The 243,793-nt window shown below is 35.9% G+C and overlaps 38 protein-coding genes, 3 long non-coding RNA genes, 2 other non-coding genes and 1 pseudogene across 76 annotated transcripts in view; 24 read left to right on the forward strand and 20 right to left on the reverse strand.

Moving 5' to 3' along the window:
- LOC135798610 (cell growth regulator with RING finger domain protein 1-like) overlaps nt 1–6,152 on the reverse strand; it is a 10,384-nt gene extending 4,232 nt beyond the window's left edge. Inside the window, exons 1-3 of one of the 2 annotated variants that reach the window (XM_065311489.1) lie at nt 5,696–6,152; nt 3,722–3,802; nt 2,503–2,654 (exon numbers count right to left, since the gene is read on the reverse strand). In XM_065311489.1, the coding sequence (XP_065167561.1) occupies nt 2,503–2,654; nt 3,722–3,802; nt 5,696–5,805 (343 nt within the window). In that variant the 5' untranslated portion in view covers nt 5,806–6,152. The remainder of the gene's footprint in view (nt 1–2,502; nt 2,655–3,721; nt 3,803–5,695) is intronic. The other variant, XM_065311490.1, reaches the window with a different exon arrangement.
- Nucleotides 6,153–6,492: 340 nt separating this feature from the next.
- On the forward strand, nt 6,493–7,945 carry LOC135798611 (acylphosphatase-1-like). The gene is made up of 4 exons (XM_065311491.1): nt 6,493–6,769; nt 6,961–7,097; nt 7,148–7,274; nt 7,764–7,945. Exons 1-4 carry the CDS (start codon nt 6,750–6,752, stop codon nt 7,876–7,878), a joined length of 399 nt encoding a protein of 132 aa, XP_065167563.1. The 5' UTR covers nt 6,493–6,749; the 3' UTR covers nt 7,879–7,945.
- A 3,232-nt stretch (nt 7,946–11,177) lies between these two features.
- LOC135798130 (cell surface glycoprotein 1-like) lies at nt 11,178–15,762 on the forward strand. Of its 2 annotated transcripts, none has more exons than XM_065310871.1 (3): nt 11,178–11,642; nt 13,137–14,727; nt 15,289–15,762. In XM_065310871.1, exon 2 carries the CDS (start codon nt 13,137–13,139, stop codon nt 13,596–13,598), a length of 462 nt encoding a protein of 153 aa, XP_065166943.1. In that variant the 5' UTR covers nt 11,178–11,642; the 3' UTR covers nt 13,599–14,727; nt 15,289–15,762. The 2 variants fall into 2 exon arrangements, with proteins under 2 accessions (XP_065166943.1, XP_065166942.1); XM_065310870.1 differs by lacking the exon at nt 11,178–11,642 and adding an exon at nt 12,367–12,625.
- Nucleotides 15,763–18,223: 2,461 nt separating this feature from the next.
- Nucleotides 18,224–24,296, forward strand: LOC135798129 (endoribonuclease CG2145-like). Its single transcript, XM_065310869.1, has 11 exons — nt 18,224–18,429; nt 18,773–19,559; nt 19,614–19,810; nt 19,903–20,132; nt 20,198–21,519; nt 22,138–22,456; nt 22,523–22,825; nt 22,876–22,975; nt 23,037–23,139; nt 23,207–23,911; nt 23,977–24,296. The coding sequence occupies exons 1-5, from the start codon at nt 18,360–18,362 to the stop codon at nt 20,429–20,431; spliced, it is 1,518 nt and encodes a 505-aa protein (XP_065166941.1). The 5' UTR covers nt 18,224–18,359; the 3' UTR covers nt 20,432–21,519; nt 22,138–22,456; nt 22,523–22,825; nt 22,876–22,975; nt 23,037–23,139; nt 23,207–23,911; nt 23,977–24,296.
- Nucleotides 24,297–24,725: 429 nt separating this feature from the next.
- Nucleotides 24,726–25,277, forward strand: LOC135798131 (uncharacterized). Its single transcript, XR_010549662.1, has 2 exons — nt 24,726–24,902; nt 24,961–25,277. It is a non-coding gene; the product is annotated as an uncharacterized lncRNA (long non-coding RNA).
- A 4,406-nt stretch (nt 25,278–29,683) lies between these two features.
- On the forward strand, nt 29,684–32,217 carry LOC135798834 (cell surface glycoprotein 1-like). The gene is made up of 2 exons (XM_065311799.1): nt 29,684–29,797; nt 29,860–32,217. The coding sequence occupies exons 1-2, from the start codon at nt 29,785–29,787 to the stop codon at nt 32,118–32,120; spliced, it is 2,274 nt and encodes a 757-aa protein (XP_065167871.1). The 5' UTR covers nt 29,684–29,784; the 3' UTR covers nt 32,121–32,217.
- On the reverse strand, nt 32,152–38,977 carry LOC135798835 (uncharacterized). Its single transcript, XM_065311800.1, has 3 exons — nt 38,764–38,977; nt 33,582–33,775; nt 32,152–33,156 (listed from the first exon to the last, which is right to left on the reverse strand). The coding sequence occupies exons 2-3, from the start codon at nt 33,773–33,775 to the stop codon at nt 32,781–32,783; spliced, it is 570 nt and encodes a 189-aa protein (XP_065167872.1). The 5' UTR covers nt 38,764–38,977; the 3' UTR covers nt 32,152–32,780.
- A 3,373-nt stretch (nt 38,978–42,350) lies between these two features.
- On the reverse strand, nt 42,351–44,088 carry LOC135797925 (high mobility group protein 20A). The gene is made up of 3 exons (XM_065310522.1): nt 43,948–44,088; nt 43,676–43,884; nt 42,351–43,622 (listed from the first exon to the last, which is right to left on the reverse strand). The coding sequence occupies exons 2-3, from the start codon at nt 43,872–43,874 to the stop codon at nt 42,874–42,876; spliced, it is 948 nt and encodes a 315-aa protein (XP_065166594.1). The 5' UTR covers nt 43,875–43,884; nt 43,948–44,088; the 3' UTR covers nt 42,351–42,873.
- A 254-nt stretch (nt 44,089–44,342) lies between these two features.
- Nucleotides 44,343–67,857, forward strand: enc (R3H domain containing protein encore). 4 transcript variants are annotated; one of them, XM_065310510.1, is made up of 11 exons: nt 44,344–45,149; nt 62,036–62,302; nt 62,370–63,024; nt 63,085–63,226; nt 63,324–63,672; nt 63,728–63,998; nt 64,058–64,779; nt 64,833–65,534; nt 65,599–65,782; nt 65,941–66,172; nt 66,247–67,857. In XM_065310510.1, exons 2-11 carry the CDS (start codon nt 62,174–62,176, stop codon nt 66,251–66,253), a joined length of 3,393 nt encoding a protein of 1,130 aa, XP_065166582.1. In that variant the 5' UTR covers nt 44,344–45,149; nt 62,036–62,173; the 3' UTR covers nt 66,254–67,857. The 4 variants fall into 4 exon arrangements, with proteins under 4 accessions (XP_065166583.1, XP_065166582.1, XP_065166580.1 ...); XM_065310508.1 differs by having other exon boundaries at nt 44,345–45,149; nt 66,298–67,857; XM_065310509.1 differs by lacking the exon at nt 44,344–45,149 and adding an exon at nt 57,165–57,728 and having other exon boundaries at nt 66,298–67,857.
- A 349-nt stretch (nt 67,858–68,206) lies between these two features.
- On the forward strand, nt 68,207–104,010 carry Dgk (diacyl glycerol kinase 1). 9 transcript variants are annotated; one of them, XM_065310518.1, is made up of 17 exons: nt 68,212–68,713; nt 82,298–82,504; nt 83,344–83,420; nt 94,031–94,256; nt 96,903–97,082; nt 97,252–97,413; nt 97,478–97,603; nt 97,666–97,790; nt 97,911–98,148; nt 98,312–98,511; nt 100,206–100,355; nt 100,422–100,686; nt 100,746–101,011; nt 101,072–101,227; nt 101,278–101,485; nt 101,720–101,901; nt 101,965–104,010. In XM_065310518.1, exons 2-17 carry the CDS (start codon nt 82,441–82,443, stop codon nt 102,052–102,054), a joined length of 2,715 nt encoding a protein of 904 aa, XP_065166590.1. In that variant the 5' UTR covers nt 68,212–68,713; nt 82,298–82,440; the 3' UTR covers nt 102,055–104,010. The 9 variants fall into 9 exon arrangements, with proteins under 9 accessions (XP_065166592.1, XP_065166584.1, XP_065166586.1 ...); XM_065310519.1 differs by having other exon boundaries at nt 97,481–97,603; XM_065310521.1 differs by having other exon boundaries at nt 68,213–68,713; nt 94,031–94,235.
- LOC135799914 (5S ribosomal RNA) lies at nt 94,565–94,683 on the forward strand. Its single transcript, XR_010550079.1, has one exon. It is a non-coding gene; the product is annotated as a 5S ribosomal RNA (ribosomal RNA).
- Nucleotides 104,011–108,401: 4,391 nt separating the features above from the next.
- On the forward strand, nt 108,402–111,156 carry LOC135798933 (probable peptidoglycan muropeptide transporter SLC46; annotated as a pseudogene).
- Nucleotides 111,157–113,618: 2,462 nt separating this feature from the next.
- LOC135798110 (probable peptidoglycan muropeptide transporter SLC46) lies at nt 113,619–116,211 on the forward strand. Of its 5 annotated transcripts, none has more exons than XM_065310843.1 (6): nt 113,619–114,148; nt 114,204–115,290; nt 115,344–115,445; nt 115,500–115,637; nt 115,694–115,937; nt 115,993–116,211. In XM_065310843.1, the coding sequence occupies exons 2-6, from the start codon at nt 114,300–114,302 to the stop codon at nt 116,111–116,113; spliced, it is 1,596 nt and encodes a 531-aa protein (XP_065166915.1). In that variant the 5' UTR covers nt 113,619–114,148; nt 114,204–114,299; the 3' UTR covers nt 116,114–116,211. The 5 variants fall into 5 exon arrangements, with proteins under 5 accessions (XP_065166915.1, XP_065166913.1, XP_065166912.1 ...); XM_065310841.1 differs by having other exon boundaries at nt 113,619–114,143; nt 114,201–115,290; XM_065310840.1 differs by having other exon boundaries at nt 114,047–114,148; nt 114,201–115,290.
- Nucleotides 116,212–116,353: 142 nt separating this feature from the next.
- On the forward strand, nt 116,354–117,979 carry LOC135798112 (uncharacterized). The gene is made up of 3 exons (XM_065310846.1): nt 116,354–116,940; nt 117,104–117,345; nt 117,396–117,979. The coding sequence occupies exons 1-3, from the start codon at nt 116,728–116,730 to the stop codon at nt 117,805–117,807; spliced, it is 867 nt and encodes a 288-aa protein (XP_065166918.1). The 5' UTR covers nt 116,354–116,727; the 3' UTR covers nt 117,808–117,979.
- LOC135798115 (uncharacterized) lies at nt 117,751–120,067 on the reverse strand. 3 transcript variants are annotated; one of them, XM_065310850.1, is made up of 5 exons: nt 119,963–120,067; nt 118,390–118,551; nt 118,156–118,328; nt 117,983–118,103; nt 117,751–117,925 (listed from the first exon to the last, which is right to left on the reverse strand). In XM_065310850.1, the coding sequence occupies exons 2-5, from the start codon at nt 118,531–118,533 to the stop codon at nt 117,899–117,901; spliced, it is 465 nt and encodes a 154-aa protein (XP_065166922.1). In that variant the 5' UTR covers nt 118,534–118,551; nt 119,963–120,067; the 3' UTR covers nt 117,751–117,898. The 3 variants fall into 3 exon arrangements, with proteins under 3 accessions (XP_065166922.1, XP_065166921.1, XP_065166923.1); XM_065310849.1 differs by lacking the exon at nt 119,963–120,067 and adding an exon at nt 118,613–119,639; XM_065310851.1 differs by lacking the exon at nt 119,963–120,067 and having other exon boundaries at nt 118,156–118,282; nt 118,390–118,502.
- On the forward strand, nt 119,905–122,098 carry LOC135798111 (myrosinase 1-like). The gene is made up of 6 exons (XM_065310845.1): nt 119,905–120,041; nt 120,105–120,879; nt 120,940–121,380; nt 121,436–121,542; nt 121,598–121,744; nt 121,969–122,098. Exons 1-6 carry the CDS (start codon nt 119,998–120,000, stop codon nt 121,997–121,999), a joined length of 1,545 nt encoding a protein of 514 aa, XP_065166917.1. The 5' UTR covers nt 119,905–119,997; the 3' UTR covers nt 122,000–122,098.
- A 243-nt stretch (nt 122,099–122,341) lies between these two features.
- LOC135798114 (ephrin-B1-like) lies at nt 122,342–126,720 on the reverse strand. Its single transcript, XM_065310848.1, is given in 4 exon segments — nt 122,342–125,380; nt 125,383–125,579; nt 125,766–125,917; nt 126,086–126,720. Coding segments are annotated over 2 exon segments (831 nt in total). The 5' UTR covers nt 125,516–125,579; nt 125,766–125,917; nt 126,086–126,720; the 3' UTR covers nt 122,342–124,682.
- Nucleotides 126,721–127,415: 695 nt separating this feature from the next.
- TRNAV-CAC (transfer RNA valine (anticodon CAC)) lies at nt 127,416–127,488 on the forward strand. Its single transcript has one exon. It is a non-coding gene; the product is annotated as a tRNA-Val (tRNA).
- A 485-nt stretch (nt 127,489–127,973) lies between these two features.
- Gnpnat (glucosamine 6-phosphate N-acetyltransferase) lies at nt 127,974–129,326 on the forward strand. Its single transcript, XM_065312542.1, has 3 exons — nt 127,974–128,285; nt 128,346–128,556; nt 128,608–129,326. Exons 1-3 carry the CDS (start codon nt 128,268–128,270, stop codon nt 128,955–128,957), a joined length of 579 nt encoding a protein of 192 aa, XP_065168614.1. The 5' UTR covers nt 127,974–128,267; the 3' UTR covers nt 128,958–129,326.
- Nucleotides 129,327–129,460: 134 nt separating this feature from the next.
- Naa40 (N-alpha-acetyltransferase 40) lies at nt 129,461–131,217 on the forward strand. The gene is made up of 5 exons (XM_065312541.1): nt 129,461–129,755; nt 129,855–130,102; nt 130,162–130,320; nt 130,462–130,617; nt 130,679–131,217. Exons 1-5 carry the CDS (start codon nt 129,750–129,752, stop codon nt 130,896–130,898), a joined length of 789 nt encoding a protein of 262 aa, XP_065168613.1. The 5' UTR covers nt 129,461–129,749; the 3' UTR covers nt 130,899–131,217.
- A 798-nt stretch (nt 131,218–132,015) lies between these two features.
- On the forward strand, nt 132,016–135,124 carry Adss (adenylosuccinate synthetase). Its single transcript, XM_065312538.1, has 7 exons — nt 132,016–132,393; nt 132,744–132,846; nt 133,398–133,677; nt 133,770–133,975; nt 134,033–134,187; nt 134,250–134,622; nt 134,688–135,124. The coding sequence occupies exons 1-7, from the start codon at nt 132,229–132,231 to the stop codon at nt 134,738–134,740; spliced, it is 1,335 nt and encodes a 444-aa protein (XP_065168610.1). The 5' UTR covers nt 132,016–132,228; the 3' UTR covers nt 134,741–135,124.
- A 34-nt stretch (nt 135,125–135,158) lies between these two features.
- Nucleotides 135,159–145,770, reverse strand: fra (neogenin protein frazzled). Of its 5 annotated transcripts, none has more exons than XM_065312534.1 (16): nt 145,445–145,770; nt 143,703–143,871; nt 143,135–143,277; nt 142,622–143,063; nt 142,257–142,562; nt 142,051–142,163; nt 141,210–141,660; nt 140,548–141,040; nt 140,198–140,489; nt 139,259–140,134; nt 139,145–139,183; nt 138,687–139,058; nt 137,376–137,453; nt 137,054–137,243; nt 136,815–136,993; nt 135,159–136,702 (listed from the first exon to the last, which is right to left on the reverse strand). In XM_065312534.1, the coding sequence occupies exons 1-16, from the start codon at nt 145,557–145,559 to the stop codon at nt 136,470–136,472; spliced, it is 4,491 nt and encodes a 1,496-aa protein (XP_065168606.1). In that variant the 5' UTR covers nt 145,560–145,770; the 3' UTR covers nt 135,159–136,469. The 5 variants fall into 5 exon arrangements, with proteins under 5 accessions (XP_065168606.1, XP_065168609.1, XP_065168605.1 ...); XM_065312537.1 differs by having other exon boundaries at nt 135,159–136,726; nt 141,210–141,372; nt 145,445–145,769; XM_065312533.1 differs by having other exon boundaries at nt 135,159–136,726; nt 145,445–145,769.
- LOC135799433 (uncharacterized) lies at nt 137,574–138,255 on the forward strand. Its single transcript, XR_010550003.1, has 2 exons — nt 137,574–137,832; nt 137,948–138,255. It is a non-coding gene; the product is annotated as an uncharacterized lncRNA (long non-coding RNA).
- Nucleotides 145,771–146,162: 392 nt separating the features above from the next.
- Nucleotides 146,163–147,368, forward strand: or (AP-3 complex subunit sigma-2 or). Its single transcript, XM_065312543.1, has 3 exons — nt 146,163–146,525; nt 146,581–146,964; nt 147,021–147,368. The coding sequence occupies exons 1-3, from the start codon at nt 146,457–146,459 to the stop codon at nt 147,141–147,143; spliced, it is 576 nt and encodes a 191-aa protein (XP_065168615.1). The 5' UTR covers nt 146,163–146,456; the 3' UTR covers nt 147,144–147,368.
- A 162-nt stretch (nt 147,369–147,530) lies between these two features.
- On the reverse strand, nt 147,531–149,281 carry mtTFB2 (mitochondrial transcription factor B2). Of its 2 annotated transcripts, none has more exons than XM_065312539.1 (5): nt 148,805–149,281; nt 148,448–148,735; nt 148,087–148,391; nt 147,906–148,034; nt 147,531–147,722 (listed from the first exon to the last, which is right to left on the reverse strand). In XM_065312539.1, exons 1-5 carry the CDS (start codon nt 149,174–149,176, stop codon nt 147,563–147,565), a joined length of 1,254 nt encoding a protein of 417 aa, XP_065168611.1. In that variant the 5' UTR covers nt 149,177–149,281; the 3' UTR covers nt 147,531–147,562. The 2 variants fall into 2 exon arrangements, with proteins under 2 accessions (XP_065168611.1, XP_065168612.1); XM_065312540.1 differs by having other exon boundaries at nt 148,448–148,749; nt 148,805–148,940.
- A 921-nt stretch (nt 149,282–150,202) lies between these two features.
- On the forward strand, nt 150,203–153,938 carry Cse1 (chromosome segregation 1). Its single transcript, XM_065311708.1, has 10 exons — nt 150,203–150,474; nt 150,543–150,688; nt 150,758–151,297; nt 151,356–151,523; nt 151,593–152,076; nt 152,134–152,335; nt 152,389–153,045; nt 153,112–153,279; nt 153,336–153,643; nt 153,700–153,938. The coding sequence occupies exons 1-10, from the start codon at nt 150,390–150,392 to the stop codon at nt 153,852–153,854; spliced, it is 2,913 nt and encodes a 970-aa protein (XP_065167780.1). The 5' UTR covers nt 150,203–150,389; the 3' UTR covers nt 153,855–153,938.
- A 686-nt stretch (nt 153,939–154,624) lies between these two features.
- On the reverse strand, nt 154,625–157,141 carry LOC135799071 (uncharacterized). The gene is given in 5 exon segments (XM_065312082.1): nt 154,625–155,264; nt 155,267–155,799; nt 155,863–156,177; nt 156,245–156,777; nt 156,848–157,141. Coding segments are annotated over 5 exon segments (1,623 nt in total). The 5' UTR covers nt 156,965–157,141; the 3' UTR covers nt 154,625–155,139.
- Nucleotides 157,142–157,521: 380 nt separating this feature from the next.
- nmdyn-D7 (nucleoside diphosphate kinase homolog 7) lies at nt 157,522–160,580 on the reverse strand. Its single transcript, XM_065312085.1, is given in 3 exon segments — nt 157,522–157,930; nt 157,933–158,921; nt 160,562–160,580. Coding segments are annotated over 2 exon segments (1,164 nt in total). The 5' UTR covers nt 158,908–158,921; nt 160,562–160,580; the 3' UTR covers nt 157,522–157,741.
- Nucleotides 160,581–163,109: 2,529 nt separating this feature from the next.
- Nucleotides 163,110–166,272, forward strand: LOC135799077 (RYamide neuropeptides-like). Of its 3 annotated transcripts, XM_065312092.1 has the most exons (6): nt 163,110–163,246; nt 164,941–165,028; nt 165,505–165,607; nt 165,672–165,824; nt 165,887–165,947; nt 166,012–166,272. In XM_065312092.1, the coding sequence occupies exons 2-5, from the start codon at nt 164,941–164,943 to the stop codon at nt 165,933–165,935; spliced, it is 393 nt and encodes a 130-aa protein (XP_065168164.1). In that variant the 5' UTR covers nt 163,110–163,246; the 3' UTR covers nt 165,936–165,947; nt 166,012–166,272. The 3 variants fall into 3 exon arrangements, with proteins under 3 accessions (XP_065168164.1, XP_065168163.1, XP_065168165.1); XM_065312091.1 differs by having other exon boundaries at nt 165,887–166,272; XM_065312093.1 differs by having other exon boundaries at nt 164,941–165,022; nt 165,887–166,272.
- A 1,211-nt stretch (nt 166,273–167,483) lies between these two features.
- On the forward strand, nt 167,484–168,602 carry LOC135799074 (uncharacterized). Its single transcript, XM_065312086.1, has 2 exons — nt 167,484–167,990; nt 168,052–168,602. The coding sequence occupies exons 1-2, from the start codon at nt 167,513–167,515 to the stop codon at nt 168,522–168,524; spliced, it is 951 nt and encodes a 316-aa protein (XP_065168158.1). The 5' UTR covers nt 167,484–167,512; the 3' UTR covers nt 168,525–168,602.
- Nucleotides 168,603–171,260: 2,658 nt separating this feature from the next.
- On the reverse strand, nt 171,261–176,031 carry LOC135799069 (presequence protease, mitochondrial-like). The gene is given in 8 exon segments (XM_065312080.1): nt 171,261–172,040; nt 172,102–172,994; nt 172,997–173,389; nt 173,452–174,520; nt 174,758–175,053; nt 175,141–175,468; nt 175,609–175,865; nt 175,924–176,031. Coding segments are annotated over 4 exon segments (3,063 nt in total). The 5' UTR covers nt 174,499–174,520; nt 174,758–175,053; nt 175,141–175,468; nt 175,609–175,865; nt 175,924–176,031; the 3' UTR covers nt 171,261–171,310.
- Nucleotides 176,021–179,195, reverse strand: LOC135799070 (leucine-rich repeat-containing protein 49). Its single transcript, XM_065312081.1, has 6 exons — nt 178,937–179,195; nt 178,426–178,877; nt 178,090–178,368; nt 176,989–177,995; nt 176,555–176,928; nt 176,021–176,502 (listed from the first exon to the last, which is right to left on the reverse strand). The coding sequence occupies exons 1-6, from the start codon at nt 178,964–178,966 to the stop codon at nt 176,056–176,058; spliced, it is 2,589 nt and encodes an 862-aa protein (XP_065168153.1). The 5' UTR covers nt 178,967–179,195; the 3' UTR covers nt 176,021–176,055.
- A 135-nt stretch (nt 179,196–179,330) lies between these two features.
- On the forward strand, nt 179,331–180,066 carry mRpL54 (mitochondrial ribosomal protein L54). Its single transcript, XM_065312090.1, has 2 exons — nt 179,331–179,563; nt 179,613–180,066. Exons 1-2 carry the CDS (start codon nt 179,470–179,472, stop codon nt 179,927–179,929), a joined length of 411 nt encoding a protein of 136 aa, XP_065168162.1. The 5' UTR covers nt 179,331–179,469; the 3' UTR covers nt 179,930–180,066.
- On the reverse strand, nt 179,911–182,914 carry Aatf (Apoptosis antagonizing transcription factor). 2 transcript variants are annotated; one of them, XM_065312084.1, is made up of 3 exons: nt 182,741–182,914; nt 182,547–182,674; nt 179,911–182,486 (listed from the first exon to the last, which is right to left on the reverse strand). In XM_065312084.1, the coding sequence occupies exon 3, from the start codon at nt 181,377–181,379 to the stop codon at nt 179,991–179,993; it is 1,389 nt and encodes a 462-aa protein (XP_065168156.1). In that variant the 5' UTR covers nt 181,380–182,486; nt 182,547–182,674; nt 182,741–182,914; the 3' UTR covers nt 179,911–179,990. The 2 variants fall into 2 exon arrangements, with proteins under 2 accessions (XP_065168156.1, XP_065168155.1); XM_065312083.1 differs by having other exon boundaries at nt 182,547–182,657; nt 182,741–182,913.
- Nucleotides 182,915–183,143: 229 nt separating this feature from the next.
- Nucleotides 183,144–183,676, reverse strand: dUTPase (Deoxyuridine triphosphatase). The gene is made up of 2 exons (XM_065310658.1): nt 183,427–183,676; nt 183,144–183,346 (listed from the first exon to the last, which is right to left on the reverse strand). Exons 1-2 carry the CDS (start codon nt 183,674–183,676, stop codon nt 183,144–183,146), a joined length of 453 nt encoding a protein of 150 aa, XP_065166730.1.
- An 827-nt stretch (nt 183,677–184,503) lies between these two features.
- On the reverse strand, nt 184,504–186,179 carry Mlc-c (Myosin light chain cytoplasmic). Of its 2 annotated transcripts, XM_065312089.1 has the most exons (4): nt 186,022–186,179; nt 185,910–185,937; nt 185,124–185,305; nt 184,504–185,070 (listed from the first exon to the last, which is right to left on the reverse strand). In XM_065312089.1, the coding sequence occupies exons 1-4, from the start codon at nt 186,022–186,024 to the stop codon at nt 184,840–184,842; spliced, it is 444 nt and encodes a 147-aa protein (XP_065168161.1). In that variant the 5' UTR covers nt 186,025–186,179; the 3' UTR covers nt 184,504–184,839. The 2 variants fall into 2 exon arrangements, with proteins under 2 accessions (XP_065168161.1, XP_065168160.1); XM_065312088.1 differs by lacking the exons at nt 185,910–185,937; nt 186,022–186,179 and adding an exon at nt 185,359–185,499.
- A 3,325-nt stretch (nt 186,180–189,504) lies between these two features.
- On the forward strand, nt 189,505–190,503 carry LOC135798961 (uncharacterized). The gene is made up of 2 exons (XM_065311960.1): nt 189,505–189,660; nt 189,725–190,503. The coding sequence occupies exons 1-2, from the start codon at nt 189,646–189,648 to the stop codon at nt 190,304–190,306; spliced, it is 597 nt and encodes a 198-aa protein (XP_065168032.1). The 5' UTR covers nt 189,505–189,645; the 3' UTR covers nt 190,307–190,503.
- Nucleotides 190,504–191,179: 676 nt separating this feature from the next.
- LOC135798766 (uncharacterized) lies at nt 191,180–194,819 on the forward strand. Its single transcript, XR_010549779.1, has 2 exons — nt 191,180–191,269; nt 194,113–194,819. It is a non-coding gene; the product is annotated as an uncharacterized lncRNA (long non-coding RNA).
- Nucleotides 191,754–197,789, reverse strand: spab (space blanket). Its single transcript, XM_065311710.1, has 5 exons — nt 197,520–197,789; nt 196,060–196,271; nt 195,833–195,959; nt 194,228–194,469; nt 191,754–193,500 (listed from the first exon to the last, which is right to left on the reverse strand). The coding sequence occupies exons 2-5, from the start codon at nt 196,192–196,194 to the stop codon at nt 193,366–193,368; spliced, it is 639 nt and encodes a 212-aa protein (XP_065167782.1). The 5' UTR covers nt 196,195–196,271; nt 197,520–197,789; the 3' UTR covers nt 191,754–193,365.
- Nucleotides 197,790–199,204: 1,415 nt separating this feature from the next.
- Nucleotides 199,205–210,228, reverse strand: flz (transmembrane serine protease filzig). The gene is made up of 5 exons (XM_065311408.1): nt 209,877–210,228; nt 200,809–202,758; nt 200,131–200,502; nt 199,766–200,001; nt 199,205–199,692 (listed from the first exon to the last, which is right to left on the reverse strand). The coding sequence occupies exons 1-5, from the start codon at nt 209,983–209,985 to the stop codon at nt 199,528–199,530; spliced, it is 2,832 nt and encodes a 943-aa protein (XP_065167480.1). The 5' UTR covers nt 209,986–210,228; the 3' UTR covers nt 199,205–199,527.
- Nucleotides 210,229–212,701: 2,473 nt separating this feature from the next.
- Np (serine protease notopleural) lies at nt 212,702–221,883 on the reverse strand. Its single transcript, XM_065311409.1, has 7 exons — nt 221,564–221,883; nt 219,420–219,528; nt 215,929–217,170; nt 215,461–215,868; nt 214,796–214,973; nt 214,352–214,620; nt 212,702–213,461 (listed from the first exon to the last, which is right to left on the reverse strand). The coding sequence occupies exons 2-7, from the start codon at nt 219,526–219,528 to the stop codon at nt 213,145–213,147; spliced, it is 2,523 nt and encodes an 840-aa protein (XP_065167481.1). The 5' UTR covers nt 221,564–221,883; the 3' UTR covers nt 212,702–213,144.
- A 504-nt stretch (nt 221,884–222,387) lies between these two features.
- Nucleotides 222,388–230,968, reverse strand: LOC135798548 (serine proteinase stubble). Of its 5 annotated transcripts, XM_065311412.1 has the most exons (8): nt 230,574–230,968; nt 229,872–229,931; nt 226,687–226,881; nt 224,791–225,033; nt 224,341–224,518; nt 223,560–223,773; nt 223,284–223,475; nt 222,388–223,064 (listed from the first exon to the last, which is right to left on the reverse strand). In XM_065311412.1, the coding sequence occupies exons 1-8, from the start codon at nt 230,674–230,676 to the stop codon at nt 222,885–222,887; spliced, it is 1,365 nt and encodes a 454-aa protein (XP_065167484.1). In that variant the 5' UTR covers nt 230,677–230,968; the 3' UTR covers nt 222,388–222,884. The 5 variants fall into 5 exon arrangements, with proteins under 5 accessions (XP_065167484.1, XP_065167486.1, XP_065167483.1 ...); XM_065311414.1 differs by lacking the exon at nt 224,791–225,033; XM_065311411.1 differs by lacking the exons at nt 229,872–229,931; nt 230,574–230,968 and adding an exon at nt 227,310–227,844 and having other exon boundaries at nt 224,791–225,012.
- A 1,795-nt stretch (nt 230,969–232,763) lies between these two features.
- LOC135799174 (serine protease 33) lies at nt 232,764–235,309 on the reverse strand. The gene is made up of 4 exons (XM_065312196.1): nt 234,883–235,309; nt 234,256–234,448; nt 233,777–233,937; nt 232,764–233,587 (listed from the first exon to the last, which is right to left on the reverse strand). Exons 1-4 carry the CDS (start codon nt 235,049–235,051, stop codon nt 232,929–232,931), a joined length of 1,182 nt encoding a protein of 393 aa, XP_065168268.1. The 5' UTR covers nt 235,052–235,309; the 3' UTR covers nt 232,764–232,928.
- Nucleotides 235,310–236,386: 1,077 nt separating this feature from the next.
- On the reverse strand, nt 236,387–242,638 carry LOC135799173 (CLIP domain-containing serine protease B10). 2 transcript variants are annotated; one of them, XM_065312195.1, is made up of 5 exons: nt 241,133–242,638; nt 240,355–240,582; nt 239,938–240,046; nt 237,090–237,249; nt 236,387–237,024 (listed from the first exon to the last, which is right to left on the reverse strand). In XM_065312195.1, exons 1-5 carry the CDS (start codon nt 242,310–242,312, stop codon nt 236,533–236,535), a joined length of 2,169 nt encoding a protein of 722 aa, XP_065168267.1. In that variant the 5' UTR covers nt 242,313–242,638; the 3' UTR covers nt 236,387–236,532. The 2 variants fall into 2 exon arrangements, with proteins under 2 accessions (XP_065168267.1, XP_065168266.1); XM_065312194.1 differs by lacking the exon at nt 240,355–240,582.
- Nucleotides 242,639–243,793: the final 1,155 nt, after the last annotated feature.

Raw genomic sequence — 243,793 nt, forward strand, 5'->3', positions numbered from 1 at the left:
CAACCAAATTAGTCCGAATAGATTATTTGAGTGCTACGTGACTCTACGAGTATATAAAATTCACGTTCAAAATTCTTTACGTATCTCAAAAAACCTTATAGATAATTATAATCACAATTAGAAAAAACAATATTTGGGATGTTAATGTACAAATAATGTTTTTATGTTGATTACTTTTCATTAACTTTAATTTACCTTTAATGTTTACTGTCACCCTGAGAATAAATGGACAAACTTTAATCTACAAATAAGTGTCCCGGTTATTTCTTGTAATGATTAAATTGTGAATATTTAAAAATATATCTACCATAACAGGATTGCATAGACTAAAATAATAAGTTTTGATCGGAGGGGTTTTGAAGTAAATACAACTTCACATTTGGGACGTTTGTAGACCAAATAGTTTAAATAACAAGATATATCGTAATCATGATATATGATAATATTGCGAGAATTAAAAACATTAACTTTAGTACCACGCCGGCATTGTTGGGCTTGCACGTACAATCAGCACGTGTGAGCCATGAACAGCGCTGTGATAATGTCCGAAAACCTTGTCCCAGCGTACTGGATGATGACGAAAGACAAATTAATATTCGGGACAGTGTAATTCACACGCACTTCATTAAAAGTGTCAAGAGTAATAAAAATTTGCCAAATTTCCATATAAAAAAAATTGGATTTGGTAAGGAACCCAGTGAAAATTTTATAACACCCCAATAAATTAAAGTGTGTTGTTTTTTAATTTAAATCGTCGAAACAAAATAAAATTGCCTGAAAAGAAAACACGTATTGCTTGAGTGGAATATCAGAATGTTTCATTAAAGCAAGACAGCAGCACATTTATTTAAATTTATGGCAGGTGCGCGCCGATTAAACGCACGATTGACACAGGCTTTTAATTTTCGCAACAATTAATGTTAAGGGCAACCAGTTCACCATTCTTTATTCCCGCAAATCACGTAATCTTCCCCTAGTGACCAGATAAAAAAAAAACAGCAACAAGAGTGACAAAACGCGGTCAATGGAAACGTTTATTTTTGAGAAATGTAAAATCGAAAGTGCGATGCCGACCGACATTGTGCGCAATTTGGTGTTAACTTTTTATTGCTTATCGGCGGTCAAAGCACACGCCAGCGATAAATTTTAAATTTTATTGGGAGGTAATTTAATGTTTTTCCTATATTTTTCGAAGTAAGCATCGGGTTGTTATTTGTGGCACTATTGTTGCTATGGAAGAGGACACAAGTAGCACCTCCAAATGATTGGAGGAATTATTAACTACCTACTACAAACATTCAAAAAGAAACTTAATATAATTTTGTTAGGTAGAAAAGGAAGGCAATAAAACCTTATGCAAAAATCAAAATTAACCTATCGCATGAGTCACAGCACCTAAAAATGCACACACTTGCCCTTAACTAGATTTAGCAGCATGCCAAATGTGCGAGAATGAGCGAAACCAGCCGAAGACATGAGCAAGATGCAGTAATTATATTCCTTATTTAGTCGTGCAAGATCGGTGTAGCAAGCCGACCAATAGAGCTAACAGTCTAGATTGATATGTTTGGCACGCCGGCATCAACACGTTAAATATTACTCGGACATTACCGTATAGTGAGCGAATGTTCAATCACTTTGCACGCTTTAAAGTCGAACGTGCAATTGATCTCAATAAGGTGTGAAATAGTTCCAAACTTTAAAGTTGCAAACATTATTAAAACATTTATTCTAAGAGACACCAATTTATCGCCTTTAATTGATTACATTTGCTGACGTAGGTATTTCATTTCCGCCTGCTAAAATATTTTTGCCAACAGTATATCAACCACGAATGATCGTTGGATATAATTTTTTTGGCAGGTATACGTGTGCACACCGTTGACGTATTGCGTAACGCTTACAAGAAATAACATACGATGCTCGAAACGAAGGTCAATGATGTATTTGTCTATGGCCACGTATTCTAATTAGGTGGGTACTACAGTTTTAAAACGCCCAACAGGTTTGATCTTGCGAAATTTAATCAGATCTTATCCAAACATTTCATATTAATTTAATATAATATTTAATAATATTTAATAATTAATATTTAATAATAATAGCGAAAATTTACGAGATTTTTATACGCGAGAATATAAAATTAGAGTGTGGAGTGTTCGGCAACGAATTTGTATACGTTGATTGAATTTAAACATTTATTATCTTCATTTGTTTGGTGTCGCTTGCATTTCCATGAATGTGCCTTGCTAATGCGCACAAGATCTCCTCAGATCTCAGCCAGCAATTACGAAGATTTTTATTACTTACTCGAATTATCAACAATTGTCAAATTATCAGCAGTAGCAGTTATAATTGTAATTGTTCATGATTGATTCATTTGGTAGATGTAAATTCGAGCATTGAATAAGTTCGGCCGGTCATTCTACATTATCTTGGAGAAAATTATAATAGTCTTCACAAACCATGAAAGGAATAAAATTAAGTATTATAAAAACTTACCAGAATATGTAGATTTAGAAGTCTCCAACAGCTTAAATGTAAACGGTATATGAACCTTCATCATGTTCATTTGCGGAATTCGCGGTGAGACCTGATGCAGGGGTCCGTGGAAAACCAAATCGTCGCCGTGTACCCGCAACACCATCATGTTCCTGCAGCAATCGAAACAAATAAAAGACCTGTGATAATTACCAAATGATAATTTACATCTTTTATATGTTTTGTGTTCAATGCTTCAATTGATAAGTGTAAGCGTGTAAATGCCGACGACAGCGGTACACAAAGAAAGACAAAAGTCATCAATATTTAAGCTTGCAAAAGCAGATCGGTGACCGCGATACACTTTCGCTTTCTGCAGTTTTTACTCATTACTTTTTCGTGTTTGTTTTTCGAACCATTGTAATGACCTTGAACCCTAATGTGATTTTAAAATGTATAGACCGTACTAAGCTAGTGCGTAATATGCGTAATATAAACCGGAGTTTATGGCACGGGATTGATTGATCAATCGAGTATTTAACAACGTTTAGCCACGTGATGCTTAGGCTATTTTTTTTACTTCCACTCTATTTCCACGTTTAGGTTTTTGTATTTGAACTTTTGTATTTTATACCTATCTTTGAAATTCACTAGCACATTATTGAGAAATGTAAGGTTATAAATACCGTGCCGCGTGCCGGGCCATGTCACGCCGCATCGCCACGAGTATTTCATATGATCTTGTGCTGCATCGTAGACAAATGCGCAGACGCAAGCTCCACCCTGTGACTAAAACCCGTGACGTGCGTCCGTGTTTAAAGTGTCACTTTTTGTATCTCAAAACCGTTGAAAAACTGGCGCTTTAAAGGTGGAAGTAGAAAAAATATAACTTATTATCAACGTATGTTCGCGCTAGCTAAGAATAAGAAAACAATTGCCAACGAACTATTTGCTCGTTATTTCGGCTTAAAATTTATATTTTCAATACAAGTGGCCCCATAACTACAAAACATTACAACAATTACATAATAAATTTATTATTGCATTTGATAACTCGATTCTTACGTTACAATTTTTAGTAATATTTATACAAACACGTAGTTAATATATAAAAAAATTAAATATAAAAAAAAGAAATTTTGTTGAATTTATAATCGATGAAATTCGGATTGTGTAAAACAAAAACAAGTCATAATAAATTTAGAAATTTAGAAAATTTGAAAGTAACCAAAACATTTACCTATCTGTCGAGTTATTGCAGAATCTCGCCGGAAGACCTCTAAATTCACACAAACTCCACACGTCCTCAACGTTCCAGAAACTAAAATCGGGTTCAGAATTGTTGTTCGTGTTTCGACAGATACAAGCTAATATATAATAGTTTTATAGTTTCAACAAGCCCACATTGATTGAATTGGTGAATATGTACAAAGTTATTTGCATTCACTAGTCCCGCAAAAGTTTTCAAAGCACAGATTATTTAAATATGTCGATGAATGATACATTTTTGTTTAGTGCGATATAGTGATGGAATGAACGAAAGCATACCCGGAAATAAAAATGCGCAAAGATTAATGATTCAATATTTACAACTTTTGAATAATATTTACATTTAATTTTGCAAATGTTAGCGAGAATAAAATTATGATAGGCAATGAAAATCTATGACTGCGGAAAAATCATCGCAGTTAAAGAATCTAATAGAGAGTGATTGCTCCAATTAGCATCAGAATAAATGTACTGCGAAATTTAGTTCATTAAGTGCATAAATATCTAATAAAAAAGAGTTTACCTTAGGTCATATTCTCTGCAACTTAATATTTGTAAGAATATGATATCTTCTCTTATTTAAAATTTTTTAAACGCACTTAAAACCTAAAATTTCGCCTCGAGAGTATCTGTTTTAGTATAAATAAAATAAAATAAAACATTAATACATTCAATGGATTACGTATTCAGTAAATAAAATAAATATAAACCTAAAATTTCTATTTGCCGCTAAATAAATATATTCAGCATTATAATTTGCACTTAACAAATAATTTAATTTTTAAATTAGAGCTCTTGCTATTGGATCCAACATGAACTGTAAGGTGTGCTAAATCTCAAACTCCATGAACACGAGATTAAGCAACTGCAAGTTACTTATTGTAAAGCAAATTTGCATTGCAGTAATGGAGAGAAACACTGAGAGAAAGGCGTTTTACTAATGTTGACTGTTTGGTTGGCAATAAGGCATAATACGAATTATAGCAACACCAAGTTTCACAAACTTGAACCATGTTATATGTGATTATTCAATTGTTCCAATAATAATTTCTTATCTTAATGGATAATAACAACGCCTGGTATTTAATCTATTTTCAAAAACATTTATAACCTTAGGTTAGCTATGGACGAACCTCCAGGTACCTACTGCAAGTTATTTAATAGTTGTTTAAAATATTTTCAACAGTTTTTTATGGAACATAGTATTCAGTAGTGAGCAATAATTCTACATTTTAACATACATAGATTTGCACTTGTGTATGTTACTCTGTCTTCATGTAAAACTTTCCTAGTGCTTTGTTGAAACTCTGTGCATTAGTGCATTCATTGCATCTGGCTTATGTCACCATTCTTCTTTAGGTATGTATATAGTACATATGTATATACATTTGCAATTTCGCTAGAGGTACATAAGTATATTTAATTTGAATCTGTGTACGATTTAAAACATTTTATTTTTCCTGCTCGGGAACATCATTTTCATAGATAATGAATAAAAATATTATAATTATATATATAATAGAATAAAAATGTTATTCTATGCCATAGATTTTTAATAAAAAACAAGCGAATACTTAATTATGCAGCTAGAAAAACAATTTTCATCGAATCCCGTTTGGTTCAATTCAAATCTGCATCTTATTATGTAAATATCTTGTTGATGTAAAATCTCAACATATTCACGTCTAATTGTTCCAGAATTACTAATTATAATCAATAATGAAATAATAACTGCGACAATAATTCTTTGTTTCATGCGTGTGTTAGTTATTCTTACGCGTGATAATGGATATGATTAAGCAGCGAGATGAGTTATGAAATTGTTCACTTATTTCCAACGATTTTTAACCAACACAGCTAGTGATGATGTGTCTGCGACGAAATGTAAGAGCAACGTGGGAGCGAAGTGAGAAGCAATTAACAGGTAATATAAAAGGAAACAAACCTTGTTATAAACAATATCATACCAAAAAAACAAATCAGCACCACGATCGCGGACACAATGTTCGACAGGTCATCGGACATAATGATCATGTTTATTGTCTTTTGGTCCATTATTGTGGCGCGCTCAGCGCGGTGCGTAGTTCCAGTTCTGCACAGACGCTGGCCGTGCGGTTGCTTAGGCAATGTGATCGTACGAGTACCGATCCTAGTGCACACGCTGCTCTATAGGTATTTGACAGCACTCACAGTAGTTTAATTGCGCGAAAGAGTCCCAAGAACGCGACATGTCCGCACCGACCTGCGTACCACATTCAAAACGCGCCGCACCACTGTCTGCACACAAAATTCAACGCGAGCTCTTATAGGTACCTGGCTTGAGAAGCGGTGGCTCGCGAGACTCGGCGTGGAGCTGTTTGTTGGTGTCATTCGACGACGATTGTACGAAAATCAGATGGGTTACGTCACTCTGACAGATCATGAATCGCAATCGGTGCAAACCTCATATTTTATGATTTGCGATATTGCAACCCTTTATTTAAATTAATTAGGAAAATAACACGCTGCGTACATATGATTACTATGTAATTAGTATCATCAAGTTATTAAGAAGATTATTTGCAAACATTTATTGATACAAAAACATGTAGCGTCATCTGTTATACAGCTCTGGTATTGAAGTAACAATATCTTGTATATTTTTTCAAAGAAGTATGCAACACAAATACCTCCAAACACTGATTTACTTCAAAGATTCTTTACATTGTAATTCTTGTTTATTTTTTATATTATTCTGTAATAACGCATTGTGATACTTGTACACTTTTAAATGTCTTCAACAACGAGACTCTATTATGGAATTATTGATAATAAAAAATGACTACATTAGCCACATAAATCAAAAAACAAAGATATTTATCTTCGTAGAATACGTAATCCATAGTATCAAACTAGAATTATTACAGTTATTGATTGAAATGTAATTCAATTCACGTATAATTTAAATAAATTAAAGTGATAGCTCATTGATTTTGGCTTTACCGGTACATTTGGTTACGATGTCAACGGATAATATGAGGTCGGTTCATATTTCTGAAAATTCTGCACTTCCTAATAAATTCAGCTCTTGACTTCCTCAAAATAAGTTAACCTCAAAATAAGAAAACTAAACAATTATTTAAAAATAATAAGTATACATCTCTATTCTACATATGTATATAATTTGTGCATATAATAGTCATATAATGATTACATATATATTTGTTATAGAACTGTCATTGCTGGTCAAACATTTTATGGTTTGATTTATTTGTGGATATTATTAGAGACCTGTTCATTTTGTAACACCATGAGCAATGATTCTAAGTATATTTCCGTTGATTTTGAAGTTTATGGAAGAGTCCAGGGTATGTAAGGTATAGTTTTAAATACATATTTTATATTAAGTTATTCTCAGGGGTATTTTTCCGTAAATTCACTCAAAAACAAGCTGTTAAATTGGGTTTGAGTGGTTGGTGCATGAACACAGAAAGTGGTACTGTCCAAGGGAACATGCAAGGAACAGCTTCAAAAATTGCTGAAATGTAAGGATGATCATTACATGTATAGTAGAAAATTTAAAAAGCTAAGTGACACCAACACCACCTCAAAAACATTTATTATTGAAAGACAAGGTGGCTGCCATACAACTGGCGATATATTAAAGCATCTATGGCCCTAAAACAGACTTGCAATTGTGTACAAAGGGTACATTGATGCTCTAAATTTTTAAATTTAGTTTTGGCAACTTTCCTTGCAGAAATAAGGAACCAGTCAGCACTGAACTAGAGATGTGAAATGTTATCTGGTTATCAAAAAATAAAGCTAACTTCCAGAGGAAAATATGTTACAGTTGTGTAGTAAACTGTTACTTTTATCTTATAAAATATCTCTCTAATAACGACCATGCTTATTAAATGTCTAATCCAAATTGAAGTTAGCAAATCAGTTAAATGGCAAAAGTAGAGTTTGGAGAAGAACTACTTGTAAACATACAAATTTGGAACATTGATGATATTTCATATGTGTTACAGGAAATCATGGCTTCAAAATGTTGGCAGTCCTCAATCAAGAATCGATAAAGCAGTTTTTACAACTGAAGCAATACTAAAAGAAAAACCCACTGGCTCATTTTCAATTCGACGCTAAAAATTTGTGATAACAAAATGTGAAATTATTTGTATTATTTATTGAAAATTAAACCTGTTATATTTTACATATTGCTTAATTCTATTTATTTGTTGTTGGATTTGTCATAGAGATTTTGACATTTTGTAATTTTGGACGTTTAGGACAAATTTGACTGTCCTGCAAGTACGTCCTCCGAAATGCGAATGCGCGCATCAACAATCAACCCTAGACAAGATGTGTGGTAATGCAAGTCTAAATACCTACAAGAACTTCGGAAAACGCACGAGACGAAGATGTTTCCGTTTTTTAAACCTTTGCATATTCATAAAGTTGTGAGTATTAAGTTTCGTTATTGTAGCATTTATAGATTTTTTAAACGCAACATATATTAAGGTGATTATGATAAATTTGGAATTATTCTTTTAAGGACGTTCATGCGTGACACGTTATAAAGTAAATAAAAATTAATATTATTTTAAGTATTGGCAACTTTAAGTATTGATTATTTTAAAGAATTATTAACATTTAAAGACAGTGTTTTTTTGTATTAAAAATTATAATTAATAAACTTCACCGTCGCGGTCGAAGAACTACTACACCGGTCCCAAGTTCGGAAACAAAAGGAGGGTGCTAGGGTGAGGCCAGCGACCTGCCTTGGGTAAAAAGAAACCGCGCTCAGAGAACCAGTGTCGGGTTTCGAACAAGGATAAGAGCAAAACATAACTTCAGATTTGCCACATGGTACATCAAATCGCTGAATAAAAGAGGACAAGAACTATGGGAATACAACATACATATATGTGCGCTACGAAAAAGGGAAAACGGTCAGATATTTAGTGGCGTAGAATAAGTTCAAGAGCTCACATATGTTTCAGAATAAATAGTAGGAATTAAGGATTCTAAATAGAATGGAACTAGATAACAAACACGTCCATTTCAGTAGCATATATGCCCCAGAAAAGTGCAGAAGTTAATATGTCCGAGAGAACTTCTTTGTCACTGCAACTACTATAAAACATAATAAATGAGGAATGCATTATATTAGGTGACTTCAACACCAGGATTGAAAACAGAATAATCCCTGGGATTAAACAATGATTCAACAAAGTCACAGAATAGTTAGATTTTGTACACTCAATGAATTAAGAAAAAACCACACCTCCAAATATAACAACAGAAATACAAGATGTACAATAACTATTAACTGATCCGCATAGATACTCCCAAAAGACGAAAAATGATTACTGGACAATCTTCAACGGATCTGAAGATAATATGAAAAAGGGTTTCATACAAAAACCGAAAACTAAAAGAATTAATATAACAAAATAACAAAAATAATAACATATATATATAATAACAAAAACAGAAGATGGAAACAAAGAACAAAATGAAAAGAGGTGACCTAACTTAAGAAGAGAAAGTTAAGTGGGCCATTGATCATGCTATTTAAAAATGGAGACATGCAAATACCATCAAACTACCGGGGAATCAATCTATTGGACACAATCCTGAAATAAACAACAAAGATTATAGCAAATAAGATAAAAAAATATACTACAATGTCTGACGAACAACAAGGTTTCTGAACGGGAAGATCCTGCAAAGACACTGTTTTCGTAATCAGGCAAATGAAAGTGGAATAAACCAGCAAATTAAAATATCGCAATCGAATGCGATTATAAAACGAAAAAAAAAAACGAAAAGAAAAAAACAAATGCATGGTCAGTGCATAGTGCATACCCATTAAGATGTTAACTAGAAGTGGATGGCATGATCATAAAATAAATACGAGAACTCAAATACCTAGCCATTAATATCTCAAGCTATAAAGGAGTAAAGGAGGAAATACAAACGCAAGTAGAAAAGGGATCGAGAATCGCTGGATGTCTTTGGACCACAATATGGAATAACAACAATTTACGAAAAGATGCAAAAAGACGTTTTAGCTAGTAAAATTTAAATCATCGTAGTCAAATTCTCACCATGTAAACTGGCAACAACGCGCACAACCACTGACACAGAGGGGCCACTGATCTGTATATTTATCTGGATCAGGATTGAGGATATGTCAAATTATTTTTCCATGATTGAAGCTTGAGGTTGATGTGTGTTGATTTTTACTATTATTTTATAATAATTTACTACAAATATTTGGAAGAGATATTTAAACATTATAAATCATTGTATGGCATTTGAATTTTTTAAATTTTTCTCAAATCTCAAATAAATTTTGTAATAAGTAGGTATAAGTATTATTTTGACTAGAGCGTAGCACATGAACGTCCTTAACTTAATTGAACATTTATATAGTAACCGACTTGGGTGTACGTAGTTGCATATTTTGCAAATTCGAAATTGAATTAGAAGAGCGCTTCGAAGCGTATTTGTTTAATTTTGGCTTTAATCCTTAAAATACTAACGGTACATTAATGGTACAACGCGTGTAAGCTAGAGAATTATTAGCGGGCGCCTCTCTTGCTCCTTGCTTTTCTGGCTATATTGGTTTATGTTGTGAAATGAATACGTATTTTTACTTTACTCAAAAATAAAGCAAAACATTTGCAGTGGTAGAATTGAAAACACTGGAAAAACTGGAAAAATAACTTGTATGTTCATTAATATGAATCTAAATATGATACGGATATATAAATTGACACAATTCCTCCAATAAAGTCCAATGTCAAACAGGTAAACACAAATCAAAAAAATAATAAATAACACAAAAACTGGTTAATTTGAGAATTTTCTAAACATGAAAAGAGTAAACAATTGGTGAAATCAGGACCGATTAGTTATAAGAGAAAAAAATATTAAAACTATTATTTTAAACCATTGTATAATCTACAATTTTGGCTAATCTTTTAATAATTTTTAATAATAATGGTTGGCAATGCAAAAAAAATAATTTCTGGTATTTTTGAAAATAGGTAACTTTTTATCAACAAGGAATCGTTGTGAACTTTTGAAAATATATTTGAAATGATGCACCCAACATTTATGCAAATTTTTAGCTTTATAGAAATTAATGGTATCTTGAATGTGAATATTGACAGATTTAACAATATACATATATGGTTCATAAAACATAAAATTGCATATTCGTATATAAAACAAAACAGTTTAGTAAATTCATATTTCTATTTTATTGTATCTAAAATGAAATTACTTATTGTCAATGGTGTTGAATACATATATAGAACAATTGTTTTCATGGCATGTCGAAAATAGTGGATATATCAACCAATGCGTCATCATAGACATCGGGCATTGTATAAGTTTTGTGGTAATAGCTGTTTTTTGCACGGTCGCCATTTTCCATCGTTGCTTGTCTCTGCGGCACACACAGTCAGCGATGGCGTGCAAACAGTGGAAATAACAGTTTATTCATTTGCTTACTGCACTGCTGTAAACGTGTACTCATTTATTCAATTATTAACAATATTTGCACAAGCAATAAATATGTTTTTGCCAGTGAAACCGCAGTTTGCTATTGTTCTGATAGCAGAGATTGTCAAAGGGTGAAGAATGGAATATGTAAGAAGGCAAGAATTGCTTTACTTAGTACGACAGTGAAAGTGCAACGATAATAATCGACAAAAACCAAACAGAATGCTTCGTTAACAAACGCTGCGTTTGTGCGAATACTAATCGGTCGATTTGAAGCAAACAACGCAGACTGTTATGTGGTGCTATAATATTTATACAGATGTATAAACAGTTAATTCAACATAAGATTTATATTTATCACATCAACTTTAAAGTCAATATCAGTCGTTAAGGTAAGATTTGGCCTAGTTTATAGTAAATAAACCAAGCTAACAGTAAAATTTTATTATTAATCTGCATCGGCTTTAATAGTTATTAAGTGATTAACATTAATATGTGGAAAACTATAAGTTTTAATAAATTAAATAATAATATAACTAATAGCTACAGATTTAATAACTCGGAAGAAATTTATTGACATGTTTATTCATACATTTTGAGTCATACATAAACAATGACAAATGTGAAGCACATTTCTCGGTATTTTTTTGCGTTTATAAATGAACTAACAGCATCTATTGATTTATTATTCAATTATGAATTTTAATCTATTGAAACAAATTCATTGTTATTACTTCAACATGGTACAGATCATGTTTGGACAAAATGTTTTGAGTCACGTACAAAAATACATCAACAGATTTTTCTCTGGTGTAATAAATTAAAAATATGTAAACTAAATTTACCACATGTACATTGATAGCGTCTTTCTTATATCGTGGCGATTACATGTTTGATAATATGGGTATTTACTGATTATTGAAAAATGTTTGAGGTATTCTTATCTCTCGACGACGTTGGCACGTATCGAAACCACGCTCGATTGCACGGTTCACAAACAATCTATGTATGTACAATAGTACAATACCATGAATATGGCGCATACATATTCGTTGCTGTGGTAGTGGTGGGATTCTTTCAATTACCGCATGAATCGCATGAACCGCATGAATGATGCATGTCGCGACACGGTTAATCTTCAAGTGGCTTTGGTTATTTTCGGTTACGGGCGGCAGTATAATGTAGCATATTAAACTAATTTCGATTTAATTATTATACTAAAAATGTAGTAGATTTATGGCTTAGTGTTGGCAAGTTATGTGGTGCGTGCATTGTGTTAGTTCTGGAGATAAAATAAAATACACAAATTATTTTATGTGTGTTTATCATGGAGTATCTCTGGGAAATGGGACAAAAAACTGCCAAATTATTTCGTGTAGGTTCTATTGCTGTCTGAAAAGTTAATGTGAATATTGATGTAGTACATGTAGTATTTTAGAAGAGGCATAAGAGTTAAATTGAATAATTAGTAACCTTGTAACTTCAAATAGAGATTACCTACAACATTATTTCAGCTGTCGATTAGAATAGGATTTAAACCATAATTAATAACAAATAACAGTTACATGTTTATTGATATATTAAGTAACTGAGGAAGATTTTTATAATTTACTTTTTTAAATCTCTCATTGAAAGAAAACTAAAACGTTTTAAGTATAGGCAACTGTATTAACATTTTTTTCATTTGTGTTTTCACTATGTACTATACAAAAACGCTTCAAAACAATAAGTGTCTTTTGCTGTTTGTTACTGATATCTGGCAACGCAGTGACAATAAAATATAAAATGTCGTTTCTTGTTAATAAAGAAAAGAATTACCTCATATAAAACATACACCATCTCTTTGATGTTATTGCAACTTAACTAATATTAATTTATATTTTTAGATGGACAATGGTGGCTATAACCGAGATCCAGAAAAAGGCACCGAACTTAGTTTAGTAGAAAATTCACACATTAAGACACCAGGAGACAGCGAGAAGGCAAGCAAGTTGGGAAAACACACTAAAAACAATCATCCAGAAACTGCTGACACAGATCAAGAAACAACGCCTATCCGCACGAAGACTAAAAATCCCGCCAACGCCGATCCTAATACACCTTCTTCATACGGAGGTGGCGCAGGTGCTTCCGGTAGTGGTGGCGGCGGTGGACAGCAACCAGAACCTGGTCCTTCAACATCCTGCCGCCCGGAAGTGTGTCAGCGCGCACGAGAACGGTACACTGCGCCAGATCTCCGCGGCAGTCCGTGGCATCGTAGCAAAACTATCTTTTTATTAATCACCATTAGCTCACTAATTATCTGGGCAATTATCTATTCGACACTAAGCCATCTGAATCTAGTGTAAATCCTGTAATTCTCTTGTGATATCTATGACTTACTTTGTTATTGTTTGCATATTTAGCACTAAGTGTATTTTAATTAACTATTATAGTTGTTATAAGAATTTTACTAGTATATCTCTGTTAGTGTGTAGTATTTGATATCTGGTAAGTAACAATATTCTATATATACCTATAAGTATACATATATGAGACGGAATAATGAGGAATTGATAAAAACCTATTTGTTAAACTTATCTATGATATGAGAACCAGTACATGATATACTGTAGTATTAAATGTTGAAAGTTAAAAAAAATTGTATACAATTTTTGTTTATTTGGCTTATTTTTGGCTACTTGTTAATGAGCCATAATACAAAAATACTGGAATTCACCAATTTGCATAATAAAAAACAAATTTTTTAATACATGGAAGCTCCTACTATATATTTTTTTATATTTATGTTATAATCATTGTGAACAACATACTTTTGTAGTTAACGCGCAAATACTTTCAAGGTAATCCACTGTGATTCTATCTAGTTGAATACTATACTCAAACCATCAATAAAACTTACATTCGCATTAGTCTATCCAAGTAATTGTTCAGCAACGGTTGTAGATTACTGCAACATGTTAGTTAAACAATAATATATTGCTACATTTGATAAAAATTTATTAATAGAATTGACACTGTTTGTAAACTAACGTTCAATATCCAATACAAGGAAAATTATTCAAAATATTGCCTTGGTTTCATTGGAATATATTTGCTGACCGTTATATCACATTTGTATTCAGTAGCGAATGCAGAAGTGAAAGAACTGTTTATATTAAAGTTCGCCGACTCGCCAACTCTCGGACCTGTTGCAGCCGGTACAAGGAATCGAGGAAGAAAGTGAGAGTTGGTATTTCGTATTGAGTATTAAATAATCGTGTAACGATCGATTGTGCGAGTCAGCTAGTCAACAGTTAGGAAACGGTGTTTAAACTGTGACAACGTCTTGGCTGGAATTATTTCTGTGATAAAATCCTACCATTGAAGATATTGAGAAAAGTGCATGTGCAATTATTTTTGTTCACAGAGTTAATTGTCTGTTTCGAAAAAATGCATAAAAGCACTGATGTCCTGACTACTAAAGATGTTGAAATGGTATGTGTTTATTATATTTTTATTTTAAATTTCATTTTGAAACTTAGCCCTGAAGATGGCAAAATAAGAAATAAACTTTGAATAATTTACTGTCAAGTGAATGCATGATAGATAACGCAAAGTAATTCAAAATCACAGTTTCAAACTATAAGCGCATAAAATGTTGCCTACTACAACTTCATGTGAAAGTCACTAGTAGACTTGTCACCGCGCGATTTTTCTTAGCCACAATAACAAGTTGTTATGTTTCACGCAGCTATTTCAGTGAAACTGATTTACATAATTATGGTGTTTATTATTCATGCGGCAATGAAAATTAAATTAAATAACCTCCTACCTAACTTAAGCAGAGAGTCGTGAATCAGTTTGACTAAATATTAATTTTAAAACTTTTACACTCACTGAGTAGTTTGTTGTAAACATATATATTTAAACCAACATGAAAACGGGGCTACTTCGACTATTTCGTACTCTATTAACCCTATATATAATACTTAAACGATCTGTTCTATATCTATATTTAATAAATATAGATAACAATAATTAAATTTTTTGTTTTAGGTTTGTAATGGAGCACATGGAGCAAATGTAACACAAAAACCAAAAAATAAAGTAATTCTTATTGCGTGGAATACTCAAAAGTCGTACATATTTCTGATGTTGTCGGTTTGTTTCATTGCTTGGGCCTGTATTTTTTCCCGTTGCGAGAATACTACAAACTGTAAAAATAAATGTAAAAGAACATAAAATACGTATTTATGTAATAATATGTATTATATCTTAGCTCATTAATTACAAAATCCAATTAAGAATTGCAGGACAACTGCTATGTACTAATAATCAACTCATAGGTATGCAGTGTTTTTGATATTATCTACTATATCATGCGTACATGTTTGATAATATTAAAGTTTTAAACTATTCAGTTAAAAAGAAGTTAAAATTCTTCTTGGTTTACATCTCAAACGTTTGTCCATAGAGATGTTTATAAATTATAAATAAATAAATAATATATTTAATATTTTACAAAAGAAACTCATTGTGTTAGTTCAAAAAAATAATTGTATTAGTTCACTATAAGGTGGTATCCATGAAACATCTTCTTCGTGATAATTGTCTTCGTAATCATCATATTCCCACGATGCTGATAAATAATCCAAAGACTCACTCAAACAGACCACATTTTCTGGCCAGTCACATGATCCTTCATCAAAATTAAACAATAAGCCCTTTGGACATTCCATAATTATTGACGAACCCCAATTACATTTGCAGAATTTATCACAATCAGGATGGCGGAGCAATTTTAATGGATTCTCAGTATCTAACACTGGACACGTGCCTTGACATCCATTAGTTTGCCACCGCACAGTTATAAACTCATTGTCGTCCAAACATTTAATGCGATTAAATGCAAAACAAATAAAAACTGAGCTATATAAACGTATGTCTGAAAATATATTTTGTTATTACCGTTTAAAATGTCTGAGAATTTTGAAAAAAACTCACAGTTAAACATCATCATTTTATAACAATTTTTGATCTGTTACTTACATGTAATCGAAATTTATGATTCAAAAGCATCGTTTCTTGAAAATGATACAAAAACAATCTTATCTTTGTGCTGCTTATTTGTTCAAAATATTTAAATATAATTTAAAAATTTACATATTAAACATATTGTTATAAGGTTATTATGGTCAAAACATTGTTATTTTATACTCTTGCTTCGCTCGCTCTCAATCAATCTCGTTTGTAATGCCCTCGTTTAGTCACTTGTTACTTAATATACTATTATAAAAGTGGCCCTCCACACTGCAAAAAAATAATGAATGTAAGCTTCTATTCACAAAAATCAATGTAGAACACGCTTTGATCTTTGACCAAAAGAAAGTGGGGTCGTTGCTAAACCCATAGAAAAGCCAAAAGATAATATGCTTCTACATTTAACATATATTATTGTGTTATTGTGAATTTCTTTAATTGTTGACAATATTTTTATATTTTGGGTTTATTTATGTTACTTTGAATGCAGTAAGACTTAATATGTTTGCTCATTCGAGGTACTAATTGGGTTTATTAATGTAGTGCAAAAGATTATTCTGTTACTACCCAAAACAAAATATGGTTGCCTATAATAGCAAATAAACATTGCAGCAACTTAAGTTTAAAACATTTTGGAAGAATTAATCAGATGTTCCCCGATCACAATGCGCGTTCCTCGGCCAATCGCATATATTTTTGGCTTCGTTAAAATGTAATCCTTGTGGACAAGAAAATACGACTGCTTCGCCAAAATTACATTTACAAAATTTCCCACAATCTTCATTTGGCAAAAATGTCACCTCTTTAACATGTTGTGACTGCTGCGAATCATCATCAGCTGAACATGGGGGGCACGTTCCAATACATCCATTTGAATCCCCACGAATCAGATAGAAACACAGATAAATAAAAAGTGATCCATAAAGAACTAAAAACAAAATAAATTATCACTCTTTTTAGGCTATACCTATATGTGTCAATCTACGTTTTAACAACATTTTATTAACTTGATATCACAATAAAATGTAACATTTTGTTGTAGCTTTTATATGAGATATAAAATAAATAAAGTTAACAACACAATGCATTGCAAATCATGATCCATTGTAATAAAAAGCTACATTTTGTTGCATAATATTTTTTTCATTCATTCAGTTATAAATCAGGTCCGCCACCATTTATTTAATTATAATTGTTAAGAATTAATCATATTCAAAGTAAATTAAATGGGAAGTGCCCAAAAGGACCACTACAACTACTTGATGGCTCTTCTTCAGTAGAACCGCAAGTTGAGTGACAGTTGGCGTGATGTGGCCAATCGCAAACATTTAATTCCGCATTGAAGTGAAGACCTTTTGGACACGTGAATAACACCGGGTCACCAAAATTACATTGGCAAAACTTATTGCAGTCACAATTTGGTAGAAAATATACCGTGGTAGGGTCGTTATCGGGTGGACAATTTCCTATGCACCCATTCGGATATTGATGATCTGCCAGAATTGTAATCCAAAAGCTAATGAACACAATTCCACAAGCAACTAAAATTTTAAGTCAAAAATGAAGGCATTTCAATAATTTAACGCATACTTACATTTTAAAGACATTTCTATAATGGTTCTAATATTACTGAAATAGGAATATAAATGATAAAAATGTTTTTATGATTGTTACAAGTTAAAGTCATAAGAACAATTTCTTCGTTTCTGCTAATTAACGAGTTTTATGTAATTTTAAATACAAATAAATGCTTGTTATTATTAAAAAAGTACGTTTATTCAATAAATCATTAATAATGCAATTAAGTGCTATACAAATGTTAAATAAAAATATGTGATAATATATGTGTTATGATGATATTATGTATTTGATGTAAAAATATTTTAGACATTTCAATAATTGATTCTAATCGACGAATTTCTAAATATGTTCGAGTCAATCACTAGTAACTGTGACTGTATCCAGATTGACCAACATACTAAGCTGGTTGTTAACTTTATAACGAGAAGGTCAAACATTTTTGCCACTTCATTAGAGACGTTTGTTGTGCTGTGATCGAAAGTATACATAAGTTTACGTTTAAGACCATGGCTATGGAAATGAAGTATTTATTGCCGTTACTGGCTATTATTGGATACAGCCTACTCGAAAGCTATTGTAAGTAAATTAATTTTAGTAAAGTTTTCTATCTTTAGAAATCATTAATCTGAATTATTGAGGGTTTAATGTTGATATGTATTCAGTGCTTGCAACACGGACATAACCAAACATTTTAAACACATATACTAATTAAATTTTAGCTAATGTTTATCATGTTAATTTACTTGAAGCATAAGTATAACAATTAATTTTGCGTTCTAATATTGCTTATATAATTGTCCCCTGATATTAGGTAGGGATTTTGTCACTTTCATGTTCATGTGGTTGCCTATATCAAATAGGTATCCACTGTATTAATTCGGAGGAATTATCGTAGTAATTTTCTGTTTTTGATGTTCAGGCGTAAATGCCGAATCATCTACAACACCATGGCCTGAATTGGGAGCTCGCCGAAGAACACAAAATCAAAAGCAACCAACTACTGTATCACCTGCGCGTGATTTTGTTTCTCAACCGTCCGCGTGGAATAAACCTTTAATCCCACAAATACCTGAGACAAATCCAATACAAATACCCAAAAAACCTTCCATACCGTCACAAACGCGCGACTATGTTAATCCAAATATTCAACTTTCTTACCCTAGTAATAATGGAGCCAACAACAAACCAGCTGTTATTCAAAATCAAAATCCAATTTTACCTGTATCAGACCCGTCACATTCAAGAGATTATGTGAATCCTAATATTCAATTGACTTATTCTAATGCAGCTGGAGGTTCTAATAACAATAAAAACCCTAGCAGCAATAATGCTGCAGTGCAAAGTACTCCAACTCTAAGTTCTGGTCCACCTCTCCGCGATTATGTAAATCCAAAAAATAGTGGGACTGTGTCTTACGCCAATGCAGTTAACAATAATCAAAATACAAAAGCAACAGTAGGTCCTACAAATGGGCCACAACTATCAACAACTCCAGCTACTCGTTTTCCAGGGAAACATGCAGGGATTACGAATACCCAACAATCATCTACTCCAAACCCAAAAATACGTCTAGATGAAAATTCTGAATTACAAGAGTTTTCGGAGGCTTTACTTCGGAAAGATACGAATAATGGTTTTAAGTATGTTAAGGTCAACTATCAAGGGAAGACTAGGTCTAATTCATTAAAGGACGAAGCGCCAGACAAGTACCAATATTGAAGAAGTAATCAATAGTTGTTTAATTTACGCTTAAATTTTAGCTTGATGACGATAGATCCAGCTGCATATAAAATACCAACTATAGAGAAATTGATTGCTTTGCATAATAATTATATTGTTATGAGTAATCAAAATGAAGTTTACACTGCTCAGGAACGAATCGAAGAGAATAACTTTTTAGATGCCATTTTATCAACATCAGTTATGCAACACACAAGGAACTTTCTTATTTCGAAAGGTAATACATGTCTGATTCTCCTCAGGTGGTGCATTTTAGTATTTCATATCGTAATAGCAGTGATATTTAGTTATGTTTGTGTTCTTCTCTAGGAAAAATATCTAAAGATCCGAAAGACTTTAAAGATTTACTTAGAACCATCTGGTTCAACATGTACTCTCGTGGTGGGGGTAAAATAGGATCTAGTGGTTTTGAACATGTGTATCTAGCCGAAATTAAAAATGATGCCATATCAGGCCTACACAATTGGCTGTACTTCAACGATGAAGAGAAGAAAAATACAGCGAATTATTTGGGCTACATGAAAAAATTGGACTTTGATGTAACATTAATTAATTTTCATTATTCTGAAGTCATTATTACTGAATATGTAATATTTGTTTGCAGAAAGGGGCAATTTTGAAGTTTCATTTTAATTTTCAACAAATTGACAAACCAGTCGGTTCGATGTTTATTGGCACTAGTCCAGAGTTTGAGCTCGCATTATATTCGACATGTTTCCTGGTGAGACCCGATGATGTGTGCCCACTTCGATTAGGAGGAAAGAATTTTGTCATTCGGACTTACACATATAGATATAGAGGGAAGAATATGATTGGAAGTGCTTTCCCAGAAATTTAAAGTGTATATAATTTTTAACAACGAATAAAAGTTTGTAATCTTTATAAATATATAAAACTATTGCATTGGATTGTCAATACTTATATGTATACTAGAAAAGTTCTACACTTGTTGTGTTCAATGCTTCAGGGATTGCTTTTATCATATCTCTGGCGCGATGACGAGTAAAAATTAACAACTACTTTAACATTTTACGTTGTATCAAACTCTTGCTTTAGTTATATTTACACGTATGTCAAAGTTGGGACTCAATCAGCTACATATTATATTCAATCAATTGGTTCAACTGTGGAAGTTATATACCATAATTTTAAGGGACTTTGTTCTTGCATTGTGATAATAAGTTAATTCGAATGCGTCAAAAAGTGTTATCTGTATAGACATTTTGTTTATCAAAATCACGATTGATTGATATTTGTCCTTGGCAATCCTCTTAGTTTTGATTACATCTTATCATGAAATGACGTGTTTAAAAATTTCCACTTACAAGTTAATCAAACAAAATAATCACTTCTAATACAATTTTGCACCTACATTGGAGCCAAATCTTCATTGGAATGTAGATAAAACTAAAAAATCTATTTATAATATTTATTTAAAAAAAATTATCAAAGTAAATTCCACAATTCTAGAATATTTACAAAAATACAGAAATCTTTATACGCTGAAATATATAATATCCGCACAATTTCACAATTTTGTTCACGACGGATATGATGAAATAGCGTGTGCAATTAATGTTTGTAGGTACTTCAAATTTGTATCATATTTTAACACATCCAGAAACCCATAAATAATTGATTCATTACGATTAATCTAGTCTGGTATTTTTAATGGGTTCATATTGAATCATTTGTAACTGGTTTTGTACGTCTCGTAAATAATTACGAAATTGTGTCGGTAAATATAAAAGCAATTCAATGTTAGACAACATTCGGTAAATCAACTACATTAATTATGTTATTTGTCTTTAACTAATAATCACAGTAAAACTTATAATACTGATTAGCTATTGAATTGGCTAGATTAAATTTTATAAATCACTTTAATATCACACTCAGTTCAAGATGGCATCACTACAAGTTTTAGTAAACATAATTCTACAACAATATTTTCTGAATAATAATTGTATAATAAATATTGAAGATAATGCTACAACAAACAGAGTTAAATTAAGCATTCCTTCATTTTCGATTGATTTATCTAAATCAACAGTTAAACTACCTCAATGTCAAGTTTTCTTCATAAATGTTGAACATGCAATTGAAACAATTGAAAATATCGAGAATGCTATGCGATTCAATTCAACATTTCAATATAATTCAAGAGCATATTTAATAGTAGCGAACAACAATCTCAATAAAATGTCATTTAAAAATAAAATATTCACTTATATATCAAATATTTTATTGCTAAAAGTTGCCGGTTTTGAAAAGAATCAGTATTACGAATTGTATACTCATAATTATAAAGATCAGCGAGGCAATAACAAAGGCGTGCTACTTAATATTTGGTTTCCACAAAATCGAAGCTTTTTATCAGACAATATCAGTCTATTTCCAAATAGAGAGAAAAATCTAAATGGAAGGACGTTTATAAATGCTTTCGTTAATAATCCACCGTATATTGACTTAACAAAATGTACATAATTTTTGTTCTTAATTAGAATTCTACAATTAATATATTTGGTTTGGATTTATTTTTAGCTTTCCGGTTAGGTTCTGAATATAAGGCAATGCAGGAATATTCAAAACATCGTAACATGATATTTGTAGATATTGAATTTGAGACCTGGGGGGATTTTAACAACAATTGGAATGCAACACCCAATAGTGTAAAATCATCGTTTTTGCACGACGATGTTGATGTTTACTACAGTATAAACTATCACACTTAAAGTAAATAGAATGTTAATTTTTATGTAATTGAAGGTAGTGCTCTATTAACAACGTTATCATTGAAGTACGCAAGTCTTTCTAATCCGTTTATGCGAATGAGCTTTAAATGTTTAGTGCCGGAGCCTATGTATGTATTGAGAACTTCTCTTCTTAATTTTTTAATTTTAATTAACGTGTGTATACAATGTTTCAGTGAGAAAAATGATTGGTTCTTAGCATCAAACATCAAATCGTACCAATTCTGGGCTTTTATATTAATGACCTATATCGCTTTTGCTGCAATAATATTTAGTCAACATAAAAAATCGACAAAAATTAATAAATGGAAGTTCAACAAGTTGGATTTTTTTGCTATAATGCTGTCACAGGGTTTGCGTACGGATCACTTACCAACGAATACTTTAATGCGTATGTTGTTTGTTGATTTGTTGTTGTTAACAATCATTTTTGTCACAATTTACAACTCACATATATCCAGTGTTATAACAATTCCAACGTAAGCAGTTGATATCAAAATTTAAGAAAAAATTAACATTAATGTTTTAGTTACGTTGGCAAAATTAACACAATCCAAGATATGACATTGAATAAACTAAAATGGACTGCTCCGACACAAGGGTATGCAATACCATTAGAAGAATCAAACGTAAGTAACTTTTATTTTGAAATTTCATAGTAGATAATTTGTATCTAAATTCTTTTTTTAGAAAGATCTTTTCAATTCCTTTTTCTTGAGCACCAAACCAGAAATATTGGATTATCTGCGAAATAAGAGACATATCGGGTTTGGATTTATTGAATTAACATCACGTTTGTATCAAAAAGCGTTATTTATTGAAATTGAAACGTGAATATTTGAATATGAATACTTTTCCAGGTTATTATGACTTAAAAAATTTAAATGTACCAGAAATTGAACATTACGACGTCTTGAAGGATGATTTTATTGTAGACTATACCTATTTTCATCTTCGAAAGAACTCGGTTTTGTTGGAATCGCTGAATGAGTTTTTAATGCGAGTTACTGAAAGTGGTCTTCATGTTTATTGGGAAACGGAAAGCTATTTTGCAAGAAATTTACTACTATCACATGCACGACTTAAAGATAATGTCGACAATATTAGGAGGGCATTAACTATTAATAAATTAAAGGGTCACTTTTTGATTTGGGGTGTTGGAATGTGCATTTCTATACTTAGATTTGGATACGAATTAGTATTATACAAATTTCTACATTCTAATAGTGTTTCTACCTAAAATTTGTTATATTTATTTATATTTATAATTAAACTATGGATTACGTATTCTACGATGAAAATAAATTTATATAATTTAAGTAGCACTTCAAAGTCAAAATATACCCACATTGCAGATGATACGATTGCGAAATTATTGAACATCGGATGATTCCACTTCAACTAAATGTGCAAACTATTGAATTCACTTTAAAATCACTATCAAACATCAAAACATATTTTTTTAAAATCAAATTTATCAACTATATAAACCCAGCTGTTTTCAGCAAATGGTCACATTAGTTTGTACAAAACCATTGCAAACATGAAATTCGTCAACGCTTTTGGTAAGTACTACTAGTACTACTAGTATTATATAAACGTGCTATTAATTATTTCTTATTTTCTGTAGTTGTACTCGTTGCCCTGGTGTGCATGGTGGTGGCTGATGACCCAACCACTACCCAAGCACCCGAGTTGTGCAATATTGTGTGCCCCAAGCCACTGCCAACTGAGACCAAACTGATGCCATCCCCTGAACGTTGCGAAGACTATTGCCAGTGCGATCCACGTGGTGCCATTCTTCAGCACTGCCCCGTCTGGGATCTCGAAACCGGAGCTCGTTTGTACTTCAACCCTGTAGCTTTGGTCTGCGACTGGCCTGAGTATTCTGGCTGCTCTAACGAATAACAACTTTGGCAGTTTAACGAAATAAATTCTTTTCACTAACAACATCTCGTATTATTATTTTAAATACCCAGAATACATACAATACGTTGTTATTTTTATTGTTGTAGGAGAACATAGATAAGAAGCAAATTTTAGCTTTAATTTTACTAATTGAAGGCGGGTTTTCTTTATAAAAATCATGTTTAAATTCACTTGTTAATGCAAATTAAGTGATGAAAATGATTTTCCCGGCCGCCTCTGCTGTTATTAACAAAATATTGTTAATCAAAATATAATTAAGCAACATATAATTGCCTTATTATTTTGAATAAGATTTGAGACACCTGCAAATCATATATTTGTTAATATCTTATTGCAACGATATGTGAAACACACGATACTTCATTATCACAGGTAATAATCTTAATTGAAGAATTTAATTGATCGAACCAGATCAATATTGTGATATCAATAATTAAATCATGTCGTACGCCATGTAAGTTTTTCTTATCGATTCGACCGCAATTAGTTAATAACACTTGAATTTTTTCCCAAAGTATAAATACCGAGAATCAATACATTGTAGTTATCAGTTTTTCTTGTCTAAAGTTGTCTCAACAGCAAATTAATCTGCAACTATGTTTGCTTCCAAAGTTTTTACTATTTTGTGTAAGTAATAAATAAATATATAGGCAATACTTTGCTAAACATTAAAAATTTTTTTTAGTCTCGTTGGCGGTGATTGTTTTGGCCGTAAACGGCAAGGACTCAGGTGTGTGCAAGGATATTTGCCCTAAACCACTGCCTTCGCAAACCGTGCTGTTGGCATCTCCCGAACGTTGTGAAGATTATTGCGCTTGCACTCCTCGTGGTGCTGAGCTCCTGACCTGTCCCGTGTGGGATCAAGAAACAGGTGAACGCCTATATTTCAACCCCAAAATGAAGGTGTGTGACTGGCCCGAAAACTCTGGCTGCGTCAACTAAGAACAAAGAACTACAAAAACATTGTAAAGGATAAGAAAAATAAAGAAACATTTATTCTAATTTATCTTTTTATATCTTTATCTACCTTACTGCATTATTAAATAGTATATTGAGTGTGAATGAAGTGGGCTAAACGACGCCTTTTGGTTTAACGTCGTTTAGGGACATGATGATTACGCTATTTTTTCTACTCTTACTTTATTTCCTCGTTGAGAATTTTGTAGCTAAACTTTTGTATTATAAAACTTCGAACCACGTTTGTACACCACTGGAGCATCACGTGTAGCAGCAGCGCATGATAAGAGTAGGTTTGACTGACGGCGCTTGGCATTTCATATGGCCCTGTGCTGCACCGTAGGTGCTAGCGCAAACGCTAACTAAAGTACTTTTGCCACGGTCTTGGCCCTCTGTGTGTAAAGTACTAGTTTATGTTCCTCAAAACAATGGATAACTGATTATGAATTCCATAATCTTTGATAAATTCAGGTAATGACTTCTATTGTCCTAATCAAACAAGTCTATAAATCTGTCCATACCAGAATATAGATTCAACCATCGTAAAAACAATGCTTGAAAGCAATGAATAAATACCAAAACTCCCACATCAATATCTTAAAGATTACTTACTTACATTTTTGTATTTAGTATTATGTTACGGATTATAATATTTTCGGTGTGGGTCGCCAAAGTGACATGGCCACTACTATCATGGTATCAAATGTAAAAATAAAAGTAAGTGAATTGAGAGATGTTAATCTTATTAGAACAAAACATAGGCAATGCACGAGCAGAAAAGTCGTGCATGAACCTCATTTTTACCTCAACCAGATCATGGAGTAAAAGGTTGCCACCCATCGCTCTTGCCCAATTGCTCTTTGTGAACCTGAGAAAAGCTTACGAAACAGTCTCACTACAACTACTATGGGAGGAATCGACCTCCATAAACGCTACTATAACAAACCCAATTAAACAGCTATATCATGAAACGCAAGCAAAAATCAAATTAAATACAGATTTCTCAAAGGACTTCTCAATAACAAAAGGCATGAGCCAAGGCTGTCCTCTGTCTCCGATACTGTTCAAAATATATATCTAATCTGCCCAGGAAAAATGGAGAAATTTGAAAAGTCAAATGAGAATCCATATAACAGATGATACAACTCTATACACCCTAAACTTTGCGGATGACCAGGTGTCAATATATGATATTCTAAGGACGAAATATTGTATTAAATATCTTCATTAATACTGTACCAGCAGGCAACGGCCATACCACGTTGAATATACCGGTTCTCGTCCGATCACAAACAAAGAAACTGTATGTATAGTTATTCTTAGATAATTGTATGTGCCAGATTATATTTTATGTATTTGTTTATCTACATATGTACAGATTATACTTTTGTAAATAAAGAGTTTTTAAATGTCAAAAAAATGTCCGATCACCGAAGTCAAGCAACGTCGGGCGCGGGTAGTACTTGGATGGGAGACCGCTTGGGAACTGCGCGTGCAGTTGCCTTTTTTATTTATAACAATTGTTATTGATATTTTATGGCATTGATAAAAATGTTTCCTTTAGACATTGCGAATTTATGTTTTGACCAAGGTAGAACAGATATAGTAAAACTCCAATTCTAAAATTAATTTGCTAAAAAATTTTACCATGATAACCAACCAGGTGGTCTTCAGGTGGTCCTGGAGGTCCTGCAATCATTACACCTTTCCTACCTCGTTTGCCCATGTGCTATCTTTAACCGAAGAGTTGCACACTGCATTTTCAAAATATGCATGCGCCAACATCAACGCTGCACCCCATGACAAGTCAACTCCCGACGTATGATTCGTCTGTGCCAGATCATTTCGTCGAATTGGACACTTGTCTGAATAGTGGCCAACCTTCATGCACTTAAAACAACTCACTGTGCGTTTCTTTGCTTTTCCGCCTTTTCTGCCCATCTTCCCACTAATCTAATTTTGATTAGAGAGCATCACCTATATCGTGATCATGACGTACTTCACATCCACTGTGAAATGCTTCCAGAAGAAGTTACTGTTCTTGCAGTTTTTCAAAGTTTAGCACCTGGCCTGATGCCCGTAAGATAAAGTATGGTTCCCGGAATGAACCAAATTTTGATGGAAAATCATTTACGAGTTTTGATACTAGCAGCGAGTCTGCTACTATATCCCCGGCTGTCTTTAGATTTTGCACGATTATCGACAAATCAGCACAATAAGTAGAAACTGTCCGATACTCGCTGAACTTCAGCGCATGAAAAGCCAGACCCAACAAATATTTATTTGTCTCCGTTTTAGCCTCGTACAATGATTTTATTGTGTCCCAAATTTCCAGTGATGCGTTTTTCATACTTGCGTGATCGTCGTCACTGAGGCCTCCAGTGAGAATTCGTTTCGCCCTAGCGTCACCCTTCCACCTTGGCATGTGTCGTCGAATTTGGACATGGCTCAGCTCCAGACACAATATCGAACACACCGACACTTTCCAAGCACGATGTGACATCGTATTTCCATCGTTGGTAATTTGATTTTGTCAAAACCGGAACGCGAATGTCTTGTAACGCCATTTTTATGTCAAACTGAAATTAATTCACACCCGAAGCACAAGGATAATTCAAGAAGTCTGAGTAACCGTTATGTCCACAACACATACTTTCTTTTAAAACACACATAGCCAGTCGTATTTAAACTGGGCCCATAACCTGTTATGTAGAGTTAAAATTTTAACAAGAAGAAGGATTTATTATTAAATGCAATAATAATACAGTGTTACATAGTTTTACATAGAAGAACTCGACAAAGTAACGAACTTAACTGACTTACAAACAAAACACAAGGTGGCTAGAAAGCCACTGTGTCACTTGGGTTGAATCCCCCTCCCCACTCCCCGTGGCTCAACGACGACAGGGAAAGAGCGCCAAATTCAACAAAAAGTTTACAGGTTTTTGAATTTTGAGATTTAAAGAGACAAAAACGAAAGCAAGCTGTATCAAACATTTCCTAAGTTGGGGTTGAAAAAGTTGAAATAAGTGATTTTAGATGATATTGAATTAATGGTATTAGGGTAGATAGAATTGTCACATGATACCAAATTAGACATACTTTAGAAAGATTAAAAAAAGTATCAAAAAGATGCTGACAATAGGTGTTCTTCTAAAGGATGTCAAATATTATACAGGAGTAACTTGCATTTGCATTAATTACACCAAAAAAGTAACAATTAGTAGGGTTTTTGAAAAATTATTTTATTTTATGAATTGTACAGTATAATTTATTTGTACCACGATCATGAGACATTTTGTCACATTTTAGATAACTAGAGTTACATTGGAAAAAAAAACAAATATAAGAGTTTCGCTAACCAAGTTGTACTAATTTCTACGTTACACAGAACACATTTTCCTTTAGTGTATTAGAATTAATACAATATTGAATAGACCGATAAATTAAAGAAGATAGGACAAAAGGTGTATCGTCACCAAATGTTTGGTTTTATCTATTGGAATCAATTGGAATAAATACGATACTTAATATCTGGCTAATTCTATAATACTTTAATTCTTGAAAGAATCTGAATTTTCGATGCAATCCAAATTTCAAGTTACCTGTGATATGCACGTGAACATTTCCTGATCAAAAGTCATAGACTTATATTGTATAGATAAGACCATAACAGCAATGAATATGAACAACAGACGATCATCCCCAAAGATAAAAAGATTTTAAATTTTGGTTTCAGAGATTAGTTTGAATGAGTATTAAATTTTTTGTTTTGTTAACATTCTCAACATGAACAACGCCAAAATATTTTGCGCGGGTAAAAAAATTTGTTTTCATTCGGATTAGGTACGAGTATAATGCAACTAAAATCGAACAAAATTTTAAAGAAGTTAACAGTAAATAAAACTTATGACACGAGTTTATGCATATCCAATAACTTGTTTTTATTAGTGGTAATAAGTCTAGACAATTATGTTCTTAAAAATTTTATATCCAGCAAGCAGAAATACTTTAATTTGAATTTACATGTGATTTATTATTTGCACTCGTGGAATGTATGTAAATTCAAATGAAAACCCGTGGCTTACGAAACTCGTATTTTTTGAATTTGTTATCATAAAATTTCATGTTTAAGGAAGCATTAAATTATATTTATCGTACCTTTTTTTAATGCAAATAAAATAGATTTAAAGACTTTATTTATCTATTGAATAGACATTAATGAGTTTGTATTGTTTAGCACAGAGTTGGTTTAATTGTTTTTAAGTATAAAATAAATGATAAAAGTTATCATTAGATATTGAACAAAACCAATGATGCAACCGTTAATTCGTCACTGTATAATAGATGTATGCCGACTAGGATAAAAAAAATTGCAAATCTTTTTTACAATACTTGCCGACAACTAGGAGATAAGACAAGAACATATTTTTAACATAATTTTACCGATCTACTATATAAACGGTAACTTTTCAATTTGCTGATAATTCGTTCGACACGAGTCGAGAAAACTTGAAAGTCTTGGTTTTAAAAATTTGATACTATTGAAACCATGTATATCAAAGGTAAAATAAATATATTTTTCTTTATTGAATATATGTATAATTAATGTAATTATCCTATGTAGGAGTGGTGATTTTGGCCTTTTTAGGCATTGCATGTACCAATGCAGCTATCTTAAACCGTTGTATTGAAGGTGAAAAGGTACCATCGGTGTTGCAATGTGATAGATATTTGGTTTGTGAAAAAAACCATATGATTGAGAAACGTTGCCCTGAAGGACAACTTTACGATGAAGATTTTGAAGATTGTCGTGATGAAAGCGAAGTGGACTGTTTCAATTTTATAGACCGCAAAAGGCACAGCAGCGAGGAGGATAGCAGCAGTGACAGTAGTAGTAGCAGTGACAGCAAGAGCAGTGACAGCAGCGATAGTAGCGATAAGAGCAAGAGTAGCAAAGAAAGCGATGAAAGCAAGAGTGACAGCAGCGATAGTAGCGACAGTAGCAACAGTAGCGATAAGAGTGAGAGTAGCCAAGAAAGCGATGAAAGTAAGAGTGATAGCAAGGATAGTGATGAGAGTGACAATAGTAGTGAATGGAGTAATGGTAATGATGATGATGATGATGACTGGATTGAGAGTGAGGAAAGCAAAGAAGAAGTGTCCTCTGCTGAACCATCTGAAGAGGTCACTGATGACTCAACCGAATCATCTGTAAAACCCACGGAAGAGCCAACTGAAAACCCTACAGAAGAGCCTACTCAAGAGCCCACGGAGGAACCCACAGAAAAGCCCACCACTGATGAGCCTACAGAGGAACCTACTCCAGAACCCACTGAGGAACCTACTGAAAATCCTACAGCAGAGCCCTCTGAAGAACCAACAGAAGAACCCACGGAAAAACCTACTGAAGAGCCAACCGAAGAACCGACAGAAAAACCAACTGACGAACCTACTGAAGAACCTACAGAAGAACCCACTGAGGAACCTACTGAAAATCCTACCGCGGAGCCTTCTGAGGAGCCAACAGAAGAACCCACTGAAGAGCCTACTCAAGACCCTACGGAGGAGCCAACCGAGGACCCTACTGAAGAACCTACCGAAGAACCAACAGAAAAGCCCACTGATGAACCTACAGATGAACCCACTGAAGAGCCCACTGAGGAACCTACTGAAAATCCAACAGCAGAACCCTCTGAGGAACCAACAGAAGAACCCACGGAACAACCTACTGAAGAGCCAACTGAAGAACCGACAGAAAAACCAACTGACGAGCCTACAGAGGAACCTACCGAAGAACCTACAGAAGAACCCACTGAGGAACCTACTGAAAATCCTACCGCGGAGCCTTCTGAGGAGCCAACAGAAGAACCCACTGAAGAGCCTACTCAAGACCCTACGGAGGAGCCAACCGAGGACCCTACTGAAGAACCTACCGAAGAACCAACAGAAAAGCCCACTGATGAACCTACAGATGAACCCACTGAAGAGCCCACTGAGGAACCTACTGAAAATCCAACAGCAGAACCCTCTGAGGAACCAACAGAAGAACCCACGGAACAACCTACTGAAGAGCCAACTGAAGAACCGACAGAAAAACCAACTGACGAGCCTACAGAGGAACCTACCGAAGAACCTACAGAAGAACCCACTGAGGAACCTACTGAAAATCCAACAGCAGAACCCTCTGAGGAACCAACAGAAGAACCCACGGAACAACCTACTGAAAAGCCAACTGAAGAACCGACAGAAAAACCAACTGACGAGCCTACAGAGGAACCTACTGAAGAACCCACCGAAGAGCCCACTGAGGAACCTACGGAGGAACCAACCGAGGATCCAACTGAAGAACCTACCGAAGAACCAACAGAAAATCCTACAGAACAACCTACTGAAGAACCCACTGAGGAGCCCACTGAGGAACCCACGGAAGAGCCTACTCAGAAACCTACTGATGAGCCAACTGAGGAACCTTCCGAAAAACCCACTGAAGAACCTACCGAAAAACCAACAGAGAAACCCACTGAAGAACCAACTCAGGAACCCACAGAATCATCGACGGCAGAACCAAGCGAGAAACCAACTGAAGAACCAACAGAAAAACCCACTACCGAACCCACTGAAACACCCTCCACAAAGCCTACAGAACAGCCTACCGAGAAACCAACTTCGGCCCCAACCGAGAAACCAACGGAACCATCCGGAGACGGTTGCAAAGGAACTTGTCCACCCAACAATGACGTACCCACTTACTTTGCACACGTCGATTGCACCAAATTCTGCCAATGTGACTGGGGTAAGGCTCATATCATGAACTGTCCTGCTGGACTGCACTTCAACCCAGCCATCAACGTGTGCGACTGGCCCTGGGCTGCTAACTGTGAATAAATGTACGAGCGTGTTGCTTAAACGACACTAATATTATCTGTAATTATCTAACTGAATTTTATTTTCTTACATCAATAAATACGCATTTTAAAAATTATTCTATGGCATTTCAATTTAAATGTTAATGGCCAAACACAATTGTGTATGTTGATATCATATGTTTATTAGTTTGTATCGCCTAGATAAACTTGAAATTTCAGATCAAATTATTTCCACATTTTTCTTAAATAAGGATTGTTGATATGGTTTACATCGAGTTCCACTTTGGTAGTGTGTTGGACAATCACAATAAGTTAATAAATTTATTAAAATTGTCCAGCCAAACTTATAAAAATTTTAAATATTAAACAATATTTGTTACATAACTACTAATTTACCTATAGTATCACTTCGTTTAACGTCACATCCCAACATCGTCATCTTGTATAATAACTCACTATTACAATGAATGAATGTGTTACGTAGTTTTTTCGGAACCTCAACATTAAACGATGGATTACCACGGATTTCAATGTAAGTATAAAAAACAATTTAAATAACCGATTTCATTGAAAACCGAATTTGTGATTGTCCAAAACATCGCTTTATTATAAGTAATAGCTCTTAACAAAAAGTTTTGCTATTGTAAAATTGAAATAAACACAAAATGGAAGCATGCGCTTAAAAATCATTATTTTTTTGCTTTGCGGAGATAAATCTTTGGCGCACGAACGGATGCAACATCGTTTGGCGAATACTGGTTCTATACGCACCGACGCCATTTTCGTTCTCATTCTGATTCATAATCTGATTGATGTGCAAGTATTTCGCGAGTAACGGAAGGGGAATTTGTGTTAGTAGACGATACAAGTTGGTCTCTTTTATTGGATGCATCTGGTATAGTGCTAGTTGTTCCAGAGGATTCTCTTCGTTCACTTCAGCGACACTTTCATCGCGTGCAGCTAGTTGTTGCTTATGCAAATCGTTGATCCTTTCATTTGTTTGCAAGTCATCACCAGCTTCGGAGTTTGCCATTGGAGCAAAACGTTTTCCGTACCTAAAAATAGATTAACATTCATTCTTGGAAACATTAATTTAATTTTTGTTCTTTGATATTACAGAAATATAAAACCGAATTATTCTTAATAATGTTGAACATTAACCAACAAAATTATAATAAGCAAAACAAGTTGTAGATAAATTTGATTTTCCACATTTAGCGAATTTATTCATAAATTAATAAATTATTAATGCCATTCGAACGCCATTTTGCGCCCGAGTCCACTAATAATATTTCGAGTGAATAGTAATTAAATCAATTTGGAGGTGCGCACATTATGTCCGCTCTCCAGTTTCAATTTTTGCTGCTTTGGGAATTTGCAAATGGCGCAGACCGCATCGCATAGCTTTTGATTAATATTTACGCTTTGTAACATCAAAACGCAATTTTTTGCTTGCATTAATCATAATTAATATAATTACCTGATGCTTTTTGCACGTAGATATTCATGCATATCATGCACATATTGAGCGACTTGTTCCGGAGTGTGAAAAGTATCCGGTCGCGTAGGACGTTTCAAATCCTCATTCTGCGCCTTCACTATCGAAGTGGAAGACGACCATAACACACAGCAGAGAAGAAACGAGGCGCAAATTACTTGAGATTTGCTCGACATCTAGAAATCAAACCAAAACGCTAATAAATTATTTATCAATTAACTGTTTGAACTCTAAACTTTAGTAAATATTCTTTTACGCTTTTTAAATTCTTAATATCTGTGCACATTTTACCTAAAATTCTTATCTAGTGAGATCTTGTTAAGCTCATCAAGATCAAAGCGTAAATAAATTCTCATTAAAACCAAGCTTTTGACTCGCGCTTAATTCGGAGCTTTGAATGAAATTGGTGAAGCTTATTTGTTTTGATATTGCGTGCAAACCAAGGAAATAGCAGAAGTTTTGAACCTTGCATAGAAAATTTCTCTTTTTTTATAACTTCAGCTGAAAGAAAGATTTCAATCGGGAATGAACGTTCCGTTTTTTTTATGGCAAAGATGCGGTTATAAAGAGAAAAGTGGTACATCAGATTAAAACATAAATTGTATCCACGAGAAAAAATGAATTAAAAATATTTCCAGATTATTAAAGTCAGGTTTAATTAATTATTTAACTGAGAACAGATATTTATGTGTACTCGTTTTTGTTGTTGGCTAACAAGCCATATAAATTCCTAAGTACCTTCTACAAAATACCATAGTTTTAATAAATTTAAATAAAGTTAAAATTTTCAAATTCAAATTTTTTGAAAATTTCGTGGATGAAAATCTGGAGATATATTAATACGTAACCAAAACTATGCTAGGTGTAGAGTAAGCTACTAAGCCAAGACTCATATATATATTATGTAGGGCCAATGTTGATGATGACATATTAATATATGATAATATCAAGATATAAAGTTTGGCAGAAGCCATTATCGTATACATTATTATGGGCATCTATGACTTTATCATTCATTCGCGACCCGGATGCACACAAATACGCCGCCAAAATTCCGATGATAAATATAAATTGGTATATGTGAAGATAGCATACAAGTAATACCTACATTTACTATCTAATACAATTCACACACAAAAAAACATAATATACCTAAGTGTGCGAATTAATATGCGCATGATATAATTACTGTGATTATGTCGCAATGCTGCGATAAGCCGGCTTGTTATAACGTTGGCTTGTAAAACATGCTATAACACATTATCGGGATTATATTGAATTATCAGCCCGGCGCGATAATAATCTTTTTTTTCCATGTTGGTATGGCTATTATTTTGCCATCAGCCCAATTTAATTAATAGTCATTGTAATAAAACGACATTTTTAGTCTGGCATTTTATCATTATTAAACTATGTTGTTATTGCTATTTTTCGGTGATATTATATGTTAATCTTTAACATTGATTAAATATCTGGCGGTTTAAAAACGTTTCCAACGTCGTTATTATCGTCACATGTGTTTTGTAAATAATATCATTTCGCAAACCGGCGTCAAAGAAGCAATTTACATATTAGTTTTTTCCGTCCGCATTCAGCGCACCAACGAGGCGGTGAGAAATGGAAAAGTATTACGATAATATGAGTCAATGAGTCATTCCGGAAATTGTGCATTCTTGGTAATATCACCTAATGACATAACATGTCACACGTTCATAAATTAGGGTTAAAAGTCACGTTTCGCGTCTTTTGTTTCAATTTCGTTTAACTTTTGACATACCTGTGGGCGGAGGTCAAACTATATAAATATTATATTTATGTTTCTAAATTTTATTTATTGTTTTTTTTGATTGCACTGTAACACCGTTTGTCTAATTTTTATATCAAATAACTTTCTTTTTGTTTTGTTTTGCGATGGTCTTATCAGCGTCGGCATGTTTGAAGGCAATCGGTGGAAATTTTGATACAATCATCTGCTTATCAGTCCCGGTATTAATTATCGCCCCTCAGCACAACATTCAATGCAACGTACTTAATTATTATCCAAACCAAAAAGATTGCCGCACACGAAGTCCAACAAACAAGCCTCCATGCCACAACGCCGACAAATTAACCATAGGTGACTGGAGTTTGTTCAGGTAATTACAAACAACAACGTGTCGACGCCACTAATAATTATATTACGTGCTTTGTTATCATTTGTCATTTGGCGTCGCAGCGCTCGTATTTTTGCGTAATTATTTAGCATTAGAGGTTTATTACATTGATGAAGTATAGTGAGAGTTAGATATTCAATTTGTAACATTGTCAGTAAATTATTTAGCACATTTATTTAATTATCCTTAGTTATAGATTGCTAATGTCAGCAATAATTATTTAACTATAAATTTTGTTCTATTATTATATGGGCACGTTAATTCAATTCTATCGTATTCACTTGGTATGTAAATTTATTACTAGTGGCGAGTGTTAAGTGCTTAGTGCGCGTCAGGGTGCATTTTGAAATTTTTAATTTTCAAATTTGCGTCGACGTTTTCTAATGAGACGGAAAATGCGTTAAGAGCATCATTTTGTCGTAGCTACCTCGCAAACTCTCTTTTGCAAAGGGTCGAGTGAAGCGAATGCGAACGCGGCTTTCACTGGGGTTTGTTGTTGGGGTGTAATTCAATTTATGAGCGGGTCAATGTGTTTTTCAACTTTTCCAAGTGACAGCAATTGTATTTTAGAAGAATAAAAGCAATAACCGATTGTAATAAATTTGATTGAGCGTTAATCGGGTATTAAAATGATAAATAAAAAAGTATGCAAGGATTAGTTTGAATAAATTATCTTTATAATAACACAATTTTTTATCTCGCTTAAAAAATATTTGTATTATTTATATACAAAAAATCATTTTCTGTTTAATGCAAAAGTAAAAATAATTAAATGTAATTAATAGTTCAGAAAAGTCTTTATATTTCACTTTACTATTTTGGTACCTCAAATTTAATTGTTAAATTTATTTCTGAAATTAAATCAACCTTTCTTTAGTTCGTTGTAGAATTATGGGAGCAACCAATACATGACCTGATAATAACATATTCTAATTATTACTATGTTGAATGCATGTATATGTTACGGTAAAAATGCAAAGATGGTAAATGTACATTCAATATGACCGAAAACATCGCTACTTGTATGTTGAAAAGTGTGGAAAAGAATTTAGCGGGGAATGTGTAAACAACCCATAGTGTCTTGGTTGGTAGAAGCCAAATCATATACATAGTCACCGGTATATTAGTTTTTGTAAAAGTGAGTTTAAACTCCCTGACAAAAAATAAAAGGTTCAATTGGTAGTTACACGAAGTATCATACACTGATTAAATAAATTCCTGAAATTGTAATATTTAAGTCTCATGATTTGTTTAAATGATTTTGCATTAAACTTGTTGTACTCGTACCTATACCTCTAGTAGCTTTAATTATTTAAATGTTTGTAAAAATTTGTAGAGGTGTCGGAAGCACATATCAAAATATATTAAAATTGTGATCAATAACATGTAGACAAGAACTTTAATAAAAGTCGAAATAGCATAAAATGTCAATGTTTTTCCTGATTAAACAGGAGTGATGTAATGTCTAAAGAAGAACACCACACAACACCAATTTACAAATAAAAGAATATCAACAATTTATTCACAATTGCGTGGAGTTTCCCAATGGGCCTAATACCCTTGTTAGGTTTGCCGTAGTTAACTCTGAGTTTGCCGTAAGAACACTCTGAAATACTCAAATCGTTACGTGACGAAAAACACCAGATTATTCATAACAATAACTAATTTAAAATGCCAAATATCTATGAATAATCTACTACATCTACATCTACAAATAGATGCAAATAATATTACCTGCTCGTTGTTTGATGGTTGAATAAATATAGATGTATAAACTGTAATTGGCAATTATCTGGTCGGTATTTATAGAAAAACCGTATTATTTATAATTGATACTTAGTATGAACATGAAACAGTGTTGATGTAACTAAAAAATGTCCTTTAATTAAATTCATACTTCACTAACTGCCAGTGCTCAGTAATGATTGTTACACTCTGAAATTTTAAATATCTTGTGCAGTTTTTGTATGATTTTACAATTTCATATAATTGTACGCCATCATCACAACCCCCTTAATTAATTAAACGATTCAGACTATCAGAAGTAATTTATCAAGACTTTTACATATACATACATCTAACAACTGTTATAAAGCACGTTTAAATTTTTCGTGTTTTAGTGTGGATGAAATAAAGCTAAATAATCAGCCGTTAGTTTATAAATTTACCTAGAGTGGCACACGCGTTTTCCCAAGCGAAAAGAACACCGCAAAAATAACGCACATGTGTAAAATTAAATAGATTATTCCTTGAAAAAGAACCACATTCAATTTCAATTATTATTTCACCCTTCGTACCATGTGCGAACTTTTCCCACGCATTACAATTATTTCATTTAATTTTCCAAAGCAGGTATTAATTTTGCGCCGTAATCATTTTAGTTTATTGCTATTCGGTTGATATATAATGCGTTCAAATACTTTTATGTTGCTGCACGCAGCAATTTCATTTATTAATTTGCTGGGTGCTACACTTTGTTCAGGGCGAAAGCAAACAAATGAGGGACATTATTAATTACACTTGGACAGAATTAAGCATTATATGTATATATTTACATATATTGCAGTTATCAACTTAAATTATTGGTCTTTAAATACATTAATAATCAAAATAAGTAAACAAATTTTCTAGTACTGAATATTTAGATTTTAGTTTTGTTTATTATCAACTTTGTGGGCAATTTTAGGCAACTTTTTCGTTGTGGTAAAATTTGTTCAAATTGGACTTTATATAGTTTCTTCTTGCAATAATAATGAATTCAAATTAATGCAATATTTTTATTTAAAATGGATACAAAAATTCAAATTTATATTTTTATGTGCAATGTTATAAATTGCATCATAGTTTTGTGAATATTCTGCAAAGCTCGTAAGATTATAATTGGAATATGCGATATGCAAATTGAGCTTATAATTGGCATCGATAACAACATTTTTATAACTTATAAATTAAACTTATGATAAAAATCTTTTTTTAATATTAATAAAAATTATGTAAAGCTACATACTAACCTTTTAAAAGTTGTCGCAGTGTTTTAAGTACTGCACCCCAAAAACTTTCACAATACTCTTCAACAAAATTTTATTTGAATTTGATTCGCACAAATTGAAAATTTATAATCTTTTCTTGTTTTTTTTTTTTAATGGCCAATAGCTAACGCAACAAGATTCTTCTAGTGAACGTTCAACAGGTAAGGCCGTTGCACGAGTGGTTGCGCTACGGGCGGGCGCACGCACTTTATGTACGGTGGCGGCGGCGTCGCCGTTCCCGACATCGTCGCACTGTCAAAAACCACAGCACGTACGGCACGCACGCATACTATGTGTGCATACTATGTGTGCATGTGTGTATGCGCACGCCTACGCTATTTAAGCATATAGACAACCAGTCATGCACGCCCGGCACAACTATTTGTTTCTATTGTGAAAGACTACGTCATAATGCATACACGTGTGCGTTGTACCATTATACCTACTATTGTACAATTATTACACCCTTCGATAATCTACGCATAATTAATTATTAGCCACAGTACGTGGTGTATTAATTTTTTGTTGAAATGGGTCGAAATCGTACTGAAATCACATCACGCATGGAATTCTAAAAATAAATGTAAATTTGAGTTGATAGGTGTTAAAATTAGATCATAATTCTTTTTATAATTGCTTTATAACACATTTTCTAGAAAATAAATGTTGTTTTGAAAATTATCTTCGTCGATCGTAAAAATACTGGGCAAAAAATAGTGTTAAGCAATAATATAATGTACGCATATAATAATATTGGAATGTAATATAAGCAACGAACAAATGCAAAGATTTTGTTTATTTACAGTTCTTATAGCAACGCAAAAGAGGCACAGATGATACTTGATTAAGTGTGATATAAAATGTGTGTTTCGTTTCATCCCTTCATGTTAGGTAAATGCATTACACCCACGTCAGAAAAGCAATATGGACTCTAAGCACCAATCAGAGAGCAGAAAGTCTCAGGATGTGTCTGCTAAGAATCATAGTTTTTTTGCCACTGATCTTCACCCAGGATATTAATATGCCAAAAATTTGGTTATATCTTATCAAATACTTGTCACTTCTTAACACACAAAATATGTGTTAACGGCATGTTATAAACCCAAAGAGTTCATAAAATACGAAGAAACCTGTTTGGATTTTTATTTATTTATCTTGCAACTAACATTATACCACCGGAATGGCGATAAAAACAAAAAGTCACTTATCATAAAATGTGAACATTTAAAATAAGTTAACAGAAAATAAACTTGCTGTATTCGGATACGTTCAGGAAGCGTAGGTGATGACAAATCCCCCGCCACCTGACCTGCAACCAGCGTGCGGACTGGCGGGTACGTAACTAATAACGCACCGCGCGCCACATTTATCACATTCTATTTGCCTAATACATATAGCACATAATGGCGAACTGGCGATATTGTCCTGGCGGTGCTATGAGTTTTCATGCAGCTGGGGCTGTGTTTGGCACACACCCTGCGTCATGCCATCGCCTCGGAAACAACGCGACCTAGGTCAATTTCAACAATTATATTATAAGCCTTATTTGTAAATTGGAGTTTTATGTGTTTAAGGTAATAATTATAAGTGTATTAGTCCCACGTTAGTCAGAGTTTTTCATGTAATTGTATTCAGTTTACAGATTGCTTATCAACGCCTATACTTCATGACTTACTCATACAATTGATTAGTGGTCAAGAATTTACAGCCTACACATTGGCAAAGACCTCTTGGTATACATTGTGTTCCAGAATATTTTCTAAACGATAACAACACATCAAAATTAATATTAATTAAATTGCATAAAATATACATAACGTGTGCATAACCAATTTTATCTTACATCAGCGGTTTGCGTCAACGAAAAAATAAGGATCAGTTATGTAAAGTTATGGAACGGACGCATCGTAAACATTTTTCATTCATTCTTTGCTGTATCACTCATAACTAATCATAACTTACCCGTTAAGAGAGCTTAAATATTATATAGTTATAATAATTAAGTATTTTTTTATTACAAATTATGATATTTATATAACAAAATTTTACAATTAGCGTAGGTAGAAATATGTATTGCATTTAACACAAGCGTTGATTGTTTAATTCGCCGCAGGCGCGTGCGAATATAAATATTTCTTTTTACAGGCGCAAATCGGGATACCGCCCACAATTTTGACAATGCGTAATTTACGTAATAGGTGCAATATAAACAATGCGAGACACGCACGCCAGGCTGGCTGTCTCTGGAGTTATGGTGTGCGGACGGGTTTGCGTAACATTCTACTAGATACGATAGATTAGTATTATTATGACGTTAATTGTATTAAAATTATCACTAATTATGTTTATCAAATTTACAACACAACTGACACATATTGCACGTGTGGCTGACGCAATGGCAAACTAACATTGCAGTATACGTTAAAATAATGATTATTTTGTTTTTCAGAGTTACAAAATTTTGAAAATGTACCAAAACATAGAAGATTTTCTGTAGAACTTTGCCTTTTTGTAGCGACGGCGGATTCTCGTGTTATGTTTCCGTGGTTATTTTTTTTTAAATTTTTTGTTGCATTTCTTTCTTTCTGGTAGCTGCAGGCACCTCCACATTTAGCGAATGTTATTTGCGATGACCATATATGATTTTAACTAATATTTGGTAGTGTTCTAATACATGATAAGTTCTATACAACTGGCAATAATAAATAATTGAATTGACAATATTTTTACAAAAGAGTGCAAAGTTAATATGTGTATAACAGATGTACCGATGAGACCTCTAAAAGTCGAAATAGTTATCCACATCAGGTTTGACGAACACTTGCATTGATTTGCAATGGTTTTATTAATATGATATCGTTTAACAACGATAATTTAGGAAAGTTAAATTGTTTCCATATTAAAAAAATTATATCTCGGATACATGCTTGATAACATTGTTCAAATTTTCAGAACTTCTTAAAGATACAACAGAGCAACTTTCCTAAAATTTTGAGGCAAATTGAAGTTCGGAGAAAAAAATTCTAGTTACCTGAAAACAGCAATATTTTAAAATTTGTCCCATTTTGGGTGATTATAACTTTACTCAATCAAAAACTGCGAAGATTCAATTAAAATATACCCCAATAGGAGACATTAGCATTAGTGGTCGACCCTTAACTCCAAACACTGTACTAGTGTTTTACAAATTGGTGAAATTTAATCATAACAGTGTTGCTGTTAGAGGCTGTCAGCTAGGTTTAGACAAAGTATCTATTTTTTCTCAATCGTAGTGAGTCTACTGAGAAGAATGCCGTTTGGTAGGAGTCTTTGAGTCGTATAGAAGTTGAAATACAGATTGTGAATTAGTGAAAAATCGACTTTTACTATAATTCAAAAAATTCTCCAGCAGCCAGTTTTGATTATGACGAGCCCAAATTTTCAAGATCGTCGTCTTTTAAGGAGTACTTTTGAGGAAAAAATCGACATTAAAATTGCTGACATGAAGTTCGCACACTTTCGTCGAGAATTAATGGATCTGCCCATATACATATGCACACTTCCAATTACAGTAAAGCAAGCAAAAAACACTTGATCATACACGATTTATTTATTAAATTCTGATATTCACTAATACGATGTTACACATCAGTATAATTAATTAGTATGTAATTACTAGCCGCATAAGTAATACAAATTCATTGACATGTACGTGAGACCATAATAATCAAGAACAAAATTTGCGAAGCACAGCGAACCAAATTGTCTTCAATCGAGTCGCGTTATAATTGCAGAGGATGATTGATAACCAAATCAACATGCATGAAATAACATATCTAAACTGGCTTAAGTTAGATTTACTGATGGGTCGGATATTCACACATGAATATCTGTATAATCTCAGTGTTTAATGAACGCACTTAAGTATTACTTCTTTTTGACGTATTTTCGCTTTTTCATAGTAGTAGTAGACGCAGAGCCTGCTTGAGCCGGTTTCACTACAACCTTATTTTCAATGTCAGTACCAGAATCTATATTTGCACCACATTCTGCAGTCGGCTTCGCTAATGGTATTTCCTGAGCTGGCTGTTTCGAGTCAGCTTCGTTACTGTGTCATGCATTAAACTCTAATCTGCCAACAATTTCACGCACCGTAGCAAGCAAAGTCGCATCCTGTGCGCTATTTTCCAATAATTTTCCGTGTAGATTCATCATAAACCCGTCAATACTGACCACGGTAGGAACATCAGTAATTCCAGGCAATTTAACGCCGACAAATCCACTGACAAGGGTATTTCTCAGGTGGTCCAAGTGAATCTTGAGCTCATTACTGTTCTTCTTCTGAGAAGCAATCTCAGTCTCTAACTTCTCTATTCCAGTCTTCATATTTTCAATGTGTTTCTGTAAAATTGCATTTTGTTGCTCATAATCAGTGTTACTCTTCCTCAACTGTCTCAATTCGGCGTCTCTAGTCTTATTATGGTCTAGAAACTCTTCAGTAAAAATTGGAATGTCAAAGTTTGTTGGAAAATCGATATTATTATTGTTATTAGTTTGTTCTTTGATCACAGGAACTGGAGCTTGTTTAGTCTCCTCTTTAGCTGTCTCTTTAACTTTTTTCTCTTGTTGTTGACTCTCTTGCTGCTGGACAAATGCTTTATATGCATCTGTTTCTTTGTAGGCGTTATATTCGCGAGTATAGCGTTCACGGTCCACCTCTGCCGCATCAAGATACTGTTGTTTTTTCTCTACAGGTAAGTTGCTCCATTCTGAAGCCAATATCTTTGTTATTTCAGCAAAGGGCAAAGCTGGATTGGTCGCGCGAACTGCATCACGTCTATCATTCAAAAACCGTACATATCCTGCAATAGTAATGTATATATTTTTTGATCTCTTATTAAATTTCTGTAAATACCTGTTAGTGGATGTCGAGGTGCTGTACTGTCTTTGGGCTTCTTGCGTTTTTTGCCTTTGGGATTTTTTTGTTTCAACTGTGCATTATCAGAGCTATCTGGGGCTTTCTCATCATTTATTGGCTTATTTTGCGGCTTTTCTGGAGACGTTGTGCCATTCTGGACTTCTACAGGGGCCTGAATTGTTGTTCCATTTTCCATGATTATACTCCTTTAAACAAACAATTGTATGTAGATATAACAAAGTATGTTAATAAAAAATGGTTGTACTCACAATTCGTTTGAGAATCCGTGCAACTTCGAGTGATACTTGTTATATTTTTAATTGGCGTTGATTTGTTGTTTATTCTGAGGTTATTTTGTAATTGGCGCACAAGTTTCCCTTTTCAAACACAGGTGGCAATAATGAAACAGTTGTATAACGAGAAATAGTTTAATCAGTGGTTATAATATGCTAAATAATCTTACACAAAAGTTATAAATTTAAAATTAATAACAATTAAATTTTTAAAAATTATTAAACAGGATGTAATAAAGTAATAATTTTATTAGATCTTGTTTATTTATTCTTGTGCAGTGTTGTATTTTAGTTCAACTATTTGTCGCTTTATGCCGCTAATATCTGAAAATCAGCTGGTATCCAACTTCTCCTGGCTAGAAAGGTTCAAAACATGCTGTCGCACTTGGTTACATTGGGACAATCACGTAAGCTTTTTCATTTTACGAATACATTGGTGAGCGTAGTGAACGCAGCAAGTGGAAGGGTGGCAAGGATCGAGATGATAGGCAGCCACAGCACCGTGCGTTCATCCTGCATGCCTGCTCGGTGCTGTCCCCTGTGCCCGTGCTTGAGTGCATCTCAGAGTCAGCGCCTTGGCGCTCCAACCGACCGCGTTCCGGCGGGTGCCACACTTGCCAGTCGCTGATAGTGCGCTGCATGGCTGCATTGTCTCGACGAGTGCTCACCACCAACGGTCGGACAGGACACACGTCCAGCCGCAGCCACTATCTTGATCATCGAGATTCACTTATTTAACTAACGATCGGATTCAGACAACGCGGCGTGCTGAACAACGATGAAATAACCAAGTGAGGTAATCAGAAGTGGAAAACGGTGGGTAGCAGTGAGAAGCAGGCTTGTAATCAACTTAAAAATATACGTTTCCGAGAAAGGATATTATTACGTGTGAGAAGGATAGATCGTAATAATAACATTGCGAATTGATGGTAAATCTACATTTGATGAACACCCCACAGTATTGTTATGAAATAACGCAGAAAAACAAATGTTATTGAAGGCAACGCGCGTTCCCTAGGTGCATATCGTGCTGCAGCAGTGAGTTTTTCATTCTCCTCGCCCCACTTTTTCCTCACCGTCGCGCACATGAACAAGTGTGTGGGGCCGCCTTGTGCGAGTCCAGAGCGCTGAAAGTGTGCAGGAAATTTTGAAGGCATTGGCAACACTCCTAAAAATATGTAAGTTTTTATTCCGTTTATTATTCTTTTTTTTTAAATTTACGTCTTATACTGAATTTAGTTTGATTGCGAACACGGAAGCAGCGATTAACAACATTAATGTTGTGTCTTTTATGGAGTGTATTATGTAGAAAACTAAGTCTAAAGTTAGGTTAGTAAACATGACACAGTGCTGCCACAATGGCACCACCTAATACTCAATGTAATTTTTATTAGGTCATTGTAATGCAACTTCATTTCTGAAAATTGTGTACTAATATCTGTACTTGTTTCTTCCTGAATTCCGGCTTCTCTTAATTCTTTGTACGACATTCGAATCTTTTGCGTTCAGCGTGGTGGAATGAGGATTTTTATTCGTTTTTAAGACAGTGTGTAGTAGGTATACATCTGCTCAAAGCGGGCGACGTGGATTAGCAAAACGCGGCGTCTATTTTTTGGCACGCGAAGGATGTTTATTTTAAAGTTTATTAATGTTTCGCTTTTCGACGCGTGGACTTGCTTACATGTTCTGCAAGCAGTGATTTTCAATCAGTTTCCTAACCTAGAGTACATAAAATAGAGCTGAAATAAGTTTGTTCCACTGCTTAAATGTAAATAGAATCATATGATGGTATTTTCATGTTTCAAATGTGTGTGATTTTTGAATATTCAGAACGGCTGGTACTTTGTGATGTCATTTGGATTACGATTGGATCGGAGCATTGCTCGCATTATTCCTATTTATTTTTCAAGTTGTTACGTTGGCGCTACTACCACTTTTTCTCAATTTCCGCCTGTATGATGATCTTATGATGATGGAAAACTTTATAACTTATTATTTATACAGACAGAATACACATTCGGCACGTTTCCATGACAATAGTAGGCAAACACAAAACTATCATTTTCTTATAGTGCCAGTTATTTCATGGGTTTGAGACACAAAAAGTGATACTCTAAACATGGACAGCCAAGGTCGTGATTAAAGTATTTTAGTCACGGGGTGGAGCTTGCGCCTGCGCATTTGTCTACTATGCATAGTTAATATTTTTGTAAATATACCACTTTTATTCAAAATTGTTTCATGTATTTAACCAAAAAACGGTCCCATTAAATCTTACCAAAAAGTTAATTTTCAAATTTTATCTTTTATATACGTACCTATAATAAGTGCTTTGATAAGATTTGGACCCAGAAGTCAATCTTTGAAAGTATACTGCATTGGAGGGCGATTAATTCTATATCTTATACGGGTTGTGCTTTAAATACAACGCAAAGTAGCAACCAAAATAAAAAGTACGGATGGACCGTCGTTGTCGATTCGAATCACTCTTTTAAATCACATTATCGTAATTTAATGTTGTGTTAATATAGTCATTTACGTCAGCCTATCACCAGAAAATTTATTTAGTATTAATATTTGCATTTTCTATTTGAATTGTGAATCAAAACTAATTTCAAATTCCTATAATCATACACAAACGCAACAAAAATCATTAAAATCGTTCGAACCGTTTAAAATAGGTTCAATTACATACACATACCTGCGACTTTTATTGGATTCGATTAAATGGGAGCTTTGACACGTCATGTCGCATTATGTAAAACTCATTTTGTAACTCGTCCGCACGTGTTTCTCTCAATCTCGCGTGCGCTTATAACAGTGTTGAAATCTACTAAACTTTCCGCCGTTTCAAAGTCAACACAATTTTTACCAAATTTTCTATTTTTTTTCTTGGTGACCATGATGCTAACTATAATTTAATTTTTTGAACTTCCTATTTTTCCTGGATCAAGGTTTATTTCACTTGGTCGTACTTCCATCGTTCGACCACGGCTTTTATTGCTAAATTAACGGATTAAAACTACACGTGTAATTTACGTGAATATTTTGTATATAGTCGGCGGCGGAGAGGAGGATTTTGTTTTCTCGTAAGCAAAAAGCCAACAAAAAGTGTCTTACGGGAATAGAAATAGATGCACACCGAAAATAACACGCAAGAACACATATGTGCGGAGATCACGCTTCGTATGTGCAAAATTGCATGTAATTTGATGATTGATATTTCATTTGATAACATTTTAAAGATTTGTTTTGGAATTCAATAATTACCTACTCGTAGACATTTGTTAATTTTGTAATGAAATGTTTGGCAGCCAAACATTGGCTTACCTTTTGGCGTCCTTCAGTATGATGTAGTTTTGCTGATTATGATATTGTTTAACAGATGATTGATTTATATTGATCCGATTTAACTAGTATCCTTCAGTAAATTGACTTGTAAATTAACTTGTGACACATTGACACATAGATGTAATGAGTTATGTTAATTATACACTCAACCGCTCTCTTCTTCATTTACAAATCTATAGGCATTCTATTTTCTTATATGTAACGGAGTAAATTAAAAATTGGATTCACAATTCTTCTTTGACAAACTGTTCGTTTATTGACCTAGTTTCACGCGTTTGTTTCCATGTGCTGGCTGGCCTGCCGCATACGCATGTGTGGTTGGTCTTCATCCTGCTTTAGGGGTTGCGCTCCTGTTTGTTTTCCTGCCGAAATCGCACGCGCACCGCTCTCGCGCCCGGCCAAGTCGCCATGGCGACGGGCTGGAGACGACGCTCCAGGAATTGGGGCAGGTGCGCTCGCGGAAAAGCCACTGCACTCTATGCAGCGCTCTCCCTGCGCTCTCGTTATATCGTTTCGGTTTGGCATCGGGGTCGCGTTCTACTTCGGGTGCACTTTGTACCCGTTCAACGTCAACTCGCCAATTCTCGTAGCGGGTTCGTCCCAGTTGGAACTCCGGGAGACGAGCGACCTATGTTCGTCAGATGGGCGCGCTGGTTGCTAGAACTTCCATGGTGGCGCATACGTATGCGTGAAATCTCGGCGTAGACCCGCGCGGGATGAACGTGCAAAACCGGGTGAGAACGGTTCGTCGACCTCAATTTTCGTTCACCGAACGTTTTTATTACGGCGACCTAAATACAATCAAATATTTTATCATTGGTTTTAGAAATTACGCTTTTATCAATTTTGATGATTTATAGGCTAGGAAGACTTTTAAATGGAATAGGTTGACAATTATTCACGGAATATTTTTGGTTTTGAATTTCAACTATAGACTGTTAATAATATTTAAATATTGTGATATAAATATTATTTTCTTGTTATTACACTGCAATAAATTTTAAACAATTAAACTCTACGATTTTACAATTTGATAAATCTTTTTTACTTCAACACTGTTGAAACTTTATTTCATCTCTAAATTTTATTGAAATACCTAGAATTGGCTGATGACATTGTCAATTGTCATATTGTTATATATTTTTGTCGTTTCAGCACGTCTATGTTAATGTTGATCTTATATGTCCTTTTGCCACATATGAATCCACTGTGGAAGCAATGTACCTATATCTTCATAAAACTAATAATTAAATGAATTGTGTTATTTTGCATTGAATTTTGAAATCGCCAAACAAGATTATGTTAAAAGTCATTTACATTTAACATTTACATTTAGCGACATCAGTGCCATACGAAAAACGATTATTATTAAACTATTAATAATAAAGAAATATCCCAGGGCTCCTGGGTCTGCAATATTTTTCAGAAAGGAATGTGTAGGATAAGGTAGTACCCTCTAGCATATACCTACATAAATATCAACTATGAGAATATCAGAAAAATAACAAGGTTGTGTATCTACCTATTTTTGCACTTGATATCTAAAAATTGATACTGACTAGTTTTATAATTAAATTTGATCGAAATGAAAGTAGGTTGCAGTTTTGTGGTAAACTGCATTAAACTATTCTTGCTATCTCATAAAACCAATAACGATAAAAAAGCTTCTTAAATGTACCTATAATTAAATTTAATAGAATTTCTAATATATTGCGTATACCAATTACTCTTCCATCATAAACGCGTTGTGCTTTTAAAATATCTTCAGTATTTGAAAAATACAAATGTTAATTTTGGCTGATTTGCCAAATAAAATTAACGACTATCCACAAATAGTGTTTGCCGCAATCAGACGCTCATGCTTACCAGATTTTCCAGTGCTTATAGCTTGGCAATGAAAACATAAATAAATCTGTCGCTTTTAATGTCCGCATGCAATAATATCTGTTCAATCGGCATTAAATATATACACAATCTTTGAAATATTTTTGGAAATATTTTCATTCACCATATCATCGCAGTGCGCGCACTGATGATGCAATTGGTGTTTCCGTTTGATACGTTTTTAAAAATTTTATTACATCTACGTATGTTGTGTATTTATTCCCATTCGCAGCTTTTGGATTTTTTTATGTGTTGTTGACTGCATTTTTGGTTTCAAATTATCATGGGCGACATTACGGGAAAATTTAACTTATTAGGTATCGTGAAACGGTCAAAATTGTACTGTGTCACTTTTCTGTGAAAAATGTTGTTTTTTAAATATTTCAACTATTTCGATACGTATTGATATTGTATTTCTAGAAATGTTTCTCTTTGATTACTTTGACTTTTTGGCAAACATACTCAATTTTAAATGACTGAATTTTGAAAATTGTTACACATTCGTAAAGGGTGAATCACCTTATTCTTAAGAAAGCAATATGTAGGTATATCAAAGGAAATCCATTCTTTCTTCACCATAAAATTGTATGATAGCCAATACTACTGAAAATCATACTTTATCATACTCGCTTCATTAGTCCCATTACAATGTTTACAATGTTAATACTATTTAATTATGACTTTTTCTTTGTGTGCCCTGTTGTAAAAATTCTACTTAATAGAATCCTATTTTGCTTACCTACGATTTTTAAACTTTACATTTATACGGTGGGTTCGTTATTTATATAGATGAGAAATTTAGCTATATATAAAATTAACAGAAAACTGAAATTTTGGTGAGATGTTGACAACATCATTGTGAATGAAAGTTCAAAATTGCTACCTTATGGATAAAAAAGTTATTTAGACTAAAGATGCAAAATATTAGTTTAATGCGTTTTTCAATCAAACGACTTGTCTTATCAGAAAAATTGGATTGAAAAAATCACAGTGCCTAAGGTGGCATTCCATCATCAATAATATTTTCCTCGATTATTTTTTATTTTTTTTCTCTCCTTCAATTTTATATTGCAAACGGTCCTTAAAAATACCTCCAAGTTAAATAATTATTATAGTTTCTAAAAAATCCGTGATGGAAATTGGGCTTTATTTCGTGAAACTTTATAACTGTTTGTTTGACACTTTACGAAACGGATTTGCCGTCCTCTGATATTCTGCACTATCGCCACGAAAGCACCGTCAAAATTAACCAAAGTGTTATTATACGAATTCTAAAAAAAGGACTCCACAATCGTAATCAATAATCACTTTGGCAATAATCGTTTTGGCAACGCAATTAACAGATTTTATTTTTTTATATTAAGACTATTGCTACTTTGGTTTAAGTTCTGATTTCTATCTGATTTAAAACTGATTGTCTTATGAGGTTTTAGTAGGTATATCCTCAAAATGAATTATGGCCGTTTTTAATAATAAGGGAAAACTTAGGCAAGGTTAATGGGTAGCTGTAATGTATTTCGATTTAAGCTCTACGTTGGTATATCCGTATAGCCTTGATAAATCCGAACATTACTGGGACCTTGGCTTGATATTCGCACCAAAACCGCGAATAAAAGGGGAGCAAATCCTTGAAATGCATGGAATGACTGATTGCATTAGGTATTCTTAAGTCCTCATTTAAGAATATATAGAATAATAAGAATAGGGTTGCAACAATTTTGCATGTTTGCTTCTTGTCACACTTCGGACAGAAAAATCGATTTATTTTTATTTTTTTCTCGCAACGTCGCCAATCATCTACACTGCCTTTCGCTATTGTGCTTTCCCCCACTATTTCTGAGGTGCAAAGGGGGTCGGTTGGTGTAGTTGTGATGCAAAAAAATATGAACGGAAAACGAAAATGAGTAAATATTGCCAGTCAACACGCGAAGGTTAAACTGTCACTTTTACCCTCGACGTAGACATGCAATATCTTTGTCCTTATGGTCTTAATAGGTACCTACATGCGTGAACTTACCGAATTCAAATCGATTTGGATACAATCTTACTTTAAAATTTGCCTATGTGAACGCCTACTAAAGTACCTACGAGAATATATAAGATTTGTTCTCTTATGGACGATTTATGGCACACAGGAACAGAGGGTTCAAATAGGACGACAGACCAGAAATGAGGGTTTCGGAAATAGACGATAATTAGTTAAATAATTCTTTTTTAGATATAAATCGCAGATTGCATAATTTATCATAATAATACTTGTAATATCTAGGCCGTTCTACGTGGTGTTGCTATTTTAAACATGTTTCATCATTTTACCGCCTGCCTGCATTTTATTTACTGCATTAATTGCATAGCGTGCAAATCTTGCCCACAAATCGGCACCGAATGGGGTAGGTCGAAGCGACTTGGCGTTGAGGCCGCCAGGGAGCAATATGTCAACATGACGCACGTTTGGCAAATGCTGATTATGACGTCATTAACACGCTATGACTCAACCGAAGTGTTTCTTAAACTTTACGTCATTAATTTTACAAACTTTATAAAAGCGTTTTTAATGCTATTTGTATTGCACATTTTCATATTTTTATATCTTGCAAAGGGTCCTAGAATATTTCAGCTTTCTCGAAAAGCGCAAGTGACGTCATTGTATTCATTTGCTTTTATTTTGACCTTCAGTTGAATTCGTTTCTGGAACTGCATTGATTTATGTTTTTTTACTTCGTGTTTTTCAAGATTGTTAGATTGTATTCGGTTATTAGTTAGGTATAACGTTATATGGCATTCAAGAAAAAACACAGAAAGTAAAAACATTTTTTATTATAGAACCACTAATGGGGTGGTTGTGTGAATGAGGATGGAAGTGGGCGTTCGTATGACGTCAATCAGAAATGTTGACGTCCCTATGTAATTGTATTATATGTTTTTTTACTTCACGGTCATGGCACTTTCATACGATTATTTCATTCGAAGTTTGATTTTTTATTATATAACTTATTGCATATTTAACACAAATTGTATATTTTTCAACTATACTATTCCTAAAAGTCTCACCAGAATGTAGGGGAAAGTCGCTTAAGTCGTACCGTCACGTAAGTCGTACCTCGGTCTTTTCCCTAACTTGAAGGCACTTTATGCAACTTAAAATGCTGTATTCGGACAGCATGAAATCATACTAGAAACATATTCTTTAATCAGTTCCCGCCGAATCAGAATTGAGAAGTTATGCGCAAAAATAGTTTTGCTCCTCGTGCTCATCCAATTTCTCGTGGAGCTTGAAAGCATTGGTGGTCAGAAAAACCCCACTAAATATGTGTTGCATGTTAAATATTGGGTATACATCTATCCATGTATTGTTTTCTACATAGATTTTGTTAAATATTCCTTTTGATATATTGTTTAAGGTTGTTTTAAGCGGGAAGCACATGTTTGCTAACTCGTACCCCTTTGCGTTTTTTAAGTCGTACCTATAGAACATATGGGACTCAAGGTTTCAGCTGCGCCACGAGGCGGCGCTACGGTTGCGCGCCGAAGATACTTTACTAGCGTGATGAGAATAGGGAAGATAGTATGATTCAGTGCCTCAAATGCAAAATTTGGATGCATGACAAATGTGTTGGGGTGCCCAAACGAGTACAAAATACCTTGCAAATAAATACATTATTATTAAACTAATATATATTTTTATTTTGATATTACTTTGGCATAGGTACGACTTAGAGTATCGATGGTACGACTTAGGGTACCGGTTTGTTAAGTCGTACCGATCACATATTTTTGTTAAATTGATGTTATATTAAATATTTTGTGTGAATTATCTTTGAAAACTCTAAATTCTTTCAGTTTTCCAGTTCTGCTTGTATTAAGTTTGTAATAAAATATTCATATTGCATACATGCTCATATTGCAGCAATAAAATGCCACTAAAAAATTTATTATCCATGAAGGAAAAACCTCACTATGGAAAATCACCTGCTATTGCCATTGCAAGCTTGGTCCCAACATGAAAAATCACGATATGTGTGAAAGAAAAACTATTATGTCATAGAAATAGGTTACGAGTGTCAACCATCGGCACAGTCATCACGACGCGTCGATGAAAGTGATTCACCTTTTTCGCCTTAAACAAGCATTGCCGAGCTGTGCGCAGGGATGTAGTCAAAAGTCAAGGTTATAGGGTATAGCGCGCTCTTACCGCCTTTGGAAAAGACAAACACTTTACGCCGTTGCGTTTTATATTATGCTTGCTTTGCGATAGATCGGCATAGGTAGGAAATAAAACTTGAAAATTATGAGCCCTATAGGAGGAACTTAGATTCAACTGTGAAAGGGAGAAGCAAATAAGCAAAATATCATATTTTAGTAAGACTATTTTTTATAGAAGGTGTGTTTCGGTTGTAAACTGAGGATATAATAAATATAATTTGTAATAAGTGAGTCCTAGAAATGTTACATATGCGCACATGAGTTTATTTGTTTATTTGTGAATATTTATCTATTGAACTAATTATGATATATTTCGACATAGAGTTAGTTTTGATCGAAATTAATAGTTTGTTATATAAACGATTTGCAAAAAATCGTTTGTATTCACTAGTAGTAGTTATATCGTTCAAAATGAGGTGGTTTTGAAGTGCATTATTAGTATTTCTTAATTCTTGAAAATAAAATGGTGAATATTATTGGTGATGTTGACCCATTAGTAGTTCAAGGGATACGAAAGTAATGAGATTTTATTCAAATGAATGCAGACACGAGCTTCCGAATAAATAAGTTAGCATGTATTGCATCTTTAGAGTGCTGGAGGGTAAGGAATATCGATCATTACCAAATGTTTCAAAAATTGTAGTTGCTGTTTTTGTGAAAAGAACTTTATTTTGTTGCGCTATTGAAGCGAAACAAGAAATTTTGAGATATGGATATTGTGGTTCCCGGACATTTGCCCCCAAGACGATCGCTCACAGGACAACTGCTCACAGACAACTGCCCACAGTCATAACTGCGCACACGGACAATTGCTCACAGGGCTTTTGCTCACATTGACAATTGCTCACAGGACTTTTACTCACACGGACGATTGCGCACATAGACAATTGCTCACTATTTAATTTTTTTTATATTTATTAAAAAATAATGAATAATAATTATCAAATAATTTATATACAAATATATAACAATTAAGAGGCCTCGCTAGCACGCTAATAATGTTTCATTTTTCAAATACACTATTTGTTCATTCTATCTTAATTAATTAGCAATAAATATAACATTTTGAAGTTTCACTTCTAGTATACTCACACATAATTTTTAATAATTACGTAATTAAATAACTAATATATGAATAATTGTAAATTTGTCAATCTCCTTAAATATTGCATTATTATTCATTGTTATTTAATAAATATAAAAAAAATAAATAGTGAGCATTTGTCCGTGTGAGTAAAAGTCCTGTGAGCAATTGTCAATGTGAGCAAAAGCCCTGTGAGCAATTGTCCGTGTGCGCAGTTATGACTGTGGGCAGTTGTCTGTGAGCAGTTGTCCTGTGAGCGATCGTCTTGGGGGCAAATGTCCGGTCACGGGATATTGTTGCTGTTTGCCTAGAAACTATCAAACATCAAAAGTATTTATTTCAGTAAGAAATAGTAAATATAGATTTTTTTCACATGGCTGCATATTTCTTTAATTTCCCAATATTATTATAAGATTTCCGCGAAAACATGAACACGTGGATGCTGCACATCACCTAGGATTTAATGTGAGCTCGGCACGCTGTCTACCGTATACCGGGAAGCAGTTAACCAGAATGTTTTAACACCCTCGGGGAGCGATATTGCAGCAGGTATCTCTTTTACGAGTACGTATCATACCGGCTTAGGTTTTTACTTTCCTGACCTGGATCCCTGACTGAAGGAAATTCTAATGTTCTCAGTATTGCCAACCGAAATTCATGCTACGTTTGCTAAATTATTATTGGTGTAATCCTTGAATTGATGACCTTTTTCGCCGAATCTGAATGAACCGAATTCTGGTACTGTTCAGCATGCTTTTATTCAGTTACAACAATGCGGAAATTTTCGGAAATTATTATTCCATTCTTATTCGTGCAGAAGAATGCTATAGGTATAGATTTTTTCCATTTAAAACGTGGTGTAATACTGAAAATTTTTAAATTACAGAATGAAGAATTTTCAATTGTATTGATTTTCATGATTTCATATAGTTCCCATTTACTGCCCACTCACATGTGCAATCAATCATCGTTTTGTATCATTGCGACCCATTTAACGTTGATTAGCAAAATCTAATGGACTGTCATTTTCCTGCGAATATAGCTATATTCTAGGCAGATATATATTTTTAAATATTTCATATACCTGCCTACCTATCAATATATGTTTTCATGTTTTCCAGTTTGCTGTAATATTTTACGTCAACCTGAGCGATGTTATCGCTATCAATCAAAACATGTAACTTTCACTTCTCGGAAAGCACGATCAATGGTTCGATGAATCATCTTATTACAGCTGTTTAACGGAATATGTCAATATGTACCTATACATACCTAAATATATTAGTATATGTACTATATGTATAAGTTGGCCTTGATAAGTGACCTTGATCCTTATGTGACAGACAGTAGGGTGGGATAATGTTATTTTTCAGGAAGTGTATCGATTTGTCTTAGAATATTTGCGTTTGATTTTGGGCGGCGGAGCCCGGTGCTGGCCGTATGCTCGCTATAGCATAGCATAGCATAGGCTATTAGCCAGTTTTTTTCATCCAAACTTAGGCTTAAAACTATGAGCATATACACATTCCCTTTGGGTGGTTACTAGCCGATCCCAAAGGTGAAGAGACAACCAAGTAAAAGGGTGTTGCGACAACCAACGGTGTTGGTGAGGTTGCGGGTGCGTGCAGAGTATGTCTCGACCGTGATTTGAACCAGAAGGTCTGGGTGGTAAGAAACGACCGTGGCACTCGGCTGCTACACTCGCATTGCGATTTTGTTTACTTGATTACACATCTGTATATTGTAGGTAGGAAAACAAACGCCTGTGAGTCATTAATCGAAAGTTGGAACGCGGGTTTCGCCGCTTTTCCCTTCTCCTTTGCTCCGTAGGGGAGGGAAATGCTAACATGGCACGTGTTCGCGCCGCTTCGCGGTAATAATGGATTGCTGGAATTTTGCCAGAATGCAAAATCTACCATGTGTTTCAAATTTTTATTAATATAATTTAATACATGTTTTAGATTATCTAATTTGTCAATAATACATATTGTAAATATGGTAAGGACAAATAATACGCTAGATATTTCTACTTGTACACTTGCAACATAGGTTAATTAAAACAAATTGTCGTATAGAGTTTTAGTAATTATCACTAGTAAATTGATAGTTTTGTGATAATAATTGGAATTGTAATGTGTAGGTACACACTGTATAATTACACTTAGCAAAACTTTTAAAGGTGAGTTTCACATTCGGTGAATTCCAGAAATTCATTCTCTCGTATTCTGGCGCTTTCCTTCTTTTCCACTCTTTCCTACTGACCCGCAATTCTGCAAACAATGGAGAAAAGTAATTCATACCATTTTACTTTTACTATCATCCTTCTGTTCTGATATTTTCATATTCTCTTTAAGTTTCTTCCGGCACAGTTAATTTAGTGGCATCAGGTGATTTCGATTCTGTAAAACACGAAAACAAATGAACTCGACTTTCTGTATATGCTGGCCAATTCTTAGAATAATTCGTTAATGTTGAATATATGTATAACATTTTCCGATATTTAGTGTTTTGTGTGGGTATTGTGTGTGTGTGTTGGTAGGTAGGTCGAACGCTAACGCCCACGCGCTCGCCTGATCGCCATTCATACGTTCCGTTGGTGGGGTTGCGGCCAGTCAAGTTCAACACATGACATGCGAACATCAAGTACTTTTTATGGGCTGACGGTGGAGGTGGTAGATGGTGCCGATATGGATACACGGATGAACTTGGTTATATTTTATACGTGTGCGCAAGTTCGATTCGCGTTTGGGCATTAAGCGTTAAACTTTCGTCATCATCGTTGTTTCTGCCGCCACCACCACCAGCACCACCACTGACGGTTCCTACGTTCGCGCGTTTGTTATCTTCAGTCAGTCGGTTGGTCGCGGTTCACACGTTTGGTCCAGGTCCTTCCACCCTCTAACTTTCAATTTCTGTCGTCAGGAGTCGATGTGCGCGAGTTCAATTGTACAACGAAGAAGTATTAATTATACATGACTGTCATTTATTGACTTTTACTGTGAAAATTGTTTGGGAATATTAGCTGTATAGTTTGGCACGCCTTTGTGATAAAGTTGTTGGAAAGTGTTGAGGGGTGTCGAATTTAACAGTGATTAATGGGGTTTTAAGTTGAAGTTTTGATGAAATGAGAAAATTGAACATTTTCACCTAGATAAATATTAGATTTATAATTATAATTACAATGTGATTCAGCTGTGATAGTGTCGGAGTGAAAAGCATGAATTTGCTGAAAATTGTAAGTAGTTGCTTAATATAAAATAGCTACAAATAAATATTATTTGTTAGATTTTGATTACTGCCGTGTTAATTAGTTGCACTTTTATTTTTATTTATGTTAGGAGAGTTGAAGATGCCAAACGATACAACTGTTTCACCAGCTAAAATACCTACATCTTATTACGACATGACGTAGAAATTCTCGACTACCATGACGTATTTTTTTAAATTTATTTACATAAGTGTTGATTTGCATCTTTGGTTTTAATATTTGTATCAAGTTGAAAGATAAAACAATTTTTTTTATCTGCGTAATCAGTACTGCCTCAACTTTAAATATTTTTAGCGTGTTGTGATACAATTTATTTAGGCACTAGGTACCCACATTGTGTACTCGTATATTAACTCAGTCCATGCTGAACATGTGTTTTTTGGCGCCTATTCGATTAATGTCAAAAATAGAAATTATTTTTGACCAAATACTAATAATAATAACAGTTATCTAGTGGCATGGCTGCAGTGTAGGAGCGCGTATTAGTTTTACAACCATTCAAATGATGCGTTTTTGCCAGAACAATATTACCATAAGAATGCCATTGCCATATAGGTAACTAAATAATCAAAATATTAAATGCAGCTCTACACACAATACTAATTAATATGTAGAGGTTACTGAAACTTCCGTCTTATGCATCTATGAGTTCTGCGAAATTGATGCATCCGATTGGCGTGAAGCGCTCCACGCGTTTGAACCCGGTGGTGGCACATTTCGAATATAGGGCAATGTACCAGATCGATATAAGCCGAACGCACAACCCCGACCGCTGCAGCGTTCGTGCCTCGACGGTCGCCGGCACGTGCATGTACTATCGTCTTGCTTATTTGCGCATATACGAAGCTCCCTGATAAACGCCGGCAATTAATTGCGAAACTTTGATTAATTATTTTTGTAAAATCAGCAATTCCAGATATAGGTATTTGTTAAGTGAATTATTAACTATGCACAATAATCGTCAATTTAAAATATACTTGGACTCTTCTTACAATGGTGTCATACTCCTCGTAATTTACTGGGGCCCTTTAATCATTATTTTCAATTCGGTTGACATTGTTGAGTCCATTCGGAGTTTCCTAATTTTATGTGTTCGATGACTGGAAGGATGAGACAGACGTTCCGTTTGCCACTTAATTTTGGCACACTTGCCTTTCCAAACTTAGTGTTTTAACAAATCTTTATGCTTATATGAAATATACCTACATATGCAATCTTTTTAAAAACGGCGGCATACTGCGTTCACGTATGGGATTCCTAAGAGGAATTTCCGAGATATTGACATTTTTAGCCTCAACAAAGAAAAACTAAATTTTAAATTTGGTGTATCGATGCGTCAGTATCATATACCTACCTACCTACCTTGCTGGTGCAATTTAATTAAATTTTTTTAACGATGAATACGCTTGTTTTTGGGTGAAGTCATAAAAAGCAGCGTTGGAAAATATACTGTATTAAAGTGCAATTAATTTTCCATTATAGATACATAGTGACTTTTAATGATTTAAATCTTTTGAAAATTTAAGGCGATTTGTGCACTGAGCTAGTCTTGATATGAATACGTTTGCTTCTAGGCACTATGATAATGACGGGCGCATGGAAGGGGTACAAAACATTCATTAAAATAAAATTTTAGTTAATAGTTGCAAGCTCCTACAATATTTCAAAAATAAAATAAATAATTATATACAACCCGCTAACAGAGACTTTAAAATAAAACAGGCCCTGTGCTGTTCTATTTTATCAAAAACAAAAGAAATTGACCATGCTTATAATGTGGGAGAACCGTATTTGTATTCGGTAGATCAGAGGTGGGCAAAAGTCGGCCCTTTCAGTAGTTTTATCCGGGTCGCAGGAAAATATTTTTTCTTTTCAGTTTAATTCAATAATTAATGTACTGATTGCTCCAATCAAAGTTGATACAATAAGTGTGATATCTACTCAGTTTAAGATTTATATAAGAAATGTCCTGACCATCCAGTATGTGCATTAGGTGCGCCTTTGAATGAATGGATTCCTTGTTTGCGCACCTTACTTAAATATCAGATCGTATCGGAATCAAGAGGGTAGAGGTTTAGAACAGTTAAAAGTTATCGAAAATGAATTTTGAGAGCGATAGCTGGTTAGATGGACTGTGATCATATTTTGCATATCCGTACTTTTCATTGTAACTATTATAACATTGTTTAATATTTCAAAAATAGTGCATACGGCCTGCAGATACTCCCGAAAAAATAATTTGCTCCGCGTTTAAAACTATTTCCCCACCCCTGCCCTACATGATGCATTGATTTTTCATTATGAAGAATGTACCTACTTATTGTGAAGGAGGCAGTTTTGAATATGATTATTGCCAAGAAGATTACCACCAAAAGTAATAAAAATTATTAGGGCTTCACACGAGACGAGAGTAGACGAGAGTATCGAAAATCTCGTCTCGGTCTCATATCAATTTCCAAAAAATTAAGTCTTCGTCTTGTCTTGTTACTAGTTTTCATGTCTCATCTCGCTTAATTCTAAATATTAATATAAACTACATAACAAATATTGATAAATAATTTTTTGAAGTTATATCTATTGTGCTCTTATACAAAAATATTTTTCATTTTACATTGCATACAATGTCAAAAAATCATATTCGGTTTGTCGTGTTTTTTTTGAATTTACAATAAAATATTTCCTAGATTATCACCAGATTTTATATATTGTAAAAGAATTTTTTTTGTAGAACTTTTCCTATTTTTTTAATAAAAACTTATTAAAATAATTAAACGAGACTCTTAGGTGCCAGTGGTCTCGGTATCGTCCATAACATTTTCTCGCTTTTCTGAGACGAGGACGTGACGAGAGAAATCTCGCTGCCCTAAAAATAATATATTCGTATGTCCATTCGAAGTTTTCTGATTTTATATTATTTTATATTTAAAAGACTATCTTTTATTATATAAAGTAGCCAAAAAATGAGCACGTTTGCCAGGATGCACATTTACTTTTTCTTTTTAAAGTTTCACATTTTTATGTCAAATTTTCCATTACTTTGAATGCTTAAATACGCACAGGTGCCCCGAACGAACCTTATATGCCTATAATTTTCATTATTTATTGTGTAAAATGTTAAAATTTCTTGGAAATTGGTGTGTCACTGGTTTTGCTTATTTATTTATAAATACAAGTCTCGTGTTGATGGGCCATTAGAAAATGAATGCAGCACTTGCCACGCGATTCACCTGCACTTTTGTTTATCAACGCGGATCAAAAACTTAAAATACGTATGTTACTTGTTATAAATAGCAACAAATTTGCATGCAAAGTAATTGTGTTTTTTTTTGTTACTTCCGTTTGCGATTCTGTGGCCATATTTATTTTCATATTGATTCAGCGTGTTGGCGCTCTGTTCGTGCTAAATATGTAATGCCGTTAAATCTCTACCAGGATCGCGCGCACGAATCGCAACAGAATTAAAACGCGCCCCGAAATTAGCTAACAGAAAAGCGTGCGTGAATCCCAAGCTAAACAGAGATGACAATACACGCTAAAGGGTAAATCAAATGTCACGATTTACGTCACTTGTTAGTATACAAGTTGGTCTCGTCGGGAAAAAATATTAGTCTCTAAAGATATTTACAATTTTTATTCAGCTTTACACATTTGGTTTATTTATTATACTAATTCTAATATTTTCTTTAATTTTTTTTGTTCATCAATTCATCTAAACTTATTCTTAAGTTTTTCTAGCTACGATTCGATAAACTTTTTATTGAATTTCCATCAAGACACTCCCACTTTCATTCGCCCTTGTTTCTTATTCCACGATTAATGAAATGAAAGACTCGCCTTGAGTTTGGTTGGCGTGAGCTCAATTAATTTTCTCGCACAGCCGAAGTAAAACAATAAACAAATGACGTAGGTGGATAAGGAAAATTAACCAAATCAAAGGAGTTCACTCACAATGGACTCTAACACGAGAAAGGCTTAATAGGAAATACTAGGTGGAATAAAAAATGATAAGATAGTCTGATGGAAATTTGCGGGTTTTGTGGCCTTGTCTCTTGCCTATAGGTAATTGATTGCCGCAACATTGAACGATCATGAACGATAAAATGTACGAAATTAGATTTTCACAATCAGGTTTCGCGTGATTACTTGACCGTGAACGATAAAATTATCATAGTGTTGGCGTAGTGTTGGATAGGGCTGTAAATCAAATGTCTTTGAAATGTCACCTGTTAATAGCTATAAATGATTATTATATGAAACTACTTTCTTTTTTCCAGATTCTAATTCATTATTAAATTTTATAATAACATTAATTACAAAACTTTGGGGTCCTGGAATTTAATGGAACGACGTCATTTTGATAGCGCAGAGGGAGTTGGCAGGGAGTCATTGCAGTGTTAATCATCCAAAGGAAGATGCAAGAACGCGCCGTCAGCACGCAGACGAACACCTGCATCAACACTAGTATGGAATCCGCTGATAGCGTCGACATTGATGATTCTTCCGATTTACAACAAGAACAATCTTCAAGAAGTCGTAATTCTGTAAATATATTTTTGAAATTTTGATTGTTAAATAATATAAACTTATTATGTTTTATTAATTTCATAGAATAACAAATTGAAAGTTCTCGTTCGAAGTCACGCAATGCGTGAAGCATCACCATCGCCACCGCGCGACCCCCAATCTCCCAACGCTACCACTGCCCACTATCACCACCACAACCACTACCAACCAATTCAGACGCAACATCAACAATCATCGTCTCAACAAATGCACCAGCCGAATACGCCGGTCTCGTCGCCTTGCATTAAACTGACGCCGTCGTCAGACAGTCATCCATCTTCTCCAACGCGAACACTTCATGTGCTGAGTCCTAGTTCGTCTCCAACAAGCACTCTGGTCGCATCTCCGTCTCCTACACGTCTCGTTGACCAATCCGAATTTACCCTGCAAGAAGCAACTTATACTACAGCAGATGTAGGTCACCGCTGTACGAAAACCAACAAGCACTCGCGAAAAAAGAACCACTATGAGCGAGACGATGAACATCGAAGTAACGGTGCTATTGGCGGAAATGTTGGGATGAAATGCGAATGCCAGTCAAATCTCACTTTGAATAATAACAATTTACATAATAATAACAATAACAACACCCTGACAGTTAATAATCGATTCGGAAATTCTGGAAATGGACGGGGTAAATTGCGACAGCAGAGTTCTTCATTGGGCAGTTTTGATGGTAGTTCACCTAGTCTCTCCAGAGGTAGCTAAGGTTTATTATAATTATTTTATGTGGTATTTACAATTATTTGTTTTGCCATAGATAACAGCAGTGAGCAGTACACTGACACAACTGGAGCCGATCTGGAAATTTTCATTCCTGAAACTTTGAATCGCAATCAAAAGGATCGAAATCTTATGCTACGTATTGAAGAAGAACTTGTCCAACTAGCCAAAGATGATGGGTATAAATAATTATTTTGCTTCAATTGTTTAAATTATTGTTGTATATAATTGCTAATTTGACTGCTAAAATTTTTGCTTTTTATTGTGTACTTTTAGTCAAACACATTTCAAATTTCCCCCAATGTCGAGTTACCAGCGTATGCTGGTGCACCGTTGCGCGGCGTACTTTGGCATGGAACACAATATAGAGTCGACTGGCAAATGCGTTGTAGTGAACAAGACGAAAAATACACGCATACCCGACGTGGAGTTCAAGTTTCACATCAAGGAGGAGTATAACGAGGAACCACGACGCTCGATCCTTAAACGCGATAGTAACAGCATCGAAGACTACAACTTTAAGAGTCCCGATCGTCAATACAGCCTGGAGAGTCGAAGGAGTAAAAGCTTCGAAGAGCGAGAGGAGGAATACGAGAAAGCTAAACGTAGAATATTTAATAAAGGGGTTAGTTAGTGTTAACATTGCAAGAAATATAAAACAATGTGCGATTAATTTTTAGAATCACGATTGTAGTGCCGACGATATTGTTTGGGCTGAAGAAATTGCATGGTCTAACAACGATCACGAATCCAAATATCGGCTACATAATGATTGTCATCATCCCAGATCATCGAGATTGCTCAAAGTGCAGAGTGAGGATCCAGGCGAAGAAACTATGAGGCCCTGCGTAGCCAAATCGTACAGTTTTGGTGGTTACGGCGGCTCTTTAGCTCGAGGTGATTCGATGATGTCAACACACAGTGCAGGACCGCGATTACTCTCGAAACAAGGTATGTTTAATGCGTGCAATTGATATGTTGCGATTTGCAATGGTTTGGTTTGGTGTTAGATTCTTCGGCCAGCAGTGTCTCGTGGCACTTAAGTCCATCGAGTTCCGGGTACAAAACCCAGTCTCAGCGCTCCGAGTCTATCACGCCGTCGCCTACATCGACGCCGTTTTATTCCTCGAATGACTCATCGTCGATCCGTCAGGACTCTACAGCAACGAACGCCAGCGACATTCCATTACAGAACGACGACGATAATCAGCAAGTCGTCTGGGCAGTGACGAATATTCAAAGTGTTCCGAAAGGCAGCGTCATCATCAATCCGCAAACTGGTCAACCCATTAAAAATCATGATGGTACTTTGTACCACCACGATCCGAATAATCCATTGCCGGAACTGCCACCGCTGCCCGACGCTACAATAACGAATAATGGCAATACCACAGCCCATGTGAGTGCTAAGCCACCAATGTCTCCAGTGAAAAGTAAAAAAGATCGCCCGCCCTCACCAAAGAAGCGAAATTCGCCAATTAAAAAGACGAATAGTGCCACTAGTCCTAGTTTACCGTACACGCCACCTCCACATCCATTATCTTTGCCTACTATACCCCAAATGCCGGTCGCCACGCAGTTAATACAAAGCAAAAATTTTCCGGGCTATGCTGAGCATAATCCTGCACCGCTAATGCAAAATCAGTATTACGGGGGGACTTATGATTACGCCCCGCCTTGCATCGTGTACGCACCGTACGGGCAGGTTCCCGTCGGTTATGACACTCGAATTGTAAGTATATGCATATAAATATAAATGGGATAAAAATTATTCCTGTTTGATAGGATACAACACCGTTGCAAGAACTTACTCATCCGTATTACGTCGATCCAACTACCTATCAATCGGCACCTGCTGCAGCAGCTGGTGTTTGGTCGCAAACACAGTACGTCTATCCCAACGCTGCTCCTCGGTTTGCTGTGCAACCGATGCAGCAACCAGGAACCACAACTTTTATTGCGTCGTATCATGCCGGTCAAACGACGAGCGGGTTTGTTCCACAACAAGCGCAACCAACATCGGGGGCCAGTTCTGAAATGATACCAGTCTATTCTCCGCAGTCACTGATTTATCCCACTGCACAGACTTCAGTCTTTCCCAATCAGAACATGATATACGCTGCCGCTCCACCACCATCTGGTGGTACATTTGCCAATACTGTGTTTACGGCGCCTCCGCCATCCACTGCAGTTGCGCAACATAATATGACATATCCCGTCAACGTACTCACTCCAGAAGTACTTTATCCTATGGAACAGATGGTGCAAGGTGTTGCGCAGTTGCATCTTAGCGCCGCTAAAGATGAGCGTCGAATGACGCCCAAAGGAAAGGGAAGGAGTCAAAGTAGCACGGAAGCAAGTTCCCCAGCCACTGCTGTTATGACTTTTCCGGGAGCACTTTATCACCGACAGAATTCTGAGACGCCGCCCAGCTTGCCACCTACACCTGGCTATGGAGGTTCATTTCCGCCCGTGTTTTTAAGACAAGTTAGCATGTCAAATTATTTAATTCCATTCAATTTTCATTCATTTCGATGAATTGTATGTGCAGATGAGTAACGTGAGAGCAAGTCCTCCGGTGCAAAGCAGGGCGAGTCGATCCCCTACGCCTGTTACGCCAACAATGCCGCTGCCTCCCATGGCACTGCCAGGGCCAGATATGATAATGGGTGATTCGCGGCACAGGTATTCGATGCCACCTGTTGTATATCAAACAATGCCTTATTCAATTCCAAGTAAGTTTTTTTTGTGAACTTGCGTACATGGCTATCTATCACGATATGTGCATGGAAAATGCTAAACATTGCCCCCGATAAGTTTGGTTATATTTGTTCATAGCCTATTTTTTCTCCTATTCCAAATTCCAAAAAATATAGGATATTCTTGATGATAGGTGACAGTAGAATAATAGCGGGTCGGGGTCAGCCAAACTCCTTCAGGCAGCAGTCGCCTCGCCCGCCACCCAATCTCTCCCACCCGCCACACCGTCAGCAAGTTCAGTCGCAAAACCACCAGGCGGCTGTAAATAACAGCAACTCGAATAGCAATAGTCACGTCTGTGGCGTACCGCAATACAATCAGCACGCGCCTCCAGCGAATGACAAATTCAAAAACAGAAAAAATCGGTAAGTTATTACCTTGATTTAATCTTGCCATTCAAATGAAACACATTATTTTCATAAATATGAATTTATTGCAGTTTATAACCATCTAAACTATTATACATTATGTGTATCTTATGGGATTCTAGGAGCAACAAAGCGACGAATCTGCAATACACCAACAAGAAATCTACTTAACTCCTCGAAACCAAAACAACAAAGGGATACATAAATCAACTTATTTAATTAACCAACCAAAAAATAGATGAAACTTTCACGATATTATATACTTAAAAACATCTTAATGTTCTGTGACCAAAAAGATTGATCACAGAATTTGCGACTACACATGTAGGAACTAGCTGAACCATTAAAATTATTGTTGTAATAATATTTACATCGTTCAACTAAGTTTGTTTCGGTTTTCGTTCATTTTAAATTTTAACGTGTTAAAAACGACCATATTACTGAAAATATGCAGATAACACAGGGCAAGCGATTCAGAATCTAACAGCTAATTTTATCTCTGTTTTTATTTAATTTATTTTTATTTTATTTTTGTTTTTCACAACTAATAAGAAAATACTGAAACTAGGAAGATGGATTTACTAAGCACAATATAGCGACAATTGTTGATACAAATATTCAAAGTTTATTGTTACATGGTTCATTTAGACAAAGTTTTTGTGCCATATTTTATTTTAACTGATAAATACTCAAAGAAATATTATTTAACGTATGTACTTAGTAATTTTTAAGCACAATTTGAGTTAACATAAAAAGTCAGCTTTACTTGAGGATATATTCTGTATTTTTGTTTCTCATATTAACATTATCGTTTCGGGCACAAAATGATACTATTTGCAAATTAACTATGTAATTAATATTTCCATTTAACTATATTTTATATCGTCTAAATATTTTTATAAACAGTGAGATTATATTTAAATATTACGATTATATTATACAAACGACAGGGAAAATATGACGGCAATGTGCAACCAAGGAAAACAAAATTAGTACTAGCGGGGCTAGAAACTATTGTAAGATTTTGTTTATAACCTAACCTGATGATATGGAATGATACATCAAGAATCATTAACGAACAAACAATTAATTCTAAGCTATAACCTAACAATTGTAATAACGTTGTTAAAGTTTTTCGATATTTTCTGTTTGTTGTTGACCTTAGCTGTTTGTTACACTTGCAATGTTTTACATGGGTTGGCACAGCGCGACATGTTTTTGTCCTATACGACAATAGATGGCATAGCTTAACAATTTTTCCAAAAGCGCAGGCGGAACTAAAGAGACCCGAAATCTAATTTCCATCCACCGATAAATTAAAGACATCTTTGAAGAACAAAACATACGAGACAATGGCCGTCAATTAAGATTAAAGCTAAAGAGCACCGAATCGATTTCTACAATGCTGGTTGACGATGCAAGTTGGTTTCTTCTTACGTCAAACTACAAACTAAAATGATTATTAAATAACGACTACGATTAGCAATCTAGTTACCTTTGTATTTCATACTTGAATTTATTTTTCATTTATATTTTCAATTAACTTTATAAACGAGACGTGCGGTCATCAATTCCTTAATTTCAATATCCTCAGTGTTACTCATTTGTTCTTTGAATTCACCTTTTATCAGATGCAATTAGTCATTTTTGAGATGAGATAATAAAGAAAATTATCGATGAAATGGTATTCACTTTAACCTGGAAATTCCTGGTATTTAAATGAATTTAGCGAGGAATGTGAGTATTTCTATGTAAATTTTATGTTTGTTGAAATTGTATCATTTTATTTCTGCAGGAAATTTATCAAATGTAAATGAATATAAAATTTTATCTTGATTTAACTACAAATGGTATGTATTATCTGCTTCATTTGTTTGTCGTTGCCATGGGGATATGCTTAAAATATGATTGTGTTTTATGACTTTCTTTTCTTCCATTTCTCTTTGCGTTACTATATATTAACTTGTTATAAATGTAATATTTACTTCAAAAATCTTTATCAGTCAGGTCTAGTTTCCCTCCTGCGTACGCAAAAAAAAACCAGCACGTTGCCATGTCGACCGCAGAATCCCCGAGCGCTGCTACGCGCGTTGCGCAGCGGCGGCGAGAATCGCGCCGCGCGCCGGTTCTATGCGCCAGTCAGTAGTCTAATCTATGGCCAGTTGTTCGCGATTTCCCGGTGTGGGCGCATCGTGCATGTATATCTTCCACTGGAGCACCGTATGTGCGGCAACGGTTGCTTTAATATGATTCTCGATCAAGGAAACTTCAGTCAACATGCTATCGGAATTGGCATGGTAAACGAGCTTTGAATAGCGAACAAATTCAAGTGAGACGAATAAGCACATCCAACAATATTAGCTACATCAGAAACAAACGCAAACGAAGACTATTTAAGACAGTTTCAATAGGATAAAGCAGCGTATTTTTGACAAAGTGATACAGAGGTAGCATGAAAGTGCAGCAATGTTCACTAGTGCACATAAAGGAACTTAGAATGTTTGAATGTAAATTCTTCAGTGCAATGGCATGTCGGAGGTATGTGTATTTACTTATTTATTGTGTGTTTACTATTGATTTTATGTAATTTTTGAAACAAATTTGCCTGGTTATATGCATTCGTGTTGTGTTTTCTACAATTCGTTGGCGATTTTGTTATTGGTTACTTGTTACTCTGTATTCGTGCTAATAGGCGCCCAAACGGGTTGGCGTGTAACATGATTCCGTGATTAGCGTTAATAATAATCAAAGCGGCACGATGCCATGTTTCTCCACGCTCGCCTACACTCCATCAACCCCTGCGCGCTGGGTGAAGGTGAAGAGCGAAACGAGCCACTAGACTCACGATCCAGGCCGCCCCAAGTGCCCTTTAAGCACCCAACACCAATCTGCTCCGACACAAACTCTATCCATCAGTACAAACACGCACACACACTTTTGCAGCATCGCTTATTATTAATTTTTTTTAGTATTCTGTGCATTTTTACACTTACACATACTAGTCAAATTAATTAAGTTTAAGCAAGCGTACACAAAAGTAATGAAAGTCGTAACATTGATAAGCGGTATGTGCGCGTGAGAGTTGGGGATGAAGATTGATAGATGAAGGCGATTTCACAAGTGCGACATCACAAAGGGACCCTGTGTCACGCATAATGGTTGGTATGTCGTATGTGTTAGTGTAATATAGTGAAGCTAAATGAAAATAACCACCTGCACGCAGATGTGGAAAGCTCAACGCTAATGAAAACCGTAACATTCGTGCAACGAACACGTTGACTAACATATAAGCAAAATTGAATTGTACAACAATTAAATCGTCTACTTTGCGCTCACGTTAAAAAAATATTTTTTTCTACTTCCACTTTCTCGTTTCGTTTTTTTACGGTTTTGATACCTACACATAAAGTGGTGCTTTAAACATGGACGGTCAAAGCCATGACTAAAGTACTTTTGTCACGGGGTGGAGCTTGCGCCTGCGCCTTTACCTCTGCGGCACCATTATGTGCTGATCGTGCCGGCACGGCGCATCGCATTTACGTGCGCGAACTCAAAGTACTCCAATGCATTTATAATCTTACATTTCCCAGTAGTGTGCAAGCGAAATTGGAAGTTTTGCAATACAAAATTCAACTACAAAAACAAATCGAGTGGAAGTAGAAAAAAATAGCGTAAGAATCACGCCGCTAAACTTGGTGAATAAAAGCGTTTTTAGCCCACTTGATACTTAATTTACCATTTGTTTACAGTGGAAAACACTCAGTGAAATTTGGGGTAGCAAAATAATTGGATAAGTTTGAGGACTCTTGAATTCATCGCTGCAAAACGTAAATTTAATGTAACCCTTCTGCGGCTTGTGAACCACCATTGCGTATATATTACGCATTAATGCGAAACGCTAATAAGTTTTGGTCGCCTCATAATATCTATGTGTGTGCGGCACAGTCAAGTCAATATGAAAAGCGTGAAATTATTCATGTTATTTCGTATACACTGGATGTCACATAGATACCAACATAAAGTTACAATCCGCGTGCAAACAGTTGATAACAATAATAGTAATGGCAGACAATGCTAATAATCGAGGCACAATTAATTAGGTAATTTAGTTCTCTAATTGCACCGACGCGCGAGTTTCAGTCGGTACTATCTGGGTACGGCGCGTTTCAACCGAATTAAGTATATCGCCGTGCGTGCCATAACTAGGTCCTCTGTACTTTCGACTATCTGCTAAAAGTGTGCACATGACATGAAACTGTAAAAGTTTTTTTTACTGCAACAATAATAGGTAGAAATGAAAATATTTTTCGTCGTTCCATAGAGCAGATGTAACACTAGAACGGAGAAATTAATATAAAGCTTTAAATTATTATGTAATACCTATATAGAAATTAGGGTAGTGTCTGATACAGATACAGGTACCTATATCTAGAAAGGCCTAAGTTTGTTAAAATCCAGATTAGGACATGGTGCCAGAATGCTTAAGTTTCATACAGATATTAAGTAAATATCTGTAACACGCGGTTTTACGCATAATGAAAATAAAATATAATAGAACTAATAGAGACAGAAGTTTCGACATCTCTGCGCAGAAATACAAATAATGCACTTTTATTAATTTAAATCTTTAGTAAGGTAAAAACATGTGCGGGTGAATGCGAATATAGAATGGCAAATATATGCTTAATGTTCTTTTACCGATGAGAAATGTAGGGACTTTGAATCCACATTCACCATATATATTATGTGTTTTATTTATTGCCTTACTTTCAGTTACATTATGACAAAAGGCGTGGGCGAGTTCGCAAGTCAATTCATGAAAAAATTTCTCCATCGTACTCTTAAAAAAATAACCGGGTTACAGGTACACGATGAATGCAAAATCTCCTCAATTATGTCATAATTAAATTGCGGAAACGCTCAGAAATGTTATCAAAACATCGTCAGCAAGTTCGTCATAAGCTCGGTAATTAACTCTGTAATATTTTACCTCTAGATTGCCTTGTTCTGCGCGGAACATATTCCCACACCGATGTATTATTAAATATTTAATATAAACTCCTGAATACGTGAATACGTCTTCGTCGCCTAATGTAGAAATTTTGTATCAAATAATTGGATATCAATTTTCAGCGGGCAATTACGGAAACTTACGCAATAACTCATTATTAGCGTTGAGATGCCACGCAATGTATTTATAATAAATATGCGAGAAAGGTTGGCTTCGCCATAACCCTGATTTTCAATTGACAATATTGTGTCCAAATTGTGAAATTTGTTATTATTTTTATTGGAAACTTTAGTTCATCCTGATTTGATTTTAATTAAAAAAGAAAACGTTGCGTACTTTTCCTCACAATTAAAAATCTATAAATAAGTGTGAAAAGACTACTTTGGACAATGTCATACCAAATACCACACTTTTTCGGCAGTCCACCGATAACATGTCATGCATTCAAATTTTAAATTTCATGAGAACTGGGCCATGATGATGATGATGATGTAGGTTGTATGACATATTTACTTGATATGTTTCGTTGACATGTTTCCAATATATACCCTTCTGCATACCCGTAACAAGATTTACAGATAGGTGTATAATACATTTGTTATACACCTTGTTTAGTTTGTGCTGCCGGTTGTAGATTGTACACATTCTGTAAAAGTTATACCAACGACACTTAAAAACCATTTGAACAGCTTTGGAATTAGGTGGTGAAGGATAATATTTGACAATATGTTATGTTAAGAGAGTAAAATTTAATTTAAAATATATCAAAGCATTATAAGCATCATATGCATAAGATACCCAGTTTTGTGTTTTTAATATTTTTGACGAATAATTCCATAGTACACTCCTGGCTTAGCCGTAACATGCGGTAGAATTAGTTTTCTAAATGGCAGAGATAATAGATGTGCGCAATTAGGCAGCTAAGGGATGTCTAATAATATTTATACGCACCCGCATGCCGACGAGTGCTGTGCGCGTGTGGGTTGTGGCATAAATATTTTTCGCTATCTATTTTTAGCAGCACGTTCGCGTAAAAAGGGTGGAAGTCCCCTAACGACGCAGAAACGACTTCGACGTCTCCATTATTATTTTTTGGGAATTTCTCTTGGGAATGCAATTTTTGAAGCGTCGTTTTATTCCTTTTTATTTTAATAGTTATATAGAAAATTGGATTTTTTATTAAAACAGTTGAGTTGATTGAGGTGACTGGTAAATTGGGTGACGAGGGTTAGGGCATGAAAAATGGAGAATGAAGGAGAAAGGGATGTGCCGCATTTGCAACCACTCCGCGGATGCGTACTTTTTGCTTGTTATATCATGTGTAGGTATTACTGTAGCAATCTACCCTTATTTTTGTCCAAACTGGCAGTATAAAAATACAAATTAGGCGAAACATGTCAATAATAAATTTATATCGGGATACAACACGGATTTAATATGCAAATAAATATTATATGTGATTATTTAAAGAAAATACAAACTAAATACCCTTTTTATAAATATTTTCGTATCCTTACAATTTGTATAAAATTTGTTCCAGTTTTTTTTTTTAACTTTGTAAGTGTATTGAAAATAAAAACTTGCCAAGTAATTTGCATCTTGCCTCATTCAAGTATTTTTAATTAAGCTGAAGTTACTTACAATTCAAACATGTTCTGAGTTATAAATTCATAAATGTCAAGTAAGAGGCAGCATCAATTACTCTCCCTTTTCTTCTTTTTTGTAGCGAACTTTTTGTTGAAAAGCCTACAATATGCCGGGAAAAATTTCAAAGTAATTACTAAACATTAACTTGATACTCGTAGATATGAAATACAATATGTGCATATGAAACGATCACTAGCGGTATTCCGAAAATGAGGAAGAGCACGAGTATATAGTTTTATTAGTTTGGAAAATAAGTGACACGCGAGGTGAGATTTCCATGGGAAATTTATGGAAATTTCGTAATATGCAGGTATATTGTAGTTTGTAGTACATTTGTATCAGTTTCGGGCAGTGTGCCCGTGTCTTTGTGGTTGCGGGAGTGCGGCCACCCGGCGCAGATTTGTTGTTGGCATGATGTGCGTACGAAAATTAACGATGCGTCAAATCGTTAGCGGCAGCGTCGAGACGACAGGAAAGTTCGTTTACCACACGTGAAATAGACGTAGTTGACGACGGGAAATTACTCTTACATTAAAGATCGTGTGGAAACATGCTTATTGACAGAGATTCGACAGAAGTTTTATATTTTGTAGGGCTTACTTATATTTAATAACATTTTTTATAGTTTAAGTTTTCAATAAATGTACATGCTTTGCGCGTTGCCGACTTTTTCCACCAATTGCACCAATTGAGAATGAAATTGCTAGTGTTAAAGAAGCGCCATCCGACTAGTAAAAGTTCTAATGTAGGCGCACTTGAGTGCAGTAAACTAGACGTATTTTAAGACGTATTTTACGATGTGTACTATTAAATTTGTACGTAGTTTCAATGTCGACCACAGAGGCGTTCTAGGAAAACCTACGGCGGTTTACTGTCGACGTGTAATTGCCGCCGCGCTGCCGCCTTCTCAAAGCCGACGTTCATATGATCTCTATATATGATCTATTATACTCTCACTTGTTCGGCTTGAAAACTTAGGTGGGGGGACTTTTGATTTGCTTCGAAAACAAACAGTTGTAATGACGTTACGCCCGCTGAACAAGGCAGAGGCACAGCCACAGCGAGTAAGCGCTGAAAGTTTAAAGATAGAAAACTATAAATGGGTACAAAACACAAATAGAAAAATAAACAAAAAGCATTGCTTGGAAGACGGGTATCTATCAAGTTTTTGTATGCATGTAAACATATAATTTACTAAACTGCGATTTTTACAAATTTAATTTTTAGACTGATTGGCTTGTTTTGTCTAATTGGTATTCGGAATAAATATCATATGTGATTACGTATATAAAATTTAAAAAAAGATTATATTTTTTACCTTGTTTCTGATCAAGAATTTTGATTGGCAATTGTTTTCATTAATATCATATCATTTTTAAATTATATAATTTTATTAGTAATATAATTTGTTTCAGTTTGCTTTTTATCTTTCCAGCTAGTCTCAACTGATTCAAGATTTACAACTACTGTACAATTGAAAATCCTCCAATACCTTTTGTATTCGATGCGTGTTCGCATTTTCCTTCACACAAATACAATAAGATATATAAAGATAGGGAGCGAAAACTTTCCGCATTTTTATTATTGCAACCAATTTTATCTATCTATGTCGGCAAGATCGAAAACGCTCTGAATGAAACACGTTCGGCAAACGAAAAATCGAAGATAGACGAATGGAAATGCAAATCATGTGCGATGAGTGAACGTGGTCGTATGCCACCGCAACCCGGAAAACATTGCGAGCATGGGATAAAACCATCGATTTGATCCTATTTCTCTTATACTCGGGGGACTTTCGCAAAGCTTGACTTTTAACTTGCCTGGGAGACGGCCATGTCTTTGCGGGCTGCGACATTTCATTACAGTTCACTACCTGGAAGAAGGCGAAAACGACTAGTTGAGTTGCGAAATGTATCAAAAAGTAGATACATTTCCTTTTTTATATTTTATTTTTAACATTCAATGATGAGCATTTAGTTGTCATGAAACCACAAATGGACAAAATACTAGATTATGTTTTTTGTTTTGTTTGTTACTTTACAATTTATGTACCAAGTGTTTAAGGTCTATATGCACACTAGCAGCCACCTGTGGTGACGTCATAAGAAGTGTAGTTTATGTGCACATAAAGAATTTTTATTTATTTATGTCACGTAGTGTCGATTATATTTTTACATTTTTTTAGAAGACACTTTACGACCGCATTGTTTAATCTAGAATTAAACTTGGGATAAAATACAACATTTTTAGTTGTAGTGTCTGATACATCAACCTCGACAACCCCGAGACATCCAATTGAGCACATCCTCCTTCCAGTGACTCATGCAGATCAGGCTTAAAAATATGACAAATACAGTGGTATTACGAGTATTTCATATTTTATTAATACTCTTCCACCAGGAATTAGTGACGACAATCAACGAATCGGTAATTGGCAATTCCGCCCGTGAAGTACAATCCCGCCGGTACACACAAACAACATTTGCATTGCTAATTGACCTCTAGCTCTAGATGTTCTTTCTTGTATCCAATTTGCTTTTACTTTATATCGGTTCATCTTTATTTATTTATTACCAAGGTCTCAACCCCACTCGCAGAGGCAATGAAAGGCCAAAAAAAGGGAGAAGAAAAAGAGGACGTATTATTCATAGGTGCTTTCTTTCTTGTTTTTACCGCCATCATCATCATCTTCGTGATTCAACATTTTTGAATAGATTTATCCAAAGACTGTTAGCAAAGGCATTGTTATGTTTACGGAATGATTTCGCAAGAATGGTAATAGAGATGCTTGCTAGGCTCGTAGTTCTGGTATTAAAAAGCGGTCATATCGCGGTTGGTAATCTCCACTTGTTGGGTACGCCGCGGAAGCATTTTCATAGCGCTTTATTAAATTCTCCGGCACAGATCTTGGAATATATTCGCGGAGACGCGTGCGTTATTATGAAATACGACTCTTGGCCTGATATTCCTATACAGCCTCCACGCGAACGTCGCTGATGGCTCGTGTCTGCGCATACTGCACGACCATTTCTGAGGAGTTTTTGCTAGCATTCAAATTTGCATAAACGAGTGCGAAAATGGACGCAAGATTGCGTTTAAACAGCGTTTATTTAATTTAATTTCGATTTAAGTTTCCACTTAGGCTGAAACACTTGCATTCAGTTTCATTATGCGTTATTTGAATTTACTCGGAGCGAGCGTAAGTGCAAATTACGTTGTAAAACAGTATCTTAATTCATATACCTATAACTTATTTAGGTGGCGAGCATTTCTTTCTAAATACAGATCCAAACATTTTCCTGAAATGAATCTCATTTACTTTGACCAAAATTGGATCATAAAATATCTAGCATTTATTCATCTTTTGTAAATAATTTTTATTGTACCATTTCTTACCATCCTCAGTATACCATAATCTTCAAACCCCCAACACTTATATAAACGCTGTTGCCAGGTTACCACAGATTGCGCAAAACGCTAAACTACTCTTCCCTATAATCCACCACAACCGCCAAACTTTTACCCTTACTCCGTATGCATCTCTTCTCCTACAAGGAGTACGAGTAAGCTGATGATAGAGTATGGAGAACAGAAAAAAGAAAAGTTCAGTTTGTTTTTAACATCATAAGAAATCAGTTGCTTCACTACATTGATGTTTTGCTTTCGGTTATAATTGTGCTCTTCTTCATTATATTTGTTTGTCTTTATAAATAAACATCTAATATTCACTAACACCGTGCCACGTTCAACCAATACCCCACATTTTAATTTCATTAAATGATTAAATTTGTACCGTTTTAAACTTGTATGTGCATACACAATGTACCTATATTAAAATTAATACGCAACGGCACATTATACAAAGTGAATGTAAATCAGTAAATCAGCGAGACGCCGGGGAATTTTATCGCTTTGTAAATGAAACTGCACTATGTTTTCTGCACTTTATTGTATACTAGCAGGCCCGGCTAGCTTGGTGACGTTTTTCTTTGTTTAAATTTTCGAAATTTCCGAAAAACTATTTTTGCTATTTACGGCTTCACACGTTGATGTACAGTGGCCAACTAAGGAAATGTATCGCTTCCGCTAAATTCATATCAGTTGGATTCTCAACAATTCCATGTCTTGACACGTTTGATGTAAGGCAAGTGATTTACCCATTCAAGAGGCAGAAATGTTACATAGTAACATAGTGATAGCTTCAATATTATTTTGTAAATGACGTTTTGCCATTTCGATTGTGGCGACCACACCGACTGTGCCAAGATTCATGATGCCAAATATTTAGGAAAAACTGAACATACATGTTCCACAAGTATTTTGTCTCAAGAAACAAGGAAGTATTTAGTTGGGAGAGTAACAAACGCGCGCCTGCGCATATCGCAAGTTTCTCCAAAGTTGTTACACCGAATATTTTGTGGAAATTTCGGGGCCAATTCACTAGTTATATCTCATTTTATAGCCTTTTGTTGCATGCTGCCTTCCTTGCTCATATTCATAATTTACGAAATGTCATCATAATTTGAAATATTTAATAACTTGGATGTGTATGAATATTCTAAAAATGTTTGAGCATTGTTCCAAACTGATGCGTGGTTTCTTACATGTCTACACCTTTGTTGCAATTCCGATTAACAAGCATCAAAATATGAAGATAACCCAAGTTATAAGGTTGAATTTATCATTAAATATAATCCAAGGATTGCATTAGATTATGATTAATCTTCCTAGGTATAATATGATTTTTCATAGCCATTATGTTTACCGTTTCTAATCTCTCTTCGCGGATTCACAAAGTAAACACAAAGGTGTAACGGCAGACAAGCAGATAATAAATTCATCAACGGCGGCGGCGCCGGTGGCTGGATGAATAGTGAATGGAAGATTGCGAATCGCGCTCTGAATGGTGCGGAAAATAGGAAACGAAGATAACTGCCACGCGTCGACGACTGCGAGGCGAAATAAATAAACGATGCAGACGCATGCTGGTGGCACAAAGCCGATCGCCGCAACTAGGGAGTAAACAAAATCATCAATAATTCGACAATAAACAGGCTTCACACGGCCTAAATAATAATTGAATAATAAAGTTTTTCTGGAATATATATGTAAAGTCGATGCACAATATACCACAGGACATTATTAGATTTCTATATTTTGCAGTAGTCGTAAAACCGCAGTAAAAGTTTGCACGGTGATACGCTGACATTAAATTTACATAAAGCATTTGCAGCACAATGGTACACTGCACAAACGGCATGCGAAACTGTAATATAAATATAGTTGTTCCTGTACAAACTTTTAACTATATTTCAAGACGCAAGTCCACACACTTATTGTTGCATAAAATGTAACCAATCGACTATTCATGTATGCTCTAGGGTTAGCCACAATTACAATTGAGGTACACGAGTTCACTTTTTCTTCTCTTGTTCTTGAGGATTTGTTTGCTTCTATTCAACTCTCTATTTGAGTTTTTTATTTGTTGTTTTTCTTATACACAGTTGTACGTTTTTCTCGAGTTGATGTTGATTTATACTTCACACATCAATTGTTGAGTACGGCAGTTGCTGGAGGTGGGTTATTATGCCCGCTTTGCTTTGACGTCGTAGAGTGCATGGTGATTTTGTCGCATTTTGCGCAACGACGTCCGCCGCCTCCGCAACGAGATCGTTTGCGTTTTGCGTCACAATTAGAATTGTTATGGCAACGGCGGTGTGCACACACATACAATGCGTCGACAAGGAAAACCATCTCTAACTAGTTTTTTCTTTATGTTTTATTGCTTATATCACTTTAATTAATATTTAGTTGTTCTTCAATTACGGGTTATGAAGAAAGCTTTTTTTATTTAAACTCAGTTACAGAGGATAAAACATATTTTACTCAAAAAAATCTTTTTTCATGGTTGGGGGATATAGTAGATATAGCAGTGTATTTATTACTATGCTATGTATTCATGTATACATGAAAATAGGTAATCATTTTTATTTGTAATAAAATTTGAAATAATTCACGGGCATGTACTGGAAACAAAGCGAAAATTATAGCTCACATAAACATTATATTTAGACTTTAATTAGTTTGTTAACCACCGTGGATAACTTTTTACTTAGACACAGTTGCGTTTCACTACATTTTAAAATATTGCCTCACAACCAAACTGATGGTTGGAATGCGTAGATACTAAGTAAATTATTTTTAAACTGAGTAAATTGTTATGGCTATGATTTTTAATTTTAAAATCCAATTGCATTCAATGTTCTGTTCATTTGGCTTTAAAAAATCCATTTTTAATGTATGTATTGCATTGTATTTTTGTATTTTATCATAAATTATATTAATTATTGAATTTGGCGCTCTTTCACTTGTGGTGTTGCGCAACCCACCTCAAGCGGCTCGAGCCATCTTTCAGCCATCTTGTTTTGTTTTAATAAGTTAGTTAAGTTCATTATCGTGTCGGCATTAGTTCTTCTTGTAAAATAAACAGCATTGAATTTTAATTAATAAAATTCACTTTGCGCTACATTAATAAATACTCGTCTTAAATATTCGAAACGAAAACAAAGTCCTATATTTGAAAACCCAATTTGGTACTTACTCATGGCAATAGAGAATATCGGCGACGTACAAAAGCCGGCACGCTATGTATTCCTGGATTGTGATTTGAGTCGGAGATTTTTATGCTTCCAATTGGAAAATGCAATTTTCATTCTGTTATTAATTTACGCCATCGTTCAATTTGATACTCGCACTATGCCATACATACCAATGATGTCAATCAATTCTAATACAGGCCCAACTGTTATTTTCTGAAGTGCTATAGATGTTCCAATGACATCTTTAATTGTAAAACATTATTACTCATTTTAATGTGCAAATCATATGTACATTTTTTTTAATTATTGGGTTGAGTCAAAATTAGATTGTTATTGTTCTTATTCCTACGTTATTATACCAACGCGCGTGGTCGGGTTTGATGTTGATGAAGTTGTTATTCATGCCTGCGCGCGTTCCGAATGATCCGTGAAAATGACGACTGAATAATAGATTTTACATTTACATTATCGGACGCTGCGATATGCGTTTGGTACGAACGCATTCACCACATCAATCATTTATGTCGCATTTCGTATCGAAATGTCGATCACAATAAATGTTTCAGACTTTATTTTCACCCTGCGGCAACTGATATTTTTACATTTTAACTTTTATGTTCTTGTATGATTATTTGAATTTACTGATTGCATTTTCATTAATGCGTAATTTATTTATATTCATATTATTGTCAATCGAAAAATGTTATTGGTACTATAATGTTATAAAACACGCAATAAATTTAGTTATATTACTATTTATTATGTGACGCTAAACCCACTCGAGCAAATTGCAATCTTTTTCATTTTCCAATTGCATTGGTTAGCGTTAAATGTAGCGATGTTTTGCTGTAGCCATACGGAGTACTTTATTAATTTAATATGCTATTGATGTGATTGATACAAAGTAGAAAACGAAGCAATGCGAATTTGAACTTTAAATTGAATATTTCACCTAAGGTCCGACCGAAATACATTCGGTTTCTACCCGATTTTTAAGGGTTTTGGCCAAATTTCGGTTTCGACTTAAATTTAGCCGCAACAACGGCCGAAACCGAAACTTATGCCAAACTATGATTTTTTCTCATGAACATTTGTGCAAATTTTTTAATTCTCAGGCACCGTGTCATATAATGCTATATTTTTATTATGGCTTAGTGCACTTATGTTTATCTAGTTATTGAAAATGCTTATTTTTTTAATACAACTTGCGGCACTCTATTCAAAATTTGCAAATTTCACTTATATTTATTTTATGCGGTCCGCATTCAGAGCGGGGAAGCAATTCCTTATAGATATGACGAAAATGCTGAGAATTACTTGTTTCTAGCACAAAATATTAGATTGTGGAATAATAAATATTAATACCTAAACTTTTTTATGCTTAGTTAATACTGATTATGATTGACAATTCATTTTTCACAAACTGAGATCAAGACCTAAATTAGGTTTCTGTGTCTACCGAAAAAAACAGTTTCGGTCGGACCTTAATTTCACCTGATTCATTAGCACACGTGTTTGTTCTGCATTGCAAATTTCTGTTATTCGGCATTCCGAAATTGAAACGTGAACCTTGATGCAATTTGTATTGACATTTGATTATAATTAGATTCGGTATGCAAACAGAACCTTTCATTTGATTATGGTAGATCTATTTCATAGGGTCGTAGGGGGAAGTCCCGTAACGCCGGACGGCACCTAGCACCGGACACTCGTACTATTTAAGCTAGTTTAAATCTTTTCATTTCAAAAAACAAGTGAAAGGGGCGCGGGGGGCACACAGGTACAGGATCACTCGTCGTGGCTCGCCAGAAACGCACACGGCCACGGCGGGAGCAGCCGTTTGCTGTTTCAGGCGCAAAATCACGACGTCACCTAAATATCAATGTAAGTAATTCTAGTATATTTATGCATTTACATTTGAGTGGTATTCAAAGATACAAGTAGTACTTGATTGTTATCCGTAAAATGGTAGAATATTATTAGATTTTTTAAACAATTTTAGTAGGTACCACCAAATGAACGAAAATGTCTGTCCCTTAGCACCGGACACTAAGTTGTCCCTTAGCGCCGGACAGTAAACATATTGATATTTCTTGTGAGAGAGAGAGAGTGAGGAGATGGCTATGTTGCAGTCAATGCAAACATTTAGTAAATGTATATATTTACTAGTCAATGCATACATTCGCTAAAATTCGTAGTTAAAGTATTCATTGTAACTGAAATCAACACATTAGCTAGTGGATATATGCATTCACGGGCTGCTTCTAGTCAGTGTGTTAAATCCGTTGAATAAATCGTTAAATTCTATCACCCCACCCCCCACCGCCCCATAAATAATACCAAACAAGGTAGCCTACCTAACCATATGACATATTTGAAATGTCCGGTGAGAGGGGTATGGCACAAATATGTGTCCGGTACTAGGTGCCACTTTTTAAAACTATACTTTTTATTACCAAAGTTTAATTGATAGTATTAATTATTTTTTAAAAGAGGTTGCATTTTTGTTATTTTAATTTGATTTCTAACTTTGTTATCTACTATATGTCATAATTTAATTAACATTTCTTCAAATATTTTTTGATTTATTTATAAATAACCTTAGGTGTCCGCCACTAGGGGACTTCCCCCTAATATTTTACAGGATCTCTTGTAAAATGTGTAGTCAAAATACTGATAAAAACATACATTCAAAAAGGAAGTGTTTGATTTATGTGCAGGATTAAATAAATTTTAATTAGAGTTTGAATTGATGTTTAAGTGTTGGTCGATATTTATCATATACATTTAATTTATTTATCTATCTTTGTGTTTTGCAAAATTTCTTATTTTTTTCATCAAATAATCGTCTACTAATTTTTCTAGCCGAACGAGCACTGTTGCCATGCCAGTGAGTAAAAGCAGTAACCCGAGAACGCGATCTAGCCTTCAGCGTCTCCTGGAGAATAGAAAGTGAATCGATCCTCTCGCCCAGGAAACATCGTGCATCAAGTAAGAAAACAAATAGTATGGCTTTGTTGTGGGAGAAACTGTCGCCGCAGGAGTTTCAACAGCTGCAGGACCTGGCAACATGTGAGTTGAAAACTATATGGATATTTTGCGTTTCAAATAGTCGCAAAAGTGGTCGCATTTTATTTTATTTGAAGGTTATGGCTGAATATTATACGCTGCACGATAGGTAGGGTCTTGTGATTTTACGGGTTTTAAAATTGAACGCTTCGTATTCAGGTAATATTGGAAAATGTTTGAATGAAAGTGTTTTAATCGTTTTATTACCACGTGTTTGTTTTTGCATTTGAATACGGTCTCGACTTTACGACTTAGCTGGTTGTGTTAATAACTATCATTTTTAAGTTCCCGCGCTACGCTCGTTCTATGCTTCAGCTTAAATTACGCGCCGCCAACACCGACGTCGCCTCCGCTGTTCTTGTTACCAATTAGCGGCTAATTAGTTTGCGCGCCTGCATCCTTTCGCGCGCGGGTAGATTTCATCGTTTTACATGTTCATGCATCAACAAATCGTTTCCACCTTAGCAAGCGTTTCTTAAGTATACCCTTACAATATTTGAACAATTTGGGACAAAAACGCATGGTATAATATTGAATTAGTGAAATTGCGGATAATAAATAATTCGTTTTATTCGCAAAAATTTGTATTGTGCAGTCCTATCGATATAAATTTATTAGCGCCATGATTACAATTGCGGCAGGCTTTCCCGATTTTTTTATTCCCATAAATTCAATTTTGTTCCATCAAAATACTGAAATTATATTAAAGACATTAACTTAATTGCGACCCACTTGAGCTATTGAATTTGAAATTAATAATAATAATAATAATGGAAATTTGTTAGACGATGCGCTAATCATAAATTTTTTTGAAACGTTTATAAATATTTCTTTGTTTCTAGATTCGTCCAAGAAGCTGCAGGACGTGCTGGTAGAGTTTTGTGGTAGTGGACCACCCTACAAACATAATCCCGATGGAGTGAGTTTTATATTTTATTAATTCAACTTTTGTTTCTAAGTTTGGCAAATGTTGATTGGTTTGAAAACGATGCAGTTATAAATAGCGAAAATGTATAAGGGTATTGTGAGGTTTTGAACCCTCACAATTATTTATACGGGTACTAGATTTATAATTTATGGTAGCGTAGGATTTATTATTGAGAATACATTTCTCTATCTACCTGCAACTCATGAAACTTTTGGCCAGTGTGACGATTTTGCTTTAGTTAGTTAATAATTCACACATTTTCTGCGGATTTTTTTTTTTAAATTCATATTTTGTTGGTGTTGGTATGTGAGACAAGTAGATCGCCCAGACATAATATAATGAACAATAAAATGAATAGTCGGCAAAATGCCTATGAATATTTTTGTAAAAAAAAATTCTCCACCTCCAGCGAATCTACTTTACTTAAAAGTGTTCCAAAGCGTTCCGTGGCCGCGCATTTTCTGAAAATTATAAATCCATTCTTAAGGCACGGCTCACGAAAGTTATACAAACAAGCATGCTTTAAAGTTATGTAACCAAACGTTCATTATGTTAATGTAGGGGCGTGCTTAGTCCCTTAGATATTGTGTCATCATATTTACTTTAACTTGTTATTTTTGATTGTCGTTTGATGATATCATGTAACTCGATTATGCAAGTTATAATCGTGTAAGCGGTCCGTGCACGATAATTTTGGGTCCGAGGGTTTTAGATCGAATTAATACCCTAATGATACCGCGCTGTACACGCATTCTAAGCTGAGGCTTTTGCGGTTGAGTGATCGTCGTACACCGGCGTTGACCGTCATATTTGTGCCAATCGGTTGGAATGTCTTTGCGATTAAATTGGAGTATAAAGCAGTTTTGCAACTAAAAATTAATTTACCGAAATAAATATTTAGGCATATGTTTGAGAAGGGAAATAACTTTTTTTGTGAACACTTTCGGAAGTTGATAACATTTTTAGTGAGTTTGCTGTGCAAAAATTGTTTGCATACTAACAGTTTTTTTGACGAAGTCGTTGCTGGTTAAAATGTCGATAACAAACAACGCGTCGTCAGTGTCTTGCTTGCATGCGCCACATCGAATATTTTATTTATAGTCCCTCTCGCAAAATAATATAAACAGCAGCGTAGCGCTCGAAATTCGAGTACCAAAAGTTGCACACAGGTCGTACCGCTTTTATTATATAAAATGTATACACACAACAAAAGATAACATGTTTTTAAAGTTAAAATTTGTACCGACATGCTGTATACAAAATTATTCTGTCTTGAAAAAAAAAAACTGTATTTTACATACAATGTTATTAATGTCCTCGGAGTCGCGGTGTGTGGAAACTGTACAACGCAGCTTTACTATTTTTCATCTTTATACAATGCATATAATCGATATCAATCAAAAGCGCGTTTCACATAGTTCGGCTTCGCGTGCGGGCGCCGAAAATAGCACCACTTGAAAAACGTGTTTTTTCCTCCTTTCCAGACAAGATGCGTCTTGAGCTAGCGCATTTATGTAGATGTGTTTGTGTGGAATACATGAAGCCGATGGCTATTAATAAATTTTCAATTTCCGAACTTTTCAAAGTCTCGACGCGTCGTCAATATTTCTTGTTTATGTTAAGCATTGGGGTTTTATCCATGCCACATTTTATATTTTGCGTTTACTTATGTTGTTATTTTTTCTTTTTCCATTTTATATATCAAATTAAATTTTTAGAATTTTTTAGATGTTCAAATAAATGCGTGAATGCTTGAATATCGTCTCCTTTTCGTACCTGTACTACGCACCCTTGTGCGGAGCAATTGGGTAGATTGTCACAACAATTGAATTGAATTGAATAACGTAACCAACGGTTAGATAAAAAGTGTAATAAAGATAATCGACCTGGTTTTATTGTAATATAACTATATATTGTTTGTTACGGCGGACAAACTCCAATGTCAAACTTGATTTCACTTGAATTCTAAAAATTATATATTTTAACTATTAATACACATATCTACACGAAAAATCACACGAAAAATGCCGAACTGAGCGTCAATAGCGCAAACGAGGGCTGAAATTTATTCTGCATGTAAATCCATATTACTATTGAGCGATTATTTTACATAAAGCAGTTCTAGTAGAGAACTTTTCTTTATTCGTCAGGGTGCATGTAGTGCGAGGATGAAACATGTTCAAAACGATCGTTTACATAAATGATGGTGATTTAATATCAGAAAATTGCCAAATGAAAACTTCTAGAGCAAATAAATTGCCAATGTGTTTATTAATCAGATCACATTAAGCTAATATCTTATAAATGTTGAAATACAATGGTAGGTAGTACGAGAGGGTGAGTATAATCTTATAAATGGCTCAAAAAGATTAAATTACTTAATTAAAAAAGTATGTGTGACACACTCACTGTCCAAATTGGACTTACGATACAAGTGCGAACTGAAATTAGGCGCTTGAAAAATACATTTTTTGTTATAGAAGTAAAATTTCTAAAATGTACTACTGTTTGAAGTAGCATCGCAAGCACGGGAAATTAAAGATAAAATTCCTAGAAATAAAATTGAACTTGAAGTTTGTTATCTTGTTGTGTTGCTGGCCACGTCCGTTCTCGTCTACTTCGCTGTCAGCATCTTGGTTTTTCTGCATTGCTCATTTTGCTCTTTTTGCTTGCTTCTATACAAAATTTGTTCCGCATAAATATCCCAGAACACAATTTCATAAAATTCTCATTCAATCTGAAAACATTCATAACATGTGTTTATTGCTTTTCAATGTATCAACCTACATATACTGATTCATTTATTATTTAGTATTGGTGTAGTTGAAACGAGTATGTTTTACTAAATTCCTACTCGGGCTAATTATGCCCGTTTGGTGACACGCGGGCCAGCCCTAAACCGGGTATAACTAAATACAAAATTTGCGGGTGATTTGAGGTAGGAAGTGTGAACTGGCATTATCTACAAAAAAAATTAATATTTCTGGGAAATATAAGTTGTAACGAGCTCTTGTAGCACAAGTTCTAGCAACATTTAATGAGTTAATACGTCCCGAACGGCTAGTACGTGGTCTACAATTACAGTCTAATGTAGACATTTTTGTACATTTGTTAGGTAATTAATTACGTTGCATTTTAATTTACTTTGAAAACATGCAATCTTTAGTAATTCTGAACTTGTATACTTATTGTAGACCGTATATTTATAGCATACATATTTACAATGCACTTGTACTTTGGAGAAGAAAGAGTAGGAAGAGTCGGCGTGGTTAAATATTACTGTCGTTTTACTTTGTAAGATTGCAAACGAAAGTAAAAGTTCAAAGAACAAAATATGTCCGATTTGCCTTGCAGTCAAAGTGTTTCTAACATTTGTCAGTTACAAAAAGCGGTTCTTTGTGACAAGACACTTCATACATATTAAGCAAAGCTTCATGCGGACACAGAAAGATTGCGTCGTTCGTAAAGACGCACGATTTTTTAGAAAACTCACCTAGCAGTAACCGTAATGCTGAGGAAAGGATTCCGAAGGCGATTGCGTGTTTATGTTAAGGTTAAAGTGCAAAGACGGTAAATCGTGGGTAGGAAACATGCATCAAATAACTGGTAGAAATTAATAAAATGATTGGAATGGTCATGTGATATTGTTTCCTTGTTTAGGATTGGCTGAAACTTAGCGTAGTGGTTGGTACAGATTCAGGTACATAATTAAAAAATTGACGTACCTACCGTTCCCTGGGAAGGATTCAAATTTGCGGATCGTTAACCAGAGAAACCTAAGGTTCGAAAATTTCAGATAAGAAAGTGCTGCCCGAAAGCTTATTACATATATAATGTAAATATCTGTAGCGTTATATTAAAAGTATGGTACATGGTTCAAATAATGACTATTAATGAATTGGAAGTGAAAAGTATATAAATCATATTTATTTATTTTATTTACTTGTATCAGAAATTATTATTTTAATTCTTTCAGTTCGATTAAAGCGTGTTTTTATTAGTTTTTTTAAACTATAATTTTTTAAAACAAAATATTTCAAATTTCATCCGATATTTTAATATATGAATGTCGGTATATGGTCGGTACACTTTAGGATACCAATTGTATAAATCGTATCTTTGCATGGCTTTTGAAAATGATTAAATGTCCGCTAAAATTCATTACCAATGAATAACTAAAAATTTATATTTAATAGCAACTTTAATAGCTAATAAATGGTTGTTAATCATAAATTTGTTAATATTCCTAATAATGTCTATGATGCGCTGCAATGACCAGTTATAAGCAAGTTAAATGCTTGGGATTTCAAATTGCGACCGGGATTCTGTCGCAATTGACTCGCTACATTTGTTCGTGCAAGAACTCAACGCTTGTATGGTAATGGTTTGGCTATCATGTAAAATTTTGCATTTTAGAGCTTTGTCTACATTTCTGATCTACATTTTTGATTTTCTTGCAATGATTTATTGGCTTACATGATCTTATGGTTATTAGAATGATTCCATACTATGTTTTTATTTCTTATATGCCGTTACTTATATGTAGAATTCTGTATTTTATTGCTGAACGGTTCTACGTGTATGGAATTAATTCCTAAAGTTAAAGCATAAAAAATAAACGTTTAAAAGAAAAACCAAAAAATGAATTTTTTTAGGTAGAACCTCGGCAAAAACAAAATTATTTTAGAATTATTACAAGTTGTATGTCTGTGCAAAATTAAGTGACACGCTGTTGTCGTGTTGTTATAAATCATTTTTATTTTTTTAGTTTCGGACCGCTAGGGCTTCAAACGAGACGAGAGTGGGCGAGAATATAAAAAAAAATCTCGTCTCACTCACGTCAAATCTGAAAAAATTGAGTCCTGTGCAAGTCTCGTTTTTGTTACCAGTTATCTCGTTTCGATTTGCTTAATTCTAAATATTGGTAATAAATATTATATAAAATAAGTTATAGATACTAATAAATAATTTATTCATTTAAAATTGTACTTGAATTGGATTACGAGTACATTACAGCACGAAGAAGATAAATAAACAACTATCAAACTATATCACTTTTATTTTTTTATTTTTACTTTTCTAAATAATTTTTATTGCACCATTTCTTGAAATCCTCAATATATCTTAATTCTGAAATTCCCAACCCCTATTCAAAATCGAAACTCTCGGAAGTACGCTGTATGTGGTTCCGGTATCGCCAATAATATTCCGTCTCACTCGAGACGAGAAAAATCTCTCTCTGATGTGAAGTCCAAAGCGCCGTTGGAATAAAAACGAATTACGTACTAAAACTCAAGGTGTGCAATTCTAGTCAAGCTCATCTTCAACGAGCGGCAGTCTACGTGATCATACAAAATTAATTTTTCTACTTCCTGTTTGAACGCGTCAGTTTTTCCACGGTTTTGAGGCCGAAAAAAGTGGTACTTTAAGCACGAACGGCCAAGGCCGTGACTAAAGGACTTTTGTCATGGATATTACTCTCGCGCTGGAGCTTACGCTTGCGCATTTGCCTATGGTGCAGCACAAGAGCATATGAAACGCCGTGCGTCGTCATTCAAACCTTTTATTATGCGCTGCTGCTGTTCATATCGTAAAAAGTTATTATAATATTGCTTTGTCTCATAAAAAGTAAATCACCTAAAAAAAATTACTACTATCGAGTAGTTTTAGGTAAAAATGTGTTTTATATATTATGTCAAATGTAGGTATTTTTCTTATACCTAGTTTGTTCTGTCGTCAGTATAAAAATGGTTTAACTAAATATTTTCTTTTAACATATAGGCGCTGTGTGACGCTGATACTTGGAATGTCAATATTGATTTACCGTTTTAATTTTCCGTGCGTATGTTCGAAAACGTTAGAATTGGCGCAACCCACCTGCGAATAAGGGAGTTTTGAGTTACCGCCACGTTTATTTTTAACACTGGCAAATACGAGGGCGCCCCGTTCCGCGAATGAATGAACCAATGAACCGCACGAATAGTTAATTAATTAATTAAATTGCAAGTTAAAGGGAAATTGTTTAAGCGTGAGAGTCACATAAATATCTATATTAGGGCAAGCTTCGTGGGCCACACGTAATACAACCGAGATACTGTTATGAGAACAAAATTCAGGATTGTTTGATTTTTTTGATTTGAAAGTGTGACAAATGCCCAAATGATGCATGGGTAGTATCAATAAACAAATTCAATTTCAGATAGGATATCAAAGTGTGTTCTGGGATTTATCTGGCTAAAGCTTTTTTAATTTTTAACAAATGAAACAAAATAAACCTCGCTAGTAGATGTATTTGCATTACTGCATTAGACCATAGACTACTTTGTTACGCCAAATTTTGCGTGGTTGCATAAGTCTGTTTTTAATTAAACTGAAGTATCTTAGAAAATACATTTAAAGTCATTTAAAGGAGTACTAGCTGACTTTAAACTGCCGCAACCAATTCTGATGTACTGGAATACTCCGGTAGACTTAAAATGCACATTGGTAATGACAGGCAAAGGACTGAAAGGACTAAGAGGGGCGGTCGCCAAGTCCGAAATTAATTAAACGGTGCAGTGCGCGGAAAGACTAAGAGCTCCTCAGTAAACTCGGTTTTATTGCCACATGCCGTGATTTGTTTTCACTTTTATTGCTTTTTGTCTTAACACTATGTGTGAGAGGAGTATTTGTAAATAGTATTCAGAGCATTTGTATTTACAATATTATATTTTCAATGTACATAAATTTTGATTACTTTGTGTTTAATAATGATTTTATTCAGCAGTTTAAATGTAAATACACACTTACAAATCAAATCAAAGTAAAACTTAAATTGTATATTAATTTTAGTAATAGACGTAGATTTTTTTAATGAGTAATTATCCAAGTTAAGTAAGCACTAACCATTAACCGGTGAGTTTAAGATAATTAATCTCAATTATTTTTACGACTTACAGCGTCCTAACTTTATATTATGGTCTGAATGCATAAATTGTAGATTCAAGAGCTGCCTTGGCAATTACGCGTGCACACCTTGGCTGTGGACTATTATGTCGACTGGTTGACACAGTCATTTACGACGCACCAAAGTAATGTGTGCACGGAATTCGAGTGTTTGGATCTACGAGTACATCGGTATTGTTCAATCCAGGACGCCGAAAACGTTTACTAAATAGAGTTAAATTACGATGAATTGCAATAAATAAATCTTATCGATGGTTAGAATAGATATGGATATTTCTGGAATTATCGCAAGATTTAATAAATTTTGTACATTGTGCGTTCTTGTGACCCAAGTTAAATTTTCATGCTATAAAATTAATTAACAAGTAAATATTATCAGCGGAACTGTCATCATGCAAAAAATCATGTTTCCCAATTTAACAACATAGCGGCCGTTGCACAATTATAATCCTTTGTGTCCATGTAGACCGCATTCATTTGAGCTGCGTTTTGGTTGACGCAGATGAATTAATTTGTGACTCGCGCACATTTGCTCGTTTTCAATTCTTTGAATGGAGTGTTTTAATCAAAATTCATGTCTGTAAATATATGCAATCATTTTTCATTCAAACACATCGTGGTGTCCATTTACATTGGAACTTTTGGTATTTGTTAAAACAGCGTTGCAAACAAAAGCAAATGTCATTATCTCTTCGTCTTTCTACTTCTTAATTTAAACCGATGCTGACGTCCAAGCGTCTTTCTATGGAGTGGCCCATAGGTCTAGTTATGTTGGATATTTCTGTCAATGCCCATTTTACTATTCTCTCTTGTTCTTTCTGATCCACGAGGTCTCTGCAGCATCTTCTTCGTACTCTACTCCAGTACTATGTTCTGAACTCCCAGGGCTTCACTTATTGGGTTGCTTCCTATCTTGTCTAGTAGCGTAACTCCGTGGATGGCTCGGAGTGTTCTCATGTCTGCTGTTCTTTGGATTTGTTCGTGTCTCCGCTGAATAGGTCCAGATTGGTCGGATCGTTTTGCTTTGTATATCCATGCTTTACTTTTGTCGCTCTTATATTTCTTCCGTCAAATGATTTGGTAGAGGGTACCGGAGATCCTTAGTGCTATTTTGCCTGCTTGTTCAGATCTGTGAAGTCAGCTTCATAGATGGTTTGACAACTGCTTGTTATATTTTCTTCAAGGTATGTAAAATTTTATGTTTGTTCAATTATATTTGTATCCGCTTGAAGCTTGCATCTGTTCGGTGTTCTTTCTTGCAACTATGCACATCGTTTTTCCGTAGATATTTTGAGATTGTATTGGGATTGTGTGAATGCATGTAGTAGCCATTGGAGATAGTCTTCGGTCTCCGCTAGAAACATTGCCTTGTCTACGTAATATAGTATGCTCGTTTTCTTCCTGCTCATGCGATAACCGAGACCAAGGTTTCTCACGCTTTCAATTATTTTATCCATGATGATATTACATAGGGTTGGACTTAAACTATCGTCTTGCCTTATGCCGTTTGCAACAGGGATTATTTCTGATCGCCGGGAAAAAGTTTTGACTTCAGTGGTATTGTTTCTGTTCAGGCATTGTATTACTCGTATTTGTTGTATCTTGTGGTTGATCTTATGTTTACTCACCGTTTGTAATATATTCCTTAATCCATAGGTTGTCGTTTTGAAAATTCAATTTATTTCTCAATCACTTGCCGTAGAGTACAGATTGTATCAATTATTGAGCGATGTGGGCGGGAGCCTTATTGTTCTATGCTCAGTTGTAAAATTTTTAAGATCTTCTAGTTTAGTATTTGAGCAGAAACTTTCACGGTCAAGCAGATGAGGGTGATGCCACGGTAGTTGTTAGGGTCTTTCCTTGATCTCTCCTTACAGAGAAGAATTGTGGTTGTGTGGTTCTACTTTCGTGATGTTTCTTCAGTAGTTGTAGTTTTTTGAAATAGTGATGTTAATTCTTGTGTTATATTATTATTAGTTTAATGCTTCCTGCTTTTCTGCGCTTAAATTGCGGAATTAAATTTATAGGGATGTTGCCCCACTTATGATTTAGGCAATCCTTACATCCCGTCAAACTTTAATCATAAATGTTCTTTACATTACTCCATGATTTCATTTATGAATGTTTATCATTACTGTTTAAATTTCTGTCTTTGTGATCTGTCTTATTGTATCTCATTTTATCTTATTTATTGCTTTATGTAGTAGTTTCACTTCAATCTGTCATGTTCCAACTTTACCTTTCCTAAAAATCGGTCATTAGCCAATATGGTTATCAGCTGGTAATAGGCATATTTATGATTTGAATGGGACCCTTCGTCTACCTACTATACACTTTTTACTACGATTTATAGTCTTTTTCTTTTTGCGACTATATTACTTTGTCTCTGAATTTTCTAAATACACATTTTTATTAAAAGTCCCCGATCCTAACCTTCCTAACATGTTTCCTACCACTGTCACTACCCTAACCAATTTTAAGAGACTAGAGATTACAACAAATTTACAACAGTTGCGAAAACGTACAAGCTGTCATTCTCCACCGAGAAAACAAAATCCGTGCTGATTGCAAGGAGATCTATCCGTTGCAAACTGGTAGTAAATGGAGCATCAAATATAGACATATAATAAAAGAGGCTCAACGAGTTATATACTAATATACCATTGCTTTATAAGCACTCTTAAGGGTGTTTTCTGCGATGTTGCAACGCATTCTTCTTAAAAGTATTTAAAAAAAACTAAATATTACACGCCGCAATATGTGGCAAAAACTGCAAATGTATTGTTTGTTTTTTTGTGCGAATTAACTATTTTTGATGATATTTCCAAATTTCCTTGCTACTTACACATATTATTAGATCAATATGCAAATCGTATGAACGAAAAGGAAATGGTCAAGCACCTATGCCCCTGTGAATCAAAAAGCAAAATAGTCAGTTCCATATTATTTATTTGAGACCTATTGCATATTCTCTCTAGCGCCTGCAATATTTGCCTCAGTTCTACTAAATATACCACAAAATCTTAAACAGTTACTCTGACGCTGTATTTTAAAAATACATGTATTGATCAATTACCAAAACATATATTGATTGTTGAAGTTATCATATCTCCTCGTGCTGTTTACTGAAATTGAAAATATGGAGACTGTATAATAACAAGTTATAATATGATAATTTCAATAAATTCTGTTCACAATTTTTCTCAAATTTTACTTACCGTATGCATTTTCTAAAGTAAAATAATAGAAATTTTTATTGGATTTGAACTGCAGATATATAATTTTTATTTTGTTGTTGGCCGTTGAGAGATTTTACATTTCATTTTCAATCATCAGTGATTTCAAAAAATTGGTGTTAACTTTATATGTATCGATTTAAAAAAAAAAATTTAGTATACTGTTATTATCGGCGATTCTCTCAGCATAAATAATCATTAGTTAGATTTGTGTTTCCGAAACTTGTGTATTTGAGCACTTGTCACTTTTAATTCTCATTGTCATTTGCATTTCATTGAAAAACATGCTTGGAAAAATTATCATACAGATGGGTGAACAAAATTTAGGAGTGTTTTCTCTCTTTTTTTTTAATTCTGGTTTTCTATTGGTGGTTGAAATAATAATTAACTACACTATATAATATAATTATTTGTTTGCAGGATATTGACTTTGACGGTTTCTGCAAGTTTGTGGACACATTCCTGGAGGTGCGGACCCCGGAGGAGTTATGTCGCCATTTGTTCCTCTCATTTGTCAAGCCGGGAGGTCCTGTTCTGGTCGACGGAAAGACATTCAAGGAGATGGCGGTCTTAAGCTCGACTACCGCCTGTGCCGCCATCACCTCGCACAATAAAAATCGTACAGGTGCCATTTTTAAGAATTCAAGTAATGCCTTTATTCATTTTATACTTTGCGATTTATATATTTTACGGCAATTTGCAGAGCATAGTGCATGGTATCTACATATTATGCAATTGTTGTGTAAAAGTTTATTATAATACACATTGTATCCAATATATTAACATATATCTATTCGTTTAAAAATTGTGTGCCTATCTGTTTTATTAAACCAGGACGAAGTCGCAGGCAAAAGCTAGTATATAATGTATAATATATATTCTCTAAACAATTTGCTAAAAAAAATTCAAGGACGAATTAAGTTATTAAATATCAACTTTAATACTATACGGATAGGCAACGGCCATACCACGTTGAATATACCGGTTCTCGTCCGATCACCGAAGTCAAGCAACGTCGGGCGCGGGTAGTACTTGGATGGGAGACCGCTTGGGAACTCCGCGTGCAGTTGCCTTTTTATTTATAACAATGATTATTGTTATTTTGTGGCATTGGTCCATCCATTTTATTTGCTATAACATCTATGATTCGTTGTTTAGTGTCATCCTGAGTCAGAATAATTAAACCGACAATTTCGAGCGACATGTTTACCTGTATTAAAATATTCCACAATTTAATACATACCATTTAACATTTTTGCTAGTTGGCTGCTACTGTGCGTTTCTATGTTGTGCCTCTTTCATTAATAGGCTTTTTAGTGTCTAAGTTTATACGGGTAAATGTTTAAAATTCGTGCACAATTCAGATTGGACTTGAACATTTGTGAATGAAGTGTAAACTTTCTGTAACATGTGCATGACATAGAAGGTTGGTTGAATCGTAAATCATGCGGGAGTCTGTCGCATCGCACATCATTTATATCACAAAACCGGTGTGACATTAGCGCAGCAGTGGCTAGAGTATTGCATAGCGCACACCTTGTCATTGAATAATTGGTAAAATTTTTAATCTTTCAACATGATGTGTGTTTGTTCATTGTGTCCATTAGCTGTTTGAAATTGTAATTTATTGGGGAAAAGGGGAAAATATGAGAAGTAGTATTGTGGTACTACTGTAGTACAAGGCATCGTATGACATGCCATGCTTCGAGAGCCCAAGAGCGAAGTGTGCGTAATCTGTATAAAGTTTTAAACTCCAAAAATTGAAATACAGAAACTTATAGATTGAATTAAGTTGAAAGTATATAGTAGCATCACGATATTAAAAACATATGACTAAACACAGTTTAGCGCCCTTGATACTAATATACTGAAGTTGTGAAGCTCGCTACGCTTGCGTCTAATAAATCTCGGGAGTAAAGGCCGTTTTTCTACTTTCATCTTTAAAGCGTCTGCTTTTTCACGCTTCTTAGACACAAAAAGTGGTACTATATACACGAACGGTCAAGACCGTGAGTAAAGTACTTTACTTACGGGTTTTATTCACGGAGCGGATGACTATAAGACCATATGAAATGCAATACGCCGATAGTCAAACAAGTCAAATGGACGCTGCTGCTGCTCGCGGCACGGCGTTTATATTCTCACTAGCTTTATCCCGCGGCTTCCCTCGCGTTGAATCCATCAAATAAATATTAGAAATCAATGAAGTTGCTTCCGTACGCGTCTGTAGTCACAGAAGATGTAAGAATGAAGTAGAATGGCGGGAAGTTTAAAATGGCTGAATGTATAGTCTATGGAAGTATAGTGTACAGTCTCCATAGTGTAGTCAATTGGATTTGATGTTGACGTAGCTGTCGGTAATACAGTGTGATTATACAGTGTGATGGTACTCTAGTACTTAGGTTTGAGCTTCATTGCTGGAATGCTAGATGGCGTTAAAGTAGTTAATTAGCCAGATGCAGAGGTATTATTGGCTAAAAAATTTCTTTATTTTATTTTAAAAATAATTTTTTTTATTAAATAAAAAGTAGTCTATAACCTTTCGGGGACCACTAAGAATATGTGTACAAATTTTCATGATGATCTGTTAAGTAGTTTTTGCGTGAAAGCATGATAAACATCAGGACATTCGCATTTATAATATTAGTAGGGATATTTCCCAGTAGTGTGCTAACGAACTTCGAAGAAAAAGATCATAAAAAACCCCAACGTGGAAATAGAGTAAAAGTAGAAAAAATGCGTAAGCATCACATGGCTAAATGTTGTTAAACTCCCGTTTAGCCACTTGATACTTAATATACTATTAGCGAACTTGTTATTTAGCATACTATTAAAATAAACTTTTTAAGTTTTACAGCTATAAGCAAAAATTAGGCGCCATATTGAAACTGAGTGCTAGTACTTAATTAATTGAGTGAAACTAAACATTTTGTTTTAGTTTAAAGAAATACAGTTAACAGTTAACAGTTACCGAGAGAGCGTTTGCTGTTCAATATATTTATATACAATACTGAACGTACAGATTTGATAATACTCGTCAGTCACAACATGATTTGAAATTGTCTTTCATAGTTTAGGAATACAAATTATTACATACGTTTTGCTAGTTTTGCTAATATGTACCTCGTTAAAACGCGATCATAAGCCATATTTCGAAAATCACAATACATATTCTGAAATTTTGACTATCTTTAATATAATCTTCAATGTAGTGTGTTAAATTTAAATAACGCTTATGATGCTATTAAGTAATATTAAGTAACTTCTGTATGGTTTTACTACTTTATTACAGGTTCCACTCCAAATGTTTACTCGTGCTGTGAGCCGGTGGACACAAGTAAAATATACGTGAGCACGGAAAAGGTCGCAACCTACGGAGAAATGATCGCAGAAAAATTTCATGGATTTAGTGAAAAACTATTGGGCCATCACCGCTCTGATAGTGATACGTCCGCGGCAAGAGCAAAAACTGGTAAGCATATAACCTCATTTCGCTATAACCTAGCCTTAATTGGTAACCTTACTTTTCTTAGCCCAGTAATGACCATTTTGAGTTTTGGTGTAAGCATGTATATTTTTGGTTTGTTACGGTCAATATAGACGATTTCTATCTTGTACAAATGTTATAAATACCTTCAAAGGCACTGTACATCCGATGTTGACGATAACGCATACTTCGTATTCGTGTCACGAAGTGCTCGGTAAGAAGTCCACTGATTCCTCGCCGTCACACAGTCAAGTTTCAAGGAACTCGTCGCGCAAGTCGAACAATTCTTTGCTGGTAAACAATGGTCGATTGGAAGGTAACATTATATTTTAGAGGGAAATCTTAAGTTTGCCTCATGTGATGATTGGTTTTTATTCAAGCAGAAGTAAGACATATCGTACGAAAATCCAGCACCATCGATGTACATCAAGTGAAGGTCTCTTTGAAAGATATTGTTTGCTATCTTTCACTTTTAGAAGCAGGACGTCCTGAGGATAAACTTGAGTGTAAGCCTAAAAGAATCATTGATAAATAATAATTTAATCATATTCCATGTTTTTATGCATAGTTATGTTCCGTTTATATGACACGGACGGCAATGGCGTCTTGGATACGAATGAAATGGATAGCATTGTTAATCAGATGATGACCGTCGCAGAGTATCTGGGTTGGGACGTGTCTGAATTAAAACCAGTTAGTTTCTAATTTTATTTACGGCTCAATAGAAATTATGTATTCTAACTTACCTATAAAAATTTTGTTGTTGTAATCACTGGGGTGTAAGCACAAATTAGATATTCGATTACTTTTCAGATACTGCAAGACATGATGGTCGAAATCGACTATGATGCCGATGGTACGGTTTCGCTTGAGGAATGGAAACGGGGTGGTTTGACGACCATTCCGTTATTAGTATTGCTCGGACTGGATACTAATGTAAAAGAGGATGGGAATCATCTGTGGCGGTTAAAGCATTTCAGTCGACCGGCTTACTGCAATATGTGCTTGAACATGCTCGTCGGCTTAGGGAAGAAAGGACTATGTTGCACATGTTAGTTTTCAACTTTTCTTGACTTTGTTTTAGTGTAGCAAACTTTATGTATCAACCGTAATTTTCTATAAATCATTGATTTAATTATTCTCTTCTTTTCTTATTTTGCTAATATTCTATTGTCGTAGACCTCAAGTTACTTAATATTTGTTGTAAATTTTAGTTTGCAAATATACGGTGCATGAACGTTGCGTGCAGAGAGCACCTGCGAGCTGCATTGCAACATATGTAAAGAGCAAAAAATCGCAACAAACACTGCAGCATCACTGGGTGGAGGGAAATTGTCACGGTAAATGTGCACGATGTCGGAAACCCGTAAAGGGTGGCATTACTGGATTACACTGTCGATGGTGTCAGATCACGGTGAGTTTTATATGGCCCACCCTTTGCACACTATACTTATATACAATGTCACACTTTCATATTACTGTCCATTTTCAAAAAGGAGGTTAGAGTGTAAACCATTTTCTACATTTCACATTAGGTATAATAATTATAATTGTAAATAACTAAAATCGGGAGTTTCTTTAATGAAAATTGAATCATTTGATTCGGAGTACGCATTACTTTATTTATTATTAATTTGATAAAAAGAAATTGCACAATATAATTTTTATTCGTATTTTTATTTTTCTAGCAAGAAAGAGAATTGAAACCTTCTTCAAGTAAAATTTAAATATGTTATTTTAAGAAAAGACGAATTTAATATGGGTTAAAAAGCGATTAATAATAGACAATCTGCAACTTAGCAATATTTACAAATGCTTATGCTATTTTTTCTATTTCAAAGTTTAGGTTTTTGTATTTAAACTTTTGTATATTTTTTTAAACTTCGAACGGACTCCCTACACAACTAGGAAAAGTTAGATTATAACTACATGGGATTAGATTTAACTCATTTGTTCTAAAGATACATGGCATTTTATATGACCTTGTCCTGCACCCTAAGCAAATGCGATTTAGACGCTGTGGTGGTAAATTTGGCAAGCTCTACCTGTGATTAAAGAACTTTATATACGGCCTTGGCGTACGTGAGACACGTACGCTTGCCTAATGCAGTAACGCGATATCAACGCCCACGCGGTAAATTTGGCATGTTTTACTCGTGACTAAAGTACTTTGGCTGTAGGTTACTAAATTGTTACTTTGCGGGCCATGAAACCGTGGGACAGGGGACGCTTTAAAGGTAAAAGTAGAAAATTAAAAATATGTACTTTAGAAAAACTAGGCAATAATATTTTTTCTGCTTCCCCCGTTAAAGAGCTATTTTTTTTCTAAAAGAGTCACTATGGTTGTCAAGGGTTTTAGTCATAGATAGAAGTTGCATCTGGGCATTTGCCTAGAGTGCTACCGTGCGCCGAGATTCAATCCTACTCTAATGTGTTTTTAACCGTACATTTTCCAGTAGGGTGCATAGTCCGTTCAAAGTTTTAAAATACATAAGTTTAAACACTACAACCCAAACGTTGAAATCGAGTGGAAGTAGAAAAAATCGTTAAGTCACTAGATACTTATTATACTATTTCACATTTGCATTTTTCATTTCTTCCTCCATCTGTCCCCGCTTCTCTACGTTGAATAAGCGACTTTTTTACGTGTATAAAAATTCTGATGTCCTCCTTGGACCATAGATAGACAAAAAGTTAATATTCGAATTAAAAGTCTACTTTTAAAAATAAACAAACCTATCATTTTCTCTGATATTGTGTTCTTATTGTAGTTATGTTGTCGTTGTTGCCTTTTTCCTTGTGCTGGTGATCCTCATGTAAGACATCGCGATACACAGACAGAAAAACACTGCTCTAGATGGCTTCACATCTCCCCCTTCCCTTTAATGAGATCTTGTGGCCTAATCCATAAATAATAAGTATTTCCGCGCAATATTGAACCGCTTTTCAAAGTAATTCGCCGAGCTCATTCAATTTAATTAATTCAGAACATGTTGTGAAATTTTATGTGAAACTGACCATACCACAATTTTTTGGGAGTTAATCAAAAACAAATTTTTTGGCATAACTGTAAACACATTGTAAGGCATTTCTCTGTTTTAATTCTAGTTGCACAACAAATGCGTGTCTTCAGTGCGTGCCGAATGCGGAATGGGGGAGCACGCGGTACACATCCTTCCGCCAACAGCGATTTGTCCCGTCGTTCTCGATCGACAGAAGTCACTACAGAAGCGCGGCTCGAAATACGGACATGAGAATGTAATTAGTTTTTTCAATTTTTACACCCTATGTTCTCACGTAATTTTTCTACTTTTTTATGTCCAGACTGTGAAACAACCAGCAATTTCGTTTCAAATAACCTTAACTCCTAACGCTTGCCCGCTGCTGGTATTTATAAATCCTAAAAGTGGTGGCCGTCAAGGAGGTCGCATTTTACGGAAATTCCAGTACATTTTGAACCCACGACAAGTTCACAATTTAGCGACCGGTGGTCCAATGCAAGGCTTGAATTTATTCAAAGATGTGCCCAATTTCAAGGTCGTGTGTTGTGGTGGTGATGGAACAGTCGGATGGATCTTAGAAACAATGGGTATGGTAGAATTGACCCGATTTATCGAGTTTATTTGTAATTTTTATTTTTACCGACAGATAAAGTGGAATTAGAGTGCCAACCAGCTGTGGCTGTCATTCCGTTAGGAACCGGAAACGACCTGGCTCGTTGTCTTCGATGGGGTGGTGGATACGAGGGTGAATCAGTGCAAAAACTGTTGCATAAAATTTCACGCTCGTCACCTGTATTGTTGGACCGGTGGCTTATTGAATTAACGGATACATCGCCTCCGGAATCTGGGATGACACAAGCAGACACACGGATACCTTACAACATTATCAATAACTACTTTTCCATTGGCGTCGTAAGTAACGTTATAAAAAGAGATTAATATAAAAATTTCTAAAAACGTTTTAATATTCAGGACGCAGCCATTTGCGTGAAATTCCACTTAGAGCGTGAACGTAATCCAGAAAAATTCAATAGTCGCATGAAGAACAAGTTATGGTATTTTGAATATGCAACTTCGGAACAATTTGCTGCATCTTGCAAAAATCTTCATGAAGATATCGAGATTATAGTAAATATTATTTATTTGTTATAAATTAAATCTTACATTTTACATTTTAGTGTGACAATGTATCTTTAGACCTTGCGAATGGTTCACCTTTGCAAGGAATAGCACTTCTAAATATTCCTTACACTCACGGGGGATCCAATTTGTGGGGCGAGCATTTGTCAGGGTCGCGGAGGAAGAAGAGCATTAAAAAGAAGAAGAAACAGAAGGAGCTTAGCACGCATAGTTTTAACTCAATTGATTTAAGCGTCGCTGTTCAAGGTATATTAATCGAATATTATGCTTCGAATAAACAATTATTTTTATAACGAGATGGTTAGATTAAAGTAAATCCGAAATGGATATCATCATAAGATTTGACAAACACTTGCATTAATCTGCAATGGTTACATATATTATCGTTTAAAGATTTATTAAGTGAGTTTTGAGTGATATCCATATCAGATTTATTTTATTTTCCTTGCCAAATAACCAAGGCGCACGTCTTCCTTTTAGATATTGGTGATGGATTGATCGAAGTCATCGGTCTGGAAAATTGCCTTCATATGGGTCGTGTACGTACCGGATTGACTGCGAGTGGGCGTCGTCTAGCGCAATGTTCGTCCATCATCATCAAAACTAAAAAGACGTTTCCAATGCAAATTGATGGCGAACCATGGATGCAACCGCCAACAACCGTATGTTTCTTGCATTTAAAAGTAATAAAAACTTGAATATATGACGTTACTAATTTCTTGCAGATTACTATTACTCATAAAAACCAAGTACCAATGCTAATGGCACCTCCACCAGACCGAGGCCGTGGATTATTTCGATTCTTTCGGAGATAAATACATACGCGAGTTTCGGGCATGTCCATCCCTTATCAATTAACCTGCCTCTATTTAAGACAACTTAACAATTCTGCAAAAGTGAGATGTACTTAATATATAACTTTAAAAGGCCGAACCAAGGGAAATTTGGTACTTAATATTACTGAATTGTGGTCATAATAGATAGTGCAAACTTTCACACTAAAATGTCGAGACGTTACTTTCAGCCTGTAAGTCCTTCACAAATTGACAAGTCAGCGTCGACGGACAATAAAAATAGCACATTTTCTATCAACTGTTCAAAACTTTATTATTGCGGCAAATTAAACAAAGTTATGTTTATATCATTTATATTGAAGGAAAGTAGGGACCACAATAGGTGCACCGACACTAAAATTTATCTTAAATATAAAAATTTACACCGAAATTGTAAGGGTACAGAGTTCATTTATTAGTTATAATTTAAGGTTAACGAAACGCTTTTAGCTATGTTGAATTGTTTAGATAAATTAAAATATAAGAAGGTGTGCAGCAACGCCTTTACAGCGATATTTGCGTACAAACTATGTTTATCATTGACTCGCAGAACAACTCTTGTTCTTTTTATTAAAAAGAAAAGTCAGAGGCTTCATAAACGTGTTGATTACATATTTAAAATAAGAATTCAGAAGAAATATTTATAATAAGTAGTTAAATTAACTACTGTCAAATGAATGTAGTAATTCCATTTTAGTATATAATTATATTTATAAGTTATTTATTTTTTGTTATTTCTCTTAGAGAGCTACCAACTTATAAAACTGATTCGGCACTTTCTATAAGCGAGTCCATCAAATTGATCCATAATTGGGAGAATGTTACATGAATGTGATGTAATTACAATAATGCGCAAAATTATAATGAAGATAAATATTAGCTGATAATGATGCATTAAAAATGCAGCACTATGAGAACATGCTGAATTATACATATAAATGGATGTAAACAGCAAACAAAATCCTATTATTTTGTGCGGAACAAGTAACTTTAAAAAAATCAACTATATGTATCATAACCAAATTTATGAAATTACTTATTGATTACGTCAGCGACGGCGTTTCATTTTGGTGCGGCAGCGGTTTCGGCTAACCCAACTATTTTCCTGGCATTATCATGCTCCCAACATGCAATATTCCTGATTTATTAATGATTGCTAATTTTCAACAAGCAGTTGTTGGCATTAGCTTCATTAGTTAAAAAGGGTGAGCCTTAAATGAAAAAGTTATAGAAACATTAAAATCAAATATAACAAGTTCCGATGAGTGCTAGCATCTAAACTAAAAACTGTCCAAAAAATGTTGCTCCTCCAAATGTGTGATAAAGGGCGTAAATAACAGCGAACGAATTGGAAACATAATATTTTCTCTCGTTTGCCACAGGTGACTCGGCCCAACCGAGAACACAGATACAAATATATCACCGGTGGTACAAGATGTCGTTAACGTACTAAACCCACGTATTAAACGTATTAAACCCATTAACAGTCAGTTTACATTTGTTTTAAAGAGGAAAGAAACATTGCGCCACTTTAATCTGTTAACTCTAACTGGTGCCAATATATATCAGTAAGTCTTGATGGCTGAGCTGGAGATATTTTGTGCAAAATTGTCAGTTGATTTGACAATATTTATATAATGAAATTTGTAAATTTCTTGTTTCAAAATGTTATTATTATTTATATGTATATTTTATGTGGTACTTTTAAACTTTTTATTCAGCCTCATCAACATTTTTCGATTTTTCTACATTAGCTGTATAAAATGACAAAATGTTGGTCAATGCTGACAAGGGCACATTATCTCATCAAATTGATATTAAACAATTGATAAATTGCTGCATAGCTTTAAACAAAAATATTAAGTGGAGAGTATCAATTAATCTGTACTATACATATACTTAAGTATATCAAGAAAATTATATGAATATTAATCTATATATTATATTCATCTCCTTTTATGGTTCTACAGCCCAATTCGGGCCTTAATCACTCCCAGTTTCTTCCCCCCAGTCGACTTTATCCCTTGCTGCTTCCTTCTAGTTCCTTATCCGGGTTTTGCTGGGGCCGTATATTTGTCAAAGAATAACGCAAATGTCCTAAGGCAAGGACAAAAACGTAAAGCAAAACGGCAACAGTTGGTTTGATTCCGATGTTCAGTATCAGAAGGGATTGAAAAAACACGTCTTATCAATTCTTTTGTTAGTTTTCCGCAAGAGGTGTCAAAAAAGTTACCAGAGAGAGTTTTGATCATTCAATGTCAGCTCTTCCTATTATTGGAAAGCAGAATTGGCCAAACGTCTGATTGTTTACCCGCGAACAGAGAACGTGAGCTGGGTTTAGACCGTCGTAAGACAGATTAGTTTTACCTTACTGATAGCTAGTCGTTACAATAGTAATCTTGCCCAGTACGTGAGGAACCGCAGGTTCGGACAATTGGATTCGCAGTCGCTAAGCGGGCGGTGGTGCAAAGCTACCATCCGTACCTCTAAGCCCGTATCCTGTCTAGATAAAGTTAGCAACAATAGCATATGGGATTTTGAGAGTAAAAAGGTCCAAAGGTTTTTTTATGCTTTTAGAGGCTAAAAAATCAGATCCCCACCAACGGCTCAACAGGAAATCGCATCCTTGCAATGCAAACTCTAGGCAAGCCAGAAATTTTGTGCCGCATTCACGCTGGCATCCATGGCCAAGATACCGCGATGGGAATTCGCGCGCACTACCTGGGGTACCCGTGGCAAAAATTTTATACCGCATCCACACTGACACGGACGCGCGCTTGGTACTCGATGTAAAAAATTTTAAGTACTCACAGCGACAAACGGATGCTGCGGGCACCCGACACAAAAAAAATTCAGGCACACAGATGCGGAGGGTGCACGATTAAAATAAATGTGCCACTCAGTCAAACATGTCATACGAAGGCAAGGCATTAGTTTATTTAGCATCACGTGGCTAAACGTTGTTATACGATGGAGCTCTCGTTTAGCCACGTAATGCTTACACAGTATTTTCTAACCCCTCTTTAAATCTAAAAACTATGGAAAACTGGCGCTTTATTATTAGAAGATGAATAACAAGTATACATTACTGTAGCTAAACACGAGTTAATGCAGAAACAGAATATCAGCACCCTATGAATTTCAGTACACCAACGTACGAATGCATTTCCATGCCGAAACACAAGTTCATGCAGAAACAGGATATCATTACCCTAAGTATTACAAAGATTGTTGGATATTTAGTGTATTTTATTAGATATGGTGTTTAAATCGCAATGTAGATAACACTATTACTTTTGATAATAATATTGTTACTCGTATGCAGCAACGGCCATACCAAGTGGAATGCATCGGTTCTTGTTCGATCACCAGTCGCAGATCTGTTCAATTTCGCCGTCCCAAGCGAGCGCCAGTGCATGATATAATTTCATTTAACAAAGTTATACTGCCTCTTTTTGTCTCTCAGACGAACATAGTTCGTTTTTTAAAATGCCTTATACATTCAACTATAATTTATTTTCGTCGATAGAAAGGATAAACCTTACGGGTTTCACTGAAACTTTTACTACTCTACGCAGAGTAGTAACTGAATGAATAACATGCAGTGGCGGATTATGCTTCAGTGGGGCCCTAGGCGCAAATCAAGTTTGGGGCCCCTAAATCCGAAAATTTTCAAAAACGGTTATTAGCCAAGTAAAATTAATAGTTTTAGCGTACGGGCGCTGCAAAGTCTACTTCAACATTCGTTTGTGCCAAAAACTCATTTCCACACCACCATGAGGTAGAGTACGTGGCGCATTTTTTGATCGTGGTATCCCCAGTAGGCCTAATCCACACGCACTATTCCAAAATTTAATGGATTATCTTCCGATTCGCTCTTCGCGATTGGCAGGTGTTGTGCGTTAATTGTTTTCAGGACCGATCGAAATATCACAGGTAAAATTTTCTGTCATACTATCCGCGATGGGATTATCGTTTTCAATGCTATCTTGGTTCTTGAGTTCATCGTACGTGTGCTCAAAAACGGTAATCGTATTTAAGTACAAATTACAAATTTACTTTTCTTGCCTTCTCTTGGGCAAAGATTTCAATAATTTTGTCGTACTCTAGTTTTTTTAAAAATATCATTTTCTATGAACATTAATGCGAAGTCATTTAAGTGCTCTTGTGAAAGACTATTGCGCAGATAGTTTTTGACTCATTTTAAAACTGAAAATGTCCTTTCTCCACTTGCATTAGAAACGGGCAAGGTCAAAAAAAATTTGCAGTATTGTGTGTATATTTCGAAAAGTTGATTTTAGACCATTATTTAATGTTGCATACATTTCATGTGGATCTCTAATATTTTCTTCTTGTATGTATTTTAGAAAATGAGTTAACTCATCAGTGAAATATTCTGGCTCAATATCTTTTTCATAGGATGTATTTATTAAATTGTTTTGTGATTTATATGGATTTTACAATTTTGTATGCCTTTCCGCGCCGGATAAATATGTTCGTTGCATTTTAAATTTTAAATTGCAAAATAATTACACAAATATTGCACAAATATGTTTTGTAAAAATTATAAGAAATAATAAATAATAATAAATAATAAATATAATAAGAAATATTAACGATGTACCTTTATAGAAGCTCTTGTTGATTATTGACTGCAGTTTTGAAAATCACCCACGCCAAATCGTCTATGCACAAGACTTCGAGAAAAAACTTTTGTAGAACTAGTGTTGTCGGGGTTGTGATTCAAGACTCACTGACCACTCTCTGTTTTTTTTTTAATCCAACTACCACCCCAAAAATCTAGATAAAAATTGTAGGAGGATAAACGTTGGTTCAACGTGTTCCGCAGATGTGAAAAAATGATAGAAAGACGAAATAATTAATATTCCAAAAAAGAGAGTTACCCGCTATTTTACAACCTCAATGGAATATTCCTCAACTCATCTCCTCCACAGATGTTCGAAATTTAGGAAAATTGGCAATATTCTACTCGCATTATAGCTACAACTTTCTAATGCAATATTCAAGAAAAGGTCACAAAAATTCGTGGCAGAAAACATCCAAATTTTATTTTAAACAGTTTGTCATAAAGAAATAAAATCGGAGATAAAAAGTTTAAAGTCAGCTATATATCCGTGACGGTTGCTTTCCGGACACGTGTGAAATGCCGTTTTGGGCGCCAAGTGAAAACCAATACGCTATTCATAAAGGCTGAGGTCAAAACCAACTGATGAAGTATTTGTGGAATTACTATGTCTATATGGGACATATAAGTGCCAGGGGCCCCTCAGGCAGCCGGGGCCCCCCAGGCAGCCGGGGCCCTAGGCGCGCGCCTAGTGCGCCTAGGCCGTAATCCGCCACTGATAACATGTCTAGCTCAAAAAATCTTGTAACCAATCCATGTTAATTTAGTAGGTATATAATTATGTATACATATTTTATTATAAAATTAAATATGATTTGGTTACAAGATTTTTTGAGCTAGACATGTTATTCATTCAGTTACTGAAGATACCATAACTAGCTCAAAAAATCTTGTAATCAAATCACATTTAATTTTATAATAAAATATATACATATACGAGTATACTAAACATTCAACTATGTTCAACTAAGGCCAATGGTTGTATACTAATGCAATGTTAATGTTTGAATATTTATTCAAACTAGTTACTTTGTTGAGCTGACTAAGGTCCGAGAACGCAAGTTTTCATTCGTTTTGCTCCTGCGACAATATTGGCAAAAATCTATTGCTATTAGTTGTGTACTGTGGGACCAACTTTAATCCAAGTTGTTAGCAATGTGTATGTACTCGTATGAATTTATGCGTATTGTGTCGGATAGATATACAAATGTATCAAATATTTTCATATTTGATTATACTAGTTTGCATGTTTACGTTTACGTACGTAAACAAACAAGTTGAGCTGGCACTTAGTAGCACTTCTTGTTTCTGTGGCTGCTATGTCAGGTGTTTGCTTGCCATACGCTTGTCGTGTGCGCATCTCTGGAGTTTTCGAGGCCGCACGATTGTTGGAAGTAGAAACATACACGTCGAACCTTGTGCTTCACGTGATATCTGTTTGTAATGTGTTCACTTTCAAAATACATGCTAATCAACACTTTTTTCTACTTTCACCTTTAAAGCGCCAGTTTTTCTATGGTTTTGAGATACAAAATGTAATACTATAAACACGGGCGACCCAAGCTGTGACTAAGCACTTTAGTCACGAGTTTTAGTCACGAGATGGAGGTTGCGCCTGCGTATTCGCCTGCGGTGCAGCACAAGACCATATGAAATGCCATGCGCCGTCAGTCAAACAAGTCAAAGCATGCACTACTGCTGCTGCTGCTCGTGTCGGCATGTCGGTCTATCTGTAAGAATTTTATTTTCTACCACATTAATTACATAACCTTGAATTCAAATTTAAGATAGCTGGTTATAATTCAAATTTGTGTAACAGTATAAAAAACAAATTTTATAACGATTAAGCGGATTTTCCGAAACAAATAATATATATAATTGTAAATTAACAAGATTAACACTAGTTACTACGTGTTCTTGAAATCCAACAAAATAAACGTTTGATGCAATAAAATCAAAACCCAGCTTACTTTACTACTTCTCTGATATGAGAAATGAATACAACATTTATCGCAAAACCAATAAAACTAAAAATTAATGACACTCAATGAGCATATTAAATATGCGATTGAGCAACATAATCAATTAAAGAATATAATTCAGCATTTAGTGTCAATGTGTTAAGCACGTTTTTAAAATTATGCCAAATAGTGGTATTACGTAATCAAATGGACAGTGATTTTTATTTATAAATTGCGTTGGCGTGTTCATCCTCAAAGAATTTCTACAAACAACAACAATTCTATAAGTGTTCTCAGTGTTATTCTCGAGGAGTACGTAGAGATGGGAATTATTGAGGCGGATACGACAAGCAAACAGGTTTGGTACAATGTGTGTTTTAAAACTAAACGCAGATCTAATCGTGTTGTGTTTCAGTAGTCGAGTGTTAATCATAAATCACAAATAATTAAATACAGGTGAAGATGTGCTAAGAAATACATTGCATTAAACTAAAAATAACGACAGTTTGAAACATGCCGAAAACCGAAATGACTATTCAAGTTGGCAAAGATGGCCAAATGAATATAACTGATGTTGCAACCAGTGCAGAACAAAATCTCAATCAGCCGGCAACTAAAACAGGTAGTACGTTTAAGTCCATGTCTTGGGGTGAAAAATGGTGTTATATCAAAGAATTTGTTACCGTGGAACCACTCCTCGTGTTGTACATCTTTGGAAACATTCTGGCACGTCCAGCTTTCGATAATCTCATGTTGCAGAAAGCTTGTCTTGTTGATTCTGGGTTTGAAGACATAATTTGCCAAAGAATCATAGCGGGAGAAAGTGCAGAGTTTAATCTCACTGAAGAAGTGAATACTGTACATTTACATATTGCTAATGCGTCTTCTTGGTTAGTGCCCATTACCACTATTCTACCATTGATCTTGAGTTTGTTTTGGGGGTCTTATAGTGATCGGTATCAAATACGTAAACCTTTTCTGTTACTACCCGTATGTGGAGAAATATTGTCCACAATGAGTTGCATACTATCAACGATATTCCTGCGACAATGGAATTTGACGACCTTCTTGGCCTCAGCGTACTTTACGAGCACCTGCCTTGGAGGTCAAACACTTCTTGTTGTAGCATTGTTTGCATATATAGCTGATGTCAGCTCTGTGGAAGAGCGTACATTACGCATTGGCGTGTGTCAAACGGCCATGTTAATTGCGCAGATTTCGTCGAATGCATTGAGTGGAATTTTGTTTCAACATATCGGATACTATGGCATCTTTTGTACATGCTTCTGTATCATGGTGCTAAGTCTTTTATACGGGGTATTTTACGTCAAGGACAACTTAAAGTCAAAGAATGAAAATAAAAAATGTATACTTGTGGATCTGTTTGATGCAACACTCATTTTGGAAACTATTCGTGTAGTACTCGTCAAAAAAATTGGCAATAATCGATTGTTCATTATTTTGTTGATGGTGATATTTTTCATTTACAATGGAGTCTTACAAGGTAAACAACGTGAACAATATGATACAATTAGTATTATTTTTTTTATTTTATTTTAGGAGAAAACTCAATATTTTTTTTGTATTTGAACGCAGTACTAGGGTTTGACGTGGTAAACTTCAGCTATGTCGTAACATATTCTACTTTAATTTTTTAAAAGGTAATGTTTATTAACACCTACGTATACGTATTACGTTTTTATGGATAAATATTTTATAGGTCTTATGCTTGGTACGTACCTTTTCACGAAGGTGTTCAAGTTGACTGACTATGCAATAATCATAATTGTATTAATTAATAAAATTATCGCCAATATTGTAATGGCTGCAGCTGTCAATAAAATAATGATATACATTGGTACGTATTCTGATATTTAAAATTATCTGTACTTGCACTTACGATTTCTTTTTCAGGTGTTTATATTGAATTATTCAATAATTTATCAGTTATTGCATTAAGATCGCTAGCTACCAAAGTAGTTCGCCAAGAAGATTTGGGAAAGGCACAGTCATTTTTGGAATTTTTGAAACTTTAGGTGGTGCTGTGTTTGTGCCAATTTACACTCAGCTTATTTTCACAAACACACAAACAAATTTTCCTAGTGCTTTCCTGTACGGCGCGTTATTATTTTTCGGAATTTGCATTCTGATTGTATTGTAAGGTGTTTTATATTTGTATATAAGTTCAATGAATAATACAACATTTTTCTAGTTTCATGCGAATGAAAGAACGTCAAGTTTTAACTGGAGGAACAAATGACATGAATAAAAATAAAAAAGGAATTGACAATCCTGCTATGATCGTAGCTGATACAGAAATAAGCCATATGTAAAATTGCAAATAAGACAAAGATTACTTTAAATTTGAATACACTTACTTTTAAAAATATTCTCCACATATTGCATTTTGAATCAAAATTTGTAACTGTTTGTTATTTGTTGTGATTTGCTAATATAACATACCAACTATTATGCATACTTACGAATTCATATTAACAAAATAATATAAAACTACTCTTTCCCAAAGCAAAATATGCACGGAGCATCTGAAAGATTTTGACAGGACGGAGAACATGCTAACATCGAGACAATTTATGATTCAATAAGATAGATATATGCATCTGATATCTAATATAAACAGTTATTTATCATAATTTTACATTAAATTTAAAATAAATTATCTGTAATAACTGAATAAGAATAATGAACATGATTATGTTTTTATCATCATTCCAGAATTTCTTGTACACAATAGGGAAAAGTACAGAGTCAGTACTCTTAAAATACTTTAGTCACGGCATTGGCCGTCTGCGTTTAAAGTAACACTTTATGTGGCTCAACACCGTTCAAAAACTGGCACATTTAAGGGTGGAAGTAAAACAGCAAATATAAAACGTAATGTGTATTTGTTTGCTTATCCTATATGCCTGCTTAAACATCCTAAGGGTTATTTTAGTAATTGAAAAACAAGAGTTCTACAAGAGGGTGACTGTTAATAATTGCCAAAGTTAACGTTGTACCCTCAGAAAGTATTGTTGTTGAACGATACAATTCGAAAACCATTGCAAATCTATGCAAGTGTTTGTCAAATCTGATTTGGATACCTATTTCGACCATTAGAGAACTCGTCAACACATCAACAACAAACATGTTTGTCAAAACAGTGGCTAAAAAATAGCTATCCATATTAAGGGTGATTTGCAGTGGTTTTAGTAAGGTATCGTATAATAACAAAAAAGTTTGTACAGTGTGTACAGTTTGTAAGTACAGCGTTTACTTTGGCAATTATTCATTATTTTAGTGTAATTTCCGCTCCATTTTTTTTATTAAGGAAGTAACGTGCTACGCTATATCAGGATTTATGAATAACAACTGATTAGAAATAAACGAAAGTGTTACATTTATTTAGTCCTTGATGGTACTAACCGTGTGAAAACGGAGAGAGCATAAATAGTAAAAGAAGGGATTTATGGATTTGGAAATGATTCACCAACAAAGGCGGTACGAAGTTCGTTGAGTAAACTAGTTTGATTTTAAAATTTAAATACCAATTTATTATTCTACTTGCCTAGAGTGTAAAAAACAAATCCTGTAACGATTGACTAAAACAAAGTTTCTAAAACAAATATACGTAAATTAAATTGTTTTAAATAATTTAAATGTAAATTAATAAAATTTATTAATTTGTGATTTGATACTGGTTACTATAACGTGTTCTTGAAACATGCAAAAAAAAAGTGTTTAACTTTGTAAAATTAAAACCCAACTTTTTTGACTGTCTCTGACATAATAATTGAATACAACATTTATCGCAAAACCAATAAAGCTAAAGATTTATTACTCTTAAAACATAATATTTAATATACGATTGAGCAGCATAATTCATTAATGAATAAAATTTAGTTTTTAGTGATAATGTCTAGAGCTCGTTTTTATATTATATTTTTATATCTATACGAGTACCAATAGGCCTTGACTTTTGAAACGAAATTCTTTTTCACGTGTCACCGTAGAGTGAAAGGAAAGAAATTGTCACGTAAAGAAAAAAGGGAATACGACAGTTCGCCGGGAGAGGATTTGTTACAAGAATGATTCAATCATCATCATGATCATATTAACTCAAAATTAAATAAATTTAGATAAATATTAAACTGACATAAGTTAAATCTCAAATTTTTAGCATACTATTTAGCATACTATACATTTGTGAATACAGTTTTCATGCACTGCCAACTATAACGATCGATCTGTATACTTCACTAAAATTGAGGATGAGCTAAGTGAGCACCCCCACTTACCTTACGAATTGAAACCGCAATGACGACGTATGACGTACAGTAATTCCAGTTCCTTATTGGCTCAACCCCAATTGGCATTTCGAAGTTGTCTGGCAAAAGTTTATTAAAATCATGTACGTTACGGTAAATGTGCGTCGAGGGGTAAATGTACAAATTTGCCTAGTATATGTATATGTATACATTACATATACTACTACTGCACTTGATAAACGTGGATTGAAGGTACACTTCCTATCAGTAATTGATTGTACATTTAACATCCTATATTCAGGTGATAGATGAATGTTTTTTAATTTTCTTTAAAATAGTATTTAATCAGAATTAATCCGAAGCATTTAAATTTATAGAAGTACATTTGTTGTTTTGCAGCGCGGCAATGTGTACCTATTTAAAATTCTCTTTTGGTTTCATTTTATTTTTAATATATGTAAAAATCCTCTGCTACAGATATTTTTTTAATATTCATAAAAAGCTATAGCATTCGGGCAGCATTTCTTAACCGAACTAATTTGTACTCTTTGTACTCGTTGTTGGCTGTTAACTGCCAAAGAAACCACGATCCAGGTTTCATAGTTAGAGATCGTTTTTACCTGTGTTGGGGTCACACGTAGAAAAATTTTAAACTTTGCTAAAATGACGAAAGTCTGGCCATCGCGGGCTCTTAGACAATAAGCATAAACTCAAGTAGGAAATATCAAGTAGTCTATCAATTGAGCCCTCGTGCATGTAAATGTGGATGGCCACCACGCACTACGCAAATTTAGATATTTAGTGATGCGCACCGTACACAACCCGTGAATAAAGTCCGTGACTAAAGTGCTTTAAACGTGGCCTTTAACAGCTTTTAGCACTTTAGTACTTTTAGTACTATTATTAAAAAAGTAATTAAAAAAATGAAATAGAATATACAAATTATAAAGTGAAAGTTGAATAAAGGGGAACTGCACTTTTTGGTGTGATAAAAATACAACAATAATATCAATAAACATCATCAATAAACGTGTTTTAAAACACGTTTTGAGTTAACAAACATATCGCGAAGAAGCTAGTTCCTGACGGGGGCCCTCCATATATATATATGTACCATCATACAAGTTTGCTCGTGGTTTTATTCTCGGGGTGTACAAAGTTTTTAAAAGTGTTAATACGAATGTAAGAAGCAAACAGGTTTCGTACGGTGTGTGTTTTAAAATTAAACGCAGATCTAATCGTGTTGTGTTTCAGTAGTCGAGTGTTAATCATATAATCACAAATAATTAAATACAGGTGAAGATGTGCTAAGGAATACATGGCATTAAACAAAAATTAACGTCAGTTTGAAACATGCCGAAAACCGAAATGACTATTCAAGTTGGCAAAGATGGCCAAATGAATATAACTGATGTTGCAACCAGCGCAAAGCAAAATCTCAATCAGCCGGCAAATAATACAGGTAGTACGTTTAAGAGCATGCCTTGGGGTGAAAAATGGTGTTATATCAAAGACTTGGTTACCGTGGAACCACTACTAATGTTGTACATATTTGGAAACATTCTGGTACTTCCAGCTTTCAAAAATCTCAAGTTGCAGAAAGCTTGTCTTGTTGATTCTGGGTTTGAAGACATAATTTGCCAAAGAATCATAGCGGGAGAAAGTGCAGAGTTTAATCTCACTGAAGAAGTGAACACTGTACATTTACATATTGCTAATGCGTCTTCTTGGTTAGTGCCCATTACAACTATTCTACCAATGATCTTGAGTTTGTTTTGGGGATCTTATAGTGATCGGTATCAAATACGTAAACCTTTTCTGTTACTACCCTTGTGTGGAGAAATATTGTCTACAATGAGTTGCATACTATCAACGATATTCCTGCGGCAATGGAATTTGACGACCTTGTTGGCCTCAGCGTACTTTACAAGCACCTGCCTTGGAGGCCAAACACTTCTTGTTGTAGCATTATTTGCATATATAGCTGATGTCAGCTCTGTGGAAGAGCGTACATTACGCATTGGCGTGTGTCAAACGGCCCTGTCAATTGCGCAGATCTCGTCGAATGCATTGAGTGGAATTCTATTTCAACATATCGGATACTATGGGGTCTTTTGTACATCCTTCTGTAGTTTGGTGCTGGGTCTTTTATACGGGATATTTTACGTCAAAGACAACTTAAAATCAAGAAATGAAAATAAAAAATGTATACTTGTGGATCTGTTTGATGCAACACTCATTTTGGAAACTATTCGTGTAATACTGGTCAAAAAAGTTGGTAATAATCGATTGTACATTATTTTGTTAATGGCAATTTTTTTCATTTACAACGGAGTCTTTGCAGGTAAACAACATCGACGTTATGATAAAATTTGTGTTATTTAAAAAAAATTTTAGGAGAAGACGAAATATTCTTTTTTTATTTGAACGCCATGCTAGGATTTGACGCAGTAAACTACAGCTATGTCATAACGTATGCTAATTTATTAAATTTAAAAGGTAACGTTAATTAACACCTATACGTATTGCGTTTTTATGCATATAATTTTGAAGGCCTTATTCTTGGAACGTACCTTTTTACAAAAGTGTTCAAGTTTACTGATTACACGATTATCATAATTACATTCATCAACAAAATTATCGGCAATATTGTAATGGCTGCTGCCGCCAATAAAATAATGATATACATTGGTATGTATACTGATAACAAAAATTATCTTTACTTACCATTATGGTTTTGGTTTCAGGTGTTTATATTGAATTGTTCAATCGCGTAACAATAATTACATTAAGATCGCTAGCTACCAAAGTGGTTCGTCAAGAAGATTTGGGAAAAGTACAGTCATTTTTTGGAATTTTTGAAAGTTTAGGTGGTGCTGTGTTTGTGCCAATTTACAATCAGCTTATTTTCGCAAACACACAAACAAATTTTCCTAGTGCTTTCATGTACGGCGCGTTATTATTTTTCGGAATTTGCATTCTGATTGTATTGTAAGGTGTTTTATATTTGTATATAAGTTCAATGAATAATACAACATTTTTCTAGTTTCATGCGACTGAAAGAACGTCAAGTTTTATCTGGAGGAACAAATGACATGAATGAAAATAAACAAGGGATCGACAATCCTGCTATGATTGTAGCTAATACAGAAATAAGCCATATGTAAAAATGCAATTAAGACAAAAACCGTGTTAAATACGAAGAAACTGTTCCTTTACTACAAAATATAGTTAATACTGCTCCCATAACAAAATAATAATCAAACTGCTGTTTACGCAAGTACTCACAGAGCATCTAAAAGATTTCGACTGATTAGACTGCTGGAATGACTGTAGGATAGAATAGGTGAGGATTATGCTGCGCTGCCCTTTTATATCTGAGTGAAACCCGCAAAAAAATCGTAAGCCATTCGTTCGTATCACGCACTCCGTCGAGTTTCGCACTTTTTATTTGCATGGTTATCTTCAAAAGCAACAATGAAAAAAAAATCGTCACGTAATGCGATAAATGTACCAATATCTGTAAGTACATTTCATTTCCCAACTTGAGATATACGTCATTCCCACTTGTACGCGGCACAAATATTAATTGATTACTCCCACCAATTTTAAATTAAACCATTGAAACAAAACCATGTTGATAATCTGTTGGTTTGAGTAATGAAACGCAAGACAGATTATAGTGTAGTATGAATTTAATTCATCACCTCCACTGCACGTTTCTTCAGTTCGTTTATCGTCATTTAATTATATAGTTTTCAATAATAACAACAATAACAAGATGGTGACCGAAGAAGACATTCTAGTCAAATTGGAAACGCCCGAAATCATTGAATTAAAAGAATTTTACAGCAATCACAAAGACGAATTTCCACAAATCTACAGTTTTCTAAAGACTACTTTAAAATGGCGAGAGACACATCCAGAATACATCACCGTGTTTTCAGTTCAAGGCGATTGGAGAAACGACGGCACATTTATAGCAATTCTAACTGTAAGTTATTTTTTAATTCTACATACCCACCAGCTATTTAGAAATAAAAAGTAATTATACAGTTAGAACAAGGTAATTAATAATTAGAATATATAGATATGTATATATATCAAGGTTGAATTCCTTACCAAGACAAATATCAACATGAATAACTATGTTTTAGTTTTCCTGTTATGATATCATAATGCATTCATTGGAGGATTCCTGTGAAAAATTACGAATTGGACTAACGCAAACAAAACAAATTAATTGGTACGAGTATGAAGTCATCTTTTATGCAACATACGAAAAATTTAAACCAATTATTGAACAAGCAATGAGCGATATAAATGTGCAAATAAAATTGCAAAGGGTAACACATTTATGGGTGCTCCCCGAAAAGGAAGCCCTTCAACTACCAGATACGTAAGTATTGAATTATGTAATTATTTGATACTAACTAATACTGTCTCTAGATTTAAACATAATGATTATTATATGGACACAGTTAAACCGGAAGATGCAGAAGTCATCAACGCAGTATGGCCGCCACGGTTTAACACCTCATTGGAATACATCCGCACATTTATTACTATGAACGGTGGATTTGGTATATACGAGAAAGGAACGGATAAATTGGTCTCGTGGTTGTTAATCAATGTAATGGGACAACTGGGAGTACTGCAGACGAGAGAGGGTTACTATAAGAATGGTTTTGGGGCAGCGTTAGCACGGAAAGCTTCCAGTATCATAAGTCGAAATGGTGATCATCCGATCGCTACCGTACGCGGAGGGAATTTAGCATCGGAAGGTTTATTCACCAAGTTAGGCTTCAAACAAAAATACGCGTGTATCTATATTCGTTGTCATAAAAAAACAAAGTTTTAAATTAAGTTTACTACATGCCTGTTATATACTTAGACAATGTGTAATTATGTGTTGTCATCTATTGTAATTTATATTTTACTTAGAGTTGAACTTAACGATGACACGCATTGTAACAAATCTAAAAGTAAATAATTTGTTTATTAATTAATAATAATAATTTAATTGTAATGTATACCTCTAGATTGCATTCGATCGTTAAAGTTTTCCTATCTGGTAGTTTGAAAGCCGGAAACGTTGAAAACAACACAATATTACCATTCTCATCTTTCTCTTTCGTCCACGTGAGCATCTTTTGTCTGCAATTACAATAAATGTGCAGTAAAACGAAATACAATGAAAAAAACATACTTGTGAAGATCGGTGCTTCCCGGATAAATCTGCACGCTTTTTTTCTTCTCATTCTCGATATTGAAAGCATTACAATCGCTGACTATCACGTCGTACAATCGGCTGCGATCTTGGACATAAACAACGACTGAAATCGGTTGACCGATTTGCACATCTTTTTTTAGCGTTTTACTCTTAGGTATAACATAAATATTTCATAGTTATTATAATAATTGTGATATTAATAAGACTTACATTCGGATAACGTCCATCTTGGATTTCCATCCATGTTATTAGTGGATATTTTGCTACAGGAACGTAAATTCTATCAACCGCCTTATTCGTAAAGAACGAAACTTTATCATCTTCCTTCAAAAAATCTGAAGAGTTTAGTTCCATTTGAAAACTTGATAATACCTTTATAAAAAAAATCATTTGAAATTCTTAAACGATAACAATAATATTTGTACGTATTTACCATTAAATTTAAAATTGAAACAAGCAGCACTTTCTTTCTCAACATATTTTACACTAATATATTTAAAACTCAACTTATGATATGTCACTCGATGAACTGCTAGGAAAATATTGTTTTTAAGAGATGAAGACGCTAAGTTTCACTATTAATACTGTGTTAGTGCGGAAACAAACGCACAATCACTGACTAGTGGAAGTAGTACGGCAATGTCTGTATCTACATCATTAATGAATCGACATGTTTTATATGGCTATACGATGTATTTGCCGTGTAGAAAACTAATGAAGTAAAAAATAAAGACGTGGAAGTCCATGTGTGAGATCGAGATGCGATGTGGGCAATACTCGTTTCAATGCCTTTCGTTCGTGTCGCAGTGTAACCTTTCACAGCTAAATAAGTTTAGTGTGTCATTACTGACACGGTACAAGTCATAATAATTTACACTGTTCGCATCACTAAATAAGATGTTAAAAACTCTGAATACAAAGAGAAGGTTTTCTAAAACTACAAATTCGATAATGGGATAAATATTACCTAAACAAAACTTTCGAGTTTCTACGTTTTGTAAATCCCATTTAATCCACTTAGATGATTAGAATTTGAAGTCATTTTAAATACCCCTTTCATTTTTATCGCAAAAAATTATCAACTAGTCAAATAACGGATATCGTTTTTAAAATTCCATTAAGTGTATGTTGACGACTTAACTGAATTTTTAAAACGTTGTCCAAGGTTAAAACATTATTTCTATTAGTACATATTAAAGAGTGATAAGAATTATGCTTGTCGGGTTTAAATTTTATCTACAGTGTAATATGTTATTAAATTAAATATGCATATTCATTATATGTCTTGCATTGTTAAAATTTCGCAATAAACATAAACAGAAGTGTTTAAACACAACTAGAAACATTTATATGTTTAGGTACGAAAATACTTTGATAAGACCTAAGCATTAAGTTCAAGGTGAATCTATCCAAATACCAACTCATTACATGATTACAACAAGTTCCTAACTATGTGAAGTGTTGTACTCTCAATGGAAATTTCTCTATTGATATAAATAGGCCCGACTTACCCACACCTCATTGTGCCAACCAATTCCTTTTCATAACAACACTTGGCCACCACATCACTATCGTGAGCGTGATTTTGATAGTAAATTGATTAGACGAATCTTATTATTGCAATAACACTAGAGCTAAAGTGCTATTGTTTCGCAAATAATAAAAAATATAACATCAATTAAATTTAAGTTTGAGTGGACAAAAAAGAGTGCGTGGAAATATTTGATTAATGTTATCGCCGTGTACAGTACCAGGAGTATAAATAAACGAAGTGTGTACTTACGTTTATTTAGTTGCGTCGGCCGTAACCGTTCGAAAATGCGCCTCTTTATATTTGCACTATGTGCTATCTTTGCACGAACGTAGGTTATAACTATTTGCAAGCATATGCAACTAAACTAACTTTTATTTCAACTTTCTTACAGTGTGACAGCTGCAGCCAAAGATACGGGTTATGCTTTCCCGGAAAACTTCAAATTTGGCGTCGCTACTGCTTCGTACCAAATAGAAGGTGCGTGGAATGAACATGGTAAAGGTCCAAACGTATGGGATACACTCACCCATCGAATCCCGCCATTTACGGACGACGCAAGCACTGGAGATATCGCCTGTGATGCTTACCACAAAACCGTTCAAGATGTGCAAATCCTTAAATCAATGGGTGTAAACTTTTATAGGTTTTCCTTGTCTTGGTCACGTCTTCTACCCCGAGGATTCTCAAACTATGTGAATCCGGAAGGTGTTCAATATTATAATGACCTAATTAATGAACTGCTAGCCAATGATATCACCCCAATAGTAACCATATTTCATTGGGACACTCCTCAAAATTTAGAAGAGTTAGGAGGTTGGCCCAATCCTAAAATGGCCGACTTTTTCGTTGACTATGCAAGAGTTGTGTTTGATGCATTCGGGGATAGGGTTAAAGAGTGGTTAACTTTCAATGAACCGAATCAGATTTGTCAACAAGGTTATGCCACTGGCGGTATGGCTCCTGCGCATAATACAAAGGAAATGGGTGGCTATTGGTGCACGCATACGGTATTAATAGCACATGGACGTGCTTACAGGATGTATCAGGAAGAATTTAAGAGTAAGCAAGGTGGAAGGGTAGGTATCACAATTGACAATCAATGGAATGAACCTTTGACAAATTCAACCGAAGATAAGGAAGCTGCAGAACGTGCTAATATAATGAATGTAAGCATTCTAATTTGTAATCAAATTAGTAATTTTATCTTAAAATTGTGTACCATATAGTTTGGTTGGTATGCCAATGCAATCTTTTCTAAAAATGGCGACTATCCATCAATTCTCCGCGAACGTGTCGATCAATTCAGTGAAGAAGAAGGTTTCACCAGGTCTCGTCTGCCTTATTTTACTCAAGAAGAAATTGAGATGATCCGCGGCTCTCATGACTTTTTCGGATTGAATCATTACACCTCTCGAGTGGTAACAAACGATGACGGCGATCAAGGTAGACCATCTCATGAACACGACGTTGGAACACGTGGTGAAATTGATCCCAAATGGGAACCATCCGCTGCTGATTGGTTATACGTTGTTCCATGGGGCCTAAGAAAAACTTTGGAATGGATTAAAGAAAACTATGATAATCCTGAAGTTATCATCACTGAGAATGGATATGCTGATAAACATGACGCTCCACTACGAGATTGTGAAAGGGTCAAATATTACAATGTAAGTTTAAATATTACAAACATATAAAACAAAATATTATCATAAAAATGTTTAGTTATACTTGGAAGAAGTTTTGAAAGCTATCCATGAAAGCAATTGTAACGTGACTGCTTACACCGCGTGGAGTTTTATGGATAATTTCGAATGGCAACGCGGTTATACGTATGTAATCAAAAACAAACTACTATATATATTCTATAGTTAAATATTCTTTTAGTCAACGATATGGTTTATATCATGTGGATTTTGAGGATCCAGAACGACCAAGGACACCAAAGATGTCCGCCCACGTATTTGCAAATATTATTAAAACCAAGCGCATCGATTGGGATTTTACTCCAAAGGAGTTCGAGAAATGTGAATGGTAATTTATTGCAAGTCAATCTAAGAAGCTTTCTCTTCAAAACTACACGTTCCTTAATCTTTCGCTTATAATTAACCTTCACGGCCAACGCTTTCAGGACTTGGCATTTTAGTACAAATCTTCTCTACTTTGTGTCGTTTGTGAAGTTGTTATCTCTCTAGAAGTGTTTCTGTTCACTGTTCGTATACTATTTTATGTAGTAAAATGCATTTGTTAAATTTCAGGGTACAAATAGAAGTAAAGTCTGAATTATAAAATACAAAAACCGTCAAAAACAAAAACTATACAATTTTTGCTAATAAATGACGTCCCAAAAAATAAATATTAGTTCATTTTTTGGACGAACAAGATAAACATCATTTTCTTCTCATTTTAATTATATAATTACTTTTATATATGTTAATGTAGTGCAATTTACAAATGTTAATACATACAGTGTCTCGTCATTCACATAATAATAATAATAAACGCCAGCAAACCTAAATTGTATCTGAGGATTTGCGGAGCGTGTAAAAACACGCCAGTGCAATCAGAGGGACAAAAGAACACATCAAAAACCATTTTAAACCCAGGACAACACAAACAAGAACCCAAAACTATACAACTAAACGTTTAATTACACATGATAGATAGTATAATATATTGCAATAAAAATAAATTATAAAAATAAAAAAATAGGTTACAAAAAATCAGACTTGGTTTTCGTTCAATGTCAATATCATAAACATAAAGTCCTCCCCGTTGTACGCGCGGCAGTTGCTTTGTGTTTTGTTTCAAAATAATAATAAAAACAACAGGTCAAGAACATCCGGATGGCTTAAATATCATCGTAACTGGTTTCCTTTTTGTTTCATCAATTATACTTATTTAGGCAATTGTATTATTAAATATTTATCGTACTTCTTTTATATGTATAAATATTATTAACTAATTGCCGTCATCAAGTGCGTGGCTTATGAACGACAAGACGTTGTACACATCTACGGACCGACACTTTGTTTATTATTAGTTTTATTTTTGCGTTTTTCTTTTTTCTTCCTCGAACCAATCTTCGCATTTAATTCGATTATGTATGTACACTGACATAACATACACAATTCATTATTATAGTAACACTTTTCATAGATAATAAATTATATATAATATATATATTTATATATCGTAATTTCTTCACCTTTTTCTGCTTCATTTTTTTTTTCATTTCCTGCCTCATCGTCGTAATCGTGAGTAATTACTTCAAATATCGTTTAAATGAGTGTATGTCATCGGGGGGTTCGTTATTGTTCTCCAACATCAAATTTACAACGTATTAAAAATAAACCCCGCACATTTTAATTCAATTAATAGTTTCCAATTGCTTGCGCATCGCTTTCATGTGTTGGTATCGCAAGTATAATGTTAATGAAGGTAGATAATGTATTATTAAAAATATATGCCATGTACTCAATACGTAAGAGTGTGTGGTTGTGTATCCTGTCACTTTCTGATGCATTTTCTACGAATATGTTTTTCGTGGCATTATCATGTGGGGCGTTAGAACATTTGGAAATTTCGAACTTTTATGTGAATGTGTGCTGGGTGTGTGTGTGATTAAAAGTACTATTTACATCAATTTTTTGCTTTCTTTTGCAAAAGTGTTAACATAAACTAAAAGTGCGTTGATCACATTGATCTTCATCTCGTAGTGGCAAGAACTAAAATAAGTTAACTATATTTACAGGACTCGTGCTTCGAAATCAAATCAAAATATTAATGTAAAAAAGATACTAAGTAGTTTGTACAAATTATCTCTTCAATTGGACGAAAATGTAGTTAAAGTGAAACAAATTCAGTTTGTGACGTGTCTCTGTGATTTCTAAACTCTCACATCTTCAATTATTAAAGCTTATTTCGTAGAATTGCGACACATCACAAAATATTAAAGTTACCAGTGAGTAATTTGAGTGTTGCGTAAAGTTGTGTGATTGGAGCTAACTATGTAATGAAAAACGGTGATACCTACAAGTAAAGAAAATCATTGAGTAAAACCAAGTCACTTAACGACAACAAGCAAATGTTACAAGACCGGTTGCCTTCATTCGATAGACCTGATATCACCTTCGTGCTGTTCGTGGCCAATCTCATGTGCCATCTTGTTTTTAAATTCTTACGAGAAAAAAATAACTCCAGCACACTCCATTCCAAGTTTTCACGCTTAGACATTGTATGTGGGTGTGTTGGTTAATTCCCCGCAATATGCAATTATGTACATTTACAGTTACATAAATAAATGTTACATAAATCGCTGGTTCATTTAAGAGGGTTGTTCGCAAGATAAGTTAACATACAAACATACAAATGACATGATGATAGGTGCAACAATTACTGGAATTATGGAAACGATCTCTATGTGTGGAACTAGAATAATATTTTACGTAGCGTTCGTATTCGTAGCAATACGTGATTTGTTTTCATTATAGTTTAGTAAGAATGTGTGTTTTAAGTCGGTTCAAATGCATCCACCACCTCCGTGTCCCGCTCGTTAACATAATAAAAACTAATTTCAGTCTTCTTTCAGTTTGAATGAGAATCGATTTCAGCAATAAAGAAATGAGTTAGTCCGTTCGTTCGTTATCGCTAGCGCAATTCGATTGATTACGTGTACCTTAAAATAATATTTAACGCCGCTTACGATACTCCACCATCATCTCTGATTTCTACTAAATAAACATGTACACATTATATACTTTTACTAATAATTTAAAGGGGTTTCTTGGTCCTTGTTCACTCGAACGACGCACTCGGAAGTGTCTTTTGTGCAGATTGCGTGCACCGTGACTAGCGTCGCGACGCGCGCGCTTTTTTAGTCGTCTATCATTTAGTTGCCTTACGGAAACGCGACGTCAAAGTTAGTCGTAAACGTAATTCTGTACAGTCGGTTGTCCTCGCCGGACGAGCTTCATCGCACCGCCAGCAGCACCGGAAAGATCGCGATTAAGAGCACTACGTTTAATTGAAAACTCGCGGCCGCCAGCGTGAGTTCCTCACTTTTCACCACCTCGTTGGGATGCTTGTCGTACGCTTTCACCTTCTTAGTGGTGAACCGATGAACGCCAGTTGGTGGCTTGCGCGTAGTGGTTGTCGTAATGGCGGCTGGTGCAGGTGGTGGCAGTGGTGTAGTACGCTGATGTGGTATCACCGACGACCACAATGGCTTCGAATAGCTGGTAGGTGGTCGCGTCGTCGTCTCGGCTGTCGGCGCCCACACTTTGAAAACGATCTTCATGTTGTGTGTAGTGCAGCGGCCCCCGATGCGTCGATGCAGGTCGTCGCCGGTGGACGTAGATATGAAATAGTAGTCATGGCCGGGCGAGAACTCCAGCCCACCCGGCTGTGGCGTAAACGGCCGGAAGGTGATAGTGAAGTACATCAGTTTGTACGGTTTATCGCAGACGGCAATGATGCGCGGATTGGCATTTGTAATGCGGCACGTCTCAAATTCGTCCTTAGAGACGTTATAGATAATGTACTTTTCCATGTCCTCCTCCTTGGCACCAGGCGTGTACACCGGGCAAATGAGGTCCACCTGGTCGTACTCAAATTTGTTATTGTTGCGATTCACATCGATAACGTTATCTGTGTTATCGATGCGAAAATGGGGTTCGAGGAGTTCCAGTGGATGGTATTGTGCTTTGCGCTGCCCGGCATCGTCGCCAGTACTGCATCCATGCACAGCGACAGGACGAACAGGAGCGCGCTGGGAGCCATACCCAACATTTTATTCCAACGCATCTTCACTCCTCTGCCTCCACAGTCAAACTCCAGAAGTGCTTCCAAATTTCAATCAGCAGTTGACCTAAAAAATGCAATTGTTTCGTTAGAATTTCGCTAAAAATGTGCTTTTGTTATCAGCGACTATCGATTGCCGCTGGCGAGTGCACGGCGTTTGAAAAATGCACGCGTAAATATTCCATGTAACCGTCCCGAGTATGTTTGCACATACACCCTGTACGCACGCATATTAAAAATTCTCTTCATCTACCTGTGATCTCTTCTTACGCTTCATACCAGTCAACAATACAGCGAATACCTTGGATACACACACCTCCCCACACGGCATTCACATACACGCCGCATACACTCGCACGCCCGCACGCACACACCGAACGCACCGTCCACATACACAAAGCACTCCTAAAACAAAGATTAAAAGGTCACACATGTTTTCGGGTCCGCGGACGGCCAACGACCAACAAATCATCGCCGATGTAATGCTTAGCACAAGTTTAGGGCGCGTACCCGCCCGGCGAAGGCGCCGCCGTCGCACAAAGATGCACGACAAGACATGTTGAATTGGCTTACCTATTGTTAAAATATTACTCATGAGCGTGTGATTCCTTCCATTTCGTAGCCGATCACGGCCCGTGCGTATCGTCCAACACTCACCGTTGCAAAGCGCTCGTCGTTGCGCACATTTTCATTCAACGAACACACCGCACACACATAGTACAACGAAAATAAGCTATCATAAAATTACGCACAAGAACCAACATTCCATTGCCATTTTGTCACTGGACTTCATCATGGCATCGGCGACAGCGCTTTAGAGCTTTCGATGGAAGCGCCGCGCAGTGGCGATGCACGCAAGCACATAGAAGAAGAGAAACCTTGCCGACTAAACGCCGACCGTGCCGGAAGAAGTGGCCTCTACTTCTGGGAAGCAGTAGACCCACGCACTTTACATTCGAATTATCTATGCAAAAATTGTCGCAATTAGACATTGCCTTGACACACTCTCCGCACAGTTTAATTAAAGTAAATTGTTATGTTTGCAAGTTTGCTTTGTTCTTGTCTTTTTGAAATCGTTTCGCAACAGACGAAATACACCCCGAGCAGAGCTAAATTAAAATCGTCTGGTATTTTGTTCCACAGCAAATTGTCTCAATTATAAGAAAAATTGCTTTTGCCAACAATGGTCAGGAAATAATTAAAATACAGAAAAATACAATCTGGTAAACTAAATAAATTAAAGCTTTAACCGTATTGTGTACAATTAAGCTCAGGTCTCAACATACAGCTAGTCTAAACTTAAATAAATTACATACGAATATTCATTGAAAACTATATACCCGCAAAGTTCGTGAACGATTGAACTTTTACATGACGTAGAATCTTTCTCAGAATTGCATTTATAAAAACAAAATATTCTACATGCAGCACTTGACACGCGTGTTGTTTTACTGCTGACTACGAAGTATAAATATATGCTGACCATCAAATTAGACGGAATGTATTCGGTGCGTCAGCTTACACACAGGCACATTGCTTAATTTCTTTTTCTACTTCCACCTTTAAAACGTCAATTTTTCCCCGATTTTGAGATATAAAAATTGATACTTTATACAGGGATTGCCAAGGCCATGAAGTACTTTAGTCACGGGCTTTAGTCGAGGGGTGGAACTTTTAGTTTTACAATATAAAAATTCAACTGCAAAAACCTCAATGTGGAAATAGAGTGGAAGTAGAAAAAATAGCGTAAGCATTAAGTCGCTAAGCGCTGCTAAATGGTCGTTTAGCCCACTTGATACTTAATACATATACTATAATGATACAATTTTAGAAATATATGCAATTAATTTTATTATCTTTAAAAAAATTGTGATTTTCATTCTTGAAATCCAATACAAACACAGGTTCCGTAGTGTAGTGGTTATCACGTCTGCTTCACACGCAGAAGGTCCCCGGTTCGATCCCGGGCGGAACCATAAGCGATCAACTTGGTTGTAGCATTTTGGTTAAAGATATCCAAAATACGCAAAACTTTTGGCTTGATACCTCCAAAAAAAAGAAACTTACAAGTAGCATAGTAAAGTTTTGGAGTCAGAATTGCATTAGACATACTCATATAATGTACTTTCAAAATTGTTGCAAAATACTAATCGACAAGCAAGTATTTAGCAAAAATCATTAGTTTTATAAAATATACTGAACATTTAAGGATACATATTTGGGTTGTTGTGATTACTTGGTGCTATATTTTAACTTATAAATGGATTGCAAAATTGAGAGAATTTTTAGTCTATTTGCAATGAGTTTTTTAATGAATTAATAAAACATTAAACATTTGTGAGAGAAATATTGCATATCTCAGTAGAGACGAATAATCAAATAAATAAAATATTCTATCTTATCAGCAAATATGCATCATTTTGCTAATATACGTTCTGGCATATCGCTTTTCTACGAATATAAAATTTATTAGTGTTGTGCGCAGTTTCACCAGCTTTTTACTTATATATTGAATTAATATTGAAGGTTGCGTCAAGGTTTTTTGCACTTTTACTTTCTAGTTTCAAACGAATTATCAAATAGATATCGAATTTATAATAGAACATTCTTGCTTGCGACCACGACATTCAAACACGTTGAAAGTTGTTGAACGTGTACAGAACACGTTAACCTCAGTTCAATTCAGTTCGTAAGATCGGGGAAACCCAGCTGTTTCGTCAATATAAGTCGGCATATTGTGCCCTTTCGCACCATAATGGGGGCACCCAAAGGAGTAAATACTGGAAATTTATATATTTTATATTTTGGTATTAATTGACGATTTGTTTCGTAGCAAGCGGAATATTTATTCAATCCGAGTTTACTCAAAAACTTGGAATGGAACGATGTCCGCAACTGCGTGAACCCTTTCATTACTAATGAATCCACAGGGGAATCCTGGCTCATCGTCCGTCCTCTCCAACTTGGCGACTATGCCAAAGGCTTCACTCAGCTTTTATCCCAGCTCACCAGTGTTGGCAACATTAGCAAACCACAATTTGATAGTAAGCAAACAAATAAAATTAAAGAATTAATTAAAACCTATATTTTTCCAGGTCAGTTCTATGCAATGCAAAGATCTGGTGGATACTATGTCACTGTAATAGAGGATACCAGGAAGGGTGAGATCATTGGTGCAGCTACACTTATCACTGAGTTGAAATTCATTCATGATTGTGGTCTTCGTGCCAGATTAGAAGATGTAGTTGTAAATAATACATATCGTGGCAAACAGCTTGGAAAGCTGATTGTGCTTACTGTTTCATTACTTGCCAAGAAATTAGGATGCTATAAAATGTCTTTGGATTGCAAGGATAGCTTGATTCCATTCTATAAAGCAATTGGTTATAAGTGTGAACCTGGCAATTGTAATTCTATGGTGATAAGATATGAGGGCGTCTCTTGACAATTAGCCGCCAACTCTGCTAAATCCAAATTGTGATCTGTGTTTGCACACCCATTACACCAGAAGTAGAAGTCTCATCTTGTATGCACTATATACCAGCAATAGATAAATAAAACTTCAAATACTTATGGGACAGATAGATCAATGTTTGGATGCGGTAGTTTTGGCTGATGTTTGGCGGGGGCTTCGGAAATGCCCAAATGTACTTAAGATTTACTCAACTTAATTTTAATATTATTTACTGGTGGATGGGTATTGTTTGTGTAGAGTTATCAATTCTCATGTAATGTATTGTAGATAACATAATTGTTTGTAGAAATATGTATAAATTTTCATAAATATATGGTGGTGTAACTATTTAATATATAACACGTTTTACAAAAATGAAGTGCAAATGTAGAGAGAGATTTGAACGATTTGAACCAAAAACTCATCCAAAAGTCCCTAGGTTACGAAAAACTTTCTAGTGTAAAGTGTGTTACTACTTATTAAGAAAGAATTTAAAACAAAATAATTTCTAAGTATCTACAATGATTAATATTAATGTATACAAATACTAATAGTTTTTGGTATTTCTCCAAGTAAAAATGTTTTATTATAGAATAAAACTCCCTAAATCCTTGGAAATATCACCAAATGTCGCTTAAATTTAAGTTCCCGCCATAATAGCAGGAAAATCATCCTCTATTCATCCCGAAATACTATTAAGAGAAACGGTACTAATCGCTACTAAGCACGAATAGAACCCTAACAAAAACTTGAACCGACACCCAACCGCAACAATCAACCACAATGGGTGTAAGTACATTCAACTAACAAAATAAATTCTTCACATTTATTATATTGAGGTTATAACCGATCAATTTCCTTTCTGCTTTTTTCTACATATATTCTCAGAGGAAAAGCAACACCAAAGGAAAGGAAAAACGTCTCGCTCGTAAAGAAGAACAGGCTCGAATTGCCGCATCGCTAATTGTTGTCAAGAAAGCAAATGAGCTTACTGATCCATTGGAACAATTTCCCATCTTCCGAAAGTACAACAATAGTGGTATTGATTGTAATTTATGCATCAAAAAGTTTGGAAGCTTGGATGACAATACCAAGATGTGGGCATTTGACTTGACAAAAAGGAATATGCAACATAAGTAAATAACTAACTTTGTTTTAAATGCAGCATTTTATAATTACTAAATGTTTTACTAAGATATGAGAGTTGCTCTTGGGGATGGAGTGATGGAAAGAAATTGGAGGAACTGCAAGATGAGGCTGCCTGGTACCTAATTGCACAAAGGAGTGATGGCAAATTGTTGGGATTTGCCCACTTCAGGTTTGATTTGGATGAAGGGATTGAAGTTCTATATTGGTATGCATTAATTAATTTATGTATTGAAAATATGCATGAGGGTGAAAACATATATTTTTATAAAAATGAAACTATTTTAAAAAATATATTTTTTTATATTTAAAATCTGCACTAAGTGAAAAGTTAAAATATTGTTTATAGTTACGAATTGCAATTGGAAAGTCACTTCCACCGTAAGGGGCTTGGAAAATTCATGATGCAAATTCTAGAATTAGTTGCATTCAAGAACAATATGAAGAAAGTCGTCCTAACTATTTTAAAGAACAATTCAGACTCAAATTTCTTCAAAGCTATTAAGTAAGTTAAATCTATCAAATATCAAATATACAAAAATGGTCTAACAATTATGTATTATTAGTTATCAACTAGATGAATCCTCACCAATGGATGATGAAGATGAAGACACGCCATATGAGATTCTCAGCAAAGTCAACAAGAAACTTCTACCGCAATCACAACAAACCAATGGCAATCAACTGCAGCCGGTGTCCAACAATCGCGCCAACTTGATGAAAGCAATGCACGATCATGGTGGACACGCGCACGGCCATTGCTGTCCCGGACATCACCATCATTAGATCGTGTACCACTTCCATGAATACAGAATCATCTACACTTTCAATCTCAATCAAAACAAAAATCAAATATCTCACAACTAATATTTCATTGATATAAGCGTTTTGAATCTCCTACATATTGTATTAATTCTTTGTTTATAATTTTTAAGACTTCAGCGATTATTGCTAATCGCGTTGTATAACTTTAAGCGGTTGCTTTGCCAGCACTTTTTGCACACTTTACATTTCTCTCAAGTATTTTATTTATATTTGTGGCAGCATCAGGATGTGATGCGATATAAGCGTTTGTATTGGTTGAAGACATGCCAACTATTTTTTATATTGTTTTTCTTTTCATCTACCCATAACATTTTTGTGTTGTATTTTTCCAACAACGTAAATACGTAAAGTATTCAGTAAGCTGTGTCCATGATGATGCAATGGTTATTTCTTTCTGTTTCCAAACAAACAGTTGTGTATGGAAAATTACTAAACTGACTAAACTTGAGTGTTTACAGCTTAATAATAATTGTTTAATATTTGTAGTGGAGGCGTTATAAACTGGTTACATCCAGTTTTGAATGTTCGAATTTCCTAATACTTTGTTTAAAATCCAAAAATTGTTACTTGTGTTTATTTTTTAAAATGTGGATAGTTGAAATTTGCACATTACCTTTTCTGCCATTGCAACGTTAAAAATGATAATTATTGCACAATTCACAACACCACATTTTACCATTATCTGCACAAAATGAGAATTGTGTAAATGTATACGTTAATGTCATTTTTACTAAACTGCTTTCATTGTCGATTTTGGAAAAAAAACATGATAGTTGGGCACTAATGTCGAGATTTTATAAAACAATGGCGCCACCATCGACAATTTCAATTTAAAAGTATTGAATACGATAATAGTGCAATTGTTTCGAAGTAATGTTTCTGTAGTTCGGATGTTTTTTCTACGTGCGTAACATGCCAACGCGTTAAAATGTTTTATTGCAAATGGTACGATTCGTTGTATTTTTATCCCCGGCAATCGAAGTCCGCACAAATTTGCTCGGCAGTGCGCGTGCTGTGTGGTATAGGTACCTATACTTACGCAAATCCCCGTCCCGCGCGGCGACTTTGAACGCTTTAAATCCGGCGCGCGCCACTTCGCGATTTCTGTCGTCGTTTGAACCGCGCCGCGCGCTTTCCGATATGTCCAGGGCCCGTCGAACATAACCTCACCGAATTGTAACGCGCTCCGCGTGATTACCGAGTGTTTGCCAACGCGGTACCAGCATAGCCGCCCCCAACGAACACATCTCTTTCATTGTCCGTCACCACACCATCATCTACAACTGTCAACATGACTACACCGGCGGGCACGCAGAATGGCTCGCCGCGTAAGAAGTTGCGGACACATGCCGACAACAAGGTGTCAGTGGTACTCGGCTCCCAATGGGGCGACGAGGGCAAAGGCAAGGTCGTGGACATGCTGGCCACTGCGGCCGACATCGTGTGCAGGTTCCAGGTGAGTGCGCCAAAACAAAACACACGCGGCACGCGCGTCCCTGGACTGGTTTTACAATTAGAAAATTTGAAAGGAAAATGCTAGGGCGCGTATTTTTAGCGTTCGGCGGGCTTGACTTGATCTTGTGACTTTGGCCACATGTCGCACTTTTAAATGTTCAAGCGCAGTTCATTCGGCAGTTTTCTAATTATTTTCGTATTGCAGTAGTGAACTACTTTCAACGTAATAAAAAAAACATGTTCAAATCTATTAGAAATATTTTTGTTATCTATAAAATTATATCATATAATTTTGCGCCAATATTTTTCCACTCAAAACGGGTTTATCATTTTGTCAATTTTTTTGTGCAGGGTGGTAACAATGCCGGTCATACAGTCGTCGTTGGCGGTGTCGAATATGATTTCCACATGCTACCATGTAGTATTATCAATAAGGACTGTCAATCGTTGATAGGTAAGCAAATATTGATGATACAGCAATATAAAATGATTACGAATCGTCATTCGTTGGCAAGTTTTAAATTTCAAATAGCCGACTTGACACGTTTCGATGAATTAGTTGCGCACTCCTTAATAATTTATATGTAAACTTATTTTTAGGAAATTGCAAATTATAACAAGTGTTAAATTACTTCTTAACAGTAATGCAACATTTGAATCCTGAACAGGGGAATTACTGCTTGTTTAGCAGTAAAATTTACAAAGAGTGACGAAACATTGTTTGGTTTAAAAGTTATCGTTATTTATATAAAGTTGGCACGTCTGCTATCCGACGCTTGCACGTGACTTTGATAATAATTCAATGTGCATTTGTAATTTCCCTCTGTTATATATTTTTTTGTTTTTCTGAATTTGTGCCAAGTTTACTCTTTGACGGCCAGCGTCATTACTATTTAAAAAAAGTAAATAAAACAAAGTCGTTACGTAACTATGAACTATATGTGACCATGCACACGTTTATTTCAATGTCTAGGAATTAAAGTGGAACATTTTTAAATGAATTAGGTAATGGATTGGTTGTGCACGTACCTGGCCTCTTCGAAGAAATCAAGAAGAACGAAGCAAAAGGCCTGACTGGCTGGGAGAGTCGGTTGCTGATAAGCGACAAAGCGCACATGGTCTTCGACTTCCATCAGATGGTCGACGGGCTGCAGGAGAGCGAAAAGGGGCAGGGCGAGATCGGTACGACAAAACGGGGCATTGGTCCGGCATACACCTCCAAGGCGTCGCGCATTGGCATCCGGCTGGGCGATCTTGTCGGCGACTTCGCTATCTTTGAGCAAAAGTACATTTGAAATATATACAAGTCTCGCGTCTTTTTATAACAACTAGTTTGTTTCGACGAAGAACGTGGTGGTTGTAACATGCTCGTTGCAGATTCAAGTCACTGGTGGAAGTGCACAAAAAGTCTTACGAGTCGCTGGTAGTGAACGTGGAGGCGGAGTTGGAGCGGTACAGGAAGTACGCGGATATTCTGCGGCCCATGGTAGTGGAGACGGTCTCCTTCTTGCATAATGCACTTAAGGCTGGAAAGAAGATCATGGTTGAGGGGGCTAATGCTGCTATGCTGGACATAGATTTTGGTAAAATATATTACCCACTAAATAAAAGCAAAAACATTAAATATTAGTTAATTACAGGCACGTATCCGTTTGTCACATCGTCAAATTGTAGTGTTGGTGGTGTCTGCACAGGGCTTGGTATTCCACCGACGAAAATCGGCGAAGTTATCGGAGTTGTCAAGGCATACACAACCAGAGTCGGCAAGGGACCTTTTCCTACCGAGCAAACAAATGTATGTATCAACGTTTATTACCCAAAAAAAATGAGTTTATGGAAAATATTTGCTCTCTATAGGAAATCGGTGAATTGCTCTGCAAGCGGGGCAAAGAATACGGTGTGACGACAGGCAGAACGCGCCGCTGCGGGTGGTTGGATCTCCACTTTCTAAAATATACCAATATGATCAACGGCTACACGGCACTAGCCATTACCAAGTTGGACATCCTCGATACGTTACCGGAATTGAAAATCGCCGTCAAATACAAGCTGAATAACAAGACGCTGGACTACTGTCCGTCTAGTTCTTCGGATTGGGCGAATGTTGAAGTCGAATACATCAGCGTTCCCGGTTGGCAGACGTGCACGGAAAATGTCCGCGAATGGTCCGCACTGCCAGAAGCGGCAAGGCACTACATAATCCAAATTCAAGAGATTTTGGAAGTTCCTAGTAAGTTTTGCAAAATCAATATTATGCCAACTGGTTAACTCATTGTGTGTTTCTTATTTCTGCAGTTAAATGGATTGGTGTGGGTAAAGGCAGAGAATCGATAATTACGATTCAATGATGCAACCGCACAGGGTTAGCCATGCGAAGAATTCTGTTCTTCGTTTTATTTTTCTTATAGTATAAGTGTTTTCACTTTCGGTGCGGGCTGCGAAATTTAATATTAGTATTAACACCGACAGGTGGTCGTTTCTTTCTTTGTCTTTGACGGTTATTTGTACAATTATGAATATTTGTTGTTGAACGCACATCGACTTTCACTGCGATTGCGACGTGATCAAACGCACCCGTTTTTTAATATGTTGGTAAAAAAATTTGCCGGTTTAGGATTAAGCATCAAATCACCTGGAGGTCGTCTAAACATCGACTAAACTTTCATGAATGAAGAAAATAATTGATTATTATATGCTATTAAATGTATTAACAATTAAACACATTAAATTGACCTGAAACTTTGAAATCAATTATCAAAACCCAAATTATTGTTTGATTAAATTATTTTTTTAATTATTGGCAATAAATAAACTTGGTTAGACTAATTTTTGTCTTGTTTTTTTACATTCATTCAAGTTGCACACATCCTGATTACAGCAGCAATACGTACGCAATGAACAATGAACGAAGTATAAAAAATGGCAATATTCAGTGTTAATATAACAATCGTGGCTGTTTCGATTTTACACTATCCTTTACGCACCTCTCTTTACTCTCGTTTACTCTATATCGTTAGCTTAAATATAAATATTATAAAAATAAAATCACAAACAAACTTCAAGTACGCATCAAATAAGATAATCCAATGCCTAAAAACTAGTCGTCAAAACTGTCACATATATATGTATGTACAAAATAAATTGCAGCCTATAATTAAATGCGGTGTGTCTGCGTTTTATGGCAAAATAAGCGCACGAACACAATTCGGATCAATACATCGTGCGAAACTGCCAGCTTCGATCCACTAAAATATAATAGTACATTTGATCTGACTACCATTTAAATTAATAGCTAATATGTATAACATATTCAAATAATGAACAATCTGGTGGAAAATATAAATAGACGATTGTTTCGATCAAACAAACAAAATGAGTGCTTTGTTTGTTAGATTATATATTGGCATGTCTTCAACCAATGAAGCTAAAATTGAATAAGTCAAATTACTGAAATGTGATGAATACAATCAGACTTTCGTATGTTTAAGTGAGATCCAATAGAACATATTAATTTTATTGCGTGTACTGCTGCCATAGCTGCCACGAAAAAAAAATGGGTTATGGTTCTGATCCACCAATTACGACCAATACAGTTTTAGCTGCGATCAGGTCAATTCCTAAGATTAAATGAGCACACGACTAAATACATCAATTTGTTGCGGTTGTATTCCTAGAATGGACACTTGATCAACTAGCAATGTACGACGGATGTATATACAAATATAAATACTGTTTGATTTTGTCATGGGGTGCCCGGGGTGGTATCGTTTATATGTACATAGGGCGCCGCGGTGCCTATCATTGATCGACGACGCCGTTGAGAAGATTACGAATGTACGCTTCGCGTGTGTGTCTGCTTCTCGTCCTCTTTTTCAAAGTGAGTATAAAAGGGGGTAAATCTCTGATAAAAACCTAGATTACGTATAAAATTGATTTGAATATATCGTAAATTATGCATAATCGTGTACGAAGTTTTTCAAATAGGCCATTTGATCGTTTCTATATCTACGCTTGGTGTAAAACGTGAAGTTGATTAAACCCGTACACTTCTTGTACGGTGGGTGAGTGAAACAATGACTAACACTCGAACTCGTTAGCGGTGATGGCATTTAAAGTCATCATCAACCCCTCGAGATTGGCCATCTCCTGATTGAGCTCTTCGGTGGAATGCGAGGGTTGCAGTCTTTGTATCTCGTCGGCGTTGTGCGGTGGCGGGTTGGAGGCAATTCGCGACGGCGGCGTGCTAGAAACAGACACTGAGCCTGAACCGCTCGACGGTGCCTTCTTGTAGGGGGACGCGTTCGGACGCACTATCAATGGAGGACTGGACGTTACTAATTAAGCAAATCGATGCAGCAAAAGTAGTAAACAATAAATAAATTAATTAATAATATACAGACATACAGTGTTGGTGACACTTACCAACGTGTTTAGGTTGAGGCGTACCAGGGGCGGAAATTGGAGGCGGGGCAGGCACGGTGAAACTCTTCAAGGGATGGCCGGTCGCTTGGAGTCTCTTGGCGGCTTGGGATTCGGCTAGTATAGCCATACCAGGAGCGTAGGCACTTGGAGGCACGTGTGCTACAGGAGGCGGACAAGTTCTAAAACAATGAAAAGATATCAACAGTAAAATAGTAGTCTAAAATATAAATTTGTCTTACGATAAATACGGTGTTCCATTATTCTCATAGTTCGGATGCGCAGAATACAAATTCTCTGTTGGTTGCCCCGGAGGATCTAGCGTCACATGAGCTCTCGACATAGTATACTGCGTACTCCGTGGAAACGGACGATTCGGCGTTGTATCCGAACTCAACGTAGAGTTATTAATAGGTGTGGCAGTTGCAACGGCTAAAAAGACATTTAAACACTAAGTTATGACTATATACTCGCCGAAATTGTTCATAATACAATAAACACTTTTAAACAAATCAAAAATATGAAAGATGAATGTAAGATGAAAATGAAAAGCGTTTAACTTACGTTCCTTGTGTGGCTTAGTATCAATGGGAAAAGTTATAGGTTTAGGTTTCATCGAGTATTTGCCGTCGGGAGATAATCCTAGAAGGGTGCAGAAGCGCGTGATGTGATGAATGTCAGAAAATAATCGAAAATGTGTCGATTGGAAGAGAAAATTAAAGCAATTAAAAATAGAAATATTTTCTCCACCAATCCATTATATGAGCCGTTTATTTTGAAAGTGACCTAACTCCGTTTTTCAATTTTTTACCGGTTACCATGGTTACATGTACAACTTCATGTTATTTATCAGTGACACACGTCAGATTGCTTATATTCAGAGAAAATACGGTACATTTTTTACACATAGGTTTTCCGAATTAATTGAATAACTGACCCGTGTGGTTTGAAAGTGGCCTAACTCCATTTATAGTTACATCAAGGTATTTACTATTGATAATATCGGAAAGCAGCGATGAAGGTAATTTCAATTAATTAGTATTTACAAGTCCACCTCATTTTTGGGACAATTGCGTTAGTTAATTAACCTGTACGTTTAATTAATATAAAACTTAAAATTTAATATTAAATTATAGAAATTATTGCACCCATGAGGAAGAACCGAAGAAGACCACTTAGTTCAGATAGTGAAAAAGAAATAGTAATTAATAATTAAAAAAAAGCGAATAAGAAAAAGAGTTATAAAACAATATTCCTCGTCAGAGGATGAAGATTCAAATAACAATGGAGAAAAGATTGATGCACCATATATCCAAAAAGTGCGAAAGATAAAACGGAATTCAGGAAAAAGATATTGCAGTTAAACCGGAAGTATTGTTCATGAAAAAAATTTCGAAACAAAGATTGTGGTTGTCGGAATGCGTGCACAAAAAATTATAATGAAGAAGAAAGAAAGAATATTTTTGAGAAGTTTTGGGGTTTGGCAGATTTTAACAAACAAAATGTATTACTTCACGAAGCTGTCTGTGAAACGAAGACGTTTTTTTTCTTCAATTTGAAACATCTTAAATTATGTTGAATGGACTTGGGCATCTTCAAATTTTATAATGAATCTGGCTGTTAATTTACTTAATAATTGCCACTATTTTAACTGGAACTTTAAATTTAACATCCTTAGATACGCTTAAGCAGTATGACTCCTTTGTATCTTATACGTATATTTTTAAATTCATTGAAACGCAAAACTTTCAATATCTCGATTTGAAGATAAATGGAGTTAGGCCACTTTCAAAATAAGCGGCTCATATTTTATATGATATTATTAAATTTTTAGTATTTATTTGGTATTAATTGAATTGAATTGGTATAACTTACCCATATAATTATTTGAGATGTAAGTACGTTTGTCGAGTGAATTTGTCGGGTGAGCGTCGCGCTCATCGTACTCGTTATTGCCTACGCTGCGGGGCAAAGTCATCGCGCCACTACTGCTGGCACCATCATTATTGTGTCCCTTTTCGAGATTCTTCAACTCCATCTGATCGTGATGGATCCATAGATCGGGTGGTTTAATATTCTGATTACCCTTCTGATAACCCTTTTTGCTACGGTCAGGGGATGCCGGGCTTTGCGTTCGGCGCCGGCATAAAACCACCGTGATAATAAACACGGTGGTCACGACTAGTAATCCCAACGCAGCAACAATTATTATGAACAATGTTGAATGTTCAAAGAGTGGTTTGGATTCTGAAATTTAAACCAATTCGTTTTAGCTGCATTAAATTTTCCTTATTAACTTAATCGCATAAATTGAACAAAATAACTAAAAATACCTTCAACCGAATTGCTCCCTACACTGCGATCAATAAAATCTAAAAAATAAACGAAATAAATCATAAATTGCGAAACAAGCACATGCAGATGAATAAATCAGTAGGTTGACTTACTTTCTCCGGTTTGAAACTGTATAGTAGATGAAAAGGGTCCGTTCCCGCGATTGTTCCGGGCCTGAATTTTAAAATAGTAAACGGTCGAAGGTTTGAGGTCAGTCAACAAAAACTTTTGCTTATCAGCCTTAACGGCCTCCACGCGCCATTCCCTATCCTTTTTAGTGTTGTCCGTCGTGTACATAATAATGTATCCAGTCACGTGGCCTGAATGCTGTTTGGGCGGCTGCCAGGACAATTCGACAAGTTGCGAGTTGCCTTCGGCCAGCGAGGCCGTCAAATCCCTCGGGGCCGTAGATGGCGCAACGTCCCACGTAGTGTTTGTAACTACCATACTCCACGGACTCTCGCGTCGCCCCTTGACCACCTTCACCATAAACTCATATTGCGTCGCAGGTTTAAGATCGTCGATCATTACATTGAGATTGGTAACATTGAGTGCGCGTGTTTTCGGTGTTTTACCCGCATGATAAGTGTATTCAATTGTGTAGTATCTACTATCGCGCACGTATTGACTCTTACTGAGGGTGGTGTCGACCCAATAGAGAATGACGCTGCTCTGACTGAGGACCTGAGCCTTGAGACCAATTGGAGGTGTGAGTGGGATAGGTACCTCAGGCGGCGCTTCTTCCCGAGTTCGCACGTTCGCGTAAACTGGTGGTCCCGCCCCCACACTGTTACTTGCGCGCAAGCTGATCACGTAGTCCGAGTTTGGCTCGAGGCGTTCGATGATGAACTGCCGCAATTTTTCATCCAATTCATGCGCAAAGATATCCGGGATCCCCTTGCCCCAACCGAGAATATAGTTACGGATCTTGATGTTTTGGTTCGCTGGCGGGCTCCACATCACGTAGATTTTATCTGACACGGGACGTACTGCAAACAATAAAAAATGTTATTACTGGAGGCAGCCCGTAGTAAAGTAGTTGAATAATTTACCTCTAAGTGGTCCGGGTTCATCCGGCACACGACTTTCGTCTAAATCATTTTCGTACGTTTCAATATCAAACCAATCTGTTGGTGGTCCAGTACCATTTACATTCATAGCCCATAGTTTAACTTGATATTTAGTGCTACGCTCCAGATCGCTGAGCGTGTGCATCCGGGTATTTGCAGGAGTTGTTATTGTGTTGCCACCTTTTTTGCCTTGAATGCGATAGCGTAGTTTGTATCCTGTAATTATTCCGTTTTGTCCTTCTAGTGGAGGCGGTTCCCAACGCACCAAAATACTCTGTAATCATTAGTGTTATCTATAAAATATACTTTTTATAATTAAATGAGTAATTTACCGTGCTACTAGAAGGCTCCAATGTGACATTATAAGGTGGTTCTGAAGGTTCGTCCCCAAAGGTCTGAATAGTCTTGTCCTCACTAGCGGCACCTGGGCCGTTATTATTAATCGCCACTACCCAAATATTGTACTTGGTAAACACCGACAACGCGATTATATCGAATTCCGTTGAGGTTGTTTCGGCATTGTATTCGACGCTTTGTACAGTTTCCATGTAGTACACCTTGTACCTCAAAATTGCGCCGTTTGGCGTCTCCGGAACTTTCCAACTGACGTGAATCGACCGGATGCCATTCGCGTAAGCTTCAAAATCGCGCGGGGCGCTTGGCACGTTTTCTTCGCTTTGTGTGGTCACGGTAAGCGTCTCGGAGGACGCGCCCACCCCCAACTCAGTGAATGCAACCACCCGAAAATTGTAAACCTTGGCCGGCTGCAAACTTCCAATGTTTATCTCCTCCAATTTCGAGCGTGTGGTATTTTGAACACGTTCCCTATAAAGTTTTACGCTTAGCAGGTTTAATCGCAACGGGGCAAACAATGAGGGCAATAAAGTTATACGATAATGGCTTAAAAAGTAGGTTATGTTACGTTGGTTGCAAAATGTCTACTTTAGTACTAGTATTACACTCGCATCATAAACTGTTTGTAACTTTCAATTACCTTTCGCTTCCCTCCTGGCGGTAATAAACCGAGTAGGCGATGATATCGTCCACATTCGAGGCGGGCGGTTTCCAACTAAGAACGACAAAACGGGCCTTGACCACAGGTGCTTTTAGATCTTGCGGTGGTCCAATGGATACCTCGCCGTGGCTACCGTCATCTACTATAAGCAAAGGTTTGGATTGTGGAAGTGTGACGTCAGTGAAAGCCTTATCACCGCCTTGCTCATGATCGGGCTGTAGTGACGTGAGCACAGACTTGGGGTCATAGCTCGGATGACTGAGCGTCGTCGACTTGTGACCAGTATAACCGAACTCAACGTCGCCAAGCGGCGCATCGGGAGTTTCCGATTTCAAACTCACAAATAGTTGCCGCGATTGTCCGTCAATACGATGCTTATGCCCTTTCTTGCGGCGCTTCTTCGCCGGTTCTGGGCTGGACGCTTTTACGTCTACTCTCATCGACCATGCAGCATAATTCAGGCATTCATGCGAAACGGTAAATAAACCAAGGGAAAAACATAGAAAAACAGATTTAAATTAATAAAAACCTAATTGTAAATCAACAAATAAATAAATGAATAAAACTAAGTAGATACAGAAAGACGCTGTTTAAATGTAAGATCCCAAGTTAACATTTAAATTTTAAAATCAAAAAAGAAAAAAATCATTCCCAGGCCGCCATGCTCGACTTGTCGGATCACGTCGAGCGTGACAAGACCTTTTCAAATATCAAATAAAACAATGGCGGCGCCGAAAACGCACGCTTTACGAGCTGCCGGCAACAAGACGTCTATTCCAATGCATTCCTAGACACGTATTTTATTTTTAAACGCACTCACCATCTGTTACTGCTAAACTCGCCGCCGCCTGCACGTTTCCGGCTGCGTTCGTCGCGACGCACTGAAAGAGCCCCGCGTCGCTTTTCATCAAGCCCGTAATTTTCAAATTGTTACTGAAACGCACAAACACACACATCGAATTTGAGGAAAACCCATGATATAAAACATTAGAGTTTGCGCAAGTGTGCGCGCTCGTCGATATTTACCCGTTGACTATTTGATAGTACTCGTTCGTATTTATATGCTCGCCGTTCTTCAACCAGGAAACCTTCGGCTCCGGCTTTCCGTAGACGGTACACTCAAACTCGACAACATTATGTTCCATTTCAACTCGTGGCTTCGGCTTGTCCACAAACCGTGGTGGGACCTGCACGTCAATGGTAGCACTTTTATCATAACTATCCACTTGATTGGATGCACGGCATTGATACGTTCCAGCATCTTCTTCCTGAATGTTCGAAATCTTTAAACTGCTTGATGATCCAATCAGACTGAATCTGCTATCCAGATCGCTAAACAAACAAAAATATATTATAATTAAAAGCAGAATATGAAAAAAATAATAACGTACGCCATATCAATATTATATCCATCTTTAAGCCACTTAATCACCGGTGCAGGATTACCATTTGCCGCACAATCCAACGTAACAGTTTGCCCTTCAGTGGCGACCTGCGCCATGGGTTCCGCGATAAACTTTGGCGGCATATTTGTATAATCCTCTTGATCAGTATCTTCATTAATTAACAGATGTGCTTTAGTACTGAGCAAATGGGTATTTGGCCCAGATGCGTTACACCTATACATTCCCTGATCGGATTCTTTCACTTCATCAATCTCAAGCGCCCCGCTTGGTAACACAGTCATTCGAATTTCATCAATTTGCAACGGACGTTCGTCCTTCAGCCATCTTATTCTCGGAGCTGGCGACGCCCGTACCTTACAAGCAAAGTGTGCTTTCTGACCCAGGAAGACTGTATTATCCTGTGGTTGTTGCTGGAAGCTAGATATGCCTAAACGAACAAGACACATAGCAAATTTTTAACAAAATTAAATACATTTATATTCCTGCTTGTGTACATACTGGCTAGACTCAAGTGTGCGGTCCTGCTGACAATAGAGGCGCCGCCCGGCAGCGAAGCCTTACACTGATAAGCGCCGGTTAAGCTTAAACCTTGTTCTTCTAAAACGCTGCTTATATACAGCGAACCGTTCGTCAGTTGAGATCTGCAAGAAGAATAGTTCAAAGATTACAATAATTTGAGACGATCCGTTAAAACAAATACGCGTGTGTGTGCTGTTGAACTCGGATACGTAAACAAACTTATTCCTGAACGACGCACTTTGTGAGTCACAAACAACTATCAATCAAAACATTAATTAAACCGCTATTCTATCTTCATTTCAAGTGTACACATTTTGTGGAAGCTTAAAAGAAAACTTCTACAATTGCAATTTCATTTAAAGTTTGTCCTAGTGTGCACAAGAATCAAATTTAACTGTCTGTTTTGTTTTCATGACCAAATTGAACTAATTTGAAGGAATTGATTTTGATGTACAAAAAAGACGTAAAGATGTAAACTACCAATAAATTAATTAAAAAGGTTGAAATAGCATATAGATATATGGGAAATTAAAAAAAAGTAGTATACCTGTAAGCATCGCCTAAAAACGCAAGAGGCTGATGATCCTCGTCGAGCCATTGTGTTACAATCGTGCTGGCGGTGTCTTCGGACGATTTTACCACACAATCCAAAACTGCCGAATGTCCACTTTGTACTATCGTGTCCTGGGGTTCAATAGCAAACTCTAAATCATAACCTAAAAGCAAATAAAAAACTTAGGCAACCAATTTCCCAAAATCCTATTAACCTGTATTTTGCAACTTTTATCTAATCAATTCTCTCAAGTGTATATAGTTTATAATCCAATCAATCAAGAGTCAATAGTTTTTTTTAAACATTATTATTTAAAAAAATAAATAAATTGTGTATACATACTAGAATTACTTTTTTGGCGCAGATATATTTTTTAAAATTTCCGGTCTGTTTAAATACATTTATTTACTTTATTGCGTAATTCACCTGAACAACTCATTCCTACGATATCAGTAAGCTTTCTTTAAATATAACATTCAATAAAGGTGCGTATTTTTTATTGCGAACGCAAATATTTTGCGAAAATCATCCATGGGAAACATGCGGTACTAATGTACATACTACATAAAAAACCAATTGTACTGGCGAATAAGAATCCCATAGAGGGACTCACAGTGACAACATTTGCTTTTGTATTTATACACAATCATTAAATTGTTACAGCGCATAACGTGCCCGTCTGGTAATGCAATTGTGTCCAACTTGAATCATCGTTTGGTTAATTATTCGAATTGAATAAATGAGAATAATTTAATATCCTATGCATAGAAGTTTTCTTCTGCAAGCATTAAATATCTACAACAGTTTAATTTCAATCCACAAAATTGATGTAATGCCGCGAAAAGTAAATAAACATACAAAGTGGTTTAATTTTCAATTTTTATTGATTGCTCTTAATCTGTTGTTATAAATAGATAACATTTAAAGTGCGAAAGAATGTGCCAATCCCGGTTATCAGATAAACACGCAATATGGGACGTCGATTTTTCTTTGATCCAACCCACGCGAAAACAACCGAGATAACCGATTTCAATCAAACTACGTTTGTACGAAAACAATATATAAATAATATAAAAGTCGTTCTTTTGCCACTAAATCGATTTGTAAATTTCATTCGTGTCAATTTTACGTGACAAAAATCATGTACATTTAATTGAATTGAAACTTATAATGAAGCATTATGCTGTTTATGTTATCAATGCACATGAAACGAAAACTATTCAAGTATCGACACTAGATTAATTGAATAAGATAATAAGTAGAGTGTGAAACAGTTATCAATCATAACATGAGACTATTGGTTGCAACAATCAAATTTCCTTTGTTTTCCGCCTTGTGTAATGTAAACGTGCGTTCCGATTCCAATTAAACCCAAAAAGTCTTTAGAAACCGCGACTCGTGAGCTTAACGATCATGAATTCGCTAGATTAACAGCGTACATAAATCTTTTAAAATCCTTTCATTATCCGTCAATAAACCTAAATAAAGCGCCATAATTAAATCGTGCCTTGATTGTTCAATTAAATTTTACTGTCTATGTATCGCTCTGGACAATTGCCTATTTAAATGTAATTCATTTGTCTTTATTACACACAAAAAATCATCATCGTAAGTTTAGCATAGCTTTTATTCATTTATTTAGTTTTTAATAAAATAGAGCGAAGAAAAGAAGAGAATATTAATAAAATCGGCACCATTTGGAGGAGTGTGTGGTCTATAAACACGCCTGAACTTACCTTGCGCGAGCTGAGCCAGAGCAACGATAAAAGCGGCCGCAGCTGCTGCGACCGAAGAAGAAAACAACGCTCGGCGACTTTGCCTTCCGCGCCGCACTATAGCCGTCCGTACCATCTTCAGCGCCGTTCTGTTGCCACTAGCACTCCGAAAGAGTTTCGTATCACTCGCGTATCATTTTTTCACACACGGTTTACCGTCTTACAAGCGCCGGGGCAGTTTTTCGTTGCAGGGCATTCAGCGCTTCGAGAGCTTCATGTCAGCAAGCTTCGCCCTCACTCGACGCCATGTTCATCTGCCGCAGATACTCGATTGGATTGTGATGCAGCGAGCGGCCGGCCGAACACACGAGCTTGTGGGTTTTAATTGGGTGGGGATGTTTTGCGCCATGCGCTTTCCATTTCAACACAAACCAAGTAGTAATATGTGTGGGTAAGTGTTGGCATACATGGGTAGTGTATGTGTTAAGTTTTAACGTATTGCTCAGGGATGGCGCTAGCTACAATAAGTCAACCAATTTTCTAATTCTAATTTTTTAATTTTAATAAGTTACTTATTTACTTACATTTTGGGTTTATTTATAAACAAATACAATTATTCATTACAACAATATCTATGAAATATAAACATTAATACAACAGGAATACAACAAAGTAAATATTAATGCGCACCCTACTTTTATAAAGCGCAACTATTTTTAAAGATCACTTTCATTTCGTGTCCAAAATATTCTCTACCCATCCATTTAACCAAATAACAACCAACTCTGTAATGTTTTATAATATAAAATTTATCTGTATGTCGGGTAGTCCTTGTATATGTATACACCCAACACTGCGTATTACTCTGTGCGTGAGTTGAGTGCGCGTTTGCAGAATGAGCCAGCAATGAGTTCAGTTGCTTGAAGTCTTCATTAGTCTTCACAGAAAACCATGTTTTGACTGTCATCCCGCAGTGCTTTTCGTACCGCCGCGCCAATTACTTCAATAATAAGCCAACTCAACACATTTCACTATGATCAAAGCAATACTAGTTTTCAACAATCATGGAAAGCCAAGACTTTCAAAATTCTATCAATACTTTGTAAGTAATCACTATGCTGCAGTATCTTTGATTGATGGTTAATGTTTTTTTATAGAATGAAGACCTACAGCAACAAATCATCAAGGAAACATTCCAGCTGGTGTCCAAACGAGAAGACAATGTGTGCAATTTTCTAGAAGGTGGTAGCCTCATCGGTGGCAGTGACTACAAATTGATTTACCGGCATTATGCCACATTATATTTTGTGTTCTGTGTGGATTCATCAGAAAGTGAATTGGGCATCCTGGATTTGATCCAAGTATTTGTGGAGACCTTAGATAAATGCTTTGAGAATGTCTGTGAGCTGGATCTCATATTTCATGTGGACAAAGTCCACTACATTCTTAATGAACTGGTAATGGGTGGTATGGTTTTGGAAACCAATATGAATGAAATCCTAAATAGGATAGAAGAACAGAATAAATTGGAAAATAAAGAGGTAGGCTTAACTTAAATGTTAAATAAAGATTTTAAGCTACAAATATATAATTACAGGCTGGAATAAGTGCGGCACCTGCACGAGCGGTTTCGGCAGTGAAGAACATGAACATTCCCCAGCAGATCAAAGACATCAAACTACCGGACCTGCCGCAGGCGATCAAGGATCTTAAATTCTGACCGAGAATGCCCTCTCACCGACTCTACGACGACGTCAACGATTTGAAGTACGCATCGCTTGATAGCTATCAGTGCTTGCTGTTCGAATCTACACCCTCGTCCAAGTATACATAGACTCTTCTTGTCATGCCTCCTATTGTGTCATTGTGTACCATGTAAATACAGTTTCAGTTCATTTCTAGTTTTAAGGTCAAGCATACAAATATACACTTTTATTATGAAATAGATACTGTGTAAATCATTTGCTTATCACTTGACCAACTGACCAAATACATAATAGTTAATAACACTTATATAAATAATACACCGCTGTAGGATAGTCGGCATTATGTCAATCTTCAAAATTCGAGTAAAGTTTGTATATGAAAAGTATAATAAACATCTACCTTATAGCAATTATATGTATTTTTGTCTTTATTTCAATCAAATTTTTCTTCCAAGTCTTCAACATCTAATTGATCTAAAGAATCTTCTAATAGTAGACTATTGTCACTTTCTCGCGTCTCGTACTTTACCAGCTCGGATTGAACCATTGCTTCAAATGCGCTTCCTTTGTAGCCTTCATATTCAGTCATTTCCCTGCAAAAACAAACAAATAAAGAAATATAGGAGCTAAAAGTTGCGTGCCTTTTAGAGAAAAGCATCATTTATTCTCAATCGTCTATAATCGGCATCGGAGTCTGACGCATAGCTGACAATTAAATCAGTCAATAGATACCTAAAGCTTCTTTTGTTAAAACATTTAATATATTTGATACTTACTGAAACAAAGACAGAATTTCCGGCGGATTCAACTCACCAAACATAGTAAAAATACTAATATCATCATAATAATGGGTGTACTTTTTTGAAGGCACAATTAAATATTTCCCAAATCCTGGTAACCATTTTCTATAAATAAAATATACTGTTTTACATATTTTCCAGAATAATGCAAACTTACTCAATTGTTGGCAACACTCGATTCGTCCCGCGACCAAAAAGTTGCCGAACAAAATAATGCAAAGGTAATAAATGTTCAGTGGAAACCGGTAAGGTCCGCTTGGGAACAATCTTCACAAAATACAGTTGATCAACGTCGATTGTTTGACTGTATCGAGCTTTAATCCGTGTTCGTAACTTATTTTCCCAGGGCAAGAAGGCCTGCCTGGGATATTTTTCAAGTAATTCATGTTGAAAAAATATTTGAAATAACACTGATGATGCTGAGTAAGTGTGAAGATTAGATTTTGAATCAGCAGTTAATTTCTGTCCAAAAATACAAAAATTAAAAATTGTTGCTGAATAACCTTTAAACAACTTACAATATAATCAGATGGTCTCATCACTACAAATAATTGAATTCTACCATGAGTAAAAATGTCAGTCTGCATTGCTATCACTTTTAGCAAATAATTAATAAAATTTCTGTTCACCATGCAACCAAAGATTGTCATGCATGGGCCTTCTTGCCATTTCTTCGTAGGTACATTTTTTAACATTTGGGAGACTCTATTCCCTCTGTCATATTTGTCTTGGTTTGATATCCTGCCTAAATGGAAGAAGTTTTGTTTGAAAAGTTCAACCCTGTTTGGGTACACATTGTTGAAATCCTACAATTAAATGTCTAAGGTTACAAATTTTAAAAGAAATCTTAGAACACTCTAAATTTGTGAACTTACATGTAATGCAGCACGAAATTCGTGACAACACTCATATAGTCTAACATTTTTGACTTTATTGTCTAGTAATTCAGATGCAACAAGACCTAGACCAGCTCCAGTTTCAGCTATGACTTGATGACCTTCTTTCAGACATGGTAACATGTGCTGGCAAATATTTCGCGCAATATACAGATCAATTAAGTAAAGAGATTCTAAAGAGTTATACTTTTTTGATTCTAAATATTTACTTGGAATGAACTCAAGCATTTCTTTAAGATGTTTTTCTTGGTTAAAGTAAGTTAGGATTTTATTATGGCTACTTTGATATTGGAATACTTGTATTAAACTCGGCGTACGTGAAAATAGAAACTTTGATCGAAAAGAAATCATCTTAAAAAAACTATTAAAGAAGGTATTTGATTTGTTTTCAAATTAAAATCCTATATTAAAATAGGTTAGATATTACTGGCAACACTGATCTACGGTAACAATATATAGTCGATACAGTAGATACAGATCTATACACGATCATTGTATAATAGCACAGTCAAAATACCCTTTCATTTAATTTATTTATATCAGTGAATAACTTTATTGTCAAAATTGTAAGAATTTTGTTTTCTCGAGTTTGTCGCTCCCTGAAATTACTCTCAAACGAACTCCAGAAAGTAACATAAAATTAAGGACGCGCTTCGTAACACCACAGTTCATAAAACACCGAATGGAAATTTTCTCAATAGTCGCTTTATTAGCTACTTATAGCTAAATTTCATTTTCAAATAGATCATAAGCAGTTGTTTACGAGATATTTCCGCGCGTAATTTCGAACACGGAGCGTCAAAACGCTCAAAACACTTGTTAAGTTATTGTTGATAGTTGGTTGTCGTTAGCGCAGAGTTTTGAGGGGCGCAAACAGTTTTAAAAACGTTGTCAATTTGTATGTTTGTTGTTATGTGTGAATTTTAGGGCAATTTTTGCAAATACTCTGCATTAAATATTTCGATTGAATTTAATATATGTTGATATAAGACAATATTTATGTGAAAAATATTCATTCATATTCATATTATTCATTTATGCAAAAATACATCAATATTTAATCCAAAAACGGAGAAGTAGACTACGTTATCAAACTGAAGATTAAATATAAACTGAAAGTACTTCTGACCTAGGCGAAAACTTCACCATAAAACCATAGATTAGAAATATTTAATCTATGCATATAGATAATCGTAGCATACTCGTAGAACAGTTCTGAAGAAAAAGAACGATGAAACCGGCGAACTGTTGCATACCCTTATTGTATCGGAAAGTATGGTATCCAACCTAACGCGACGTCTCACAATGTTGCCACACGTGTTGGCGCGGAGAGACGTTCCTTCAACAGTTATTGTCCTTGTTCCACTCTTCGTTTTTTGAATTGGTAGAGGTTATGATCATTTGCAACTGCACCATTTGTCGTACTACCTGGGAAGAAACAAGTCGCTTAAATTTTATCCGAACCGGCATATAGCTTCTTGAAACTTTATACGCGTAACTATCGTATTGGAGAAAATACGCCTCGAATTTTAACAATTTATTTCTAAATTTACTATCAATCACCATGGAAGTCTCTGAAGAAAATCTACAGACGCTTAACGAATACTTGCAACGGACTTTAAGTCCCGACGTAAATGTGCGCCGCCCCGGTAAGTTTCGGACAACATCATAAAAGCAACTTATTCCATGACTAATAATTATTTTGTGCAAATTCCAGCTGAAAAGTTTCTTGAAAAGGTTGAAGTGAATCAAAACTATTCACTGCTGTTACTACATCTCTTGCACAAGCCAGAGATAGACATGACTATTAGGGTGGCTGGTGCAGTTGCATTCAAAAACTACATAAAACGTAATTGGTTTGTTGTAAGTTCCCAACATTTATTTCTTTATTTTCAAATATTACGTTATTTTATTATATTTAAATTTAAACAGGATGAAAATGAGGAAGACAGAATTCATGAGACTGACAGGACAGCCATCAAGGGACTTATTGTTACATTAATGTTGTCTTCACCAGAAGCAATTCAGAAACAGCTTAGTGCTGCCATTGGTATCATTGGTAAAACAGATTTTCCAATGAAATGGCCTGAGTTGATTGTGCAGATGGTTGACAAGTTTGCAACTGGAGACTTCCATGTTATAAATGGTGTACTGAGAACAGCTCACTCACTGTTTAAAAAGTATAGGTATGAATTCAAATCGAATGAATTATGGGCTGAAATTAAGTTTGTGCTTGAAAAACTGGCACAACCACTAATGGATTTACTCACGGCGACAATGGGCTTAACACAAACGCACGCAAACGATGCAAACGCGTTGAAAATCATCTACAATTCACTCACCCTAGTATGCAAAGTTTTCTACTCACTGAATTTTCAAGATTTGCCGGAGTTTTTCGAAGATAACATGGCTACATGGATGACTAATTTTCATCAACTATTGATGGTGGAAGTTAAGGTCTTGGAAACTGGCGTAAGTTTAGATTTTGTTCGAAAACGCACTTAAAACGCTTTTGATTTGCATTTTATAGGATGATGAAGAAGCAGGCGTTATCGAACAACTCAAATCTCAAGTATGCGACAATGTCGCCCTATACGCCCAGAAATACGACGAAGAATTTCAACCTTACCTGCCAGAATTCGTCACAGCAATTTGGTCACTTTTAGTGTCCACTGGTTTACAACCAAAATATGATCTCGTGAGTTAATATATTTCTTTGCCACGAAATTAAATACATTTAACTTCATACTTTATTTTTTACATTTAGCTGGTGTCAAACGCATTGCAATTTTTAGCGTCGGTCGCCGACCGATCGCATTATCGCAACCTGTTCGAAGACAATAATGTATTGAACAGCATTTGCGAGAAAGTAATCATCCCTAATATGGAGTTCCGGGTCTCTGATCAAGAGCTCTTCGAAGATAATCCTGAAGAATACACACGGCGCGATATTGAAGGTAGTGATATAGATACCAGGCGGCGGGCTGCCTGCGATCTGGTCAACACCCTGAGTCAGAACTTCGAGGAGCGCATCATGCAGATTTTCGGGCAGTACTTACAAGTGATGATGCAGAAGTACGCGGAGAATCCACAAATGAACTGGCGTAGTAAAGACGCCGCGCTTTATTTGGTCACTTCTTTGGTGAGCAGAGGCGCGACACAGCGGCACGGTGTGACGAAGAGCAGTCAACTAGTATCGTTACCGCAGTTTTGTCAGGAACATATTCTGCCTGAACTTGAACGACCCGATGGTAGGTATAACTAAAAGCTATTCGGTTGTTTTGTTATCTTTAGTGACCCTTTTTCAGTGAATGATCTACCAGTGCTGAAGGCGGACGCCATTAAATATGTGATGACTTTCCGTACGTTATTACCCAAAGAGATGGTGGTCAGCACGCTACCGCAATTAATACGACATATTACATCTGAAAGTGCTGTGATTCACACGTACGCTGCTTGTGCAATCGAGAAAATTCTAATAATGCGGGACACGGGCTCCAACGCACTCATGTAAGCAATGTTGACTTCTAAAATATTTGTCCTAAAGTATGGCTTTTTACCAGTGTAACCAGTAATGATCTTGCACCTGTTGCCAATGATCTACTGAACAACCTACTCGTGACCCTAGAGAAGCCCGTCTCCGAAGAAAATGAGTACGTGATGAAAGCTTTGATGCGCACCTTTTCTACACTGCAAGATAAAGTGGTGCCGTATTTGGGTGTCATCTTGCCCAAACTCACAACAAAACTTGAAGCGGTCTGCAAGAACCCATCCAAACCGCATTTCAACCACTATCTCTTTGAGACATTCTCTCTGGCGATCAGAATCGTATGCATTAATAACAGCCAGGCAGTCGCGTCATTTGAAGGAGTGCTATTTCCAATTTTCCAAGGCATTCTTCAGCAGGATATTCAAGAATTTATTCCTTACGTGTTTCAATTGCTCTCGATGCTGATGGAAATGACACCGACTGGCGCGATTCCGGATCCATATATGCAGTTGTTGCCATGTTTGCTAGCTCCAGTGTTGTGGGAACGCCCGGCCAACATTAGTCCTCTGGTGCGCTTGTTGTGTGCATTCGCAACGCAGGCAGCACCGCAGATTATTGCAAATGATAAATTGGGAGGTTTTCTAGGCGTGTTTCAGAAACTAATCGCATCGAAGAGCAACGATCATGAAGGATTTCATTTGATGCAGAGTATGATTCAACATATGCCTACGTGAGTAAACATTATCTAATTTGAGCACTACTTAATCTATAGTGATGTGATGTTATGTTTATAAAGGGAAGCTTTGACACCGTATCACAAACAGATATTCTTCTTGTTATTCCAACGTTTGTCGTCCAGCAAAACTACGAAGTATGTTATCAGCCTGATTGTTTTCTTTTCATTGTACGCTGTGAAATACTCGGCTGTGCAGTTAATTGCTACCATTGATGATATCCAAGCCTAGTAAGTCTCATAATTTAAGATCAGTTTGTTGTATATTAACTAATGATAAATGTTAGCATGTTTGGAATGGTGCTCGAGAAACTCTTCATTTCCGAACTGCAAAAAATATCTGGGATCGTCGAGCGTAAAATCGTTGCCTGTGGAGTCACGAAACTCTTATGCGAATGCCCTGAGATGTATACAGGTCAGTACCAGAAACACTGGTCGCAATTGTTGCAGGCATTACTTTGTTTCTTTGAAATGCCACGGGATGAAAGCACTTTTCCCGATGATCATTTCATTGAAGTGGATGACGCGCCAACGTTCCAAAGCGCTAATGCCAAGTTGAACTTTGCAAATAACGCTAAATCTGATCCTTTACAAGGTAATATTTACTATTCCGCATAAATAAATGTCTAATGCTATGTTTTCATAACGCAGGTATTACGGAACCGCGTCAATTTTTAGCCCAAAGTTTGGGTACATTGGGTGCGTCTCAACCAGGTGTCCTACCAACGTTTGTGAACGCTTGTAGTCAGGATGCAGTTACTATTTTACAGAGATATCTCTCGAAGTTTGGTGTTCAGCTTGTGTAACACAATAATACTAATATCCGTTTATGTTTGTTGAACATTTGAAATCATGTAAAAACATTTCGTCATTATATTTTTGTGAATGAACGTTTTAATTTTTATCTTGACGTACATACTATGAACTTCTTCCGCTTGGAGCGAACGAGCCCTTGTACAACGCCTGCTTTCCTTTTTGCAATTTGAAGTTTTAGAGAATTCAATCTGCTTTACATTTCAATCAATATAAATTTCAGGGACTTGTCATTTAGGGTGCTATATAAATTACAAAAACTTAATTTGAAAATATAAAGCAAAAACTGTAGCACTATTTGGATTTCTTGTATTAATAGAATATGACCATACCTTCTCCTCGACCCTGAAAATCCTGCCAACCAAATATTGCAATTTTTCTCAATATTTCAATAGTGATAATTGCCGATAACACGAGAATTAATTACCCAATTGCGACCAAAAATAATTATGTATCTGCAAAATCCAAAATATATTTTGATAAATTTAGTTAACACTAATTTTAGAGTAGATGTGGTATGGATTTAGTATCCGCAAAATGTCGCATACCTATATGCAAATTACACATTTGTTTATCTCTGTGTGCAAACCATCATTAATTTACATTAGTGTTGATCGTTTTCTTTCTTTACTAGTTGAAATTGAATGCCCTAATGATATTTTATCCTTAAAAGATGAGGTATAAAAAATATTATTATTTTGTTTTGCATTCTTAAAATATTAAAGGAATTAAGAAATAAGAAGCCCATAAAACGGAATATTAATTTCTCTTTAAGACAATATATTTATAGGAACCAATTTAGTAAACTAATAATTAACTAAATATAAAAGAAATAGTAACATATTTGCTTCATATATGGTAGTTTTGTAAAAATAAATGTATTGTCAAATATAATCTCTAAACGCGAATGCACATTATATGTATTTCCAGTATATGATAGTATCGAAATATAAGAAACAAAATTTCGACCAGCTGTTTCTTTGAATCCCGGCGGTGACATTTTTAACGATTTCAGTCTTCTCGGCTTCTATCGGAACCGCAATAAGTGTGGCGCGAACCACTGCAAATAGATATTATACCGCGCTCGGTTGACAACAGTATCATTTACGCATTTCATTTGTCGTGTTTCCTATTTACACGTTTGATCAATAAAATAAAAGTCACCATCCTTTCAAATTATGTGCTGCGAAAGATATTTCAGCAAACAACTTTTTAATCAATATCCATTTATAAACAAACAATTTAAAATTACATTATAGCGCATATTCCATGTTAAATTTAATATTTCGATTGCAGGTTTAGTTTCTTAGCTAAATCGCGTAAATGTCGCCTTAGAATCTTGCCACTTGGATTCTTCGGTATTTCATCAATAAATTTCACACCGCCTCGTAGTTTTTCGCGTTCGATACGCGGTCTTCAATAAATTTCATAACTTCGTCTGCAGTGAGTAGATCGGCGGCTTGTTTAACAATGAACGCCATTGGCAACTCGCCTGCCAACTCGTCCGGTACGCCAATAACAGCTGCGTCTCGCACCTTCGGATGCGACAACAAAATAGCCTCTAATTCAGCAGGTGCTACTTGAAACGATTTATACTTGATTAGTTCCTTCCTTCGATCAATAATATAAAAATAATGATCTTCATCGTAGTATCCAATATCACCGGTAACGAGCCACCCGTTTTTGAAACTCTCTGCCGTTGCTTGCGGATTGTGCAAATATCCCTTCATCACCGTCAGACCCTTGAAGCAAATTTCGCCCACCTGATTCGGTCCCAACAGCTGCCCACTCTCATAATCCATAACAGCTCCTATCATACCGGGCAAGACAACACCAGCCGAGCCGGATTTGTCCTGTCGCAAAGGCATTGGCGGTGATAGGGTCGCTTGCGTCGCTTCGGTCAATCCATATCCTTGCACAATGTTGTCTATTTTGAGTCTAAGCAGATAACGGATGAATTTTATCGTTGCTCTTATGTGTAATTCAATTACGCTTACTCACCTTCTTTTAGCGACTAATTCGATTTTCTTATCCAAAGGTGCTGCCCCGCTGTAGATGTTTTTCAGCGCTGAGAAGTCGTACTTCTCAATGTGGGGACTCTTGGCTAGTGTAACAATAATGGGTGGCACGACAAATAGAGTTCTGATTTTATAATCCTGAATATATTGCAAAAATGGCTGCTCTTCAAATCGCTTCAATACGACAACCATATCACCCCCAATTATGTATCCCATAGTTGCCACAAATCCATATCCATGAAAAAATGGAAGTAAAGCTAGTTTAGTATTCGGTACAATATCGTTATATCTGGGATCTCTAAAACAAAAAAATAAATCACAAATTACTAGAATATTAAGTTCGTTTATGACAAGTAATTACTTACAATATTTGAATAATCCTCACAAGAAGATTCTGATGAGTCAATTCCACACCTTTGGGCATTCCAGTAGTACCGGATGAACACAGGATACCCAAAGTGTGAGTTGCACATTGCACAGGTCTCGGGGTCCATCCAATCGGACAATAATTACTTTTTAAATACTCATTCAATGTGATCACGCCCGAAATAGGACAACTTTCTACATCAATCAAGATAATTCTCTGGAACCATGGACATTTCTCACGAATCTGCATTACTTTGCCCAAGACCGTTGAAGAACAGAACAAAATCTTCGGTTTGGAGATCTTCAACACATGCACCAATTCATCACCTTGATAATTAAAATTTAGGGGAGACAGAGGGATACCGATGTACAAGGCAGCAATCACAGGCGTGAAGAAATTAATGTGGTTTTCGCTGAACACCGCAATATAATCATCATCAGTTAGGTTTTCCCTTTCAAGAACTTGAGCGAGTCGCGTTGTCGATTGCAGGAGTTGAGTGTAAGTTACCGATTGTTTTGTTTTAGGATCAATCTAGCAAAATATAAAACAACATATATAAACATACGTTTAAAAATCTTCTGAGTTACTATCAAATGCATACCAATGCAATTTTTTCGGTGTTTCCAGTCTGGTGCCGCTTCAAACTTTCATAGATTTCCACGCCAAGGCCATTTGGATTAATTGGCAAATGCAATGGTGCACTCGTCTGTTCGTACATGTTGATAATGGACAGGAAATAAAGTGCACGCAAGGACAACTCTGTTAACAGTAAGAATGCGTACTGTTAATACTAGACGCTAAGATCGGTTTGTTATCACTGTGCTCGTGCAAGTTCATGTGTTATCAATCAGATGATGGCTGTGTGTGCGCTTCTAGTACATGACGTACTCGCGTGTGTCTATAAAAATGTGTTCAAACTTCATTGTTGAGCTGTAATTATGTAACACGATTAAATTTTGCTTAATCACTGTTTAGTTTTGCTCTAAATATACAAGTACTTATCTTTATCTCTAAGAGTCCAATAAATAATCATAATTGTATTGTCGCATGCATATAAGGGCAGGCTCACATTATTATTTAATTGTTAAAAATTAGTCTTTTATTAGTGAAATAGTAAAATCGATTAATTCATCATATGGGTAAAATTGTATCATCGAGTGTATCGGCAGTTCCACCAATTCAATACCAATTAAATAAAATTCCGGATAGTGCATGAAACGTGCACATTTTCCCATTTTCGTAGGATGCGATAGGATTATACGGAATGTAATAAAATTTCATTTAATACGCATTCGCTATATTTAAAATTACGCTTTCCGTTGATTAATAATATATCATATGGACCAAACTTTACTCCCTTAAATAGTTTCATACAGTTTCGACTTTGGACAGAATAATTAATATCCAAGAAGGACGTTTTAGAGAGATTGGACAATCTAACCTCAAATAAATTAACCTAAAACTTGCAGACTTCTATTTTTTGGGGAACAACAACTTATTCATCTAGAATTTTAAAAAAGTACTCCAACTCTTGTTCGCAGTCCTCGGCCAAATCAGTACAATGTACCGCATTGAGATATCTCTCCTTTCCAAACATTCCTCTAAGTGAATTAGGTCTAATGTTCTTCGCGACGTCACAATCCATCGGGCCACAGAGTTTCCTAAACTCTCCGTGTACATCCCTTCCTTCGGATCGCCTTCCTTAGCGGAAATTTCAATCGCGAAGCATGGGCCACTCATAAAACTATGCAGAAATGAATGGTAATTCGATATGACTCCTCTATACACTTCAAGAAACTCTTCTACATTGGTCGGTGTCATGTAGAACATTTGCATGGCAGTGATGGCAAAATTTTTGAGTATTACGTTGACTATTGTGCCCAACTTTCCTTCATCAATGGCGTGTGGTTTGATGATGCAACAAGTGCTATTGTTAATACGCGCAGTATTCGGCGGTGGTTTTCTATCGATCCCTTGGGGAAAGAAGTAGCACGCGCTCTTGGTCGCTTGCTCGTGATCCTCAGCGCCGTGTACTGCATTAGAAGCTAAATCATAACCAAATCTAGCTCGCAGAGAACCGGGAGCGGTTTTCTTAGCCTCTTGGGAATCGGCTGGACCCATCATCTTACGCCAACCATTGATGGCATCTTCTCCGACAAGTTCCAAGGCGACTATCGGTGCTGAGCACATGTGTTCCACTATGAATGGTAACTGAGGGTTTCCCGTGAGATTTTCGTAAAGATTTAGTATTTCCGTCCTGGATGGAGTGCACATTCGTAAACGTTCGATGGTATAGTTCGCCGCGTAGATCTCACTAAAGATTTCGCCGAGGTGAGGCATGCCAGATGGTTTGATGAGAGCAAAGGTATGCTGCTTCCATTTACCGATAAAATTGCGAGTAGTGTTGTCGTTATATTCAGTGATTTTGACAAGACGATCGTAGATGGTTACAGTATTACCAACGAAGAGGTCCTTAAGACGAAGACCATCATACAGGGAACGGCGAAGGAACATTTTGCGTTGGTTGATGTCGTAGAGCTCCACGGTGCTGTCGCCTGGATAAAAACTCATCAAGAATGTCCTTTTGTTTTGTGCGACCGGATCGTACCATTCTGTTTGAAAGGCGAGTTTGAAGTTATAGTCGTATTCTTGGGAACACATATTTGTATCAAGACCTGAGCAATAAAAGAAGATTAAATATTAAAGTAAAAGTTATGACATGTCGCGACGTTTGTTGTGAGTGTGAGCAAATGTGTTGATATTGTCATGGTTACCCATGCGTTAATTTAGAAGTTTAGTTCCAGTGCAATAAATACAATACAAACTGAAAGCAAATGCCAAAAACATATTTACTATTTTTTAAACCGTTCACTAGATTATTTTCAGTTTTGGAAGAATTAATTTGGAATTCTAAAATGTAATTGTCAGTTACTTGAGGTTAGGGGAGAGTAGGGTAATGGGAGTCAGCGGGTAATGGGAGTCACCCATATATCCACGAAACAATAGTTACGAGTAACGCGTAAACGGCGTTCCTACCTCCGTTCTGGCCCCCCAGTGCCACCCCCGAAAAATCATGCAAATCGGTGCGTGTATCATTGAGATACGCCAATATTTTATTTTGAGCTCCGCTGATCTAATTTTACGTCCACGCAAATTGAAGAAATATTTTTTTGTTTTTTTTCACAATAGTGCAATTGTGGGCAATGGGAGTCATGCGACTCCCAATGGACGTTTTGTCTTTAGTCCGCTTTAAATGGCCTATAAAAGCAATGTGACTTATTTTTCAATAGCCTTCTTGCAGAAACGATACTGCGGGAAAGTAACAAAACTTATGATTCCAATATTGGCACTGATGACTTATGCCAGGGCGATGAGGATGAAGATTTGGAAAACTGATGTCTAATGTGCAACGATTTAAAAAAAAACAATTAAATGTGGTTCAGATGCACTTCATGTGGGCTATGGGCTCATGTGAAATGCACTGGGTGGGACTTTGCGGAATATTATGTCTGCGATATCTGCTAGATTTCGTTTGATTCCGATTGTTCCCAGGGTGACCACCATTACCCGCATGTCGGTGTAATGGGAGTCAAATCTGTTTTTTTTTTAAACTTTAATAATATCCAAAATTGATTGTCAAAGTGACCGAAAATTATTTCAAATAATAGGTATTTAAGTAAACAATGCTTATAAGCGATTGCAATAAGTATTTTGTTTATAATTTAAATTATATTTGAGTTTTCCCTTAAGTGACCCCCATTACCCTCTTTTACCCTACTCTCCACGATAATTATTCGAATTTATTCAAAAGTCTATAGGTTTCAGATGTTTATTTATTCTGCAAAAAGTTTGACCATACATTGACATTGGGCATACAAATAATCGTGAAACTTATTGCACTATAAATTAATCTGTGAAATCTGTAAACATTTGTTTAATATCAATTAAAAATGTATCTTTCTTTACAACATTCTTTAATGTTAGAATGAAGTAAAGCGCATTAAAATATGCAAAAATACAAAAATAACCAACGTACAGGCCGCAGAAACAAAGCTAAGCTCAAAAGGAAATTGATTTTAAATCTGAACCAAAAGCGCAGGAGCTTATGTGATGGTCAAGCTCAAGCTGTTGAGCTTTTATCATAAATTCTCGATTCGCTTGATGCGTCCCTTCAATAAATATATATTTAAATATGTTTCAAGCCACTTTAAAATGTTTAAAAATAGAGCAGAGTCAAATATGGAATGATTTTAAAAAATGTAGTCAATGATAATGTAAACCTAGCGCAGAGCTTCACCGAAAGCAATATAAATACCTGTAACCAATCAAATATTGCAGAATACGTTAATTAATTAGTTACTAAATATTTGTAATTTCTTGATTGCATCAAGGGAGAAAGTTGGTGCAAGTATAACTGATGAAATCGATCTTGTAAATGAGAAAAGAATGAAAAAGGAGTGGGAGCCGTGGGCGATATACGCATACGCGCGAATAAGTTATGCAACGAGCGCACGAGAGCGAAATACAATTACTATTTGACAAAGTACGAGTATGCATCGTGGCGCATACCTACTGTGTTTGACCTACGCACACGGCACAATAGATGGAAATAATCATGGCGATATCGATGCGAAGGTACAAAGATATCGACACTTTGATTTCTACTTCTTTGCGACTCATTTTCGTGCGATCCAATGTTTCTGATCGAGATCTGATTGCAATACTGATAGTTACAGCAACACTTTGATACAAAACTAAACTTTTACCAGTCATAATATATTGTAAGACGTAAAGCTGTATGTTTATTTTAAAAAATAAACCGAAAGATTTTCTATAGTGGAAACTTCAAAATGATTTTTAATTAGTTAAAACCATTTTATTTTTGCAACCATCACTATCTCTAAGTTGTGTATGAGGAAACACGAAGTAAACGTAGTGTTTAGACATGAGGCGCCGTTTGTTTAGATTGATAACATTTATTCAGTTGTGAAGATTGCACTCGCGATCACTCGTCAGATCATTCGTCGTCTCATGGCCAAAAAAATACCATCAAATAAGCTTAGTACATTCAAAGCTCGCTCATTCCGACTGTAATAACATTGATTTATAATATATATAATATAATGTATAATATATTAATATGTATGATTTTATTCGCGAGCTTTGTTTGCTTCGTGGTTTACGAAACATTTATTCTTGTGTTTTCAATAGTTTTGCAAGAATTGCAATAAGGTATTTGTATAACCTTTATCATGATAATTACATAGTTTAATATTCTTCAAAGACTTTGTAAGGAAATTTAATTTAATGTAGATATGCATTTAAACAAGCCAAAATGTTTTACGCCTACGTCTGCATACAGTGTGAATGCAAAACACCCACTGTGAGTGCAAGAAAGTTTAATTTTACGTATTCTAATGCCAAAAAATAAGTAATTATGAGTAATTAATGCAAATATTGAAATGTGGTTTGAGGACTCAGCATTTTAAATACTAAGTAAATTTGCAATTAGTTGAATTAAACTAGAAAACTGTAATAGTTTCAATAACTGCATAAACTTGATGAACAAAGTAAACACAGTGCCAATAATGAATCATCCCCTTTGACACGTTTAAGTAAATTATTTAATACCTCGGGCTTTCGCAAAACTAGCAACTTACCACCAAAGTTTCAATACGCGTCGTTTGCCGCAAGATAAATAACAATCCTCAACCCGCTTAATACAAGCACAACATCCATTGAAATAATAAAACACTTGAAGCTTCAGGTATGCACAATTTGTGCGCATCAACCACTCGTGCTAAAAACTAAAATATTTCTGATTAACATCTCAGCAACTTTATTTTTTAGTAAAATCACACCAACATCGTGTGCGTATGCAAATGCAAATTATGTAAATATTCGCGATCGAAATTCGTCAACGCACAATGCATTCAATTTGTTCAGCTGCTTCGATTCCCGAAAATTCCCCGCAGCCGCCAATACTACACCAACACCAGGATAACAAAAGATCTGCAAGCTACGAGTGCTGTTTGTGTTTTACGCAAACTCGTTAGCAAGATTTAAGAGGCAGTAATTTAATTGATTTAATTATAATCACGTCCTCGAGCTATCAGCGCCGCGCCCGGTTCTATCTTGACATATTCTTCGGTCGTTCGCGTGTGTGTCTTTGATGTGCGCGCACTCGGAGTAATTTCGCGCAGGATGTAATTATTGTACCATCTACGTTGCATATGCGAATTGTTAAGTTGTGTTTTCTTTGTCATTGGTGACAGGTTTTAATTTCCTCTTGCAGTTTCAAAATATATAAATTTACATATTTTTTGGCAAATATTCAGTTTAAGTTTTAAATTTCAGTCGAAAATTGTATTTTAAAATATTCTTGTAAAAATATATTAATTATATTACTACTATTGTACACTCGTGTATTAAATCACTATTGAACATCCAAATTAGGAAGATTTTAATTTTTTTTTCTTGTAATAAACTTAATAATACTAACAGTTGATCGGATTAAGTTCAATAAAAAGTATGTATCCCTTAATCCACTGATAATATTATTGGCGTTGTTATTACACAAAATATTAATGTATTATGATTAACCAAGTACTAAAAAATTAAAATATTATCACAAGTCAGGCAATTTTTTCAAATATCTTTATATTTAAATGAGTATTATTCAATTGAATATATTTGAAAACATGAAAGTATACTGTACCTTAGAGACGTGTTTTTCGGTTTTTCTTTTCGAAAATGCTATTTGTAATGTTTCGGCGTCGGCGTCGCCGGTGACGACGGCGCGCTTGCCTCCCCCGGCCGGTCCGGAGGCGGCGCCTGCCAACCGATGTGCACTTCTGTCTTCACTTGCTTATAAAACCTCACGCCGCCGCCAAAACGGACGTTATTGCTGTGCAGGTGTTCTTCCTCTTTTTACATCGCCGCTCGCGAGGTGGATACATTTTAAGGACGTGTGACATCGCAACGTGCAACAAGTACACAGGTAGGATTTCATTTATTTAATTTCAAATTGTATAAATTTAGTATTAAAATATTGAAAAAGTTAGTGCTTCCTGAATTAATTTTACATTAATTATTGAAATGTGAAGTAGGGAACTGGTTGAACATAAGTTTTTCATGTTTGAAAGTTTCATCAACTTCAACCTCCACTTCAACTTGAGGGAAAATTAAAAATAATTCGCACAGTTATTTAATTGCAACTTTTCAACTTTTACAAGTTAATATTGAAGATTTTGAGTAAATAATTTTTTTTATGTTTGAGTTTTTAACAAACACAAAATTAAACCTTTTTTTATTTTTTACTATATTTTATTTTTAAACGTGTTACTGAATTACAATTTTTGTGTGTTTTTAACACGCTTCGCCACAAGCGCATTGTCAGAAAACAGACTAAATACAAACTGAATATTAAAACGTTTAAAAATAAAATATAATAAAAAAATTGAAAAAAATATGTATTAAGTATTCGTATATAAGGACCGTATATTTTTTTTATTTAATCAAATCAGTTGTAGCCTTAGAAAAACCTACTTATATTAAATGTGAGCGCGCACTAAAAGTTTAATTTGTAAGCACAATCAAAATCTATTTATGTGCATTTATGACTAGAATGATGTTAAATTGGTTAAACACTTTTTTACTCTGGTGTTTTTGGTTTTGTATGTTGCGGGGTGCGTACTCGTATTCCGATATGAAACGAGATAAGCTGAGGTCGGCGTTAAAATGCCGCGAATTAACGCCCATAAATTTGGTGAAAATATTTGTTTATGATTGCCTGGTTTTGTTAGTTTTTTTATGTCTGCTCTCCCCTGTTTTTACAAATTTATCTTTCAGTTATGAAATATAAATACTATTATAAATTATATCACAATGAAACGACAAAAAAGTCTGTTTGGTCACGTTTTCACCAAGAAAACAATAAATTCAGATTAGTAAACTTATATGATTTGAAACACATTTACAATTTTAGAAAATTATTTGAACTTTTAAATAGTATAAAACCATTTTATCTTCATATTTTTAAAATTTAACAAAATATGGTCCCTTGAGTATTTCTAACATTGAAATGCACAATTTTGACATTATCAACAGATGAAATTATATAGAAATGCAATTTTCCATTAAACTTAAAAGGTAAAATAATCATAAAATGCAGATACCAATGCAATAAATCTTAGTAAACACTTGAAAGAACTACTCATCAAAAACCAATTTCTATTCAAATAGAAACTCAAAAAACTATTCATTTTATAGATGGCTGCAATATTATAAAAACATTACACGTTCTTTAGTAGGAAGGAAAATATGCACGTACAATAATAATATGGCACTCGTCATGGATACTGTTGTCAGGAGACAGAAGTCAGGACCTCTTTCTATGCGCAGGTGCTTTGCAATGTCAGAAATATGTAAATCTAATATGCGCTACGCGAAACAATTCAATTTCTGAAACGACATAAAACGACATATATTTATTCCTAGGTGTCGGACCTACGTGTTCTTACCAATATGCCATAAAGTGATAAGATGACATTGGCTCAAGATGAGACTAAATACAAACAAACTTCAAGATAATTAAAACAATTAAGAATTTTATCCTGACTTGAATATTTAATATTAAAATCAAATGCACGTTTGAACCAGACGCAAATAATGATTTGACTTTTTGGGTTCCAGATGAATATTCAAAAAATAATCGGAATCGCTGCATTCCTGCTCATCGCCCTGAACATGTTCGTCCAAACGGAGGCAAAACCGCAAATGAGTAAGTTAATAATCCCCTCCACAGTTGCGCACGTACCTAAAAACCAAAAACGCCCAATTAAGAATCGGTCAGTCGGTTCATTTCACGCTCCGGTTAATATCTCGCGTGTGTACCACTCCGAGCGCGTGGGGCTTAAGCGCATTTGCTTTTTCTTCCATTCACCACGTTCGTCATTTCGAAGAGCGTCGGCGGAGATTATCATTAAACTAGCAGCGGTCAACATTTCAGCGCGTAGATAATAAATTCATTCTACAAGCTGCTATGAGAATGAGCGAAGCGGATTACCAACGAACATAAATATTTAGGGCAATTATAACATTTTTTCATTCTTTGACATATAAAAGGAAGGATTTCTTATAAACCATCAGAAAAAGTATTAAAAAATTGAATAGTTTCGATGGACAGGACAATATTGTGAAATATTATTATTGATATTCGGTTGAACGAATATAAATAGTTTAAGAATGATCTTTCAGTTAAGCAATCCTTCCAATCAGGACCACGATACGGCCGAGGTGGACGAGTAGGAGCCAAGAAGATTTTTGCCCCGCGCAACGAACGATTCGAAATGGGAACAAGGTGAAATCAATCAAAACGTCCTGATTCACAACACAAATCAATTTTTATCAATTTACTAATATAGGTACGGTAAACGATCGGGCTTGGGAGAAATCGCTGAAACCTTGATATACCCAGTGGCGGCGCCACCCCTGTCCAGGACAGTCTTGTGCGGCAAAGACAACGAGTTGATTTGCACGCACACCGGTGTAGCGAACATCTACCGCTGCAATCAAAGGTACGCTGAAATCACTCCCTTAAACATCAATTAATTTCATACGCACCGCGTTCGATTTACAGCTACGACGAGGATGCTAAGAATGAACTGCAGCCGGAGCTGAAAGACTAAGTAGTCGGCGACGTATGTGCACGTCATGCTTGCGTTCATTTCACTTTATAACTTAATGACATTTGTTAAAATGCAGTATTATTCCATTTTCTGCACCGCCACCGCCACCGAAAGACGACGAGCGTTTTTTGGCTGGAGAAAACGTTCGTCATCGTACTCGTCTTCGTCCCATCTATGCATTTCCCTCATTATTAGCTCATATTCCTCTCTCTATCTCTATGACTCTATACATACGACTAACGTTAATGAAATGTTCAAATGACATGTATATTACTGTGTGTTATGGCTGCAATTAAAATTTATTCCTCTATTTTTATTCAATAAATCTGCTACGGAATTATTTTGTAAATGGTTGCGTTTTATCCTTCCAAGTGGACTATTATTATTACACGTACCTACTATTATTTTTATATGTCATATAATAGTTTATTAAATTACAAATTAATTAGCACTCATTTTGACACTCAATGCAAATGTAATTATAGCCAATTAATAGAGAAATTCAGGTGTAAACGAAAATTTAACTTTGATAGAACAAAATTAACTGCATTTACATTATAATTTATAACTAGATAAACGTCACACCAATCAATAGACCATCATTAGTTACAATTTTATTTATTTGTAGCTGCTGTGAAATTATAATTAGTAATTTGATTTCATTGACTTCAAACAAAATATGACAGAAAAACAATAAACTACAAACGCGTGTGGGTGTGTGATGGGTGGTTGATATTTTGGTAATCCAACTACATGACTGCAATATTCCATTTATGACCTCAATTGACGGTGCAAATATAATAAACGAATTAACAATGTTAATCCATACAGTGCAAATATAAAGAAAAATAAAATAAATTAGTTTGATTGTAACCAAAATAGCAGACGGTGCAATCATACGACATATGAAAATAGACACGTGTCAATATTATGTTGTTAATATAATAACATGACATACTACAATAACTAATCTCATTTCCACTTTTTTTTCCTTCGGCTTTCTTCCTTAACAAATATATGCGAATTCATAAACTTCTCATAGCAACATTGAATACTTCTACAAAAATGAGAGCAAGAATATATTGATACGCGTTGTTTATTTTAAAAAATCCCCAAAGGTTCTCCAGGCAATTCCAATGCAAGAAGAAAATTAAAGGAAATGTGTATTTTTAAGCTCGGTAACATGCTAATCATGCTAATTTTAAATTTAAATATAAATTTAAATTTAATAATTTGGTTATTATCCAAATTGACTGAGTGATAAAGATAAACTGTTTCACTCATACCGCAACCAATATACGACTTCAAATGCAAAACCTCTTCATTAAGAAATTAAAAATTTAATAAACATGTTATTGTTGCATATGATAAATAACCGTAATTTTGCATTAAATTGAAAAGTTTTAATAAACAAAAACAAAAAATTGCAGGACAGTCTCGTGATGACTGTAAACAAGACCAATCACAAATATAAGAAAAACATTTACAGACTTTTATTGTTACTTGAATGAGTACATACATGTTGTTGATAAGATAACATCAGTTGTCGCTTAACAGGCGAGAAAGTAGCTAAAAAAATGCGTCTGAATAAAAATTTCAACCCAAAACTTCTCTTCGTGTTATTCATAGTATTCGCTATTATTTTCTACGTACTCTACGCTTCGCAACAAAATGGTCTTAGAAAATTATTCGGAAAAATTAATTCACTTGAAGACACTGATGCACTAATTGATTCATTGAGCGACAATAATTTGTCACTAGACAATATGATAATGGAATATTCAGAAGACGATAGTTCAAGTACAGTGGGCAAAAGCGAAGAGGATGATATATCAGAAATTCCATTTTTGGAACCTGTTATATTAATGGAAAATAACATTATTGAAGATGATACTGGTACAAAAGAGAATGACAGTATTATAGTGCTACCACAAGATATAATAGTACCTGAGCAGATTATTGCTGCAATTGGGCAAGATGTTCCTATAGATTTTGTAAAAGAATTAGAAGGAGAAGACAAAAAAGTACAATTTTTAAATGTTGATGAAGATCAAGGTAATTTCATTAACATATATAATTACTTTAATTATCCAAATATAATTTATTATATTTCTAGTTGATGAAGAAGCAGGAAAAGAAAGTCTTGATCCAGAAGACGAAATAAATGAAAACAGTAAACTTATAGTTTCCGAAGAAAAACTACTACAGAATGCATTAAAACCACTAGTACTCGAAACTGATAGTAAAACCAAACAAGATCTTGAAGTTAAAATCCCCGACAAACCAAATGGTATGGATAAGGTTGAAGAATTCATGTTTGAGGAAGAAAAAAAACTGCGCAAGGAATTTGATGCTCTCCAGGCTGACTCAAGAAAAGAATACAAAGACAATCCTATGTTCGTCTTGTTAGATAGTATTTTAACAAATGCAGAGGATAAATTATTAGCAGATGTTCGAAAGGATACCAAAGATTTATTGGGACAGATTAATACCCATGAAGATCCTGAGATAAATAAATCTAAACGTAAAATAAAAGAATCTTCAAAATCAAAAACGTCCGACTTGTTGGAATTGGCAACAATAATTTAACATTACATTTTAATGCCATTATATTGTAATAGAATTAAACAATAAAAGTTTCGAGAAATAAATAGAATGTAACTATGAGTATTTTTATGTTATTATCGGCTAAACAATTAAACTTATAGTGTAATTTAAATGAAACTCTCGCTTTTAAAGTCTCGTCTATGGTATTAATTGATAGAATACTTCAATACATGCCAATTTCCTTACTCCTCGTATTAAAATCGCCCCATTTTAAACTATTAAAATTCTATCAAATTTAACCAAACTCAATGGAGTGAGAACACGGCATAAACGTTTCTGGTTTCGTTTTCAAGTTAAGTGATAGATGCAAATACACAGACCTATCATTGCTCTGGTAAATAGGCACACAACAAATTTTCAACAACCATTGGGAATACAGACACAACATGTAAGCACACTCTTCAACAATTAACATAAAAAATTTCGAGTAAGAGAACAAAACAAGTTCGGTCAACAACTCGATTGCCATTTACACTTAAAAAGCGACAATTCTATGAACTAATTTGAAACCATATGAGGTGAAATGATTTGTACACCCGTGGTACATCAGGGCTCCGTAAACTTTTTTGTGCAACGGGCCAGATAACAAAATCATTCGCGTTCGATAATTTTGTCTTCAAAAACCCCTTAAAATAATTCACTTGTATTAAATATAACTACAGGTTTATTTCAAAATACATATTTCTATTTTTTTTTTCACAAGAACTCAACGCACTTAAATTCCATGTAAATCACCTTCATTTTGTAACGAACAAAACAAACAATATTGAAATTGGACAAAACGACATTGACTTATACTTTTATAGAAACTAATTAAAAATTAACTTACCGCCAGACAAAGTATGTAGATGAAGCTGTTGATTGTATAATTAGTATATGCAAAATGTTGCTGTTGTTCTTGAACTATTATGTTAGTACATGTACTCCGTCAACTTGCGGAAACTTCTGCAGGGCTTTTTCTTTAGCAACCACTAACGCAAAGCATCGCGGTGAAATGCATTCGTCCGTGACTTTAAGCGTAACACACGTTGTGGAGTGCGGAAGTGTATTAGCCTTCTGGTGCACAAATGCACACCTGTCCAGAAGCACAAGATTTTCACACGCGGGTTGAATTAAGTTTTGTAGTGCGCTGTACGCTGCAAGCGTGGGTTTCCTGTCGATGTAGGTTCGCTCGTAATTTTGTTTTACAGCCGTTTTGATGCGCGTTAATGTCTCCGACGCGATCGCGCCAGAAGTCACACCAGCATCGGTAATCTCGTACGAAGTTTCTAAATTCGTTAGAAAGCTGTCTATGGTGTAATCTCCCCGATTACTGCCCGTCTTGCGGCGACGTCTTTGAACCTTAAGATTTTCTGAAATTTAAAAAATGTTTTTTAATCGATAGTCAAGATGTATTTATAAATGAATATATTTGTAAATGAAAATAATAAAAGATTTCATACTGGATTTCATAAAAAATACGGAAATTAGTAATAAAATGTAATAATTTTTATAAAATAAACATGTATTTAAAAATATAATAAACAAAAAAAAAATAAAATCATTGTGTGCTAGTACCTTCATCAGCAACCAGCTGTAATATATTACGAAACATCAAATTATTTGTTTGAATATCTCGCTGCTCTATACTTCGATTTTTCCAGTCCGCACGTTGACATGCAAGTCGAAGAAATGTTCCATTCAGAAACTGATCTTCATCTTCAATTAACCCATTTAATTCATTACTGAGTGGAAAATTAACATATCTCCCAAATGACAATATTTCATTCTTCACCTGTGGTTTTTCTTTCAGTCTATGATAACAACATGGCATAACTATGGCTGCATTTAAACATTCCATGCTCAAGGATAACTTTAACATGTCCACAGTTAAGTCTGCACATGCATGTAAAGCAACCAGACAAACTTTGTGAATTTTCTCATTAAATTCATTGAAGTATTTCTTCAATAAAAGTATTATATGAGAAGAAGAGTTTGCTGTGACATAAAGATGTTCAAACGGTGTATTTGTATATTTATTTTTCGCTGTTTCAATAAATTTTTTATTGCCATCAATTCCTAGGATTTTTATATGGTTCTCATTGAGAAGGTTTGTTAGATATCCCTACAATTTTAACTATAAATCTAAATGTTTTAATATATGTAAATATCTGTACTTACTAGCCCACAACCTATGTCAATTACATAATCAACATTGTTTTCTTGGCAGATATTTTGAATTAAAGGAGCGAGCAATGAAATTTCATGTTGCTTTTTGCTCGGTAAACCTTTGACGCCTTTTAATTCAATCGGTGAATTTATAATATTATACTGTGGTGTTAAGGATTTAATTTGGCCGATGAAATTATTAAGAGATTCAGGAGCATCGGGCTATAATTAAAATTCTTGTATTTCCTCACAGCAAATAATATATTACAACTTACTAGCTTATTTCCCAACTCAACTTTTTCCAAAACATCCATTGCTACAGAAGATTGAAAATATTCTTCCCAATCTTTTGGAACGAAATCCAAAACTTTCTCTTTATAAATATGCGTATTAGGATGAACGTACAACCACCTGAATTCATACAAAACATTCACCAATTCGCGAAAATACGCTGCTGGGTGCGCATATCCCCCCGGCAGCGTCATATTGGTATAAGCTGAAAAAAAAAACATTTAAATAATTCAGCAGCAATTTGGTTTTGTAAACATAAACATCATTTCACAAACAAGGTTAATGGATAACATCTTTATTCAATAGCTCTGCTCTTCAATATAAACAATTTATTCATTATCAACAACCGTCCACAACTCATCCTTGCGCCCGGCAGTGTCCATAGGTTTAGGCCCAAGTACTACTTTACCCACTTTCGTCGGCTCCATACACAACATATACTTCTCCATAGTTTCCTTTAGATTTATCTCGTTTACAGTCATTAACGCAGCTCGATGCCTTTGTAGAATATCATTAGTAAGACCATAGAAGAATTCATTTGATCCTTTTGATCCAGGAGGAACTGGTGCATCAACAGATTGAAATACGCCCAATTTAGCTTCCGTGATATCTTGTGGTGTAAACTTGGGAAAGTTATTTGATAACCATTGATGAGTGTTGTCAAATACGTCTAGCGTCGCAGTATTACGAGGATCACGATAACTAAAGAAAGTTAGTACGCCATCAGTACTCAAACGTAGACCGCCTCCATAAGCGCCGTTCTTTTCTCGCAACTCAGGATGCAAATATTTAGCCGATATAAGTTTCGCTAAAATTTGCAATCGCGAATAATCCGCGTGCGTATATGGAACAGTAAGAATAGTTTTGCTGCAATAATTAACGGGGACATTCAAGACATGATGGTGACAGTTAATTGAATCTGTTGGAGCCCAAACTTTCGTAGTGGTGTACTTTTGGCCAGCATCGCATGGAGAAGAACCAGTTGGAATCATAGACATAAATTTCTCCATCGAACTAACAGTTGCATCGCGTTGGGATTCATCGATATTCAATGAACATCTAAAACAAAAACGTTTGTACACAATTTCGTAATAAAAAACAACAAATTCAAGTTGCGTACCTTAAATTGTTTTTATCAAACAAAACCTTGCCGATATTAGTTAATTCAGCTAAAATCGGCGCATAGCTGGATGTTTTTACCAACCGTTTCATGTAGGAAATATGCTGCAATCCCGTTAAAAGATCCTTTTGATAAGCAACTCCAGAAATTAATCCTTGCGCTGCAAGCATCGCGTACATATGTCCAGAATCGGCAATACCATGTGTCAAGTTAGCCATGTACAATTTGACTAGCATTTCAAACCTAGACACATCTTTCAATGCAGATATGTTAAATACTTGTGACCATAGATCCCACATGTATTCCAGATTCTTGTTCAGACAGTAACTGCTAAGCATTACACCCGGTTCATATGAATGTAATTGGTATAAACTGTCGCCAATGTGCACACGGAAACCAAGTCCAGATGTTTTCCGCTGCGCTAAACTGTCAAACTCTCTATAGTTCAATTTATCCGTTCCTAACTTAGTAATAATGTAGCAAAATAGTGGTAACATCATTTGCTGCTCCGGTGATAGCTGTGAAGTATTCAAAATGCCTTTAAAGTACGTGAGGCCGTTCGCGTTCACTTTATACAACATAGTTTTAGTTTTGTCCTTCAACTTTTCGGATGTTACCTTAGGAATATCAGTATTTATATCGTTCATGTCTAATGACGGCAGAATATTTGTATCCTGCAGTTGTTTCTGTTCTTGGTCAAGTTCCAGCGCTTTTTTGTGAATTAATTGCTTATCTTCATCAGTTAACGCGGCAGTTTTCCTGAGTAACAGTTCCTTTTCCAATTGTTGCTGTTTTGTTTCATACTCTTTATCGGGCGTCATTGTCAAAACTAATCTGTGTGTATTCTCTTTGAAGTATTGCTTCACCAAATTGGATAAATACTTAGGATCTTTTTAATCTCTTGTCGCAGACGATCAATATATTTATTAAATCGCAGTTGTTCAATTGCATCGCCATTGTGGTTCCAAATCGGAGCAGTACAATACAAAAGTGTTAAACCAAAGTTGGAACTTTCGTGCTTCAAACTGAGTTCGTAAGTGTGCAGAACTGATTCAATGTGTTTTTCGTCAAAACCCGTCTCAATTACTTTATCTATCGTATCGTTGAAGATTTTTTCAATTTTACCAAAATCTTCGACTTTGACGCCTTGTAAACCCAAAGAAAATACTGAATCGCGGATTTGCGCGTCGAAACCAGTGGATGGTGTAAAACCACCGGATATATTCGGCTCAATCATAGATTTGTAGAAGGGTGAATTGGGGCCTTTCATCAACAACTCAGATACAAACTATAAGAACAACATATACGATTACCTAATTCAATTATTATTAATTATTATTAGAAGCTTACCTGTATTACAAATGTTTCATAAATATTTTTGATATCAGACATTTTGTACGAAATCACTATTGAGTTTTGAGTCTCAAACGGTTCGCCCATCTTATCAAACCGTCCTTTAATTTGAATACTTCGTGGTGCGTCCCATCGTGTATGCGGTGGTACTTCGGTATGCTGAGTATTTTGTCTTTCAACATTCGCTAAATATTCGCTATTTATATATTCCAACGAAGGAGACAATGGGAAATTTCCGTATGAATAAAACCGCGAATTACTTGGATGATAGTGGTCTTGATGAAACTTTTTCAACGCATCCCATGTTAGATCAGGAATATTTAGAGGATCACCGCCTGAACATACACCATATGTATGATCTGGCAGAACAGAATTCTGCAATTTTTGTTGAAGTATCGACTCGTTCTCAGAGAAAACTCCTTTCATCTCATTATATACAACTCCTTTGATCACCAAATCCGATTTAATATCCGTTAATGTGCTATTCTCTAAACGCCAGCCCTCTTGCATAAAGTCAGTTTCTTTTAAATTCGGTCGAAAGACTGCGTCCAAATATATCCGCTGTAAGTTGCGATAATCTGATAAATTTTGAGTGCTAAACGGATACATCGTAAAATCTGAAGCAGTCATTGCATTCATAAAAGTAGCCAGTGATCTGTTTAGCATTTTGAAAAACGGATCGCGAACTGGATATAATTTAGATCCACAGAGCACAGTGTGTTCTAAAATGTGAGGTAATCCAGAACTATTCATTGGAGTTGTTCTAAAGTTGATAGAGAAGACATTGTTGGAGTCATTTCTATAGAAATGCAAATATTGAGCTTGTGTTTTATCATGAATCAGATTAATTGCAGTTAGGTTGAATTCATCAATTTTCTGGACATCTTTCACAGTAAAACCATGCAGGGATGTTCCAACATGGAAGTTTTGAATGTCAGTTTGTTCTTCACTGATGAGCTGCTTGCGCACGAGTTGCGAAGAATGGCACGAGGATTGTTTGTAGAATTTTAAATAATTCTTGCACAGTGCTAATCGACGTAACATTTTTCTATTATTTCAACGAAATCTGTAATAACACAAGAATATGATTCCATATAAGCGATATTTCTAGATGATTGTATGTCTTTAAATAAAGCGTTATCAATAAAATCTTGACATAAATGGATGTGTTGTGAAATACCGTATCATGTGGTGCAATAATTGTAAACGTCGGATGATGATTCTGTATATAATTAACTAAAAACTTATTTCAAACCCATAAAATGTATGTGAGCTTAACCTATAATAATGCATTACAACTTACTTTTTTCGTGATATTTCCTGTTTGTAGCACTGTTCACTCAATTTCTTCACTTCGTATGAAATAATGAATCAATACTGATGTATCAGTGTCATTACCGCGTGCAACTCGGCTGCCTTTCAGTATAATTCGCGATTTCAATATAATAAACCAGATAGACAAACGAAGGTTTGCAATATTCTTGATCTTCTGGCTCCACTTCGATTTCAGTGCCGCATTCACTTATTCCGTTTTCTTGATTTTGTATTTCAGTGTTTATCTTATTTTGATTTCTGACCGGATTTACCTGATTTGGTCCACTACTCTAAGCGCAAACGTGGTTATTCAATAATTCATAGAAAGAAATCGTACTTTTTAGATATGTAATTAAACTCGTGTTGATTTACCTTGTAATCGGGAATGCCGCTTCGGCTGGAACTTCGGCAATCCTTTTTGTATCAGCTTCGGCCTCCTTAGTTGAATTTGGCTCGTCGTCCGGCACGCCACCACAAACTCCCGGTACTGGTTTGAGATCAGTGCAGTCGTAACATGAAATTATCACGGCTGTATTGTCAGGCGTCGTTTGAAGGCTGCATTTGGTGCACTGTGCGTAGGGTTTGGGATCGGTAGAGTTGGATGTGAAGATGGGGCCGGTCAGTTCTTTGGAGAGGAGCACTTTTGGCAGCTCAAGTCGCCTCTCAGCGGTGGGCTTTGATCGTTTGATAAAGTTTTAGCCTAAATTTAAACGTTAAAAAATCGTTCAGAAATATTTAGCATGTGTTTTGCCACCGGCAGAAAAAAACAAGAATTGTTTATGCTATCAAAGCTACCTATGATTATACAAAATTTGAAATAAATTGTTAATTTTAAATTACCGGTGTTAGGTCATCCGGATCTTCTGGCTTCCTATTTTCAGCTCGATTTATTAAACACCCAGGGCTCCGGCATTCCCCAACACACTTTGCATTCTGGCAAGGTTTTTGTTGTGTTTTACCATTTCCATTGGACAATGGCTGCGTACAACCAGGCTTTCCGCATTTACCCACGCACAATTTATTCAAACAGGGTTTATTTCCAGCATTACCGTTCTTTCCATAACCCGATGGTTTCGATGAGCAAGAATCAAATTGGGCTGTAAAATACCATGACAGCAATTTAAAACCTTAAAACAATTTACAATAAATACTCACAGCTAAGAATAATATATGCAATGACCAAAACGAATAATTTTGATAAAAGGCCGAACATTTTGAGATGTTAATTTGACTAATGTCATAAAATGGCGGATCAAATATTTTTTTATTAAAAACAAAATGTAAATATCAAGAATTACAACTCTTCATCAATTCTAAAAGTTGTCGCTTGGTATAAATGTCAATCTGTGAGTAATCAATCAGTGTATTCCTCACGATTTCCTGCAAAATACTAGGCCATCGTTTTTCGAATAACTGCGCTTTTTTAATAGTATTGCAGAACTCGTTTAAAAGTCCACTTATATGAATGCGTGCCTTCTGTCGCATGATAATGTCCTCATGAACAGAAGATGTGGTTTTCTTCCACTGGAGCGCTTCTTTACTAACAACATTCCTCAAAGCAGGATCTGCCTGCATCAGCCAATGTTTCGGATTTGTCAGATCTTCATTAGCAGTAACGTCAATGCGCATCCTGGTGAGTAATGGCTGCAATGTTTCATTTGGCAGTGACCATAAGACTAGATCGTTCAAACTTTCATAAGATGCATTAGCAGATGTCAAATCTTCATCAGAAATCTACATTTAGTTTATATTAGTTGATGAATTAGATATTTTTTTGCGATTTTACCTCTTTTCCGTTCAATACTTTTAAGCCCCAATGTGCCAACCGGAATATGGCATATTCTTGCCATTCTTTATCGATAATAGGATTACCCTCAGGAAGGATATTAAGTGAACTCAATCCTTGAATTTCCGCCATTGCATTCAACTGTCCCAGGCAGTAAATATTTGTCTCTTTAAATATAAAATGTTCTGCATTAGGAAAACGAACCTTTACTTTGTTTAAAACACTGCAAATTCCATTGAAATTCGCATAATTAAAATTGACTGTATGAACATCGTTTGCTTTGTTTTGACACCATGCTTTGTCTAAGAAACGTAAAGCGCCGTGACCATATACATTAAGATGGCGTCCACAAATTTCTATTAAATAATCACCACCTAAAATTAATATATTATTCGCACAAAATATATAAACACAGTATTATTGCAATTTATCACCTTGTTCTCTTTCTCTTGACAGTGCAACAGTCGGAATTGTTGAGTTTTCATTAACAATGTTTCGTTTTGATTGAACCTTCGCGGTAAGAGCACGATTAGCACGTATTGAAACTTTATTACTCGTATTCATTGCACTTTTTACTGCTCGCCGTAATCTGGTTTGACGTTTCGTGCTATTATCGCTGGTATTACTTCCATTATTACTCGAAGTTGTGTTTGATGATAAATTACTTAATGTTTCCACATTTTCTACCGCTACTGCTTTGATTTCTTCGCATTTGACTTGTTCTTCGTTTATAACAGGAACTTCGTTCACTTGAACTTGTTCGGGTTGTACTTCTGCTTCCGGAAGCACTTCATCATCGCTGGATTCTTCTTCGGAATGTGACAGATTACTACTAATTAACGAACTTATTGAACTATCAATATTAGGGCCAATACTCGAAGTGCTTCCTGTTTCTAATTTGTTTATAATTGGTACTAGTATTGGTGGCAGTCGGAACTGATCAGATTGATTACTAGATGAATCAGTTTCCATTGAATTTGTTCTTGGAACAAACGTACGTTTATCCGGCAGAATATTCAAACCTGTTCTTGTGTTTCGTAGTGTTTTCTCGCGTTTTACCAACTTTGTGGTAATAAAATCGCTGTCTGGTTTAATGGTAGCTGTTTTTTCAATTTTTGAAGATGTAGCAACATATTTAGTTTGAGTTCGTAATAATTCCCAGTTTGTACGAGCATTTGAAATGACTTCTTCGCGGCGACCATTAAAACTTATGTTCTGCGACAAATCCTTGAATAACTCATTGGAAGATTCTTTATTTCGACGCCATGCCATTGCTGATTTGCGTGCTTGATCATTGACGAGCATCGTGTTTAGAGTAGATAATTTTGGCAAGTAGGAGATTAGGAAAGAGACACAATCGCCATTTTGAAACACCGGATTGTTATCAATTGTTATTTCACGTATCGATGTTGTTTTTGCAATGTTATGAATGTCTTCAACGCTAAAATGAAAAGTATTTTCTATAATATACGTTATAATAAACAAATTCAAAATAAATTCATTTTCCCTAAATTTGTGGACAACTTGTATTTTACCTTTGTAATTCATTATTACTTAAAAATAACTTGTATAAATTTGGTGTTTCGTTGAAACCAATCAATCTTCTTAAACGATTCCTTCTCAAATTCAATTCCTGCAAATTTTTCAAGCCTTCTAAATCTTGCGCACCAATATTACGAATCTGATTTCCAGCTAAATTTAAAACTTTCAACGATTCGCACTGTTCCAAGCCGTTTACCACAGATATTTGATTGCCATGCAAATCTAACACTTCCAAATTGCTTAATGTTACAAGTCCTTCTATTTTTTTAATTCTGAAAACATATAACAATAAACAAACTATCAGCTTAATAACATTTCAAGTAATTTACCTGTTTTTGCCCAATAACAACACCCTTAAACTAGTCAAATGTTCTAAAAAGTTAATCGCCTCAATTTGATTATCGTACACATCAAGAAACACTAAAATAGGATACGATTGTTTGACTAAATTTTCCAAAGACGTGATCAAATTATGCTGCAACGAAAGCAGCCGGAGATTTTGCTCATTATCTAAAATCGGGACCAAAGTTAAGGCACGTCGATCGAGACATATTCTATCCGGATTCTTCTGCTTTTCTTCCGGTGTCCTGGATATGTGTACAGCCCCATCCGGATATGTTTTGAGTATAAGAGGTTCATTATTGACGCACTTGTTGGTGATGCTCAAACTACTGTGCGAGCGTTTGATTTGACTCACATTCTGAACTAGGGGTTGTGATTTTTTGGGCTGTGAGTTTGGCGTGAGAGACTTTTTCTTACATTTTAGTAGTCTCTTCTTATCCTACAAATACTTCATTTTACATTTTCTGTTTCAAGAATTAGGAAAAGATTAATACTTACTAGTGAATAGGCACTACTGCTTGTTGGCATTTATATTTTCACAAATATTTTAACAAATTAACGCATTTTAACAATCATTTTTGTTTAGTTTAGTGTATAACTAGGTTTGTTTTTCATTTTTCCAAGGCACCAAGCAAAAGTCATATTTAAGGAAAATATTGATTTATTAAGTTATTAAATTTCCCTTTGGGCGCTTTGTAGGCAACTGGCATTTGTTTCCAAAATTGTTTATTGAGGTTATGCATTAATATTGTTCTCTTCTTTTATGTTTGAGGGTTCTTTCTTGTAGTTTGGAATGTTGGGGGCGGTGAATGATTTTCCTGTTTGTTTCCAAGGAGCGGAAATTGATTTGCGTTTGAAATCCGCGTATTATTGCCTTGCTTAGAAAGTTTTCCGCTTGAGGGCGTTGTTTGTACTGTATCCTGCAAAAATAAATTATAATCTAACCTGCAAACTGCTGAACACTTATGAGCACCGACGAGTATTCTTCTTGAATTTTATTTTCACATATTGTAAATAATAATAAAGTAAACATGAATATAAATAATCTTTGCCGACGTAGTTTTGTACCAATGAAATTTACATTAAATCTGCCATGTATGACTTACTCAAAAAAAGAAACCACAGGTAAATTTTATCAATTTTATTAAAACTGTAAATAATACAATAAATTTAGGAGTAAGCATGGTTGGTGGTGCTCTCAAAAAGAAAAAAATGGGTAAACTTGGGCCAATGGCAGAGAAGAAAATAATGCCAGTAGAAAGTGATGTAAACAAACTAGTCAACTTTGTGTGTGGCTCCAACATCTACAAAACTGGTGAAGATATTAAAATAAGACCAGATTCAGAATATCCTGGATGGTTATGGAATTTACATATTGGTCCAGCACTCTCACTAGATGAACTAGAGCCTGACTCAAAAGAATATTTACTAAAGGTTAGAAAAATGGCAATGAGAAGAAACAACAAATTGGCTCAACTGAAACAATTTTAAGTTTTGTTTTTATTAACAATGTAGTTTAATAACTTGAATTTAATTACAACTATAATTACAACTATGATCTCTTCCCAAATAGTGAAGAGAAAAGTTCTGTCTGAGCCTCATCTGTAATAAACTCATTATTAACTGGGGCCATGAAGTTTACTAACTTATTATGAATGCCGTAGCGAATAACACGACCCTTCGTGGCCTTTGTATCGATTTTCCGCTTCATTTTACTGCGTAAATTTTGTAATTGAATCCATTGTCGGCTTAATTGAATGGGATCGGTGATATCCGCCGACTTGACTTCGATTAATTCACGTAGTAATTGATGGTAGAAATCATCATCATCATAAATATTATTATTATATTCATGATCTTTAGTATTCTCAACATCTTCATTATTTTCCGAAGTTTGTTTATCAACGCCTAAAATGCGATATTCTGATCTTTGCAGTTGAGTCCTTTTTATGAGTCTTGCCTTATCAGCTAAATTGTATTCAATTTGTTTAAGAACTGGGTTGGTATTTGCTGTTTTTCCATGTGCAATTTGTGTCTTGTCATTCCACTTCTGAATGGTGGTGTCTCTGTAGTTTTTGTAACTTTTATGCAGTTTACTTGCTCTATCTTCAAGTTCATTTATGCTTAACTTCTTTTTCTTTGCTGATGGCGGTTCATCATCTTCATCACTTTCTTCCTTTTCTGTATTTTCTTCTTCTGTGTCACTAGGTATTTCATCATCATCTTCATTATAATTCTTTTCTTGTTTTGGTGTATCTTTTAAAACATTTTTAGACTCTGGATACTTCTTAATCAATAATTCCTGTAAGTCCATCATTTTTCCTAGAGTATTTCCCAGAGCTTGTTTTAATGTGTTGGTTTTCTCAAGAAACTCATTGTCTTGCTTCATTTCTTTATAAACTTCAGGAGGTGGCAGTTTATTTGAAGCAACTAAATATTTCTGAAGTTGTATTCTCATCTCCAGTAAGCTCTCCCAGATTCTAATTTGATTCTGCACACTTTGACTCTTTTGGTTGATAACTTTAAGATTAGTTTCATTCATATGTTTAAAATTGCCCTCCTCGCCCGAATTCTCATCATCATCATCATCATCACTGCCTTCCTCTCCTTCTTCATTATCTTCCATTTCATCATCAATATCTTCAGAATCACTTTCTTGGTCAATATATTCAGGTTGTAAGTCATCATCTGAGTCAAAGAGATCCTTCCTGGAACTCTTCTTGCCTGCGTACTTTGCGTCGACTTCATCAAGTAAATTCACGTTCTTTTTACGAAATGCACTCAAAGATTGGTTACTTATGTGGATGTTATCATCTTCTTCATTGTCATCAAAATCGACCACTTTGGCAGTTGATTCGATATCATTTTCATCTGGGTTATAACTAGGTGCGGCTTTTAAAAGCCCCGAGATTTTATCGGCTAACGATTTCTTGGACAACATTGCGAATAAACTTCAAGTAAGTCTTGTAAACATTGATTGTCATTGATAAACAGTGTAGTGTAACCTTAAATTCAGCAACACGTGTGGTTAGTGATTTTATTTTCACTGGATAGATGGCATTCTGTGTATAATTGACACTGATTACTGAGCTATATACTGTGTACCTATATACTTCCCAGAATTGATTATAGTCTAATCGTGGTGATACTAATTGTTCATTCTGACTTAACCAATCCTCTATCTAGGTAATAATTCGAATTAGTGGGATAAATAATTTAATTGGTGCACATATGCATAAAGGTGGTCATTTGTTATTACAGTAGAATCTTGATAACTCGAATGTCAAGGGAAACCAAAAAAAATTCGAGATAGCAAGTGTTCGACTTAACAAGAATTTCGAACAAAAACAATAGATAAGAGGCCCCGAGCCCCGAACATTCCTTTTTGATTTTATTGCCACGAGTTTTAAGCTCCGGGAATCCCGAGTTTTGAGCTCCGGGAATCTCGAGTAAGAAATCATAAAATTTTATGAACTTCGACTTACTGAGGTAGTATTTGCAGTTCGAGTTACTGAGTATTAAAATGTACGAGTAATGCCGCACAGGGAAATAACTTATTGTTCGAGTTACTGAGTCTAAAAAATTCGAGTTAGTGCGTCGTTCGGGGTTCAGCGGAAGGGAATAGCATATCTTTTCGAGTTACTGAGGATTACGACTTAACAAGGTTCGAGTTATCAAGATTCTACTGTACTCATTTTATATTTTTATAAACTTAAAAATGTATGTCCTCAAAGGAAACTGGATCGACTTTGGAATAGTTATAAAGTTCATCTATTTCTGCAGTTCCGAAGTCTTCATCGCTTTCATGTTTCATGTTTTCGTCGATTTCTTGTCTCAAATAATACGGTCTATCCGGCGTTTGGAATTTATGTTCTTCCCATTCTGGCCCACCCGAATGAGCGTTGGTGAAAGATCTTTCGAGATCTTCGTAACTATTATAAGTCAATAATTCGAAATTAGATTCATCATCACCATTCAATATTTTTTGAAGAATATATTTAGAACTGACTTGTAGTGTAATTCCACATAGGAAACATGCAAACAAATACTGAAACATTCAAATGAATTCGTTAAAATAAAGAGAAATCTAAAAAGAAAAAGAACTTACCAATTTAATCATGGTGGTTATTCAATCAGACTTTCAGTTCAGTTAAAGACATTGAAATGTTTATATAGTTTTTACTATTGCCAATCATCCAACTTAATCAATCTATTCGGACTAGAAAAACGCGTTTACTATATTAATTATATGTGAGTTGCTTGAACTCAAGGTAACAAAACAATCAACAAGAGATGCCTTACTTCTGGAAATTCCAAAATTGTCAAAAAAACTTGTTAATTCTTGTGCACTGCTTATAACAGAATGAACCGTGTTGATTCAACGTATGACGCATTTAATTCAAACCCAGAGTTGAACTTTGTTATCACTAATGTTGCTCATTTTGAATTAATTGGTGAGTCCAAATCATGCTTAACATTGGTAATCAAATGAGTAATGACCTATTTATTTATCATGCTGGGGAAAATAAATTAAAACTTAAACCACAAATATTGTAAAAAAGGAACAAAGTTTATTTTACCATTAGTAATTCCAGTAGTGAATAAAATACTTATTTTTGCTTAATCTTTAAAAAAATCACGTTTTCATGAATACATTTGAGGATCTGAAGGAAAGAGATTCAACTTCTGATTTGGTTGTACAAGTTTAGTTAGTGCCTGTAGAACCAAATCCTCTCTCACCCCTGGCAGTATCACCCAGTTCTTGCTCTTCCTGCAATTCAGGATAGAAGATTTTCTCACAGATCAACTGAGCAATCCTATCTCCTTTCTGCACAACAAATTCCTCATTGGAGTGATTAAACAGAACTACTTTGACAATACCTCGGTAATCTTCGTCAATGACTCCAGCTGGAATACAGAATTCATGTTTTAATACTAGCTTAAATTAGCTTAATCACTAAAAGAATTTTAAACGCAGTTTAACTAACCTCCAACGTCAATGAAATTCTTAACAGCAAGACCAGATCTCGGGGCGACTCGCCCATAACATCCCTCAGGAAGTTGAATCTTAAGCCCCGTGTCGACGAGTGCCTTACCACGTGCTGGCACTGTACAATCTACGGCACTTTTGAGATCATAACCTGCGGCTTTTGCAGATCCACGCACTGGAGCAAACGCCTCGGGCAAAACTTTCATGAACTTGAGAACGGGTCTAGCCATGTCTTCCAAAGCAGGCATTTTTTAAGGAATTAAAATAGTTTTATTTAGTGTTAAATTAAAAACAAAGAATCGAAGTGCAAGTAACGAAGGGTTGGCGCGAAATGATGAAGAAATGAGCGGGATTGCTTATAAAACGACCGGAAAATTGTATGCGACGATTCTGCGCAAAACATGCAAGTTTGGCGCGCAAATTATTTCCTACCGGTCAAATCGACGGTTAAATTTGAATGGTCTTAAAGAAGAAGAAGAAAGGTTAAATTGTTCATGTTCAAAACCACGAAGTATAGTTACTCGGTATGTAGATGTATCTATACTTCGTGTTCAAAACATATAATTACTTTCATTTAAAGCTTTTTTTTTATATATAAAAAACTAGATTAATGTCAATTTACATTATAGGAATTTAAAAAAAATCGAAAGTAACAGCTGTGTCTAGTGGGCTCAATACATTGATTCTATCTCCTACCTATGAAAAAAAGTGCAGACAATGTTTATATAAACTTTCATGATTTACATTTTTATTTGACCTATTTTTCTTATAAAACTTTTCGTTTTGCAAAAAATAGAAACAAAAACTTAAAAAACAACTTTGTAAAACTTCAACCTTGAATAGCTTTTTGTCCGTAGATGATATTGATAATTTTTGTATTTCTACTTGCAAAGGTGCTCCCAACGTTTCTACAAATTTTCAGCCAGCACAAAATTATTGTAACTTAAACATCAATGAGAAGAAAAATGTAACGCAACCTTCGTTTCAGCAAAAGGGACTTAAATGAGTGGTTGTCATATTATACTTTTTATGTTCATCAAACAACGGGGAACAAACATTGTGTCTTGTACAAAAATTCGCATAGATATATAGTTTTTATTATCTAATATTTTAATACACCGAAAAAAATTGTATAACAGTCATGTCCCATAAAAACTTTATCTAAGTAAATAAATGCACAGATTTATTGGAATGAAAATTTAAAAAAAGCGTTGCAAGCAATGGCGTCGCGCTCTATGGCCGACAGTGGTAGAAAGAAGGCACTTATTAAAATCAAACATGTCTAAGTACAATGTTCACCAACTTAGCTTAAAAAATCCCCGCGATGAATAAATACAACAATTTAAGTCAAATAATGTATCAGCCTGGCATGGGTTGGGTGAAGTTTTTGATTAGTTTTCAATGCGTATAATCAACCCGACATGATCAAACGGACAAAGTCTTCGTAGTTGACATTGCCCTGCGAATCCTCCTGTCCTTGGAGAAGTTGCTCAACTTCGTCGTCGGTGAGTTTTTCACCGAGTGTGCTCAACAAATGCCTCAGCTCGGCAGAACTAATGTAGCCGTTGCCGTCTTTGTCAAAATGACGTAGGCCTTCGATGAAATCATCAGCGGTGTCCGGGATTCTTCCTTTAGAGATTTGCTGCAAAATCTCTACATATATATCGATTGATGATAAGACATTAAATAAATTACCTGGTAAATGGGTAGAAAGACTTCGAAGGAGACGCGTTCATCAGATTTATGTTGGAATGTGTACTTTTTGACATCCGACTCTGTGGGATTCTGCCCAAGGGCTCGGAGTGCATCTCCAATCTGCGAAACATGGATTTTGCCATCGCCGCGACTGTCAAACAGCTGGAAAGCCTCCTGGAATTCTGCACACAAAATTAATATCACACTTCTGACACCTTGATATAAAGATATCAACCTTCAACTGATGAAAAACTAATTTTATTCATTGGTTCATACAGATACATCTTTGCACCAATATTTAAATTAAATTCACTTTACCAACAGCTTGCCACAACTAAAATGACTGAGTATACAAGCTGAGGTGAGTTAATCTGGTATGCCAGCTTGTTGAAAGTCTTTGCCCATAAATGGGCACAAATCATGCCCAAGTCATTGAGCAAAATGACCCAAATTAGGAAACAAGAACAAGACATATAACAACCAAGCAAAATGTACACACTGGCAGACATCTTTACCTATCATCATTTGATAACAGTATAATCATAAGAAAATTCCTTTAAGGTGAGTCATATATTGTGAACACAAAAGTTACACCCAAAGCAAGCAGAAGTTATAATTCTGAATACTTGGTGAAGAAGCTAAGACTCAGACTGTTTGCAGATCCGTGTCACAATCAAGTGAAAATTGACGAGAGAAAACATGATGCGTCAATAAAACCGCTGTGTACTTTGGAAGGTGGGGCCTTGTACAGGTAACCCAGATTTGATTACTTTATCGGAAACTTACCGGCCATCTGGTCCTCGCTGTAGTTCGCCTGCAAAACGAAGCACATAATTAACCAGTAGCCGAAGAAAATTGTTACATTTCAAAAAGAAAATTAACAGATAATTGGACGTACCATTGTTGGGGAGGTGTTTTCGATGTGTAATAGTCTGATTCGTAAATCGTCAGCAATTTGTGGTTAGATTTCCGAACGAAGGTTGTTAGCACTATGGATTTTCGTTTGATGTTTCGTCGGTAGGTGTCGCGCTATGTACGGTTTGTTTGTTTAATTGTCGAAAATTAAATCGAACGTTTTGAAACTCACGCATGATTGCAGTTACATTTTCTGATAATTATTCTGAACAAGTTGAATATTAGTACATTACTAGAATTGTTGATTGATGATTGATTAATTGACTATTAAATAATATAATTGTCTTTGTAATTAAAAACATCAATATATGAGTCTGAATTTTCACTGTTTCACTGTACATTTTTTATATTTGACATTTAATATTCAAAATCGACTGTTATAACTGGAAGACTTGGTCTGGATGAAAAGTGCAACCCACAGTTAATCGTGAATGTTATGCAGTAGGTGTTTAAATGCATTGTCTCATTATACACGTTACCTGTAATATTTAAAATGATAAAATTGAACTTTTCATTTTGCTACGCATAAATATGCACCGGGGACATAACCATTCTAATAATTTCGTTAGTTTACATGGACAACTACACAGTTTGTACCAGCAATCAAGCAAAATAAAAAACCTCCGACTTCCCAAAGGCAGCATGCAATAATCTGCAACAATTTCAATTCAATTCGCGTGTAATTTGTTGTGTCGTGTGGTGTAATGATTTCGTGCGTTTCGTGTGCACTGTGCACCGAGCCGGTTTGCGCAATTATCCGCGAGCGCAACATGTGCGCACATGCAGAACGCACACACGTATCAACTGATCTATCCAGGTACATAGCACTGCGATTGAAGCGAATCGAATCACACGGTGTGGTATGTCTTTGTACGTGCGCGTTTTGTCGCATACTTTATTATTACATTATTATTTAAAGCGAACACTTGACGGAAATATCAAGGTTGCGCGACCCTGACTTACTTAGCGCGTAATAAGTGCACTTACACTTATTATTATCGCCACACACCTAAAATCTATTACCTGCGAGATTGTCGCAGAGCGGCGAGTACATGCGCAATGAAACTACTTCAACTAGGAAATGAACAAATTTCTCGTTTTCAATTGCGGTGCTCGATAAAAAGGTGACTGATTTATTGTTCATTTTTATTATTATACTGCTTTAAATTTGCAATTGTAATTTGCAATCAATCAGTTTGTTGCAAGAAATTTAGTTTAATTTAAAAAAATTGATTTATGACTTGAAAAAACTATACACAAATAAAAAATATATAGTGTGGTCAATGATTCGAATAATTGTTAATATTTTTTTTATTCGTTGAAAAAAGTCGCAACTCACTTTTACATTTTTCTCCCCCATCAACAAAAGTTTTGCCATAAGCTAATAATTACTAGAGCCGACCGAAACTGGTTTTTCAGCTGAAACCGACACCGAAATCGAAACCGAAACTGTAACTTACCCAAACATATTTTTCTGCTTCCACCTATAAAGCGCCAGTTTTTCCACGGTTTTTAGACACAGAAAGTGGTACTTTATGTACGGACGGCCATGCGGTGAGTATTATTCATTATCTACGTGCATTATGTACGGGGTCGGAGCTTGCGCCTGCAGTAATCATTGCTCGCAACTAAATTTAATTATTTTTATTCAGAATACTCGAACTTATGTATTTGCATTATTGAGACGAACTAGGCACTTGTCATACGATAAGGACTATAATATTTATAAAAAAAGCTCTTCTGTTTTATATTTTTCTTTATATATCCCGTATTTAGTTATTTTTATATTTGGTTATTGGTCTAAAATTGATTGATTATAAATAGCGTAACACCCTCAATTCTGTTTTTTATATATAAGTACCTATATAAAAAATTAATTGGACTTAGGTGCAATTAGCACAAACAGATTTGTGCATATAATAAGCTACCATTTCTGATCCTAATTAATTTTATTCATGTAGGTATTTGCCTCTGTGAGTGAAATGAACTTTATAAGTATCTTAGAAATAGTTGCAATTCGCCTGTCTGAAAAGTCGATTTTGCAAGAATCAGATGACAAGTAAATAAACAATAATTTAATGCCGAGCTCGTTGTACCCATAGGTAATGAAAATGTCACAGTGATTTGCTTTATTGTTGCACCAGCTTTGTGTCATTAATGGAGGTGGGTGGTCGCGCCGCATTATTGAATTCGATCGTGCGGTCACCACGCACTTTTCAAGCTCCAACCGAGTGGTATCGCCGATTTGCAAAAATTAAATTAGCCGCAATGATTTACACATCGCAATTATATCGCGCGCATGGGTGTAGATAACTGCTAATGTGTCCATACTACTTCAGGGTTGTCTTTTGTACTACTACTGGTAATATTGTAAGTATAAAAAGTATTCTAATGCAGATTACTAGACGTGGAATTAAGACTGACCTGTGTCTTATGCACTCATTGCACTCCCTCGTATTGCATAAAGAACAAGAACTACAAGATCCTTGGTTGGAAGCAACCGCACGGAGCGGAACATGTATCATATATTCTTATAGTTAATACGTTTATGCACGTTTAGTGCATTCCGACCGACCGTACTACCTGATTTTAATAGTAAAAAATCCGTTTTTTGGTGAACAAAAATGCAACCATTTTAAATTTACCCAATTGCTACCTGGTATCATCAGATGCCAGTGGCTATCATTTATCACTTTAATTTACTTAATTATCTTAACGATGAATTAGTTTCTTTAATTTCTGATACAGACGGTGTAGTCGGCGCGCAAATGGAAAAGTAAACTCGGTTTGCTAGCAGAAAAAAAAGTGCGGATAAAAGGAGAATGTACTCTTGGGCGCTCTCGATGTCGCGCCGATACAATTGAATTCTTTCAGCTCCGTCACCTTGATTTAACTAACGCGAGCGCTACGTGCAAAAATGTTTGAAAAATTTTAAGCAGCGTCCTTGAATTGCATTTTTCCGATTTGTGGCAGGCGCGTTGATGCGGAACAACATTTGTTGCACTTGTTCGATGAAATTGGCACTGGCCAAAAAGAAATGGCGACTATTGGTAATAAAATAATAAGGTCATGCATGTTCTCCCACAAGTCATGAGCAATCAACTGCAGTAAGGAAGAGGGAAAAGAGCCTCACCTCACTACGGTATTTCGCTTTTTTCTCTTTCATCTGTGTATATTTAATTATACATAGATTTATAATCTATCTATAAAGGAAAATTAAAGTTAATTTATGTATAACCTGATCTTTTATTGTTTGTCAGTACTCAGAAGGAAAAGGTAAAACAAATAGAGCATCTGCCAAAATGGCAATTTGTTTTGTTTGTGAATGTTGTTGATTCATAGTCATGTACATTGTGCATGTTTACCTCTTTATCATGGATCATGGCGCGTGTGGGAACGGCATGAAAAAATCCGCGTGCGGTGTCCAGCCGCCGCTGCCGCTACACTTATTGTCCGAATGCGTTTTCTTCGCTGCTCTGATCGCAAAAAAGATTGCCGACTAGCAGGGTGTGGTGCGGACTCCTGGCGGTATAAATAGTGTTAATTTCGATCACGGCTTGTCACTGTGTAATCGTGCAGCAAGACGACGACAACAACAAGCTAAAAGATGTTTGTAAAACTGGTGAGTTTGCGACCAACCTGAGGATTTTGAATATCATTACAATCAAAGGTTGAATATTCTTTAGGTGACTTTCGCGTGTTTCCTGGGCATTTCGCTCGCTGCTTGGCATGGGCCACTCGCCGGTGGTTCTCCAGCTGATAAATATCCAGCTGGTGTAAGCCCACAGGCCTGCCCCAACTACCCACACTGCGATAACCCAGCTGTCGCTGCTAATCCCAGTGGTCCATCTCATGGCGCTTGGAATGGCGGATGGAACGGTGGCCATGCTGGTGGTTGGAATGGTGGTCATGCTGGCGGCTGGAACGGTGGTGCTGGAGCTGGCGGATGGAATGGCGCTGGTGCTGGCGGTGCTGGTGGTTGGAATGGCGGTGATCATGGCTCCTGGAACCAGAACGCTTTGGACAATGGCGAATACACCGGTGATGGCGATTACCGTGGTGAAGGTTTGGCCGAATCTGGTGCGTATGGTGACATCAGCCACAACTACAACAGCGACAATGGTGCTTGGAATGGCGCTGGTGCCGGCGGTGGCTGGAATGGTGCCGGTGCTGGTGGATGGAATGGCGCTGGTCATGCTGGCCACGCTGCTCAGGTTCCAGCTGGAGTTGATCCTCATGCCTGTCCCAACTATCCATTCTGCCACTAAGTTTTTTCTTCTTCCTTCTTTCTTCGACCATCTTGAATTAAGGCACAACGGGGCTTTCTGTACCAGCTGACAAACATCGTTCTTAACTTAGAGTTCTTTTTTGAATTATTGTCGTTGTCGGCGACAGATCCGACAGGTCTGTGAATTGCTGTAAATAATTTTAAATAAAGAGTGATTTGATACACATATATACATAACTATTTTGTTGTTTTTTCAAGCACGATAATCACTTAATTTATCTGTAATTAAATATAAGTATTGGTAACTGATACTAAAAAGGCTGGAAGGACACTTGTATATAACCATCATACCGCAACTTTTGAACATCTAAGAACATTTGTATGAAACAATTATAACTCAGTTTTCTGCAAAGGAAAAGAAAACTCAGACAGATATATCCGGAGAGTAGTCATGAGTGCACCGCTTCGCAAAAAGCAGATAGGGCAACGAAAGAAAAGCTACTTGGGTCTAGGTCTTTAATTTAGTAAGAGTCTTCCCAACAATCTTACGCCAGATTTATTTATGAAGTTGGTATACCACACCTTATGTCTTGTATATTTTTAGGTAAACAAATGCTCGTGAAATCCTGCTTATTAACGAGTCAATTCCTTAAAATGGTCAATTTTTATTTCTGTGACTTGCAATGTGTTTTTTTACCGAATGGCGCGTAACATTACTACTATAAAGCTGAAGGTTACGGAGAGTATATCATTTTGAAGTGAGTATTTATCGCGTGGCAGTTATGATTGCTTCTAAAATAATTCAACGCCGCATGATATAGAAATAGATGTAAAATAGAGAAATGAATGCTTTAACTATATACTTGCAAACAAAAACTAGGTAGGGGAACTAGGTACAAGTGACAAGGTACGTACTGAAGCAGCTGCATTAACACCAACAATCGGTTTCCCTTTAAGTTCTTAACAGAGTTGTGATAAAGAACATCTGAACCAACATAATCAGGTGTGTTAAACTTTTACTTGTTAAACACTTATAAATATTCATTTATTTAAATTTATAACATTACTTAAAACTATGTAATTGTTTATATTTACTTTGCCTTCGAGTTCAATTTTTTACGGCTTCTTTAAACAAAAAAATATTTGCCGAGTTATTAATTTAACATGACGTGCACCGAATAAATTCTGGTAAATTTGTTCTTTATTAAATTAGAAGTATTTCACAATAATCAACCACGTGAGTAAATCTTATCAGGCGCATTCACGTCACGGGGGAACGGGAGGAATTCAAAATATTTTAAATCAAAATAAAACCCAAATTTGGTGGCGAACTTCTGAAAAAGATTTTCTTTTAAAACAACAAGGCACTATTATTTCTTATTGTCAAATGAAATTAATAATTGTTTTAGGGGGTAAGTAAACTTTCAGTTTTATTGAACGGTATGAAGCAATAGGATAATAATAATAATAATAATAATTTCATAAAATAAGTTGCTCAAGACATTTATTAATTTCAAGTAATTATTACATTAATTACAGTAGTACGATTACAATATAAATCATTTGATAGTGTTTCTTTTTATTTTCTTTATCTTTCATTCTGGTAATATATATTTCTGATAACCTCCACTTCTAATACTCTTATTTATATTGTATTCGTAGATATATTTAAATAACTTGCTTTTGGTTTCTTGAATAGTTAGATATAATATGTATATATGTATATATTATATATTTTTGTATAATTTAATAGTATATTTATAATAGTAGTGATATGTTTCGTTACATTTAAGTACAATGTCTTGATATGATATGTATCAGTTTGTTGTTGTTTTCTGCTTCTTTTAGTTTTTAGTTTGTTCACTGACATCTTTCAAAAACTCTTTTTGCATTTTCACACCAAATTCGTAGTAGTAGGCCATTCGTCAAGGAACAACATGCGTCCAGCCATCGTCCTCTTAACACATTGCATAAATATATCTCAATTATTTTCTTTTACAACAGTTTAACATCACAGTTATTATAGAAAGTCAAAAATGAAGCACTTGTTTAAATATAACATGTTAATATTTTCTTTTCAATGATATGTTTTGTTGCAAATAATTTTTAGGCGAGTCATTTTCCCTCTTGTTGTAATTAATTTGATAATTAATTGTGACAGAGTTATTTTATCACACCTTTAGATTTTTTAGACAATTACACTTTAACTGGATCGTAAAACCAGTTGAGTAGGTGTGTGGGTTGATTAAGTAGTCGATTAATATTAGATTCCTTTTATAAATTAACAAGTATGTACTAGAAATACCTCAGCCGTGGTTTTTCATCTTATTAACCAATTAATCAATAGTGTTACTTGTGTTTTTATCGTTACCAATTAATTTATCTTTTAATTAGTTACCAGTACACATTGTTTTTGGTTGCAAACACCGGGAGTCCGAAGATAAACGATTTTGTTTTTGTCCATTGGAATGAAAACTTATAGTAATAAATTTAGAAATGCAAGAGCTACCTGCCCTCATCTTAGTATCTATACAGTATCTTATCATTTTAACATTTGCTTAGTTATGTTGTAATAGGGCTCATTTGCGTAATTTTGCTCTTGCATTTTAAAATTAATTATTTTGCCTTGTACCAGGGCATAAATTCCATTTAAATAAGAGCTATTCCATTATCTATTCCATGATATGCATATTATTTTTTTATGGTTTTTATGTTCTGCCTCTGCTTTCGTCTCGGATTTAATGCATACATTTATCACAACCCTGACTCGCTCGTTATATTTATGATATGTGTTATGTTTTCATTTACGTTCCGTATTTTCCACCCGCCTCGTTTGCCATTCGTTACTTTCAGTTCATCAATTTAAAAAGGATTTATGCCTACTATGCATCATAAAACTCACAAAAATATCTCAACTTGTATCTTTAACTATTTTTTGCATCTTTTTCTCTAAACTTTTAGAAAGTAAGCTAGTCTAATATTTTTCTCTCATCAACTAAAGATGTGTGTTCTTCGGTTTTGATTTTAAAGGGACTTTATTCTTAGGCTACTGTTTTCTTTTTGCAAGTCATATGTATTGCGTCCATCGGCGCCATCTTCTTAATGCATGGGGCGCTTGAAATTGTTTAGACCGGTGAGCCGCTTCTCGCCAGCAGTGTGCTGGATGGAGTTTTTGATTTGGTCCGATGCAACTGGACCAATGCACACCAAAGGATCCTTGAAGTAGGAGCACATCTAATAAAACATAGAAACAAAAATGTTAATTGTTTTAGGATAGAGTAATGTTATTTTTGTTCCCAAAAATTAAACATTATATCGAAATGTACTTATGCGTATGCACTAAACAGAAAATTCAGATGTTAACTGTAAACGTATCTAAAACAAAGGACTCTTTTGTGTTGTTTAATTTTGTTAGAGTATGATGTGGTTATTTTGGCGCAGCGTGAGTTTACACAGCTTCCCTAGAGTAGGGAGATGTTAGTAAAATGGGTCATGACCCAGTTGCGTCCCGGTTTTGCAATACATTGTTGCTGTATTACCCCAATTTCAGTTTTTGTGTCGTGTCGACCTTGGTACATTCATTATTTAATCATGAAACATCGTTTTCCATTGAGGATTTTAGCGTGTGTTTGGTTGCATATGTTACGCGATGCAATTACGCTTGTTTGTATAATTAATTCAGAGTTATATTGACATCAAACATGATTTTACTGATATGTTAAATTGATTCAAATTTTGGAGACTGAATTCAAATACTTATTTAAATATAAACATAATCAAAACGCGCGAATGACATTTCGAATAATTAATGCTACCAATTTACCGCCGTAAATTAATTATTTTCAGAAACGTGTATGTGTGCGAAGAACAGCGGTGGAACACGCGACGAGTGCATGACTACAGAAAACTACAGAAAACAAATGTACGGTTTGAGCAAAAACGCATGCTCACTTCAACTTACCTTTCTTGGAGCCTGTCGGTGACGGCGCTGCAACTGACAGCAAAGTCCTCGCGCAATGTCGCATTCACTCGACATGCTGCAGGGCTCCGAATACTGTTTATCCTGCTGCACCGGCGGTCGGCAAACACGCGTAGAGATTCCTTGCTCAGCTTCGGCACAGACGAGTCCTGATTCACAGTCGCTGTCACGTCGGCAAAGTTCACCCACGCGTCTTCCATAAGTGAACATGCATTGACCAATTACTATGGAACATGAAAGAAAATTGTTTCTGTATTTTCTGATTTTCCAAGTCAAAAAGCTGCTTGTGTTACATTTTTATGTATAAATGTATTTTACTTTTAATTAGCATAAACACAAAGTGGATCGATAAATTCGCAAAATATATCGCGTGATTTCTAAATTCAGCGCGCCACAAGCACCACAGGTACGCCACAGCACGAATTTACTTTCAATATATTTTTTCAACTCTCTTTAACTCACAAGTAAATAAAATAACGTGTAAAATTGTTTTACGAAACGTTTTCAGACTTTCTGCTTATCGATTGATCAAACGAATTGAAATGTGAAAAGGTTAAATAAATTATTAAACACGGTTTTACTTATTAGTGTATAAAAATATAAACTAAGAAAATTTGATTTAAAATTGCAGATTTAATCTATTTCTTTATGGGTTCAATACGTTGTATGAAGTGTTTTTCCGAAAAAATGAAATTGGGATGAAGAAGGGACTTTGGCTTCACAATTCTTTACTATTCATGCGGGTGTCGAGTGGCTGTGTGGGTGGAGGAGCATTAGTTCTATGCTGTTGGTTCCTCTCTGGTGGTTTTTCAATCTTGAAGCTTTTCAATTTTCAACCTCGTTCAATTTATTTTTACACAATGCTGACGCCGCCAGCCTGAAGTAACGGTGCATTTAAATTGCAAAGTGTTTTTGAAATAAAAGCCGAAATTCCACTTCTACTTTTCGGTAAAACGTTACATTTAAAGTTTATTATTATTAAAAACAACTTTTGGAGTTAATACCAACACTTACTGAAACTATCCGGTCAGTTTTAAATACCAGTTTGAACCGTTTTTCATATCATTATGTTTTGTTATGATGTTATGTTACGATGAAATCACTTTGTTATCTTGCTTGTTATTATATTTGCTTTTAATGATAATTACTTGGCGTGGTGTTGTGCACTATTAATTTTTATATCAATTTGATCATTTAACCGCTCGAAGACATGGGCGTGGGCGAGTTTTTTTGCAATTCACGCGTAATCAACTGTCACAAGCATAAAAACAACAACAAAGTGCACTCTACTAAATGAAATCCACCGCATGCCGACGTTCCGTTAATCAAATAGAGAACAGTGAAATTTGCCAGAATTTATGCGTTTAATTATTTTGATTCGGCGCACGTCGTGTTAAATTGTCAAATTTGCACCTTGCTTGTCTTTCTAATTTGGATTCGGGCCAAATCTAATTTACGTGCGCGTGCTTTGCGCTTACCTCCCACAACGACACAAACCCCCATGACAAACCCTTGTTCATTCTTATTTATGATGCATGAGTTTAAAAAAATATGATAAAGCGAAAAATAATTATTCTTTGTACTCACTTCCATCAAGGTCGATGCAAATTTGCCCGGGGCAACAGTACTCGTTGGCTGAACATTTTCTACCATAGCAGGATTCGCTATCCTCCTCCACCTCAAATTCTTCGAGGATACCTTCGTCTGCGCCACGCTGCGTCAAGCAAACAAAACATGTAAAATGTGATTATGTGTTAGGGCTTGGTTTAAACGTTGTTTAAACGGTTTTAATGAATTCGGTTGTGAGGTATTACCGGTAAGCCTCCGCCGTGCGCACCGTAGCCCATATTCGCCAGCATTTCCGGCGAGAATCTGTTAAACAGCCCGCCCCAGGCCTCCGTCTGGCGGCTGAGCAGACACAGCGCCAATAAAGCGATGATTCCCTTCATTTTTTCGTTCTTTGTGCGCGTTTGCAAATCGTATTACTGTAAGGCGCAGTCACGTTATTGCGTTTAAACTTTCAATTCTGGAATTTAATCAAATACATGCATACTTTAGAATATAACAAAGATACACTTTAGAAAACATGTGCAAATCCAGGTAAGTAATAAGCTTAAGTATTGTACTCAGCATTATCAACTTGCTGCGTTGCCTACTCTAAAAACACAGCTGTTAAGAAATTTGACAACATGTTGCAAAAATAATATTAAACTTGATGAGCCTTGAAATTGTCAACATGTAAGGGAGCAAAAGAATAAAATCCAACCCCAAGTGGGTCGTTTAAGCCAGCGTTATTGTGTGAGAAATGAAATTGTTTTGAATATGCGCGCAAGCGATTTTCCCTCGAGGAATGACAATAACCGGCTGGTTCGTTTATTTTCCTGGTGCCCAAAGCGGGTATGAAATTGTAGAAATTCTTCTGCGCTCCAATTACTACCGCGAAAAAGCAACTAAGCAATTCAGGAATAAAATTAATTACAAAAAAGAGAGAGAAAAACTGAATAAGTAGGTAACGTGTTTGCATGTTACGGAAATAATTACGGAAATGTTAATCTAATCAAAGGGGTACTACCCGAAAATTAAAAAAAGAGACGGACTTATTTACAGATTATGTTCTTTGTATGTTATTTGCTAAAAATAGAAATAATGATTCAAAATTAAGCAAATTTAGAGCAAAAATATTATTTTATGACGCATGTCAATTATATTAAAATACTTGATCCAGATTGTTATTTAATGTCTGTAAGAACCTAATTTAATAAATTAAAAAAATTTGTAGGCAAAAATTTGTAATGAAAATTTGTACTTAAATATTTTGTTCTAAACTCACTTCTAATGAGAATATTTGTGAAACTATTTTCAAAATTTATTTTTCAAACAATTTTTTAAATTATTTTTTATTAGCACTATAATTAAATTAAGAATTAACTTCTGTTGCGTTTGATATTTAGTAGCAAACATAAGATAATTTAGTGAGTCACGCAAATCCACTCATTTGCTGATAGTTAAAATCATATGAAAGAGGTCGTATTAAATAATATTATAACATCTACTTGTTACTTTTTTATTCATTGATAAAATTATATTTATTAATTTCGCGATAGAATCGGATTACGTCATAGACTTTATATGTCCTTGAAATCGCGCGCAATTTGTGAATATTGTGTACACGTACATGGATCATTCTTTGCCTTTAAAATTAAAATAAAGAGTAACGATTGTGCATTTAATAACAAACCAGAAAGAAAACTACATTTAGCAATGCTTGATTTACCTGCTACGTGTACTCGTCGATTGCCGTGTTAGTTCCCAAAATTAACAAACAATAAACACCCTTTGCACTTGTTATACACTTTAATAGTATAATTAATTAATGTGTCGTAGTTGTTTTTATTAATTTTGATACGTTTTATGACTTGCGACAGTTGTAATTTTTCTTCTTATTTCGGTGTTTTGTTACTAAGTTGTAAGGATGGGTTGTTGGGTGCTGGGAATCTAAACTCGACGAAGTGTAGCACTGCAGTGGGGGGCAATCCATACGCTCCGGCGGTATATAAGCGGCGGCGGCGCTCGGGTGCGTTCGGTTTAGTTCGACCGGGTCGGCGGCGCCGGGTTGGACGAATGAACGCGTTGAGCCCTAGGTAAAGGACGATGCGTGGGTGGCCATGTTGCGACAGTCCTTGTCGGACGCGGCGCAAACCGGAAGCGAGGCAAGCGGTGGCGGCCGCGGCGGCCATCCAATACTCCCCTCTCCTCTTCACTCGTCCGCCTCTTCTATGGTCCGAATAACTTGCTAGCGTGTGCACCTGACACCCACGCGCACCCCTAGAGCGTTGCGTTGCCGCTGCTCACGTGCAGCCACAGGCACGATTTTCCTGCACGTTTATCTAGTCATACTCATTCGAAGCTGGCCGTTGTTTGATGGGTATTCATAAACCACGTTTGCTAGTGTGCAACTTCGGAAAGACTAATGCGTATTGTTATTGCCTTTGTATTAGCTTTACTTCAATTTAATCTTGTTTTTTTATTAGTACATAAAGGACCATTCAGAGTGGAAATAAATCACAGCTGGAGTTGATTGAAGAGCTTTCATGGCAGTAATATTTTGTGCTTAATTTAATATTCAGGTGAAATTCACAAATATAATTTCTGTCACGTTCTGAGGCGATTTTAGTCGTTTTAAGCGGAAATCCTGCTATATCTTGTTTATTCCAGTGATAATTTAAGTTTTATTAATGGTAGATTGCTAGTATTGATTTAGAAAATGTTTATTTAAGCATATTTGGAGTTCAGATATGTGCGTTGGCTAAATTCACATTTATTTCAATGTTTACACATCCCCATTGTTTGTTTCCTTATGGGCGTTATTCTAATTTCGTATATTTTTGATTTTCATCCCTTTTATTCTAAAAGTTATGATTTTATTGGTAAAAAATATAAAATGATGTTGAATTCTCTTGCAACCACAAAAATAGCAAATGTTCAATATGTCTGAATATGAATATGTCTGAAAGTTTATGATTTTCAATGGGCGTAACTATTATGTATAACACTTCATTGTATTTTATTTAAATAAATCATACTCATTGCGATCCTTTATGTCGGGTTTGAATGTCTTCCCCGCAAACACATCTTCAGAGAATACACAATTTCAATCCCCTAGCAACCAGGTGATGGTGATGACTGTGGGTATCAGATGAAACTGAAGCAAGTGTCTCCTAAATTTAAATAAAGGATCAAGACGGAGTGCTGCGCGCGATCTGGAACACGACTTTAAGCATCCGAATCTGATATTATATTACTGCTTGGGATGTACGACGCAAATACAGAAAATAAATCACCTAACTAAATCACCTAACACCGATTTAAAAAATCAATAAGATTTTATGGTAAAAATAATGTTAAATCATTTTAAATCTGGCTAATAAGGAAGAACACTATAGTGAAACTTTAAATAAATTAATTTAATTAAATATATTACTTTCTTTTCAAGATCAATTTTATGAATACAAATACTCATAACAAAAAATAAATAAATAAATATTTATACACAAAAATACACTGCTTCTTTTCCGCATATCGAATATCGTATAGATTTAAGCTTTAATAACACCTCGTCTTCGTCGACGACACAAAGTCCTATGTGACAGTTTTGTACATACATAACTCGCGCGTGTGCGACCGCCGCCCGCAATTTAAATCGTCCGCGTGTCGCGCGCCGCGCACTTTTCTGTCATTCACTAAATTCAATAATGGTGACCATCAATTGCGTCCGCGCCCCTCTAATGCACTCCGGTAATGGACTCGATCCACGGCTTGTAAAACGTCGTCCGCATGTACACGCCGGGCAAATATGGCGCTGCGCACTTTATGCCGTGCGACACAGTTCCGGCGAGTTGATAACGTCCGTCGGGACGCTGCAGTACCAACGGACCACCGGAATCTCCCTGAAACATCATCAATTCAAATTGAAATTTATTTCCGGGTTTCATTTAGTACTTAGTTTGTGGTTATGTTTACCTCGCATGAATCCTTCTGTCCGTTGGCGTAACCAGCGCATAGGAATGATTCCAAAATGACTTTTTGATGTCCAGCTGTGCGGAACATTTCTTGGCAAACTACATTTTCCATTATGGGTACTTGAACTTCCTGTAGCACGGAAGGCACTCCGCCGCCATACTTGAGCCGACCCCAGCCAGTCACAGTCGCCATTCGACCCGTGAAATCTTCGTGATCACGTGGCAAGCAAATCGGAACTGAAATAAAGTTTAATTTATGCAAATATTTGCAGATGGTACTTTCACGGCATTATCAATATAATCGAATGTTTGAGATGCCATCTTCTAACCTCCTTTTGTGTCTGTGGGTATATCTCTTTCACTCACCTATATGCGCGTCGAACTGAATCGGGTGCTCCAGCTCAAGCAGCGCTAGATCATTTTCGAAAGTCGCGGCGTCATACTGACGATGCACTATGACCCTTTTGACATTCCTGCTGACGGCGCGCTTTGCCTCCAGGTCGCCGGAGATGTCAAACTCACCGAAGACGGCAACCAATGAGGCGAGAAAGCCTGGCTGACAATGCGCAGCTGTCATTACATATTTATTGCTGATCAGTACACCTCCGCATTTGTTCTTTGTAAAGAGTCCTAACCACGTGCTTTCACGCACAAGAACCTGCCATGGAAATTCGCCAAAGGTGGCACCTTTTCCTCCTACGATACGACCGGATTTCACCAGTGGACGAATACCACATTCTGTAAAAATATATTTTAAAAAAATTATGCATAAATGCGAAATGACAAGACGCGTGTTTTATTTTTAGAAATTAATGAATTACATACATGAAAAACATGCTACAGTAATGATATCTTTAGAACACACTCTCAATGATATTTTTTATATTAAATTTGTTCATAATAATTCAAACCGGGAAAAAAATTGCCGAAAAAGTATTGAAACTAAGGTATTATATTAATGTTTGAAAGTATCATAACTGTAACTTTTCTAGTTCAATAGTTACTCATTAATAACTAACTAAAAATAACGTTAAAATTACTTACGCGCTCGGTAATCTTGACTAACATCGTCATGTTCAATGTAACTCTCAGTCGTCTGAATGGTTGTCACCTTCTTCTTCTCGGTGGGTTTGGTAGTCTTAACTTTTTTTGTAGTTGTTTTAACCCTCTCAGTAGTAGTGGTGATAACCGGCGCACGTGTTGTCGGTTTCTTAGTCGTAGTCTTCTTAACCGGCTTTTTTGTCGTCGTCTCAGTTTTATTCACTCCCGAATAAACAATATCTTTAAGCCCGTCAAACGGTTCTTGCAGACCAGCAATGATCTTATTAACAAAGGATTCTACTTTGGTATCAAGCGCGGCATCCTCAATGAAATCCGGAGTCGTTATGTCATTATCCTGATCAAATATCGGAATGGACATGTTGAGATTAGGATTGCGCACAGGGGGGAAATTAATGAGATTGTCGCCATTTGCATCTACAGTTTCCGACTCTTCAGCATAGTAAGAATTGACTGTAGGGGTTGTTGTAATGCTAGGTTTAGGAGTAATAAGGACTGTAGGAGATGGCCTTTCACTAGTGTTATGTATATGTTGTGTGATGTGGTTGTTGATGGTGACAGTCACCGGATGCTTAGTGCTGGTACTAGCCGTATATGTATTTGGACGTAGTGTAGTATATTTTGTGGGAGTGTACTGATGAGAAAGTGGTTCCGGACTGGTGTTAGACAGTGTTGATCCCAGTACAATAATAGTGGGAGCATTGGGTGGTCGAGTTACAGCGTAACCTGGTACAGTCGTTAGTGTGCCGGACCCTGGGCGTTTCGATATAGTACTACTGTAGACGTAAGAAGTACTCGGTGGTTTTTTCGATGTGTATCCAGCGGGCCTAAAAGTTGTACTACTGACGTACTGATATACTGGTTTCTTTGATGTTGTTGTCGTAGAAGTAGTGGTACCCTTTGTTCCAATACTGGTTGTGGCAACCTTTCTGGTTGTAGTTGATTTTTTTGTTGTTGTACCAAATCGTTTCTTAGTTGTAAGTTTTGATTTTGAAGTAGTCCTTCGTGGGGCTGTTGTAGTGATGGTAGTATACGCTGCTTTAGTTGTAGTTGATGCTGTGGTACCAGTAGTTGTTGGAGAAGTAGGTCTTCTTGTTGTGGCTGTACTAGTACTGTAGATGTAGATATTAGGTGGACTAGTAGTTGGTTTTCCTGTTTTCCGGGTATCATTAAGCATTTGCACTATGTTGACAATTGTTTCAATCGAATCAGTTTTATTTTTTACATCATGATTGATAGTAGGAACCAGCACATACTCTTCAGATGGCTTGGGTTTTGGTCTAAACACAGGTTTGCCAACAACCGGAGCTGGTGTGTAGTACGACGGTGCATTACTAATACTTATATGGATGTAAGGCGATACATCAGGTATATACGGTTGTGTTGACAACTCAATTCCCTGAGTAGTTTTCCGATCTTCCGCTATATCAGGGTTTTTGAATTGATCTCCATTGATTTCGTTACTTCCACTTGTAACAACCACAGTATCCGGTGCAGTGGGATGCGTCACACCCGCTGTTACAAATTGATCTTGTTCGTTGATTTGTACTACGGTATTATCAGCTGCTGTAGGTAGTACGCCACTATTGGAAGGTTGATTGCCGTAGAGTAGTGTTTGTGTAATTTTACTGACCCCGCTTGATGTTATATGCCCAACCGATCCAGGAGACTTGGTGTAGTATAACGTATTAGAAGGCACATTTACGGATTGCTGAACATTGTGTATGATCAGTTCCCCAGCGCTACCCGCTGGTAGCTGGCAGCACGCACCAAAAAGAAAACCATCCATACAAGCACCTACTACTATTCCATTGCGTTGAATGCATTCATGATTAAACATGCAGATATTAGGACCTTTCAGTTCTTGAGATAATTCTCGTGTTGGCTGACAGTATCGTGGTGTTATTCGGTAACCTCCAAATAGCTTGCGTGTGTCTGCAAATAAAATAAAATCATCTTTGGTGAAATTCACTGTGTAAACATGATATATGTTAGTTTTTAAAGTATATCTCATATGTGTGCAATGTTTATATTTGTTCGGTTGTAGTAGGTCAGTAAACCGCATTTTTTTCTTCATCATGAGCAGCAGGTTTCTTTTCCTGTTCGCCGCGTAGGCTAATGATGTCATTTCGGCGCTCGCGCTCTCAGTGCGCCGCATTATTTCACTTTTAATCCATTTTCTCGAATCGCGAACGCAGCGAATAAGTGGCCATCTTTACGGACAGTAAATGACGCAAGACGAAGCGGAGCGATGCATTCAGCGACCATTTGCTGCGCTCGAACGCATTCACATTGTATGCATAGCGAGCGCGCGCGCGACGAATGCGACAAACGATGCGAAGAAAGAGTTTCTTCGTTCTTCGTGTCCTAGAACGTGAGTGCGCTGCGCATTCAATGTTTCGACCGTGCGGCTCGCAGGAAAGTAAACACGGCTGACCCTTTTTCATATCTTGTCTGACGATGACATTTTCACTTGTGGACATTAAACATTAGAAAAATTTGGTCGTGCCTAAAATGGCATAAAGTTTAGCTAAAATTTTAAAACACTAAAAATCAGCAGGTATTTTGCTACACGAGTACATGAAAGCGGTGTTAATGCGTCGAGGATAGAAAAGACGCAATTCGGTCCGAAACGAGCCACAAATCTGTGTGACCTCCTTCGTCAAGTCTACGACGCTGCGACCAATTGAAGAACATTCATACTTGTATAACTATAAATATTTCTATTTGGGCTAGTTGTGTTTAAATGTGATTATTTTATATATTTTGCACGCATGTCATAAGTTTGCTGTGCTTGCTTGTGACGTAGGTACATAAAGATGACGACACCGTGACCCTCATTTCCAGCACCCCGAAAACAAGTGTGGGCTGCGTGGAGCATCAGCTGCAACATTTGCGCGGTTGCGGCGCGCCGGGACCTGCACGCCGCCAAGAAAGGATCGATACCGCGGCCGCCGCCGCTGCCGCTGGTGCTGCTACTGTTGCTGCCTCCGAACGCTGGCAGGCACTCGTCCCACTCTATAGCTGTGTTATATTTCTACCTCTGCCTAACAAGTTCAATGTCGTGAACTTCGTGTACCTCTCGCACTCTATTCTGTTTTACTCATTAGCCACAAACCCAACTTCTTCACATATAAACATGACATATACATTTGACAGCGTATAAATGTTTGCTGAGTTCGCATTGTATAAGAATTAAATTGATTAATCAGCAGCCGACTAAGCTACGTGTTCCGCCTGGCTTTGACTTTGGCTGGCAATTAGAAAGTAAGTCGACATAGTTTTCTTCCCGCGCTGAGCGAACACATTTTCACACCTATTTACATATGCGCGTTTAATTGAAACATCAGGATGGTATACGCCGACCAATTGGAAAGCAAATTAAATGCTTAAAGTAGATGATGATCGTAAAATACGATTTTTTTGCTTCTTTCAATCTCTTAAATCTGTCTTCAATTTGTAAATCTTATAAATTGTATTGAATTATTAAGTTATAACGACTGCTAAACCCAATACATTTTTTTTTTATAAATTTACGACGCTCAGAAAATACCAATAAATATTTTAATTCAGGTTCTTTCAATTCACATCTTAAAAAGCTTTCAAAATTATTAACATTACGTTTTCTTTAGTAATGAACTTAACCTACTCAATTTTATGTTTCTATATCTTCTGTATTTCAATGACATCTTTTTATTGATTATTTTATTGTTTTGCATGCACCGTAAATTGGATGTGCATTGCTGCGTCGTCGTGCATTTAATTGTAGGAATCTTTAGCACACTTTTTTCTTTTCTTATTTATTTATTAACCGTTTTACTCGTCGACTAATTGCTAATTTACTTCGATGGCGTTTTAATTGACGTGTTGACTCGCTGGTTTTTGCGTAGCGAACGCTCGCGGATTCAGTTAGTACCCGCTTGAAATAGATACCCATATTATTCTCAAATGTTCTGTTATTTACTTGCCACCATGTAAAAAATGTGTTTCGTAATAACAGAGTTTTTGATTTTGCATTGCAAAACAGTTACGCAGATACTACCGAAACAGAGAAACTTAAATTTAGATTTATTTGTCAGGTGCATAAATGTAATTTAACAGATTTGGAAATACTGTTATATTTTGAAGCAAATTTTTGAATGTTATTTAATTCTCCACCTAAATTTATTTAACTGGTTGAGTAATTTGTCCCAATCATGTTAGTATCATCAGTGACATCAGTTATTGTAATGTTTGCGCTTGTGCAGTGCGTATGACACTATAACAACTATAAAAATCAATGATATTCCCTCTATTTTTCTGCGCTACAAATTGAAATTGAAGAATCCTCGTACAGTTTTCAAACTCTCGTTTTCGTGCTCACTTAAAACTCTGTTTGTTGGCCACAAAGCTGAGATCAGATTCGCACCGTCGAGACGATGTCAGACGTGAGCATAACGTGAGGAGGCAAAGGCAGGTATTCCAGTTGGAAAGCCAACGGAACAATACATTACCATTTCTCGACACGACTGGACGACGCCAACTTAATTCGATGCACAGTTATTAATTAATGTATCGGTCACATTGTCACACGTTGAATTGGTAATCGGTGAGTAAGAAGTTAATAATATCAAATTGAAAGCGTCGCTGTGTTTTATGCTGGCAATATAATAATAGTTATTTATGTGAAAGTACACGCCAATAGTTTCTATCGACTAAAATGCGTTAAATTGCTAGTCAAACAATCATTTTCTGCTTTATCCAGCTCAATTCAATTCGATGCGCAATTTTGGCTAAACGTGGAAAGTGTGAAAATTGACATAGTCTAAATATTTGCGATAATTAAAATTTCACAAACAAATAAAATTCAAAGAACTGAAATAAATACCAACCAGCATAAATAATGAAATATAATAAGAAACCAAAACAAAATTCTAGGATTATAATTGTGTAGGAACAATGAAAAGTTATTTAATTAAGTGTCGTACGTCTTTGACACTCGCGCTGCTCCGGATTTACCTTTCCGTATTCAGGGCGTCGCGTTTACTTATTTGGCGAGCTTCGCGCGCGCTATACCAATCACATCCTGTATATTCCGATTTATTCCGCCATCAGGAAACTCGACGCGTAACACGGAGAAGTTTGTAGATTTTTGCTACTTGCTTTATTTCTTTATTACTCCAGTGCAAAAACCTACCCCACGCGGAAATACTTTGAGCAATTGGCTAGAGTTGAACACTTCAGCAAATATTCCGAGAAAATGAGGATAATATTTCATAAAATCTAATCAAAATGAAGGTGGAAACAAGTTTACAAAGGTCGAATATTAAATTCAATTTTTTGCATTTTTTACTTCAGATTTAATCAAAAGTAAAGAGTTGAAACACATTAATATTAAAGTTAAATTAATTAAAAACGAAATTTGAGGTAGAATTTAAATTAAATACTACAATTCATATGCAATCATGAATTTTGATTAAATAAATAGTTTCAAGCACAAATGAAGTAGTAAATTCAGTAAAAACAGTCCAAAAACATTTTTAAAGTGAAATTTTCAATATTCAAGTTCGATTAAAAAATAAAGTAAATCCAGAAATGTTAACTGCTTGATGCAAGAAGCTGATCGTCAATTATGTGCATACTCTGCGCATAGTTCAGGTCCACTTCTTGTCAGATTAGAGCAATTATTAGATTATAGCACACCGCGCTGCCTAGCTGTATTTGCATAGTTTGATCACTTTAGTCCGATACTCTTTTTAGCCGATTTAAGCGTCATTAACAAGCGACTCGCAGTACAACTCGTTAAGTTTTCTTTGCACGCAGCCAACGTATGACCCAACTGACCATTGGGCACAAAATCAACGAAAAAATAAAGAGCAACAGCACTACCGTGTCTCGGATATACATCCAGTAGCAGTCCTTGTCGTCGTCGTCGTCGTTCACGTTGCGTGACGATTTACGAATTTTTAATCGCCGCACACCGCCGACGAAAACCATATTATGACCCGATGGCATAGATTTCGCCCGGTGGCGATGGGCCTGGCTTGTCCGACGCAATAACATAACGGTCGCGATGCGCCTCGCTTCCATCAACCAACCTAACACCAAAATCTTGTTAATGCATCAGATAATCCGTTTCGACCAAAATTATCAATTTCAGTTTTGAACAGATGATTTTGCTATAGGTACTGAATTTGTGCGTGAAGCGCGTACATGCAAATGACATTAGTACATTACAGTACATTAGAACGAAGGCGGTAATGACAACTTGCGTCAATTAGCATCATCCACCTTATTCCGGGCGTAACTCTCATCTGTGCTCTGTTCTTCTCAACATATATGAATTCCTGTGGTTGTGTATGTGTATCGACTTCGTTTATAACTGTTTCTTGTCAAGATGTTGCTCGCAGGCCGCACAGCATGCTGTATTACATGCTCTCGTACATTATCCACGTATATGTGGTTCAATAACTTTCCTTGGAATTTTGCGCACAGCCCAAAAGCGAACCAAGTTTCTTCCCACGTTCGCGTTTCGTATACAAAAATGAAATTTTCTAGTAATTATAAATATAATTGTAATTTGAATGTATGTTTTGCTTTCTTTTGGGAACAATACTGTGTTAGATTGTGAGATTTTAGCGAAATTTTATGTGCCATTTCTCATAATATCTGAAAAGCAGACATATTTAATTTATTGTATTATACATTAGTTTAATCCTATGTTTTTTATATGGAACATTCAATTAACATACAATATGATTTAAATTTTATGTGTCATCATATTTCATTAAATTATATCTTAACTTTTGAATAAGTAAAGATAAATGATGAAATCTTGTACTCATGTGTAGATACCTATAAAGTAGCAGGTACCATAAAGTTTTCTTGTATTACAAATCATTATTTATTAATTACTTTGGGAGATATGAAGAACAAAATTGGAAGAAAATCGTGTCAATGTTTTCTCACCATTAATTCTTAAGTAGTATATTTTTTAGCACTGGCACAGTGTGCAAGAATGTGTTAATGGCATTTCTATTATTTACATATCATAAGCGCAATGTGATTGTCAAGTGCTGAGAGAAATGCAATTGCTTTTTTCACAGCCCGCATCTTCATTGATAGCAAGCGCAAACAATGCATGTTCAACTGCTGCTATTCTGTGCATACGTGCATACCCATACAACATAATGGAATATTAGATGATTACCCGACGAATGCGATACGCAATGAAAAAGCATGCGCATATTTTGAGATGCGCATTTCAAAGTGATTTGTAGGTTACGTTCGTGTCCGGGCGCGCGTGCGCCAGTGCGCTGGTTAATAAAATCTTGTTATTTACATAAATCGGAATATGTGAATAGAAATACGAATACTAATAGGAAAAGACATGTTGAAGAGGCGAAGAAATTTCTGTCGCGTGCGGCCGCTACTTTCTATCGCGCTTGCGATTCTTGTTCTCGTTTTGCTCGCAAGTACAGGAGCAGTTTACGCCGGCTGCAATCCGAGATTATTTAGGTAACAGTTACACAAACATTACTAATAAGTAACGAAAATAAAATTATTTTTCAGAAACTTATTTTAAAATACCGGTTTGATAATACAATTTAACCTTGTATGTCATAATAATTTATCATCTGTCATCTGTCATTTGTCAATTGCCAGATTTAAGGTTAGAGGTTTATAGACAATTGTGATCATTGATTTTCACCCAACCAGCATTTATATAATGTAGACCTGTAATTATTCGTTTGTTCTAAATGTATCGTAATAACATTCTTGTGTTATATTCAAATTCATTGTTTGTTTCTCGATGTGTGTGATTGTGTATGCGCCCGAGCCGAGCGTGTGCGACAACGTCGTAATGAATAAGTACTCATATATGATGTGTACCTACTTGTTTTTTTATTTCTTTTTATTTTCGAGTCATGAATATGGAATTCAGAGCGCGCAAAAAGACGCACAGCAAATTGGCGTGCGCGCCTCATGTCAACCTGATCGTATCTGGCCGCACAAACAATTACTATTATATGCTCGACAATAACTGACAATTGAAGTCGTTCTGGTTCTACATTTATATGGTTTAATTTTCAGGCAAATTTAGCAATTACCATACTCGTACAATTTAATACTACTAAACTTAATATTAGCATTAAGGTTAATTAAAAATGCTCGGTTTTGCAAATGCATGGGTTTCTTTAAAGTTGGCTTAGTTTGATTAAATTATAACCTCTATGCGAAGGTACCGTAACTAAATATGCATAAGTGTTCCAAACTGCTACTAATAATGCCTTTGAATAATGTATTAAGCGTATTAAGTCATTTCGTTGTAATATATAGGTAGTATATATACGAGTGTATATATAAAAATTGCGATCAAATTATAATTTGTACTTAGATGCATTTTATTAATTTTAATTAAGATTTTAATATTATATCGACAATAAAGTAGTACTTTAATGTTAAGACAGTAAAGTAAAAGTGTTATCAATGCAAAAATGAAATTCTTTCTCAAATATTCCATACACTTTCAATGTTTGATTAAAAAAATGTTTTTTTCTTAATTTACAATATTTTACATTAAAAAATATATGATTTTCACTTTTAAAATTATTGCACGACAAATCTTTGATTTTTAAATGTCTCAATGTGTGACTGCACCATGGTTAACTCTTTTCATATTCTACCAAACGCATGCGGCAATGTAATGTGTACGGCGGTGGTCATCAACTGGTTAATCAAGTTTGTATCATACGCTTATTCTCGCGCACAAGAGAATGAGCCACAATAAAACCGTTGCTTATAACGCGACTCATCGGCAATCGGTGGCCGCACGCGCTTTTCGTGCTCGTTCGATTGTAGAAGTTTCACTCTTAGTGGTCTCTCAGAATCGCCTGCTTAATGGTACGCAATTTGTCAGCGACAACAGATTTATAACATTATAACTGACAGAAGTAAAGATGGTTAACAACCCAACTGCAACCGGTTCAAAATCAAAAATGTTTCTGAGGGCATCAAATGTTGATTCGGAGCATTCTTTCTTGAAGTATATTGAATTGATGATGTTTTATTACCTTTTGTGCTTGGACTATGACTGCGCTCTTCGATCTCGACGGAATGTGTCCATCTCACTGCACATAATAAACTTAGTAAACTAATGATAATTGCACTGGTTTTATCCATTTTGTGACACAGTTTGCAGCAAATTTTATTTACTTTGGAATTTGATATTCGTATTTAGTTGGAGGACTTTATTGATTTGATAGTTCTTATCGCGACATGATGCGCGTTTTGATTGTGGTTGTAAGTAATTCGTAGCGCGCTGCCACAATCCGAATTGTTGATCGCAAGGCGCGCGCGTACTCTCGGAAGATGTTATTCGGCGAACTCTCGCTGAAGAGCCAGCCGGTGTGTGACTGAAGAGCCAAGCATGCTGGTCTATCGGCCACCGGAGCAGCCGAAGTAGGTCACTGGGACGCAATAGCGGTGTTCCTGGTAGCCCCTCGGCCCCACCACGAGGCGCGTACCGTCACCGATGACGACGCGTTGATACACCTGCTAACTTTGGTGCGGTAGCACACCATCGATGGCGCTTCTTACCATCCAACAATTCATCGGTATATCCACGCCCACCCTATGGAAGCAGCGCATGCAAATAAGATACAGGTAGTGTGAGTGCAAATTTCCGTCTACGACGTAGGTGTAGGTATAAGTTGTAGGTGCGTCAACATGATTTAGGGTCATACCTGCGCGTCGAGGAGATAAGGCCGCCGCTTTCGCTCGCGCGCGCATGCATTTCGATGTCGGCACGATCTTGATCTCTTCGACGCCGGTCGGCACGCTCGCATTTCACCGGCGGCGCGCGCGGTCACGACTCACCTTCTTTCACCTTCCTTCCTTTCCAGCCAGACTGTTCTTCCTATCAATCGACCTTTTGCATCCTTATTAACCTCACGGGTGTGCTATTATCACCATTCGCTTCATGTGCATTGAGAAAGAAGAAAATGGGAAAGTAGAAACGCATCCTCATTGTGTTAATGTAATATTGTGTCGATGAGATGAGAGAAGAAAAAAACAATGAAACCGACTGATGCATGCGGTTGTATAGAGGTTATCGGTGAAACATCAATCAACCATTGAATATCGCCAATTGAACAGCAGTTTCGTTTTATGCAGGCGCGTATTTATTTCTTTATTGACACCATTTTAAATTTTATGTTTTAACCATCTAACCTCAAAAGGAAATAAATGCTAATTAATTTAAAGTCCTGGCCTAATTACAAATTTTACTTGGCTAATCGTCTAGTGAAGATTCAATTAAATTTCAAACTGGAAGCGTCAAAACAGTGTAAGTGTGTATTGTGCGGAAATTGGGAGAAACTTCAGTGCGAGAGTCAGTGTGTGTCCTCGATTGATTTTCGAAATTTCAACCGATTTCAATCATGTAGAGTTGAAACACTAATTAATATCTGAGCTAATATGCAGTAAATTTCTAAATCGTTTTCAATTCATTATACCAGCGCGTAAAAATCTCATCCGCTGGCGTTGTAAACGTTAGATAAACATAAATTAATCAGAAAAAGTAATGCTCATCATAAACTAAACGGCCGCTACACCAGTCGAGTGCGTGCGTTATTCAATTCGAGCTGGTAAAGCGAAAGATGACCCAATTTTATTTACAGTCAGTCCTCCCAAAGCGCGTAATTTATTAATTTATTTATTATACTACAGTAATAATATGTGCTTTACTTCCGACGCTCTAAAACAAGATGCATTTCTTTCTTTGGTTTCTTGCTCATTGCTCGATAATAACGACCGACTTGACTCAAGGAAAGAAAAAAGTACAAGAATTGAGACAATCAGGTTATGAACTAATAACGCGCGGCTCTTATTAAGTAAATCTTTTCTTTCTTTTTCACTGTGGTGTCTAGATGAGTATATAATTAGAATTAAAGAAATGATGATGGCGCGAGCGTGCGCACTGGGGAAAAAAGTAGTAGCTAACAATAAAAAGCAGCGCGCGTCTTAATTGAATGAGAGAATTCTAGTTAATGCGCATTGTTGTCTCACTTTTCTTCATTTGCACACTTGCGCACCTCGAAGGAAGTTTATTTGTGCGGTTAAAAAATGACATTATCAGTGGAGTTTCTAATTTATCGATACGTACAATGGTTTATTAGCAGAACAGAAAATACTTTCAACACTGGCACAGATTTTTATTTTTAATTTTAATCAATTATATTTATAACAATTAGTTGTTTATGGTCAGCATTGTGTGCAAAATTAGTCACCAATTTTTATCAAATGAAGGAAACGCGTATTTCCTGCGTAAATCTATTCTAATAAAACATGTTTCAACAATACCACAAATTTTATTTTATTCGGCAAACCAATGTCAGTCAAGAAAAAGAGTGTATTTTCGTGCGCTGCGTGCCGCAGTGAAAAATCGCGTAAATTATGGGCAAGACATTCATTCACACTAAAGTTTTTGATGTATCTCGCCCTTTGTTTCATCACCTGGCTGCTGATGAGCATCGCAATCTTCAAGTACACCGCTAAGATAACTGGAGAAAAACATCGCGATGCCCAAGGTAATAATAACAGTGAAAAGGCAAAGTTGATCTGGATTGTGTGGACGGCCATTTTCGGAGTCGTTACGACTGCGTCATTCATTTTCGTGGGATGGAGATGTGCTCAGCAAAGGGCAAATGTTCAAACTAGACGTGTGCGGTGCTCAATCAAGCGGCGAGTGCACGATTTCGACGAAATGTTGGCGGATAGCAGATTTGACAGTTCCGTTGAGGAAGTTCTGGAATTGGATGAAGAGCAACATTTCGGTGGAGAGACCAATGATACTAAAATATCAATGTAGACCGTATCAATAAAATTGATAAATAAATTGATAATACTTTTCTTTATTCTCTATCGATATAACACTCTAATGACAAATCGTACAAAAGTATAGTATTAAATATTGGTATAAACACACACCAAATTATGTACAAATTCATTTTCATTGTTATCAACTATTACAACCACATAACAATTCCATATTAATATCGTTCGAGGATAATATTTAATATTAAACCGTTTTGACATATGAATATTATCCGCGAACAATAATAGTAACGTTAATAGCTAAAGTTTTATAAGCAAATTTTCATTTTCGTTCGGCTACAAATCCTCTAAATGAAATATCAATAAATAATAATTACAAATTACAATATACATACACACATCAAGAAATTCGAGAATCACATGTGCGCGACCAGTGTGCGTGTGCGTGCGCCGCCGCCGCGCAAGTAGTTTTTATCTAAGTATCAGTACAGTACGTATCGCGTGTTAGAATTGTAGAATCTGATTGATCCAATCTCTAAATTCGCTAATCCGCGTGTAAACGCCCGGCTGGTTCGGCTCGGCACAGCCGATGCCCCACGATATAACGCCGGCAAGTATGAAACGTTTGTCTGGGCGTTGGATGACCATCGGGCCGCCCGAATCGCCTTCGCACGAGTCGAAGCCGCCGCGACGCCAGCCGGCGCAGATGAATATGTTTGGAATGTGCTCGATGTAACCGGCGGATCGATACATTGATTCGCACACGGTGTTGTTTATCACCGGCACGGACACTTCTTGTAGTACGCTTGGCAGTGGACCGTCTAAAACAGAAATAATTGATATTGCTTTTAATATACTGATCATTAAACATCAGATAAAGTTAATGATATTAATTATTTTAAATTATGTTGCGGGTAGACATTAATTATTTCTTTAAAATATTATTTAACAGTGTAATTATGGTTTGCGTGCGCAGTTTTTTATGTATGCATGTTGCCGTATTTTCGTTGATGTAAACAACGTTAGATGTAACACTTAAATTAATACTCCCTCATCAATAAATGTCAAATTATTACTTCTTATGAATTAATTTTGATAAAGATTAAAATTTATGTATTTCACTTGGTAATGAGACACTTTATTGAGGAATATCGAAATGTCATGTGCACTCATCTTTAAAATTCAGTGGATTGCAATAAACTAAAATTATATGTCCTGAAATTGAAGGCCAAAGTTCGAGGTATGACGTCAAGGATTTTGAAAATTATAAAATAGATCATGTGTAAGATCATCGGTAAATATAAGCATTATATTTGCTCATAGCAATAAAATATAAAGAGAATAGTGAAATACGGAGGATTTACAAATGTACATGATTTCTGTACATGATGATAAAATATGTGTCAAGTTATAAAACATTATATAGAATACTGTTATCTTTTACTTTTTTGATTCTTGAATTTTGCGATAAATTGATAGCTATGCGGCATATGAAATATAATAAAAATCTGTCTAGCTGTTCTCTAATTTTAAATACTCTTACACCACAACTTTGTTTTATATACGAAATAATTGTGATACAAATGACAACACATAATTTTGGAGGTGTCCTTATCTGAATTACCTAAGTACGTTCTAAGAAGAGATTTTGTGAGATTTATTTGTTACAAGATAAAACTTTTGAGTTTCGTGTTGATAATGTATAACTCACCTTCGTAAAGCCGCCCCCAGCCGGTAACGTGAGCGTTGCGGCCGACAAAGTTTTCGTCGGTTTGTGGCACGCATACCGGTATTATGTTTGGCTGGAACGTTACCGGTTCGTAGAAGCGCAGCAGAGCAAGGTCGTACTCAAACGTGCGCGGGTCGAATTGGGGATGCGAGGCGACGATTTGCACGCGTCGCTCCTGATGCAGGTACGGCTCAGCTTCCGTTGAGAGGTCATGTTCGCCCAGACGCAGGAGTAAATCACTTGGGGGTACACTGCAAACGTAAAAAATAGTATTATACATAGTTGAAAGGTCAGATGTTAAATTTTATTTTTCTGCCCGTGTCCTTGTTTTTAGGAGTATTTTGGAAATATCTGAAGGTGAGGTTATAATTATTTATATTATAAGTGAAAGGTTGCATCAAGGATATAAATTGGGCGTTTACTTACTTATCAACACAATGCGCGGCAGTGATTGCCCAATTCTCATTCAAAAGGGCAGCGCCACATTTGTGCAGGTAGGTGGAGGTACGCCATTGCCGTAAGGAAATCTGCCAGGGCCATTTTCCAAACGCCGATTTTTCACCGCCGACGATACGACCTTCGGGCACCATCCGACGTCCACAGACTGCGCTCAACAAAAGGGCACCACTTAATATCATCATAATTTCAACACTCCATACGATGGCACACTTTTTTATACACTACACTCGCTCAGCGAACATACAAAAAATAAAAGCAGCAAAAAGAATAAAACCCGGCGTACTGCAGACGGAAATGCTCGTGCGCTCGTGGTGTGGTCATGCTCGTCTCCTTCCCATTGAGCGCGGATCACACCTGACGGGTCGACATTAAACACACTTAGACGCTAATAATGCAAGTACTGGCCGCCGCTTCTGATTGTCGAGGTTGTTTCGCTCGTAACGCCGAGCGAAGAACGCCCGGCGCGCCACACTCGCCACAAACAACCGCGTTGTGTTGTACACTTACCTTGAAGTCTCAGGTTCATGAACTGAAACGATTTACAAAGGCTCGTGCGCGCGGACATCACATTCACACACAATCACACATACCTCCAGCCACACATACAGTAAGAAACAAATTATAATAATTACCATCTGTGAAGTCGCTCATGTTGAGACCGGAAGTCGCCACCGGTGTCGATGTACCACCAATAGCAATAGCAGCGGCACTCACATCTTCCGTACTAGATGAGATCGATATATCTTCGGTGGATGAAGAGGTGTACTCTGTAGATGCGGACGAGGAAGATACGTAACTTGTTGAACTCTCTGTGGAACTCGTTAGTAGCTGTGTACTGCTGACCAGCGTACTTGATGGTATCGGTTGATTCGCTTCCGTACTACTACTGGACGCACTGTTTACGTTAGCTTCAGAGCTGGTTTCGTCAGATTTTTCAGTATTGCTAAGCAGTGTAGTGACATCAGTATCCTGTGTGGTGGTCAAGCTAGGTAGTAGCACCCAACCATCTGTGACAGGTACCCAATCATCAGGATTCGTTACTAAAAAACGTAAATGTATGACAATTAACTAGCAAGAAACTCATAATTTCTCCTTCTTACCATCTTCTACATTTGTAGAAACCGATGGTCCACTGCTTATTGTAGTGGAACTCGCAGTAGTAGATTCAGTGTAGGTAGCATTGAAAGTGTTGTTTTTCTGAATTTCACTCCAGGTTACCAAACTAGGCCCTGGCGTAGTACTACTCTCAGAAATAACTGGTGGTTTTGGTTGTGGGGTATGTGGTGATTCAATTTCATTAGTTGCTGGATTACCATTAACATCAGGTGGTTTTTGCGCGTCGTTAATTGTAGCGTTTACTGCGACAAGTACCTCATTGGATAGCGTGCTGGTAGCTGTTGTAGTTGAAGCAATGGTCGTCAGTTTTGTAGTTGTTTTAATCGTTGCAGTCGAGGGTTTTGTAGTAGTTACACTGACCGGAAGTCTGGTGGTTGAAGTAATGGATGGTTTTCGTGTTGCGCTGGTACCTTTAGTCACCAGTGAAGGTTTTTTTGTCAATTTTGTAGATCTCGTTGTTGTTGAAGATCGTACAGTGGTACGTTGAGTATTGGGTGACGGAGTGGGGCTAGAGCCAGAACTAGATTGCACTGTAGAAGTGGCGTTGTAGATGGGTTTAGTTATTTTAACTGGTTTAGTTGGTTTGGGTCTTAGACGAGGTGTAGTTGTCTGTGGCCGTGTTGCATTCAATTGTGTCGTAGTATTTCGATTGATGTAAGTGGGACTTGGTTTGGGTGTAGTTTGAGGTCGTGGTTTAGTAACTTTGGTTGTGGGTTTTGTCGTTTGCACAGGCACAGCACTTGTAGGTTTGATGGTAGCGGTCGGCTTCGTTTTTGCTGGTTTAGGTCGTATCGTAGTAGTAACAGGGACATCATCTACAGACTGAAAAGTTGTGATTTTATAAGATTCTAAATCATCTCCCACAACTGTTGTCTGTACTGCCGCTTTAATAGTAGTAGTAGTTGTTGTTGTAGTCGTGAGTGCTCCTTGATCAAGTTTCATCTGTGTAGCATTTGTGGTGCTGCCGACAATACTAGTAGTAGGTGCATTTGTTGTGATTCGATGTGGTGGTTCTCTTGATGGAATAAGTGCAGCATCAATAGTATTCTCAGTAATATCTTGTAGCGGTTCTATGTGACAACAGGAACCAAAGTAGAAGCGATCGATGCATGTGCCCAAATGGGTACCATTTGCTTTAAGACAGTCGATGGCAAACATACAGACACCGCTTTGATTACTCTTCCGGGATATGCATGGCAGATTTCTTATGTTCCTACCAGTGCTACCTGAAATTGTAAAAGAAGTAAAGTACGTGTTTAATGCCACCGGCGCAAAGCGACAAATCATGTCGAATGTAAATGTAGGAAGTTGAAAATGAACGCGTTGTCAATACAGCTACGAACATGAAATTTAAATCAATTTGCAGAACATCAGCCATCCTACGCGCAATGCAAAGCGCTAACGGTTTAGCTTACTGACCTATAATAACGCATTGCGCGTACGTGCGCAACGACTGCGGTCGCGATTTGCATTGGATGTAATTGCAATTACGCGCATTAAATAACCGTCATTTCCCTTTGACGCCCCTGGGGACGAAAAAAGGCAACTAAAATAGAAACTAGCTGTTAGCCTCCTGCTACCATCACTACTACTAATGTATGAGTGGTGTGTGATGTTCTTGTGCGCTTTGAGCTTGAGCTTGATGGGATTCAGCTTCCACTGGGCCAAGGTAACGGGACGCCGTGACGTCACCCATGTGTGGTTGTGTAACTTGTTCGGTGCTTCGGTGCGCGGCTCGCGTCCGTCGTCCGCAGATCAAAGCGCAGCTCAGCTGAGGCGCGATCGTTTTACGTTTGCGTTGTTGTAGTTGTAGTCTTCTCCCAAGGAATGCGTACACCGTTACATAACATTCGTGTACGTGCGCTCGTTAGATCACGAATCCACAGATCCGAATCATTTGAGTCCATCTTATCTAACGCCGCGACCGCTCCTTGGTCCGCGTACTTCGAAATGGACCAAACACAACATTCAGTTCTAACTTTTATTGCGAACTTAAACTTGAACCAGAAATACGCGGAAAACTATATGCGGACAAGAACCTGTTAAGTTTTATTTTGCATTTTATGTAGGTCAGTAAAGACGCAGAATATGCAAAAAGGTGTAAACAATAGTATACGAGCAGTATACGACCGAGGATGTGGAACAAGTTTAAAACTGGACGTCGACGCTGAGTCCGAATTTGTCGTCACGTTGAATATTTTGTCGCACGAGTGGGCGATTTTACCGCTTCAATCTGATATTTTTTGTTTTTCTGTGTCATTGTAATGGCAACACTATTTTTACTCGCAAAAATTAATTGCTTGTCAATATTTACTCAACATTTAGTGATAATTAGTAATTATGCTCGGATCAAAGCCGGAAGATTGCATTTTATGGAAGCCGCCATTGTGTAGTTTAATTAATAGCAGTCGAGTCGTCTTAAAATTAATTATACATGCGATGAAGCGTGCCGCTCAAAATGAAACGTTTGCGATGAACGCTGAAAGTTAATTAACTCATCAAATTATTAACGCCACGATTGTCGATAACACAAACACAATCGGTTATAATTTATAACAACACTACAAGAATTAATAAATTTAGATATTATAATCAATTGCAAGCTTAAAATTTCAATGGATTGTGGGTTACGGTGACATTGCTAATACTAATACAAATTTTCGATAAAGGTAAAGCAATAACAGCGGAAGATGAGAGGAAGAAGAATGTATGTGAGGTGCGACGCGTTGGAACGGTATCGAGGCCGTCTGGGCCGAGCGTGGGAGGAATTTATAAGTGGGTAATGTAAAGTGTGAGCAACGCGTTTTGTGTCTCTGGGTCGAATCCGGAATGCCTGGATACCACCTATGTTGGATGATTTAGGCTTCGGGCTTTGCCTTCGGCTTTCCGAAATTTGTACTTTATGAATCACGTTCACCGATCGGAATATGATGCAGGCGCCTGGCAATAGTTTAACCGCCGTTACGTATACTCGTATTTGGTGGGTTAGAGCAGATTAAATATTTGGAATATATGCGTGCGAAATTACAAATTATGTTGGTGTCGTGTTTCACACTTTATATTAGCGATAATTCTTGCACGGACCAATGTTGATTAACAATGATTCATTATAAAATATGTAAAATTTGTTGATAGAAAGTTGACTTTCATCATTTCATTGGTAATATATTTCGGAAAACATAATGTTGAGTCATTTTTACGGTTAGTGTTATATGCCTACTTTCGTTTTGTTCGATTTTATAATTTTGAAAATAACAAAGCTATTATTGGTAAAATAACAAGTCAATATATCTTGAACCATATAATTAATTTCAGAAATTAATAAAAATATATTGAAGGTGGACTTTAAGTTTAGGCTTCAAACGCAGTTATTAAGTCGCCGTTTTAATTTTAACTGTAAACAACCGAATATGAACAAAAAATGCATCGAATAACCTCGAATATATTATGTTTGTCTGACTGAATATGGACGTACCTATTGTTGCTGTTATATAAGCCGGTTGCATATTATAAACAGGCGACGAAACGCGCATCTCCACCAAGAAACTTAAAATTGCTAATAGGTGAGCAGTCCTTGGCAACATCTGAAACAAATTGCAAAATATTATTAAAGACAGAAACTTTTGAGAAGGTTAAGTTCATCAACATATCATCATCATTTTTCACTCCATCCATTGCAAGTTAACGCTAATGGTATGGTAAAGTGTAACAATTTCATTATAAATTATCATCACGGATCACAGCAACGAAACAAAAACAAAACAATGCCAGTACTAATGGCGTAGCACACATTATATGACACACATATCAACAAAGAAGCATTAATTACATTATACTTCTCACTATGGTGTAGTGTGGCGTGAGGAAATCATTACAATAATGATGCGCATTATGTCATTGAATTTATTCTTCGGACGTCAATCGTCAAATAAGCACCACAAGAAATTTATTCCTAGCCCGACCTACAATGTAAGATATAGATTTAACTTCATGACTGACTGACGGACAAGAATTCATTAATTAATACGATTTACTGGAATCGCACGCGCGTCGTGCCACAGATAGGTGAATTCAATGAACGGCAAACTAATTAATAAGCAATTAATACCTCGACAGTCTTTGAACCAACGTCTGCCTAACTATCTTATAAGGTTTATCGATGGGAGAAATCATCGGCGACTATTGCGACTGAGCGGTAATTCTTTAACGGGTTTAATAACCTGCGCGCAGCGCCGGACAAACCGCGATGCGTGATACGATTTCGATGTGAATCTTTACTAATTTACATTTTGGGAAAAATGTTTCCGGTATCATATGCAAACTTGACTCAAAAAAATTTACACAAATAAGACGCATTTGTCATAATAATAGTTAATAGGAATATTACTGTAAATAAGCTGTTGAAGTTGAAGCTTCAAGTTCATAGCAAAGCGAAAACATGAAAACAAACTTAATAGTCGAGTGTTTCTTTTGACTGGAGTCTTGGGTGAATAGCGAGCGCGTGAGTCTTTTTTCCGCGTCGACAGTTCATCAAGTAAGCTAAGTCGTTTGCGTACTTAACAAGTTAAACTTTTATAATATAACGCGCGCGCCGCCACGAGTCTTAATTGTTTTTTGTTTGTTTAATTCATCGCCACAATAATGATAATTTGTTGGACGAAATTTAGTATCGCACATGCAGAGCAACAAAGAATAAATAAAAATAAATTCTTACTTTACTTTCCACGTTTAACAAGATGATTTATATTTCAAAGAATGTCAGAGTTTGTATATTCAAATTTGTACTCACAGGACACTGACCTAGAAAACCCGGTAAAGCTCAACAACACTACACACATTAGCATTAAATTGTGAGTACCCGCAAGTGTACTACTTGATTGATGCGAGCAACAGAATAATATCTATTGAATGCTTTTCGATTTTCACTTTTTCAAACACTGCGGGCTCCTCGCACCGCTTTCGACCGTTAATTGTCTTGGAAATATTTTTTTGTACAAGAAAATTCAATATTCAGTTAGTTGCTGGGCTGAAAGCTCTGGGATTAGATTTAAGCTTGTATATACTCGTATAAAGTTTATCAAGCGGAAAATCCTATTGATTTTCAAAATTGCAAAGCTTATTCAATAGAATCGTCTTATTTACCGTAGAGAAATTGGATGAGTTGATATTGAATCTGATAACCAGGTTTAGATGCTAGAGGGTGACCATACGTAACGGGTTATGCACTAGCTTAATGGCGAATGTGCTTTAATTATGTATTATTCAATAACCCTGTCTTAGAAACGTACGCAACGAGATAAATTTCCAATTGGACGATGACGGTCGCGGGATGTTCAATTTACCGTTGGTTGCGTTCGATTTTACGTAATCGAATCTTGAGTGCGCGCGTACTTGAACAAGAAACATATAACGAATTGCTTCGAGCGGGTTTAATTTCGATAACAAAAAGTAAAACAGGATAACAAGCAAAAAATATGATAGCGTTTCTTATTCCAAGAATTTAATTTTACTGTAATCTTGTTCTGTCACGGCGGAAGTCATAAATCTTTCCGGTATCAATCGGAATTTTAAGTTAAGTAAAGTAAATAATAATAATAATAAAATTGAAACAATACGTACCTTTAGGTATAAAATAAATAAAATTCCGGACTAGATAAAACACACGTACGAATTGTTTGACCAAAGTTTAAAAATTAAAATAATCAACAAAAAATAAATAAAACCTAAGCAGCGGGCGCACGCGTGTTGTGGTCTAAGTCATAATTGACGGATGTGCACTGCGCGAAACTTTGAAAAGTTTTTCCCGGTTTTAACACCACTGCGCCTCCGGCTATTTCGGCGCTTGCGGCGAAAATTAAACGCGTGCGGTGTATACGATGTGGTACTACTAGCAGTGGCTCAAGATGGTGCTCATCGTCGTCACCAGCTCGCCGTTTCGTTTGAACTGAGCGGTGAGCGCGAGCACACGTCGGTCCGGCCCGGCTGGCCAAGAGAAGATTGCCCAGTCGGCGGGCGACGCTACCACCAGCAGCAGCAGCAGCCGCAGTGAGAGTCATCGACCTCTTCGGCGACGGCGAGCGTCGCTGCAACGCCGCCGACAGGTATCTTCTTTCTTGGCGCGCAGACAATTCGACGGGCGCGCGAATACGCCACACGCAGTGTAGAGGTGGGATCGATTGGATATGATGGTACCGTTAATAACTCGCAGAACACTTACGGTGAGCCGTGGCATTAGCAATAAAGAAGAGGCTCTGAGGCATGCATACGCGCGCGGGTTTCTGTCCAACGTCCTTCCAGCTACCTGCACTTAATTTCCAAGAGCTTTGCTAATACTTAGGCAACCAACTATACATTAGAGTTAGTACGAGCAGTAAATTACGCATGCGCTGCATATAAGTACTTACTTTATAGTTATTCGTGATTTGCATTATATTACCACACAATTTATTTGGTAAATAGTTTTAATTTAATGTTTTTATCTAGAATTGTCTACTTAACGCTAACAATCATTTCATTTCTTATCTTATTATGCACATTACAAATATAGATTCTTACGCGTAAATTTTCGTCTAAATGATACATAAATACTTAGATTGTGTAGACCTAGAAAGCTAATAAGTTCATTCTTCGATACGTAAAATAATAAATTATACACGTCTTCATGAGACATGTCATTCTTGAGTTCTTTTTTATTTGATGGTGTTTCGTTTGGATGATTTTTCGATCTGTTTCTACATGAATATGATACTTCTGCACATCGTCTTTATTTATGTCTAGCTGTGTGTATTGCCTTTCGTTCGTGCGTACGAAATGAGCAAAAACCTAGTCGAGTGTGGCACATACAAGTTGCAATGTTCCTCTTTTTTGCTTTTCTCTTATCGTCTCAATTTTCTGATCGCGCTTCGCTTTGTTGAGCGGGTTTGAGTGGTTGTTTGTCAGTTTAGCGATCCATCACTGTGTCAATCCAAGGCACGAATTTCTGAATGTTGGTGTACACACCAGGCAAGTGTTCCCGACCACAGCCTATACCCCAGGACACTAGTCCAATGAGGGTACGTCGGCCGTCTACTGTCATTGTTAGAGGGCCGCCTGAATCGCCCTGACACGAATCTCGTCCACCCTGATGGAAATAAACATTCAAATTTTAAACAATAATCTCATATTAAAACATATATCATATGTCCAGGAGAGCGGTCCAAACTAAATAAATCTATCTGCAGTAGATTAAAAGTGACTTTAAACCAATTCAAGTTAATTCTAGCATAATTGCATATAATTAATATAAATGATGTAGTTATTTTGTTTGGACCTTTATTCTGGACTATTCCTCTTTTCTCACCTCTTTATATCCTGCGCATAAGAACACATCATGTATAGTTTCACGCCTACCGGCGGCTCTAAACCACCTCTGGCACCTCTCATTAGGTATTACCTCAACATCTACTTCTTGTAACACGGAAGGCACTGTTGCCTGACCATGCCGCGTTCGTCCCCAGCCTGCTACCGTCGCCATTTTTCCGGACAATTTCAACTACGAATAAGAAGAAAAATCACACCAATTAATTTTCATCAAAATGCACCAATTAGAACATTATTAATTGAGACAATGTCTCACCTGAGGCGATGGCAGACAGACAGGAATAATATGCTGCTTGAAGCGGACGTTGCGATCGAGTTTCACCAACGCCACGTCGTTTTTAAAGTCAGAGGGCGAGTACGAAGGGTGGACTTCTTTACGCTCCACGGAATACTCTTCATGATTGAGACGCTCTTCCGTGTCGCGTACGTCCCATTCCCCTAGTCGTACTCGGATGTTTCCGTTAGTTGTACTGAAACAAAAATAGGTTGAAAAAATTGCTTGACGTGCATAACGCGGAAGGAAGGCTGAATTATTAATTGGAATTTACAAGTGTAATTACTTTACTCCAACACTAGAGTCCTTGTAAAAATAATTTATCGAAATTATGTCAAGGACGAAACCAATTTACACCTTTTATGAACTAAATTTCGACATAAAATACTGTTATGTTTATGAAGTATTAAAATATTAATTTAAAGTAAACTGCTGTTTACGTATACGGTAAAAATTTAAAAGCTGATTTTATTTATTGCATTTTGAAACAGGGGCTGTAAACTTGAAAGTTTTTTGTTACTTCCGGAATAAAAGTTGACTTTACCTCGGAGACATCTCCGAAAGTTTGCGCCAAAAGTTTAAGATGCGTGCAGATGCCTGAACGGCATAATAAATCAGAGCAGACTTTTATAGAGCGTAAAAGTTAAGTAAACCAACAGCTGCGACTTGAAAGTCGCGAAATGCGATGCATATTAAGTGGACTTTTAATAAATCACTAAACTAAGTAGCGTTAAGATTAAAAATTTAATTATTCAATGCTCACGTTGCAACGCAATGAGCTGCAGTGACGATCCATCTTTCATTCAGCAGCGCTCCGCCGCATGCCAACTTTTTGCTTAGGAATCCTGTTTTTATCAAAGCTGCTTGCCACGGATGTGATCCGAACCCAGTGGAATGTCCACCTACAATCCTGTTGCTTCTCGTGTACAGCTCTCCACAACCTACAAAGTAAAAATGAATTAAGTAAAATGCAAAAGCGTTGTTTACATAAAAGTACTATTTCACTAAAAAAAAGTAAAAGATAGTGCTGGGTGCTATATAGGTCTCTAAATCTAGAAAGTGCAATAATGTACAATTATTATGTACAATTATGTACAACTGTACAGACCGGCAGGTGATAGTAGTGGTGGTGATTGTAATGGTTCTATGTATGTGTAGCGTGATTTGTGCATAATGCGATTAGCTTTTATTAATAACTCTGATTAGTTGTTACCCATGTAATTAAAATTGTGTTTGGTATTGTCGGGTCGTTGATAATGATTATGGCTGGTGAGCGGCGAGTGATGATGATGGTCGTGGTCCACTAGTGGGCGGTCATCATCGTGATAGTACGGCCGATAGGGCGGTTTGTCCACGTTGTTTGACTCCTGGTGGTCGTCGAAACTCGACGCGGAGTCTCCATTGCCGCCTCCGCCGCCGCCAGGATAATACCCAACTAGATGAATCGTGTCTGTTACTGATTTTTGTTGTTGTTTATTTTTTTCAATGTGTGCGTGAAGTTAGTGTCGATGTGGAGAGCAGATTACACAATTGACCATAATGCACAAGGAGTGTAGGAGCAAACATTAGTCATAAAAACAAAAACAGAATTAATTAACTTCAATACTGACTATCTCTTTATCTAACATGCACGTTTTATTAATTATTAACATACGCTGCTCTACTATAGCTTTAGGCAACCAATAGAACACGATAAATATATGTTGGATGCCTACTCTAACATCAATTCAACAAAATTTACACGGTATTAAATTATATTTTTATATTTTTTATATTAATAATTATAGTATTTTGCGACGACGCAAACAGCGTTTGTTTTATAAATATTTAATACAAAGTGGTTGTCGGGCTTTTCCTACTTGATTCTTATTTTATTTTCACAAAAGCTATATTCCTATGTATGTATGTATTAAATGTATAGAGCGAATTGAGAATTGAGTGCGCTACAACAATGAGCGAATTTCACTTTGACTTCCTGTCACGTACCAAGTTACCGAGTTGCTAGCATCGACGGAGCGCTCTCTATGTGTTTTATTCTTTTTTTGTCTTCATTCAATTTAGTTTTTTTTTGTTTTCTTGATGGCGTCGTGCGTTGTGGATGGGCGAGTGCACACATGTTATGAAATATTTATGCCAATCATGGACCGAAAATGTGCGCACAAAAGTTAATGTGACAATTGTACGAGTCAAAATGGAGCGGCGGCCCGTTAAACATAATTGTTCACTTGTCGAAAATAATGAAAAATCGAGATATCACGCAACATGGAACGATTTATGCTTGTGTTATATAAATATTATAAATTCGTAATGCAGCGCGTCAAAAAAATATAACACATTTAAATACAAGTATTGTAATTGGCAAATTACATCATTTCCAATCATGCTTGAGCAGAGCAGTTTAATACTCTTCCTGCATTTTGATGAAATAACATTACGCGCACGCGTGAAGTATTCATTGGAAAAAATCGATATCAGCTCACCAATTGAGCACCAATTCAGGTCCTCAATTTCAAACAAACGGTGATATTATATATTATGCTATTTATCCGCGCATTCTCTTCACGTGTTCGGAATTGTTGCATTGTTGCTGTGAGCGAAGCCAAGCGCGCACGTTTTTGAGAAGCAGAGTGAAAGTGTTACGATTTACAATCGAGTAGCGCACACCACTTCACACACACACACACACACATGCACACTTCGTATACCCGTCGAACGAAACGGATACACAACGATAATTTTCTTTTCTTTTATTTATCGGTAAACCAAAGAGAATACCACTTGTTTCGTCCGAAACGTGTAATAATCGAATATAAAATAGTGAAATTTACGTAGCGTTGGAAAAACAATGAATATTTTTGTAATAAAACTTTTGATCCGGCCAATTACGCGCTAGCTGGAAGCGCATGCAAACAATAAAGAAATGTCGGCCAAGGAAATGCTACACTTCAGCAGATGTTGTAAATTAACAAAACGTCAGAAAACAACCTTAAACTATTGCAACAAAAAATTTTAGTCACAGAGGAAATGTGAAATTTAACTTTTTGTCTGAACGAACGAAATAAAATATACAATTTGTACTGAATTGTTAATAATTGAAATTTATACTCACTGGCGTTGTTTAGCACCCCTTGATCAGGCGAGCTGTGCTGTTGTGAGGTAGTAGTTTGCGTGTCACGATCAACGCAACAAGCCCAAATCATCCCCCCAGAGCAAAGATCTAAGGGTCTGCCTCCTCCCAGCACGCAACTGATGCTCAAACCACATTCGTATTTGACGCCTTTGAATCGACACGACTGTGGTATCACTACAACACAAAAATTACGTAAATAAATTTCTTACATTTAATGAGAATTGTGATAGTAGCTGGCGTCATGTGAATGTTTTCTCGGTGTTTTTGTTGTATCTGTGTGTGTGTTGGTGTTGTGTTTTTTTTTTTCTAAACACATTGTGGAGCGAATACAAACAGAAGGTGTATTGCTGCTTGGTGCACGCGGAAAGAAAGCAGCGGCTTCATGTTATCCGACCGCCTAACATAAATTTTTAAATTGCCTTCATGGCTCGAATGAAAAAAGCAGCATTGCAAGACCGACCAAGAAGACGACGACGACTGAACAACAAAAAATGATTATTTCAAATTAACGTGTTCCACTTTAATGCCCTTAATAGTTATTCAATTAGAAGGAGCACGAATAGTAGAAGAATATATCACAAACTTTGAATAATGCCACCTACTTCGACCAAGCATCTCGATCAGTCCTTGAGAGTCCGTGTGGCCCAGAGTGGGTGCGCGTCGTCCCAATGCATCAAGGATCATCAACTCTTGTGTTTGCTTCTCACTCGGTGTAGTCCTAACTATCCTTAGGCAACAACACAACACAACGAAAGCCAACATAACTGCACTTATCCTGTTGTTATCCATTTTCAGTAATGTGTTTATATTTTATATTAATTTAATATTAATAATCACTATTGCACTATTAATTATTGTACGGCACTTAAGTTAAGTTAAGACTACTTTAAATTTAAGTACAGAACATCTTAACGGGTGGTTCTTATTGCGTGCGTGCAAATTTTGAAAAGTAATTTTTGACTGTAAAACGCCAAGACGTGCGCGCTTCGCGAGGTAGTGAGTCTCCGACGCGACTAAGTCGTCGGTTAAGCCGTCTTTGCGGCGCTCAAGTCCTCCGCCGGGGGTAGGCGAATATAACTTACTTTACAAGTGAAAGCTTCATAACGAGCGAGTGCACGGTGCTCTTCTTCGGCAGCACTGCTGTGTGCGTGCGTGAGTGCCTTAATGATTGAGTGCGCGCGTACGCGAAACGCATCGATGGCACCGAAGAAGAAAGAAAAACGACCACAACGCGAAGAAAGCCAAAGTCGACATGCGCACGAATCACTTCCTTCCTTCCTATATCTGCCTGCCTACGGTGAACATTACTTAATTGCCCTTGTGTGTGTTTATCTTGATGCGAGACAAAGCCTAACACAATGGGGAGAAAATTGTGCCTGAGCGACATGTCTGCGGATAACAATATCGCAGGAGATAGCATCGTTATGCAATGCGAATTAATGTCGTCAAGGTAGGCGGAGAAATTGGTTTTGCAACCATTTAACTATTTAACGAGATTCAATATGTTTGCTAGGATTAAAATTAAGCAATTATACTAAAATTAGCTTTTACTAATTGTCCGTCACTACAGATATAGAAATCTGATTACCATTTAAGGACTCCCTTTGGTGTATCCGGGTGCGGTTCTTGTTTCAGAAAGAAATTAAAAGTGAAATGCACGATTAGACAATTTAAATTGATATACACAACCAAAAACAGTAATATAATCAGTAAATTTTAAAACTTAATGATTGCAAGTGAAGAATTTTGTTTATGGCGATATATAATTATATTAAACGCAGCTTTCACTCTTGAATTCATCATATTTAAAATTTTACGCGTGAAATTGTTTCACAAAAAATAAAATTCGCGAAAATAATCCTGCGTAGCAAAACAAAAGGAACAAAAGAAATCCCCTATTGTTTCTTTCATATTCGCCAACACCGTCGATACATTTTCGTTGTCGTGTATCTGAATTTAGCAATGGCACCCACCCGCGACTTAGATGTTTTACATAATCAGTAATGGTAATCTCCTACTATTCTAAGCGAATCGTGACTGGATCAGTTTAAATGTACTTTTTTGGTGGATGCCTTCAAATGTAATATTTCACTCTTTAAGCATTGTTTACGGTAATGTATGTACAACAATGTCAAATTCAATGGATATTTTATATGAATGGTAAATGACAAACGTCGGATTAATATGTGCATTAGGTTGGATGAACAATTCACGTAATTTTAAACAAATTTATATTTTGATCTCTAATAAGCCGTTTTTGAAGTTGTTGAGGCAAAAACTGTGTATTTAAATATTCGTGGTTAATCCTGTTAATTTTCAGAAGTTTTTTTGAAAGTTCTTAAGCTTTAAACATTTCTTATTTATAAAAAATACAACTTAACATTAAGACAATGAATATATCATAGGAATATTTTTGATTTAAGTTAAAGTCATGTGGATGGTACTCTAGATTTCTAGAAACTTCTCAGCGATATTTGTATAATTCTTTCCGTCCTAGATCAGCAACTCAGTTTATGTGCGTTTATGTGTGTGTATATGTGAATGTGTGTGTTCTGCTGTACATGAAATAGACATAAATATCATCAATGTCGAGCTGTGTCACTCTGGCTGTGAAACCGTAATAAATTCTCATTTTCAACGATAAGATTCATCACACTAACACAACCTCAAGCTTTCAGTCACAGTTGTGTTTTATATTTTTCTGCGCGCGTTGTTAATTCTAATCTAGACTTAACGGTGAGAGTGAGAAACGCTTCGAGCGAAAAGGAGAACTTGAGGAAAAGCGGTTCAAGTTTAATAATACGCTAGACATAAAGCATTGTTTTGTTTTCATCACGGTAGCACCACGGTACCTTATATGGTACCTTGCGCTAGCAATCAGTCGGAAAAATCTCAAAATTTACATTAAAACGAAAAGTAATGGTATACATAGTTGCGACCAACGACGAGGTGCGAGCGAGAGTAAATAATGTTTTAAAAAAACTGTAAAGGGAGTTGAGCCTCAATCCAATGCCTTTGAGAAAATAATTTAGGTCAGGCGCGATATTTGTATTGTGTTCACTTTTGCGTCGCAGCACGTGAATTATACTTTTTTGTTGGTGTGACATTAATTGAATAAGTATGCAACACAAAATAAAATTCCAGTTGGTGTTACTTATACTTACATCCGAGTTCATCGAAAAAACGTGTCTTTGGTGGAGGATAATAATACTTATCCGTTTCATCTGTAAAGAAAATCAGAAATGTTTCATTCGTTTATTCATAAATAGAAGGTAGAGGAAACAATGCAACAGATTGAGAGGAAGGAAGTTATTTGAAAACGTCTGGAAACTCATTGTTTCAATGTGAGTGAGATATTCGTTCAGTATTACACAGACTGCGTTTACGTTTTAACCTGCTGCCGGAGCTACCTACATCTTTCATGTGCCGCTCGCCGACTAATCCACCTTGACCTCCAACTTGAATGTGAATAATGTGAATAAATCTTGACTGAATTTAAATTACTTTCTCCTTCGTCCGGATAGTTTTACTGCTCAACTAAACATCAGAATGAGAAAATTCCAGGCACAGATTTTGAGTTGAAAACATATTGTAAAAGTTAAAAAAAGAAGCCGAAAACAATAAAATGATTTGATTGTTAGTTGGTTATTAGTAAACAATAGTGTTGGTACAATTAGCAAATAAGCAATTAATTTAATTTGGCACTGACGTCGAACCACATTCGCTTTCTACCAAACGTTTTCGAATTGGTGTGTGGATTGGTGCAACTGCCACCATTGTTTGTTCTCACACACATTGAAACACTCACATATAGGTGGTAGATGATTTAACTAGTTGTTTGGTGATATATAGAAATATTAATTTACCTTTGATGTCGTTCTCTGTACATTCCGCAAATAGAATCACCATCAGCACGAAACACACTTGCAGCAACGACGGCACTAATTGTCTCGTACAATTAAATTGCATTTTCAAATCGCAACTAGAGCGTGCGCGCGACTTAGGGTGAGGATAATAGCGATGATTTTTTCAGTTTTCACTATTCGATAAATTTCGTCGTTGTCGTCGTCGTCGAAACTGTCGACACTGAGTAATTATCAGTAATTACGCATGTGTTGGTTAACCATTGGTTTTACTTCTGTTGTGATTATTATGTTGACATCGCCACGTTTTCTAATTTATCACACACACTTCCACACACATAGTTTTATTTTTCAGGCGACACGCGAGCTGAGAACGCCAGCAGTCCGATCTCGATGATCGGCTGTATGGCCATCGAGCAACTAAGAGTAAAAACGTCGCGTTTATGCCTACTATCCTTGCACATACACATGGGAGATGCCAGCAGCGGAGGCAGACCAAGAGACCAGAGACCAACACACGAGATGGAGAAATTTATAATAATCTTTGCTCAATCATTTTTTTTTCTGCTCGTATCTGACGAAGCGTGAGTGTGAGTGTGACACGATACGTGACTCTTTCTTTCGATTTCGTTTCGTTTCGTTAGCGTATTGGTTTTGTTTGATTTACTTGACTGGCTCACCACTGACCGACCAGGCTACTGACGAAGAAATCTAATTCGTGTTCAGTGGAAGAAATGTCGAGCAGCATCGATTACAAGCGCCAGAAGAAACTCGTGTTGTGCTAATGTCGAGGAAAGTGCCTCAACACACCCGTGGCCCATTACTTTTACCTTTTAGCGGAACGATCGTCATCGCATTCGCATCTGCTGACTTTGCAAGTTATACAATTTTGGAAACTTCCATTACGATTGTCCTATTCATGATTTTTTTATTTGTCACCAAGACCCTCATCTTCGTTTAGTGTGAAGCAATAGTATCACAATTGCGTTTAGAATTACGTTAATACATTTCTTTGTCGATTGTATATTTTATTCTTTTATTCTTCAATGATACGCGATTGTAATTTCAAAATTAATTGTTTTTACACCGTTCCACTTTGTTGTGAATCTGAGAACAGACAAGTTCCACCTCTTTCTGTGCCGGCAGAGAAATTCCACCACGTATTTTAATTATAGTGTTTTTTAAATCTCTGTTAATATCATGTTCATGCGATGCATATATATTTGTAATTAATTTCTTTTTCCAGCATTTTTGCATTTATCTTGCGTTGTGGTTGTGGTAACGTGACCAAATATTGAAATCACTTTCTACTTGCTTTTTATATTTATATTTAGATATTGTCGTGTGACCAGTGACCAGGGTCCGGGTATCTTGCTTTCATCGTGATTCATCAATTTGCATTTCAGAATTTTTGGTTACAAAAGAAATATTTTTGGAAGTATAAAATCATCCACCTACTCAAGCTAAACTAAATGCGCGAAAGTGAAGAGATGCAAAATACCATATAGGATGTTAGCAGTAAATGATATTAAAGATTAATGAACAAGCTATCATAGTTGAGATGAATTACGTCAATATTCACCTATGTAGCTGTTTGAGTCAACATCGGTAAACTTCCAAGAAGTAGCTTTTAACATAATACCTAATGTTAAGATATTTTGGATTTTTTTTTAGTAATTTATATCAAATTTTGGCGGTTGGTGGTTATAGAGATGTCATAATTTATGTTATAAAATTAAGATCATTCGGCAGGTAAAAAAAGTTATATATCCTCATAATTGTAGATAAAAACATTGTTCATATAAAAAACTTTTATTCATATGAAAAGCATTAATTATCAAGTATATTATGCGAGTTATTCTGCTGAGAATGTTTTTGTTTCTGGTCATTTTTATCTGCATGTCAGACTGTTTTTCCTTCATTTCTTTCCGTTGCTATAGAAATATATTTCCTAACTTCGTCCGGCAAATGTCGACAATCGTCGCTCGCCTCGCTTGTGTGGGTTTTAGCTTTCTCCTGACATTCCATATGATGACTTAGACCTTTCTTATACAGCCGTGAAAGTATGTCACTATACTCTAACCTTAACCTGTGCCGTGTCGACGAGAGCAGAGAGCCAACATCCATTTTATTTCATTTTCATCTCAGTTAATATCGAAAAAACAGGATTATAAGGGTATATTGCTTGATATATTACTTAAAATCACATTTATTTATACTTTGAATAAATAATAAATAACATATTCAAAACATTCGTTATCACAGCATAATATATTTACCTACTTAAAGATGCAAGAAAATGTTCGTCAAATATATTAATATTAAATCAAAAAAATTATCAAAAATTGTTGAGGTAGTCTACGCAAACTCTTTACTAATGATCCGACGCATCCACGACGAAGTCACAGCAACCGAATGGTAGATCCCAGGTTGATGGTATTCCCCACAACCGAATCCTGCGCTTGTAATACCCGCCAGAGTCCATCTACCGTTTTCTAGTACTATTAGTGGCCCACCAGAATCACCTAAGCATGCATCATGTTTGCCGTCTTCATGGCCAGCGCAGAGCATATCATCGAATAATTCTACTTTTATTTGTTTGCTGGTATGCCATGCATAACACTTTTCTTTGCTCAGAATAGGTACATGCGCACTCCGTAAAACATTCGTACCAGAAAGTGAATTAGACGGTTGTATTTTACCCCAACCAGCAACCACCGCCTGCCGGCCTTGTAATTGCAATCCAGGCGGTGGTAAACAAATAGGTGCTATATGAAAAGAATGTCCTGCAGGTGTCACCATCTGTAGGAGAGCTAAATCATATCTATCCGGTTGCGTTGTTCGAAATTCAAATTCGGGATGAATTATTTTACGTTTTACTCGATGTAATTCAGCAGGAGCTAGTTCGATAACTTTTCCAGTATCTTGTGTGTCCAGTTCACCCAGGTATACAGTGATGTCTTTTAGTTTAGCTCTGATTATGCAATGCGCTGCTGTAGCGACGTATTTTCTCGATACTGCAAAAATTCAAATTATAATTAAACTTTCCTGAATGCACACAAAACGCATTAAAACTGTAGTTAGGATGTAATTAGATTTTATCTAAAATGTGGCCGGGTTTAATTTTAGTACTTTGTGTGAGCGCTAATTAAGTGCCATTGGATTAATATGACACGTTTGGAAATAATTTTAACAACGGAGATTACCTAGCACGCCTCCGCACTGATAGGATAAAATTTTTAGATGCGCTTGCCAGGGAAATTGGGCGAAGCGCGCTTCATCCCCGCCAATTATCCTTTTTGATAGGATTCTATCCGCTGATAATCCACATTCGTCCTCAATTCGTTTTTGCACCGTGTTTTTCGATCTAAAAATTAAATGTTCATTTAGTAGTTATTTTGGCAATTACTCTTGATCGGATGCTTTAATTTCATTATATATGGGTTTCAATTTGGGGCAGTGACAGAAATACAAAAAAAAATTATTTTAGCCTGTTTGGTTACTTGTGAAGATATAACCAACATAGTTATTCAAAAATAAACGATAAAAACACTCCATCAAAGATGTTTTTAAATAAATTCAGTAAATTTAATATTTTTTAAATTAATTTTTGGTTACTGCAACACTAAGGCCTCCTACATTACAAAATCTCCAACTTGGTTATTAGTATTAGACTCATTCTTACTCTTGAAAATACAATTCCTTGTTCTGTTTCAAATGAGTGATAACACAACAGGTGACCACCCATGGATTGGTACCACATCCGGTATGACTGACACCTCCTGCCATCCAACAGGATAATGCCAGCGTACATACGTGCTGCTGGCCCTTGCGTTCGCATCGTTGCGGATAACCCATCATCGTGACGAGAACGCGTCCTAAAAAAGAAGAAGTTCAGTGATCATGACTGAGTAATGTTTTTTGCATCGGCGGATTTGCGCATTAGTGCCTTCCTGCACTGTGCTACAGCTGTACCGGCACCATCTACGCTTTCTTCTTCCTACTTTAGCAGCGCAAACCCAGTACACAAGAACGGCACGCAATCAGAATTTTCTCCTTGCCAAAAACTTAAAGTGCTCTTTTAAATAATTAAACAGTACTCGTCGTTCCGCACAATTATGCTACGTAAAGTAGTTTTGTTTTTTTAGTAAAAACAAAAAAGACTTAAGTACTTGACCTTATGCTTTTTCTTTCTTATTTGTTTCTGCTTGACAAGTTATTGAAACCGATCATAACAATTAGAGCACAGTATTGCAGAATGTACGTTCTTTACTGTCATGAATAAAATTTGATTTGATTTGGTGTTGTTTACCTGTTCCTGCAATGCGTTGTTGATAATCGTTGTTATAGATCGCATTTTCTTCAAGTTTGCTCTCCTTGCGATTGGCCCTCGTCGGCGTCGTTTGACGCGTAAACCAGAAGAAACCATCGCTTTTATCGCACAGCAACAACCCCAAAAGGACCCCCAATACAATTCTCATCGTCGCCGCACATTAACGCACGCAATGCTCATCTTCTCTTAAAAGCACTCTTATTTGTTTAATATTTATTATTATTAATAATAATATGTAAATTTCCAGGTCTTCTTGCTTTGCGAGGCCACCGTGTCGACGAGCACCGAGTCGGTCACTGATGCGCACTCGCGCTGCTGCCGCACGGTTTTGCTACTGTTGTGCCTCTTGTTGAATGTTGGTTTTGGTTCTTCGCGAGAAGAGAAGAGTGTGGCACACGCTGTGTACACTTCCTAGGCGCTCGCGTTTCTGTGCCAGATGGACGGCCGCATCTTCCGCCGTGCTATGTGCTTTTGCGATTACATTGCGTATAACATTGTCTCTACTTCTTTAGTCTTGCGGTTTTTCTTCTTTTCCGCGCACCGCCTGCGCCGGTAAATAGATAAACGTGTCTGAGTGTGTTTTCTACTCGATTTAGAAACGCGTCGGTACTCACCCACGATTAGAGATCGCCGTTGTTGCAAACAAATTGCTGGAAACAGTTTAAGAACTGGTTCAATGTCCCGACTTAAAGACAAATCTAGAAACGAAATATTTTTTATCTATATAAGTAGGCACATATTTTTTGTCAATATACAGTTTATACAACAGTAAGTCACCTAACAGTACATATTCAAACTTAAGCACGGCGTTAAATTAATACGTAGTCATAACTATTAGTGGTCATAATTGTGTTTTTTCATTCTTCTTCGTTTTCTTACTTCCTTGGTATTGTGACGGTGTGTGTCGATGATGTCGATGCCCCATTCGTGCGTAAATACCTTAAGTCACTTGGGCCACTTGGGTGTTTAATTTCTGGGATAACGGAATGCGTCTAAATTGACCCAGATTTGGCGCTTGCTGCCGATGATGAGTATTAAAACTTATATAATACCAGGTCATTCCAAAACAATTGATTTGCAGACGTTTGCGTTTGTTATATAATGAGTATAATTTAACAGCTTTATTAATTAATTCATGAGCACACTCAAACATATAAACCGAATATTTTATTCTGATACTGTTGGTGAATGCCGTTAATATTCAATTTAAGCACCGTTGGAATTATTCTTTCGTTTAGTTGATGTTTATACCATTATTTATTAACCGTAACTTTTGAAGAAGTTTATTTGGTTGCCTATAGTAATGATGGAACTAAGCTTTGGTTTTGTCTAAAATAATTTATTCTTAAAAGTAATACTCATTTATGCATTTGCAAAGGACATATAAATATAAATTGTTTTAAAACCTAGCTAACATCGTACAATTAGTCTGCATGTTAAAAAATCACATATCTTACTATGTACACACACATGGACACCGGTAGGCACACAGAATAGATATAAAGATGATGAACTTCACTGGGTACAACAAACAAAAATAAAAACAAGAACAAAAACAGTATAAATAAAAATAAAACTTGTCAAGACTTGATTTGAGAAGTCAAAGTAAAATTGAAATAAATATTTTGGCTACGAGCCAATCATTCGCGTAATCCAGTCGACAGTCTGTGCCACCCGATGATAAATCCCGGGTTGACCAGGCTGAGCGCATGAATATCCTGCTGAAACAATGCCGATAAGATACCAGCGGCTTTGCTTCTGTAGCATAAGCGGGCCACCGGAGTCACCCTGACAACTGTCACGTCCGCCATTTTTATATCCAGCGCACAGCATTTCATCATATATAACAACTCCGATTCCTTTCGAGCGATGCCATCGCTCACATAAACGGCTGTCAATGACAGGCACTTGCACTGCTTGTAATGTTTGCGGACGTAGACGGGAACCAGGTGATAATGCACCCCATCCTGCCGCTACACCAACTTCACCCAGAAAACTCTCGCCTTTGGGTGGTAAGCAGATTGGTGCAATATGCGGCAGTTGATGCGCAGTTCTATCCAATCGCAGAACAGCCACATCAAACCGATCGGCTTGAGGAGTGAATTTGAAGAACGGATGCACCTAAATTACACAAACCGTAGATTAGCATATAATTTGCACTTCATTTGCATAAAAACAACACATACTTGAATTTGCGCTACGCCAAATGTATACGCTGGCAGGGGTTCCACAGCGCTGTTGATTACGTAATCACCAAGGGTCACGTGGACTTGTCTGGGGGTGGCTCGTGCGACGCAGTGTCCTGCTGTGACGACGTGTCTGCGGCTTACTAAAGAACCGCCGCATCTAAAAACGATCATCATTAGTATCACATGTAAGAGGAAGAGTGTAAATATATCGAACGCCGTTGATTGATGGATGATTAGAGTGCAGCAGACTGTTCGCATTGTACTAAAATGTAATATTGTTGCGCAACAGATGTCTGTGTGCTTTTGATAAATGCGCTGTTGATCTACAAAGCATGATGATGTAAGAACTAAATGAAGCCGTTAAGGAATTTTCATCTGCTACTTTCATGCTATAAAAACTTGATAAAAGTATCCAATTGAATTTATAAATAAGTTTCACTTCTATTACGAATTGTATGAAAAAGATATTCTAACAAAACGTTTTTTTTTTCATGTGCGAATTATATGTGTACGTTGGGTTGCAGATTTACTGTATTGACTTCTTACATTTATGATATTTTATTGCACTTAATGCAATAGCCATGTTTAAAAAAATTGCGTAACATAAACCTACTAAGTAATAAACAGTGTTGATTAGTAGTCTGAACGATTTGACAATTATGATTGTGGTTATGGTTTACTAAGGGAATATCCTTGATGCAAAGCTTTTACGCTCATGAATAAATGAGCACTTTAAAGTTCAGAAACAGCTTTATCTCAAAGCAAGTAACTACACACATACAAATAAAATTAATGTGTTTCCTAATTGCCACATAAATTTAACAATTAAATATTATTACGACGTAAGTTTCTCTTGTGTCTAGCTCCCAATACACAATTAAGTATAAATAAATTGCAATTGGGATTTAACGTGATTCATAACGTCATCGAATTTTATCGCAAATAAAATTAAAACGAGGAAATGAGTGCGTTTCGCCGCGCAGTCACAATTATTACTATATGTACCGAATTCGCACTGCAGACAGCACTGACGCACTCATCAGAAATTCCACAACGCATGCTTTCGGCAGCAAGACGCGTGACGGTCTTTCACAAACATAAAAAAGAATGCCAAACACTTTTTCCTTTCTTCGCGCAACCTGCACGCTTTTTGCTTGAGCATTTGGGTGCAACTGATGGCACAATTTTATATTTCGATATGTTATATGACTACCCGGATGGTATTTGACGGCTTAAAGATCATGTCATTCGATATTGGCGACAATAACAACACGATTTACTCCTTCACTTCCGTTCCAATCGCACGACTTTCTTCCGCAGCCGTCAATTGCACTCGACGACAGTACATAATATGACGAAATTATAATTGATGCTATAATTGAACTATTTCTCCATCCTACCATCTGTAAAATCAAAAAAAACCACACCAATATTTTGGTTGAGTTTGTTTTTTGTTTATTTTTATTTCTGGTGAAATGATTGATAGACTAAGTCAGTACTTTTCAACAAGTTTTTAACTTTCGTCGGAACTCGTAGAGTTACATTTCGCCTTTATCCTTCAAACACATTTACTTATGTGTTATTAGTTTCGTTTAGTTGGCTTTCTATTTGTTTCGCTCGCACATTGGGCAAACACTTCACTTTGAGTCCGTTTGATGACGAGTACAAAAAGTTTATTTCAAATGGCAGATGTTACGATGAACTGCTTTGAATAAAATGTGTGTTATTTTGATCGGCGGCGCCGTCTGGCTATTAAAAAATTGATAGAAATAAATATGATTTGGAGAAATTTGCATAATCAATTTAATGACTATATTTTAATCAATTTGTAAAGTTGTTAAGAGTTCCGGTGCTACCGTTGACCCAAAATAATAAACATCTTCACATCAACATTAAGAAATTACTTTGATTTATCTTATGCAACCCAAAGTACTTGCAAATAGAAGTTCCTAACCAGAAAGTAAAATCCTAAAATAATTTCAAGTAAATAATTGTGCCAGTAGTTTGCCCAAATTACCGTCTGGAAATTACACTGTTATTCAGAGCGTATAATTACAAATATAGAAAAGTATATAAATAGTTCCTGGGAATAATTACATAACAATCTGCAAATATAAAAATTACCCCATTGTATACTTAAATTTAATTCCGATTTGACAAAATAAGCATACGCCTTACATAACACGTTAGTTGTTGTTGCTGGTTATGCGCATCTAATGTACAACAACAAATGGTTTGAAAAATAAAAAGTTTCTTGAATTATACATTATGCGATTACATGAGAAGTTCGCGCAGCTGCGCGAAAACTAAAGTAAATGGTGCGGGTCGAAGAAATTTATTGTTATTCTTAATTACTTTGCTTTTCAGCTGCTTCTTGTAGTATTTTTATTTTTATTTTTGTACGAGTACTGTACTTTCATTTCGACCCGCAGTAAATCAACTTTTTAACTTTTGTTCGTTGCTTCTTGGAAGCAATTTGCGATTGTTTATTGTCTAACTCTAGTTATGCAAATCACATTAATTCTACAACTGCTAACTAGCGTTAGATGTGACTTGTTTAAAATTAATCTATTGTTAAATTATAAATTAACTTTTCTATTTTTATATTTTATTACGTATATAAGCTTTTTAGATTTTGTAAGTAGTTTGGTGTTTTACAGTTCATCTCATATAAAACTTTTTTGCCTAATTTCCCGTGTATTTTAACATTTGAAGTTTACAGATTCTTAAATTCAATGCAAATGTGCATTGGCAATGTTAGACGGCGTCAGTGCGAGTTATTCGCATGTCTTCCCTTCGAAAGGCATATTTTTGTACTAGATGCATAATTTACTTGTTTTATTACCTTGAAGATCCGATGCGGATGTAGGCCTGCCATGGAAAACTACCAAATCCAGCCTCATCGCCACCAACGATCCGTCTCTGCGCTTGCTGACGCGTCGAAATTCCACAGCCTAAAGAAACAAAAAGCGAGCACTAAAGAAACAATTAAACTCATCATGGAGCGCACACAAACAATCGCAGCCGCGCACAAAACAACAAAAAAGTCTAATAATCCATTGTTTGTGTGCTTTTTCTTATTTTATCATAAACTTGACATTGCCGCACAGATAGAATCGGTGAAAGTCGTTTGGGTTTGTTAGTCAAAAGAGTTAAATGTCGTTAGTGTTGGCAGCTGAGCGCATCTCGAAATGTTACACATTTAAGAACATGAATGATTATCGTACGCATGCGTATTGGTGGTTTTACTGCGTGCACTTACGAGTGTCTGCATCGAGCAGCGCGGATTGCGCCTTGGCTTTGGCCGTTTCCCGGGGCGCCTCCAGCGTACCGATCGCCTGACTGTGGCTCTGGCCGGCCTTGGTGGAGGCACCCCTCGAACAGCATCCTCGCAGCAGTCCTTCGCAGGGGTTCTCCAGCAGGCCGCCCGACAGCCAGCAAGTCAGGAAGAATTCGCACGTCGCCCCCGAGGCGCACACTATCTCGGCTCCTGTCCGAAAACAGCATACAGACAATTGAAACACGTTTACGTTTACGCATGCAGCGCGCCGAAATATACGCGAAACATCACCTCCGGCGATTTATGTACTTGCTAATTAACTATAGTCGTGATATGACATATGCTTCAAAAATTTCACTTTTGTTTAATTTGACAAAACAATGACCGAGTACCGAGTTTCACTTTTTCTGTAATGATCATGGTCTGCACGCCAACGATTGTGCACAATTTGAACATTTATGCAATTGATTTCAATCGCGTCTTAAACATACACTCGGTATATTTATATATTCGTATAAATAGAATAAAATGAAGCGAAGGAAAGCGTTTCAATTTGATGCCACTCATTGTCTCGTCTCTCGTGGTGTTTCTATGAAATGAATCTATGAATGCAATTTGCAAAGCGAAAGAAAATCAGAGAACGTGACAATAGCACAATTGAATTTCAATGCAGAACGAAAATAAACACACATATATATGATACATAATTACGAGAAATCATTAATTTCCACCCGAGAAAACTTTCCGTGGGAAAACTGACCTCGTTCACGGTTGTCGGATTGTTGTTGGATATCTTGAAGGTTGCCGTCCCCTGACAACAAATCTGGTTCTTTATCTACGCCGCTAGGTCCACTGGGACCACTCAGTCCACTAGGGTTTGGAACCAAATTTGCGGTATCCCGAAATGCGACCAAATCCGTAGGGAATATTACCCGAGGCCGACGATTACCAACTTGTCCTTCCCACGATGGAAAATGAGATTCGAAAAATGGTTCTCGATAAATGGGGGATTGGAAGAACATCTCCCGATATCCGCGTTGTCTTCGTGGTATCCTATAAGAAGCAGGACCTGCTTCAGAAGCAAGAAAACGATTTGGCTGAACTCGTATGGGTTGTGCAAAATTTTCACTCGCTTGAGGTTCATAATCAAATTGTCGGTAATTCGTAGGATCTTCAAAACCGGATAGTTCAAATTCTGGGCCTTGTTCGTTGTAATCCTGCCGGAATCGTTTCCGGTTATGATTGTTATTGCTATTTTGTGAGTTCACTGATGGATTAAACTGGTTTTGACGGAATGACTCATCAAAATTTCTACGGGGCCAGTTCTGGCGCTGTGTACGTTGTTGTCTTGCTGCAGGTTGGACAGATTGGCGTGGGTTGTAGGCATGGTTAGGCACTTGGTTTACATGCGTGCCTTTGTTATAATCATTTGGAAGAATCTCACCGATATGTTCGTTATCATTGATGCCAGATATGAGATCATCTCTTCTCAAAAGATTCTTTTGAGTGTTATCTTCTATGATCGGGTTAGTATCAACCAAAACATCGAATAACTGACTGTCAAGCGTTTGATTCTCAGGTGGGTCAAATAAAAACTCATCTAGACGACTTGGTTTAACAGATTCAAATGTTATGCTTGAATTTTCTTTTTTTTCAAAATCAGTTGTATTTGTCTTTGTTACAATGGGTGAGATTGTTGTGCCAGGCGCCTCCACCTTAACTGGAATTTGTGTTGGTACAAACGTTTGCACCCTGCGATTAGCTAAACTTTCAAAAGCAAGATGTTTGATTTCTACCGCATTGGGCACAGTAAGTCTCCGAAGTGGTGAAGGCGCTTGCGCTAAGAAAGACCCCGTGGATTTGTCGCTTGGCGGGTCAGTTGCTTGTATCAAAAATATAGACATCACGATTGCCAGTATACCTGAGTGTATCTTATTCATTTTTATCCATTTATCCACACTTCTTGCCAATTAGGTGTTTTTGTGTCTGGTGATATTCCTTTATTTCTAACACACTGACTTTAACTTTAAACTTCTGGCACCCGAAAATTACGCGACTGCACTCCGCGAACACATAATCTAGGAATTGCGCGACACCGTCCGCTGGAAAAATAAAAAACACACGGCACGCAAGATGGGTGTCTTTCGTGCTTGTGTCTCGGGCGGGCGGCACTTCTTCACGTGCAGCCTTGGACGCCAGAGGCCGACTGGTACGTCTGCGATCGCGGCGGTGCGGTAGAGAGTTAGCGCTTAACTTTCACCACTTTCACTGGAAGACTGCGAAGCCACCGCTCCGACGATGCCATGCACTTACCCACACGCAGCAGGACAACGCACACACTGGGCGCACACAATCACGCACTTTCGGTCATCCGCCGAATATGATATCTTCGGCGATGGACATGAAACCGCACGTGGCGGCCATTAGACATACGTGCCGATTAATTAGACGTTCGTGCTAAGCTACTCAGGTGTCAACCACGTCTGTTTTATTTACGTCTTTGTAAAAGTGGCTGAAACGTGACAAAACGACAGTTTAGTTTTTAATTACGAGTTGGTATTGCGTGCAAACAACGTATTTTGCTATTGTGTTTACTATGAAAGGAAGCAACATTTATTTATGGACAGTTATGGCTTGTGGTAGGAAGATACACAACTTGTAAAACACTTTCAATCTTCTTCATAGTTAAATTTCATCGCGCAACGCGCATTGGCGATAAACTTTGCACTTTTACTTTTTAGTTTTACATTTGTTGACCAAACTCTCACTCGGCGAGATTTGGCTTGGCTTTGCCTAATAACTTAAAATGTTAAGCTGTTAAGCTGTGGTTAGATAAAAAAAAGTCAACAAATCGCATGTTAATTAAGCGACTGTGTAACTGTGATGAAATCTACGCGCGGAACAAGCACTTACAGAATTTTTATAACCACATAAATCTGTTTTTACTGCAATTTTACATTTGCGGCGTATTTAGAAATTTTTATTTCCGAATATTAAATTAAAATTGAATTAATGTTCTCATTTTTTGGACTATACGCACGGCGCATATTAATATATGAATAACATTTGTTATTAAAATTGTGCAGATTTTAATTGGACATTTAACTACATCTGTAAAAAAAACCGACAGCACGTAGTTTGTTATTAAATTTTATACACTAATTTTGATAAATATGCAATTTTTATCGTAAGATAGCCTTTTCTATGAAAGATAGTCGTTTATTCTTACCTTAATGATTCACCAACATTTGTATTAATCTAGAACTTTGCAAAACTTAAATTATGCAACACGATATTTCCAAACTTACGCATGTTTGCCGTACGGAATTTCCAAAATTGGTTAAAAATATCATGTTTAATTGGCCATAAGAAATTGCAATTGTAAAAGCTCAAAACAAACATTTGGAAAGGTCGAAAATCA

This window comes from Atheta coriaria, unplaced genomic scaffold (genome assembly GCF_025399875.1).
Source record: "Atheta coriaria isolate IRGN ID8LTWV9N9 unplaced genomic scaffold, Caltech_Dcor_3.1 hic_scaffold_9_pilon, whole genome shotgun sequence".
In the NCBI taxonomy this organism is placed as follows: domain Eukaryota; kingdom Metazoa; phylum Arthropoda; class Insecta; order Coleoptera; family Staphylinidae; genus Dalotia; species Dalotia coriaria.

Excerpts from the sequence above, each read along its gene's own strand:
- LOC135798611 (XM_065311491.1), top strand. The coding sequence starts at position 6,750 with ATGTCAACGGATAATATGAG. Across the intron at positions 7,098-7,147 it reads AGTTTATGGAAGAGTCCAGG|GGGTATTTTTCCGTAAATTC; the intron begins GTATGTAAGGTA and ends AGTTATTCTCAG. Across the intron at positions 7,275-7,763 it reads GCTTCAAAAATTGCTGAAAT|GAAATCATGGCTTCAAAATG; the intron begins GTAAGGATGATC and ends TATGTGTTACAG.
- LOC135798130 (XM_065310870.1), top strand. The coding sequence starts at position 12,578 with ATGGAGTATCTCTGGGAAATGGGACAAAAAACTGCCAAATTATTTCGT. Across the intron at positions 12,626-13,136 it reads AAACTGCCAAATTATTTCGT|ATGGACAATGGTGGCTATAA; the intron begins GTAGGTTCTATT and ends TTATATTTTTAG.
- LOC135798129 (XM_065310869.1), top strand. The coding sequence starts at position 18,360 with ATGGCTATGGAAATGAAGTATTTATTGCCGTTACTGGCTATTATTGGA. Across the intron at positions 18,430-18,772 it reads CAGCCTACTCGAAAGCTATT|GCGTAAATGCCGAATCATCT; the intron begins GTAAGTAAATTA and ends TTTGATGTTCAG. Across the intron at positions 20,133-20,197 it reads TGAAAAAATTGGACTTTGAT|AAAGGGGCAATTTTGAAGTT; the intron begins GTAACATTAATT and ends ATTTGTTTGCAG.
- LOC135798835 (XM_065311800.1), bottom strand. The coding sequence starts at position 33,775 with ATGTCGAGCAAATCTCAAGTAATTTGCGCCTCGTTTCTTCTCTGCTGT. Across the intron at positions 33,157-33,581 it reads CTACGTGCAAAAAGCATCAG|GTACGGAAAACGTTTTGCTC; the intron begins GTAATTATATTA and ends ATCTATTTTTAG.
- LOC135797925 (XM_065310522.1), bottom strand. The coding sequence starts at position 43,874 with ATGGAAAATGGAACAACAATTCAGGCCCCTGTAGAAGTCCAGAATGGC. Across the intron at positions 43,623-43,675 it reads ACCTCGACATCCACTAACAG|GATATGTACGGTTTTTGAAT; the intron begins GTATTTACAGAA and ends TTACTATTGCAG.
- enc (XM_065310508.1), top strand. The coding sequence starts at position 62,174 with ATGCAAGAACGCGCCGTCAGCACGCAGACGAACACCTGCATCAACACT. Across the intron at positions 62,303-62,369 it reads CTTCAAGAAGTCGTAATTCT|AATAACAAATTGAAAGTTCT; the intron begins GTAAATATATTT and ends TTAATTTCATAG. Across the intron at positions 65,535-65,598 it reads CGCCCGTGTTTTTAAGACAA|ATGAGTAACGTGAGAGCAAG; the intron begins GTTAGCATGTCA and ends TTGTATGTGCAG.
- Dgk (XM_065310512.1), top strand. The coding sequence starts at position 82,441 with ATGGCTTTGTTGTGGGAGAAACTGTCGCCGCAGGAGTTTCAACAGCTG. Across the intron at positions 97,414-97,477 it reads AAACAATGGTCGATTGGAAG|CAGAAGTAAGACATATCGTA; the intron begins GTAACATTATAT and ends TTTTTATTCAAG. Across the intron at positions 100,687-100,745 it reads ATGGATCTTAGAAACAATGG|ATAAAGTGGAATTAGAGTGC; the intron begins GTATGGTAGAAT and ends TTTTACCGACAG.
- LOC135798110 (XM_065310843.1), top strand. The coding sequence starts at position 114,300 with ATGCCGAAAACCGAAATGACTATTCAAGTTGGCAAAGATGGCCAAATG. Across the intron at positions 115,291-115,343 it reads TTACAACGGAGTCTTTGCAG|GAGAAGACGAAATATTCTTT; the intron begins GTAAACAACATC and ends AAAAAATTTTAG. Across the intron at positions 115,938-115,992 it reads ATTTGCATTCTGATTGTATT|TTTCATGCGACTGAAAGAAC; the intron begins GTAAGGTGTTTT and ends ACATTTTTCTAG.
- LOC135798112 (XM_065310846.1), top strand. The coding sequence starts at position 116,728 with ATGGTGACCGAAGAAGACATTCTAGTCAAATTGGAAACGCCCGAAATC. Across the intron at positions 116,941-117,103 it reads CATTTATAGCAATTCTAACT|TTTTCCTGTTATGATATCAT; the intron begins GTAAGTTATTTT and ends ACTATGTTTTAG. Across the intron at positions 117,346-117,395 it reads GCCCTTCAACTACCAGATAC|ATTTAAACATAATGATTATT; the intron begins GTAAGTATTGAA and ends TACTGTCTCTAG.
- LOC135798115 (XM_065310849.1), bottom strand. The coding sequence starts at position 118,657 with ATGTTGAGAAAGAAAGTGCTGCTTGTTTCAATTTTAAATTTAATG. Across the intron at positions 118,552-118,612 it reads TTTCAATTTTAAATTTAATG|GTATTATCAAGTTTTCAAAT; the intron begins GTAAATACGTAC and ends TTTTTTATAAAG. Across the intron at positions 118,329-118,389 it reads AAGATGGACGTTATCCGAAT|AGTAAAACGCTAAAAAAAGA; the intron begins GTAAGTCTTATT and ends GTTATACCTAAG.
- LOC135798111 (XM_065310845.1), top strand. The coding sequence starts at position 119,998 with ATGCGCCTCTTTATATTTGCACTATGTGCTATCTTTGCACGAAC. Across the intron at positions 120,042-120,104 it reads TGTGCTATCTTTGCACGAAC|TGTGACAGCTGCAGCCAAAG; the intron begins GTAGGTTATAAC and ends ACTTTCTTACAG. Across the intron at positions 121,543-121,597 it reads GAATGGCAACGCGGTTATAC|TCAACGATATGGTTTATATC; the intron begins GTATGTAATCAA and ends ATATTCTTTTAG.
- Gnpnat (XM_065312542.1), top strand. Across the intron at positions 128,557-128,607 it reads TAGCAAACCACAATTTGATA|GTCAGTTCTATGCAATGCAA; the intron begins GTAAGCAAACAA and ends ATATTTTTCCAG.
- Naa40 (XM_065312541.1), top strand. Across the intron at positions 130,321-130,461 it reads GGGATTGAAGTTCTATATTG|TTACGAATTGCAATTGGAAA; the intron begins GTATGCATTAAT and ends TATTGTTTATAG. Across the intron at positions 130,618-130,678 it reads AATTTCTTCAAAGCTATTAA|TTATCAACTAGATGAATCCT; the intron begins GTAAGTTAAATC and ends ATGTATTATTAG.
- Adss (XM_065312538.1), top strand. The coding sequence starts at position 132,229 with ATGACTACACCGGCGGGCACGCAGAATGGCTCGCCGCGTAAGAAGTTG. Across the intron at positions 132,394-132,743 it reads ACATCGTGTGCAGGTTCCAG|GGTGGTAACAATGCCGGTCA; the intron begins GTGAGTGCGCCA and ends TTTTTTGTGCAG. Across the intron at positions 132,847-133,397 it reads GGACTGTCAATCGTTGATAG|GTAATGGATTGGTTGTGCAC; the intron begins GTAAGCAAATAT and ends TAAATGAATTAG.
- fra (XM_065312533.1), bottom strand. The coding sequence starts at position 145,559 with ATGGTACGGACGGCTATAGTGCGGCGCGGAAGGCAAAGTCGCCGAGCG. Across the intron at positions 141,041-141,209 it reads CGCCAGGAGGGAAGCGAAAG|GGAACGTGTTCAAAATACCA; the intron begins GTAATTGAAAGT and ends AAAACTTTATAG. Across the intron at positions 140,490-140,547 it reads TGGAGCCTTCTAGTAGCACG|AGTATTTTGGTGCGTTGGGA; the intron begins GTAAATTACTCA and ends TAATGATTACAG.
- or (XM_065312543.1), top strand. The coding sequence starts at position 146,457 with ATGATCAAAGCAATACTAGTTTTCAACAATCATGGAAAGCCAAGACTT. Across the intron at positions 146,526-146,580 it reads CAAAATTCTATCAATACTTT|AATGAAGACCTACAGCAACA; the intron begins GTAAGTAATCAC and ends GTTTTTTTATAG. Across the intron at positions 146,965-147,020 it reads ATAAATTGGAAAATAAAGAG|GCTGGAATAAGTGCGGCACC; the intron begins GTAGGCTTAACT and ends ATATAATTACAG.
- mtTFB2 (XM_065312539.1), bottom strand. The coding sequence starts at position 149,176 with ATGATTTCTTTTCGATCAAAGTTTCTATTTTCACGTACGCCGAGTTTA. Across the intron at positions 148,736-148,804 it reads AATTTCGTGCTGCATTACAT|GATTTCAACAATGTGTACCC; the intron begins GTAAGTTCACAA and ends ATTTAATTGTAG. Across the intron at positions 147,723-147,905 it reads GAAATTCTGTCTTTGTTTCA|GGAAATGACTGAATATGAAG; the intron begins GTAAGTATCAAA and ends TTGTTTTTGCAG.
- Cse1 (XM_065311708.1), top strand. The coding sequence starts at position 150,390 with ATGGAAGTCTCTGAAGAAAATCTACAGACGCTTAACGAATACTTGCAA. Across the intron at positions 150,689-150,757 it reads TAAAACGTAATTGGTTTGTT|GATGAAAATGAGGAAGACAG; the intron begins GTAAGTTCCCAA and ends AAATTTAAACAG. Across the intron at positions 151,524-151,592 it reads TACAACCAAAATATGATCTC|CTGGTGTCAAACGCATTGCA; the intron begins GTGAGTTAATAT and ends TTTTACATTTAG.
- LOC135799077 (XM_065312091.1), top strand. The coding sequence starts at position 164,941 with ATGAATATTCAAAAAATAATCGGAATCGCTGCATTCCTGCTCATCGCC. Across the intron at positions 165,029-165,504 it reads GGAGGCAAAACCGCAAATGA|TTAAGCAATCCTTCCAATCA; the intron begins GTAAGTTAATAA and ends ATGATCTTTCAG. Across the intron at positions 165,825-165,886 it reads ATCTACCGCTGCAATCAAAG|CTACGACGAGGATGCTAAGA; the intron begins GTACGCTGAAAT and ends TTCGATTTACAG.
- LOC135799074 (XM_065312086.1), top strand. The coding sequence starts at position 167,513 with ATGCGTCTGAATAAAAATTTCAACCCAAAACTTCTCTTCGTGTTATTC. Across the intron at positions 167,991-168,051 it reads AAATGTTGATGAAGATCAAG|TTGATGAAGAAGCAGGAAAA; the intron begins GTAATTTCATTA and ends TTATATTTCTAG.
- LOC135799070 (XM_065312081.1), bottom strand. The coding sequence starts at position 178,966 with ATGCCAACAAGCAGTAGTGCCTATTCACTA. Across the intron at positions 176,929-176,988 it reads GTCAAGAGAAAGAGAACAAG|GTGGTGATTATTTAATAGAA; the intron begins GTGATAAATTGC and ends TATTAATTTTAG. Across the intron at positions 176,503-176,554 it reads AAGTATTGAACGGAAAAGAG|ATTTCTGATGAAGATTTGAC; the intron begins GTAAAATCGCAA and ends AACTAAATGTAG.
- mRpL54 (XM_065312090.1), top strand. The coding sequence starts at position 179,470 with ATGAATATAAATAATCTTTGCCGACGTAGTTTTGTACCAATGAAATTT. Across the intron at positions 179,564-179,612 it reads CTCAAAAAAAGAAACCACAG|GAGTAAGCATGGTTGGTGGT; the intron begins GTAAATTTTATC and ends CAATAAATTTAG.
- Aatf (XM_065312084.1), bottom strand. The coding sequence starts at position 181,379 with ATGTTGTCCAAGAAATCGTTAGCCGATAAAATCTCGGGGCTTTTAAAA.
- dUTPase (XM_065310658.1), bottom strand. The coding sequence starts at position 183,676 with ATGCCTGCTTTGGAAGACATGGCTAGACCCGTTCTCAAGTTCATGAAA. Across the intron at positions 183,347-183,426 it reads GAATTTCATTGACGTTGGAG|CTGGAGTCATTGACGAAGAT; the intron begins GTTAGTTAAACT and ends TCTGTATTCCAG.
- Mlc-c (XM_065312088.1), bottom strand. The coding sequence starts at position 185,407 with ATGTATCTGTATGAACCAATGAATAAAATTAGTTTTTCATCAGTTGAA. Across the intron at positions 185,306-185,358 it reads TAGTTTTTCATCAGTTGAAG|AATTCCAGGAGGCTTTCCAG; the intron begins GTTGATATCTTT and ends TTTTGTGTGCAG. Across the intron at positions 185,071-185,123 it reads TCTTTCTACCCATTTACCAG|CAAATCTCTAAAGGAAGAAT; the intron begins GTAATTTATTTA and ends GAGATTTTGCAG.
- spab (XM_065311710.1), bottom strand. The coding sequence starts at position 196,194 with ATGAAGGGAATCATCGCTTTATTGGCGCTGTGTCTGCTCAGCCGCCAG. Across the intron at positions 194,470-195,832 it reads TTGCATCGACCTTGATGGAA|TAATTGGTCAATGCATGTTC; the intron begins GTGAGTACAAAG and ends CATGTTCCATAG. Across the intron at positions 193,501-194,227 it reads ACCGACAGGCTCCAAGAAAG|ATGTGCTCCTACTTCAAGGA; the intron begins GTAAGTTGAAGT and ends ATGTTTTATTAG.
- flz (XM_065311408.1), bottom strand. The coding sequence starts at position 209,985 with ATGGATAAAACCAGTGCAATTATCATTAGTTTACTAAGTTTATTATGT. Across the intron at positions 202,759-209,876 it reads TCATAGTCCAAGCACAAAAG|ACACACGCAAGCTATTTGGA; the intron begins GTAATAAAACAT and ends TTTTATTTGCAG. Across the intron at positions 200,503-200,808 it reads TAGTCAAGATTACCGAGCGC|AATGTGGTATTCGTCCACTG; the intron begins GTAAGTAATTTT and ends ATATTTTTACAG.
- Np (XM_065311409.1), bottom strand. The coding sequence starts at position 219,528 with ATGTTGCCAAGGACTGCTCACCTATTAGCAATTTTAAGTTTCTTGGTG. Across the intron at positions 214,974-215,460 it reads CATGAGCGACTTCACAGATG|TCTGTGGACGTCGGATGGTG; the intron begins GTAATTATTATA and ends TGTTGAGCGCAG. Across the intron at positions 213,462-214,351 it reads CTGGGGGCGGCTTTACGAAG|ACGGTCCACTGCCAAGCGTA; the intron begins GTGAGTTATACA and ends TTTCTGTTTTAG.
- LOC135798548 (XM_065311410.1), bottom strand. The coding sequence starts at position 227,496 with ATGGATAACAACAGGATAAGTGCAGTTATGTTGGCTTTCGTTGTGTTG. Across the intron at positions 223,774-224,340 it reads GCAGCTCATTGCGTTGCAAC|TACAACTAACGGAAACATCC; the intron begins GTGAGCATTGAA and ends TTTTTGTTTCAG. Across the intron at positions 223,065-223,283 it reads TATGCGCAGGATATAAAGAG|GGTGGACGAGATTCGTGTCA; the intron begins GTGAGAAAAGAG and ends TATTTCCATCAG.
- LOC135799174 (XM_065312196.1), bottom strand. The coding sequence starts at position 235,051 with ATGAGAATTGTATTGGGGGTCCTTTTGGGGTTGTTGCTGTGCGATAAA. Across the intron at positions 234,449-234,882 it reads ACAACGCATTGCAGGAACAG|GACGCGTTCTCGTCACGATG; the intron begins GTAAACAACACC and ends CTTCTTTTTTAG. Across the intron at positions 233,588-233,776 it reads TCAGTGCGGAGGCGTGCTAG|TATCGAGAAAATACGTCGCT; the intron begins GTAATCTCCGTT and ends GAATTTTTGCAG.
- LOC135799173 (XM_065312195.1), bottom strand. The coding sequence starts at position 242,312 with ATGAATAAGATACACTCAGGTATACTGGCAATCGTGATGTCTATATTT. Across the intron at positions 240,583-241,132 it reads ATCCGACAACCGTGAACGAG|GAGCCGAGATAGTGTGCGCC; the intron begins GTCAGTTTTCCC and ends GTTTTCGGACAG. Across the intron at positions 240,047-240,354 it reads GCTGCTCGATGCAGACACTC|GCTGTGGAATTTCGACGCGT; the intron begins GTAAGTGCACGC and ends TTGTTTCTTTAG.